This window comes from Platichthys flesus, chromosome 13, assembly GCF_949316205.1.
Source record: "Platichthys flesus chromosome 13, fPlaFle2.1, whole genome shotgun sequence".
Lineage (NCBI taxonomy): Eukaryota > Metazoa > Chordata > Actinopteri > Pleuronectiformes > Pleuronectidae > Platichthys > Platichthys flesus.
In genome coordinates, this window is record NC_084957.1 from 417,501 (window position 1) to 647,500 (window position 230,000).

The following is a 230,000-nucleotide window of genomic DNA, read 5'->3' on the forward strand; positions in this document are numbered from 1 at the left end:
TGACCAACCAGCTCACTGCACCCTCTAGTGACCAACCAGCTCACTGCACCCTCTAGTGACCAACCAGCTCACTGCACCCTCTAGTGACCAACCAGCTCACTGCACCCTCTAGTGACCAACCAGCTCACTGCACCCTCTAGTGACCAACCAGCTCACTGCACCCTCTAGTGACCAACCAGCTCACTGCACCCTCTAGTGACCAACCAGCTCACTGCACCCTCTAGTGACCAACCAACTCACTGAACCCTCTAGTGACCAACCAGCTCACTGCACCCTCTAGTGACCAACCAGCTCACTGCACCCTCTAGTGACCAACCAGCTCACTGCACCCTCTAGTGACCAACCAGCTCACTGCACCCTCTAGTTACCAACCAGCTCACTGCACCCTCTAGTGACCAATCAGCTCACTGCACCCTCTAGTTACCAACCTGCTCACTGCACCCTCTAGTTACCAACCAGCTCACTGCACCCTCTAGTGACCAACCAACTCACTGCACCCTCATTGACCAACCAACTCACTACACCCTCTAGTGACCAACCAGCTCACTGCACCCTCTAGTGACCAACCAACTCACTGAACCCTCTAGTGACCAACCAGCTCACTGCACCCTCTAGTTACCAACCAGCTCACTGCACCCTCTAGTGACCAACCAACTCTCTGCACCCTCTAGTTACCAACCAGCTCACTACACCCTCTAGTGACCAACCAGCTCACTGCACCATGTAGTTACCAACCAGCTCACTACACCCTCTAGTGACCAACTAGCTAACTACACCAGTGACCAAACAGCTCACTACACCCTCTAGTGACCAACCTGCTCACTACACCCTCTAGTGAACAGCCAGCTCACTGCACCCTCTAGTGACCAACTAGCTAACTACACCAGTGACCAAACAGCTCACTACACCCTCTAGTGACCAAACAGCTCACTACACCCTCTAGTGACCAAACAGCTCACTACACCCTCTAGTGACCAACCAGCTCACTGCACCCTCTAGTGACCAACCAGCTCACTGCACCCTCTAGTTACCAACCAGCTCACTACACCCTCTAGTGACCAACCAGCTCACTGCACCCTCTAGTGACCAACTAGCTAACTACACCAGTGACCAACCAGCTCACTACACCCTCTAGTGACCAACCAGCTCACTGCACCATGTAGTTACCAACCAGCTCACTACACCCTCTAGTGACCAACTAGCTAACTACACCAGTGACCAAACAGCTCACTACACCCTCTAGTGACCAACCTGCTCACTACACCCTCTAGTGAACAGCCAGCTCACTGCACCCTCTAGTGACCAACTAGCTAACTACACCCTCTAGTGACCAACCAGCTCACTGCACCATGTAGTTACCAACCAGCTCACTACACCCTCTAGTGACCAACTAGCTAACTACACCAGTGACCAAACAGCTCACTACACCCTCTAGTGACCAACCTGCTCACTACACCCTCTAGTGACCAACTAGCTAACTACACCAGTGACCAAACAGCTCACTACACCCTCTAGTGACCAAACAGCTCACTACACCCTCTAGTGACCAAACAGCTCACTACACCCTCTAGTGACCAACCAGCTCACTGCACCCTCTAGTGACCAAACAGCTCACTGCACCCTCTAGTGAACAGCCAGCTCAGATGTTGTTGTTGTGTTTAGTGCTGTCGACTGGGAGTTCTTCACTGTCGGAGAGGAGAAGTTCCTGGTGGTGGCCAACTCTTACGACGGCAGCTCGCACTCTCTGAACAGCGTTGTCTACAGGTCGGTGGTTCCTGTCGTAGTTGACGTCTTTGTGGATGTTGTGTCTTTCAGGTTCTCATCTCTGTGTATTTTGAGTTTCAGGTGGCAGGGGTACGAGGGATTCGTTCCAGTCCACAGACTACCAACGTTCGGCTGCAGAGACTGGGAACACTTCAGCACTGAAGAAGGCTCCTTCCTCATCTACTCCAGCGCAACCACCAGGCTCAGCAAGGTCTTCAAACTGAGGACGTACTGACTGAATCGTTCTGATCTGCTGGGAACACGTCCGACCCTGAGGAGCATCGTTCAGTTTGACCTTTGACCCTGAAAACCAGCAGCTGGATTCGGAACGTTCTCAAACTGAAAAACAACTTTGAATTTAACCTTATAAACGTTTGTTTTCTTCAGAGTCGACTCTTTATCTACAACCTTAAAAATCATCATCAATATACTTGATTTATTTATGTTGCACTTTTATTGTAAAGCCTTCAAGTCATGTTAAGCTCTGCTGATAAGAACAGCGCCCCCCAGTGGGCAAAGAACACTCAAACACTCACGTCATTAAAATGTCTGAATGTTTGGTTTGAGATTAAAGTTAATCAAACAGAGGAAAGTGAAACCTATCGTCTCTTCAGGTTCTTCAAAGTTTGACCAACACGACAGAGACGTTATTCTACTTCAGATGATCTCATGTTGTTACCCACACATGTTACCATAACACGTAGGTGTGTGGATTCAACATGAAACCGTGAGAACCACGAGGAGAACCACAAGGAGAACCATGTTCTGTTGGGACTCAGCTACAGGTCAAAGCTGAGATCAGCTTGATTTATTTTTGCTTTTATTTTGAAAGAACAGGAACTGTGATCAGCACTTTTTCTTTTAAAATAAAAGCATCTGAACATCCCCAGGTCACGTGACCTTGACATATGGTGGGAGCGAGATGTTCTCCAGCTGCAGCACCTCTGAAATCACAACTCTCCTCTGATTGGCTGAAGTTTCCAGTGACAGGCATCACATGTCTCATGTGTTTTTGCTCCGTATATCCATAAACGAATGGTGTTAGCAGTTATTTTCATCGAGCCCCAACCGTGGTAAGGAAAGCAGCACTTCAGTAGCTTGGCTCGTTCTCAGCTGGTAACGAGGATAGCGGTCCGGAGACTCGTCCGGAGAAGCACGAGGGGGGTGCCTGCTGCGTTCAGGAACAGGCTACGAGCTCCTCGCAGTGTACATACACAGAAATAAACAAATAAACATAAGAAGCAAGCACAACAAAGAAGAACAGTTTAAGCTAAACAATTAACTACTATATACATTTAAAATCTGGATATAAATATATATACGAAAGTATAAATTTATGAACATAAAAAACACAAGAACAACTAGAATGAAAGGGGGAAATAGTGCAGTGGTTTATGCAAAGTGAAAAGATGCTTCAGTATGGAAAGATGTCAGAGGAGGAGGTCGGTGGAATATATATATATATCTGTATGTGTGTAATTTAGAATGTAGGTACCTGAATATGGCCTCAAGACTGAAAGTGTTCATCAGAGTGACGGCAGAGGAAAGAAGCTGTTCTGGTGTCAGGTAGTTTCTGAACCTTCGTTGTTCTTTGTTCAAAAACACAGTGATTTCATCAGTTTCATCTGCAACAGAAGAATCAAACGCTTTGTTGTTGTTCTCGTCTCTGAAGCTACAAGAAGGAAAACTGTTTTATTAACTCCGCCCCTGCAGCCGCCGGCTGATGACATCAGAGGATCAGACTCAGTCAAACTCACCTAACACGTGTCACTTGTGTGTCTCAGGTTAGACTCCGCCTCCCTAATCATCTCTGCTGTAAAAACAAACAGCACCAAACTTCATTTGTAAAAGTTTAAACTTTTCTTTTACATTATGAAAGTTCCTTACAGGCGTCAGTGTCGTTGTTTCAAACAATGCGACGAGCGATGTCATCACACAGGAAGTTTGGAACTTGAACTCAAAGGTCAAACGTTGAATCAGACTGAGGTGGAGCAGGTTCGACTTTCAGCCCCTCGGCCAAATGACGCAGAGTCTCCGTCCTCAGCAGAAGGTCCCTGAGGACGTGGGACAGAACCCAGAGCTGGAGCCAGACCGTATGGGGCCGGAGCAGAGGAGCCTCTGCTGCTGCAAATCGGTGTCTGATATTAATCATACAATGTTTGTGTTTGGATCTATTGACTCTAAGTATATTCTAAATTTATTTTGGGACCTTTGTGCCGGTGGGTCCCTCTAGTGGCTCAGTGTGTTTATGACTCTGACAAAAATAAAGTTCATGTGGTATCATCACGTCAGTGTTATTAAAACAGTTTCTGTTTCCTGTCCTGATCAGTGATTGGCTGAGAACAGACGACTGTTGAACTGCTGTCGTCCATGACAACAAAAGACACCAAAATTAAAACCTTTTGTTCTTCAACACAACTTTTTCACTCTGGTTTTATTCAATCACACATTTCAACTGTAACTGAAATCAAATACAACTTTTATAAAAAAAACAAAACAAAAACGTTACATTTTATATTTTTATTTCCTTAAAATGTCTTAATTTACATTTTTGTATTATTTTTTTATAATAACAATGCTCCTTACTACCTGGTATCAATATTCCATAAATGTATTTATTGTCTATTCACTTTAACATTACAGTTACAGTGATGTTTTTTCATTAATTTATTGATATTGACTTATTTTGTGTCGAGTTGCTTCATTTATCTAATTTTTTGTTTTTTAATTATCTATAGCTCGTAACAGCTGCAGTGAACTACTCCAACCGATATGTGTCGCTGTTTGGATTGGAACCGGAAGTTCTCGTTGTCTCCGGGGTCAAAGACAACGGCTCCCGGTTGTTGTGACCGTCGCTCGGTCTCCGTGTTTTCGTGTGAACGGAGCGAAACGGCCAGTTTGAACGTTTCCTACGTCATCACCTGACGGTGACGTCAAAGTTCGCGCTGCAGCCTCGGGTAAAAACTTTGCTCACGTCGGTTTCCGGTGTAAGCATGCTAGTAGGCTAACCGGCTAACCGGTCTGTGATGATGGAGCCGTTCACACCGGGGCACTGCACCGGAGGATCACAGGTCAGAGGTCACCGTCACTCTACGTCACCAGCCGCGTTATCAAACCACATTAAATGATAATAAACCAAACTGAAATAAAACTTTTGTGTTTTCATAAATATCAAATAGAGTCACTGATCTGATGTGAGTTTATATAAAGATCTTAAAGTCAGTGACGGGTCTAAAGATCAGACTGAGCTGTGATTGGTCAGTGAGTCCAGATTTAAATACGAATCAATAGAAATAATCAACATGGCAGTTTTATTTATCACATTAAAAACATCCAGAGGGAAACAGGCTGTGGACTGATTCTGGATCAGAGGCAGCTCTCCAGGTCGACTCCTGATGATGTAATGAGACTGTGAATCCTTCAGGTCCAGGGCTGATCTGTGACCAGCAGCAGGAGGTCACCTGATCTGATGATGCAATTAAGGGACGCCGCCATGGAGCGGCAGGAGAGGGCGGAGCTCCAATGGGAGGTGTGTCGTCTGCAGGAGAAGCTGGCGGAGAGTCAGGCGGAGAGGGAGGAGCTGGAGTCGAGGAGCAGAGTTCTGAACGACAGGGTGAGGAGGAGGAGGAGGAGGAGGAGGAGGAGGAGGAGGAGGAGGTTGCGTGATCATCAGAGTCCATCAGAGCCTAACATCTCTCTCTCTCTCTCTCTCCAGCTGTGCCAGTCAGTGTCTCCCTCGCTCGCCCTCTCTCTACATATGGAGGCTGAGCAGAGGGAGTGGAGGAAGCGGGTGAGGGAGGGGAGAGAGAGGGAGGCCAGACAGGCTCTGCTCATCCACCGCCTGCAGGGCAAGGTGAGGCGGGAAAGATATGAGATATGATATCATATATCTGTTACCCTTCTGCATTAACATGTATGAAACCAAAGGTGTTGTGTATGTTGTTGACAGTGGTGGCTAGAGTAAACACAAACAGTACTCAAGTCAAGGTAGTGTCAACCAACAATGTTTCCAACAATATTTAAACTGTTCTTTTCAACTTTAGGACATTTCATTTAGACGCCTTTTAATTGTGTTGTATCAATGTTCATCTGCAATGTTGGTGAAGGTCATGAGGTCATTGAATTAGGTCTTTTGTTTTCATTATTGTTATTATAATTTAGATTGAAGGACACCTAGTGGTCAAAGATGCATTTTGTGTGTAGTATCAGTGTGTAGTCTCAGTGTGTATTTTACTACAGGTGGTGGAGTACAGAGACCGATGTCAGCGTCTTGATCTTCAGTTGCAAAATCAACACACACAACTGATCAACACTGAGGTCACACACACTAACACAATACGACAACAAGATTAGATCGTTACAGTACTACACAGTTCAGTGTTCGTGATGTTGTTGTGACTTGTCCTGTTGTGTGTTTGTTGTGTAGCAGAGGATCAGAGATGAACACAGTGACTCTCTGGAGAGCGCCCTCATCAGACTCGAGGAGGAACAGCAGAGGTATGTGTGCGTGTGTGTGTGTAAGTGTGTGTGTCATAGACAAACACACCAGGGGACAATCAAGATTAATCATCTTTACTTTTAAGAGCCGTCGCATCGTCCATCTTTAATTACAGTCTATGGTCTCACCTGTGTGTGTGTGTGTGTGTGTGTTTTTTTTTTTTTCAGGTCACTCGGTCTGGTTGAGACCAACGCTCTCTTGCGGGAGCAGCTCGGCCAATCAGAGCAGGCCAACCAGTCCCTGAGGCAGGACCTCAAGAAGCTGACAGATGATTGGTCGAGAGCTGTAGAAGAGGCGGAGCAGCGAGAGTCTGATTGGCTGAGAGAGAAGAAGGTCTGTATGTTTTACTCCTCTGGGAGTTTTATTATTATTTCTGGAAAGTGAAAGGGAATGTTCACCCGAAAATGAAAGTTGCCTCATTATGTCCTCAGCACTGTGATGGGGGGGGGGGGGGGGGTGAACAGTGAGACTGCAGCTACTGGCTTGAGGCTTCAGAGGGAATCAGGAGTGAAACTAAACGACCTCGTTTCCAGTAGAATCTGAATTCTGGGGCTTGTGGACACTTGGTGACATCACAGGATCAGATATGGAGGCTGTTTTTTGTCTCGAGTTACTGTACTGACGTGTGTGTGTGTGTGTGTGTGTGTGTGTGTGTGTGTGTGTGTGTGTGTGTGTATGTGTGTGTGTGTGTGTGTGTGTGTGTGTGTGTGTGTGTGTGTGTGTGTGTGTGTGTGTGTGTGTGTGTGTGTGTGTGTAGTGTGTGTCAGGTGGTGTGGGCCATCATCAGGCTCAGTTGTCGTCTGTGTGGAGATCTGTGGTTTCTCTGAGACGAGTCTGTCACTCTGTCAAAACTGCAGCCGACAGGTGAGTCATGACCTGTGACATGTTGATTGACATGTGACATGTTGATTGACATGTGACGCATCGATCTGTCTCTGCAGGGACCTGTGGCAGATGAGGGCGGAGCTTTCTCGTCTCTCTTCGTCTCTTCTGTCCAGCTGTGACTCTGTCTCCTCTGCCCTGAGACTCAATGATCATCACATCAAACCCCCCCACTCCTCCTCCTCTCTGCCTCCCCCTGACCTCCCTCCCCCCTCTCCTCCCGCTCTCTCCTCCACTCTGCTCCCCCTTCATCCAGACTCCTCTGCCTCTGAGCCTCCTCTCGTCTCCTCCTCGTCTCTGGGAACCTTCGTGTTGGCGGAGTTGGAGCAGAGGAGGGAGGAGCCGGAGCGCCCCCTGCAGGAGACGGAAGTGTCCCGGCTGAAGGAGTGGTAATGAGCGACACCGCCTCATCACTGCTGAATGTCAGCTGATAGTGACTCTGTAACTTCCCTCTCTCTCTGTTGTCAGGATGGTGGAGCTCTCTCACTCGCTGCAGGAGGAGCACGGGGTGAGGGAGGAGAGAGAGAGAGAGGGAGAGAGACACAGGGAGACAGAGAGAAGTCTGCAGTCCGTCAGTCGAGCTGTCATCAGCCTGGTGAGTGACAGAGCGCCATGTGGTCATCTTGACCTGTGACATCATCAGTGAGGTCATCAGTTCGTCATGTCTTCAGTCCAGAGTTCTGAGCAGCTGCAGTCGCTCTATGTGTGTGTCCTCGGAGAGCGTCCTCAGTCTGGACCTGTCCTCCCTGCTGTCTGTCCTGTCTCAGACAGAGAGTGCCCTCCAGGGGAGATACCAGGAACTGCAGGTCAGTCACACAGCAGGAGCAGTTTTTCTACGCAGGTCAGAGGTCGTGGACCTTTTGTTAAATGTGTGTGTGTGTGTCAGGGGGCGGAGCTCTCTGTGCGGCGGCTCAGTGAGGAAAACACAACCCTGCACCTCCGTCTGAAACAGCTGGAAGACGACAACCAGCAACTACAGACACACACAAAACACACTCAGCTGGAGCTCACACACACTCTGGACACACTGAGCAGGTACACACACACACATCATCCATGGCAGTCAGGTCGTGAGATTTGAACAGGAGCTTCTCATGAACATGGCTGTTTGTCATCAGGGAGCGCGAGACGTTGTCTTCACTGCGTCGGCAGGTGGAGGAGGTGCAGATGAGGGAGGAGGAGGTGAGGAGGGAGAACATCAGACTGGGGAGTGAGAGAGACAGACAGGAGGAGAGGAACAGACGCCTGGAGACAGAAACACACAGACGGTACTTTACTCTGTTGGACTGAGTTCTACTACCTCCTTTCTCAGAGGGTCTGAGATGTTCGACCATGTGACAGGAGCAACTCCTCCTCTCTTCACCTTCACTGACCTCCATGACTGTTTGTGTTTGCATCCGTGGAACTGTCACTGTAAAGACTGTGACACTTCAACTTCCTGTGGCCAGTAATGGACTAACTGTCTTTTGTTTCTTCACAACTTGTGGCTGTGTTAGAGTTGAGACGGAGTTGTTGGAGAACGTTCAGCTGACGGAGAGAGACTCTCTTCAGCAGATGGAGATTCACACTCTGAAGGTAAAAATAGAAACTCCTCCTCCTGTTTGTCCGACTCATCCAGTTTCTCATCATTCTGTTCCTGTGTGTCCCTCCTGTCGTCCTGTAGGGGGCGCTGGAGAGAGAGCAGCTGGACAGACAGAGAGCAGAGGATGAGGCTGCAGACGCCAGAGACGCTCTGCAGAAGGTGCAGATCAACTTTTATATGAAGATTCACGTGTGTCGGCTCACATCTGGAGCTCATGTTCAATTAAGAACAGCTTAAGACAGAAAAAAACTCATACATACATAAATATTTCTATTTATATATATATATAAATAGAAATATGTAATACAGTCAAATATTATAATAATAAGATAACACATGAGCAGACAGTCTGTTCAGCCCCCTGCTGGTTAATGGGTTTAACATGTAGGTTTCAGTTCCGACTCTGAATCAGGATCAAACATCACAGTTCATCTTCCGTCTTTCATTCACTCACCCTTGTGATTTTATAATAGACCAACATTGATCAGTTTCAGTGGAACAATCCTGATAACACCATGTTGGACTTTGTCCCCCCCCCCAGTCCAGGGAGTGTGTTGTGCGTCTGTCGTCCCTCGAGTGTGCCTTGAAGAGAGAGGTGGACGAGGGACGCGACGCCCTGGACAAGATGGCCACCCTGAACTCGGCCTTGGCATCAGACAAGCAAGAGCTGATCAAACAGCTGCTGCAGGTACTTCTCTCTCTCTCTCTCTCTCTCTCTCTCTCTCTCTCTCTCTCTCGCCTGGCTCAATGGCTCCTGACCAGTGTTCATGTTTGTGTTGGCAGCTGGAGTGTGAGCTGTCAGATAGCCAATCACAGCTGCACGCTCTGAGGTCAGAGGTCAGCTCTCTGCACCAACAGGTCAAGACCCTGAACAGCGACTGCAGCCAACTGAGGTGAGTTCACACAAGTAAACTTTCAAATATCAACCTTTTATTTATGAAAAAAAGTTTTTATTCCCGAACACAAATCTCAAATCTGTTAATCTAAATGTAAATCTTAGAAACTTTGATTTGATCTGTTTCTGTTCAGAGCTCACAAGGAGGAGGAGGCCGACAAAGTGCATCAGCTGAGACAAAGAAAGTCAGAGAAGGAGAGAATAATGGAGGAGAAGGAGAGAGAGTTGGCCTCCCTGATGGAGGATAGAGAGAAGAATGAACAACAGCAGGAGGAGGTAGAGATGAGGAGGAGGAGGAGGAGTTCTCATGTGACTCAGTTACACCTGTACACATGTATGATGAATGAAGTGTCTGGTCCTCAGATGGCCTCTCGGTGTTCATCTGTGTGTGCGGAGCTGAAGGAGGCGCAGGAGCAGCTGCAGCGGGCGAGAGAGGAGGAGAGGAAGAGAGAGGAGGAGGACCAGGAGAGAGAAAGCAGGAGGCAGCAGGAGGACATGGTGCTGATGGAGCTCAGGTACGGTCTCTCTCTCTCTCTCTCTGTCTCTTTCTATTTCTGTCTCTCTCTCTTCCTTTCTCTCTCTCTCTTTCTGTCTGTCTCTCCCTCTCTTTCTCTCTCTCTGTCTCTCCCTCTCTCTCTCTCTCACTCCCTCTCTCTCTCTCTCTCTCTCTCACTCCCTCTCTCTCTCTCTCCTTCTGTCTCTCTCTCTTTTTGTCTCTCTCTCCCTCTCTCTTCTCTCTCTCTCTCTCACTCACTCACTCCCTCTCTCTCTCGCTCTCTCTTTCTATCTCTCTCTTTCTCCCTCTCTATCTGTCTCTCTCTCACTCTCTCACTCTCTCTCTCTTTCTCTAGGTCTCTGTCGGTGTCTCTCCATCAGCAGCTCGCTCAGCAGCAGCAGCAGCTGTCGCAGTCAGAGGTCGACAGAGGTCACCTGATCACACACGTTCAGACTGTGCAGGACGTCAAACACACCCTGCAGGGTGAGTGTGTGTGTGTGTGTGTGTGTGTGTGTGTGTGTGTGTGTGTGTGTGTGTGTGTGTGTGTGTGTGTGTGTGTGTGTGTGTGTGTGTGTGTGTGTGTGTGTGTGTGTGTGTGTGTGACCGCAGTGAGAGGAGGAGTATAACTCGTTTGTCTTTCTAAAGGAGAGGTGGCGTGTCTGAGGGAGGAGCTGGAGGAAGTGACAGCCAGGAGCGAAAAGTGCGAGGAGGAGAGTGAGGCGCTGAAAGAGAAGATAGAGCGACTGACAGTGGAGGTGGAGGAGCTGAGGAGAACAAGGACGGAAGAGAAGGAAGAGGGAAAGAAGGAGAGAGCGGCCTGGCAAAGAGAAAGGGAAGGTCTGAATGAGGAGCTGGGGATGAGGGATGGAGAGGTGGAGGCTCTGAGGAGGCGCAAAGAGGGATTGACTGAGGAAAAGGAGGAGAGACAGAAAGAGGTGGAGAGACTGACGTGGGAGGTGATGGAGAGGGATATGCAAATCAGCCAGATGATGGAGAGAATACAGCAAGCAGAGAGAGAGAGGGAGAACCTGGAGGAGGAGATGAAGAAGACAGAGTTGAGGTTGAGAGAGGAGGAGGTGAAGAGGGAGGAGAGGAGGAGAGAGATCGAGGCACACTGTGACCGGATGGAGAGATTAGAGAGAGAGAAGGAGAAGAGAGAGGGGGAGATGGAGAGCTGTAGGAGGAGAGTGGAAGAAAAGGAGGAGGAGATCAACAGACTGAGAAAACGAGAGGAGGAAGAGAGGGAGGAGGTTGAACGACTGAGGGGCAGAGTGGAGGAGGTGAAGAGGGACAGAGAAGAGGAGAGGAAAAAGAACGAGAGATTGAAAGAGGAGAAGGAGGAAGCTGTAGGAGGACTGTCGAAGACGCTGAAGGAGAAGGTGGGGGAGATGGAGCTTCTGAGGGTGAGGCTGAATGTGGCAAAGGAGCAGTGTGAGGAGGTGAAGGAAGAGGTGCAGCGCAGGGAGTGCAGCCTGGAGCGCCAGATGAACGCTGTGAGAGAGCGGGAGGAGGAAGTGGAGCATCTGAAGGAGCGACTGAGGCTGTTGGAGGAGCGGGAGGAGGAGGGAGCGAGGGAGCAAGAGGAGGTGAAGGAGAAACTGAGGCTTATGCAGGAAAGAGAGGAGCAGCTGGAGATCCTGCTGAGAGAAGCACAAGATATTCTGGAAGAGGAGAGAAGGGAGGGAGGAGAAAAAGATGAGAGGATCTCCCTCTTGCTCAAAGAGCTGCAGGAGGCTCAGGCCGAGTCCGATGGAGTGAGGAGGAGAGTGAGAGAGGGCGAGGAGGTAAACGACAGGCTAGAGGAGGAGGTGAAGGAGTGGAGGGAGAAGGTCGAGCTGAGTATGAGGGAGTCAACTAAGATCAGTTGTCTTCTGAAAGAACGAGAGGAGGAGGTGCAGCAGCTGAGAGAGGAGAGGGAGGAGGAGAAGAAAGAAAAAGAGGATGAGAGGAGAGAGAGAGAGGAAAGGAGAAGGAGGATGGACATCGAGCTGATGGAGTTGGATATGGAGAAAAGGAGACTAGAGGAGAAATTGAGGGAAGTGGAAGAGGAACAGGAGGAAGAAAGGGAGGAAAAGAGGAGGACAAGGGAGGAGAAAAGGAGGCTGGAGGAGAAAGTGAGGGAGGTAGAGGAGGAGTGGGAGGAAGAGAGGGAGGAGAAGAGGAGGATGGAGAACAGACTGAGGGTGATGCAGGAGGGGAGAGAGGTCGAGGAGAAGGAGCTGCAGAGGGTGAAGGAGGAGAAAAGGAGGTTTGAGGATAAACTGAAAGAGAGGTTGAAAGAAATTGAGGGACAGAGGGAGGTGCTAAGAAGTAAAGAGGAGGAGAAAAGAAAGCTAGAAGATGAAGTAAGGAAGACCAAAGAGGAGCGAGGGAGTTTAGTGGAGAAAGAGAGAGATAAGCACCTCCTGGTAGAAGAGCGAGGGAGGATCAGAGTCAGAGAGCTAGAGGAGGAGAAGACAGGGCTGACGGAGGAGCTGAGGAAGACAGAGAGGGAGGTGACAGCGCTGAGGGAGGTGGTGAAAAGAGAACAAAGAGAGAAGAAAGATGCACAGGAGGAGGTGAGAGTCCTCAAGGAGGAGGTCCAGAGGGAGCAAAGAAGGAGGGAGGAGGCCCTTGAGAAGCGGAGGCAGACAGAGGCAATACAGAAGGAGCTGAAGAGGAGTGAGAGGGAGGTGTCTTTACTGACAGAGGAGGTCCAAGAAGAACAGAGAGAAAAGAAAGAGGTGCAGAAGGAGCTAATGAGGAGGAGAGAAGAGTTGAAAGCTCTGAGGGAGGAGGTGCAGGGGGAGAGAGATGGAGCGTCGGAGGAGCTGAGGAGGAGAAGAGAGGAGGCAACAGGGGCACAAAGAGAGAAGGAGGAGATAGAGGAGAAGCTGAGGAGGACGGAGAGGGAGATGATGGCTCTGAGAGAGGAGGTGCAGAGGGAACAAAGACGGAGTGAGGAAACCAAAGAGAAGCTGAGGCAGATGGAGGAAGCACAAGAGGAGCTGACGAGGAGAGAGAAGCAGATGTCTGAGGAGCTACAAACAGAAGAGAGGGAGAAGAAGGAGCTTATATTGAGGATGGAGGAGATGACGGCTCTGAGGGAGGAGGTGAAAAGAGAACAAAAAGAGAAGGAGGAGACAGACAATAATCTGCAGAGGACAGAGGAGGAGGTGACGACTCTCGGAGAGGAGGTGCAGAAGGCGCGGAGGAGGAGAGAGGAGGTGCAGGAGGAGCTGAGAGGAGTTCAGCAGAGCATGGAGGTGATGACAGACAACCTGAGCTCCCTGCAGAGTCAGGTACAGTCCTGATGAAGAGGAGACATCGTCCTGAAGGAGGCGCTGCAGCACAGCTCATGTCTCCTCTCTCTGCTTCAGGTGTGTGACCTGAGTCTGAGCACGGAGCGGTTGAAGCAGGAGATAAAGGAGAAGGAGCAGGAGATGCAGCAGGTGAAGGAGGGACTGAGGGAGGCACTGGAGGAGGGGACCCAGCTCAAAGGGCTCCTGCAGGTACAGCTCCTGCCTCCACCTGTGCTTCAGTTCATGGTCATTATTCTAAGCTAAGCTACATGTTGCCCAGTGATTAAGCTACGTCAGCGCTCATCGTTATGCTAAGCTAATCTCCATGTGGTCCCACTTTGTGTCATCAGGAGAGCCACACAGAGGGACAGCGACTGAGGAGCGCTCTGCAGGACAAGAAGAAGGAGGAGGTGGAGAACCTGAGGATAGTCATAGAGGAGGTGGAGCAACAGAGGGAGGAGGTTGAGAAGGAAAGAGGACAGCTGGAGGAGCTGAGAGCAAGAACCAAGGCCCTGGAGTGGAGGAGGAGGGAGGTGATGGAGGAGCTGGAGGAGGCTCTTCAGGCGAAGGAGAAGGCAGAGGAGTACAGGAGGGAGGCTGAGGAGTGTTGGAGGAGCAGAGTGGAGGAGATGGAGGAGGAGAAGCAGGTGAAGCTGAGAGATATCCAGACGGTGAAGGAGAGACAGGTTGAGGTGGAGGAGACCAGGGCTGAGCTAAGCAGGGTCAGAGCCACCGCGGCCATGTTGGAGGAGGAGAGACGTGGACAGATAAGGAAGAAGACAGACGACAAGAAGAGAGGAGGAGCGGAGGTGAGTGTTGATCAGAAAACACTGTAGAGAGGAAACAGCTGATGTTCATTAACATGGTTGGTCTTTTCCTCATGAGGAGGAGCAGCAGATGACTTCTCTGCTGCAGGAGCAGGAGGAGGTGAAGAGGCTGCTGAAGCTTCGAGAAACTGAGGTAAAAAAAGTGTTCCTCACATGTTCCTCATGTATTCCTCATGTGTTCCTCACATGTTCCTTGTGTGTTCCTCATGTGTTCCTCACATGGTCCTGACATGTTCCTCACGTGTTCCTCATGTGTTCCTTACATGGTCCTCACATGTTCCTCACGGGTTCCTCACGTGTTCCTCATGTGGTCCTCACATGTTCCTCACATGGTCCTCACATGTTCCTCACGTGTTACACACATGTTCCTCGTGTGTTCCTCACATGTTCCTTGTGTGTTCCTCACATGTTCCTCATGTATTGCTCATGTGTTCCTCACATGTTCCTTGTGTGTTCCTCAATTGTTCCTCATGTGTTCCTCACATGGTCCTGACATGTTCCTCACATGGTCCTGACATGTTCCTCACATGTTCCTCATGTGTTCCTTACATGGTCCTGTGGTGTTCCTCAGATTTTCCTCATGGGATCCTCATGTGTTCCTCACGTGTTCCTCACATGGTCCTTACATGTTCCTCATGTGTTCCTCACATGGTCCTCACATGTTCCTCATGTGTTCCTCATGTATCTCTCACATGTTCTTCACATGTTCCTCATGGGTTACTCACGGATTCCTCAAATGTTCCTCATGGGTTCCTCACGTGGTCCTCACGTGTTCCTCACATGTTCCCACATGTTTGAACGAGTCAGTTCCGACAACCTGCTGCTGCTTCACAAACATTAACCACACAACATGTCAGCACAACATTTTACAGAGTCATCTTAAGAGTCCTCAGGGTTCAGTTGGTTGTAATTTGTAACGTCACCACTAGATGTCACTAAATACTAGTAAAGATTCTCAGTCATTCAGGTCTGTCTCCGTTCACACCTGAAGACACTGAATCCAACACAATGTCAACTGTGTGGTTTCACTGAGACAGAGAGACAGCTTCTTCTCTGTGTTGATGAAGTCCCTATGATGTCATCTCCAGGTGTACGCGCTCACTCAGAGGACGGAGGAGCTGGAGACGGACAGGGATCGAGTCCGATTGGCTCTGGAGAGAACGGAGGCAGCTTTGATTGGCTACAAGGAGAGAATCCACCAACAGGAGCAGAGTTCAGGGGCGGGACCAAACTCAGGAGAGGTCAGTGTCTCCAACTGGTTGACAATTGATTGTCGTCTTTCCTGTGGACCTGACTGTGTGTGTGTGTGTGTCTGCAGGGTGTCGGGGACAGACTCGTTGTCCTCCAGCGTCTCGTTGCTGAACTGGAACTCGAACAAAACCGACTGAACAAGAAAAACTCACATCTGGAAAATACCAAAGACAAACTGAAGAGCGAGAGACACACACTGAGAGACACACTGAGACAGGTACACACACACACACACACTGAGAGACACACTGAGACAGGTACACACACACACACACTGAGAGACACACTGAGACAGGTACACACACACACACACACTGAGAGACACACTGGGACAGGCACACACACACACACACACTGAGAGACACACTGAGACAGGTACACACACACACACACACTGAGAGACACACTGGGACAGGTACACACACACACACACACTGAGAGACACACTGGGACAGGTACACACACACACACACTGAGAGACACACTGGGACAGGTACACACACACACACACACACTGAGAGACACACTGAGACAGTACACACACACACACTGAGAGACACACTGGGACAGGTACACACACACACACACACACTGAGAGACACACTGGGACAGGTACACACACACACACACTGAGAGACACACTGAGACAGGTACACACACACACACACACTGAGAGACACACTGGGACAGGTACACACACACACACACTGAGAGACACACTGAGACAGGTACACACACACACACACACTGAGAGACACACTGGGACAGGTACACACACACACACACACACACTGAGAGACACACTGGGACAGGTACACACACACACACACACACTGAGAGACACACTGAGACAGTACACACACTGACACTGAGAGACACACTGGGACAGGCACACACACACACACACTGAGACAGGTACACACACACACACACACTGAGAGACACACTGGGACAGGTACACACACACACACACTGAGACAGGTACACACACACACACTGGGAGACACACACTGAGACAGGTACACACACACACACTGAGAGACACACTGGGACAGGTACACACACACACTGAGACAGGTACACACACACACACACCGTGACAGGTGGGCATTTTGTTTGATATTTGCGTGTTTCAGGTGGAGGACGAGCGAACGAGGCTGCAGCTGATTGTAAGCAGCAGATCTCAGGTGAGGTGTGTGTGTGTGTGTGTGTGTGTGTGTGTGTGTGTGTGTGTGTGTGTGTGTGTGTGTGTGTGTGTGTGTGTGTGTGTGTGTGTGTGTGTGTGTGTGTGTGTGTGTGTGTGTGTGTGTGTGTGTGTGTGTGTGTGTGTGTGTGTGTGTGTGTGTGTGTGTGTGTGTGTGTGTGTTAACCTCAGTGTGTTTGTTCAGGAGTCCACAGAAGAAGAGCGTCTGCGCAGGCGGGTGGTGGAGCTGGAGCAGCAGGTGAGAGCAGCAGAAGAAGAGTTTCAGATGTTGTGAGTTGTTGTGGTGATGCTGACGTAGTCTCCTCCCCTCAGGTCAGTCAGCTCCATCTCTCATTGGCTGTGGATCAACAGCAGAGGGCGGAGTTTATCCAGCAATCGTCCAGGAACAGCGAGTGGCTGCTCTCCCTGAGACACGACCTCGGTGATTCGCTCGCCATCGTCACGCACAGTCCAATCCCATCGGTCCTGGAGTCTGAGACACAGCGATTGGACCGCAGCCTGAGGGAGGAGGAGCTGAGGATGTCGCTCAGCCAATCATAACGCCTGATCATCTGTTTCATCCACTGGACACGAAGCAGGAAGTGAACTGTCCAACCACAGACCCCGTCTCGTGACGCTGGGTCAAGCAGCAGCCAATCAGCAGCCAAGCAGCAGGAGTCTGCAACATGAGGCTCACTTTGTGTAAATGTGAAAGTTATTTTTAATGTGTGTCAGTTTTGATTGTTTTCTATTTGTATTTATATTCTGTTTACATTTGTTACGACACACTACGTTTCCCATGATCCTCAGCCTGAGCTGCTTCTGGCTCCCGTGAAGGTTAAAGGTCGATGAAAGTTCAATAAAGATATTATAAAGTGAAGTAGGTTGATTTCTGCTCTGAGTGTAATGCCAGGCGCAGCCGGCAGGGGGCACTAGCAGCACTCAGTTACCATGGCAGCTGGTCTCCCCCTCCTGGTCCCAAGAGAGATGACAGCCTGGACTGTCCAATGAGGAGGAGCCACATCATTGATCACATGACTAGTGTTTGTGTTGAACCACTGACAAATCATTATAATTATTATTATTATTTACACTTCCTGTTTACACTGCGCACTGTAGCCTCCTTTCTTGTTGCTATGGTTACTCCAAGAGCTCCTCGCCTGTTGTTTTTCGATCGATCCAGAGGAGGAGCCACGTTGAGCTAATTATCAATATTAGCTTAGCTCAGGACCAAGATTTGTTTAAAGTTGTTGTTTATAAGTTAAGTTAGCTTATATATATATATTTATATCAGGGCTGTCAAAATGAACGTGTTAACGTGGGCTGATTAATTTGTGGAATTAAAGCGTTAATATTTTTGCACTAACGTCTGCACAGAATGAGCCGCTCCATGTGCTTCTGCAGATGAACTCAGATTCAGATTTAAAACCGTTTGGTTGTTTGATTTGAACAGTTTGATTCATCCAGCCTGTGTTTGATCAAAAAGATCAAAGGCTAAGACTCCCGACTGCTCAGGATGAAGGTTCTTAAAGTTTGATTAAAGAAGAAGTTCTGAATCACTTCCTCCTGTGTTTGCTCAGAGGCAAAGTGAAGAAACAGACACATTTAATTATGCTGTGTTATGTTTTAGTTTGATTTGATTTGATTAATAACTATCATTTGTACTCGTCATCAATAAAATAACGATAAAGGTATACATCCACCTTCTGTCATTAATATGCTATTATAATACTATTCTGCTCCCACAACAATAAGAATAGGATTAGTAATATGAGAAAATTGAGATTTTTCTGGCAAATAGAAATGGGGATAATCATTTGACATATATATATATATATATATATATATATATATATGTATATATATATATATATGTGGGGAGTGTTTAGAAAAGGTTTCTGTGTCACCGAGCTCCCTGATTTGCTTCTATTTTTACCTCCTCCCTCTCTCAGCTGTGTTTCCTCCCTCCGACTCAAACCTCCCGTTTCTCCTCCAACACGATTCAGGTTCAGTTTTTTTTTCCTTCACAAACTAAATCACTTTAAAAACTAAAGATTAAATACTTGATCTTTTATAATCCTTTGTGTTTATGTGCAGTTATGAACTCTTTTAACATTAGAACATGATTCATTATCGGATGTTGAACAATTACTGAACATGTAACTACATGATAATGTCTTATTTAAGTTTTCAGTATATGTTTGAAATCTATTTAACCTGATGAAAATATGAGTTTATGATATTTAACAGAATAAGATTGAAATATACGTTTTAAGTTTTAATACTCTGAATGAAATATTGTTGCTTTAGCTTAAGTATTAGTACTTTGAATGAGTACTTTGACTGAAGTACAGATGTTGTCTGCGTTTAGTGTCATAATTGAACAGAATCTGAATTCACTCTGAATTGAACGTTCAACTCACTGATTCAGCTTCAGATCACAAACTGTGAAAATACAACGAGAACCAAACAGAGAACAAGTCATTTCTTCATCTGTGACAGAATCTTTGATGGGGACTGAAGAGACGTGTGGACGAAAAGTAGAGACAGGGAGGATGAAGGGAGGAGGAGGAGGAGAAGAGGACGTGAAGCTTTCTCCTTCCTTCACCACCCTCAGCACCATCGCCATCCAGGCCGGCCAATCACAGCTGGTCATCTCTGTGCTCAGGGTGTGAAGAGTCGCCTCCATCTTCATCTTCATCGTTATTCAAAGCGTTCTGAGTCTGATCAGGAAACATGAAGCTTCAGATCCACTCGCTTCACATTGTTTGAGTTTAAGACCAAAATCATGAAAGAACAAATGTGTCAACTGAGAAGTGAAATGAAAAATCAGCTTTTGTACAAATTATAGAAAAGAATATTAGAGTTTGTTTACGTTTTTTTTAATGGAGGCTTCTGTGTTTCCTGAACAAACTGTTTACTGAAGCTGCAGTGTGTGTGTCTGTGTGTGTGTGTGTGTGTGTCTCTTGACCCGCATCACGTTGTTTCTTTTTTGGTCGACATGCCACAGATACAGTATCATCCTGAGGAATGTGGAGCTCACACGTAGACACTCACAAACTCATGTTGACTCATGTTGACGTGAAGTTAAATCTGTTAAAACAATTATTGTATATTTATTTATTCTTATAATTTATTATACTATTAGTTCATTATTAATCTTTTCTGTGTGTGTGTGTGTGTGTGTGTGTGTGTGTGTGTGTGTGTGTGTGTGCAGAGCGGCTCTCTGTTCCACCTCCAGCTGGTCCAGGCTCATCCGGGCCTCTGTGAGATCGGATGGAACCAGGAGGAGAATCACAAACTGATCCAGGAGCAGCAACAGCTGATCCACAAACTCCAGGTGATCCCTCATCTCCCAGCTGCTCTCCCCTCACTCACCTGCAGGGGGCGGTTGCATTGCTGAGAAACTTTTCTTCTTCGGGTGTTTTTGTTGGTTTCGGTTGTGGAACATATGATGACAGAAGCCTTCGCATAATCAGAACAGTTTGTACAGGAAGTTTTTATTCTATGAGGACCTCTCCTCACAGAAATCAGTATTCGTTTAAACTGTAGGGGGCGCTGTTTCTTAGGTTTCCAGCAGAGCCACCTCCTGGTAGTGGAGGTGTGAACCCGTCTGGACGAGCAGGTCTGCTCTGACGTCACTGGGATCCAACAAACCTCAGGAACTTTTCTTGTAGTTCTTTTTAGTTGGATTTGGTTTTCATGATCCCTCCCGGAAAACATCTGAAATCACTGATCATCAAAACTTCTCAAGAAACTGCCGATGAAACATGGAATAGAGAATCACTTGATCTGATAAATAAATGTTCAAATCTTAATAACTATTAAAGCTTCATTCATCTTTACGTCTTTGTCGGATGATAAATGGTTTGTTCCAGAAACACAAGAGAGAAGCGCTGTCATTGGTGAGAAGCAGCCGACAGACCCAGCAGAGGAGGGAGGAAGAGGAGCTGGAGCTGACGAAGGAGGAAGAGGAGCTGGAGCTGACGAAGGAGGAAGAGGAGATGGAGCTAAAGGAGGCGATGGAGGCGTCGCTGAGCGAGGGATGGTCGCTGCTCCTTCACCTGCTCCACAGACGACAGGAAGTCCTGATGATGGCTTTGGACTTTCACCAGCGAGCACTGGAGGTAACACACATCTGGAAACATGAGTTACAGTGAAACACAGACCGGCCCCCTGGTGGCGGCCGGGAGTACAGGTTATATAAACACCACCTCCTCCATGGAAGTAGATGTACATTGACCGAGAAAAATATCAAAGTAAAAGTTAATGTTTCTGATCTGTGTGTTTGATTGTGTGTGAATGTGTGTGTTTGATTGTGTGTGAATGTGTGTGTGTGAATGTGTGTGTGACCTCTGACCTTCACCTATTGGCTGCCGGTGTTTTATTAGCAGCAGCAGCTGCAGCCTTTGTCCCACTGAGCTAACAGCAGCTAACAGCTGTTAGCATCCGTCCCATGTTTATTATATTTATAGATGATCTGTCTCTCCCCCTCCCCCCGCTGTCTCCCCCCTCTCCCCCCCCCCCCCCCGTAGCTTGACGTCAGTATCAGTAAACTTGAGAATCTTCAGGTGAGACCCGACGACGTCAGACTGACTGAACTTCGGTTCAGATTCGACTCCATGAGAAAAGGTAACTGGTTTGAGACCAGTTTCAAACTTTAAAGCAGGTCAGGTGGAAGATTAACTAGTTTAAACTCACGTTCTAGTTGATAATTCAAACTGGTTTGAACCGTAGATTAACCAGGTTTATTTATTCCCCAGATTTAAACTGGTCTGGTTTTGTCGTTGTCTCCAGAGGTTCTCCTGAAGTCTCTGCAGGTTTTAAACAGCAGCGAGGTTCTGCTGCACGGACTCCGACAGCTGCAGAGCACTGAGGCCCTCCAGAGGAGAGGGGCGGTGCTGCAGGACCGGCAGGGGGCCGGGGGGGCTGAGGAACAGGTGACAGTGACTTGGTTTAGGTTGGTCTTAAATTGAATCTGGAATAACTCCATCACACGTAACTCAACGTCTGTCTCACTTCACTGGATCCAGAGTTCTCAGAGCAGCCAGGAGGTGGCGCTGAGGCTGGAGGAGCTGGTGGAGGAGCTGCAGGATCGGAGGAGGAGGGCGGACCAGGCCGTCAGGCTGCAGCTGCAGGAGGCGGAGAAAAGCATCACGGTCCAAAAGACAGAGTCTGGATCTGATGTAAGAGACACGGTGACATCATCAGTGACATCATCAGTGACATCATCAGTCCAGACACCAGAAGACTCTAAACCCTCCTTATTCCTATCTGTCTCCCCTGCAGGACTGGACTCTCATCCTGGACCAGAACCTGGAGTCTGAATCCACACCAGCAGAGGGCGCTCACCTGCAGTCACATTCCAGTACAGAAGAAAGCAGAAATCTGGAGCCTGAATCCAGATCAGACATTCAGTCTGGATCCAGGTCAGATCCGATGTCTGGATTCAGATCCGAGCCAACCACTGGACCTAGACTAGAAGAAATCACAAACCTGCAGTCCAGATTCAGATCAAACCTGAGAACTGGATCTAGATCAGACATGAAGTCAGATTCCAAATCAGCAGCGATCAGAGATCTGCAGCCTGAATCCAGATTAGTCCAAATGATTGGAAAGTTAGAATCAGGATTTAGATCAGAGCTAACATCTAGACCCAGATTAGAGAGAGACACAGACCTGCAGACTGAATCCAGTTCAGAGGAGACTTTGGAGCTCCACTTAGGATCTAGATCTGAATCCAGGTCAGACCTGAGGCCTGGATCCAGATCAGACAAGACCATGAACCTGCAGACTGGATCTAGGTCAGACCTGCAGGCAAATTCCAGATCAGTGGAGACCAGAAACATTGTGTCGTTATCCACATTAGATGTAAATCCAAGATCCAGACTAGATCTGAAGACTGAATCCAGATCAGAAACAAAAGACCTACTTAATGTTGTGCTGAGATCCAGACTAGAAAAGATCTCAGAGTCTCGATCCATATTAATGGATCATAAAGACCCTCTATCTGGTTCCATATCAAATGAGGAGGCTGGATCTGGATCCAATATAAAACCTGAATCAAGATCAGATCCGAAGCATAGAATCAAATTAGACATGAAGTGTGGAGCCCCATCAGAACAAACCAGAGATCTGAAATCTGAAGCCAGATCAGATATTCAATCTGGATCCATTTCCAATCTGCAGGCTGGATTCAGGTCAGAGCCACAGTGCGCATCAAGCCTGGAGGAAATCAGAAACCAGCAGTCCAAATTCAGATTTAACACGGTAACAGGATCTAGATCAGACATGAAGTCAGACTCCGAATCAGAGCAGCCTGAATCCAGATTAGACCACATGTTTGGGTCTGGATCAGAGAAAGCAAGAGATGTGGATCCTGGATTCAGGTCAGAGGAATCACGAAAATTTGAATTAGGGTCTAGATCTGAGCTGCACACAGATTTCCCATCAGAGGAGAACAGGGGCTACGAGTCAGGATCCAGATCGGACAAGAATCCAAGATTCAGATTAAAACTGAAGGCTGAATCAAGATCAGGGGAGACCAGAGACCTGCAGCCTGGATCCAGATTAGAGAAGCCAGGACCTGGATCAGACGTAAGCAGCTCGTTTATGGTTTGATAAAATAAAAATACAATAAAGTAGATTCAGTTCTATTAATCCAGAACTTTACGAGAACTGGATCCAACTCATTCCTTCAGAAAATCACGTGATAGAAAACGTTTGGTTAAACTGTGATGGGTTCAGAGAAGAAGAAGAAGAAGAAGAAGAAGAAGAAGAAGAAGAAGAAGAAGAAGAAGAAGAAGAATCTGGTTCTTCACAAAACAGAAAATCTTTCTAATCAATGTTTGATTTAATGTTTTCAGGGCTTCTTGTTTATTTCTCTGTATTTCTGGTTCTTTCAGTTTGAATTCAGCAGGAAGCAGAACGAGAAGAAACAGGAAACAAAGACCAAGAGGTGACGTTCTCCATGTTCACACACACGCACAAACACACACACACTGTTAGAAACACACAAACAGATGCACACACACATCTTCTTTTTTAGTTATAAAACTTAATTTTCTATAAATCTAAGAACAAGTGAAACGTCATTATAACCTACATGATTTTCTTCTTCTGTGGTAAAGTGGGCGGGTTCAGAGCGCGGTCGTAAAGGAGCAACACAGTGGAGAAGACCACACCCACCTAGTCCTACTGACCAATCAGCAGCAAGAGGTGCTATCGTCATGTGAACACCTTCTGGACAAGGTGGCGTTTTCTTTTTCTGTCTTAAGTTGAACAACAATGAAACTGGTTCACACTCACACATGTGTGTTTGTGCATGTGTGTTTCTGTCTCTGTGTGTGTGTGTGTCTCTGTGTGTGTGTGCGTGTGTTGCAGGTGTGTAGCTGGGTGCAGCAGAGCAGCAGTGTGTTGTCTCGCAGCTCTGAAGCAGGACTGAACCTGACGGAGGCTGAAGATGCTCTGAACACACACAAGCAGCTGCACACACAGGCTGAGGTACGCACACACACAGACAACACACACAAGCAGCTGCACACACAGGCTGAGGTACGCACACACACAAACAACACACACAAGCAGCTGCACACACAGGCTGAGGTACGCACACACACAGACAACACACACAACTCAGTAGAAATACAGCAGGTCCGTGAACTACGACTCCCATGATGCATTTCCATAGGACTGGATGTTAAAGTTGTGGCAGAGTTGTGTGTTTTATCTTCTGTTGCACTGATCCTTCCTCTCTTGTTTGTCTGCAGTCAGTGTGTCAGGACGCAGAGAACCTGAAGCAGATCCTGGACCAGGTCCGAGGGGCCGGTCCTGGACAGCTGACCCCGCTGAGGGCCCTCACAGAGCAGCTGAAGAGAGGGAGAGCATCCAGAGCCGCTGGTCCACCGCGTCAGGACCTCACTGCTCGAGCCCACGTGGTCCTGACGCAGCTGCAGAGTCTGAACAGGACGATCCAGATCGACCTGCAGCTGCTGCAGGACCACGTCTCGTTCCTCAGAGCAGCTCAGCAGGTCAGAGTCTGAGCTTCACGGCTGTGTGCTCTGTGTAAGGAACGGGGGGGGGGTCTGTGGTGACTCTGCTGTTCTCCAGCTGCAGGAGGAGATCGAGGAAGTGAGGGAGGTCTACAGGAGCAGAGGAGAGGAGAGGTCAACACCACAGAAGAAGAAGCTGGACGCTCGCTGGGAGGAAACGCTGACGCGGCTCCTCGCGGCGCAGGAAGTGGGAACCAGCTGCGTCCAGATTCTCACCATGGTAACCTGGCTGATTGGTTTCTGATACTGCTGAAAAGTAATCAGATTACATCCAATGAGATCACATGACATAAAGTGACCTGAGATGTAATGATGTCACACGAATAAAATAATGAAAATCATGTTAATTAAAATTAGGAGTGAGATTAATCAGATGATGTGATTTTTATTTTACGTTAAAAAAATGTAAAAGTTAAACGTTTTTCTGAAGTGAATATAGCATTACACATATTAATGTGTGTGTGTTTGTGTGTGTGTGTGTGTGTGTGTTTGTGTGTTTGTGTGTTTGTGTGTGTGTGTGTGTGTTTGTGTGTGTTTGTGTGTGTTTGTGTGTGCGTGTGTCTTTGTGTTTGTGTGTGTGTGTGTGTGTGTGTGTGTTTGTGTGTGTGTGTGTGTGTGTGTGTGTGTTTGTGTGTGTGTGTGTCTTTGTGTGTGCGTGTGTGTGTTTGTGTGTGTGTGTGTGTGTGTTTGTGTGTGTGTGTGTCTTTGTGTGTGTGTGTTTGTGTGTGTGTGTGTGTGTGTGTGTGTTTGTGTGTGCGTGTGTCTTTGTGTGTGTGTGTGTGTGTGGCGTCAGGCGTCAGACTCGGGGTTGGACCTGCGCTCTGTGGCGTCCGTGGTCCAGCGGACCATCAAGCAGCTCAACAGAACCAAACAGGAAGTGAATGAGCTGCGCAGTCGCCATCACGTCCAGATCCATCAGCAGGAAGAGGAAGTGACATCACGCAGGAAGTACAGAGAGAGACTGTTAAAGGTCAGCGTAACTGCTCTGATTTTTATTCAAACTGTAACGATAACTTTTAACTACAGAGTAAATGTAGTTAAACTTTTATTGTAGTTAAATATAGTAAAATACGAATATTGAAGTAAAGTATCTGAGTGACTGTGACGTGCTCTTGTGTGGTCAGACGCTGCAGGACTTGAGGAGCGTCTCTGAGCTGCTGGACTCGTGCACTAACGTGGATCTGGGTTCCCACCTGCAGACCTCCACCCTGACGGAGCGCTTCATTCAGGCCACGCCTCTTTTCACTGTGAGTCATGTGACTCTTTAACTGCCAATAGATACAGGACAGGACATGGAGGAAGAGCAAAGACTCATGGGAACAGGACTGGACTGAGATCCTTCACGTGGTTTTGACTCTTTGCAGCAGTGATCGTGAAGTGGACCCGAGGTATCGAGGTCCCACCCAAACACAGGCTCAACCAGTCAGGAGTCAGTCTCAGCTGTCAATCATGACTGATTTTATATCATCAAATAACTGATTCAAACCAAACTGATCAGAAACAAACAAATCAGAGAGAGAAGAACGACCTGAACTGACAGAAACATTTATTTAACTTCTACTGTGGTCCATGTCCCATCTGCTAACATGGAGGAGGAGGAGTTATGACCTATACTGCAGCCAGACACCAGGGGGCGATCCAGATGCTTTGGCTTCACTTTGAGGAGTCCTCATGTCGTCCATCTTTATTATCAGTCTGTGGTCAGGACTGCTAGAAACTGGGCAGAGCTTCGACTTCTTCTCCTGGTTTGTCTTTAACTAAACGTTTCCTCTTGAGTCTTCTTCTCTGTTCTTTTGTCAGCAACTGGACGCAGAGGTGGAGCAGGTGATGAGGAGCAGGGAGAGTCTGGGAGGAGACCAGGAGGTGGAGCAGGTGACGAGGAGCTGGGAGAGTCTGGGAAGACACCAGGAGGTGGAGCAGGTGACGAGGAGCAGGGAGAGTCTGGGAGGACACCAGGAGGTGGAGCAGATGATGAGGAGCAGGGAGAGTCTGGGAGGAGACCAGGAGGTGGAGCAGGTGACGAGGAGCTGGGAGAGTCTGGGAGGACACCAGGAGGTGGAGCAGGTGACGAGGAGCAGGGAGAGTCTGGGAGGACACCAGGAGGTGGAGCAGGTGAAGGAGGACGACGTGTCTGAGCTCCTGACGCTCCAGAAGAAGGTGAAGGAGAAGATGGAGCAGAGCGAGTGGATCCTGGGTCTGAGCAGCAGCTTCCACCTCAGAGCTCAGCAGGTCAGAGTCGGCTAATCTTTGGAGCTCGGGGATCAAACACCGTACAACACAGTCAGTGTGAGAGGTGTGTTCCATGGTCTACGTGGGTCAGCTTGGTCGGGTGGATCTAACTGTTGTTTCCTGTGTCACCAGCTGGAGGCGCTGCTTCTCTCTGACTCTGCTGGTTCCCTTAAGAAACAGCAACTGATCAAGAGTCTGTTCACAACAGCTGCTGCACTGAAGACCAACATCTGTACTGCTGCTGCCCAGTGTGTACGTACAACACAACACAACACACAACACAACACACAACACACAATTCAACCCAGGAGAATGTAAGAAACCATTACAGCTGCTAAATGCAGGAAGAACAACTGGTAAAACATCTGTGATTGTGTCAATGTATAAGTTACAGCGCCACCTGGTGACATTTGGTGAGAATATATTACGTTATAATAACGTAATATAACAACGTGTTGCAACGAGATAAATAACTCGTGGCCACAAGACGTATTGAAGTGGACTGCTAAAAAGTAGTAGTAATTCTTGATTACTGTAATACTATTGTATTACAGTACCATAAAACTGTGGTACTGCAGTATTATAGTACTGTAATACTGTAGTATAATAGTACTGTAATGTATTATAACTGGACTGTAATGTGTGTGTCTGTGCTCAGGACTGGGCGGGATTCAAGCTTCAGCAGCTGGAACTTCGTTTTCTCTCTCTCGACTCGCTCTGCGTCTCGTGGCTGAACCAACCCCCCCGCCGGGAGGAGGAGCTTCACAGGGAGCATGTGACCCGGCAGATCAACGATGACATCACCCAGGTGAGGTCACAGGTCACAGACTCTGCTGGTGGTAAATCAGATGGTATATATTAAGTGTCCTCATGTTGTTCCATCAGCAGCTGGGATATATCACTGCTGTAGTTCATGAGTATGGCCAGCAGAGGAGCTGTAGCAGCAGCTGCTTGTCTATAAATATCAGATCAGATTTATCTTCAGGTCTATTTTATGCTTCTGATTCTTTGCTCGTGTTGAAAAGTGTCGACTGATTTGACATTTTTCAATATTTAAAGAATCTTTTAGCCGTTTTGATCTCAGTCTAAATATAAGTGATGACTCTCTGACTGTATTATGTGTTCAGCTGCAGTTCCTCTAATGGCCACTAGAGTTTAAAAAACTTAAATAACAATAAACCATCACTGTCCACACACCTACGTTGGCACTGTTGTTAAAGAAAACATCCACTAGAGGGCAGAGCAGCGTCAGAGAGATTCTGACAACAACAAACATGGCCACCGTGGAGGAGGTTGTGATCATAGATATATATATAAAGGCTAGATGTCTCATTCGCGTTTCCGGTCAACGGAGTCAAACATCCGCACATGGCGGCCATCTTGCCACAGGCAGCTCGCCCAACCATAACATTGTATTGGTAGTGGTACATGTACTTTTTAAATAAACAATTTTTATAAAATTTCTTTATGTATATTTGTGAAATCTTGTACCTATATAGAACATTATTCTATTTTTTAGAAAATAACATAATTATTCACAAGTATGCAGTGTCATAACTACATCTCTGACGTTTGTAACAAACTGAACCGTTTCAAAATCTTCCGTGATTTCTGCCGGTGTTATGGGGCATGAAACCGGAAATGCAGCTCCAGAAGGGATGTAGAGCAGACCAATCACAGCCTTGCGGGCTGAGTGAGCTTGCGGAGCTTTGCCGTAAATTTTAGAAAAGGGGGTCGACACCCGTCAGCACGTAAGGAGGGATACATAAGCACGTAAGGGACCCGGAAGGGCTCTTGCGCTTACGGGCCCGTGAAAACGCAGAAGCATGTTTCAGGCTTAAGTCATCACCAGTGTTCGTCTCACTTGAACTTTGAGCTACGCTGCCCCCTGTGATTTCTGGTGGTACTGCTCCATTACACCTGTTTCACGCAGAACACGGCCGAAGCTCCGTCTGGTTTCTATCTGACCCGATATTGAGATGTGATAGAAATGTTACTATTAGGGCAATGATTAATATGAGGAACAACTTTGATCTTTAGAAGGCAAATGTCTGGTGTTGATCCACCATATGATGTTGTGTTACTTTCTCACCCTCAAATTCACCTAACAGAGACTTTACAGCACGGGGGATTTGTTGTGGTTGTAGACATTAAAACAGATGTTACACTCCAGGGGTCTGAGATACAGCAGGGCACAGGATGTTCGTCACCTATTCTACACATCGAAGAGGTTGATGTATAACATTTGTTTCCTCTCTAGGAGGGGCTTGGAGGTGTATAAAGTGTTGCTTTTTCTTGTATGTCATTGCTCATTGTATGAAATCTATTCCATGGTCTTGTACATTGATGCCCATCTGCAGATGTAGAATAAACTTCCAGAAAGACATTGTAATGACTTGTTCCCATGACAATCATTAAATCCACTGTGAGTCGTGGATGTTCGTCCCCAGTCAGCTGCACCAGCTCCAGTGAAGGATGGATCCGTCGAGTCACTGAGGAACGACTGCAGGAGACAGAGGGGAGAGGATGGGGGGGGGCTAAATACAGGCCAAGTCAGCCCATGGGTATTAACCATCATGCACCTGGTGCTGTGTGTCACCAACACATTGAAACCTGCACAAGCAGCTGAGAAAAACATCAGAGAGTAAAATAAAAAGTATAAACATTGATTTTGATTGAAATCCGAAGTTCCTGCTGATCTAAATCACATTTCCCTGCGAAGCTATGAATCACCATCATGCATGTGTCCCGCTCTGCAGCTGTGGAAGTCCACAACAAACCTGACGATACATCAGCAGGAAGAGTCTTGACTGGATTAACCTGAGTGACGAGGATCCTCACAGACACAAACAGGGACGAAGGTTCAACTGACGCTCTGTAACCCAACCCCCCCCTCTTCGTATCCCATGATGCCTCAGTCAGATTCAGGGTGAGAGTCACGCTGGGACTCGTACTGCTGAGTCGCCTGAAGGAATCTGCAGGATTCTGATGACGAGGATGAAACATGAGTTAGTTCTGTTTCGGTTTGGTTTGATTCGATCATCACAGACATTCAGAGTATTTCAGTTCTCATTAAAGATTCTCAGAGAAACGTTAATCATCACGTTCGGGATCCGTGACGAGATACTTTGGGACCTCATGTTAGATTATCTGAGCTACTACAGGGGCATTCCGCCCTCTGGTGGTTGAACTGAAGTACCTTCTGGTTCTGTGATCTCTTCTGATCTGATAAGTCCCATGTGGTCCGTTATGGTCTTCTGGGACACTTCATGGGTCCTCCATTATACCCTTGGGTGGAGTTCAGTGTACTAATTGGTCCTCTTTTTGGAGTAGTTTATGATACTGTTGTGTCCTTCATGAAGACATATCTTGAGGTAACTGTTGTGTTACTTTGCGGTGTGTTCTGTCGATCGTGGTTCTGCGTACATCTTTGTGTTACCTTTGGTACTTCACACTTCCTGGGTTTCCTTGGGCGACTGAGGTTTCTGAGGCGACAGCTTCAGTCCGCCTCCAGCTCGGTGTCCCACCTCCCACCCTCGGTCTCTGATTTCACCTCCTTCACTGTGTCTGTCTCCCTCTCAGCTGTCTTTAGCTGACAGATCAGCCACATGACACCGCTGTTCCCCCTGTCCAAAGCAGAAATGTCCCACTGGATTTAGACCCTGCTGCTCTAAATAGAATCTCACCGAGACTCCGTCCACATGCAGCGACATCAACGCTGAGCGAAAACCAACAACTGATCAAAGATCAGTTCTGATACAACATGAAAAATTATCAAAACTATTCTCAGACATGTTAGCAGCTTTGGTGTCTCTAAAAAACGATTCAATAGATTTCTATGAACGTTTGTACTGACACTCATGGTCCCCAGAGGATTAGGATTCTAACCCTATTTCAAATTTCATAACAAACCATCCAAAAGTTGTGGAGACATTCGTCTGCAACGGAAAATGTCAGTTTGATGGTATTGTGTGAATTCAATGATTCAAGGAATCATCCTCTGTGGACAATGAAAATCCGCTGAAAGTTGTTGAGACATTTTTCGGGGGACTGACGTTAACATTCTTTCACAAGTACACACAAGTAGAAATAACTTTCTTCTTTGTGTCCGAGCAGCTGATGGATTTTCTGCTGTGTCATGTTTCAGCTCCGGGATTCCTTCAAGGAGTTGAAGAAACGGTTCAACAACCTGAAGTTTAACTTCCTGAAGAGAAACGACAGGAGCAGGAGCATGAAGGCTGTCAGGAACCAGCTGCAGCAGGTGGAGCTGTATGAGGACAAGCTGCAGGTACAGTAACCATCAGAATAACCACTGTGGGCGGGGACATGTCCGAGTATCGTCTCATCTCCAGAAGTAGCCCTCTCTCTGATTTGGCCTCACGTTTGAGCCGTCATGTCCGTCTGTATTTTCAGTCTCTGCTCCGGAAACACCTGCAGGGCGTGAGGGCCCAGCTGGGGTCAGAGGGCGTGGCACGGGAGGTGGAGGACGCCGTCAATGAGCTGCAGAGACAGATGGGAGAGTTTGAGAGAAGTGTGAGTGAACATCGCAAAACGCTGGACATGACATGCACACTGCAACAAGCCATGGAGAAGGTGAGAATAAGAATAAGAATAAATCCAAACCGGCTCAAATCCTTTAAAAACATCTGGGTGTTGTTTTCAGTATCAGTTCTGGTGTGAGGAGGCGAGTGCGACCATCACTCGCGTGCAGATGCTTTCCTCAGACTGTCGCAGCACAGAGGCCGTCACCGTTCTCCATCGACAGTTTGAGAAGTTCGTGTGGCCGACGGTTGCTCAGCAGGAAGAGAGGATCAGTCAGATCAGTGACCTCGCGGTCAGGCTGCACGGTGGGTGGCAACACATGCTTTTATTCTGAAAGGGTAGCTGGGTGTGGACTTACGTCATACAAATAAAATTCTTGAAGAATTGAACAAATAATATTTTCTTCCATGATTCTGATTTCCACTGATCACGTGGTGGTAATGTTTTGGAGGCAGGACTGGACAAAACATTTTTTGAATATATGTAAAATTAAAATCGTATGTTAAGATGACTTTAATCCTAACCCAACATGTGTTGCAGGGGTGGAGGAGGGGCGACTCTACATCGAGAGGACGCTCAGCAAACACTCAACGATGGTGGCATCCATCAGAAAGCTGAGTGATGGACTGATGGAGCTGGAGGCCACACTGAAGGTCACAACACACAACGTGAACAAAATGTGAACACAACAACCTGGACACACAACTTGAACACAATGTGAACACACAAACCTGGACAAACAACTTGAAAACATCATTAACACACTCGGAGTGTTGACTCAAACAAATCAAACATGTTAAAGGCAGAGTCTGCTCCAATGAAAACATGATCTAATGAAGGTTCATGTTCACTGATGTGTTTTCAGCTGAAACAGCTGAAACCTGAAAAACAGCAGCAGAAGAACGGAGAGAAAGAAATAAAAGAGGAAGAGAAGGAGTGGACGAGACAGAATGAAAAGCAAGAACAAGCGACAGAAAAGAAGACGAGGGAAAACAGGAAGATCGAAATGAAGGAGCAGGCGGATAACTACCGCTCGCAGGAAGCTGCTGATGGTGTAAAAAATTAAATCACATGATTAGAGTAATGTTAAAAACTAAAACAAATGATAAAAAAACAAAAATGTCCTGTTCCCCCAGTGCGAGCTGAAGGAGACAGGCCACACCCCCGATCTGACCGGCGAGCATGATGGGAAGGAGGTTCCTGTGAAGAGGCAGACTGCAGCCAATAGGAAGCCTCCGTTACAGAAGAGCGACAATCAGGAGGCAGACAGACAGACGGTCACTACAGAGATCAGGTATACTGAGTGATGCCCATAACCTGCTCATAACGTGTTCATAACCTGCTCATAATGTGTTCATAACCTACTCATAACCAGCTTATAACCTGTTCATAACGTGTTCATAACCTGCTCATAACGTGTTCATAACCTTCTCATAATGTGTTCATAACCTACTCATAACCAGCTTTTAACCTGCTCATAACGTGTTCATAACGTGTTCATAACCTGCTCATAACATGTTCATAACCTGCTCATAAGGTGTTCATAACCTTCTCATAATGTGTTCATAACCTACTCATAACCAGCTTTTAACCTGCTCATAACGTGTTCATAACGTGTTCATAACCTGCTCATAACATGTTCATAACCTGCTCATAAGGTGTTCATAACCTTCTCATAAGGTGTTCATAACCTTCTCATAATGTGTTCATAACCTACTCATAACCAGCTTTTAACCTGCTCATAACGTGTTCATAACGTGTTCATAACCTGCTCATAACATGTTCATAACCTGCTCATAAGGTGTTCATAACCTGCTCATAATGTGTTCATAACCTACTCATAACCAGCTCATAACCTGCTCATAACGTGTTCATAACCTGCTCATAATGTGTTCATAACCTACTCATAACCAGGTCATAAGCTGCTCATAACCAGCTCATAACGTGTTCATAACCTGCTCATAATGTGCTCATAACCTGCTCATAATGTGTTCATAACCTGCTCATAACGTGTTCATAGCCTGCTCATAACGTGTTCATAACCTGCTCATAATGTGTTCATAACCTAATCATAAACAGCTCATAACCTGCTCATAAATTGTTCATAACCTGCTCATAACCTGCTCATAACGTGTTCATAACCTGCTCATAATGTGTTCATAACCTACTCATAACCAGCTCATAACCAGCTCATAACCAGCTCATAACCTGCTCATAACGTGTTCATAACCTGCTCATAATGTGTTCATAACGTGTTCATAACCTGCTCATAATGTGTTCATAACGTGTTCATAACCTGCTCATAATGTGTTCATAACGTGTTCATAACGTGTTCATAACCTGCCATACATAAATATTTATAGATGAGCAGATAAATGAGTTATGAGCAGGTTATGATATATATATATATATATATATATAACAAAGTGAAACAGACCCATATCCATATGGTTCATCCTCTGGTAAGAGTGAACATCTGAACCAAGTTTCAGATGTCTATTTCATCTAATGGATGTTGATGTTTTTTTGAATCCATAAATGTGAACATGGTGCCACTCAGAACCTTGTTCTTCAGCCACAGGGAGCAGTCAGGCTCCTCCTCCTTCTGCTCCACCCACTCCTTCAGCCTGTCCTGCTCCCCGGAGGAGGCCAGGCGACGGGTCGGCGCCATCCTCAGCCAATTACAGCCAATCGCCACTGAGGCTCAGACCACGCCCCCTCATCCTGTGATTGGCCCATCGCTCTCTGATGTCCAGAGGGAGTGTCACAGGACGGAGGTGCAGGTAGTTTCAACTTCCTGTTTATTAAGTACCACACCTCCATGTTTCTTACAGGAGCCCCGACTGGACAAACTAAACCTTTTGAGTTTTTATGAAGGGTTAGGGTTAGGGTTAGGGTTAGGGTTAGGTTAGGGTTAGGGTTAGGGTTAGGGTTAGGTTAGGGTTAGGGTTAGGGTTAGGTTAGGGTTAGGGTTAGGTTTACCTGAGGAGCTGAAGTTACCACAGGTTCTCTTTCATGTGGATGTCACTACATTCTACACACTGAACCTTTAACTCTGCTGTGGCTCAAACTCTGCAACTGCATGAATCTAAATCTTCCTTTTACACAGATGTAAACATTTTAAATAAGATTCTAAGGTGGAAAATCAAGTTGCCTTTAGCAAAAGTAACTGGAAACAACAGTGTAGATATTCTGATCTACACTTATCTATAAACCTTTACATCTTATAAATCACTTGGTAAAGTAAGTTTTATATGAAAGTTATTTCTTGATGTGATCAGTCTTCAACATGTATATGTGTAGAAATATTCTTCATAAGTTTGAAAGACGAACCTTCTTTATGTTCTGATCCTCAGGATTCATCAGACCTGTCAGAGGTGGAGCTCCATCAACAGGAAGTGATGACAGAAGACTCGCTGTCCAATGATGAATACGAGTGTGTGTCTCCTGATGATATCTCCCTGCCGCCGCTGGCAGACACGCCGGAGTCTGGCTTGGTTCAGTCAGACTTTGAGGAGGGCTTCTGTTTTAGTTCCCACAGCAGCCACATCAACCAGCACAGCCTCCATCACCAGGCCCAGTCTGAGCAGAGTGGTGTAGTCCGACAGCAGAGAGGGTCTAGTCAGACTGAGGGTTATCCACCTCCTCCGACCAATCACAGCAACCCCAGGTTTGTTGGTATCGAGACGAGTCAGATTCTCACATTGAACAGATTTCAGTCAAACCAAGATCTCTGTCAAATAAAGACGTTTGTTTTAATTGAAATCAGGAAACATCTGGTCAAACAAGTATATAGATAAGAAAGCTTGACTATACAGTTTGATACTGTGTTGCCACATTGGATCACTAAGAACGAAGCCTAACCGAAGGATGATCAAATAGTTGAGTAAGACATCAGGCAGGAGAAGGACATGCAACAGCTGTCACAGCACACATTCCAGATTCTGTCCAGAGTGAGGATTCTTTTCTTGTTGTGTCTGTTACAGGCTCAGATCAGAGTCCAGCTCATTTGTCCAGAGTCCATTGACAGTTCCTGATCCAGGCTTCCTCACTATCATGCAAACTGAGGAGACCAGTGTGGATTACCTCCACGGCAGCACTGAAGCACAATTCATCTCCAGATCCAACCAAGTCCAAGAGAGCAGAACTACCGACACTGATGTCCCTGAGAGGAGGAGCCCCTCAGAAACTGAGCCATTATTAAATGACCTCAACAGTCAGTTGAACCAGCCTCAGCAATGCACAGGTACGCAGAGTAATGGCAACCAAAAGGTCACATCCAAAAGTAAGACCTTGCCACAGACTGATCACATTGCACATCCTACAGAAATCGATCAGATCCCCACCCTTCAGTCCAGCTGTCCTCAGCCCTTCAATGGTCCAGACACTGATATCAAAAAGGACACGACCTGTCCACAAGACACTGGGTTCCTCAATTGTAGAACATTTCCTCAAGTCACAACTATTTGCCAGGACAACCGTTTTACACAGTCCTTTCCTAACTCTGGAATTTGTTTAGATCAGGATACAAATTCCTCCCAAACCAGAAGGGAAACCTCCTTGGTCTCCACACCTCAAAGTAACAGTCTCACCAGTACAGTTACCAAGCAGAATGTTTTTTTCAAATTCTCCCCTTTAGACCCTTTTCCACCGGCGAGAGGCAGCCACAGTTCACCCCACAAAAGCTCCTTATCACAGAATAAGACTTTGTCAAAAAACAATCTGATCCCACGTACCAGAGGATCAACTCAAAGCAACGACAGAACCCTTCCAGCAGCCTTTAGAACATGCTCACAAACCAGCACAAGCCTCCTGCAACACGGCAATCCTCCTCAGTCTTTCCCAGATTCTAGGAGTGGCCTTGATCAGAGTAAACCTTCTACTCAACCCAGCAAGGAACCATCCTCAGTGAAGATGCCCCAGAGCAGTAGCCTGACCACAACCACTACCGTCACCCAACAATCCGTTCACTACCAGTCCTCCTCTAAAGAAGGGGAAAGCCATGTGCCACCGGCTGGCATCACTCTCAGGTTGAAGCAGGACGATCCACCTGATGTCCATGTTCCCACTGTACCAGAGCCAGACAGTGTGAACAACATCACAATATCCAGCAGTAATAGATTCAGCAACAAGCAGAGCCACCACACCGTCTACTCCATCCATGAGTCCTCGAAGCAGTGTGTGCATGACCCTGGCATGAGCCCCAGCAGCGCTGCCAAGCCCACTGCTCCTCCTCAGCCTCAGACCAAAGCTCAGCAGGCTAACCCGCATGTCACACCCCCTTCTTCTCCATCTCATCTACTAACTTCCGACCAAGACCCAGACATTTGTCAGCCCATGGCCATCCGGGAGGAGATCAGGCTCACTCCTCAGATCCAAGGGCCTCCCCTTCCTGCTCCTTCTCCTCCCCAGACCCAGGCAGGGTCTCTTCCTCAGGGAAAAGCCTCTAAACCGGGCCCTCCCTGCTTCACCAGGCCCCTGTCGAGAGCTACCGTTAAAGAGGGCTCTCCAGTGACGCTCGAGGTGGAGGTGACAGGACAGGAACCCACACTCACCTGGTGGGTAGCATACAACCAGCTCCACAAAGCCTTTTGACATTATACACTTTCCTTCAGGCACAATCTACACCTGCATGAACATGTGTCCTGTGTCTAAATGTGGTTAATGCTCACACCTCACATTAACTTGTGTCCCGCCATCAACAACGGGGCATCCTCTCACACTGAACAGATTATAAATCCTGAATTATGGGATTGTAAAGTGCGAGAATTGATACTAATACCTCCTTGTTATGACCTGAAGGGGATCACGAGGGAAGCTTATCATCTGCGTTCGTAAACATGATCCTGATGTGAACCAAGACTGTTCTGTGAGCATTCACTTTATATAGAAACCCTTGTTGATGCAGGTGTAAGTGATGTTTGCCCTGTATTCATCCACATGTAAAACGCCACCCCTGTGCAGACAGCAGTGCAGCAGCACGGAGAACATTTGGTGCAGATGTTTTCCAGGTTGTCGACGGGCTGTGGGTTTGAATAGAAACTTTAATTACACGCCACAGTGGTGTCATGTGTTTTATATATTAACATGAGGCTTGGAAGTGACGTGACATTTAAAGGAACGTGTGTGTAAAGGTAGCAGTTTGATAACATGTCTTCATTCTACAGATTTTCACTTGAATCATTAGCCTGTGATTTATTTTGTGTGATTCCTTCAGGTGGTTTATTCTGTTTGCGCCACATTAACACGCTGCATGAACAGGTCAAACCCACTTGGTCCTGATTGGTTGTGTCAGGCGTCCGCATGCTCGGACTGAGGCTGTGTGCTGTCTGACCTCCTGTCATCGTGGTCGCTCCAGGTCTGAAGATGGAGACGCCAGCCCAGGCCGAGCGCTGCTCCATGACGATGGGAGACACTTCCTGTTCATCCCTGATGTGTCGGACTCAGACGGCGGGTTGCAGGACGCTGTCCAACATCCGGACTCGCAGCAGACAGCTGGTGATAAGTGGCTGGTGGCCGAAGTGTTTGACCTCATCAGGGTTGACTGGCAGACGTGGTTTGGGACACTGTGTGTTCTCCTGTGGCTGCTCTACCTGATCCTGCTCTGATACTGTTTCTGCTTTTTAATGTGGGAACATTGACTTTTACATTTGAAAACTCACACAGACACAAACACACTGTTCAATCCAGGGTTGTACAGTCTGTACACCACAAAGAAACACATCATTTATATTTACTTGAAAGTTTAGAAACACATTATTCAATTTTTTTTTCATGGTATTAAACGATCACATCAATAAGCGTTTTATTTAAACATTATGAGATAGAATCTCTGTCCTTAACCCTCAACAAGAGTAAGGAAAAATAGAAGTATAATGTTAGTTCCTTAATGAGATTAGTCATTAAATTCACAATTCAGAGTTTGACCCTAATTATTTTAAGATAAACAAATATATGTGTTTCACTTAAACGGTAAGAAAATGTTATTAGTGACAAAGTTGGGGGGGGGGGGGGCAGATAATATGATGGTTTTAGTTTCAGATTTCATCCTGTTTTTAAATGATTTGTTTTCTTTAAAATAAAAACTCATAATTTTTCTGCTCCCTTTTTTTATTTATTGAAACGATTCAAACTAAATGTGAAGCATGAGATCGAGGCGTCAATATTATTAATAGACCTCACATCCTCCGATTATTAGGAAATGAAGCTTAAATTGTGCAATTCTTTTTGAATGCACAGAAATCCAGATTCCAGATTAGATGGGAGCACGGGTGGGTTGGGGGGGGGGGGGGGGGCTCTGAGGTTTAGTAGATTTATGAAATGTTGAAATTCCTCATGATTCTATTATTTCAACATTCAACATTCATCATTTCACCCCCCCACCAGCAGTTTTCATTTTGCCCTTGAACTCAACACACGTCAAAGCACCTGCAGAGTCAGGTGGGCAGTGGGCGTGGCTTGAAACAATCGAGTTCTCCTGATTCACTTCTCGACCAATCAGGAGTCAGTGTCTGGTCCCGCTTGGTTCCGGGTTATGGGGTCGCGCTGCGTGCATGTGCGCATGTGTGTTTGTTCACTTGATGACTTGATGACCAGAGTCCCAGCTTCATCAGCAACAGAGCTTAGTTAGCAAACAGAGCTAAGGTTAGCAAAGAGAGCTAAAGTTAGCAAACAGAGCTAAAGTTAGCAAAAAGGGCTAAAGTTAGCAAACAGAGCTAAGGTTAGCAAACAGAGCTAAGGTTAGCAAACAGGGCTAAAGTTAGCAAACAGGGCTAAAGTTAGCAAACAGAGCTAAAGTTAGCAAACAGGGCTAAAGTTAGCAAACAGGGCTAAAGTTAGCAAACAGAGCTAAAGTTGGCAAACAGGGCTAAAGTTAGCAAACAGGGATTAAGTTAGCGAACAGGGCTAAAGTTAGCAAACAGAGCTAAAGTTAGCAAACAGGGCTAAAGTTAGCAAACAGGGCTAAATTTAGCATCAGAGCTTAGATTAGCATCAGAGCTCAGCAGGAATGAACAGGTAAGTATATTCTGTACTGACATGTCTACATGTGAATCCTCTTGTGATCAATCAATCAATCAATCAAATTTTATTTGTAAAGCCCATATTCACAAATTACAATTCATCTCATAGGGCTTTAACAGGGTGTGACATCCTCTGTCCTTAACCCTCAGCAAGAGTCAGGACAAAGTACTAAAAACCCTTTTAAAAGGGTAAAAATATGTAGAAACCTCAGAGAGAGCCACATGTGAGGGATCCCTCTCCCAGGAAGGACAGAAGTGCAATAGATGCCACGTGCAGGAAAACATCATCAAGATTAAAGTCTTCAAGATTAAAGATTAAAGTCTGTAGCAGCATTTGATGAGGGTAGAGATCCCGAAGGACAACCCCAACATGACATGCCAAGCAGTCCCGCTGCAATCACAGTCCATGGTCAGCAACCAGCAGGACCACGATCCACCATCCAGACCAGACGCCACTCCAGTCCTCAGTCACCGTCCATCGCCACCCACCACGAGCCGCCACCGCGGTCCTGGTCCAATGCCCGTACCCGATGCCAACGCGACACAGGGTCCGCCACCACCACCACGATCAGCCCACACGATCAGCCCACACGACACAGGATCCACCATCGCGACCCCCTGTGAGCGATCAACAAACTGCAATCCATGGTGCGGCCACAGAGGCCCTGGATCTGCGGGTGATAAAGCAAAGGGATTCCGGGGAAGGGGGATAGGGATGGAGAAGAGGAAGGAGAAGCTGGAAAAAGAAGCTCTGTGTGTCATGTGTGATGTCATCAGCAGTGACTCAGAAACCTCAGTGAGGTCATGTGTTCAACTCTCAGTCTCAGTTCATCACACAATCAATACGACAAGAACAAGAGTCTAATCTCGAGTTTTGAAAGGAGGGAGATGAATGCAGCTTCATGTTCACAGTGTGAAGTTAAAGTCCAGAGATCAACGTGTCCTTCAGAAGAACCAGTGGTTGTGAACCAGTTTCTCTGATTTGGTGCAAATCAAAGTAACATCAGGCGAAATGGAGGCAGAAGCAGGACGAGCCCCAAACAGGGAATGTTCTTAACGTGGTGTCCACAGACAGCTGCTCTCTGCTCCTCCTCCCCGACTCCTTCTACTGCTGGGTTCTGCTCCTCTGTTTGAGGAGGAACAGGAGGAGACACCAGGGGTCTGATTAATAAAAGAGTGCGTAGGATTCATACTAAAAGTGAAAGTACGAATAAAAGCCGGATATGGCGTAGGCCAAAGAAAGTTCAGATTTGTAAAACCGAGTTCATGCTCACCTGAACGCATGTTCACTTTATAAACCACAGTCCACCTGGAAACGTTCATACCAGGATCTGCCTCTAACTCCGCCCTCCACACGCCCACTTTACACCATAAATGGTCAATGCAAAGTACAGCATGAAAATCAAATGATGCTCCTGACCAATGGGTTTCCAGCGTGAGTCCTGACGGAGGCGCGGCATCAAGCGATGAGAAGAGGAAGTGAAACTTATGACACTGACATCGAGGTGTTTGTTAGTGAGGTGGAGGTGAAGAGCCACTTCATGGGACAGCAGTGATGTCACTAATGAAGACAACACACTGACACTCTGTGGATAACACAATGTGTGGAAAGCACAATATGTGAGATCAGAAATCACTGAACCTTCTCTTCCTCCTCGTCCTTCCATTCACGTGCACACATCACAGAACCCCTCTGTCACAGCAGTATTCATTTATTTAGAGCATCGGACTGATTCCCTCACATCAGTGGATCCTCAGCTCCTCTCTTCATTTCTTGTCAGTGATTTGATGATACACACACAGTGTTAGGAGATATTATTAAAACCTGTTAATGACTCGGCTCCGTAACTCGAATCTGAATGTAATTTGCTTTAAGTTGTTTCAAATATATTTTTAATTAAAAGGTTCGTATAGAACAGATATGATGTGCGAGCAAAACTAAGATGTTGGTTTTAATGTAAATGATGAATTGGATCAATAATCTGCTTCAGTTCACTACCTCACGTCTGCGTCGCCACTTTCCCGTCTGCAAAATGTTCGTACGCATGAGTCAGAGTTTGCGTAAATAATTTTCCCGTCAAGTTTGTTTTTATAAAACTCAACGTTTGCGTGAGAAGTGGTGTACGCACGTTTCAGGCCCTGTTATAAATGAGACCCCAGGACGGCTGGACAGTAGAAGAGCATCAAATCAGCAGCAGGACCAGTATCTGCTCCTCTGTGTGAGGAGGTGCACTGCCAGAGCCTCGCATAACCTCCCCCCATCAGAGGAACCCACCATTTAGTGGGTTCCTCCTGGTGCATTGGGCCCTGGGTTCCTCCTGGTGCAGTGGACTCTAGGTTCCTCCTGGTGCAGTGGGCCCTGGGTTCCTCCGGGTGCAGTGGGCCCTGGGTTCCTCCTGGTGCAGTGGGCCCTGGGTTCCTCCTGGTGCAGTGGACTCTAGGTTCCTCCTGGTGCAGTGGGCCCTGGGTTCCTCCTGGTGCAGTGGACTCTGGGTTCCTCCTGGTGCAGTGGGCCCTGGGTTCCTCCTGGTGCAGTAGACTCTGGGTTCCTCCTGGTGCAGTGGGCCCTGGGCTCCTCCTGGTGCAGTAGACTCTGGGTTCCTCCTGGTGCAGTGGGCCCTGGGTTCCTCCTGGTGCAGTGGGCCCTGGGTTCCTCCTGGTGCAGTGGACTCTGGGTTCCTCCTTGTGCAGTGGGCCCTGGGTTCCTCCTGGTGCAGTGGACTCTGGGTTCCTCCTGGTGCAGTGGGCCCTGGGTTCCTCCTGGTGCAGTAGACTCTGGATTCCTCCTGAAGCAGTGGGCCCTGGATTCCTCCTGGTGCAGTGGGCCCTGAGTTCCTCCTGGTGCAGTGGACTCTAGGTTCCTCCTGGTGCAGTGGGCCCTGGGTTCCTCCTGGTGCAGTGGACTCTGGGTTCCTCCTGGTGCAGTGGGCCCTGGGTTCCTCCTGGTGCAGTAGACTCTGGGTTCCTCCTGGTGCAGTGGGCCCTGGGTTCCTCCTGGTGCAGTGGACTCTAGGTTCCTCCTGGTGCAGTGGGCCCTGGGTTCCTCCTGGTGCAGTGGACTCTGGCTTCCTCCTGGTGCAGTGGACTCTAGGTTCCTCCTGGTGCAGTAGACTCTAGGTTCCTCCTGGTGCAGTGGGCCCTGGGTTCCTCCTGGTGCAGTGGACTCTGGGTTCCTCCTGGTGCAGTGGGCCCTGGGTTCCTCCTGGTGCAGTAGACTCTGGGTTCCTCCTGGTGCAGTGGGCCCTGGGTTCCTCCTGGTGCAGTGGACTCTAGGTTCCTCCTGGTGCAGTGGGCCCTGGGTTCCTCCTGGTGCAGTGGACTCTGGCTTCCTCCTGGTGCAGTGGACTCTAGGTTCCTCCTGGTGCAGTAGACTCTAGGTTCCTCCTGGTGCAGTGGGCCCTGGGCTCCTCCTGGTGCAGTGGACTCTAGGTTCCTCCTGGTGCAGTAGACTCTAGGTTCCTCCTGGTGCAGTGGACTCTAGGTTCCTCCTGGTGCAGTGGACTCTAGGTTCCTCCTGGTGCAGTAGACTCTAGGTTCCTCCTGGTGCAGTGGACTCTAGGTTCCTCCTGGTGCAGTGGACTCTAGGTTCCTCCTGGTGCAGTGGACTCTAGGTTCCTCCTGATCGACCTAAAATACTTTAAATTAAATTATAATTAAAAATCTGAAAAACTGTGTATTCTTTAAATGATTAAAAACATAATAATAATAATGTTAACCAATCCGGATCGGGAAGTTTATTGTTTTTACTTTATTGTAAAGTGAAAATGTGAATGCATCTGATCTCTCTCTGTAAAGTGATATTATATCTTCTGTTTATAGATTCAGTTCACTGAAGTTTTCATCAGGGTATTGATATCTGATGAATAATAATTGTGATGTAATGCATCAGGTGTGACGAGTTGCATAAAATGGCTCCTGTCTCCTCCCAGAATGCCCTGCTGCACCCTGCGGGGGGTCAACCAATGGAATGGATTGCCCCGTGTGATGTCACAGCGGTATATAAAGCCCCTGTCGGCCGGCTGGCGGCTCTGAGCAGATCACAGTTCCCGGCCTGAAGCCTCGGCTGGAGGGACTGCTGCGAGGAGGAAGAACAAAACTACACGGCGACACCGGCCTGTAGTTTTGTTTTTTTCTGAGGGGTTCCTTCGAGGCTCACTTCTTCTCCTCTTGGATTTTACATTTCTGGAAACAGAGGTTCGATCTTGTGAACGCAGCCCTCTGGGCAGCTCAGGCATCCTTGTATAGACAAGTAAGTGTGTGTGTGTTAAAGTTTTCAGCGTGTTGATTGACAGCTGTCTCCTGCTGGTTTCCCTGCTGATGTTCAGTCACTTTTCAGAACCAGTCCCTGACGGGACTCTTTGCTGCTTTTCCGTGTTGAAGGTTATAATGGGGCGTCCCAGAATAGCGCCTGATAGCATCACTGTGGACTTACTGGGCGGCTGATGGCTTTTTAAGGGAATCAGCAGCAGGGCTATCAGTTGCTCCTCCAGCTATGTGCCACATGGTGTCTGTCAATCAAACAGAGGTGTGGTGGTGGTGGGGGGGTATTTTTAGCTTTTGGTGTCCTGTGTTAGATAAACCCCCCCAACCCCCCACAGAGACTGACACCTCCCTGAGGCCTTTTATTTTGTTGGAGAGTGAACAGCTGTTGACCAGTTATTTTACTTTGAAGGAGGAACATGAATCATAAGTTCAATTTTAAGTTTCTCTGTGTGTTACTGTAGTTACATCTTTGTGGAGACCATTTTAAACATGGAACCTGCAGAGTGAGGACGTTTTGACCGGCCTGGACTGTTGAGGGATAAGACCTGGTTTTAGGTTAGAGTTGGAGTCAAGTTTAAATGTGACGAGTAAATATCAATAACCTTAAACGGGTTAGTAATGGTGCAGTCATGGAATTACATTTTTTTTTAAATCACAACAGATTTAAAACAATCAAAAAAAAAGAAACGGATAATAAAAAGATCAAGATGTTTTATTTTAATATTCAGGTCATTTCTTCAGTTAATGTATTCAAATATCTAGAATACTGAGATACAAGTTACATTTCTGCATTATAATTATAGTAAAGTTAAAAGTATAATAAAAAAACAGATATATTATTATTACTAATTTATCTGAAGAGCAGCTGATGAACTCAGATGAACCTGTTATAGAAGTGAAAGTATTTCTCTCACTTTGCTTCAGTCGAGATGAGATGAAGTTTGTCACATGGTGAACATATTGATGAGTCATCATCCAATTTAACTGGAACGGATCAAATCACACATTTCAATTATAACATTTTAATTTCAGTCAAGGTTTAAAGAATGAGTTTAATTTGAAAACCCCTTTTAAGTTAACTTCATTAAGTTACACAACTTTTCTCTTAATTTACCCGTTAATTAAACATTTTAATTAGACATTAACAGTTATTATTTATTAATGCTCTGAAGTGTAACTCAGGTTAAGGGATTCTTGGTTCTCAGTCTGGTTCTAACAGACATGATAAGTGATTGAATGGATTTTAATATCTCAGGTTTTTAATTTGGTAAAAAAACAACCTCAGATCAGTAAAACATTAAACTTCAAAAAAAGCATTTAAGTAAAATTGTTCTATTTTGATGATTCATAAATGTACAATTGTATTAATCTTCAAAACAGATTGATGAAGTTTCAGATCAGTGACTTGTTTTTTTATCGATTAATTATAAAAAGCTTTAAAACCAGTTTGTTCAAAACATACAAATTATTTCAATTATGAAACACTTTTAAACTGAGAAAAATAAAAGAACATTCTAAATAGAAAAATCTGATATTTGCTAACAGAGATTATTCATGGGCTCCTTTTTAAATGAAGCCCTGGTGGGCCAGAGCCAATGAGGGTGAGATCCAGAGGAACTGACTTATTGAATGAAGGAAGGAGAAATAATATAAACAAGATATTGAACATTTCTGTGTTTTAAAAGTATTAAATGTTTTGGTTCAGAATCAGGAAGATTCTTTTATTCAATTTAAAAAATAATAATTTCCAAATTTCAGAAAAGTGAGATTCACCTGAGTGAGAGAATCATCAGTGTGAATAAAAAAAAACTGTTTCCTGTTCATCTGTGAACCTTAGGTCACCAAACAGGAAGTGGAATTAAAACAAAGCTGCTGCATATTTGACGATTTTATTTTGAAATGGTGCCACGAGTTTGCTTAACTTGTTTTTTTACCTGATTCTTTTAAATGTGAAACAAATCCAGTTATTAGAAAAATATGAACCTGAAATCTAAATATATTTTAATGTACCTAACCCATTTTTAACCTTCTTTAAAAACTGTTGATTGTAGATGAATTTATGTTTTCATAAATTCATCTACAATCAAAAATAATTGAAACATTTTAGGTTTGAAACTTTAGAAACTTGAACATCAGTAAATTCTCCTTCAAAGGTTCAGTGTGTAGGATTCATGTGAAATGGATTGGAGGGGTGTTCCGCTGCAACATGAAACTTGACCACTAGATGTCACTACATTCTACACACTGAACCTTTAAACTCTTGAGACTCTGGAGACTGAGGGGAAACAGGTGCTGTATTCTGTCACTGGTTTTATCTCCAGACCCAGCGGAGCCTGGAGACCCCCCCCCCCCAGCAGGTCAAAGGTCAAGGAAACAGCCGCAACTCACATTTAGTTCTTAACTTGTGTTCTTTACATTTTAAAGGACCAGTACAGGCTCATTTTACACAAATAACTAGAGTATATTAGCATTTAATACAATTTGAAATATAAGTTGTGTATTATGTACTACTATCTCAAATATACATCACTTTTAAGATGTATTGAATACATTAAAAAAGTATTTAATATTTAGAATATAAAAAACGTTTTCTCTCTTTTAATACTTGTATTAAAAGAGAGAAAATACTAATACTTGAATATATTTATAGAAAAAACATTAAAAAAAAAGTATGAATTATTTAATGTTTAAAGTTGTATAATGAGCCTGGGTGATGACATCATGAACAGGTGTTGGCGATGAGGTCGTCTCTGATGAAGTGCTCATGAGCAAACATTAACATGTGGCTCTGCTGTGGCTACTGACGTCACCTGGCTCATGATGTCATAGGACGGAGGAAGTTTCCAGACATGAACACTTTTTATTGATCTTTGACCCGTGACCTTTGACCCAGCTCCATTCCTCAGGTCACAGCCGCTCGCTTCTTCTTCTTCTGTCAGTGATTCTGATAAATGCTGTTGTGAAATGTTTTTGTTCAGAATCAAACCTCCGAGGACTAATTCCTGATAAAGTATCTCATGGTTATTCTTATATTTTTCAGTTCAGCTGTAAATTAAGACGAAAACAGTAAAATCTGTTTACTTCTAGTTTCATGTTGGTGCTGGTTCAGTTGTGAGTTTTACTGTGGCTTCATATGTAAATGTTTTTTGTATATGAACATTTGTGTATTGATACATTTTTTTTAGTTGCCTGTTGGAATAAAATAGATTTTATTGTTTTAATTAAACTGGAATACGTGAATTCTTTCATCAGGTTGAATGTCTTTAAACTTTAATAAAATCATCTTTTACATTAACATGATATAATGAATGAGTCAGTGACGTCTGCTGGACGTTTTTGACCATGTGTCTTTTGTCTCTTGTCTCGCCGCAGGGTGCCGACCATCATGTCCACACAGGCACCGACATTCACGCAGCCGCTGCAGAGCGTCGTGGCACTAGAGGGTAGTGCCGCGACGTTCCAGGCTCGCGTTAGTGGTAAGAAAAACATCACGACTCAACTGACTGGTTTTGTTCCAGAACTTTCATGTCCTGTAAACTTTGGGATTTTATTTAATCTTTCATAAGCGCCTGGTAACGGACCAGCTGAGTCCAGGATAAATGTGAAATCATCAAACATTGTCAAATATTTGATTTAGTGTAACTACTTTATTTGTATGAAGGTAAACTTTCCTATTGTTCTTCCTTTCGATAAAGCTAGGCTAACACTTTCCCCCTGCTTCCAGTCTTTGTGCTAAGCTTAATGTCCTGGATTAACCCGTGACTTAGATCTGTGGGTTCTCAACGTTTCTTCTCTCTGCAGGTTCTCCAGTTCCTGAGGTGAGCTGGTTCCGTGATGGCCAGGTTCTTTCCGCTGCTGCTCTGCCCGGCGTTCAGATCTCGTTCAGCGACGGCCGCGCTGTTCTGACGATCCCCGCTGTGACTGCCGCGCACAGCGGAAGATTCTCCATCAGAGCCACCAATGGTGCCGGACAAGCCACAAGCACAGCCGAGCTCCTGGTCACAGGTGAGACCTTTAAACTCCTGGTCACAGGTGACACCTTTAAACTCCTGGTCACAGGTGACACCTTTAAACTCCTGGTCACAGGTGAGACCCTGAGACATTGTTGTAAATAATATAAATATAGTGTCTGGAAACAGTCTTTGTGTGTCTCAGTCTAATTTTAGCTGCTGTCAGCTGCTGGTTGAAGTCTGTTACTTTATCCAGTGATAAAACGAGATGCAGCTGCTGCAGCATAACTTTCCTTAAGAGGAGTCTCTGGATTATTAAGTGATGAAGAAGCTGAACCAGCGAGAATCTCGTGACCAAGTCCTGATTTAAAAATCTCCACATGTCAATGAGATGATAACAAACCAGCTTCAGGTCGGAGGTCAAACCAGATTGTTACTGGTGTATCTTGTGTACCTGTGACGGTGTCTCTTCCTCTTAAGTTTACACCTTTTACTTTTTAACCATAGACCTATTTAACTGTAGTTTAATTTAATTATTGTGTTCTCAACATTTGCTTGTGTTTTTAAGTAAAGTATAATTATTGGATTTTATAAAGTTTTTCTCTTGGTAAATAAACACATATTTCTCCTCTTTTAAATGGTCTAACTACAGGACACTGAATTAAATAGACGTATGTTGTGTTTTCAGCGGAGACGGCGCCGCCCAACTTCCTCCAGAGGCTGCAGAGCTCCTCAGTGACCCAGGGCAGCCAGGTGAGGCTGGACATCCGAGTCACAGGCATCCCAGCACCTGTGGTGAAGTTCTACAGGGAGGGAGCAGAGATCCAGAGCTCTGCCGACTTCAGGATCCTCCAGGAGGGAGACCTGTACAGTCTGCTCATAGCCGAGGCCTTCCCAGAGGATTCTGGGACGTATTCTGTGACGGCCACCAACAGCAGCGGACGGGCCACATCCACTGCTGAGCTGCTGGTTCAGGGTGAGGACCTCAGCTTTCACTCTTTTTCAAATGTGTCTGAGAGCTAGGGTTTGGATCCAGATCCGCCTGAACCTGTGTGTGTGTGCTGCAGGTGAAGAAGCTGTACCGACAAAGAAAACCAAGATGATTGTGTCCACATCTCAGATGGCGTCTTCCCAGACCAGAGTGCAGAGGGTGAGACATAACGACCAACAGCTTCCACCACATTGATCTGGTTCCACCACGTGAATCATGGTTGATGAACTGGTTTCATCATCAGAAAACTATTTCAAACATGTTTATATATAATATCAAATGCATGTGTGTGTGTTCCTCCTCAGAAGATGGAGGCGAGTTTCCAGGCCTCCGCCATGATGGAGATGCACGTTGAAGGAGGAATGATGACTCAGCATTTGGCTCACAAAACCCCCCCGCGGGTTCCCCCGAAACCGACCTCCAGATCCCCGCCATCCCTCGTTTCCAAGGCGACAGGAGGACGTCAGCAGTCGCCTTCACCCGTCCGACACGTGAAGGGGCCGACGCCCACAGCCGTCAGGTACGACTGCGTGTGAGACACGTGTTGATGTGTTGAGGACGAGTTCAGGTCTTACAACCGGTCTTTGTGTTGTCTCCAGGTCCATGTCTCCATCGGCCCGCCTGTCCGTCTCCCCCATCAGACCCGTCAAGTCGCCCTTAATGACCAGGAAACAGGTGAGAGCTTTAATCATGTGTTCACATCCCCAAACATCCCTGACCGAACAAATCCTCCTCATCTAATAATGACCTCATGTCTGTCGCCGTCTTCTATTCAAATGTTGAATCTTAACTCGTTGGCTTTCTATTGTATATTTTTGGAAGTCTCATATTTTAGGAATGGAACTTTCTGCCGGTTCTTCAGTTTTTCAGTTTCTTTGCCAGTAAATGTGTGAATTTAGAGCCGCTCTCATATCTTTATTTAGCTAAATTTGTTCAGCTTCTTGTGTAAATATTATGTTGAATTCATTCCTACTTTTCTTTATTGTAATGTCTTTAAATGTTCTCCTCTAGAAGCTTCAGCTGCTTCTCAGATCTCAGTAGTTTTTGCTGTTATCATAACATTGGTGCTGACGTCTCTCCATTATCATTTTCTTTTATCTAATCCTCTTTGGATTTCATGTTCTGTTTCATGTTCTGTTTTTTAAATAAGGGGTCATTAAGAAGGCTTGACTCAAATCTCCCCTTATGCTTCTTTGGCATTTCTCTTAATTGATAATAATATAAATACGGGCGTGGTCTCTTAAATCTATTTCCTGTACGGACACAACTCCTGTGGACTCTGAACCTAAACGTCCTGCAGCCGGCTTCACAGAAACATAAGGTTTAGAATCTGTAAAGATGTTGACGCTTCCAGCTCACCTGGTAGAGCGGCCGCCCGTCGAGGCTACGTCTCACCTGCAGTGGCCCAGGTTCGATTACGACCCGTGGCCCTGTGCTGCATGTCTTCCCCCACTCGGTCTGCCCCCCTTTATTGCTTTCTCTCTGTCCTCTCCAAATAAAAATTATAAATAATGTAAAACTGTTAAAGCCTATTGAGGTCAAATCTAAACTTGAACACGTTACAACCATCAGATCCTGTTTCATGAACATGTTCACATCCGGTTTTTACCCTCTGTCTCTGGACTGGCTCTTCTGCAGTGGTTTGATGTCAGCTGACAGGAACAATAGCTCCCCCTGCTGCTTGGACACACATACACTGACTCACTTTCTGTGCCTCTTCTCTTAGTTGGCCAGCGCTGCAGAGGTCCTGCCTCCCTGGAAACAAGGAGGCTATGTGTCTGAGGCTGCCTACGCCAGTATGACCAGTATGAGCAGTATGACCAGTATGAGCAGTATGACCAGTAAGAGCAGTGTCAGCAGCGCCACCCAGCTGCACATGGAGAAACACTGGGAGCAGCAGGTCACCGCCACCAGAGAGGTGAGAGCGCTGGAGTCTGAAGCAGCAGCTTGGACACTACTGGTCTTTGGTTTTTCACTCTACAGGAGACGTCTGCTCGTCCTGATCAGAAACATCTGTCTCCTCTGATGTCGTGATGCCTGTTGTTTCTTCAATGATCACCTGGTTTCTGTGTTCGAGTCGGTCCTCGCTGTCCATGGATGTCCTGAGATCTATGTGCTGCTTGATGTGTCCTCAGGCTGAGGGAGGGAAAAAAGCTGGGGCGGTGGCCACGGTGGTGGCCGCCGTTGACCTCGCTCGTGTCCGCCAGCCTGTGCATGGCGAAGAGGAGGAGGAGGAGGAGAAGGAGGAGAAGGAGGAGGAGGCAGTCGAGGTGAAGACGAAGCAACAGGCGGTTGCAGAGGAACAAATAGTCTTAGTGAAATCAGCGCCGCCACCTGTCACTGTGACGTCAGAGCAGGTCCAGGTGTCACAGGTCCGAGCAGTGAACTGTTGTCATGATATCTGATATAAATACTGATCAGAGTCTCAGCTCTTTAACCATCAATCCACTCTGTTGTTGCTCCAGATTCAGAGAACAACAGAAATCTCCCCCCTCGTGGACACCGGTGTGTCCCCGTCCCCAGTTCCTCATTTCACAGTTTCTAAAGTTTCTGTCCCCAAACCTGAGCAGAGCCCCGAGGTAAGGAGCGGCGCCGCTGGCCCGCCCACCGCCGCCTTCCAGAATCCTCCATTCCATTCTTAACACACACACGGGTTTGTGTTGTTCCTCACAACTTCACCTCATCCTAAAACCTCCCATCGTGTTTCTCCTGCAAAGTCACAGCAGTGTCCCAAACGTCCACTCTGGAAGAACAGGACGTCCAACAGCAAACTGTCCGACTCCTCACATCCTGAAGGACGGATTCACTGAGCTGTAACTTTAACGTCTAGTTTTGAGTCTGACTCTGTGTCATGTTACAGAAAAGGTGTTAACAAGTAAAACCAGAAACACCTGGAAAGTGATGCATTATAATTTAATAGATATAAACAATATGAACCGAATTTAAAAAAAGGACTGTATAAGATATTGAAACTCGATTAATTAAACAAATATGAAAACATCAGGCGTCACATTTATAATTTCACCGTCATATCGGTGTAGAAGGGGGCGTGTCCGGAGGGGCGTGTCCGTACGGTTTCCAGACGTGTGGACGACCCTGCTGCGACTAACTCAACATGACCCCTCCCATTTCCTGGTGAACATCAGTTTGTTTGTGACGATGGTTGATGCTGTTGTCATTGACTCGGTCAGGTGTCCATCGCCGGCTCTGCCATCACCACGCTGCGGAAAGAGTTATCCTCCCACACCCCCCCCAGACACATCATCAAGCCCGTCAAGTCTCCCAGTCCGTCTCGCAGGGCGGTGGAGGTGCGAGTGACATCGGAGCCCCTCCCCCCGCCCTTCAAAGACATCCGATTTCACAGTCAGGTTGAGGTGGGCGGGGCTTGCGCAGTCGGCGAGGAGGAGTTTGAGGAATGGGAGCCTCAGGTTGGTCTGTCGCCCCCTATGATGTCATCCCCCCCTTCACTTCCTCCATTTTAACCAGTGTGGACTTTCACCTGCGCCTCCCCCCACTCCCCCCACCAGCCAATCACATGCTCATGAAGAATCCTTTTCCTCTTCTTCCTGTCTTCACCTGTTGACCCCTCCATCCTCAGCGGGGTTTTACCCCCCCTTAATATTCACAGAATGTCTCGGCGGATGAACGCTGCCTGGTCCCATGACGTTTGACAGGTGTTGTTGTGTTTCCCCAGGAGGCGGCTGCGGTGCCCACCATCGCTCAGGAGCCCGTCGTCCCTCCGGCTCTTGTTGCTGTAAGTACGCTACGCTGTCCACTTCCTGTCTCCGTCCTGCAAAATAAAACTACTGTCAATCAGCCTGGTTATGTTATTGATGTGCGTCTGTAACATTTGAAATGACCACCTGCTAAAACGATCACTCTACTTTTTATGTTAATTACATTTTCCTTTTGTCCTTCTAATGAATTGAACAAGTCGAGTTCTTGTCTGAAGTGTCGCTGTCTTGTGTTCAGGGCCTGAAGAATGTGACCGTGACCGAGGGCGAGTCCGTGAGCCTGGAGTGTCAGATCAGCGGTCAGCCTGCACCGGTCATCATGTGGTTCAGAGAGGACTACAAGATCGAGAGCTCCATCGATTTCCAGATCAGCTATGAGAGTGGATTCGCCCGGCTGGTGATCCGCGAGGCGTTCGCTGAAGACAGCGGCCGCTTCACCTGCACCGCCACCAGCGAGGCGGGGACAGTCAGCACCTCCTGCTACCTGCTCGTCCAAGGTAACAACACCCCCCTGATAACTTCAAACTTTGTCAGCTTACTTAGGTTTGGAGAAACATGAACTGTCGTTTTGACCAAGATCGATTCAAGTCTGAATTGATTATACATTTTTTTTTTGGAGGTCATCATCAGGATTTATAAAGTTATCAACATTTACTCTCTGTTTCAGTGTCAGAAGAAATCGAGAGTAGAGAGGAGACGGCTGTGTCTGAAATAGAAGTCACACAAAAGAAAATGTGAGTATGAATCATCTCTACAATACAAAAAGATCACAGTAATATTCCTGTTAAGTTTCCACAGGTGTCGATTGTGACGGAGCTGTTTCTTCTCCTCAGTGTTTCTGTAGAGACAAAGGAGCAGATGGTGGCAGAGGTGACGACAGGAGAGTCTGCTGCTCCCTTCTTCATCCAGAAACCCAGCGTCCAGAAGCTGGAGGAGGGAGGAAGCGTCGTCTTCCAATGTCAAGTGGGAGGAAACCCCAAACCTCACATCATCTGGAAGAAGAGCGGCGTGCCGCTCACCACCGGATACAGGTACAGAGAACTTTCAGAACCCGGTCAGCACCAGTCTCCAGATCATGGTTCATGTGGGTCACATGACAGAGGTCCGGTAGTTTCATGTCAGTTTTATAACAGATCATTAAATAGAACTCAAGTTTACATGATAAACATCAAGTCATTTCGAATAAAGCTGCTATGATCAATCAGCTGATTGATCAGCTGCATATTAATTAGCACATTTTTGGAGTATCATTTAATTAATTTGTTTCTTAAAAAGAAAACTGATAATTTCCCGTTTCAGCTTTTCTAACAAGATCATTTTTTCTGCTCTTCTGTTAATAAATGATTGTTAGTGGCATTTAAATAAAACTGGCAAACAAAGTTTAGTTTAGCGACATTAGCTAAGAGTTGTTTTAAAAGTTTTATCCTTATAAGCTTCATGTTCATGTGAGCTAACATAAAGAATGTAGGATGTTAAAGGAGTACAATAATAATGTTTGCTAAGTAGCTAAAGGGAAAGCTACAATTTTTCTGCTGTCCTCTATTTTGCTGTTTGACATTAGTTCATATTGTTGGTGAAATTCCTGAACACTTTTTCAGGTGGCAGCTCAACTTTCAAGTCATGTGGAGATAAGTCAGTGTCGTTGCTGGTGATATTAGGTCGTAAGCTATGTCTGTGCTATTTTAAAAACAAAAAATATTATAATTATATTCGCCAGAGCAACGACAAACAAACCGAGTCCACCCGAGATGTCTTCTCTCTGATGTTTCCTGATCACAACTGTTGTTTTGATTTTTCCCATCAGATACAAAGTCGCCTACAAGAAGGAGACTGGAGAATGCAGGCTGGAGATCTCCATGACCTTTGCTGATGACGCTGGAGAATATTCCATCTTTGCCAAGAATCCTCATGGAGAAGCCTCAGCCTCCGCCACTCTGCTGGAGGAAGGTATCAGCATCCTCGTTCTCTCCATCCAGGGATTTATGATTTCCTGAAAAGTGAATTTGAATTGATCAGAATCTTTGTGGGACCAGGGGCTCAGTGTTTTCTTCATCTATTTTTACAGAGGAATATGACGCTTATATGAAGCAGCTTGACGTGACATATAAAACTGAAGTGACTACGACAGTGGTCCAGGAGCCCTCTGTGGTCGTGAGTCAATACGAGATGGAACAGAGGAGAATGACGACCCCCATGAGCTTTGTCTCAGAAACAGTACGTTCTCTCTAAACCTTCAGAGTTCTGTGATATCAAGAGAAGGGTCACCCCAGATGGTCTTAATGTTAAACATGTCTCTGCAGGAATTCCTCGTTTCAGCCTTTGAAGAGAGGATTATTCACGAGATTGAATTGCGTATCATGAGGATCACCTACAATGAGCTGGTGACGGAGGACGGAGAGATGATGGTGACTGTGGAAGAGGAGGAAGCAATGCTGCCGGCTTTCGACACGCCAGTCAAAAACTACAGAATCGTGGAGGCCATGGGCGTCACCTTCCACTGCAAGATGGCTGGAAAACCACTGCCGAAGGTGCGCAGCAGAATATGTTGCCAACACCGAGCAGTGTTGTATTGTCTGATATTAGCAGTTTTCTTTTGTGGCTCCTACTTTTAGTTAGTTTGCTAACGTAGCTGCAGGCTTCCTCTACTGACTGTACAAAATTATTTCTTTACCAGATCGTTTGGTACAAAGACGGCCAGCGCATCAGGCCTGGTGGCCGGTACCAGATGGAGGTTCTTCAGGATGGGCGAGCCAGCCTGCGCCTGCCGGTGGTTCTGCCTGAGGACGAGGGCGTGTACACCGCCTTCGCTGCCAACATTAAGGGAAATGCCGTCAGCTCTGGGAAACTCTATGTGGAGCCTTCCGGAGCAGTCACACCTCAGAGATACACACCACAGCCAGCAATGCAGAGGATCAGGTACGTCTGAACCTTTGAGCCGGAGCGTTAGCAGCTAAAGAGCCAGATCTTTTCCACAGGAGGTGGTGGACACCAAAATACTTACTGATTAAAAAAGTGATATCAGTATGTACAAGTTCCTACTGGCTCCAGTAATACACACTCACTATAAATCAGACTCCTGTCCACACATTCAAACTGAAAACTCTTTCTCAGGTCCACCTCTCCTCGTTCCATGAGCCGCTCCCCGGGTCGCTCTCCCAGCCGTTCTCCCGCCCGCCGTCTGGATGAGACAGATGAGGCTCAACTGGAAAGACTCTACAAACCTGTGTTTGTTATGAAACCGTCCTCAATAAAATGCTCTGAGGGACAAACTGCCCGATTTGACTTGAAGGTTGTTGGCAGGCCCATGCCAGAGACCTACTGGTTCCACAATGGTGAGTAAAACACATTTTACATATTCAAGAAATGCGCCTTTATCTGTTACTTCTGCCTTTTGTAAAACCATTTATATTTTCCCCAGGACAACAAGTTGTTAATGACTACACCCACAAGATAGTGATCAAAGAAGACGGTATCCAGTCCCTGATCATTGTCCCGGCCATGCCACAAGATTCTGGAGAATGGACAGTCATCGCTCAGAACAGAGCTGGACGAACTTCTGTTTCTGTAAATCTGACTGTTGAGGGTAAGTCTGCTTCACGGAATGTATCATACGGATCAGATGACGTCCTTTCAGCTTTGAAGGAAGTATCTGTTTATACATCCTGTTCTGTGTCTTATTTCACCGTCCACAGCTCGAGAAAGTCTCGCTCGCCCTCAGTTTGTCAACAAGCTGAAGAACCTCACAGTGAAACAGGGCACTCTGGTGGAACTGGCTGTTAGAGCCATGGGAAACCCTCTGCCTGATATCGTCTGGCTGAAAAACAGTGACATCATCTCACCGCACAAGCACCCGCATATCAAGTATGCATCTTCAATTTTAGCTGTGAATGATTTTCTAATATGTTAAAACTGCTATGTAAAACTGTGGAGTAGTGAATAAATGTCCTGATCAATATATTTGAATGATAATACATTTCAGGATCGATGGTACTAAGGGAGAGGCCAAATTCCAGATCCAATCTGCTTCAGGCTCAGACAGCGCCTGGTACACAGCGACAGCCATCAACAAGGCTGGTAGAGACACCACCCGCTGCAGAGTCAATGTGGAGGTGGACTTCACAGCCCCTCAAGCTGAGAGGAGGCTCATTATTACCAAAGGAACGTACAAGGCCAAGGAGATTGCTCCTCCGGAGTTGGAGCCCCTTCATCTGCGATATGGTCAAGAGCAGTGGGAGGAGGGCGACCTCTACGACAAAGAGAAGCAGCAGAAACCACTGTTCAAGAAAAAGCTGACCTCTATCAGGATGAAGCGGTTCGGTCCTGCTCATTTTGAGTGCCGACTGACCCCGATTGGTGACCCCATCATGGTAGTGGAGTGGCTGCACGATGGCAAACCCCTGGATGCTGCTAACAGGCTACGCATGGTCAATGAATTTGGCTACTGCAGCCTTGACTATGAAGCTGCTTACGCTAGAGACAGCGGTGTCATCACTTGCAGAGCCACGAACAAGTTCGGAGTGGACCAGACCTCGGCCACCCTGATTGTCAAGGATGAGAAGGGTCTAGTTGAGGAGAGTCAACTTCCTGAAGGCAGGAAGGGAGCTCACAGAATGGATGAGATGGAGCGCCAAGCTCATCAGGGAGGACCCTATGGAGTTAGTGCTGACGACGAATATGAGAAGTCCAAACCTGAAATTGTTCTCCTTCCTGAACCAGCCAGAGTGCTTGAAGGCGACATTGCTCGATTCCGTTGCAGGGTGACCGGTTATCCAGCACCCAAAGTGAACTGGTACCTCAATGGACAACTTATCCGCAAAAGCAAGCGATACAGACTGTGTTATGACGGTATCTACTATTTGGAGATTGTTGACGTCAAGTCCTATGACTCAGGAGAGGTCAGGGTGGTTGGAGACAATCCTTTGGGAACAGCTGAGCACACAGTGAAGCTGGAAATCCAACAGAAAGAGGACTTTAGATCGGTCCTGCGTCGTGCTCCGGAACAGAAGGCTGCCGAGGCTGCACATGAACCTGGAAGAATTGGATTTGATGTTATGAAGGTTGACCAACCTGCTGACGCTGCACAGGACAGGGAAGTTGTTAAGCTTCGTAAGACACAGAGAGTCACCCACGAGAAAACCTCAGAGGAATCTGACGAACTGAAATGTAAGTTCAAGCGTAGGACAGAGGAAGGTTTCTATGAGTCCATCTCTGCTGTGGAGTTTAAGTCTCGTAGGAGAGACGAGTCTTATGAGGATCTACTGAAGAAGACCAAGGATGACTTGCTTCATCACTTGAAAGAGAAGGAGGAGGCTGAGAGGAGGAGGCTGGAGGAACAGGGCACAGTCACCATCCCCACAATCAAACCAGAGAGGGTCCAGCTCTCCCCTAGCATGGAGGCTCCCAGGATCCTGGAACGCATAGCCAGCAAGACCGTTGCTCCGATGGATGAGGTTCGTTTCCGACTCAGAGTCGTGGGCAGACCAGAACCTGAGTGCCAGTGGTTCAAGAATGGTGTTCAGCTGGAAAAGTCAGACCGTGTTTACTGGTACTGGCCAGAGGATCATGTGTGTGAACTGGTGATCAGAGACGTCACAGTCGAGGATTCAGCGAGCATCATGGTTAAAGCCATGAACGTTGCTGGGGAATCTTCAAGCCATGCGTTTCTGCTTGTGCAAGGTAATTATACCACTTTATAATTACTCCATATCTCGGTCATTTTCTTTATTTTATTTCAACCATATCTAATTTTTTCTCTTTACAGCCAAGGTGGCGATTACCTTTACCCAAAACCTGACAGACACCAGTGCCAATGAGAAGGACACGACGGTCACCTTTGAGTGTGAAACCAATGAGCCTTTTGTTAAAGTCAAGTGGCTGAAGAACAACATGGAGATCGTCTCCGGAGACAAGTACAGAATGCACTCGGACAGGAAGGTTCACTTCCTCTCTGTGCTGATGGTGGAAATGAGGGATGATGCAGAATACGCTTGTGTGGTTATCGATGATGAGAACATCAGGACGAGTGCAAGACTCAATGTTGAAGGTAACCTCTTCCCATCTGCCGTCTTACCGGCTCTTATTCAGGTAGTTTGGTGGATAATAGCTCTTGATGTTGTTTTTACCCAGGCGCTGCCCTGGAGCTCATCAAACACTTGGAGAACATTGAGGTACCAGAGACCTACGCTGGAGAGTTTGAGGTTGAGCTTTCTCGTGAGGACGCTGAAGGCAGTTGGTTCTTCAAAGACAAGGAGCTCTCTTCCGGCAGTAAATACACAATGTCCTCCCGCCGAGGGAGACACACCTTGTCTGTCAAGGATGTCAGAAGAGAGGACCAGGGAAAATACACCTTCGTATGTGGAGATTTGAAGACCAGTGCCTCACTGAAGATGAAATGTAAGAGATGTTCAACCAGACCTCTGTCTTTTCCCTCGTCAACAGCTGCACGCTGGCCATTTGACATTCTGCCTGTTGTGTTTCAGTGATATGTAATGGTTGTATAACGTGACTGTAATGATGTGTCTCCACCACCAGTGCGCCCAGTAACCCTGATGCAGCCATTGACCGACCTCACAGTCTGTGAGGGTGACATCGCTCAGCTGGAGGTGAGGTTCTCCCAGGAGAATGTTGAGGGAACCTGGATGAAGAACGGCCAGGCCATCTCTGCTTCGGACCGCATCCACATTGTTATCGACAAACTGGTTCACAAGCTGCTGGTGGAGAACGTCAGCAGAGAAGATGCTGCCTCCTACTCTTTCTTGGTTCCTGCCCAAGACATCTCCACCTCAGGCAAACTCAGTGTCCAAAGTAAGAGTCAGAATTGGTGTAAGAAGCTATATCCAATCGTAATCATCTCTTTGGACGTCTCTAATCATAATGTTTCATCTCTGATCACAGCCATTGAAATTGTGGTGCCACTGAAGGACATGTCCTCTATTGAGGGCACCAAAGCTGTTTTGGAGGCCAAGATCTCTGCTCAAGATATTAGCTCAGTCAAATGGTTCCACAACGACAAACTGCTGACTCCTAGCGACAGAATCCAGATGGTGGCCAAGGGGGCCAAGCAGCGTCTGGTCTTCAGCCGGACCTACGCCTCGGACCAGGGACACTACAAACTGGTGGTCGGCAAAGTGGACACCAGCTGCAACCTAACTGTTGAAGGTAAGAGTGATTCTATTTCCTCTGGTCATAGTTGAATTTCCACCTTCCTGTACCAACCATGTTGCTGTAATTACAGAGGTTCAGATTGTGAAGCACATGGAGGACAAAGTCTGCTCTGAGTCCCAGAACGTTACCTTCAACGTGGAAGTATCTCACCCTGGCATCGACCCAGTCTGGATGTTCAGGAACCAGCAGCTAAAATCTGGACCCAAACACAAGATGGTTTCCAAGGGCAAAGCTCACTCTCTGACTGTCATCGATGCCATGAAAGACGAGGAGGGCCAGTACACGTTCCACGCTGGTGAAAAGACGTCCAGTGCCAAGCTCTCTGTCTCAGGTCCGTCTCAACCAGAGGACGTTACCACCTTATTCACTCAACTACTGGTGACGCATCATCAGCCACCCTGCTGCCTCAGAATCATAAAGTAATCTTCTTGTTCTGCCACCAGGTGGTGCCATCACACGACCACTTCAGGACGTGACAGTGGCCGAGTCTCAGACCGCTGAGCTCGAGTGTGAAGTCGCCAACGCCAACGCTGAGGGGAAGTGGCTGAAGGAGGGTCAGCCTGTGGACTTCAATGAGAATGTGGTGAGCGAGGTGAAAGGAGCCATCAGGCGCCTCATCATCGTCATCACCAGACCGCAGGACGTCGGGGAGTACACCTACCAGGTGTCCAACTCCAAAACCACCGCCAACCTCAGGGTGGAGGGTAAGCGGCACCATCTTGCTGCACTTGTTCAGTCTTCATGTTGAGAAATGCAACGTTAGCATGAAGCTAACAGGGATTTATCGTTGGTTTATTCTTCTAAAAGGCAAAAGACCAGTCACATTTATGTAACAAATTTGAGTTTATGACTTTTATTTTGATTAGCGGTTAATAATATTAAAACTTTACTCACCTCCTTTCATTCCTGCTCCCTTCAGGTTATACCTTTGTAATTTAAATGAACCATTGAGGAAAATGCACCAGGAGAAACTTCACTGCACAACTTCAATTGTATCATCACTATATTCTTTATAGTTTTTATAGTTTTTATCTGGTTGTATTCCGTCTGTTAGCGGTGAAGATCAAGAAAACTCTGAGAAACCAGACGGTGACAGAAACCCAGGAGGCGGTGTTCACGCTGGAGCTCACGCACGCCGACGTGAAGGGATCCCAGTGGATCAAGAACGGCGTGGAGCTGCAGAACAGCGACAAGCACCAGATCACGTCCGCCGGCGTGGTCCACACCCTGAGGGTCACGAGCTGCAGCTCCCAGGACGAGTGCGTCTACTCCTTCAAACTGGGAAAACTGTCGGCCAGCGCCAGGCTCGGCGTGGAGAGTGAGTATCACTGAGGTTCTGCAAAATATCTGTCTTTGATCAGTAACAAATTATTTATATTATATTTACAATATTTCTAAAGAAGAAAGAAAATATGAACCATTAATGGACAGATGTAAGACATATTGATATAAGTGATTATATTTGCAGGTAAAGTGATTTTTAAATTAACTAATTTTGATAGTTAAATGTTTCTTATGTCCCGAATCAGCACTTTAGACTCATTTTCCCATGAAGGGTAAATTATGTTTAAATAAAACATGAGAACTAAGAGGTCACCTTAGTTCTTTTAACACCCTGCTGCCATAATATATCTTTTTCAAATACCCTACAAACCCTTATAGCTCTGTCCTGTGTTTACATTTTGTACATTTTATATATTGACAGAATACATTGCACAGTATTATATTGACACCCTCAAATGTCATTAACTTCAAATGTTTAGCATGTTCTCATTTTAACTTTTGATGGCTCTTGTCTGCGACTTGTTTTCTGCAGCGATCAAGATTGTGAAGAAGATGAAGGACGTGACATCCTTGTTGGACGGCACCGCCTCCTTTGAGATGAGCCTGTCACATGACAACATCCCCGTCAGGTGGATGTTTAAAGGTGTGGAGCTCAAGTCGAGCAACAAGTGCAAAGTTCTGTCGGAGAGAAAAGCTCACAAGCTGATTGTGCAGAACGTGAACCCCAGCGACGCAGGAGAGTACAGCGCGGTGGTGGGTCACCTGACCTGCAGCGCCACGCTCACTGTGGAGGGTACGTTACGTGAAATATGAACTGTTACTTCTACATGATGACACCTATCTGCAATTACAATCTTAGTTAAGTGTTTAGAAGAACACATTTTATAAATTATTGTAGATTGACATTAATGTCGATATTATTATGACATTGTACAATTTCAAAATGTGAACGATTCACAGTCAAAGGTTTAAACTCTGAGTTGAATTTGTTTGAAAATAAAATAAAAGATTTTTAATTTGTTGATTTTTGTGGTTTAACATTATAACGTTTAAAAAATAGTTTTTTAATAAATGTTCTTTTATGGCAATGCATTTTTTTTTTATTTGTGCAAAATACATTTATGGGGAAGTTGCTGCTCATCTATAACCATAACAATTGCTGGATTTGTTGCTGCAGCTCTGAAAGTCACCAAACCCATGAAGAGCGTGGAGGTGCCAGAGACTCAGGTGGCCACGTTCGAGTGTGAGGTTTCTCACTTCAACGTCCCGTCCACGTGGCTGAAGGACGGCGTGGAGATCGAGATGAGCGAGAAGTTCAGGATCGTGGTTCAAGGAAAACTTCACCAGCTGAAGATCACGAACACCAGCAGGGACGACTCTGCCGAGTACACCTTCGTCTGTGGCAACGACCGAGTCTCCGCCACGCTCACCGTCAGCCGTGAGGACAAATCCAATCCAGTCACTACACAATAACCTGGAACTTTTCATGAGAAAGACTTATATTCAGAATTTGATAAAGCCCAGAAATATTTGAACAGTGTCGGATTGTAATATTTTGTACTAGGGATAATGTGAAATTTAGTCTTTTCTACTTTAAAAACCATTTAAAATCAAGAAGTACAAGAAGAACATTTTGTGTCTGAACCAACATGTTTGTTCTTCTCCAGCCGTCATGATCACATCCATGTTGAAAGACCTGAACGCTCAGGAGAGAGACACCATCACCTTCGAGGTCACCGTCAACTACGAGGGCATCACCTACAAATGGCTGAAGAACGGCGTGGAGGTCAAGTCCTCCGACAGGTGTCAGGTCCGCAGTCGGCAGCTCACGCACTCGCTCTCCATCAAAAACGTTCACTTCGGAGACGGAGGAGAATATCAGTTTGTGGCCGGCTCTGCTGCCTCCGCCGCAAATCTGTTTGTGGAAGGTAACGTCAGCTTGTTTCATGATCTGAAGAATCTGAAAATATCTTAAACCGAATAACACAAAACAATGTTGAACTGATTAAGTACGATGTCTGAAATCCAGCCTGTGTTTTATATCCACATTCTGAGGTAAATGTTTTTCGCTGTTTTCAGCTCGAGTGATTGAATTCACCAAGAAAATCAAGGACATAAAGATCACAGAGAAGAAGAAGGCGATTTTTGAATGTGAGGTCACGGAGCCAAACATCCAGGTGATGTGGATGAAGGACGGTCAGGAGCTGGACGTGTCTGAGGAACGGTTCGTACCGTACTGCTGCTGGCTGTGTGCTAACATTCACCAAGGCTCTTGATTAGTGCTAAAGATGAGCTGCCATGTCGTGTTCTCAGGTACGTCGTGACAGCAGAGAAGTACGTTCACCGTCTGATGGTCCAGACGGTGCGTATGTCCGATGCCGGAGCGTATTCAGTGGTGGCTGGATCGAGTGTCTCCAAAGCTCAGCTCATAGTCGAGGGTCGCGACATCCGGATCTCTGAACCTGCTGAGCGGGAAATTACAGTGAGACAGCTACTTTAAATATCAGCAAAGGTTCACGGGTACATTTTGGATGAGTCATATGATATATGAGATATGTAAATCTGGAACATTCCTTCCTCTTTCCAAGGTTCTGGAGAAACAACGAGCGACCTTCGAGTTCGAGGTGAACGAGGACGATGTGGAGGGTCGCTGGCTGAGGAACGGGGTGGAGATCCAAGTCTCTGTTGAGGAACGCTTCAACTATGTGGCCATCAGAAGACTGCACCGCCTCACCATCTCCGAGACCTACAGGAGTGACGCCGGGGAGTACATCTTCATCGCCGGCAAAAACAGGAGCACTATGCACCTCCGGGTCAACAGTAAGTGAGGCTGAGAGGTGAACCATGGAGTGAAGGGATCATATTTAAAGCATATCACCAACTCTTTGTTTCGTGCTTCGTTCAGTCCCAGAGCCTCCGCAGATCCTTCGCCACATGGAGCCTCAGTCGGTAGAGGCAGGTAAACCTGCTCGCTTCTCCGTGAAGGTGAGCGGCGTTCCTCAGCCTCAGGTCTTCTGGTATAAGAACTCCCAGGCCCTGTCTCCGGGCTTCAAGTGTAAGTTCCTTCATGACGGCGACGAGCACACGCTGCTGCTGATCGAGGTCTTCCCCGAGGACTCCGCGGTCTACAACTGCGAGGCAAAGAACGACTATGGCACCGCCACGAGCACCGCAGCGCTCAACGTGGAAGGTAGGACTTTACACGTGCTGTTCAAAGAGGAGGGAAATGTTTCAGGCAGGACATGTGAAGACGCAGGTTTGTGTGCATCTTAGTTTCAGAAGTGGTTTCTCCGGACTCGGCTGCTCCTGTCGCTCCACCTGTCGTCATCTCACCCATCGCCAACACTTCCGCCCGTGAGGGAGAACCGGCTCGCTTCCAGTGCAGAGTCCGTGGAGACGGTAAGAAAACTAAACAGCCCGGTCCCCTCCCTCGTCTCCCCCGACACAGCGCTCACCACAACCTTTGTCCCCCGTCCAGATGTGAAGATCAGCTGGTTGCACAAGGGGAAGGACATCAAGCAGTCGGACTTCTTCAGGATGTCTCAGTTTGATGACAGCTGTCAGCTGGAGATCTCCAGGGTGTACCCAGAGGACGAGGGCGGGTACAGCTGCGTGGCCACGAACAGCGCCGGTACCGTCTCCTGCGCCGCCACCCTCACACTGGACGGTAAGTTGGTTACCGCCATACACTTTTAAATAAGTGGAGCAGCAGCCGAGGTCGACACTAATGTTCTCAGATGTGTGACATCACAGCGTCTTTCTGAATCCACATCATCCAGATGAGCAGCAGGTCCGAGTGTCTCAATGTACGACATCGACTGAAGCTCATGAAAGGAGAAGATGACTGCACTCAACACTGTGTATACAAACAAACAGTGAATCTCACATTTAGTGTGAATGAGTTTCATGTTTAAATCCTAATGTAATAATAATAATAATCTGAAATGATGTAGATGATCAGACCCCAGCCCCTGAAGTTCCACTCTTTGTATCTTTGTGGTCAAAATGGCCGACGCTGACTGGGATGAATGTTGAATCTTATCAACACATGGAAAAAAAGCAAACCAGAGAACAAACTTCTTTCTTTCAGGACAAAAACAAAAGCTGGACAGTCTAGCTGAGACACATGTGTCCACTCGCCTCAGCAGTCTAAAGAAACCCCCCATTGGTCAAAGGCCAGTTTTCATCCAGCCAATCACAAGTTGCACGGTGCCGCACGGCGAGGTGGCCCGCTTCCATGCATGTGTGTCCGGCACGCCGAAGCCAGAGATAAGCTGGTTCCACAACCGGCAGCCGGTTTGGCCCACTAAGAATGTGGTGTTTCACTTTGACGAGGTGACCAACACGGCCACGCTCATCATCGTGGACGCCTTCTCTGAGCACGCCGGGCAGTTCACCTGCAGGGCGGCCAATGTCTCTGGAGAGGCGGCGTGCTCGGCCACCCTCACCATTACTGCAGAGGAAGAAGGTAACCCGGTTCCTCGGCTGTAGCCAGATTCCCTCTGACATCACCCGTTTCTCCTCCTGTGAGATTAACTCATGTCCTGAGGGGACGTCCCAAACTAGTCCAGGACAACATCCCGTCTCATTTTAGAGTTTGTTACAGACCTTTATAAACTCTGATCAACCGGGAAAGACTCGCTGAATTTAAAACCTACTTTTAGGAGTTTGAATAATTCAAACTTTTCTCAAAGTGACCCTGTTAATACAACAGGTCGGGACATCCCTCAGACTAACTGCACTGTTCCACTGAGACACCCCTCCACCTCCTCTTCTTCATCACTGCACAGGAACAAACTCCTCCTCACCCTCCTCACCCTCATCTCTTCTCCTTCTCAGGAAAACTCACATGTTTAATACCCCCCCCCCCCCCTCCAGGAAACCCCCCTCTGATCCCTTGGTTCTTTTGGGTGAAATCTGCAATGTGCTTGTTGGTCTTGTATAGAGACGATTCAAACACGTTGAGGTGTCGCGCTCATTCCTCATCATGTTCCATACTAACCACACAATCCACACACTATTGTTGGACTTTAGGTCAGTTGACTTTGTCTTATTTTTATGTTGAAGAATAAAGTTTGAGACTTTATGAGCAACGACAGTTTGAAGGTGAATAGAATTAAGCAGAGATCAGAGAGCTAAGTGTCTTTTCTCTCTCCTTCACAGTGACTCTTGTGAGAGAGCAGATCGAAGCCAAGATCGATCAAGAAGTCAAAGGTAAGAACATGTGAAGTTCATGACGATCACACATGACAGCAGGTCACCGTCACACATGAGGAGCAGGCAGAGCGGGTCGGGAACCGATTGAGCAGATTTCTGTTTCACGCTGTGATCCGACCTCTGACTCCGTGAACACGAGTTGAACTGGAGACTCTGTGGAGACACATCTGATGTATTGATGCATTTGTTACGGGGACTTGGGTTCCAGTCAGCTTGCATCTACAGACTTCTAGAGCTCATCGATACGACATGATGTTAAACAGTCCCTTTACATGATTCATTTCCACAGCTGCATGTGGTCTTCATGTGTCCTGACAGAAAACTCCTGGTGTTTGTGTTTTTCTACCTCCTGTACTTCTCATGGTTTCCCACAGACGAGCACAGAACTTGCTTGTTCTGGGTTTTGACACCTGCGTTTTTGCATCCAAGAGTTTCAATCATTTGGCATGACGGATCTCTGGTCTTTTCCCCTGAAAAGGTGCAGGATATATATCTTTTAAAGCTCCCAGATTTGAAATGCCCTTTAAAAGATATGGAGGTTTACTGCATCTGGAACTGATACCGTCCTCCTGCAAAATATTTCTTAGCCTGGCTTGCAGATAGTGGGATGTGATTCCTGTGGTTTGCATTCTAAATAACAACCAATATTAGTTCGAATAAACGCCTTCTCACTCAGTTTTAGCTTAATTTGTTTAAGTTTTGGAATATTAATGCACCATTCAATTCCTCTTAAGTTTACGGATTAGAAAGGGCGTTTATTCTCCTGTCTGCAAGTCAGGTAAGGAATGTTCTATAAAAAAAACATAGCAATCATGAAAAGGTTAAGCAAGCGACTGCTAGCTGCACATACTGGAGATATGCATTTTTTTAATCATAATAAAACAATTTATGTTTTGAAGAAATTTCCACAGACGAAGGATCAAAACTTCCTGCAGATTTCTAGTAAAAAGAATCAAGTCTTGCGTTTATTCGAACAAATATGGTGAGTGGAATTATTTATTATGGCATTGTGACTCCCAGCATGCATTTAATATTTCCATTAATGATTCATTCAAATTCCTCTCTTTTTGAACTCCTTGAGGCTGATTTGTTCTGACGGTTGTTTTTCTTTTTGCAGAACTGTTTTATCACGACAGTCAAGGAGACGCACGTCTCAGCAGCGTCCCCAGCACTCGACCGCTGAGAGGAGCCTTCTCCGACACAGAAGACTTCCTGGATCACGGCCTGGTATCAGCTAACCGCTGTTCCAGCAGAACCTCCTCTATTAGCTCGTGGACAGACAACATCAAACCGTCTTTCACAAAAAAACTCAAGTTCCAGTCAGTTCTGGAGGGGGAACCGGTTGAGTTAAAGTGTAAATTAATTGCTTGTCCTCCACCAACTCTTCTGTGGTTTCATAACAATAGACCTGTTCCCAAAGAGCGTAGACGTAGGATCTGCACTGACAGCAGAATGCACATGCACACTAGCAGCCTGGTTATTGATTGTGTGAGAGAGAAGGACTCGGGCAGTTATAAGGTCATGGCGATAAACTCAGAGGGTTCTGCCGAGTCCACAGCATCACTGTTGGTGTCACTAAGGGAGGAGCAGTCTGCAAACTACCTGGGTTTTGTTAAACGCTCGGCCAAAGCCCATGAAAGTGTCGACACTATGGCAGAGCAGAGGAAGGAGAGGAAGTTTAGGGTCGACCTCCGGTGTGTAGGGTCTCCGTTCGACAAAATGTCTAAAGTTCATCAGGGAAGAACTCGGTCTAAGAGCTCTCTGGTGCGCACGGTGTTCTTTCGCTCTGGTTCTCATTCAAAAGAAATAGAGTCAGAGAAAGGGTCTAAATGTTTGGAGACTGCCTCTGAGCGTGCTCCATCTCCTCCGCCCATGTTCGACAGGTCTGAGCGCTTCAATGACAGGTTCAGTGATATCTACTGTGACCGGCGCACTGATGCCAAATTCAGTGACAAATTTAGTGACCGGTGCAGCGACCGATACAGCGACAGGTTCAGTGACACTGAGAGCCTTCACAATGAGGTGAGAACTAAACTTACCACGCTCCAGAAAGCTGTCAAACAGAAGAAGAGGCTTTCCATCTCCACCATGTCTTCTTCTGAGTTTGAGTTAGAGTCGGTTACCAGCGAGCCAAGTTATACCGATTATGTTGAGAGGCTCAGGGTCAAACCTGCGTCTCTGCCTGATGTTCAACATTTGAATCGATCACTAGACGTTGGCGAGAGCCGCAGGGAGTTTCCAGGTAAGATTTCCAGAAGGGATCCCTTGCAGCCTCGGGTGAGGCATTCATTTGAGCCTCAGTCCAGAACCAGGGCTATTCAGATCATGAGAGGGGAGCTTGTGGAAACACTGGTGCAGAGTGCAGAAGAGAGATCGGGTGAAAGATGTTCAAGGACATTGGAAGATAAAAAAGTCGAGATTTTGAGTGAATCTCAGGCAGATGATAGATTGAAGAAGATGTTAAGTGAGCATCACCGCATTTTTGCTACAACACAAGAGGATGAACTACGTCAGCTTGAAGCCCAAGACTCTGAAACATATCCAGAGACTACAAGCTGCACGGAAACCAGGGAGTCTGTCCGAGTTGGGCCCGGTAAAGGAGAGATAGTCACATCTGCCAGAGAGAAGTTCCTTAGAGAAGCAGTGACATCAGAAGACAAAGCGACAGCAGAATCCATTGAGCTATATGAAGGTGAGTCTTTGAGGGCTCAGTATGAGAAGAGCCTGGAAGCCGATCGGATGGAGTGTGAAGCAAAACTCTTGACCTTGCGGATCAGGAAATGGCAGCAGGGGAGTAGGCCATCGGAGGAGGAGGAGGAGGGGACATTTCCCAGTGAAACGGATCTGCCCTCGGAGGCAGAAACACAGTACCTGGAGCCTGAGGGCCACATTTTCACTCAGCAGGAGGCAAAAGAGAAAAGAGAATCAGTAGACACAGTAACGGTGCCTTCGATTGCCACTACATCAACCCTTAAATCACCTGAAGTGAAAACCAGAGGAGAAGAAATGGAAACATCGGCCTCCCAGCTTGAGAAGTCATTCAAAATGGAAGCAAGGTTAGAAGGCATGGAAGGTGCGACACCAGCCATGATCACACAAAGATCACCAAGAATTAAAGCCAGAGCATCAGAAGTGGATGCAGAGTTGTACTTTGGAATAAAAACCAGTGCAGAGGACAACCTTAGAGAGTTTCCCAGACCAAGAGAAGTCAGATCTGTCAAAGCAAGGTTACCAAGTGAAGCTGTAGCACCTCACAGCTCAGCAACAGATGAGCTGTATGAACAGGAACATGCAGGTGAGTCCTTGAGGGCTCAGTATGAGAAGAGCCTTGAAGCAGAACGGATGGAGTTTGAAGAGAAACTTCTGGCCATTCGGGTCAGGAAATGGCAGCACGGCATGCAGATGTCAGAAGATGAGCAATTCCACCCTGAAACAGATCTGCCCAAGCCAGCAGAACCCCAGTGCATGGAGCCTGAGGGGCACATCGAGGAAAGAGTAACTGTAGGCAATGTTACCTTGTCAAAGCCCCCTAAAGTAAAAGGTAGCGTGGAACTGGGTGAAACATCTGGCCCTGAGCCTAAAGCTAGAATAAAAAACAGACAGACAGAGCTGGAAACTGAGGCACACAAATCACCCAGAGTAAAAGCTAAAGCCGCAGAAGTGGAATCTCTGCCCCGAACAAAAGCCAGAGCTCAAAAGATGTTTTTTGAGAAGACAACAGAAGAGTGTGAGCTTCAGCTGTCGAGGGAGAACATCTCTGAGCTGAAGAATGAGAGTGAGAAGTTAGTCAGTGAAGAGGAAGCCTTGAATCAGAGGATAATGAAATGGCAGCAGAATGTTCTGATGGAACAAGACCAAGCTGTGAAGCTGGAGTCTAACTGGTCGGAGGGTTACTCACCGCTGCAGGAAAAAACGACCTCTGAGTTTGAAAGAAACGTTGCAGAGTCTTCTGCTGTAGAAGACAACAGCAAAACGTCCCCAGGGAGAACAGCCAAAGATAAATTCCTCTTGGGGGAGTCTGTTGCTTCTGCTTTCCAAGATCTGCAGGGGGAAAGTCTTCAGTGGCCATCCGCCGCCGATCTGCCTTCAGAGGGGCGTGAGACCAGGCTGAAGAGGGACAGTGAGTACTTTGTTAGTGAGGAGGAAGCACTGGCTCAGCGGATTCTGAAGTGGCAACAGGATGCCGTCGAACAAGAGGAAGTAGCTGAGCTGGAGTCTGGGTGGACATTGGATAGTCAATGCAAATTGCATGCCTCCATTTTGCCATGCGAGTCAGTCGTTCCATCTGAAACCCGCCTCACAGACCTTCCGCCTCCACATGCAGTTGGATTAGAACCCGCTCCTCCTCATGAGTTTTCTTCTATAACAAGGTCTTCTCCGACACGACCCGAGTTACCTCACAACGCAGATGTGCCTGTCGGAGGGTCTGATGATTTAAAAGACACGATGGTTCCCGATACTTCACCAGTTCAGGGGCACTCTCCAACCCGACTTTCAAATGTGCCTTTTGAGGGATATACATGTGCCTTTGCTCAGGGGGAAACCCCTTGTAAACCTTCCAGGAGACGTTCCCCATGCCTTGCTCAACAACAGGATCTGGAAAGAGAGGCAGAGAGGAGGTGGAGCAGGGAGAAGAATATAACGACTGCTGATAAATCCTGTAGTCTACGCTTCCAGTCGGAGACAAGTGAAGCTAAAGGGATAAGGGAGGAATCAGAAACTACAAGAGAGAGACAACAGAAGGGTACTGTAGGTGTGAGGAGAGAAGAAAATGGAGATTCGACAAGATCAAAACTGGGCAATGAAATGAGTGCAGAGAGTCTTAAATATGTTGCTATAAAACAGGATGAGCAGAGAGTCCAGGAAAAGTCAAGTTTAAAAGAAGCAGTTCCCAAATGTCAAAGGTCTGAAAGCATAACACAAGAGGATACAGGTGCTGGAGGCTCCAAACCAGTGTTCTTGAAAGAAATATCTTCACTTAAAGTAAAGATTGGTGAGATGTCAGAGTTTACTTGCCAGTTTCATGGTGACCCTCTGCCCACGGTCACCTGGCTCAAAGATGGCCACCCATTAGCCCACCACCCTGACTATGACATCATCAGCAAATCCAGCAAATCAAATCTAACAGTCTACTATCCAACAACAGACCACGAGGGCAAGTATGACTGTGTCATATCCAATAAACATGGCAAATCAATCTGTAGCGCCACCCTGGAGGTGTCAGACAAGAAGGTGATGAGGACGTTGGGATTCACACAGGAGGTGTTTGTTACAGAAGAGCTTGAGAAGAGTGAGAAGCAGAAGGAGAGCGTGATGGAGGAGGAACTTCTGTCCTACATTGATTCAGGAAAGGAAACTCTACAGGTTCCTCAGGCAGTGGTCCGCAGGCACCGCTGCTCGGATGAATCTTTCAGCTCCTCACCTGTAGAAATCAGAATTACAGCTGCCACTCCTGTCCCTGAGATGACTGAAGAAAGGAGTGAGGTCGAATCTCAGATTGTCACAGAGAAAATGTCCGATATGCCCAGCGATGATGGAGCCTCTCAGACCGTCAAACACAAGTTCACATTCTCTTTTGATGTAGTTGGTGAAGCTCCTCATGTCATCAGTGAACTAGAGAATCTCACCTGCTCTGAAGGCCACACTGCTGTGTTGGAGTGTGTGGTAGTAGGCGAGCCTGCCGCTGAAGTGGCATGGTTCTGTGATGATGTTTGCCTCAAAATCACAAGCGGAAAATATAGAACTGAGGTTGATGATAAGGTGTACCGGCTGTATATTAACAGTTTTACGTACAATGATGCTGGAGTGTACAAATGTGTTGCCAGAAATAAACTGGGAGAGGTTACAAGCATTGCCCATGTTTCATTCCAAGTGGCAGAGCAAATCTCAAAGTGTGGGGAAGCTCTCAAGGATGATGGTTTTACAGAGGATGTGAAGAAACCTGCTGTATTCCATAAAGCTGCCTTTAGTAATGCTGAAGCTCCATTAGAGATAACAGCCAAAGCCCCAAGATCCAGACCTGGTGTCTCTCGAGAGCCTCAGACGATATCCGGATGTGGTCTGCAGGCTTCTGCCGCTGTGATAAACATTTCTCAGATTAAACAAGCTTTTGAGTCAGACTCTCCATTTGCATTAATGACTCCAGAGGAGCAGAGAAGTGAAACGCTCTTTCCTGAGGAGTTTATACCTGCAGTCGCAATTTCCCTTGACCATCAGGTAACATTCTCTGCACCTAAAGCTGACTCCACACCTGCAGAAGGTAGTAATAGGTTTGCTGCTGTTATGGCAGAAGATTGTTGTTCTCTCAAAGCTTCTCTCAAAGCTGTGCCTGATCGACAGGAAGCTGCCTCTTCCAAGATCCTCCAGCCCACCTCCTCCCTGGAGGAAGACAGGGAGATGTGTGTGATATCAGGGGAAACCAAAGAGGAAGAGTTGATAGCAGCAAGGCATTATACTGTTAAACAGTTTGTAGAGGAGGTGCAGCAGTCTCCAGAACTGGTCAGGCCAACACCACAGAAACCTGTTTGTGTTTCCGTACAGAGGGAGACCGTAACAGAGGAAACCATTCGTACGTTTGACAGAACTAGCAGCTTCATTCCTTTCCAGTCTGAAAAAGTTCCTGCTGTTAAACACAAAAGAATTTCAGAATCTCTTAAAGTGGAGAGACAAAGTGCAGCAGCAAGGTCTCCCTCAAGTCACAGTGACGCTGAAGCTGTGAGTGGGGATGGTGTTGTGGCGGAATTGACCGAAGAGGAACAACAAGAAATTAAAAGAATCAATGAGGGATATGTTCTAATGCCGGAGGTAGAGCATGCGAGTGAGGACGTTGAACTTGTCAGTGAGAAGTTCATTTCCATCCCAGAACCCTCGATTGACAGTGGCGTGTTCCTCAGTATGACCGACTCTCTGGCCGGTGCAACAGAAGTGGTAGAAGAGATGTTAGCTGGAGACGTAGTTGAACCTCATGTGAAGGCAGAACCGGACCCTCTTCTTTTCGAGTCTGGAGAAGACGGCAGAGTGGAAGCATTCTTTCTGCCTGTGGTTGATGCTGGACAGGAAAGAGGTAGTTCAGACAACCCCCTTGCGGCCGATGCTGGGGGAGCAGCTGTAGTTGTTGGCTCCATGGAGGAGGAGGAGGTAACGTTTGGTGCAGTGTATAACTACTACAATCCTCCAACAGACTGGGGAAGGCCACTTTCCCCTGAGTCTGAGATGTCAATAGAGGTTGGCAGCAATGCGAGCGAAGAGATGGTCGAGGTCGCTGAGAGGTTCTACACTCCAGGCTCCTCCACTGAGGTCTCGCAGCCAATTTTAGAATCCTTCCACACTCCCCAGTCTCCCATGTCCTTCCATTCAGCCAGTTCTGATGCACCAAGTGGGTTTATGACCCCCCAGGAGTTCCCCCTCTCCCCCGCCGAACAGAAAAGACCCTCAACAGGAGGCTCCAGTGAGAGGTTCTTCTCACCACTTCAGTTCCTGACATCTCCCACTGAAGATGGGATTGAAACAACAACTGTTGGAATAAATGTGAATGAGAACCAGTTCCTCACCAGAGGGAGAGGGTCTTTAGGTCTTGTGACTCTCCAGGAGAAAGTACAGGGAATCCCTCCTGCCTTCCTTAAACCTCTCATTAAGAAAAGAGTGTTTGAAAATGAGTCCCTAATGTTTTGTGCTGAGGTGTTCGGTCTACCTTCCCCTGAGGTGAAGTGGTTCTGCAACAAATCCCAACTGGAGGCAGGTGAAAGGGTTAAAATGGAGAGAGATGGTGATAGTATCTCACTAACAATTCATAGTGTCACTAAAGCCGACCAGGGGGAGTATATCTGCGAGGCTGTAAACTATGTCGGGGAAGCCAGAAGTGTTGCTTTAGTAGTTGTCGTCTCACAGGAAGTGAGGTTTATGCCGGCGCCACCTGCTGTCACTCATCAACACGTGATGGAGTTTGACGTGGAGGAAGATGACTCCTCTCGTTCTCCGTCTCCTCAGGAGATTCTGCTCGAAGTTGAATTGGATGAAAGTCAGGTGAAAGAATTTGAGAGACAGATTAAGATCATCACCATTCCTGAATATTCAGCGGACAACAAGAGCATGATTATATCGCTCGATGTGTTACCGAGTATTTATGAGGAGGGAGCTGTGGACTTTGTCACGCAGGAGCACGATGATCTGAAAATTGCCTTCGAGGTCACAGAGATGCCTCCGAGGTTCATCAATCCCATCTGTGACATGGAAACACCAGAAGGAACCACGGTCATGTTCGAGTGTTCACTGATGGGAATTCCCTCTCCCATTGTGTCCTGGTTCAAAGCTGACCAAAAGATCCCTCACAACAACAAGAAATACTTTCACTCATCTGACGGAGACAACCACTTCCTGAAGATCTGTAAGGTGTCGCCACAGGACAGTGGCGTGTACGCCTGCAGAGCGATTAACGTTGTTGGGGAGACTCTGTGCCGCGCCTCACTAGTGGTGATCAGTGCCAAGGTTTTCTCTGGAAAAACCCGGGGCAGGGAGCTGACCGCCGTGTCGCTCGGGAGTGCAATTGTCCAGCCGCAGAAGTTCGATCTGATGGTGGGCAACACGTCGTCTGATGGTGAACAGGTGTCAGAGATTGAGCTTGAGTTTGAGTTTGAGCAAGAGGCCAATGAGGCTCAGCGGTCGGTCCGGCTCGTGGCCAACACCGACCACGAGACCAGCGAACAGGGAGAGAAATATGTCAGTATCAATTTTGATGTATTTGCTGAGCCAGCAAAAGATGATAAGATTGAGTTTAAAGGGAAGTCGTCCGATTTGTGCAGCTTCCAGTTCCAGGTGACTGAGACGGCCCCTGCATGTATCATCCCCCTGAGCAACATCACAGCAGCGTTAGGGACCCCTGTTATCCTCCAGTGTCTGGTCAGTGGCAAACCAAGCCCCACGGCCCAGTGGCACAAAGACGGAGACAGAATCTCAGACAGCAGGTGTTTAGTCCAGGAGAAAACCGCAGGACATTTCAACCTGCTCATCACCAACGTGACCCAGAGTGATGCTGGCGAGTATAAGTGCATCATCCAGAACTCCGCCGGCTGCGCTGAGACCACAGCGCTGCTCAAGGTGTTCTAGAGGCCAAAGGTTAGAGGCTGGTTGCTCAAAGAAAAACTTCAAGGTGATTTGTTGTGTAACTTTATTACAGGTTGTTTTTTTTACATTGAACCAAGATTAAGAAAATAAAACTTTACTTGGAAACTTGAAAAGTCAAGCAAAAGACTAAATTAAGCAGAAAATAGTTTCCCTTATTTTCTGATCCAGGTTTGATGAATTGAACATTGATACATAACTTTGAATCCTTTTGGTCAAATTCAATTTACATTTTTATTAATTTATTGGAAGTCTTGTAAAACATCAGTTTTGTTTTAATGTTTGGTAGAAAATCGGTTTCAATGTTTGTTTTTGTTTTCTGGTAACATTTTAAAATCAAGCTGCTGTAACTGTGACTCAATAATACGATGGAATAATGTCTTTACAAGGAAAATATTACAGACCTGTTTTTAACATTGGCTACAGATGTTGATCACACCAGTGAATTTATCGTCTGTAAATAAGAAAATAAAATGTGTGTGAAGCAAATATCTTTACACAAAGTAATGAGAAAAAGATTATTGGATCAAACCGCACAGAAAAACGAGTGACAATTCAAACTGGGAGAGGAAAGAATCAGCAAAGGAAAAAAATTGTCCAGTTCAGTGAAACATTTAAGTTCATATGAGTTATACATTTTTTATAAACTTCATCCTGGAGAAACTGAAAAGATGTCAAATATAATAGAATAATGATAATTCAAAAAATGATAAATATTTGCTGTCAGCTCAGTAAAGTTACTAAGTAAAAACGTTACGATAATACGATAATTCTGATATCAAAATTTTAAGCAGTCAAACTATCACAAGTAAACCTGGAAGCTCAAGATTATGTTCATTTTGCAAAAAAGATTCAGTTTTTTAGGATTTAATCACTTTGTTTTGGGCGTTTGTGTTTGAGTTTTCTCTTTGGGAAATCATTTTTTAATTCTTAAAGGAAGTTATTTAATTTTAGAGTAAGCTGATTGATAAGTCAATTTTCAAATTGATGACATTTAGTTGTAAGTTTTGATGTTCTGTAAATACATGTAATTTTGGGTGGAAGAGTAGAATCAGAGGAAAAGTCAAATCAAATCTTGCATTAATAGAAATTTGTGGATTATTTGTACAGACATGATGTTGGTTTGTCTCAAGTGTTTGTATAATAAAGTATTTGATGATGTAATGTTGGAGTATGAACTTGTTTTTTTTATACGTCTAATAATTAACTGAGGTTCACATTTTCAAATCTAACGACAAAATGCAGGTGTCAAAAACAACGGGATGCCTGTTGAGACCATGTGGTTTCTATCTGAACCAGTGGGGATCACTGGTTTCTGAGAACACAATCTTTATGGTTATTTTTTAACCTTCAAAGGTTTTAACGGAAAGGACTGGATGTTTATTGATCTGTAACAAATGTTCATCAGCAAATAAGAACGTACCAGCTATTTATTTATTTCTGCTTGAGATTAAAATGGATATTTGGTCTATTTAGCCTTTAACTCTTACTTATACTATTATCATTAATGTTAATAATAGCATAAGTAAATCATCATTGAGTTTCAAATCAAACCCCAAAATGTGATTCTTATATTACATGTCAAGTAAAATGTGTCACACTTAAAGCAGGGTTGTCCTGTTTTAATCACTTAGTCGTTAGTATTTCTGAATGAATTGATATCACAGTATTTGTGTTGTGGATATTGTTTTCAGTCTTGCTCAATATTTCCTGACAGAACGTCGTAGCACCACCATCACCACCGTGGAGGAGCAAGAGGAAACCTACAGCACTGGTGTCCAGTTGCCCCAGAAAACCAAAACACTTGAACTCAAACCAGAATCCAAACTTTACTCTTCCTCTTTAGAGAAGAAGAAAGAAAAGCCAGTTTTCCTCAGCCAGCTCTCTCCCATCGCCGTCACCTCTGGGGAAACGGCCCGGTTCACCCTCAGAGTGTCCGGCTTCCCCAAGCCAGTGGTGCAATGGTCTCATAATGGGAAAGTCATTCAGAGTTCTTCTGTTTACAAAGTGATAGAGGAGAGGGAGGAGTTCACATTAATCCTAACTAAGGTCACATCGGAGTATGAGGGCGAGTACTCCTGCACTGCCACCAACAGGTTTGGTCAGACAACATGCACCACATACCTGGAAGTGAAGAAGGCTGATGTTAGTCAAGCAGAGAAATGGGTGGAAAAGATGTTTAAGGTCACAGGTCAACCTCCCACGTTCACAGTTCAGATTCAACCTGTCACATGCTCAGAAGGAGGAGAGGTTCATTTCAATTACAAGGCCAGTGGTGATCCAGCACCTGATGTGAAGTGGTTCAAAGGTGCTTTCCAGATCCAGCCCAGTAGGAACTGTGTCATTACAGCCAACCCAGATGGATCTGGTTTTATCAGTCTTAAAAGCATCAAACAGCAGGACAGTGGGTTGTACTCTTGCAGAGCCTCCAACCGGTTTGGGGAAGCGACCTGTAGTGCTGAGCTGGTTGTTTTCAGAGAATCCGTCTCTGTTTCCAACAAACAGGAGCAGCTGACAGTTGTTCAGAAGAAAGGTTATAAGGTGTCAGTGACAGAGCAAGCGACTGAGTCCCGCTTGTACCAGGTCAGCCTCCCGGGTCAGGACAGAGCCAGATCCGATCAGATGGTTTACACCATTGGCACCGAAGACCGGCAGATCATTCCCAGTGAGCAGGTGAGCTCCCTCAGAGAGCTGGATATCTCTGCTGCCACTGTTCATAGAGAGCAGCTGACCCACCAGGCAGCGGTGCTTCAGGCTCATGAGATCGAGGAGAAGGTGTCTGTCGTTCCCACCCACCCACCTAGGGTCTCAGTTGTTCCTGCAAAGCAGCTTCATATGGCAACATTTAGCACGTCTGTAGAAGAGAGTCAGGACCTCACAGAGCAGCACTGTGACCGCATCCAAAGCCCAGAGGTCATTGAGCTTCAGGCGGCTAGAGAAAAAATGTCAAAGGTTATGACAGCTGTTGCTGAAGAGCTCAACCCACTGTCTACTGTTAGCACAGAGACTCTCGCTGACAGGAAGTCTGCTTCCATAAGGCCCACGTCAGAACCAAAACATCTGGTTAGTGGGCATCAAGTCCAGTCCCAGCTATCTCTCCTGAAGGAGCAGTTAGAGGACTTCCCCAAACCACAGCAAGAGAAGGGTTACAAGGTGAAGGAAGGTGTTAAGATCTTATACTCGGCCCAGTCTGCAGAAAAACAAGTTCTTGCAGAAGGCCACACAGCTGAACTAGCAACAGCAGATTCTGCTTTAAAATCTTCCATTAGCAAAGAACAGCATAGACCTGTCTTAGCTTCGGTCAGCAAATCTAAACAGACTCTTTCCAAGGAGACTGAGTTCTCCATCCAGAGACCGGCTGTGGAGTCAGCCTATCTTTGTAAGGATGAGATTGTGAAAGCAGCTCTAACGGCTGAAGAGAAGCAACTGCTTCAGGCTGAGTCTACTCAGCAGCTGCCGAGTCTGTCCAGTGCCACGTCCATTCGTTCTCAGATAGAAGGGGAGCAGTTGTTGCATCTGCAGGTTATCACAGACCAGGACCTCCTTCCAGCTGAGGGGAGTTTCACCTGTGAGAAACCAGCACCAGAGCAGGCAGGAACCAGGAAGAGTCCTACTCTACTGCACACTGTTAGTCAGGATGAGCAGAGGACATTAGTTTGTGAGGATGCATCAGAGTTTGAGGCCAAGGCCAGCTCTACGACCATTCAGCCGCAGAAAGAGGGTCCCACTTTGCTGCATCTCCATTCAGCTCATCCCCTGGAGACGCTGCCCAAAGAGGGCATTCTCATAACAGACAAGCCCAACCAGCAGGTGGCAGCACAGAAACAGGAAAAGATTAGAAGCCATGCAGCCATTTCAGAAGAGAGAAAGGAGCTCACGGCAAATTACAACACAGAGCTGGATTTGTCTGTGACTGGAGTTCAGTCTCAGCTTCGAACTGAGCCCAGACCTCAGAACATCCTGCAGCTTTCCTACCAGCCCCTTCAGCTGCCGAAGGAGACGCCGGTCAGCGCTGACGTCAAGCCGCAGAGGGCTTTAGTGCAGAGAGAGGATCGCTGGAACGTGATGCATATCACCAGTGTCGCAGATTGTCATGCCTTAGAGGAGGGTCACACAGAGCGTCTCACAGCTGTGGAGAAACTCACCTGCCAGATGGCTCTAGAGCCAAAACTTCCCACTGAGCCTATCCAGATTGAGGAGATCTCCACTGAGAGCAGTGTCTTTTTAGAGGCAGCAGAACAGGACTTTGCTGTTCAGATCCAGGAGGGTCAGTCAGTCAGGCAGTCAGTAGTGATGGATGAGAAGCAGGTACTGACGGGTGAGATCTCTCAGGTGATCACCAAGTCTCAGTCCAGTAAAGTATCTGTCACCACTCAGCCAAAACTGTCCCTCATGGCGTCAGAATCCAAAGACAGCCCGGCCTTTCCCAAAGAGATGACCTTTGTAATTCAGATCCCAAAACCATCCAGTCTGAAAACCCAGCGTCAGCTCAGAGCTGCCCTGCAGTCGGCTGTGGCCAGGGACCAGCCGGTGCTACTGGCTGATGTCGTAGAAAGGTTACAGGCTGTAGAAGTGCAGGAAGTCAAGGTCCAGAGACAGCCCAAACGGGCCATGTTCACATACCTTATCACCACAACAGGGGCCCCCATGGAGATCACACTGGCTTTTGAGGGTGAATACCCTCAGATAGCTGATCTCAGAACTGAACTCCAGGCAGCTTTCCATTCCATTGTGTACCAGGAAGCCCATCTTCTTACTTCAGAGCAGCCGGGCACGATGCAGCTAGACAAACCTCAGAGAGCCCAGGTCTCCTCGGCTACCTCTAAGCAAATGTCGTCCATGGTGGAGATGGTTAGCGTAGCAGAGAGTGCAGTGGGTTTCAGTGCTGTTAGTTCTCAAAGTGCTGCATTCAGGACAGAGTCTATAAGGACAGTTGAATGTGCTGCAGCTGAGCAGCAGGTGGTGGTGCAGGAATCCAAGGCAGCAAAGATGGAGCAGCTCATCTCATCCCAGGTCAAAGTTTCCACTGAGGCTCACATGGCTTTTGAGCAGTCAGTACAGGTTTCAAGACAGGAAGTAAGGTCAGTGGAGCTGAAAGGCAGAGAAAAGGACGTAGGTGCAGCAGTGCTTACCACTGCTCTTCCTCCCACCGTTGCCCCCACAGAACAGGTGGTAGATGTCCAGAAGGAGCACAGGGAGGAGATCTTTAAAGAGGAGATCACAGTGCCCAGGCCAGAACAGAGAGAATTCCCCATCATAGTCACGTCCCTCGGAGACCTATCGATCGAACAAGACAGTAAAGTCACATTTAGCACCACCATTAAGCATGTTACAAAGGTGAACTGGTTTTTCAATGGACAGTTGGTGAAATCTGGCAAAGAGTTCAAGTGTTCCAAAGATCATGATACATACACACTGGTTATCAACAAGGTTGTGAAGGAGAAGCATCAAGGAGAATATGTCTGTGAGGCCGAGAACGAAGCCGGCAGGACCACCACGTCTTCAAGACTCACTGTGGTGTCAAGAGGTTTGATGATAGGAAACATTTACTTTCCATTCATTTACTCATTCATCCATTTTCTCTGAGAACAACTAATCATTCACACCAACTGGTTCATTCAAGACCTCTGTCTCCACACTGCGTTTGTCACTTGGTCTTTTTCATTTCATAGCTCAGCTCGAGCACCACCTGTGGGTCAGTTGGTGGTACTAACTCACCATGTCTTGTTTGTTCCACTTCATTTTATAGTCAGTACTTGCTTAAAGACCAAAACCATCACAGCCATGCAGGTCTAGCTTCAGACAATAAGCATCCTGCTTCAACGGCTGTGGTGATCATGGTCTTCAGGCAGACTTCACAGTCTGTCATGGTCACCGTGGCATGTCAGTGACTTCAGGTTCCTTTGTTTTGAACCCTTGGTGTGTGACCATCCCTTTGGTTCATTCTCTTCACATCTGCACTTTCTCTCTGCATGCTTTCAGGGCTTCACTGTGACATTGCTTCATCTTCCACAAATCCTTTGTTTCTCCTCCCTTTAGCTTGAACCCTAGCCCCACAATCCCCAACATCTTCTTCCTGGCAGCTTTTGGAACCATGGGGCTAATGTTCTTGCTAATTTTCTCCTCCACAGTCTCACTTCCCTCCCTCCATTGCGTACATTTCACCATTTATGTTCCTGATCAGTCAGTTGTTTTCACCTGTTTCATAGGTTTTCATTCCTTTACTGACATTCACCCTTTCATTTGTATGTGTGTGCCTTAGTGCCACCGGTGTTTAGGCTGAAGATCTCACCTCTGGAGATAAACGTTGGCGGACAGGCCAAGCTCGAATGTGAAATCGAGGATGCTCCGAGTGTGACCTTCAAATGGTTCAAGTCTGGCATTGAGATCAGACAGAGCGAGAAGTATCGAATCATCAGCAGCTACAGCAGCTCCTCTCTGGAGCTCCTGAACCCAGTGAAGGCCGACAGCGGTGAATACAGCTGCAAGGCCTCCAACCAGCACGGCACTGACGGCTGCACCGCCTCGCTCATCGTCACCGGTAAGACCCCAGAGGGACCTTTTCTCAAACATCACTTTACGCATGTGTGTTTCAGAGAGAGAGAGAATTATATACACGTTTGTGTGTGAACAACTGGATCTGGTGTCATGTTGCATTTGATAATGTTGACGATAAAATGTTCTCATGTTTAAACGTTGATCAACAAGTTGGCATCGCACACGTTGGCTTTTTCTTTATGTTGATCCTTTTCCACTTTTCAAATTTTTTTCAAATTTGTTTATGTTCTACCTGCTCTCCATAGAAATGTACCCGCCGGTATTTGTTTCAAAACCAGACCCAATGATTTTGTATGTGGGCAAACAAGCTGTGTTCCAGTGCTCGCTCACTGGATCCTCGCCCATGGAAGTTGTCTGGCACAAGGACAACATAGCCATCTCCTCCGAGGGGAACTATGTCACCAAATGTGAAAAGAGCAAATATTCCCTTCACATTAAGAGTCTTGAGCCGACCGATCAGGGAGTGTACCTGTGCAAGGCCTCCAACAGTGTCAGCACGGCGACCTTCACCACAGAACTCAAGGTTATCAACAAGCCTGGCTTTGTTAAGACCTTTGAGCCGGTGTCAGCCGCTGTCAATGACCCGCTGAGGCTGGAGTGTCAGGTGGATGAGGACACTGGTGTGACCGTCACCTGGACCAGGGACGGCAAAAAGGTTCACCAGAGCATTGAGTCTAAACTGTCCTTTGAGGACAAGGTGGCTGTCCTTGAGATACCCAAGTCCAAAGTGAAGGACTCTGGGAAATATGTGTGCACAGCCACTAATGAGGCTGGGAGCTCGTCCTGTGAGGCTGTGGTGACAGTTCAAGGTAAGATCTTCAGAGTGATCTTTCCGTTAGCTTCCGTTAGCTTCTGTATGAAAACACACAGACCTCTGTATGAGCGGGTGGGTTATTGCTGATACTAACACTATGCACTGCTGACTTCTTGCCTTTTCTTCTGCATCTCGTTCAGATTCTTCTGTCACGGTTCTTTTGTTTTTTTTACGTCACTTTGTTTAAACATCTTGGTGTTTTTCAACTAAAAACTCTTTTCAGAGCCTCCGAACTTTGTAAAGAAAATGGAGCCTAAGTTTATCTGGAAACAGGGCATAGCTGCACGCTTACAGTGCACTGTCAAAGGATCGCCCGAACTCCACATCCACTGGTTCTGGAACGAGCGAGAGCTTAGTGATGGTGGAAAATATAAAATCTCTTTTAAGACCGGAGTTGCCACTTTGGAGATTCTGAACCTCGTGGTCACAGACAGTGGAAGTTACACCTGTGAGGTGTCAAATAATGCTGGCAGCGAGAACTGCAACACCCTCATATCTGTGAAAGGTTTGTCTCATCTCAGATTGACTTTACACTCATTGTTCAGTTCAGAGAAGCTTTGGTATTAACTACGAACACTTTATCTGGCACCAGAGCCACCAAGCATTAGAACCGAGCTTCGGACGGTGGAGGCGGTGAAGGGCGCCGCTGCACAGCTGGAGTGTGAGATCAGAGGGACGGCGCCTTTTGAAATCAGCTGGTTAAAAAACAAGAAAACCATCACCAGCGATCAGAAATATAAAATAATCTCTCAGGATTCCGTGTCACGGCTGGAGATCCAGACATTTGAGAGTGCAGATGTTGGAGATTATCAGTGTGTCATATCTAACGATGTGGGGAAAGTCACCTCAAAGGCTTTAGCTAAACTTAAAGGTTAGTACGAGTTTTATTAAACTGGGGCTGAGGTTCAATCTTGTGCTTTAGATTCAGTTTGAACTAATCATGTGTTTTCCAGAACCACCAACCTTCTCAAAGAGGGTTGAGGGCGCCACAGCAGTACTGGGAAATACAGTAAAGCTACAGGGAACCATTAAAGGCTCTGCACCCATCACTGTTAAATGGACGAAAGACTCTGAAATACTCAGAGATGATGATCCAAATATCAAGCTGGCGTTTGAGAACAACGTTGCAAGCTTATTGATAACAACAGTGGCCATCAGTCATGGCGGCAAGTATTCGTGCCAAGCCGAGAATGAGGCGGGGCAACAAAAAAGCGAAGCCACGTTGACCGTCCAAGGTCAGATGACATTTGATGCCGAGATTTTAGTTTCAGATTAGATTCTATAGATTCTTGTGGCTTCACGCTTATGTCTAGATAACAAACGGGTTTGTCTTGTCCCAGAACCTGCAAGAATCCTAGAACCTGCCGAGTCCATTAGTGTGACCGCAGGAGACTCAGCCACATTGGAGTGCACGCTCTCTGGAAGCCCAGAGCTCAAAGTGAAGTGGTTGAAAGACGGGAAGGAGATGGTCAGTGGCCGTAAATATAAAATGACTCTGAAGGACAAAGTCGCCACCATGAAGATTCTTACGGCAGAAAAAGGCGACACGTCCGAGTACAAGATGGAGGTGTCGAATAAGGTCGGGAAAGACCAGTGCACGTGCTCCGTCACGGTCTTAGGTCAGTTTGGGTCTCTGCTATTTCAATGATTTACAATATCTATGCAGTTTCATAATTAAATAAGATTAGTTCAAAGTCTATATTTATTAATTAGGTTTGTAAAAAACGTCATCAAACTGTATTCACATCTTTTGAGACATTCGTCAAGTCAGTGTCTTCAAACTGAGACGTTGCAATAACTTTGATAAACTGGTTTATTTGTGTGAGTTTCATCTCAGTGCTGCTTCTTCTAAACAGAATGAAACTGTATTAACATATGAGCTACTCTTTCTTCAACAACCAGATCGGATAATGCCTCCAACTTTCACCAAGACCCTGAAAAGAGTCGATGGTAACGTTGGTAATGACATCTCCATGGAGTGTAAGGTGTCAGGCTCCCAGCCAATGACCATATGTTGGTTCAAAGACGACCAGGAGGTCACGTCAGGGTCTAAATTCCAGCCTGAGTTCAAAGACAGCTCTGTGACACTGAGAATAACACACCTGCAGAAATCTGACTCTGGAGTTTACAAATGCAGAGCCACCAACTCAGCCGGCTTTAAAGAAACCAGCGGCACGCTCTATGTCAAAGGTTATTACTGCCTGGCTAATGTTGTTCTTCAGTTTGTTGTTTTTAATCCTTGAATTATTTCATAGTAATGTGAAATATACATTGTGTTTTGTTACCGGCCCGCAGAGCCCCCTGTGTTCACTGTGAAACCAGACAACCAGGATGTTATTCCAGGAACCACAGTTTCCTTCAAAGCAGCTTTCACTGGAACAGCTCCTCTGGTGGTGAAGTGGTTCAGAGAGGAGAAGGAGCTTCTCACTGGAGGCACATGTTACATAAAGAAAGATGCTTCCTCAAGCTCATTGGAGCTTCACTCTGTGAAACCCAGTGATTCTGCTCAATACACATGTCAAGTATCCAACGACGCCGGAAAGGTGGACTGCAGCGCGGGGCTGTTTGTGAAAGGTGCCTGTCGTCAGCGTCTCTGTTTTCTCCAGTGTCATCAACTCGTCTTTTGATACGAACGTTATGTCTTCATCCGTTAACGAGTGTTGACCTCTTCTCTCAGAACCTCCCGTCTTTGTGCAGAAGCTTCAGACGACCCAGCTGGTCACCAGCGGCGCCTCGTCCAGCCTGGAGTGCAAAGTGACGGGCAGCCCCGTGATCACGTTCAAGTGGTTCAAAGATGAAATTGAGATCAGCTCCGCTCATAAATACACAATGACCATGACTGACTTGGTGGCATCTCTGGAGATGGTTGAGTGCACGGTGAAGGACAGTGGAGATTATGTGTGTGTCGCGTCCAGCGAGGCAGGAAGTGATCGCTGCAGCAGCACGGTCACAGTCAAAGGTCGGTTTAATCAAGTTTTCAGTGAATCACTAGGAAATTAAGACTTTTATTGTGACACTGAAGATATTTTTCTTCTCTTTTGTTGTGAAGACAAATCAGTGAAGGTGTCACACTAGCCTGGTGACCAGTGAGGTGTAGCCTCTCTATAGACTAACAACTGATGTGTTAAATGTCATCAGAGCTATAGAACTAATTCAGAAAAGTAATCTGTTCATTTTCTCAATATAACTCAAGTCAATTATTAGTATCCATCATCCTCATGTCACGTGTGGTCCAGTGGTCGTCCTCACACACCTGCTGTTTTCTTCTAGAACCACCGTTGTTTGTTCGAACCTTGGAGCCCAGAGATGTGGTGAAAGGTTCTGAGATGATCCTGGAAAGCCAGGTCTCTGGTTCTGCCCCTTTCACTGTGTCATTTTCTAAGAACGCTAAACCCATTCGAAACGATAAGAGACACAGGATCACTGTGAAAGAGGACCTGGTGGCGCTGCAGGTCCTGGCAGTCGAGACAGGAGACGTTGGCTCCTACCAATGTGTGGTAGAGAATGAGGTGGGGAGGACAGCCTGTGATTGTCAAGTAACGCTCAAAGGTTGGTTCAGAAGGATTTGTAAAGTCTGAGTTAACAAGGTTAACATTCCACAAAGACGGCAATAACATGAATGTGAATCTTTTCTCGTAGAACCACCATCATTTGTGCAAAAGCTGGAGAACCTCAGTTTGTTGGTGGGGAACCAGGTTTCTCTGAGGTGCAGTCTGAAGGGCTCAGAGCCCATGACTGTGTCCTGGCTTAAAGACAACCATGAGCTCAAAGAGGCTGAATATATTCAGATCACATATGAGAACAGCACCGCTCTGCTGCACATCACCAGCTTACAGAGCAAACATGGAGGCAAATACAGCTGCCAGGCCCAGAATCAGGCCGGGAGCCAGACGTGCTCCGCTGTGTTGACTGTCAAAGGTTAGATCCTGTGGAACTGTAAAATGATTCTGTTTGAGTGTGTTCAGATCTTTATCAACTCATGAAGTGAAGTCCTTTTAATGTGAACCAGCCGGGTGTTTCAGAGGGAAACTGAACGAGGTTCCATTCTATTCTTTATTGGCACAGGCCAATCATTTCCATCTAATTAACACATGTGTCAGACGTTAACAAGAATAAGTTAAAGCTCGACTTCTTTTACTTTTCATCCTGCAGGGAATTTGTCATTGGTCCTTTTCATGAGAGTCATCCTCTGTCAAATCATAGTTTACACACCATCACAGATATTAAGGACATTTTCAGGCTGATTTGATCACATGATTCCCCCAAAAAGTTCAAACTTTGTCAGACCGTATCTCCTTAAATGATAATAATCCTCACAGGTGACCATATCAGCAACCACTTAATGTCTTTATACGATACGGCCCACAGATGTGACGACACGGAATGAACCACGTGATGGATTCACCTGGTTCATTTAATGAAATAACCATTTAAAAGTTCTGACCTTGTGAGTTGATAAAGCCCAAATGGATCTTCACCTCAGTTTGTCACTTTCATCAGCTCTTGGTTCATCGCTCCGTTAATGACGTCAGGTTTGTGATTCTTTGCTGACTGTTGTGTTTGACGTCTCAGAACCAGCTCAGGTCACAGAGGAGGTCAAGTCCATCAGTGTGACTCAGGGGGATCCAGCCACGCTCGAGGCCAGATTCTCAGGCACAAAGCCCCTGAAGGCCCGATGGCTGAAGGCTGGAAAAGAGATGACGTCAGGCCAGAGATTTAAAGTTCAGAGCACGGACACCAGCTCTGTGCTCAAGATTATCAAGACTGACAAAAGTGACAGTGGTGAATACGTCTTTGAGGTTTCAAATGACGTCGGCCAAAGTTCTTGCGAAGCCAGGCTCACTGTTCTTGGTCAGTTGTTTATGTGAAAGCTAATATTTGTTTATTTTAATTTTACCTGGAACATTGTTTCTCACCTCTTCTGTCTTTTACCGATGTTAGATCAAATAATTCCACCGTCTTTCACAAGAAGACTGAAGCAGGCAGAAGGAATCAAAGGGTCGTTTGCTCATCTGGATTGTCTCGTGTCTGGCTCGCTGCCGATAACCATCCAGTGGTACAAAGACAAGAACGAGATCCAGACTGATGACAAACAGAAATGCACATTCTTTGAGAATGTTGCTTTGCTGGAGATCTCTAATCTTGATGCTAAAGATAGCGGCAGCTACACCTGCATTGCCAAAAACAAAGCAGGAACGGTCCAGTGCTCTGGGATCTTATTTGTTAAAGGTTTGTTGTTGTAGTAAAGAAACACAACGAACCGTTGGAAGATCTGCAGATTTCACCAGGTTTGTTCTTTCTCTTCCAGAACCTCCATGTATTCTTGAAAAGCCTGAGTCCATGAACGTGTTGCCGGGCTCTAAGGTCCAGTTTAACGTTCTGCTCTCTGGCACGCCGCCACTAACCATCAAATGGTTCAATAACAAGAAGGAGATTCTGTCCAGTGCCGGCTGCTCCGTGACCAAAGACAACACCTGCAGCTCATTGGAGCTTCTCTTTGCTAAAACCTCTGATTCTGGAGAATATGTGTGTGAGATCCAGAACGACGTCGGCTCCACTTCCTGTCAGACGACACTCTTTGTCAAAGGTCAATGGTCTTTGTGTGACACTGAGTTAATACGTATGTTTCCATCCATATGTTCTTATGTGCTTTAGTGCATCTTGAATTTAAATGAGTGTCTTTCCTTCGGCGTCACACTGATCCTCCACTTCTCTATAGAGGATGAATTTAAAACTCTTGAACGTGCTCGTAGGACTTAATCAAAGGTCGGACTCTATTTCTCCAGACCTCAAGTCTTCTCCGTTTAGTCTGATCCAAAGTATCTGGTGTGAAAGGTTCCTCTGACCATGGTCAAGACTAGGGACCAACATTTAATCTGACCGAAACAAGTGGTCTGGGTCTGGATCAGACTGAACCATGGTGCGGTTCGAGAATCAAAGAAACCTGATAGCAACCAGATGTTGTGGAAACACTCTGATGTGTTTAAAGTCTGAGAAACATTTGGATGGAAACTTAAACACTTTCAACTTTATAGAGATCACAGATTTTCTCATCGTCTTTCTCATGGTGACATCAATCATCTTATTTTATACTGTAGAGCCTCCTACGTTCGTACGGACTCCGGCCCGTGTGTCTGTGGTCCGTGTCGGGCAGAGTAAAGTCTTTGAGTGTCACGTGGCCGGCACACCTGAGATAGATGTCTGCTGGTTCAAGGAAGGTTCGGAGATCCTCCCCAGTGATCGGTTCAAGATCTCCTTCACTAACTCTGTGGCCACTCTGGAAGTCTGTGGGCCTGAGAGCAAAGACGGTGGGATTTACTACTGTGAGGCTCGTAATGAGGCCGGCAGCGAGAGCTGCAGCATGGAGCTCAAGGTCAAAGGTCAGTTGTGTCAGAGGACATGATGACAGTGTTTAAGAATAAAGACTTCAAAGAACACTAGGAGGCCGTCTTTCCTAAATTGTGCACTTCATTTCAGTTTTTAGTTTTAAAGGAAACATATGATGTATTTTTCATCGTGTGTAAGTTTTAAAATGCAATTGGAACCAGTTGACCAATCAGAGCGAGCTAAAACTAAGCGATTGAGACAGAAGCTGAAAAGAGACAGTCTGAGAAAACCAATGTTTTCTGAGCATTTTACAGAAATAACACAAATTAAAATCATCAACCTGAAGATGGATTGAATATTTCCTCTTGTGTAAAGTGAATCCTCTATATACTGGCAACCTAACCCTCCTAATGGATACCATTATAGTGGACATGTGTCTTAGATTTATTTCCATAGGAAACCTCTAGAAAGAAATGTAAAGAAAAGACCGGCTCCTAAAATATGAAGGAAGTGAGTAAAGTCCGGTTCCTGTTTCCTCTCATGTCAGAACCGCCTTCGTTCGTCAGAGAGCTGACTCCAGTGGAAGTAGTGAAAGGCTCCAGTGCCTGTTTTGAGAGTCAGGTTTCTGGGACGGGTCCATTTGAAATCTCGTGGCACAAAGATGCAAAGGAGATCAAACCCAGCGCCAAACATGGCTTCTCCCAGATGAACGATGCTGTGGGTCTAGAGGTGCACAGATGTGAAGCTGTGGATGTGGGTGAATATCAGTGTACTGTGGCCAGCGAGGTGGGCAGCTGCACCTGTAAGACCACGCTGAAGCTCAAAGGTCCGTCTGATCACAGATCACATTTTTATCTCCTGAGGTGACGATTGAGTGTTTAATTAACATTTCACTGGTTTTCTCAAATAGAACCACCAACATTTACCAGCAGGATTGAGAACAGCGCCACTGTCTTGGGTCACATGGCCGAGTTTCAGTGTGTCGTGCAGGGTTCTCCCACTCTCTCTGTACAATGGCAGAAAGATGAGAGCTGGATTTTGGAAGATCCAAAGATTGAGAGAACATTTGAGAACAATGTGGCCACTCTTAGGATTCCTGCCTGTGAGGCCACTCACAGTGGGAGATACACCTGTCAGGTGGTCAACCAGGCGGGGCAGGACAGATGCTTTGCTGCCCTCACAGTGCAAGGTACACGTTAACTGATCACCGGTTTTGACATGGTCTTGATGTGTCGCTCAGACACTAAATGAATGTTTGACTTTCCTTTCCCTTCTAGAGCCTCCTCAGATCACAGAGAAACCAGAGGTGTTAAAGGTCACAGCTGGAGACCCGGTCAGTCTGGACTGTAGAGTAACAGGTTCCCCTGAGCTCAAAGTGAAATGGATGAAAGATGGTAAAGAGCTTCAGTCCATCAGGCAGCACAAACTGAGCTTTGAGAACAACACGAGCAGCTTGAAGCTTCAGTCGGCTCACAAAGAGGACGATGGAGAATACTTGTTCCAGGTGTCAAACCACATCAGCAGCTGCTCCTGCAAAGTCAGGGTGATCGTACTAGGTCGGTGTAAAACTCGTGTAACACCTGAGGTACAGTTTAGACACGTTGAACACAGTGTAATTATTATCATTCTCTCCTGGGAACAGAGCAAGTGATTCCTCCAAGCTTCATCAAACCACTGGTAGACATGAAGGAGATCTTGGGCTCCTTTGTTCAGATATATTGCAAAATCTCCGGCTCCCTCCCGATCTGCGTGGAGTGGCAGAAGGACGGGGCCAAAATCTCCAGTGGTGTGAAACACAAACTCATTCAGCAGGACAATGCTGTGTCTATCGAGATCGAGCAGCTGGACAGATCCGATGCAGGATCGTACTCTTGTAAACTGACCAATCCAGCAGGGAGCTGTCAGAGCAGTGCCTCTCTCTTGGTCAAAGGTCAGAACGTGATCTCCAGTGTGAGTGGTCATTTAATCCTCAACCAAAATGTGACTGTGTCTTCACCCTGCTCCGTCTCGTTTCCTTCAGAACCTCCGAGCTTCACGGCTCTGCCCGAGTCCCAGGCAGCTCTACCCAACTCCACTGTACGCTTTAAAAGCTCTTTTAAGGGAACCGCTCCGTTCACTGTGAAATGGTTCAAAGACGACTCGGAGCTCATGACCGGGCCCACGTGTTTCACTGGGCTGGAGGTGACCAGCTGCTTCTTAGAGCTCTACTCAGTGGCTGTGGCCCAGAGCGGAGCGTACTGCTGTCAAGTCAGTAACGAGGCTGGCTCTATACAGTGTAGTGCCGACCTGACAGTCAAAGGTTGGATCCTCCTCTTTTAATTCAATTATTCTGGCTGTTTTCATTTCACCCGCTTCACTGGATAAAACAGGGATTCTGTCTCGTTTTCTCAGCTTCGCAGAACCTTCATGTTTTCATTTGAAGCTATTTTGCTGCTGAAGCTTATCAACAACCATTTGTTCCATTTGTGTTGCGTTTGTATTTGACACAACATCCTGCGTCTGCTGCTAACCCATCACTGTCAGCTGACATCCTGCCTGTCACCACCAAGTCTCTTCTTGCTTCCAGCAGCTAACATGTCTGTACTTTGGCATTACAGAACCGCCCGAGTTTGTGCTGAAGCTCCCTGCCACTAAGTTTGTGAAGCAGAGCGATTCGCTCCGCCTGGAGTGTAAAGTCAGTGGCACAGCTCCTCTGAAAGTGACCTGGTACAAACACGACTCCAAGGTCACAGACGGGGTCAACCTCAGGACATCCTTTGTTGACTCGGTGGCAGTCCTGGAACTGCTCTCCGCCAGCTTTGATGATGATGGAGTTTACACCTGTGAAGCTCAGAATGAAGCTGGCAGTGTGAGCTGCAGCAGCACACTGACTGTGAAAGGTCAGCTCCCTGATTCCTAACGGTCCTGTACTCACGATTCTGATGTCATCCGGTTCTTGTGTTATTGCTTAAAGCTGATGTCCGTAACATCGTTAAAGACATGCACCTCGACTCGAGAGATCCTTCCACAACTCCACATCCTATCTAGAGTCAAGATCCCATCTACAACATCTAAACATCATTTCCTCATTATTTCAACATCTTGTCCCCAAAAATCTGGCAGCTGTAGTTCCATCAAACATCCACAAGTCAGCCATCTTGGGCTGTCGACCCAAAGTCACAAATAAATCCATCATATTATTAAAACCATCAGATAAAGATCAGCTGTCCGTACTGTACTTCCAACAATCTCAGCTCTCGTCCCAAACATCTTCCAAAACATCTCAGCTCTCGTCCCAAACATCTTCCGCAACATCTCAGCTCTCGTCCCAAACATCTTCCGCAACATCTCAGCTCTCGTCCCAAACATCTTCCGCAACATCTCAGCTCTCGTCCCAAACATCTTCCGCAACATCTCAGCTCTCGTCCCAAACATCTTCCACAACATCTCAGCTCTCGTCCCAAACATCTTCCACAACATCTCAGCTCTCGTCCCAAACATCTTCCACAACATCTCAGCTCTCGTCCCATAGATCTTCCACAACATCTCAGCTCTCGTCCCAAACATCTTCCGCAACATCTCAGCTCTCGTCCCAAACATCTTCCACAACATCTCAGCTCTCGTCCCAAACATCTTCCACAACATCTCAGCTCTCGTCCCAAACGTCTTCCACAACATCTCAGCTCTCGTCCCAAACATCTTCCACACATCATCTCAGCTCTCGTCCCAAAGGTCTTCCACAACATCTTAGCTCTCGTCCCAAACATCTTCCACACAACATCTCAGCTCTCGTCCCAAACATCTTCCACAACATCTCAGCTCTCGTCCCAAACATCTTCCACAACATCTCAGCTCTCGTCCCAAACATCTTCCACAACATCTCAGCTCTCGTCCCAAACATCTTCCACAACATCTCAGCTCTCGTCCGAAACATCTTCCGCAACATCTCAGCTCTCGTCCCAAACATCTTCCACAACATCTCAGCTCTCGTCCCAAACATCTTCCACAACATCTCAGCTCTCGTCCCAAACATCTTCCACAACATCTCAGCTCTCGTCCCAAACATCTTCCACACATCATCTCAGCTCTCGTCCCAAAGGTCTTCCACAACATCTTAGCTCTCGTCCCAAACATCTTCCACAACATCTTAGCCCTCGTCCCAAACATCTTCCACACCTCATCTCAGCTCTCGTCCCAACCATCTTCCAAAACATCTCAGCTCTCGTCCCAAACATCTTCCGCAACATCTCAGCTCTCGTCCCAAACATTTTCCACAACATCTCAGCTCTCGTCCCAAACATCTTCCACAACATCTCATCTCTCGTCCCAAACATCTTCCACAACATCTTAGGTCTCGTCCCAAACATTTTCCACACAACATCTCAGCTCTCGTTCCAAACATCTTCCACACCTCATCTCAGCTCTCGTCCCAAACATCTTCCGCAACATCTTAGGTCTCGTCCCAAACATTTTCCACACAACATCTCAGCTCTCGTTCCAAACATCTTCCACACAACATCTCAGCTCTCGTCCCAAACATTTTCCACACCTCATCTCAGCTCTCGTCCCAAACATCTTCCACAACATCTTAGGTCTCGTCCCAAACATCTTCCACAACATCTCAGCTCTCGTCCCAAACATCTTCCACAACATCTTAGGTCTCGTCCCAAACATTTTCCAAACAACATCTCAGCTCTCGTCCCAAACATCTTCCGCAACATCTTAGGTCTCGTCCCAAACATCTTCCACACCTCATCTCAGCTCTCGTTCCAAACATCTTCCGCAACATCTTAGCTCTCGTCCCACACATCTTCCACACAACATCTCAGCTCTCGTTCCAAACATCTTCCACACCTCATGTCAGCTCTCGTCCCAAACATCTTCCGCAACATCTTAGGTCTCGTCCCAAACATCTTCCACACCTCATCTCAGCTCTCGTTCCAAACATCTTCCGCAACATCTTAGCTCTCGTCCCAAACATCTTCCACACAACATCTCAGCTCTCGTTCCAAACATCTTCCACACCTCATGTCAGCTCTCGTCCCAAACATCTTCCGCAACATCTTAGGTCTCGTCCCAAACATCTTCCACACCTCATCTCAGCTCTCGTTCCAAACAGCTTCCGCAACATCTTAGCTCTCGTCCCAAACATCTTCCACAACATCTTAGCTCTCGTCCCAAACATCTTCCACACCTCATCTCACCTCTCGTCCCAAACATCTTCCGCAACATCTTAGGTCTCGTCCCAAACATTTTCCACACAACATCTCAGCTCTCATTCCAAACATCTTCCACACCTCATCTCAGCTCTCGTCCCAAACATCTTCCGCAACATCTTAGGTCTCGTCCCAAACATTTTCCACACCTCATCTCAGCTCTCGTCCCAAACATCTTCCACAACATCTTAGGTCTCGTCCCAAACATCTTCCACAACATCTCAGCTCTCGTCCCAAACATCTTCCACAACATCTTAGGTCTCGTCCCAAACATTTTCCAAATAACATCTCAGCTCTCATTCCAAACATCTTCCACAACATCTTAGCTCTCGTCCCAAACATCTTCCGCAACATCTTAGGTCTCGTCCCAAACATTTTCCACACAACATCTCAGCTCTCGTTCCAAACATCTTCCACAACATCTTAGCTCTCGTTCCAAACATCTTCCACAACATCTCAGCTCTCGTCCCAAACATCTTCCACACCTCATCTCAGCTCTCGTCCCAAACATCTTCCGCAACGTCTTAGGTCTCGTCCCAAACATCTTCCACACCTCATCTCAGCTCTCGTTCCAAACAGCTTCCGCAACATCTTAGCTCTCGTCCCAAACATCTTCCACAACATCTTAGCTCTCGTCCCAAACATCTTCCACAACATCTTAGCTCTCGTCCCAAACATCTTCCACACAACATCTCAGCTCTCGTTCCAAACATCTTCCACAACATCTTAGCTCTCGTCCCAAACATCTTCCGCAACATCTTAGCTCTCGTCCCAAACATCTTCCACACAACATCTCAGCTCTCGTTCCAAACATCTTCCGCAACATCTTAGGTCTCGTCCCAAACATTTTCCACACAACATCTCAGCTCTCCTCCCAACCATCTTCCAAAACCACGCCCACCTCTTGATTGTCGTTTCAACTGGACTGTTGTTCCAACAACCTCCCGCCAACAAAACTAAATTGTGAAATCGTGAAGTGTTACGGGTCTCAGCTTTAAGGTCACGTCATGGATCCCTTTGCCTCATTAACAGTTTGCTCATCTTTTTGTAGATGCCCCATCTTTTGTCAAAGTGCCTGAGCCTGTTGAAGGGCTGAAGGGTAAGGACGTGAGTCTGTACTGCGAGATGAGCGGTACAGCTCCGTTCCAGATCACCTGGTTCAAAGACAGGAAGCCTCTGATGGAGAGCAGGAAATATAAGATGGTGAGCGAGGGCAGCTCAGCCACGCTGCATGTCATTGGGATAGACGCCTCAGATGCCGGCCAATATGAGTGCAAAGTGTCAAACAGTGTAGGAAGTGACACCTGCCAGATGTCAGTTAAACTCAGAGGTCAGTAGAAATTGCGATGATCTCAAATGAAAAACATTAGTTCCAGTTTCATTTGTCACCTTGCTGACTTTCCCCCGATGTTTTTCTCCTCTCTTCAGAGCCTCCGTCGTTCTTGAAGAAACTGTCAAACATGACAGTGATACTGGGAGAGGAGGTGACCCTTGTGGCCACTGTTAAAGGCTCTGAACCCATTACTGTGTCCTGGGTTCAAGACAAGGATCACATTCTCAGGGACGGTGACAACAGGAAAATCACCTGTGAGAACAACCAGGTCGCTCTTAAAGTGTTTAAGGCCGATGCGACTACGGCAGGCAAATACAGCTGCCAACTCAGAAATGATGCTGGGAGTGTGGAGTGTTTCGCTAACTTGACTGTTCTAGGTTTGTAAACATATAATTCTCTCTTTCTCTCGAGTTCTGTCCCCCTGCAGGTTTGATTAAAAACATGTTCTGCTCCTTCTCTGTCGCTTCCAGAACCGGCTATGATCGTGGATAAGCCCGACTCTCTGAGTGTGACGGCAGGAGATATCGCCGCCCTGGAGGTCAAAGTGCGTGGGACCCCAGAGCTCTTCCCCAAGTGGTTCAAGGACGGCGTGGAGCTGGCCTCTGGGAGGAAATACAAGATCTCATTCTCCCGGATGATTTCCAGCCTTAACGTTCTTTCTGCTGAGAAAGTGGACTCTGGAGAATACACGTTTGAGGTCATGAACGAGGTCGGGAAGGACCTGAGCAAAATTAATCTCACCGTCTTAGGTTGGTGTTTTCTCTGAACGTCGGCTTTGATGAGTATTACTGTTCAACTTAGTGACGATGAGATTCTGGAGGAGGGGAACAAAATGGCTGTCGACATGTATTTAGATTCTTTGAGAAGGTTTTCTTCAACAAATTCAACAATTTTGAATATTTACATTATTTTTCAAACCGCAAAAGACTAAAGCTGACATTTAAGGTTTAACTCTTCTGGTTTGAAAATCAGTCAACAGACCATCATGAGTCCTGGACTAATCTCAGTGTTGAGGTTTCATCCCAAACTCTGCAAATGAAAATACATTGAAGTCATACATGTGTCCTGATGCAGCGCTGTTTCTTCCTCATAGATAAGATCATTCCTCCGACCTTCTCCAGGAAGTTGAAGGACTGTAACACAGTTGTCGCTGAAGCCGGAGAGATGGAGTGTAAAGTGTCAGGTTCTCCTCCTTTCACCATCTCTTGGTTCCACGATAGCGAGGAAATTCAGAGTGGACCCAACCATGATATTTCCTTCAGTGAGAACAGCTGCATGCTCAGAGTTCCCTCGCTCAAGCTGTCTGACTCGGGAACGTATAAATGTAAAGCCGTCAACAAGGCAGGATCCAGTGAAACCAGCGCGTTGCTGGTCGTCAAAGGTCAGAAATACTCAAAGTCTCTGATCATTTAAATATTAAGAACCAGAGCAGTTTAAATCTTATGATGTATGATATATCTAAAAAGTATGCTTCCATGTTTGATCTCTGTCCTCAGAACCTCCGTCCTTTGTGGTGCCACCTCAGCCGGTGGAGGCCATGCCGGGCTCTAATGTGACGATCTCAGCGATGGTCAAAGGCAGCGCGCCGCTCAGACTGAAGTGGTTCAGAGGAGCCAAGGAGATCCAGGCGGGACGAGGATGTGATTTCTCCTTGAAGGACAACCAGGTGGTTCTGGAGCTTTTCAATGTGGACAGGTCTCACGCTGGCGAGTACACGTGTCAGATCACCAACGACGCCGGGAAGGAAAGCTGTCCGGTGAATCTCACTGTCAAAGGTCAGACATGTTTGACATTCTTTCAGCCTTCGTGTAGAAACACAGACTGAAGCTCATTCTGTCAGAGGAACCACGTCAAACAATAACACTGCAAGTTACACATGTTTTCCGGGCAATTTGATTCAGATATTTGGAAGTTAAAAATCAGCTGATATAGTATGTTTATTATAAAACTTGTAAATGATCAAACCCATATGACAAAGAAATGTAAATTAAGTTTGATATTTTATAGCTTAACATAAACACAAATATAAACAAATATATAGAATTTTAATTTAGAAAGCTCTCACAGGGGGACACAGATTTTAGACCAGTCAAGTATTTTTCCTGAAACACTGACCTCAGATTTCAAACCATCAGTGTCTGTGTTCACTCTTTGTTCCTCTGTAAACCTCAGAGCCCGCCGCCTTCTCCAAGAAGCTGAAGGACGTGGCGGTGGAGAAGGGGAAACCGTTAACTCTGGAGTGCACGTACACCGGAACACCAAAGATCACAGTGAGCTGGTACAAGGACGGACAGCAAATCTTTGCTTCCTACAAACACAACATCACCACGACGGAGAGCTCCTGCATCCTGGAGTGTCTCAGCACAGACGACAAGGAGGCGGCAGGATGCTACAGCTGCCGAGTGTCCAACGAGGCTGGAGACGACACGTGTGAGGCGGCCGTCTCTATTCTTGGTGAGCTCCCCCTCTCAACTGTTTGTCAGAGACTTAGCTTAGCTCCGTCACTGGATCTCTATGGGATTGTTAGCAGCTCCTTATTAGCTTAGCTTAGCTCAATCATCAGATCCTCTCCTCTCGCCCTGGATGAAAACAGAAACTTGATTGGAGGTGTGGGTGTGTTCTCAGCTCTGATTGGTTACCAGCTTAAAAGAGAGGGCGTCATATTTCTGGTAGATTCTGATGGTTTGTGTTTGTCCCTGCAGAGCCACCGTACTTTGTGGAGTCTCTGGAGCCCATGGAGGTGACCGCCGGCGACGCCGTGTGTCTCAAGTGTCAGGTGGCGGGAACTCCCGAGATCAAGGTGTCGTGGTTCAAGGCTGACGGGAAGGTGCGCTCCAGCCCCACCTGTAAGCTGGAGTACACGAAGGGCGTGGCCTACCTGAAGCTCAGCAAAGCCACCAAGGCCGACATCGGAGAATACAGCTGCAAGGCGGAGAACCGCATCGGCTCCGCCTCCTCCACCTGCAGACTCAACGTTCAAGGTGAAACACCTGATTTACATATTTTGATCTCAAAATAACCACCTATTGTAAAATTAACAAAATCAATTGTCCAGTAAGTTATACAAATTTAACACATTCCATTTCAAAATTAAAGATGAAATAAATAAATGAATGAATACATATATAACCTGTTCTTTATTCAGCATCATATTTAAAAAATCTGCTGTTGTACATTTACATGTATGTTTGATATTACACTTCATGATTTTACTGAAGTACTTGAGTAAATGTACTTAGTTACATTTAGTTACATTACATTTCACGTCTGCTCCACCAGAGGCCAAAACGCCGCCGACCTTCCCTAAGAAGATCACCAGCCTGCAGCAGACGGAGGGGCTGCCGGTCAGGTTCGAGTGCCGTGTCGCCGGCTCCTCCCCCATCGAGGTGTCGTGGCTGAAAGACGGCGAGCCTCTGACTCATGGAAACGACTTCTCGATGCTGTACGATGACAACACGGCCGTGCTGCAGATCGACCACAGTCAGATGAGGCACTCTGGAGAGTTCACCTGCGTGGCCAACAACAGCGTGGGCTCGGCCTCCTGCAGAGCCAAGCTCACCCTGCAAGGTCAGTGAGGAGAGAGCTGATTGGTTGAAGGGTTCTGATGTCATTCTTCAGTTTCTGATCCCAAACACTAACAAATATTCTTCTTCCAGTTTGACTAACCTTAACCTCAATTAAAAGCTGATTTTACTTCAGCTTTACTTTAACATCAATTAAATAAAACTGGTTCCTCAATGAAACCATCGAACATGTCCTGACCCCGTCTGCTTGGGATCTGATCCTGTGTGGGGTCACGAGCCAGAGGTGGAGAACCTCTGACTACAGACTGTGAATAATGATGGACAAAATGATGGACATGCCCAGCTGTCAATCAAGACTGTTCTTATATATTGTCAAATAACTGATTCAAACCAAACTGATCAGAAACATGAACAAACATCAGAAGAACGAGCTGAAACAACAGAAACATCTTAACAGACATTTATTTAACGTCTACTTTTCTTTTACCTCGGTCCTATCTGCTAACATGGAGGAGGTGAGTTCATGTACCGCAGCCAGACACCAGGGGGCGATCAAGATGATTTGAGTTTACTCTAAAGAGACGTTGTGTCATCCATCTTTGTTTACAGTTTATGTTAATGAGAGAGATAAATAAAAACAGAATCTCAGTGAAATATTCATACAATAATAATATTAACAAACTAACGAATATGAAACTTTTCATCTAAACATGTTTTTTGTCGTTGTTCTTGTGGCGTGTTCTTCTTCTCGCTCTTTGACGGACCTGCAGAACCCAGATACCCTCCAGTCTTTGACAGGATGTTGTCACCACAGGAAGTGACAGTGGGCGACAGCATTGAGCTGGAGTGTCACTTGACTGGTTCCGCCCCCATTAAAGTCACATGGTCCAAAGACCACAAAGACATTCGCACTGGGGGGAACTATAAGATGAGCTGCGTGGATAACACGCCGCACCTGACCATCGTGAAGGCAGATAGAGCCGACACAGGGAAGTACTTCTGCCATGCCGCTAACGACGTGGGGAAGGACTCTTGTTCCTCTGACATCACGGTCAAAGGTATTTTAACCCCCGGCCCAAACTCTTATCCCCCCCGGCCCCTCTTCTTTAACTCAAGCCTATGTGATGGCGTTTCTTTGAGCTTCCTGTCCTCACGTCACTTCCCTTTCTGGTTTTCAGAGCGAAAGAACCCTCCAGTGTTCACCAAGAAGCCGTCAGAGCACATCGAGGACATGGAGGGGAAACTGGTGAAGATGGAGGGCCGGGTTTCTGGCTCTCAGCCCATGTCCATCAGCTGGTTCAGAGACAGTGCGGAGATCAGCAGCTCCGACAAATATGACATCAGCTTTAAGAGTAATGTGGCGGTGCTGTGCATCAAGAGCAGCCAGGTGAGCGACAGCGGCAGCTACACCTGCCAGGCCTCCAACGAGGCGGGAAGAGCCTCGTGTGACATCACTGTCGGCATCTCAGGTGGGTGTGGCTTACAGAGGGCACGTTGCGTGTGACTTGTTTTATCGGAGGTTTCACTTCCTCATTTTCTTCTCTTTTATTCTCTTATTTCTTATTTCTTGGTTCTTTTATTCTGACAGTAGAAGTACCGATCATGTTATTAGAAGATGAGGAGTTTTGTAATAGACGTCCCTCTGCTCAGATGGAACCCTCTGTTTTCTCTCCTGCAGAAGCCAAGAAGCCACCGGTCTTCGACGTCTCGCTCAAACCGGTGACGGTGGACGAGGGCGAGAAGCTGAGCCTCAAGTGTCACGTGTGCGGGTCACCTCCTCTGAAGATCCAGTGGATGAAGGACAGGAAGGACCTGACGTCGGCCGGCAGCACCAGGATCAGCTTCTCCGACGGGACGGCCTGCCTGGAGATCAGCCCCGCCTCCAGACACGACGCTGGCGACTACCTCTGCAAGGCGTCCAATGACAGCGGCAGCGAGTTCTGCAAAGCTAAAGTGATGGTTAAAGGTGAGTAAGAGACGACTCATGTCACGGGAGCACCAGCAAGAACATTTAAACACAGTCAGTGGTAGACTGGCTCCACCGGCTGGACACCTGAGGTCATTACATGTTGTAGCTGCTCATTAGAACAACATCTGTCAGTGAACTGGACCTTTCACAAACTGCAGCTTCTCATGTTTCTAGAGGCTTCACTGTTTTCAGCTCATTACAATTATTTTTTCTTTGTCAGTATTTAAAACTGTGACCACGCTTCAAACTATAACTCCATCTTTGGAAACAATATCTGTGTTTTTATTGGAGGAAGAAAACAGCTGTGTATTGTTGTTGTTGTGTTGCAGAGAAACCAGGAGCAGCTCCGCCTCTGGCTGAAGCTCCAGCTGCTGCTCCACCCAAAAAACTGGACAACCTGTTCTTCATTGAACAACCGAAAACTGCACACGTCACTGAGAGTGAGACACACACAAACACACGGCAAACAACGCAACACACAACCTGTGACTGAAGATTAACCGCCACCTGTTCCTCCTCAGAGGGCACCGCCACCTTCATCGCCAAGGTGGGCGGAGACCCAATCCCCAGTGTGAAGTGGATGAAGGGGAAGTGGAGGCAGGTGACGCACGGCGGCCGCATCTCCATCGAGCAGAAGGGCCAGGAGGCCAAGCTGGAGATCAGAGAGGTGACCAAGTCGGACTCGGGCCAGTACAGGTGCGTTGCCTCCAACAACCACGGAGAGATCGAGTGCAACACCGACATGCACGTGGACGAGAAGAAAGAGGCGTCGCTGCTCGAGGGAGACCTCCGAGCCAAACTGAAGAAGTGAGTTTACCAGTTTCTGTCGGTGTCCAGATGTCTGTTGAAATATTCTCCACAAATCCAACCAAACTCTCCTTTGCTTTGTCCTCAGGACGCCATCGAAGCAGAAGAGTCCACAGGAGGAGAAGGACATTGACATCGTGGAGCTGTTGAGGAATGTGGACCCCAAAGAGTACGAGAAGTATGCCCGCATGTACGGCATCACAGACTACCGCGGCCTGCTGCAGGCCATCGAGCAGCTGAAGAAGGAGAAGGCTGAAGAAAGTGGAAGACCGGTAAAGCTCCACCCAGTCAGCTCCTCGTGTGTTCGAGTCCGGAGCAACGTCCTGAGTAATAGTGTTGTTGTTGACAGGAACTGGAACGTGGAGACAGAGAGTCAGACGAGGACATGGCCCGACTGGTGGCCGACCTGCAGAAGAGGATGGAGCGTACAGAGGTCAGGACACATCACACACAGAACATCCACTCAGCACGTTCATGATCATCTGCATAAACAACAAGAAGACTCAGAATCCAACAGCTGATAGACTGAAATAAAAGAGGCTGATAGAGAAGAGCAGAGCCTCCTTGGAGCTCACGTTACCACCGACCAAACCAAACTCTGAGATCCACTTAGGAGTCAGTAGTTGAACAGGAGATCTGCGGCAGGGGAAACATCGTGGGCTAAAATCAGAAAACCTTTCTATCAGTAACCTGGAGCTTTCTGTCTTGTGTCTCTTGCAGCCCGTCACTGTGGTGAAGGACATCTCCGATCAGTCCGTCTTCACCAACAAGGAGGCGGAGTTCGAGTGTGAGATCAAGATCAACTACCCAGAGATCACCCTGTCCTGGTACAAGGGCACGCAGAAACTGGATAACGGTGACAAGTACCACATCAGCATCAGTGGCGACCGCCACCTGCTCAAGATCAAGAAGTGCCAGTCGTACGACCAGGGCAACTACCGGGTGGTCTGTGGGCCGCACATCTCCAGCGCCAAGCTCGCTGTCATGGGTCAGTAAGCACGGTCACTGGATGACTAACTGGGTGAACCAGCTGGTCTCACCTTAACTTGCTGTTCTAGGTTATGAGAGTAATTAAGACCAGTCTTATGTTTTGGTTGGTGCAACAGTTAAGACCAGTCAGTATGAACACCAGTTGGTCACTGGTTGGTGGAAACTGTCCTGTGACGTCCAAACCAACCGGATGTTTGTTTTATTTTTCAGAAGTGGAGGTTGAGAAGCATCTGCAGGACACCTCGGGTAAGGAAGGCCAGTCGTGCTCTCTGTCTTGTCAGTTGTCCGTCCCTAACGTAGAAGCTCACTGGTATAAAAACGGCAAGCAGTTAGAGATGAAGGGCAGGTTCACGTCTGAGGTGAAGCACAAGGTGCAGAAGCTTCTGATCAGAGACCTGAAGCACGAAGACCAGGGTCGATACACCTGCAGGTACCAGCACCTGGAGTCATCAGCCGACCTCTGGGTGGAAGGTTTGTACCTGGAAACCTTCCTGCAACCTTCTAGACGTGGATGTTCTACCAGTTCACTAACCTCTTTGACTCCATCACACAACTAATGTTGGAGATTTGGGGTTTTCCCTCTTTTTTCCGCTCTTTCTTCTTCTGTCTTAACATTCTTTACTGCTCTGCTGTCCCGGAGGAAGTCTGCCATCATCTCATGTGTTGTCTTCTTCCATCTGTCCCGACTCAACACCCCCCCAACAACCAGTCATCATAACTGTCCTCTGATCTTCATTTCTAACCGTGTGGATGTGTTGTCGGTGAAACTACCATTCAGCTGATGTCATACATTCCCAGTTGTGATGCCAAACACATTTACCCATTCACGTCTTTATCTGTTTTAGCCGAGCAAATTCATTTCACCAAACGCATCCACAACGTGGAAGTCAACGAGCGCCAGTCGGCCACCTTTGAGTGTGAGGTGTCGTTTGACAACGCTATCGTGTCATGGTACAAAGACACCTGGGAACTGAAAGAGAGCACAAAGTACAACTTCACAAGCGAGGACAGAAGACATTTCATGGTCATCCGAAACGTGTCCATTGAAGACGAAGGTGTGTAGAGTGCCATCTCGCCCCAAACGCCCGTCACAGCCCTGCAGATTTTTTTCCTGATTGTTTTCCTGAGTGTTAAACGTCTTCATTACTAATCCCATGTAGGCGTGTACTCAGTGATTGTGAGGTTGGAGCCCAGAGGAGAGGCTAAGAGCACAGCTGAGCTTTATTTGTCTGGCAAAGGTACAGTTCCTAGTCAGACGCCACCTTGTATCTTCTGTTCAGCCTTGGTCTCTTTTAGTGTTAAACACTTTTTCACTCTTTCCCTTTTTCACAGAAATTGAATTAGCAATGGTTCCTATGGGTGAGTATTCTGTCTTCTAGAATGTGTCAGGGCATTTCAGGAAATCCTCTTGTTCTCTGTAGAACTGAGCGGCTGGGGCCCCGAGCTAGAGGGGCTCCCTGATAACGATTAGTTAGTGGTCGTCCACATGAGCGACGACTCTGTGAGAACCAGTTAACTTGTGATCCAGAGCCTGCATCACCTGAACGAGGCTGAATGCTGCTGCTCGCTGCCTGAGGCTTTGGAGCAGTGGACTGGTTTATGTTGCGTCCGTTTGTCTGGTCCCCAAAAGTCCCCTAACACACAGAGTGTGACTGGAAACTGATAAACATAGAACCTACAAACAATTGAAGCAAGTAGAACACGTTTAAACTCCCACAGTGAATCTGTGGGAACCAGCAATGAGCTGTAAACACTCTGTTCCTCTTTTGTTTCTGTCACCGTGTTTTTGTGAGTCCGTTTATTTTGTTTATATCGGAACTTGACATAAGTGTAATTGATCGATTCTATAAAACAGAAGCTTCTACCTGTTGCACATCTGACATGATGCTGAACATTAGTAACTAGTGTCTGCAGCCTTCACAGTTAAAGATCTGCTAACTGGCTGATGCTACAAGCCTCTTACTGGTAAACTTGTCAAATATAGATCAGGTCAAAATAAAGAGAAAGAATTTGGACTTTTTTTCCTTTGTTGTCAAAGATATTGTCATGTATGCGTAGCTGCTTAAGGTCATAGGATCTAAATCATTAGCTTATCTATTCCCCAGAGGGGCTCAAATAGGGAAACGACCAGCGGCCATAGTTCTAAAGTCAGGATGAAGTCGGCTCTGACTCTGACCAGAATGCTCTTCATCCCTTTTGTCCCTCAACTACTTTACTGAGCAGGAGGATTTTTTTAAATGCCATTGTTTTTATTCTACTTTACACACATTTGTTCTTGAATACTAAAGAAGGTTTTGATATGAACTTGTAGATGTCCCAGACACCTCGATTCAGAGGCCTGACGTGTCCTCGTCTGTGGCAATCCAAGGTAAGACTAGAAGCAGGAGCAGAACGTAGCTGTGAAGCTGCTTATGAGTCCACTCATTTAAACCAAATCTAAATCTTTAAAATCACATCATGTTGTTTTGTTTTAAAGAATCTGCTGAGTTCTATCAGTATGAAGAAGAGATTGAACACAGAGGTATTTACTTATGTTTTTATTCTTCATCCTCTCACATCCTTCACCCTGACCAGAAAACTGATTAACATCAATTAAGAGAAAAAAGATTCTCACCTCACTGACAAACTAACAAACGAAAAATGATTTGTTCTTAAGAACGGAAATAAATAAGAACTGGTTGTTTTTTAAAGAATCAGCTGAATATTCGTACCGGGAGGTGGAGGTGGAGCGAAGAGGTAACACATTTCCTCCTTTTACTCAAACCTCATTTTCTCCATCACCATCAAACCAAGGGAGCAGATCTGGGACCAAACTCAAACCATTCTTTAAATGATTAAAATGATGGCAAAAATAGAAAATCTGATAGTTCTGATTGTTATCTGCTGGAAAAATCAGGTTTATTAAAATGTTTACAGAATTTATTTTACCCAGATCTGTTCATCTTAACATCGTCATTGTGTCACGTGACTCGTGTGTGTGCATTTTATCTGAACGTCTACGTGATCTCGTTTGTTTGTTGATTCTCTGACATTGTGGGATTTTCTTTTTTTAATCTTTAACCATCTTCACATCTTCCATGTTTCACGAGACACTAATCTTCTGCTGTGTCGTTGATTCACAGTCAAACTCTTTAATCTTGTAGAAAATGAAATGTGACAGAAACAGTTTGTAGAAGTTCAGACGGAATCAAATGGAGTCTAATGGAATGTGTGAAGCCTGAGATCTGCTGAGGTTCTTACAGGACACTCGTTAAGATCCTTCAAGAGGACTTCAACTTAACTCTCCTTTTAGCCATTTGACTGTTTGCCCACAAATCAAGAAAAGACAATAAAATATATGTGAACGAGTTGAGAACCTTCTCCAAATCTTTAATGATTTAGGAGATAGTTAGTTTGTCTCATGAAGCAGAACATCGGGTCGAACCAGGAAGTTACACGGTTCACTTCCTGTTTTCAGATAAAAAGATAATTGACTTGTTTAGACAAAGTTACAAAGCACTTTGTTCTCAGTAGTGTTCAGACTTCACACGTTTCATGGAATTAATAAAGTGACTAATGGATGAATATCTATTATGAGACAATTGGAACTGACGACTGACGATGTTTGTTTTCTTTCTTTCTTAAAAGAAACCATTTTATGATTCTTTTGGTTGTTCAGAGGCTCAGGTCCTGGACGACCTCTGACCTCTGACCCTCGTCCTGTTGAATAATCCATGAGATCACAGAGATCTATTCATTCCTCTTGTCACCAACGTTTCTTCTCACGTTTCTTGTCTTCTGTCCCTTTCTTGCTCGGCACAGTCGAGTATCAGAGCCGGACGGAGGAGACGGTTTCACAACAGGTGTCAACAACCAAAGGTATCAGATCAGGTGGTCCGTGGGTCTGAGCCGCTGGGGCCTGGCTCTTTGTCTTTGTCAGGTCCTTGTGTTTCCTCTTGTTGAAATCACCTCTGCTGGTTCTTTAACTGAGGACCTGCACTACCTTCAAGTGCAGGTCAATCATTATGGTTTCCATCGTCTAACCACTGACTTTAGGTCTGAGCTCCTTCAGTGGAGTTAATGTGTGTAACATCTGCTACGAGCAGAAGTCCTGTAGTCACAGTGATATAATCATGTATACGTCCGACAGCAGGGATTTATGTTTGATACTTATCATGATCCTGGATGTGCTGCTTTGTTTCTCCAGCTGCCAGAGTCGCTGTTGAGGAAAAGGTGGAGACTCAGAGAATTGGAGTGAGAGAGGAAATCCCAACTAAAGGTACGAGAGCTGAACATCGTCCGAAGCTTCCGCGCCTTGTTCTCTGCAAACTCACTTCTCCTTCCTTCGCTACTAACATCTTCCTCTGCTCTGTCTGTTCGACTCTGCCTTGGTTTCCTCACTCTTCCTCTCTTGCTACAGTAGAACAATAAATACTTTATCTACTGAAGAAACCTTTTCTTTTCTTTTGTAAATCTCTTCTGCGCTTCTCTGCTTCATTGCAAACGCTCGGCGTCTCTGTGCTGATGCTAACTCACTCGCTGTCTTTGTCAGTTCTCAAAGCTGAAGAGAAAGAACCAGAGGAGAAGCCCACAGCAGCTCTGAAGGTCCAGCCTGAAGGTACCAACATACCTACAATGTGAAATCATGCACTTCCTGTTTCTGATGTGATGCTCCTCACTCAGTAACATCTCCATGTCTCTATGTTGTGACTTTTTACTGAACATCTCAAGTAGTCAAGGCCAAAAAGCCAGTGGAGAAAAAGGCTGCAGTGGTTTCAGTCCCAGAGAAGAAGCAGGTTCCTGCTCTCAAAGGTAGAGGCTCCTCCTCTGTTCTGATGTGTTAACAGCTGACCCTGATGCTCATCCTTTTCTTGTCTTTGATTTTCTACCTCATGTTTAAAACTTAAAGAACCAGAGGAGCTTCAGAAGCCTGTTGTTCCCTCACTGCCCACTGAAAAGCCTGGAGTGCCAAAGAAAGGTACGAGTTCTTCTGCTCATTTCATGTCTTCAGCTCCACGTTGCTCTGTAGCTTCTCCAGTGTGAACATCTGTCTAGTCTGGATTGGATTCAGATCCTGTTTGTCCTCTGTGTCTCGCGTCGCTGTCCCTGCTTCAGTGTGTCTCTTAGTTCAGTGTCAGCTCTTCTGAACGCCTCTTCGTAACGTTTACATCCTTCAACCACTTTATGCTAACGTTAGCCACTGTCTGTGTTACCTACTTGAAGATGAGTCCAAGCCTCAGGTTCAAGCAGAGCCCCAAAAGGTGGCCCCTGCACCAAAGCCTGAACCTGAACCCAGACCCAAACCAAAAGCAGAACCTGAACCAAAGCCTAAATCCTCACCGGCTCCCAAAGCAGAACCCAAACCTGCCAAGGTCCAGCCGGAGGCTGAAGCTAAGCCGGCAGCGCTGAAGAAGCCAACAACACCACCGTCCAAAGGTATTTCCTGTTCTGTCTGGATGTGTGTTGGGTTCTCACGACTTCAGGCAGTGTGTGTGTTTCTGTGTCGTCAGTATCAAAGTCTTCATTGTGTTTGTTCAGCTTCAACATGGAAGCGAATCTTTGAATTTCTGTGTCTTTGCTTGAATGTTAACTATCTGAATGTTGCTTTAAGTCCCCGAAGAACCGGGAAAACCAGAGCTGGCAAAGGTCAAGCCTGAGACCAAGCCGGAACCAGGAGTCCAGAAACCAAAACCAGAACCAGAAAAACCAAAACCAGGGGTCCGTAAGCCGGAGCCTCCTGTGACAAAACCTCAACCGGCCGCCGCCACGCCAGAACCTCCAGCACCAAAACCCGTCACGGTTCCCAAACCTGAGCCGGCAGTTAAAAAACCTGAAGCAATACCAGAACCAGCCAAGACCAAAGCCGAACTGACGGCCGCTCCAAAGGAACCGTTGAGGAAAGGTACACGTCTGGCTGAGAGGCCACTCTGGATTGTTTTCTTAAGTCTCTTAACTCCCAATTGAACTTTAATCTTGTTTTTGTGATTGTTTGTTGAACTAAGGTTTAAATTCTTAAACTTCTTGAAACTTTTAATTTATGTGACGAACTTCAACTTTAACCGTCTCCGATGTCTGTGAGTGAATCGTTTGTGTCAGTTTAATAGCGACGTACGTTTTCTGCAAATGTCTGACGAATGACGTGTTCTCTTGAAGAACCGGAACCAGCAGCAAAGAAGGAGGTGGCTCCTCCTCCAGCTCCTCCAGCCACGGTCCCACTGAAGGTGCAGGGAGGAGAAGAAGCTCCACAGAAGAAGCCTGTGGCAGCTAAAGGTACCTGAGCTGTCAATCATCCTCACACTAAAACTCTCACCTTCAGCCTAAACTCTTAACGTCTAATCGGTGGCTCCAGAGTCTCCGTCAGTTATTTCCTCATCTCACACTCGACAGAGTGGCTTTTCTTTAACAACTCTTCATCACAAGTTCATCTTCTGATGTTTGTGATGCTCTTTAAAGTTCCTGTGGAGGAAAAACGTCCTGAACCTCAAACAGCAGCAAAGGAGCCAGAGGCTGCCGTCGCTCCTCCTAAAGCCCAAGTGACGAGGAAAGAGAAAGGTACTCTCCTCTCCGTCTCTAACAATCAGGATCACTTCACTCAAATCACTGTCAAACATTATTATCTTCATACAGAATATATCATGTAGGATATTTATGATCTCTTTCTCTGAGCGTGAAACTTCCCTCTAGCGCCACCCTCTGGACCTAAGAACAGATCGTTTGAGTCAAGTTTTCCTGTTGAGTTGAATCTTCTTGTGCGTGAGCGCACTCCTCTTTTCTCTAAAGTCACGTCTTGTGCATGTGTTTGTGTCAAACCCTCTTAAAGCTTTGAAGCCTAAACTGGTGCCTGAGAAAGCTCCTCACAAAGTTGATGAGGCAGTTGAGTTGAAGATGGAACTTCAGTCTGATAAGAAACCTGAAACTGCACCAGAGCGACCAGCTCCACAGAAAACTGAGGTGAAGGAGAGAGTTCCAGAGAGACCTGAGAGAAAAGTTGAGGAAACTCCAAAGACGGCTCCAGAAAAACGTCCTGAGGCCAAAGTGTCAGAGAAGGCTGCTCCAGAGAGGAGGCCTGTAGAAGCTCCTCTGGAGGTGATGGAAGATGAGAGGAAACCTCCTGACAGGAAAGCACTGGAGGGAACTCCTGTGAAGGTTCAGGAAGCGAAGATCGAGAAGGTGTCAAAGAAACAAACAGAGAGAGTCTCTGTGGATAAAACACCTGAAGTCAAACCAGAGGTTGAAGAAACTCTTCGTAAAGGTAGAGCTTCATGAACGTGAACATTCGGCAACACTTCAGTCACGACTCTTCTTCTCTGAAATGACAGAATGTGGTGAAAACTACATCAAACGTCATAAAATATTCAAATGTTCAATTGTTAGATTTGAAATTTACACAAATCCTTTTTCTACATTGGGTATTAAAGTTACGTTTCTGAGATTAAGTCTGAAAACTTGAACTGAAGCCAATCTCTTAATATTCAGTTCAACAATGAAAGTTCAATCTGAATAATTACGGGACATAAACTGAACTGTTGCCTCCTCCTCACGGTTCCTCTTCTGTTCTTTACATCTTCACTGTTTGCTGGCTTCTGTGTATTTAATGCTATTTTTGCATGTTTGTTTGTTAATTGTGGATATTCTCTTTTATTTCTATTTCATAAAAATCTTCCTGGATTAAAAAAATCTTGAAACGAAATAGAAATGAAGACGATTGAGAAGATTCGAGTCACAGAGAAAAAAGTGTCTCCTGCTGAAAAAGGTACAAACCTTGTGAAAACATGTCGATGCTCAGCCGGTGATTTAACTCTTAATCTGTGTGTCCTCTAACTCTCACTGACTTTGTGTTTTGTTGTCACGTCTTGGCGCCGCCACATGACGCCTGTTCTTCAACCACTCTTAAAACGACTAGAAGCTACGACTCTTATTGAGACCAAGCGAAGCAAACAAGCTCAGAAGACAGGAGTGCAACACGAAGAGGCGCCGGAAGAACACACGGAAGTGTTGCGTGAGGACGATTCAGCTCCTGTGGGCGAGACGATAGTGACGTTATCAGAAGTTGAGGATTTAGCAAAGACACAAAGAGAGAAAAAGTCTGAACTGAGAAGTGAGATATCTGTTACTGACTCGATGAAAAGGAAACCAACCAAAACACAAACATCTGTAGCTTTAGTTCAGGAAAATGAATCAGACAAAGGCAGAGACGTCATCGCTCTGCAAACCACCAGAGAAACATCTGAGGGCGAGTTTTTAGTCACAGTGGTCGAGTGTCCGACAGAGGAGGCCGTAGACGAGAGGAAAGACGGCTCATCGGTCCGACGGCACGATCTCAAACAAGAAGCAAAAGTTCTGGTCAGGAAGGAAAGTGAGATCCAAATCATGACAGAAAGTAAAGAGAAGCACAAGAGAGAGAAAACTGCAGAAAGTGAGTCTGTGAAAGATCAGAGCAAACCTTCAGTTCTCATCAGCACAGAATCAAGAAAACTAAGTGAGAGAGGGAAAACTCAAGCAAAGATTTCCACAGAGGAATCCGTCAGGAAAACTGAAGTTAAACCAGAAATAAAACACAGAAGAAACGAGGAAATTACACAAGTTATTATTGAACAGACAGAAATTAAAGTTGAAGGCAAATCTACAAATGTTCAGGAGAAAATGGTCGCTGAGGAAATAAGCAGAAAAGACGAAACTCATATTAAACCTCAGGTCGTTTCTGTGTCAAAGAAAGATGAAAAGAGTTCAGAGAAAGTTTCAGTAAAGAAACACGAAGCAGCTGAAACGATCAAACCAGGAGAAATCACTGAGAGAGAAAAAGCTAAACCAGAAGTGGAGGTCAAACAGAAAGAGTCAGTAACAGATGTCGAGCTGAAGAGGCCAAAGGTTATCAGATCAGTGGCTGACACACCAGAGGTCAAGAGAAAAGAGGAATCTAAAGCCGATCAGAAGAGAGATGGAAAAACTCCAGTCGCTTCCAAACCAGAGGAGAAAAGAGTTTCACCTCAAACAGCTGCCAGAGGTACAGAGAGGAAATCATCTTCACCTTCATCTTCCTCATGTCTTCATGTTTAACTTCAGTGGTTTTAAAAAGACGCCATCGTCTCATCTTTCACATTTTCAATGCTGCGTCTTTTTAAAGTGATTCTTTTTTATCCTAACTTCTTAAATAACAATAATGAGATTATCTTGCGTTAAATAAAAACGAATTATCTTCAATGAAACAGAAGCTGAGGCTGAGACTGTTCCCTGGACTGTCCGTCCTGTCACGTCCCCTGAAGAAGAGATAGAAAGACAAACAGCCGACAAAGGTACGACAGGATATTTTCCTTTTGTCATCGTCAGCTCTTCTTCTTCTTCTTTTTATATCGTCTGTGTTTGTCTGGTTTAACTCTAAATATCTGTGTTTCTGTTGTCTCTTCCTAATCTCTTGGCACCGCCACATGGTGCCTCGTCTTCACGCCTCTTAAACCCTTCCGTCCTCAAGGGGGCGTCACTGCTCTTTTATCAAATGAGGAACGAGCCGGAGCTCCGAAGATCGTAAAACATTTCACGTCAGAGTTTGAGTCGTCAACTGAGGTCGTAGAACGAGAAGAAGAAGCTCAAATGCTTCACAACGATCGAGAAGAACTTGTAGGTGAAGGTTTGAAGGAAGCGGTTTTGAATCTGAAGCGAGAAGCTGAGGAAGCGTTTGACGAGGCTGTTGCTGAAGGTTCGGAGACTCGAGGTTCGAGACCCGTCTTCAAACCTAAAGGAAACATCGTTGTGACAGGAAGTGAATCTAAGAATCAAAAGGTTGAGGTAAAAACAAGGAAACATAAATCTCCAGTTCAAAGAAGTGATTCTCAAACAGCAAGTGTAGACATCAAGGATTATACAGAAAATATCAAAGCTTCTGAAAGTCATGAACGAAAATGTATTAAAAGTGTTTCTGATCCAGACCAAGTGATCGACGTGAGGTCTAAAACTAAAATATCTCAGGTGAGGGTTTCACAGCCTTTAGAACAAACTCAACTCCAGATGGAAATAAAGCAAAGTGAAGCAGCAGAGTGTGAAAACACTGAGACCACCTCAGAGACACAGGAAACCGATTCTTCAAAAGCCGAGAACAAACCGTCCAGACGGAGAAGAACTGAGAAACGAGTCCGACAGAAGTCCCAAAGTTTAATGAGCCAAACTGAGAAACTTAAAGAAAACGATTCTCCTGAAGATGAAAATAAGAATCAACAAATTCACTCTGTAGAAATTAAACATGTCAGAGAAGAAGATTTAAAACAGTCAAACCAAAAAGAACAGACAGAAGGAGATAGAATAAATTATAAAGAAGAAGAAGAACTGACCCCAGCTTTAACGTCACCTCTTGAAAAACTGAAGTCCACCAGCGTCTTCCTGCCAGAATCCATTTTGTCCAAAGTCATTAGGCTGAGGCACGAGTTGGGGAAGATGAGTCCGATGGAAGGAACGACAGAGATGAAACCCAGAGAGAAGGTTTCTCCTGAGTCACTGTCAGAGAACAAAGACGTAACAGAACCAGAACTCCCATCACAGATTAGAATGAGACAGGAACCAGCTGAGGACAGGCAGGTCACAGACACTAATGCTCAGAATCAACATGTCAAAGAAAAGACTAAATTAAGACGAGAGAAAAGTGAAAAACTCACAGATACAAAACCGCAACACACACAGGCAGAAGGAAAACCTGAAGTCCTTCAACAGAATATTCAGTCGACAGAACCGAGTCATTTAAAAGAAAAAGAGCAGAAGTTAACAAATCAAGAGAACCTTGAATTAAACCTCGAATCAGACGATGTTAAAGCTGAAGAAAATCAACACAAAGAAATTAAAACAAGACAAGAACAAACTGAAAGAACAAATGAACACTTAATCCAAACCAACCAAACTGAAGTTAAAGACGATCAGTCAAGAGTCGTCACAGGTAGAAATAAAAGTCCAGCTGAGAAAGTAAAAGAGACGATTCGGTTAAAGACTCTGAAAGAGAAAGAAGACGAGGAAATAAAATCTGTCATCAGAGAAACTGATACAACGAGTGAAACTCCTGAAATCTCAGGGAAACTTCCTCTGAAGGAAGAAGGAGCTCAAATTAAGAAAAGTCAAAGTGTGGACAGACGTGAGGAGCCTCAGCCAGAAAGAGATTCTTTAAATGAAGCGAGGAGAGCCACAGATGAGCGAGTCGAAAAGTCCAAGTTTAAAAGATCCAAAGAATCATTAACAACAGAGAACACTTCAAAAATACACGTTCAAACTAAGAAACCTGCGAAAACACACGTAGAGTCCGAACAAAGAGAACAAACGCAGACAGGAGATCAGGAACCTTCTTCAGTTAATAAACCTGAGTCGATTCAATCCAAACCTCCCACAGTTGATTATTCTCACGTTTCCCTGAACGAAGACACGGATCTGACTCCGACAGATTCTGAGTCACATCAAAAATCCGACTTAAATCGAACCGACAAAAAGACTTTGACTGAACAGCAGAAGAAACCAATGAGGAAAGAACCAGCCAGTAAGAAGAGTTCAGGTGTTACTGAAGTCAAATCAATGAAGGAAAGAGCGAGAGCGAGAGAGTCTAGAGAGGTTCCTGCTTATGTTGAAGGAAGTGACTTGAAACAGAGCGAGTCAGTGTCACCACAGGAAACTGAACAGGAACTCGTTAAAGTTCCAGAAAAAAATCAAACTAAAGAGTTCTCCAGAGAACGTCCTGAAAAACTCGATCCAACTAAGAAATTATTGATAAAAGCTGCGCTGGTTGATGACCAACCAGATGTGACAGAGAGCGAGTCTCCACCAGAAGAGAAAGTGACGAAAGCTCCAGTGATCACAGTCGAGCCAGAGCAGCTCAAGATCACAACAGTTAAACATCAAACTTATAAAGTAACCGCTCTAAAACACAAAACAGCTCAACTGGAACACAGTGACAGAAAAGTTCCAGTTAAACCAGTGATAGATCAAACTTCTTCAGAGACAAAACCAGCTCCTGAAAAACATGAAGAAACTACAGACGCTGAAGTTACAGCAGCTGGTGGAGATGTTTGTTTCACAGACAGTTCTCCTCTGGAGGAGAGAAAACCAAATTTAGGTAAATTACAAGAAGTTAAAGTTGAAAAACTCTCCTCTAAAGACACTTTAGGTAAAGATGACGTTAATATTACACCAAAAACTGAGCAACAGAAAATAAGAGTCTCACGTGCACCTAAAGTTGATCGGGACTTTACATCTGTAGAAAGTTCAAGTTTCTCTAAAACTCTAAAAACAGGAAGGTCCTCAGAGGGAGAAGCATCAACGATGAAGAGGGTAGATCAGGAAACTGAGAGAGAAGAACCAGACAAACACCATCAAGTAGAAACTGCTTCTCTCAAAGAAAAGAAGACAGAATCTGAATCATCAGGAATCATGACGGTTCCAGATGAAGTAAATATAGTTCAACCTGATGAAAGCAAGCAGGAACATAGAATCTCTTCAGGGACAAAGCAGCTGATAGACACAGATGATGATGAAGTCAAAGACTTGAGAGACAGTGAGAAGAAGACGCTGAAAAGACAAGAGATCATCGACAGCACGACTCCACAGGAAACCGAGTCCGAGCAAACGCAACAAAACCATTCTCCCAAAATATACTCTGGAACTGTTAAAGACAGAGAAACGGAGAAGACAGAGTTGGGACAATTTCCTGAGAAGATAGAAAAATCCCTGAGTGACAGAGAAGATGAGTCAGAGAGGAGAAGTAGAGGTCAGCCGATTAGAGACCAAACGGAAGAAAAAACAACAACACAGGCAGAAAACAAAAAGTTCGAGTCAGGAGACGTCTATCGAGAAAAAGATCGGAAATCAGTCAAAACAATTAAAGATCAAACTAGCGAAGAAACAAAAGATACAGAAAAGTTGTGTGATGAACAACTAGTTAGAGAAATTCAGTCCGAGACAGATTTTCCACTTGAATTAAAAGAAACTAAACAAGTGAGGAGGAGAAGGTCCGTGATGGAAACTGATAAAGTTACTGAAAGTGACAGAATGATTCCAGCTGAAGAGATAAAAACACGAGAGAAACAAACTGACACACAGAAAACACCAAACACAACAAACGATTCTCAACAAGTTTCACACAACAAAACAACCAAAAGCAAAGATGACGAGAAGTTGGACAAAACAGAAATTAGGACTGAAGACGGAAAAGGAAAGCAATCAAAACAGAAAACATCAGGCAGAGATATAAAACTTTCTCTGGAGGAAGTTCAGTCGCAGACCGTTTTATTAGGACGTGAATATGGAGAAGTTTCTCCGCTAATAACAGAAGCTAAAGAGGAAGAAGTGAGAAGAAGAACGTCAGCGGCTCCGGTGATGGAAGTCACATCGCAAAGAGCTCAGATCGTTAAAGACGTTAAATCACAAACTCTACCGAGGTTCATTTCTCATGATGATCTGGAAAAACCCTCTGGTTCAAGAAGAGAGCAGATGTATGAATTCAGAGGTGATTCACAAATCTTAACTGATAAACGACAGATTAAAGACAAAGATGTTAATTTTAAAAACGTCTCAAGTCAATTTAAAACTGATAAAACTTCATGTGTGGAGGAACTGATTAGAAAAGAACAAGTTATAGCAGATGCTTCACTAACGCTTATTTCACCTGATGATGTCCTACGACCGTCAGACCCTCTTTATTCAGAAGAACACTCCGGAGATGAGGATCAGACGTTCCATCAAACCAGAGAGAACAGGTCCAAGGTTGAAATGCCTGAGGAGAGAAATAATCAAGTGAGAACACACAGGACAGAAACACTGAGATTAGCTGGAGAAGCTGTTCCTCAGAGAGAGGATCAGAGGAAAAGAGATCAGTCTTACACCGTCTCAGTTCAAAGCAGAACAGAATCTGTTGGTCCAGTTCAGGGATCAAACCTGAGGCTGGAACACACAGAACCAAAACCTGCAGAAACGTCTCAATCAGACGACAGAGCAGAAACCCAGAGTCTCAGGGTGGAACCGGACGTCAGGTTAACCACTGAACTGGAGAAACGTCCAGGACCAGCCAAAGTTCCTTTAACAGAAAAAAGAACTTTCACTGGTTTAGAAAAACAAACAAACGTAACTCAACCGAAAACAATCGAGATAGAGACTGTGAAAAACAAGGTCAAAGACGAGGAGTTCGATTCCCTGAGTAAAGAGACAAAGGGTAGCACCAAATACAAAGAGAAGTCCGCTGTCACAGAACCTTCAGTCACAGAACCTTCAGTCAGAGAACCTTCAGTCAGAGAACCTTCAGTCACAGAACCTTCCGTCAGAGAACCTTCACGCAGAGAACCTTCTGTCACAGAACCTTCAGTCAGAGAACCTTCACGCAGAGAACCTACACGCAGAGAACCTTCAGTCACAGAACCCTCAGTCAGAGAACCTTCCGTCAAAGAACCTTCAGTCAGAGAACCTTCAGTCAGAGAACCTTCAGTCACAGAACCCTCAGTCAGAGAACCTTCAGTTAAAGAACCTTCAGTCAGAGAACCTTCAGTCAGAGAACCTTCAGTCACAGAACACTCAGTCAGAGAACCTTCAGTCACAGAACCTTCAGTCAGAGAACCCTCACTCACAGAACCTTCAGTCAAAGAACCTTCAGTCAGAGAACCTTCTGTCAGAGAACCTTCAGTCAGAGAACCTTCAGTCAAAGACAGAACCAAACTGCAGCAGAACAGGAAGTCTCACCACCAAACAGGACGAGAGGACGGTTCCACCAGGACGAGAGAGTTGGAGGTCGACGCACCACTCGGTCGACACACAACTCCTCCGACAGAGGAGAACTTGGTAGAAACCAGAGTTGTGTTTGCGGAACCAGAAAAGAAAGAGAAGGACTCTTCAGGAGGTATACAGACAGAAGTGTTCCGTGTCACCGAGCACCAAGTGTTTTCTGAGCGTCTGTCGAGCACCTTCTTGTTTTCACTCCCAGGTCTTCTTGGATTTCACGTCATGTCACTCATTGTGTTCCAATCATCTCACTGGGGACTGAGTCCGACTCTGATCCCTCAAACACCACAGGTCCATGTTGTTCTTCTTCTAACTCGTGTTGGTTTCACTGTGTGATCCTGTTTTCTCAGACGAGCACAAGTCACATGTCTCTGTGGAAACACCTGGTCTGTCTCTCTGCCTGTCTCTACTCTTCACTCACTGTTGTCGTATCATTTTATTAAAAGTTCCCGGGAAGACGACGACGACGCCGCCACAAGTCAAAGAACCGCTGGTAAAACCAGTTGCTCCTCAACCAGGTACCAGCTCCTCTTCTTCATGTGTTGATGTCTGTGTTTGTGTGTGAAGACATTTGTAGGAGAATGTCACTCTTAAAACATGATCTTTGAAGTTTTACCCTGAAGAAACGAGTTGTTAAAGAGAACCACGTGGTTTAAACTGAACCTTTTCTATCTTGAAACTCAAAGAGAGCAAACAGCTTCCTGCTGTCAAACAGCCGGAGGTCGCTGAGAAAAAGAAGTTGGAGAAGAGAATTTCTCCACAAGAGGAAACTAAAGCAGGTATCGTCACAAACTGACTCCTTCACTGTGACTTTATAAAACCCACGTGTTCTGATCATCTTCCACTTTATTCTTTTAACACTGAAGCGATTAAACCTCAAGCTGTGGTGAAAACTGAAGAACCGGCCAAATCCGAAAAACCCTCAGTGGTGGAGAAGAAGTCTCCTCCGACAGGTAGACAGACAGGTTCAGTGAGGACAGTGTGTGTCCTCACTGTGTGTGTGTCCTCACTGTTTGTTGTGTTGTTTGTTCTCTTCATGTCACTCACATGTTGAGCTTGAATCTTTTAACAACGTGTTACTTTTCTCACAGCTTCATCTTTTCTTACGGTCTTTAACGAAGTGACGACAGCGGTCGTTCCTTCAGAAACGTTGCTCCTGTTTTCTCCTTGTTTGCTGATCTAATGACCTGAACTGTTTCTCTGTGTCAGATGAAACCAAAGGACCTGTGCAGGCACCTGGAGGCGTGAAGAAAGGTACGAGCTCTGACTCACACTTCTTTAATACTCAATTATTTATGATAAACACAAAAGCTCACACGACTGCTTGGTTGTATATTTTAATCATGTGTATTGTATATTTTAATCACACAACACACACTCTATGTTTTTAGTGTTTGTCGTCTTGTTTGTCGTTTTTTTCTCACTTTGATAATCACTGATGATTTCAAGTAACGTGAAACTTTTGCTGCCTCAGAAACGGTTCTGCTCAAAAAAGGTAAAATTCAATTGGAAGAGGAAACAAAGTTTGAGATTCCGACGCTAAAGAAAAGCACCAGAGTGGTGAAGGCAGTGGAGGAGGAACAGGAAGTGATCAAACTGAAGAAGGTGCCATCAGCTCCTCCTAAAGAGGCTGAAGTGGAGGAGAAACCTCAGAAGGTCACCAGGACCACCGTGTTTGAGGTGGAGGAGATGGTTCATGAAGAAGAGACTGTGGAGATGTCAGTCTCCACCAGGAGACCTGCGGAGGAGAGGACACCTCGAGACAAAGCTGATGTTGTAAAAAAGCCAGAAGTCATTAAACCTAAAGAAGAACAAACAGAGGCTCCAAAAGATGCATGGAGTCGTCAGAGACCTGTCACCAAAGACCAGAAACCAGAAGATACCATTTCTCTAAAGACAACTCCCAAGAAGTCAAAGGAAGAGGAATCTGCTCCACCCACTGCAGTCTTGAAGAAAGCGAAGAAACTGCCTTCAGATGAAGTGGAACCAGAAATAATCAAACTAAAACCATTTGAGAAACCTGTCAAAGCAGCAGAGGAGCCGGAGAAAGATAGGAAGGAAAGGCCAACCAGAGACACTGAGCCTTTCCAAAAAGGCGAGAGGATCTCCAGAGAGGTGGAACCCAAAGAACTTCCCAGAAAACCTGTGAAAACTCCTCCAGAGGTGAAGGAGACCCCAGCCAAGGTGTTGGCGCCTTTAGATAAAAAGAAGAGTCCAGAGAAAGAGCCAGAGGAAGTCAAAGCTCCAACCAAGGTGAAGAAGATCCCAACAAAAGAACAAGAGATAGAGAGTGTCAAGCTGAAACCGTTTTCCAGACCCTCCAAAGAGGAGGCAGTGCCGGAGAAGAAACCAGCAGAGGACAAAGAGAAGAAGCCACTTGATGACCTCCAACCCCGTCGCAAAACTCCTGATGAGAAACTAAAAGAACGAGAGCCGGTGGGTAGAGCGAAGAAACCTGAGATCCCAGAAACCCCAGAGAAGAAGCTGGAGAAGACAAAAGAGTTAGATTCAGTTACAGCGGAGAAGACGGCGTCTCCTGTACCAACATCTGTTAAGAAACCTGAGAAGGTTTCTGAAGAACCAAAACCTCTGCAGCTGAAGAAGGGAGTCACACCCAAGGTGAAAGAGGAGAAGGAAGAAGTTGCTCTTAAACCTCTGGAGCAGCTCAAGAAGGTTGGGCTGAAGAAGACTCCATCTCCCCAAGTCGAGAAGCTGAAAGAAGCAGCACCTGTCGAGAGGAAGCCAAGCATCGACAGACTCAAGAAGGTTCCGAAGACTGTTTCTCCTGTAGAGTCGATTGAATCAGTCACTCTTAAAAAGGTCCTGAAGAAACCGTCACCAGAGGAGGAGAAGTCTGCAGAGCCAGCGAGACCTGATAAAGGGAAGTTTCCCCTGGTGAAGGAGGTGTCTCCTGGAGCCGTGCAGACGCAGAAGGTTGCCACGCAGCCAGAGGAGGAGGTGTTCGAAGAGGAGTATGAAGCAGAGGAAGAGACCGAGCAGGAGGAGGAGGAGGTCTGGGGCTGGGAGCTGGTTCCTCGGGACAGTGGCGGCTCTGAGGACTGGGAAGGTGATACACAAGAAGGTGCTCTAGAGGTTCCTGGGATGACCAGGAGAGGTGAGATAGTGGTGGCCCCACCTCACTGAGAAAGATCCTCCCATCATGCCCCGAATAATCTCTGCCCATCACCACCATCATGCCTCCATCTAAAATCTTCCTCACTTCACCATATCTTCAGCCATAGACGTCATCATTTCTTATACTTGTGTTTATTTTATTCATGTGTTGTCGTATTCATTTCACTTCTGTCATGTCATGTGTGTGTCATTTCTAGGTCACGTCTTTGCCATCAGTCCACATGTTGTGTGTCTTTACATCCCTGTTGTGTTCCATCCCTTCATGTTGTGGAAGCTCCTCTTCATCATTGTGTGCTTGTGTCTCAAGTTCAGCTTCTTTGTTTCATATTTACCATTTCATCACATTTCCCTTCAATTCAAACTGATATATCATCTCCCTGCTGTCGCACGTAAATCATCAGCTTGACGCAGATAATATCGTGTACGGCCAATTGACGTTCCTTGTTTCTGAACAGAGGGTCAACCAGCAGAGGAAGCAGGAAGAGGTCGAGGCCGAGGTCTGAAACGTGAGTCTGATGTTTCATTATTCTACAAACTGTGTCTGAGACTTCTCACTGAGAAAACTTATTTCAATACTCGATATTTCAATCTGCAGCCAAGCAGACCCCGTCTCCCGGAGAAGGCCGGGGCCGCGGCCTGAAGCCCGGTGGCAAAGGCCCGTCCCCTCCAGAGGATCCCTTCGGAGGGTTCAAGCTGAAAGCCGTCCCTCTGAAGTTCATCAAGAAGCTGAAGGACATCGTGCTGCAGGAAGCCGAGTCCATCGGCTCCGCCGCGGTGTTTGAGTGCGAGGTCTCACCTTCCACTGCCATCACCTCCTGGATGAAAGATGGCAGCAACCTGCGCGAGAGCCCCAAGCACAAGTTCACCTCTGACGGCAAAGATCGCAAGCTGAACATTATTGATGTTCAATTGTCCGACACTGGTGAATACAGCTGTGTGGCCAAGAACGCTGGAAAGGAAATAACGTGCACAGCCAAGCTCATCGTAGAAGGTAAACTCTTCTTTCTGCCTGAATCTCACATGAACCCAGAGGAGCAGGAGTATTTCCTGTCATACTCCTGTTCCATTACATTATTCCATTACATTACATTACATGTCATTTAGCTGACGCTTTTGTCCAAAGCGACTTACAATTAGCACATTCAACATTCATAAGGGGCCATGTATCTTGCCAAGGACACTTCGGCATGCAGATGCAGAAGAGTGGGGTTTGAACCGGCAACCTTCTTGTTGGAGAACGACCACTCTAACCCCTAGGCCACACCACCCGAGTGGAGGTCTCATGTTCTTCTTGTCTCCTGACAGAGTTACCTGTGAAATGGATTAAGGAGCTGGAGGAGGAGACTTCTGCTCTGAAGGGTCAGCCCATCTACATGACCTGCGAGCTGAACAAAGAGAGAGATGTGGTGTGGAAGAAGAACAACGAGGTCCTGAAGAAAAAGGCCAACAAGATTCAGATCAACATCATCGGGATGCAGCACGCCGTGACCATCCAGAACAGCTCGGAGCAGGACACTGGTTCTTACTCGTGTGAAGTCTCCGGTCAGGAGGAAGTCAAGACCACGTCAAACGTCAAAGTGATCGGTAAGAGAAACAGTTCATCGTATAAGTCACTAATCACAGTCACAATACAGAAGTAAAGAATATGTGTGTGCAGGACGAGCAGTCAAAGTCCCTCAGGGCTCCATGCTCGGCCCACTTCTTTTAAAATGAAAAATTCAATCACTTGAATCTCTTTGGATGACATATGACCGTAGAATGTGTAGAGCACTGGAAGTCGACTCTGGGTCTGCCCTGGTTCTCTTTGTGTTTGTTTATATTTCTGCTCTACATTGTTTCTCTGATGGTTTGACTTCATGTTCAATTCCCTCAGAAATCATCAAAGATTGGATCGTGAAGCCGCTACGGGACCAGCACGTCAAACCGAAGACGGCTGCTACGTTTAAATGCGAGCTGTACAAGGACACGCCCAACTGGAAGTGGCTCAAAGGAGAGATCGAGATCAGCCCCTCGGACAAGCTCGAGGTCAAGCAGGACGGAAAAGAGCTGACGCTCACCATCAAGAACTGTCAGCCTGAGGACGTGGCAGAATACGCCCTGGAGGTGGAAGGACGCGTCTACACGGCCAAGCTCACTCTCGGAGGTTCATCCGTCTGACCAATCACCTTCCTTTACCTTGAGCCACTGAAATCATTTACTCTCTGTCGTTCGGTGTTTGATCCTCTTGAGAACTGACGTGTGGTCTTCCTCAGAGCGTGAAGCTGAGATCCTGAAGCCGTTGGTGAGTGTGGAGGTGACGGAGAAGGGAGAAGCCGTGTTTGAGACGGAGATCTCTGAGGACGATGTTCCAGGGGAGTGGAAGCTGAAAGGAGAAGTTCTCACCAGATCCCCGGTAAGATCGAACCCTCTTGATTTCGTGTGTTTCCACCTTTACATGTTTTTTACTACGATTAATTTTTAAATGAAATGTTTGATCAGACGTGCGACATCTTCATGGAAGGAAGAGTTCGTAGACTCAAACTGAAGAGCTGTCAGCTGGATCAGGCTGGAGAGGTGTCGTACCAGGCTCTGAACGCCATAACCAGCGCCATGCTCAATGTCAAAGGTAAGACGCTTTCCTCATATCCAGGGTCTGGGTCACATGGTTATAAAAATAAAGGCTTCAGGGCCGTGGGCAACTGAATCAGGTTAATGGCTCATGGGCCTGGACCTGAACTCGTTGTTTAACAGGTTCAACCAGTGGAATCTAGTTTGACTGGATTCTTGAGACAAATCAGGAAGGCGACAAATCATTTAATACGGAATCCTGAACACTTCCTGAGTCCTGTGCTTGTGTTTGTTGTTCTGTCTGTTCACTGGAAAAACACAATCCTGTGTGTGTGTGTCTGTGTGTAGTGTGTGAACATGTGTGTAGTGACGTCAACGTGCACAACATGTGTACCGTCTTTGTTTAAATGTTTCATGTTCAATCTCAGCACAGTGACCAGTTTATTTGTTATTCCAGCACCATGTTCCTGCAGGGGGCGCTATCAGATTGTTACTGAAATAAAACAAGTTCAGCTTCTGTTTGAATTCATTTGAGAAAAGAAGAAAATGTAGATTTTTCTCAGTGCAACAAACTGAAGGTAAGTGTTGAAGAAGAATCGTTCCGATTGGACGCGACGGTGGAATCGTCCTTCTGTGATCGAAACTGTGTTAAACTGGTCACAGGCTGTAGACTGTTGTGTTGTTGTTGTTGTTGTTGTTGTTGTTGACGTCTTGTACCCGTGTCGCTCTTTGACACAGAGATTGAAATGGACTTTGTGGTCCCGCTGAAGGACGTTTCAGTGCCTGAAAAGAAACAGGCCAAGTTCGAATGCAACATCACGAAGGATGTTTCTAAGGTCATGTGGTACAGAGGGGGTGACATCATCACCCCTGACCAAAAGTATGACATCATCGATGATGGGAAGAAGCACATGTTGATCATTAACTGCTGCGAGTTTGACGACGAGGACGAGTACTCGATCGAGGTTCTGAGTAAAAGGTCCACAGCCCGACTCGCGGTGGAGGGTAAGTCCTGCTCCACACGATCCGCTGAGTTGCTTCCTGCTGCAAACTGACTCCGATGAATGTTCTTTATCAACACGACTGTAGGTATCAGGCTGAAATTCATCTCGCCGATAAAAGACCAAACTGTAAAGGAAGGAAAAACAGCTCGATTTGAGCTGGAACTCTCTCACGAGAACATTCCCGTCACCTGGTTCAAGAACGACGTGAAGATTCACCCGAGCAGGACAGTGGTCGCCCACGTGGACGGAAAGAAACACGTGTTAGAAATAAGAGATGTGACTCTGGACGACACGTGTCAGATCAAAGCTGAGGCGAAGGGAGTTCCCTCCATGGCCAACCTGACGGTCATAGGTAAAGCTGGAGAAGCTCCTCTCCCTCCACACATCTGTGTCCCTCCTTCATGTTCTTGTCTGCGCAGGTTGTTTGAAACCTGTCTGTTCTGTGTTGTGATTCTGTGTCGTGCATTTGTGTTTTCTACTGTTATTCTTTTGTTTATCTCGTACCTGAAACGAGTCGAGATGTTCATATGCAATCACACACAAATGTCCCGTTTCCAGAGGGCGACGCCTACTTCACAGTCAAACTGCAGGACTACACTGCGATGGAGAAAGACGAGGTGGTTCTCGACTGTGAGCTCAGCAAAGACGTCAACGTGGTGTGGTACCATGACGAGGCCGAGGTCAAGGCCTCTAAGATGGTGGCTGTCAAGGCCGAAGACAAGCGTAGAACCCTTGTGATTAAGAGAGTTGGGGACAAAGACAAAGGACAGTATTTATGTGACTGTGGGACAGACAAGACAACGGCAACACTGCACATCGAAGGTAAAGACTGAGCAGCTTTAGATGGTTTAGATTCTGTCTTCCATCGTGATGCTCCTCCTCATCCCTCCATCCTCCATCCTCCGCCTCATGTCAACACTTCATCCCTCCCTGTTTCCACATCACCTTTATGTCCTCATGACTGTCTTCATGACTGTCTTACCTGTCTCCACCTGTCTGTACCTGTCTGTCTTCATGACTGTCTTCACCTGTCTGTACCTGTCTGTACCTGTCTGTCTTCATGACTGTCTTCACCTGTCTGTACCTGTCTGTCCTCATCCCTCCACCTCTGTTAATGGTAGAAACTCACCACAAGAATCTTGCAGTGTTTTTTCCAGCTTGTTTCTCGTTTTTTTTTTCACGAAAGAATTCGAACATTAGAGAGCGACACAGTCCTGCTCTTCTTCAGTAGCTCTTGAGAAGCAGTGACACCATTTGATCAGTGGGGGGGGGGGTTGCATCTGTTAACCTGACTGACTTGAATCCTTTCAGCCTTTTGACCAGTGGAAACTTGTAATAGTCTAAATCAGATCTTATCACTGCTACTGACACTTTGATGTAAAATCACCTGTCATCTAAAATGTCTCTTTTTATTTGGAATGTCTTTCGTCATATTTTTCTTCACAAGCATCAAACGACGTCCAGGTCCAGAATCTGATCGAACGATCTTGAACCAAACGTTTCAGAAGTTTATTTTTGCAGATGAACAAACCTTTGACCTTCTGCACCAATAAAAACTAAACAGGAAGTTTCTCCCTCAAATCAGACCGGACACATTATATTTATATATATTTATAAAAACTGATTATATCTCAGCTTCCTGATGGCGTTTCTTTGTCTTTGTGTATACTTGTGTTCTTCATGTTTTGTGTGTGTGTGTGTGTCTTCATGTTAATTGTTGAATTGTTGTATCTGAATGTCCCCTCTCTTGAACATCAGCCCGCTCCATCAAAGTGGTTCGACCAATGTATGGAGTCGAAGTGTTTGACGGAGAAACGGCTCGATTTGAGGTGGAGCTGAGCGAGGACGACGTCCACGGCCAGTGGAAACTGAACGGAGACGTCCTCAGTCCTTCAGCCGTACGTCTCATTTCTCTGCGTCTCACACGTGGTTCCATTCACTTTCATTCTGATAGAGAGCCAGGTCCACGTGTCTCAGCTGTCGGGGCTGAGATGCTGATCTGTGGTCAGCTAACAGATGAAAGTGAATCAACCTGATCACTTCTCTATGACGCGTTGTTCTTGTTGAGATGTTGAAGTGTTTTGATCGTCTGCAGGACGTTGAGATTGTGGAGGACGGAGCCAAACACACTCTGGTGCTGTACAACTGCAAAGTGCCTCTGACGGGCGCGCTGTCGTTCACAGCCGCCAACGCCAAGTGCTCTGCCAACCTGAAAGTAAAGGGTGAGCGTTCACCTCCTTGAACCGAGAGTCCAGATTCCAAACAAAGCACCGAGCTCATTCTTCCTGCTTCATTTCTAAATATTCTTGATTTCTTATTCTGCGGATTCTACTCCTCAAATAAACGAGGTCATTGAGTCAGAAGTGGATTCTAACTGTGTGTGTCTGAACCCACAGAACCCCCCGTCTCGTTCCTTACGCCGCTCGCCGACCTGCATGTTTATGAAAAGGACGAGGCAAAGTTTGAACTGGAAATTTCCAGAGAATCTAAAAGCTTCCGTTGGCTGAAGGGAAGTCAGGAGTTGTCAAACGATGACAAGTTTGAGCTGGTGCTGGAGGGAAAGAGACACGCTCTTATTGTGAAATCTGCCAAGTACGAGGACGAAGGCAAATACATGTTTGAGGCCGAAGATAAGAGAACGTCTGGGAAGTTGTTTATTAAAGGTAAATCAATTAGTTTCACTGCAGCTCACCTTCCTCCAGCGCCACCCTCTGGACAAACTATGCACTGCTACACATGCTATGCTACATGTGCTTCATGTTGGGGCTGTGATGAATACATGTAAATATAAATGAATTTCTGTTTGTCAGGTATTCGCCTTGAATTTATCAAGCCAATAAAAGATGTGACTGTGAAGGAGCGAGAAACCGCTGAGTTCAGAGTCGAACTCTCTCATGAAAAAATCCCTGTAGTTTGGTACAAAAATGACGTCCGGCTGCACCCGAGCAAAGTGGTGCACATGTCCGAGGACGGGAAAGGTCACCGTCTGTCCTTCAAGGAGGTCACGGTGGACGACACGTCCATGGTCAAAGTGGAGGCCATGGGCAAGACGTCGGAGGCCATGCTCACCGTGCTCGGTTAGTATGGTTGTTTCCTGCAGGATGAAGAGTCAGAGTCACGACTTCAGTCGACATCAGAGAAACGTCCAAACTGCCTTTAAAGGAGAAGTCTGCCCCCTGCTGGACAAAAGCTTTGTTTGCATTTTGTTATTGCTCCACAGCTTGTTTGTCTGCTTGTTTTAATGCTGCTTGTCTGCTTGTTACGTGTGTTGTCCTGCAGAGGGCGACTTGTACTTCACAGCCAAGCTGCAGAACTACACCGCCGTCGAGAAGGACGAGGTGGTTCTGTCCTGCGAGCTGAGCAAAGCCGGCGGCGAGGTCAGGTGGTTCAAAGACGGAACCGAAATCTGTCCGTCAAAGAACATTCTCCTCCAATCAGATGGCAAGAGGTGCATAATGGTCCTCAAGAGGGCGCTAAAGAGCAACATGGGAACGTACACCTGTGACTGTGGCACGGACAAAACCACGGCTGACCTGAACATCGAAGGTAATACCTGCGGTCGCCTGGCCCCTCCCCCATTAACCGGTCAGGAGAACAGAATCAGGTCCCACCCCCGTCATTGACCCATGCCCCGCCCCTTCACTTGTGTGTCGTGTCTCTGTGAACGTTGAGCCCGACGAGAATCCAACTCACCTGTGTTCGACTTCCTGTCTCCATGTGTAACATCCACACACCTTTCATTTGATTTGTAATCTTATTTTAACATTGGAATTTTCAACAAATACATTTTTCCAAATCATACAAATGTCGTTTCAAGGGTCCACCCGGAACCCCCTGTTGAAATGTTTTTATTGGAACTTTAAGTTGATTATGAAACATAAAACTTTGAAACTGTTGGACACAAAGTAGTTTCTTTACTTTCTTCTTATAATGAGAATACAAATCACACTGATGATAAAGTTTCAGATGAAATAGTTTTTATGTTAAAAGAAGTGCTGTTGTCATGGAGACAGATGCACGGGTTGGATTATGGTCTGGATTCACTCGACCTGTTTTTCTTTTGCTCAAACTGTGAGTCGCTCTGACTGTGAGCGTCAGCTGCTCAATCCACCTGTCAATCACCGTGTCCACCTGGCGTCCCTGGCCTTCTGACCTGTTCTCTAACGCTGCTCACGCCTCTGCCTGCAGAGCGCGACATCAAGGTGGTCCGCCCGCTGTACAGTGTCGAGGTTACAGAGACGGAGACAGCCAAGTTTGAGACAGAGATTTCTGAGGAGGACCTTCACGCCACCTGGAAACTCAAGGAGGAGACACTCCACCCGTCGGCTGTAAGATCGCACTCTGACCACACCGCAGAGAAATAACCCCCCCGTTCAGTTCAATTCAGGATGTTCCGATGTGTGGACTCGTCTCCTGGTCTTTAACCATGTTTGTATTCAGGACGTGGAAATCAAAGAGGAGGGAACTCGACACATCTTGATCCTCTTCAACTGCAGGAAGGATATGGCGGGAAGCCTTGACTTCTCTGCAGCAAACGCCAAATCCTCAGCTCACCTCAGGGTCAAAGGTGAGAGAAGAGTCACAGAGGTATGATGGAGGTCGGCTCCTCGGTTCAGTTTGGATCCTAAAGATCAGTAGAACGCTGGCGTCTAATGAACCAGACGTGTTGATGGAAACCTGATGTTTCAGGATTTATTTACATCCACAGAAGAGAATCTGTGGAGACGACACATCAAAGCTTAGAAAACAGGAAATTCATAGATTCTACACTGCAACACATCTTGATCTGAAGTCATTCACCTGAAAGAGGAAAGGTCTCTGACTGCAGATCTACAACACTCATATCTAAATTAAAACGTTTAATCAGTTTCAGCTGGATTTTAAAATGAAGTTTAGGGTTAGGGTTAGAAGAAGCCTTCTAACCTGTGAAGAAGCCTGTTGTGAAGAGTGGGTGCAGGTTGTTGATCCAGACTCACTTCCTGTTACCGAACGCCCTCGTGGCGTTGGGTAACTCCTGACTCCTGACCTCCACATTCTCCTTTTCCAGGAGAATTGCAGGCTGATGATTGACAGGAGCAGATTGACTCCGGCTGATGGGTTTGGCTGAGATGGGCTCTCAGCCAATCAGGCCCCTCGGTTATTTTAGAAGCCACATGCCTTATGTAGAGCAGGTTCGCAGTGATTGGCAGAGGCCGGGACGCAACCCTGTCTCTGAATGGTCTCGGCCCGCCGTGTCCATCTGACAGCAGGTCGTATGCTAATGAGCCGGCCCCCCCAGTGCCAAGTCGCAGGGCGCTGTGATCAGTTGTCCAGAGCAGGTCCAGTGGCCGGCCTGCAGCTCGCTCACCATGAGGATTAATCACTGAGGATTAACCCTTTCAGGAGTTTTTGGATTATTGTTAAGGGGGGGGCTAACCATGTCTTCTCCCCAATCCAAAGCCCGAGTGATCGTCCTGGCGAAGCCGCTGAATGACGTGTCCGTGACCGCAGGAGAGACCGCCACCTTCGAGTGCGAGCTGTCCTACGAGGACATCGCTGTGGAGTGGCTGCTGGGAGGAACCAAGCTGGAGCCAAGTGACAGGGTAAGTCCCAACTCACCTGAGAGCCTCACCACCTGCACTTCCTGAAGCTCCAGACCTGTTCACCTTCTGTCAGAGTCAGGATGCGTCTGAGTTCGAGTCCTGGTGCTTTAGATCCAGATCCTGGTCCTTTAGATCCAGATCCTTTAGATCCTGATGCATCTGAATTCTCCAGTGAAACACGATGTTCAGTTTTCAGTCTTCATATAAGGGCCTGCTGGCTGCTGGAGGCTCAGGGTTACAGCTGAGCACTCGATCCTGGTTTTGAGAGAACACAGTAGGAGACTTTTCTGCCCTGCCAGCATTTCTGGGGGGGGGGGGGGTATTTTTAACAGCTGCATGAGGCTGAAACGCTGGGCAGGTGGCAACAGGAGCAGTTTGACAGCTTCACTTTAAAATCACACCATGTGATCGCAGGGTTTTCCTGATGCAGTCGAGACGTTTGCAGGTTTAGGTCTAAATCAGAGTCGGACGCTGCTGTGAAACCACATCGGTGTTTACAGTGGATTAGTTTGATTATCAGGTGAAACCCGAGACCTGAGGTTTCCACCGACACTCGATCCCTCAGCGGTTGTGCAACTGTGATTTACTGACATCACAGATTCACACACTTCAGCTGCTCCATCAGAATCACTGGTCCTTACATTTAAAATAATGTGTCATATTCACATATTTAATAGTGTTGTAAAATCTTTATTGTGAACTGTTTCCTGTTTTATCGTCTGAACTGAGGTTATTGATCAGGATCAGTTAAAATCATGAATAAAATAAGAGATTTGGAGTAATTCAACTTTTACTTTTTAAATCCTGGTTCATGAAGAAATTCTGAGAAACAGATTCTTTAGTTTCGGATGTTGGACCAACTTCAAAAGTTTATTCATTCAGTAACAAATACAAATTAATTCACTGGAACTTATGTCAACAACAATATTAACTTTAGTTTGTGTGTTTAAGTTAGTTGGTTAGTTGTTCTTCTCCAGCGCCGTGACGATGTGAGACTAGCTCCCCCCCCCCCTGTATTATATACTCAAGGTTTGTTCTCTGTCATAGAAGATCATAGATACACAGTCACCATCCGAGATGATAGAATGAATAAGGACATCTAATGTTGAAAGTGTGGATTAAATGAAAGAAAACAGAGAATCAGAAACAGCTTGTTTTGATCATCATTGCAGTAGAAGCAGGAATGTTGGACACGAGGTTTGAACTTCAGTTAAAGGTTTGACTTCTGCGTTCTCAGGCTCAAAGTGGTTGACTGTTGTGGTCGTGTGGTAAAATCAGCCCTCAGGGGTCAGAGGTCGAATAGTTTGAATGGGGGGAAAGAAAGCAGCTGTCTGAGCTCGTTTTAGCCGTCAGGTCTCCGCTGGTGACCAGCAGGTGGTGCTAACCTCTAGTTGTGTACCTGACAGGTGGTGCTAACCTCTAGTTGTGTACCTGACAGGTGGTACTAACCTCTAGTTGTGGACCTGACAGGTGGTGCTAACCTCTAGTTGTGTACCTGACAGGTGGTACTAACCTCTAGTTGTGGACCTGACAGGTGGTGCTAACCTCTAGTTGTGTACCTGACAGGTGGTACTAACCTCTAGTTGTGTACCTGACAGGTGGTACTAACCTCTAGTTTTGTACCTGACAGGTGGGCGTACCTCTAGTTTTGTACCTGACAGGTGGGCGTACCTCTAGTTGTGTACCTGACAGGTGGTACTAACCTCTAGTTGTGTACCTGACAGGTACTAACCTCTAGTTGTGTACCTGACAGGTGGTGCTAACCTCTAGTTGTGTACCTGACAGGTGGTACTAACCTCTAGTTGTGTACCTGATAGGTGGTGCTAACCTCTGGTTGTGTACCTGACAGGTACTTACCTCTAGTTGTGGACCTGATAGGTGGTGCTAAGCTCTAGTTGTGTACCTGACAGGTGGTACTAACCTCTAGTTGTGTACCTGACAGGTACTAACCTCTGGTTGTGGACCTGACAGATGGTACTAACCTCTGGTTGTGGACCTGATAGGTGGTGCTAACCTCTAGTTGTGTACCTGACAGGTACTAACCTCTAGTTGTGTACCTGACAGGTGGTACTAACCTCTAGTTGTGTACCTGACAGGTGGTACTAACCTCTAGTTGTGTACCTGACAGGTGGTACTAACCTCTAGTTGTGTACCTGACAGGTGGTGCTAACCTCTAGTTTTGTACCTGACAGATGGTGCTAACCTCTAGTTGTGTACCTCACAGGTGGTACTAACCTCTAGTTGTGTACCTGACAGGTACTAACCTCTAATTGTGTACCTGACAGGTGGTGCTAACCTCTAGTTGTGTACCTGACAGGTGGTACTAACCTCTAGTTGTGTACCTGACAGGTGGTGCTAACCTCTAGTTGTGTACCTGACAGGTGGTACTAACCTCTAGTTGTGTACCTGACAGGTGGTGCTAACCTCTAGTTGTGTACCTGACAGGTGGTACTAACCTCTAGTTGTGGACCTGATAGGTGGTGCTAACCTCTGGTTGTGTACCTGACAGGTGGTGCTAACCTCTAGTTGTGTACCTGACAGGTGGTACTAACCTCTAGTTGTGTACCTGACAGGTACTAACCTCTAGTTGTGGACCTGATAGGTGTTGCTAACCTCTGGTTGTGTACCTGACAGGTACTAACTTCTAGTTGTGGACCTGATAGGTGGTGCTAACCTCTAGTTGTGTACCTGACAGGTGGTACTAACCTCTAGTTGTGTACCTGACAGGTACTAACCTCTGGTTGTGGACCTGACAGATGGTACTAACCTCTGGTTGTGGACCTGATAGGTGGTGCTAACCTCTAGTTGTGTACCTGACAGGTGGTACTAACCTCTAGTTGTGTACCTGACAGGTACTAACCTCTAGTTGTGTACCTGACAGGTGGTGCTAACCTCTAGTTGTGTACCTGACAGGTGGTACTAACCTCTAGTTGTGTACCTGACAGGTGGTGCTAACCTCTAGTTGTGTACCTGACAGGTGGTGCTAACCTCTAGTTGTGTACCTGACAGGTGGTGCTAACCTCTAGTTGTGTACCTGACAGGTACTAACCTCTAGTTGTGTACCTGACAGGTGGTGCTAACCTCTAGTTGTGTACCTGACAGGTGGTACTAACCTCTAGTTGTGTACCTGACAGGTGGTGCTAACCTCTAGTTGTGTACCTGACAGGTGGTACTAACCTCTAGTTGTGTACCTGACAGGTACTAACCTCTAGTTGTGGACCTGATAGGTGGTGCTAACCTCTGGTTGTGTACCTGACAGGTGGTACTAACCTCTAGTTGTGTACCTGACAGGTGGTACTAACCTCTAGTTGTGTACCTGACAGGTGGTGCTAACCTCTAGTTGTGTACCTGACAGGTGGTGCTAACCTCTAGTTGTGTACCTGACAGGTGGTGCTAACCTCTAGTGTTGTACCTGACAGGTGGTGCTAACCTCTGGTTGTGTCCCTCACAGGTGGTGCTGAAGGCGGAGGGTAAAGTCCACAGTCTGACTCTGCGAGACGTTCAGCTGAATGAAGCAGGACAAATCAAACTCACTGCCAAAGACTTCCAGACGGAGGCGTCACTCGCTGTCAAAGGTAAGAAGTGATTCTACTGGACGTTACATTAAAGAGTTGTGATGTTGATGTCTACGTGTCCATACATGGTGACATCATCAGAGAGCGACCCAGTATTAACATTAAATAACCTTAAAACAACGTGTGTGCGCTCAGAGCCGGCAGTGGAGTTCACGAAGCCTCTGGAGGACCAGACCGTGGAGGAGGAAGCCACCGCGACACTAGAGTGTGAAGTTTCCAGAGAGCAGGCAGAGGTTCGATGGTTCCGAGATGGACAAGACATCAGGAAAACCAAGAAGTATGAGATGATCGTCGATGGCCACAAGAGGGCGCTGCTCATCCACGACTGCACTCTGGACGACTCCAGGACGTACACCTGCGACGCCAAAGAATTCAAAACCTCCTGTTTCCTCAACGTTGAACGTGAGTCAACTCAGACTTTTGTGTAACTACGTAAAAACTCTCAAAAACTGTTTAGGGAGGAAGAACCCAGTTGAGGATTTAAAGATCTACCTCATGTTGCAGCTCGTTATGAAGTCATCCTTCTTCATACGTGCTGTGAAAAACATGTTGTTGACTCTTTGTGTTTGTGTGGTCAGCTCCTCATGTGGAGTTCACGAAGCCGCTCCATGACGTCGAGGTCAAAGAGAAGGAATCTGCCAGGTTCGAGTGTGAAGTGTCCAGAGAGGACCTCAAAGTGAGAAGCTCCGTCTGTTTGTCTGTCTCCACACAACACTGCCAATAAAGGTTTCTGTCTCTGAGGTGTCCTCTTCCTGTCTGGCCTGCAGATCCGCTGGTTAAAGGATGGAATTGAAATCAGGAAGGGGAAGAAGTATGAAATCATCGCTCAAGGTCGCCAACACATCCTCATCGTCCACAAGTCTGCGTTCGATGATGAAGCTGAATATGAATGTGACGCCAAGACGGCCAAGTCCTCTGGCATGCTCACTGTCGTCGGTAAGAATCAAACTAACTTCTCTGTGAATTTGAAAACGACTCTTTTAACCTAAATCCAATTTAAACCAGAACTTCAGGTTATTTTTTCTGAGCTTTTTGTCGTCATGTTAATTTTAATCTGAAGAAAAACTGATGACACATAAAGCTGAAGACGTTTTTCTTCCTCATGTTTATTACGTTAAATCACTGACGTGTTTGTGCGGCTGTGGATTCACAATGTTTATATCACGTGACTTGGTTTCCCTCGCTGCAGAGGAGGAGACAAGATTCACCAAGAATCTGTCCAACGTTGAGGGGACGGAGACGGACAGCGTGAAGCTGATCTGCGAGGTCTCCAAACCCAGCGCCGATGTCACCTGGTACAAAGGAGACGAGGAGCTGCCGGAGGGCGGCCGCCACGAGAACATCGTGGACGGTAAGAGGAGGATCCTCCTCATCCAGGACCTGAAGATGGCCGACAGCGGCGAGTACAACTGTCGACTGAGTCCCAGCGTCAAGACCTCCGGAAACCTCAAGATTAATGGTGTGAAAAAAGAAAATCATCTAAAATAATCAAACCATCGATTATTTGATCAGGTCACAAACTCTAACCTCTGACCTCTCGTTGTTTGTGGCAGAACTGGCAGCCGAGTTCATCTCCAGGCCTCAAGGCCAGGAGGTGGTGGAGGGCGAGAAGGCGGAGTTCACCTGCTCCGTCTCCAAAGAAACCTACGAGGTCAAATGGCTGAAAGACGACAAGGAGCTGGAGGCAGGAGACAAATACCAGATGGTGAGCGACGGCAAGCGGCGGACGCTGGTCATCAAGAGCAGCGAGCTGAAAGACGAGGGGGGGTACGTGGTGATGATCGGAGCCACCAGGGCCGGGGCAGACCTTGCGGTTCTCGGTAAGAAAATGATTTATGGAATCACACTGAGGTTTTCTTTCATTTCCTCTTTTACTGTTTTCAACAGAAACGTTAAACAGCAGCTCCGTCTTGAGAAAATAAAACCTTTTATCTGAAGTTTAGGTTTTATTAATCATTTGAATCATTAACAACATTCATGACGTCGGTCTGTAGAGTCAGCTTCTGATCTTTTCTTTTCCTGCAGAGAAACTGAAGATCATCACGCCGCTGAAGGACACGGAGGCTAAAGAAGGTCAGGAGGTCGTCCTGAACTGCGAAGTGAACATTGACGGAGCAAAGGCTAAGTGGCTGAAGAACGAGGAGACATTGTTTGAGAGCAGCAAGTACGTGATGGTCCAGAGAGACAACGTCTTCTCTCTGAGGATCAGAGAGTCTCAGAAGGGAGATGAAGCCAACTACAGCATCAACCTGACCAATCAGAGAGGAGAACAGGCCAAGAGCTCAGGCAACCTCACCGTCACAGGTCAGAGCTTCACCGCCTCTTTGAACAAGCTTTGAAATCGTGATCTCAGGGGAAAGTTTGTGTGATGATAGAGTTTTTGTCTGAGATTGTTTTTGACGTGAATTTGTTTGTCCTCCAGAGGAGAGTCTGAGGATCATGGTTCCTCTGGAGGACATCGACACTCAGGAGAAGAAGACCGTTAGCTTCTCCTGTAAGGTCAACAGGCCCAACGCCACGCTGAAGTGGATGAAGGCCGGGGAGGAGATCACCTTCAACAAACGAGTCGTTTACAGAGTCGACCAAGACAAGCACACGCTCACCATCAAGGACTGCACGCTGGCTGACGAGGGCGAGTACACCGCCGTGGCCGGAGACAGCAAGTCCACAGCGGAGCTGATCATCAGCGAGGCACCCACAGACTTCAGCTCTCAGCTGAAGGACCAGACCATCACCGAGTTCGAGGACGCAGAGTTCTCATGTAAACTGACCAAAGAGAAAGCAGAAGTCAAGTGGTACAGGAATGGACGAGAGATCAGAGAAGGACCCAGGTGCGTCAGCTGATCACATTCTCAACTCTAAACTCTGCTCACTCCACTTTCCCTTTTCAACTCAGTTTATTTTTCATTTTTACAGATTCAAGTTTGAAAAAGACGGAAAGATTTGCACGTTACGTATCAAAGAGTGCAGACCTGATGATGAGTGTGAATACGCCTGTGGTGTGGATGAGAAGAGGTCCAGAGCCAGACTCTTCGTGGAAGGTGAGAACTGAACCTATGTTTCTGTCTGAACTAGTTCCTGCTCTGCTCCTCTGCTTCATGATCCTTGTCCTGTCCCACAGAGACGCCGGTGGAGATCGTCCGACCGCCACAGGACGTGTTCGAACCCCCTGGCTCGGACATCGTGTTCGAGGTGGAGCTGAACAAGGACCGAGTGGAAGTGAAGTGGTTGAGGAACAACATGACGGTCGTCCAGGGGGACAAGTACCAGATGATGAGCGAGGGTAAAGTCCACAGACTGCAGGTGTGTGAGATCAGACCTCGAGACCAGGGCGAGTACAGAATCATCGTCAAGGACAAAGATGCAAAGGCCAAGCTGGAGCTGGCAGGTAAGAGCTTCACCCCCCACCCTGGAGGAGCAGCCTCCATCAGCCATCGTTCTGCTCACGTCGGTTTGATGTTGTAACTCTGACGCTGTCTCCTTCCTCCTCCTTCTCAAGCTGTGCCTCAGATAAAGACCACGGACCAGAGCTACGTCACAGACGCCGGGAAGCCCATCGTCATGGCCGTCCCTTACAGCGCCTACCCGCAGGCCCAGGCCGACTGGCTGTACGACAACCAGAGTCTGCCCAAAGACGACATCCACACCTCCGCTGACCGCACAGAGTATCGGCTGAAGGACCCCAAGAAGTCGGACGAGGGCCAATACAAGATCACGATCAAGAACAAACACGGAGAGGGAGAAGCCTTCATCAACCTCAGCGTCATCGGTGAGATGTCCTCAAAATGGATCTCGAGTAATATCTGCTCTTTATACAGAGATTAACTACAGCAGGTGAAATACAGCAGGTGAACTACAGCAGGTTAACGCTCAAACCAGTAAATACTCTGGTTTTGAAGTTGGAACACACTTGATTTCTTGTGCATTTGAAAAAAATGTGGATTAATCTGTTGAATCAGAATCAAATTATCCCCAAATACGTTTTCAACTCATAAGGAATTTTCTTTGGTGTTTGGTACTCTACGAAAAATATTAAGTAGAGAAAAGAAAGAATGAAAATGAAAGCTACTAAATGCAGAAAGTTAAACGTACTGAAAGTGTGTGTGTGAGTGTTTTGGTGTGCCAGACACTTTCAGTGCAGTACCTGGTTTGAACAGCAGATGGCAGACTTCACTCAGTCATGGAGACTATAGAGTTTGAGTGTTTTTAGTAAATAAATCGACACAAGAGAAAGATCATAGTTTAAATAGAAAATAATGAAATAAAGTAACACACAAAATAAAACACAATATTTATAAACCATCAGTTTTATGAAGCAATTTTCAAAGCTCTCAAAGATGCTTAAAGATTTGTTAATGGAAAAATCATTACTGGTTTCCTTCAGTGTCACCCTCTGTTCTTGGGTTCGTGGTCATGACCAGTTTATGGTTTTGCTCCCCAGACGTCCCCGGACCCGTGAAGAACCTGCAGGTGGTCGATACCGCAGATGGAGAGGTCAGCCTGGCGTGGGAGGAGCCTGAGAATGATGGGGGCAGCAAGGTCACTGGCTACGTGGTGGAGAGACGCGACGTGAAGCGAAAGACCTGGACGCTGGCCACAGAGCAGGCCGACAGTCCCGAGTACACGGTGACCGGCCTCCACAGAGACTCCATGTACCTGTTCAGAGTCTGTGCCCGGAACCGGGTCGGCAGCGGACCCATCGTAGAGACCGACAAACCCGTACAGGCCAAGAACAAGTTTGGTGAGAACAGCTGCTCTGTTTTCTTTATATTTCTATGTTGAATGAGTTGATATGAGCAAAGAAAACTCAATTAACAAAACAGAATTAACTTAACTGATAAATCATGTAGAATTAGCTATAGTTACACATAATATTTGATTATGTCCTCACTTTAATCACGGATAGTATTAACACTGAACTTCTGACTTCACTTGTTAGTTTCTCTCGACCACAGGTTTGTTGATGTGTTGTTTTGTGTAATGATTGAGTTACAGATCTATAATTGATCCTTGAGGTTCATTTGATTTGAGCAGGAGATGTTTATGGTTTAGATATTAGAACCCCTCTGTCTTTGGACATTTGTTAATTGAAAATGAATTGGTATATTTATCATATGAAGGTATATACATTAAACATATTTTATCATATTTAATCTATTTGTTCAATCCAATCATTCAACATTTCTCTGTATTTTTTACAGACGTTCCTGAAGCTCCTTTGAACGTGATCGTAGGAAATGTCTCAAAGTTCGGCTGCACCGTCTCCTGGGAAACTCCCGAGTCGGACGGCGGCTCTCCCATCAGCTCTTACATCATCGAGCTGCGTGACCGCACGTCGGTGAAGTGGTCGCCCGTGCAGGTGACCAAGGCCGACGAGCTCAGCGCCATCATCAACGATGTCATAGAGAACAAAGAGTACATCTTCAGAGTCAAAGCCGAGAACAAAGCCGGCGTCGGCAAACCCAGCGCCGCCTCACGGCCCGTCAAGATCATGGATCCTATTGGTGAGACGGAGAAACAAGTTGGGAGTAAATTCATTTATACAAAATAAAACATGAATTAATGAGGTCATTTATTTTTGCACCCTTCAGAGCGTCCCAGTCCTCCTCTGAACCTTTCCTGGCAAGACCAGAACAAGAGCTCGGTGCAGCTGGCCTGGGAGACACCTCTGAGGAACGGAGGCAGCATGATCACCGGCTACATCATCGAACGCTGTGTGGACGCCACCGACAAGTGGCTGCGCTGCAACGCTCGCCTCTGCCCCGACCTCTTCTACAAGGTAAGGGCCTTCAGCTTCTTCCTGGTTTGCTGTATAATTGACGTGATCTTTGAACGGTTTCCACCTGACTGCCCCACAGGGGCTACGTCAGAAGCTTCTCTGTTAGTTGTGCAGCCTCATGAATCAGATTCATTCTTAAACTCCTGTAACTGTGACCTTCGACCTCAGGTGTCTGGTCTGAAATATGGAACCAAGTACAACTACAGAGTGTTTGCTGAAAACGCAGCCGGCGTCTCTGACCCGTCCAATGTGAACGGACCCCTGCTGGCTGACGACCCACATGGTGAGAAGAACAAGGAGTGTCGGTCGCTCTTTAATATTCTGGTTGAAGATAAGTGATGTCATGTTTCCCTTCCCATCATGCCTCTCTCTCCCCTCTCAGTCGGTCCGGCCTTTGACCTAAGTGCTTTCAAAAACGGCCTGGAGGTCATCGTCCCTCAGCCTCTGAGCATCAGAGTCCCCATCTCCGGGTACCCGACCCCCATCGCCAAGTGGACCTTCGGAGAGAAGGAGCTGACCACTGCTGATGAGCGAATCAGCCTGATGACCAAGTCCACGTTCACAGAACTGATCGTCACGCCGAGCGTCCGCCCGGACAAAGGCGTCTACGTCCTGCAGCTGGAGAACGACGTCACATCCGTCTCTGGAGAGATCGAAGTCAACGTCATCGGTACAGCGTTCAAAACCAAATAGTTTCTAATCTGATGAGTCTGTGATGAAGGAACAAGCACAGCGTTTACCTTGTGTCTTTGTTTCAGCTGCACCCAGTGCTCCGAAGGACTTCAAGGTTCTGGAAGTGACCCGGCAGCACGTGCACCTGAGCTGGGAGGCGCCCGAGCACGACGGAGGAAGTCCTCTGACCGGCTACCAGGTGGAGAAACGAGACGTGTCCCGCAAGACCTGGGTCAAGGTGAGACACGAGATCCATGTTAACTGGCTGATGGATGATGTTCTTCAATCATGTCTCACATTGTTATAACTAAACAATTTTCAGTTCACTATATCATCATAATCATATCTGCTGATGACTAGCTACTGTGATCTGTGTGTCAGGTGAGCACAGGAGTCCAGGATCAGGAGTTTACTGTCACTGACGTGGTGGAAGGGAAGGAGTATCTGTTCAGAGTGACCGCCTGCAACAAGTGTGGACCAGGAGAGCCGGCATACATCGACGAGCCCGTCAGCGTCTCCTCTCCTGCGAGTGAGTCTGACCAGAGATTGAAATGTCCGGTTAATGAAACCGAGAGTCAAAGAACTGTCTAACCTCTCCCTCTCATTTCTCCACCAGCTGTGCCCGATCCTCCAGAGAACTTGAAGTGGAGGGACAAGTCAGCCAGCGGCATCTTCCTGACCTGGGAGCCACCAAAGTACGACGGGGGCAGTGGCATCCGAGGCTACAACGTGGATCGCTGCCAGAGAGGAACTGATAAGTGGGAGCCCTGCGGGGACATGGTGCCTGAGCTGAAGTGCCAGGTGACCGGTCTGATCGAGGGCCAGTGGTACTCCTACAGAGTCCGAGCCCTGAATGGACTCGGAGCAGGCCGACCCTGCAAGGCCACGGACGAGATCCAGGCCGTTGATCCCAAAGGTACCCGAGCATCTTCTTTACAATATAAGACAAACTAATTCCTTTCATTTGTCATTTTTCTGTTGTGACTAAGTTTCTGAGCCTCCGTCCTGTCGTCCATGCAGAGCCTCCAGAGATCCAGCTGGACGCCAAGCTGTTGGCCGGTCTGACGGCCAAAGCCGGCAGCAAGATTGAACTCGCCGCTGAGGTGACGGGTAAGCCCGAGCCCCGGGTGAAGTGGACCAAGGCCGACCTGGTCCTCAAAGCAGAGGACAGAGTCTCCATTGACACCAAGGTGGGACACTCAACTGTCACTATCGCCAAGACCAAGAGAGACGATAGCTCCACCTACATCATTGAAGCCACCAACAGCAGCGGGCGCGCCACAGCCACCGTCGACGTCAACATCCTCGGTACGACCATTTGACAAAAGAGAAAATAAATGGTATTAAGAAGTTTTTCAAAGAAACCTTCTCAGGATAATTTAATTTGAAATATTCCTCCCCCACACAGATAAGCCTGGTCCTCCAGCTGCCTTCGACATCTCTGAGATCACCAACGAATCCTGCTTCCTGGCCTGGAACCCGCCGCGCGATGACGGCGGCTCCAGAGTCACCAACTACATCGTCGAGCGCAGAGCTGCCGACAGCGAGATCTGGCACCGCCTGTCCTCCACCATCAAACAGACCACCTACAAAGCTGTGGCTCTGGTCAAGTTCAAGGAGTACATCTTCAGAGTCTTCGCAGAGAACCAGTTCGGTGTTGGTCCAGCGGCTGAACATCCATCCATTATTGCCAGATATCCCTTCGGTAGGTCACCTAACCACAGGACTGAGGTTTGTCTCAGTGGGAAGACACTCACCATGGAAGTGTATTTTGTCAAAGACTTTAATAATCATCTCAGACAAAGGGAGAGCTACGATGTTTTGCTCCAGTAGTCGTCTTTACAAGCTGTTTCTCTAATGGACCACAGCTGAGGTTCTGGTGCTTTAGGTCCATGATGATACTGATCCATCCTGTCTTGTTCTTAGACACTCCCGGAGCTCCTTACAAGCTGGAGCATTCGGACATCACCAAGGACTCTCTGACTCTGACCTGGTACGAGCCTGACGAGGACGGAGGAAGCCCGATTACAGGATACTGGGTGGAGAGACACGAGCCCGACCACGACAAGTGGATCAGATGCAACAAGCTGCCGATCAAGGACACCAACTACAGGTGAGTCCATCTCCTCTAATATCTGGGTTTGATGCTGAACTCTGCTGATTCTCACTGTGTTGATGTGACGTGTTTTCCTCCGCAGGGTCAAAGGTCTTCCCACCAGGAAGAAATACAAGTTCAGAGTCCTGGCTGAGAATCTGGCTGGGACTGGAAAACCCAGCAAAGAGACAGACATGATCCTCGTCAAAGATCCAATTGGTACATTTGAGTGGTTCACCCACTCAAAGTAGTTTTGTTTTTGCATCTCAAATCCTTTCAGAGTGAAAAGTTCTTATTCCTCTTCCAGATCCTCCATGGCCTCCTGGTAAACCCAACGTGAAAGACGTGGCTAAGACTTCCTGTTTCCTGACGTGGACCAAACCAGAGCACGATGGTGGAGCAAAGATCGAGGGCTACGTCATTGAGATGCTGAAGAGTGGCAACATAGACTGGATCCGCGTGGCAGAGGACATCAGTCTCCTGCAGCACTCCCTGAGCGGCCTGATGGAGAAGCAGGAGTACTCGTTCAGGGTGCGAGCGGTGAACGTGGCCGGAGAGAGCGAACCCAGCGAGCCCAGCGACCCAGTGCTCTGCAAAGAGAGACTCAGTAAGAACAAGAGAATAACAGATACAACATGTTCCACTGAAACTGGAGAACAACGGTTTAACACTCCTCCTCTCCTCAGATCCTCCTTCTGCTCCTCGCTGGTTGAACGTTGTGAGCATCAGCAGGAACAGCGCCGAGTTGAAGTGGACGGCTCCCGAGCGCGACGGCGGCTCGCCCATCACCAACTACGTGGTGGAGAAGCGTGACGTCAGACGTAAAGGCTGGCAGGCTGTGGACACCACCGTGAAGGAGCTGAAGTACAGCGTGACTCCTCTGAACGAGGGCTCACTGTACGTGTTCCGCATCGCCGCCGAGAACTCAGCCGGCGTCGGGCCGTTCTGTGAGCTGGAGGACTCTGTGCTCGCCAAAGACACCTTCAGTGAGTTGGAGATGAACTTTAAACTTAAATCAATTTATTTTAATCAGGACAGTGATGAAAACCCAGGTTTTTTTCCGCAGCCACTCCTGGTCCTCCGTACGCTCTCACTGTCAACGCTGTGACCAAAAGATATGTGGACCTTCAGTGGGAGGAGCCTAAAAACGATGGTGGCCGACCCATCCTCAGGTTGGTTTTCAATGACTTGAGACAGAAAGAAACTCCTGTGATGAGTTTGAATAGAGTTTAAATAAATAAAAAGGGTTGGAGGTAACACCTGACTCATCATCTAACGAGTCGTCGTGATGAAGCTCAGTGTTGCGTCAGTATGAATGTGTTTATCTGACTCCGCCCCCCAGGTTTTCAGTTGAGAAGAAGGAGAAGCTTGGCACTCGCTGGGTTAAATGTGGGAAGACTTCAGGTCCGGACTGTAAGTACAGAGTGACCGATGTCATCGAAGGAACAGAGGTTCAGTTCCAGGTCCTCGCCGAGAACGAGGCCGGCATCGGACATCCGAGCGAACCCACCGAGATCCTCACCATCGAGGATCCCACAGGTGGGTTGTCTGATGAGCATAGAAACGCTGAGAGCACATTCAGAGCACAGAGTCTTAATCCATCGGTCTTGTTTTGCTCAGGTGTCCCATCTCCACCCATCGAGCTACACATCACTGGCGCCAGCCGGGACTTCCTGTCCATCTGCTGGAAACCTCCGCAGAGGAACGGCGGCTGCCCCATCTCCGGATACCACATCGAGATGTGCGAGGCCGGAACAGAGAAGTGGATGAGGGTCAACTCTCGTCCAGTGAAGGAGCTGAAGTACCGTGTGGAAGAGGGGGTGATCGCTGAGAAGGAGTACATCCTGAGAGTGAGGGCCATCAACTCGGTCGGAGTGAGCGAGCCCTCCGACATCTCCGAGAACGTCTTCGCCAAAGACTCCGACTGTACGAGCACCGGCCTCCTTCGTGTTCCATGTAAATCATTAAACTGACAGGAGCGTGTGAATGAATGAGATCTATCTTCTGTTTCCAGGTAACCCGACACTGGACTTCCAGACTATGGACCTGGTTGTGGTGGAAAACGAGAAGATGCACATCCCAGTTCCATTCAGAGCCGTCCCCTCCCCACGGATCACCTGGCACAAGGACGGGAAAGAGCTGAAGGCTGACGAGCGTCTCGGCTTCAGGTCAGCGACACGTCTCCTAACAGTTACAGCTGCAGCCAAATACAAAGAAACAGTTATTCAAAATGTTAAATCTCAAAGAGACTAAGACTGAACTCCTTGAAATGTGACCGTTCATCAAGAAAAACATTTAATAATACAAAAAGTTTAAAAAATTCGACCTTTGAATTTATATTAAGTATTTGTTTCCCGAGTGGTTTGAAACCCAGAGAGATTGAAGTAGTTAGTGAATCAGGCTCCAGTCGAATCTGTGTCTGTTGTGGTTTAGTGCTCATGTCAGTGATGCTGCAGCTCTGATGGGACTGTTTGGGTTCCACAGGAAAGAGTACACTTCCTGTCACCTGGAGGTCGACAGCAGCCGTCACGCTGACGCCGGCGTGTACAAAGTGACTCTGGAGAACAAACTCGGAGCCTCCAGCGGCACCATCAACGTCAAAGTCATCGGTGTGGAGCCGCTCACAGATTTTATTTTGTCCAAGAGATTCCGTCGCACAGATCATTTTGTTCAAACTTGTTTCACTTGTGTTCAGGTCTTCCTGGTCCCTGTAAGGAGATCATAGCCTCTGAGATCACAAAGAGCTCCTGCAAAGTGTCCTGGGATCCTCCAGACTACGACGGAGGAAGCCCCATTCTTCACTACGTCATGCAGGTCCGAAGGGCTTTTCAATGTTTGGTTAGGGTAAGTCAGCACTGGTTTTAACTGTGACATCAGAGCGTGACAGAAGTTTGTTTGTGCAGCGGCGTGAGGCCGGCAGGAGAACATACGTCAACATGATGTCCGGAGAGAACAAGCTGAGCTGGAACGTCAAAGACCTGATACCGAACGGAGAGTACTACTTCAGAGTCCAGGCCGTCAACAAGATCGGAGGAGGAGAGTTCCTCGAGCTCCGCAACCCCGTCATCGCAGAGGACCAGAAACGTGAGAAGCCAGTTCCACACATGTTTTGTTGATTATTAAAGGAACATTCCACCAATGATCAGTTTCCTTCATGAGCAGCACGACACAGGCCCAACAGATCTCCCATTGCTCTCTAAAGTTGTAAGAGATTTCTAACAGAGATGCGTCTCTCCTTTCAGATGCTCCCGACCCCCCGGTGGACGTGGAGACCCACAACCCCACATCTAGCACCATCACTCTGACCTGGAAGCCTCCCATGTATGATGGCGGCTCGAAAATCATGGGCTACGTACTGGAGAGGCAACAAAAGGGCCAGGACAAGTGGGAAAGGTGCAACGACTTCCTGGTGCCCGTCTTGTCCTACACCGTCAGAGGACTGACGGAGGGAAAGAGTTACGCCTTCAGAGTCAGAGCCGAAAACGCAGCCGGAGTCAGCGAGCCGTCACGTGGCACGCTGTTCGTTAAGGTGTCGGACGCTGTCGGTAAGAAAGGTTTTAATGAAACTCAAACTGACGCCAGCTGCAGCCATCACCCTCTCCGTTGAACGTTTTGATGATATTACTTGTGTTCTCTCTCAGATGCTCCGAAGGTCTTCCTGAGCGGCAGCCTGCAGTCAGGTCTCAACGTGAAACGAGGCTGCGAGATCTGCTTAGATGCAAACATCTCCGGAGCTCCATACCCTGAGATCACCTGGTACTGGAACAACCAGGTGATCCGGCCCGAGGCGCTCCGCAAGAGGCCCGAAAAGCCCCTGAAGAAGAAGGTGGAGAAGAAGGAGGAGAAGAAGGAGGAGAAGAAAGAGGAGAAGAAGGAGGGAGAGGAGAAGAAGGAGGGAGAGGTGAAGGAGGGAGAGGTGAAGGAAGGAGAAGAGAAGAAAGAAGAAGAGGAGAAAAAGAAGGAGGAGGAGGCAGCAGAGCCGGAAGTGGAAGAGTCTGACTACCCAACGATAAACGAGCGTCTGGCCATCGACAATCACCGCAGAGGAACTTCCTCCATCGTCATCAGGGACTCGATCCGCGGCGACCACGGTGTCTACATGGTGAAGCTGGAGAACGACCACGGCACGGCCTCGGCAACCTGCGAGGTCAACGTGCTCGGTAAGAATTCGTTTCTGTTTCCAATTTATTATAAAATTCTGTGATTGACATTGTGTGAATTGTCCAGCCGGTTGAGGATCCGTCTTTTATTCATGAAGTCTGAATCCTGTTTGCTCTCCTCAGATACTCCAGGTCCTCCTATCAACTTCAGATTCGAGGAGGTAAGGAAGAACTCTGTGGTCTGCAAGTGGGATGCTCCTCTGGATGATGGCGGCAGCGAGATCCTAAACTACACCCTGGAGAAGAAGGACAACTCAAAGCTGGAGTTTGGCTGGAGCAGTGTCACCACCACTCTGAGAGGATGCAGATACCTGGTGCCCAAACTCATTGAGAAGAAGGAGTACATCTTCAGGGCCGTGGCTGAGAACAAGTTGGGTGCTGGACCCGCCTGTGTCTCCAAACCACTCATCGCCAAGAATCCTTTCGGTATAACGTCATTTATTATTAGTGAGACAAACAGCAGATATAAATTAAATTCAATTCAATAAGATTAAAAATGAAATTTGTCTCATACGTAGATGTTGATTAAAGTCTTATTTTAGTTTTGAACTCAAGATGTATAAACAGAAATATAGACTGAGCCTCACTTGTTTCCCCGTTTCTCTCGCTCGGCCTCAGATCCTCCCGAGGCTCCTGAAAAGCCCGAGATCGATGACATCACAGCCCACAGCATGCTGGTCACCTGGAACCAGCCCAACGACCACGGCAGCCCCATCACAGGATACTGGGTGGAGCGACGCGAGATCAACAGCTCACACTGGGCTCGTGTTAACAGGTGAGGAAACGGGAACGGATCCTGTTTACTTCCTGGACTCAAGCTGAGAAGTTTAAATCTTATTAAAAGTATTTCAGCTTGAATGTTTTCTAAGTGTAGTTTTTCTGTCCTGGTCGTCAGGAACATCGTCCCAGACACTCAACTGAACGTGGAGGGTCTGCTCGAGGGCCTGACCTACATCTTCAGGGTGGCAGCTGAAAACCAAGCCGGCCCTGGAAAGTTCAGCGTCCCGTCTGAACCCAAAACCGCCCAAGCTCCCATTTGTACGTAAACTGAACTTTGTGTTTAATACGACAAATACCTTGTTTACAGAATCAAGGCTTATGTTCATGTGAATGCAGTCAGTTTCAAAGTTCTGTGTCTCATCCTCTGCAGTACCTCCTGGACCACCTGTCGCCCGAGTGGCCGACACCACTGACCACTCCATCGATGTGGAGTGGGACCCACCTGCAGACAACGGTGGAGGAGAGATCCTGGGCTACCACGTGGACAAGGTCAGACCATCCAGTTTTCGCTGTTGCTTCAGCTCACTCACAATTGATTTCAGATTCCTATGCCAGCGTCGGATCAGTCAATCAATCAATCAATCAAATTTTATTTGTATAGCCCATATTCACAAATTGCAATTCGTCTCATAGGGCTTTAACATGGTGAGACATCACAATTTATTCAAGACCTGAATTAAACTGTGTTCTTCCTCTTTGTTCTGTGGTGGTCTTCAGGCCATGGCCGGTACCAAGGACTGGTCCAGGTCCACAGAGCGTCCCTGGAAGACCCGGGCGTTCACCGTCTACGGAGTCCGTGACGGAGCCAAGTACATGGTCCGAGTCATCGCCTGCAACGCAGCCGGAGAGGGAACGCCCGGATTCACAGAGTCTGTGTTCGTCAGGAATCCTGCAGGTCTGGAAAAAAACACCTCAAAAAGACAACACAAAAAATAAAGGCTCTGTTTTAATCCGCTCAAATCTGGTCTTAACTGGTGTCGATTACTGTTTGGTTTCCCTCCTCAGAGTTGCCAGCGATTGAACTGGACCTGTCCGTGAAGAATGGCTTGGTCATCAGAGCCGGAGAGAACCTTCGTGTTCCCGCTACAGTGACAGGTAAACCCTACCCCTCCCTCACCTGGACCAAGGACGATGGTAAACCAGACAAAGACCGTGTGGAGATTCTGACTGAAGGAAACGACAGCGTTGTTTCAATCAACAACGTCCAGAGGAAGGACTGCGGCAAATACCAGATCTCTGCTTGCAACCCCAGTGGAAAGAAATCTGCTTGGACCAGAGTGGAGGTTGTGGGTGAGTTGAAGTCTGTAACGTCAGAGCAGGACCTGATTGTAAAACCGTTAGCTTGAAATTAAAATGACCACTAATGTTGTTTGATCCTTAGACGTCCCCGGACCTGTCACGGACCTGAAGCCTGTTGTCGTCACTCGTAAGATGATCTTCCTGAACTGGGACGACCCTGTGGACGACGGAGGCAGCGACCTGTTGGGCTTCATCGTCGAGCGAAAAGACGGCAAGATGCACACGTGGAGGCAGCCGGTTGAAACCACCTCCTCCAAGTGCGAGTGCAGTGGCATCAATGAGGGACAGGTCTACACGTTCCGCGTTATTGCCAAAAACAAGTATGGACTGGGGCCGCCCGTCGAGCTGGAACCCATCACAGCCGTGGACCCTCAAGGTGAGTGCTAAGATCTCTTGATTCTCAAATGATCGAGTGGAGAGCAGTACGGTAGTGGGCTTGAAAAGTGGCTCTGCAGTAAGCTAATCATGTTTCCACAGGTCCACCATCGTACCCCGAGAAATTCCATTACACCGAGCGCACCAAGAACTCCATTTCATTTTCCTGGAAGCCACCGCGTAATGACGGAGGAAGCCCGCTCATCGGGTACTTCGTGGAGAAGAAGAGGCAGGACCAGCAGGCCTTCGAGCCCTGCAACACAGAGATCTGCCCCGACATGACGATGACTGTGGAGGGGCTGGAAGACGCCTGGATGTACGAGTTCAGGATCAAGTGTGCTAACCTCATCGGAGAGAGCGAGCCGTCCATCCCGCTCCTCGTGGTCATCCAAGATGATGAAGGTGAGTCCTGTTGAATTCTATGATCAAACCATTAGGACAGTGGTTTATGGGACTGTGACGCCCAGTGGCCAGAGCTCTCCGGTTGTTCAATCCGTCACATTCTTGTGAACGTGACATGTCATGAATACGTTCTTAAAATTGATCACAAATGTTTAGTCTGATTTTTGTCTCATGAACATGATATCTCATATTTTGACCAGTTGTCACTTGGACAATGAACTGGTTAGATGTCAGTGCTCAGAAGTCACAGTGACCTTGAAAGAATGTACGTAGACTGAAACTAAGATTCTAGTTTAAGATTTGCTTTGTTTCCTGCTTGTCTCAGTGTCTCCTGAGGTCCACATGCTGAAGCACTTCAAGGGGGACTCTATTACTGTGAGAAAGGGCGAAGCCATTGAGCTGCCCGCCGACATCCTGGGACTCCCCATCCCTAAGATCGAGTGGTCCAAAGATGACGTGGTCATCGAGACGCCGACTGAAACTCTGCTGATTGAAACAGAGGTGACGGGCAGGTTGAACGCCAAGACCACGCTGTCCATCCCATCAGTCAACAGGAGGGACGCCGGCAGCTACACTGTCACTGCCTCCAACAACATGGGCTCAGCCAAACACACCACCTCCATCAGTGTGCTGGGTGCGTGGAAACACCTTATACATACATGTGCAGTAGTAACTAGTTGTTTCAGAATCAATGAACTTGTGTTCTCCCCTCAGACCGACCCCTTCCACCCAGGAATGTGACGGTGTCGAACATCAAGGCGGAGGCCTGCTACCTCCGGTGGGACGCGCCCCTGGACAACGGCGGCAGCGAACTGACCAACTACATTGTTGAAAAGAAAGAAGTGAAGACGGAGGAGCCGGAGCTGGAGGAGGGACAGGAAGCTCCAGCTGAGCCCGAGTGGGTGGAGGTTAACAACTGCATCGTTGAGAAGAAATTCGGGGTATGTCCCAAATCTTTATAATAATGAGTTTTCATGTTTCTCTCACTCTCTGGAACAGACATTGTTTACATGATCCTGTTTAAAGGCCGCTAAAATAAAACCATATTTAGAACTGGCAGCAGAAAGCCGGGGACTCTGTCTTCTACCTCATCACGTGCTCTGAACACATGGAGATAAAACTGAGAGTGGAGCAGAGAAGATGTTCAGCGATGAACTCATTTCATTTAGCTGATTTGATCCAAAGCGAATCACAATCAGTGACTCAACCTGGAGGGAACAAACCCAGAACAGTGAAAATCAAGTCAGTACATTATCTTTAAAAAAGCCAAACTACTTATATGTATATATGTAAGTGCAACTACACTTTTTAATTTTAATATAAAAACCAGAGTTTACGATGACATCTTAACCGAGGTGTGGTCTGGTCAGGACAGCAAACCGGTGTTGACTGGCAGCTGTCCCTCACAGGGAGGGAGGAGCAAGCCGATTGGCCAATGCAGAGCGGAGTGGGGGCGGGCTTATAGCTCAAAAACTAAAAGAAAGTAAACACTTCATATAACCAGACCTTGATGTTCTTGAGACGTTTCTGAAGTTGAATTAAGTTATTGGATTCATCAGCTTCATAGACATGTACAGCTGCATGTCGTCTGCGTAACAATGGAAGTGATCGAGTGCTTTCTGATGAGGTTCCTAAAAGGAGCTGACATATGATGAAGAGTATCCGTCAGCTTCAACACAGGAGGAACATTTCTAACACAACGTCCTCTTCTTGCAGGTGTGGAACCTGGAGACCAACAAGACGTACTTGTTCCGGGTCCGAGCTGAAAACCGCTATGGCAAATCTGACCCATGTGCGACAGAGCAGGTCCAGATCACAGACCCCTTCGGCCTCCCTGGCCCTCCAGAGAAACCGACCATCACGGAATACGAGAAGACCTCCATGACCCTGACCTGGGAGCCTCCCAGGGACAATGGCGGCTCCATGATTATTGGCTACTGGCTGGAGAAAAGAGAGAAAGGCACAGACTACTGGGCCAAAGTCAACAAGGGGCCGGTCACCAAGAGGGGCACCAAAGGCTGGGAGTACCAGGTGAGCTTTCACTGCAGTAACAATCGTTTCAACTAGCAGATTTAGGGTCTGTATTCACTTTCAATTTGCCTCCTTCCTACACACTGAGATAAGAAACCCAAACAGACCCACAGATCTGAAGAACAGTTAACGTGTTCTGTCTTCGTCCTGAAGAAAGATCCACTTCAAGCCTTTATAATCTTTCACAGAGCGTTAAGATGCTTTATCTCTGATCATCAGGAAGGTTCCTCGCAGACCTTGTATGATATTCTTCTTTCTGTTCTTCAGCAGACTTCACAGACCTTGTTGTCATATCGAAGAGCTTTGAGATAATTCGGGTATTCATTCCTTCTCTGTGTGTTTTAGGCAACTCGTCTGTTTGAAGGAACTGAGTACGAGTTCCGAGTTGCTGCCTTCAACTCTGCTGGAGCTGGTCCGTTCAGTGGGCCGTCCGACTCGGCCTTTGCCGTCAGTCCCATCAGTGAGTAACAGACAGTCGGCCTCTTTAATAAGCCTCAGATAAATGATGGATTTCAGTTTCTGATGATTGATTGTACTGCTTCCTTCTCAAGCTCCTCCCAGCATGCCTGCTGCCCCGGAGGTGGCTGATAAGACGAAGCACAACGTCACTCTGACCTGGAAACCGCCAGAGAGTGACGGGGGAAGTCCCATCAAAGGCTACATCATCCAGATCCAGGCTGAAGGTTCCGCCGTGTGGATGACGGTGAACGACCCTGACACCGTTCACCCCACCACCGAGTACACAGTGCCCAGTCTCCGCGAGCTGAAGCACTACCGCTTCCGAATCATCGCTGTCAATGACATTGGCGAGTCCGACCCCAGCCCTCGCACCCAGGAGGTTCTGATCGAGGATGTCAAGCGTACGTCCATCTTGAAATTCTCACTACAACAAATAAATAAATCTCATCAGTGTCCAGATGTTTTTCTGTGTGTCTGTGTCTGTCCTTCACCAACTCGCTCATGTTTCAGTCGGACCGTCCATCTCCATCGACATGCTGGTCGACGACCTGCTCTACATCCGTGCCGGTGATCCTATCAAGATCCCCGCCACCATTAAGGGCCGGCCAGCTCCCAAGGTCACCTGGGACTTCGATGGAAAAGCCAAGTCACACAAGAAGAACAAAGTGCACACACTGCCTGTCGACTCCGAGGTGAGAACAATCATTTAACGAAACAGCTGGGATCCACTCCAGCTCCTAACGTATGGAAGGATTCAGTCTCATGTCTTTCTGTTTTCAGGTGGAGTCCACTGACACCACCTCTGTCGTGATGATCCCTGTGAGTCTGAGGAGCCACTCCGGACGTTACACCATCACTGCAAAGAACAAGTCTGGACAGAAACACGTGAATGTCAGAGTCAATGTCCTCGGTACGTCTGTTTTCTTTCTTTATTGTCTTCCACCGGGGAGATGTTCAGATGTTCGTTCTCAGACCTGACAGAGTTTATCTGACGCTGTTTCTTTAGCAGTTTGTGAGGTTGTTCTTTGACGTTTAACTTGGTGTCTCTCCTGCGCACAGACGTCCCCGGAGCTCCAAAGGACCTGAGAGTTACTGACATCACCCGGGCTACCATGAGGCTGATCTGGAAACTGCCCGATAACGACGGAGGAGAGAGAATTAAGAGCTACTTCATCGAGAAGAAAAGCGTCATTGACAAGGCCTGGACCAAGGTGACCTTAGTTCACATGTTTCTAACACTACACAGTTTCCACAGATTTCTTTCTCAAAAGTTTGAAATAAATAATCCAATCGGTTACAAGAAGCAGAAGTATCAGTGGAATGATGAACTGATGAGTTGATTGTTTGTTATTAGGTGAACGCGGCCTGTGCCAGTCAGGCGTACGTGGTGCCAGGTCTGCTGGAGGGTCAGGACTACCTGTTCAGGATCCGAGCTGAGAACAGACTCGGATTTGGTCCGTTTACCGTCACCACGGAACCTGCTCGGGCCAGAGATCCCATCTGTGAGGACACACCAACTTATTGTAACCACACATATAACAAAAAAACTCAGTGGAACTTTTCTAACTTCCTCTTCTTCCTCAGACCCCCCCGACCCCCCCACCAAGCTGAAGGTTAACCTGGTGACAAAGACGGCCGTGACTCTGAGCTGGGAGGTGCCGAAAAACAACGGTGGCTCCCCGGTGAAGCATTACATCATCGAGCGTCTGAGCTGGGACACAAGCGGCAAAGAGAAGGAGACGTGGAAACAGTGCAACAAGAGAGACGTGGAGGAGCTGGGCTTCGTGGTGGAGGACCTGAAGGAGGTTTGCTCTACTCTGTCACTCTGTAAAACAAGGAAGAAAAACAGTCAAATCTGGAAAATACATCCAATGTTTATACATTCAACTAGTTATAAATAAGTGATTATGTCACTGTCGTCTGCAGGGAGGAGAATATGAGTTCAGAGTGAAAGCTGTGAACGCTGCCGGACCCAGCCGCCCCTCGGCCACCATCGGACCAATGCTCATCAAGGATCAGACATGTGAGTCCAGCATTTCAGCCAATCACAGGCCTCAACTTCAATATTTTCAGAACACTGTTGACAGGAATCCTGAATCAGGTTCCAACACGACCACCTCTTGTCATTTTGGTAAATCATGCCCTCTTCTACAGGTGCTCCCACTATCGAGCTGCGTGAGGCCCTGGAGGGCGAGGAGGGCTGTGATGTCAGCTTGGTCGCGAAGGTGAGTGGCTGTCCGTTCCCCACTCTCACCTGGAACATGGCCAGCCTGGCCAAACCTGAAGAGAAGGCTGCCGTCCAGTACGGCCAGCACATCAGCAAACTGGTGACGCAGGATAAATGCACGCTGCTGATCCAGCAGGCCAGCAGGCACGACAGCGCCCTCTACAGCCTGACGGCTAAAAACAGCCTGGGCACTGTCACCAAGGACATCAAGCTCTCGGTGCTGGGTGAGAAACATGTCATCTGCAAATTCAACATGTTTATGTTTCAGCAACATGACGTAAAAACATGAATTCACCATCTAATATAAGTTCAGTATATTCACATGTTGACGTCCCGCACCCCCACAGGACCTCCTGGCCAGCCCGTCGCACCAATCACATTGACCGAGGTGTTTGCAGACAGGATCGGTCTGGCCTGGAACCCTCCCACAGACGACGGTGGATCCAAGATCACTAACTACGTGGTGGAGAAGCGTGAGGACAACAGGAAGTCCTGGGTGCATGTTTCCAACGACCCCAAAGAGTGCGTGTACGTGGTGACCCGTCTAACGGAGAACCATGAGTATGAGTTCCGAGTCATGGCCCAGAACAAGTTCGGAGTTGGGCCTCCACTGGTCAGCCCGGCGGAGAAGGCCAGAAACTTGTTCAGTAAGTTTCATCATAAAACGCTGTAAGATTTATACTTTTTATTCTGAGTGAGGTTTTGATTATTGATGAATCGTCCCTGCAGCCGTCCCGGGTCAGTGTGAGAAACCGACAGTGACCGAGGTCTGTCTCGAGTCCATGACCGTCAACTGGGACGAGCCAAAGTACGACGGCGGCTCCCCCATCACTGGGTACTTCGTAGAGAAGAAGGAGACCACCGCCAAGCGCTGGGCCCGTGTGAACCGTGACCCAATCCGAGCGCTGCCAATCGGCAACAGCTGGGACGTCACTGGTTTGCTGGACGGTGCCCTGTACCAGTTCAGGGTCATCGCCGCCAACGCTGCTGGCTGCGGTCTCCCCAGTGTTCCCTCCGACCCTGTCCTCTGCAGAGACCCCATCAGTAAGATACAGATGTTTTCACCTGTCCGACAATACAGATATGTATCATTTTATCATCACACACTTTGACAATGCAGAGCACCTCCCTCCAGCTACAGACCAACAAATCAGAGTGAACACATTTTAATAACTGCATCTGTGTTTGTCCAGAACCTCCCGGACCCCCGACTCCGAAGGTGACCGACTGGACAAAGTCCACAGTGGATTTGGAGTGGGTCGCTCCTGTGGTGGACGGAGGGTCAAAGGTCACTGGGTACATTGTAGAGTTCAAGGAAGTGAATAAGGAGGAGGAGGAGAAGAAAGCCCAGAGGAAGCTGCTGCTGCTGAGCGAGGCCGAGAAGGAGCCCGATGCCGAGGAGAGTTGGACCAAGGTAAAACAAATACAAATAGAGTCAGTGACGTCCTGTTGTAGTGGAAATGTACATAGAATAAAAGAAGATGTATCGCAAGAGTTAAAATCTAAATCAGAATTCATTTCAGAGATATGCTGATTTAAGTTGAGAAGTTTCATATCTGATCAAACTGTCTCCAGGCAAAGGAAACAGAAATCAGAGGAACCAGGTTTGTGGTGGATGGCCTGAAGGAAGGCGGTCTGTACCGCTTCCGAGTCCGAGCCGTGAACGCTGCCGGAGTGGGAGATGCAGGACTCGTATCAGAGCTGATTGAAACCAAAGACAGAACAAGTGAGATTCATCCTCCATACACAAAGTTGCACCGGTCGAGCATCAAGTGTATCTGACGAGCTAACTGTCTGCTTTCTGGTCCAGTTCCTCCTGAGATGGACCTGGACGCCTCGGTGAAGGAGAAGATCGTGGTCCACGCTGGAGCCACCATCCGCATCATCGCCTATGTGTCTGGTAAACCCGCCCCGCAGATCACCTGGTGCCGAGACGATGCTGAGGTGCCCAAAGAGGCTGTGGTGGAGACGACTGGTATCTCCAACTCGCTGGTCATCAAGAACTGCAGACGCCAGCACCAGGGCATCTACACCCTGTGTGCCAAGAACGAGGGAGGAGAGAGGAAGAAGGCCGTTGTGGTCGAGGTCCTGGGTGAGTCAGCTTTCTGATGCTGTCAGAACAAGTAGGATTTAAAACTGTCGCTAATAATTTATCTGATTATTTTCTTAATTAATCGAAGAACAATGATCAAAGTAGAACTTTAACCAATTACGTTTCATGTCAATGACCTGGAAACGTCAACAAAAAAAAAGACAAGAAAATAAAACCTCTAGTTTGATATTTAGGACAAAAGAATTGAAGAATCAAAGGAAACTCTATCGCTAAACAAATTTTATTTCCTGTCTCCATCTTGCTCGACCAGACGTCCCTGGACCCGTTGGTCTGCCCTTCGCTGGTGAGAACCTGACCAATGACTCCTGTAAGTTGACCTGGAGCTCCCCCGAGGACAATGGTGGATCGGCCATCACCAACTACATCATCGAGAAGAGGGAGGCGGACCGCATGGGCTGGACCTCGGTGTCCTACACGGTGACGAGGAACAACGCTGTGGTTCAGGGACTCATTGATGGGAAAGGCTACTTCTTCAGGATCGCAGCCGAGAACATCATCGGCATGGGACCGTTCATCGAGACGGACAAAATGGTTCTCATCAAGGACCCCATCTGTACGTCACACACACAGACACACACACAATGCATAAACTGCTGCTGACAGGTAATCTAAAACGTTTGATCACATTCGTCCCCTGTAGCCGTCCCTGAGCGTCCAGAGGACCTGTTCGTCACAGCAGTCACCAAGGACTCCATCTCTGTCACCTGGAGACCGCCTAAGTACGATGGCGGCGCCGAGGTGATTGAGTACGTCCTTGAGTCCCGCATGGTCGGCCGGGACAACTTCACACGAGTAGGTGCCGAGGACAAACTGATGGACAGGAAGTTCACAATGACCGGGCTGAAGGACGGATCGAGCCATGAGTTCAGAGTCTCTGCCATCAACCAGGTGGGACAAGGGAAACCGTCCTTTGCCACCAAACCGGTGCAGTGCAAGGACGAGATCGGTGAGTGACACAACACGACAGCAGACTGATGATGTGACCAGCATCAGGGTCGCAGATAGAAACAATCCCTTGTCTGCCCCCCCTCACTCCCTCAGAACCTCCCACTCTGGACCTGGACTTCAGAGACAAGACGATGGTGAAGGTTGGAGACAGCTGCACACTGTCCGGACGCTACAGTGGCAAACCGGCCCCGACCATCAGCTGGAAGAAGAACGACGAGGAGCTGAAGGCCGATGAGGAGATCCACCTCCACAGCACCGCCCGCCATCTCAGCCTGAACATCAGCAAAGCCAAGAGAGAGCACAGCGGCTGCTACTGCGTCAGCGTGGAGAACGCTGCCGGAGCTCGCAAAGGAATCTGCACCATCACTGTGGTTGGTGAGTTTCTAGTCATGTGCCGGTGAAGGAAAGCTGGTGAAAGAGGGTTGTCCTTATCAAGTCTGCACCGGTATTAAGTTTAAATATAAAGAAGAGGTCTTTTAGAGACTGACCTGTATGAATGCTTCTTCAGACCGTCCTCAGCCTCCAGAGGGACCTGTGGTCTTTAACGAGGTCTACAGGAACTACATGGTGATCTCCTGGAACGCGCCTCTGGATGACGGAGGCTGCGCCATCTCCAACTACATCATCGAGAAGAGAGACACCAACAGAGACCTGTGGATGCCCGTCACCGCGTCCTGCACCAGGACGTCCTGCAAGGTGAGCGCATGATGCCAAACTGTCTCCACAACCTGATCTGTGAATATATGATCTATAAATATGACGTTTTTCAGGTTACAACAATGATTTCATTTTTTCACAGCAGGTAAGTGGACAGTAACAATTCTTTGTTTCCTCAGGTTCCGAAGCTGATCGAGGGTCGTGACTACATCGTCAGGATCATGGCTCAGAACATCTACGGCATCAGCGAGCCGCTCCTGTCTGCAGAGACCAAGGCCAGAGACGTGTTCAGTAAGTGACTCCACCTAGCACACGTCATCAAGGTGAAGTGTTGCGCTGCGTCTCACTTTTGTGTTTGTTTTTATTTCCATCGCAGAGGTGCCTGAAGCTCCTAAACAGCCCACAGTGAAAGAGGTCTACCATGACTCCGCCCTCATCAGCTGGGAACCACCAGCAGACGGAGGAAAGCCCATCACAAGCTACATCGTGGAGAGGAAGGAGACCATGGCCAACAGGTACACCACACATTTCACAACGACTATTGGTTAAAGCTCAATAAGTGATTATTCTTTTTTATCTGTTGAGCCGGAAAAATAGTTCTTCAAACTCTTGTTTTTTCCAAAACCCCAAATATGCAGTTTATTTACATTGACATTTATTTTCTAAGAAATATAAAAAAAACTAAGATCTCCATAATGAGGCTAAATAAAAACTTGATCATCAGAATTATTGTTATCTAATTTTCTCTTCTTCATTTTCAACTAATTAATTAATTTGAAAAGAGTAAATGTAAATAGAAATGTATATCTTGGGAAAACAAAAATTTTAAAGAAAGTTCTAAAAGAGTTTTACTTGATGTCTCCTGGTTACTATTTCCTTTTGGTAGAAAGTCAATTAGATATAAACTCATTTATCTGTGGCTGATAAATGTTTCTGCCTCCAGGTGGGTGCGATGCAACACGGACAAAATCCATCCCAAGGTGGAGTACTGGATAACGGAGCTGCTACAAGGGTGTGAGTACGAGTTCCGAGTCAGTGCTGAGAACGAGGTGGGAGCCGGCGACCCAAGTCCCCCATCCAAACCCGTCTTTGCCAAGGATCCAATAGGTGAGTTCACCATTGATTCATTTTACTGTAAATATTGACGACATATAGAAATAAACTACAAGACTTTGTTATTGTCCTGTGCCGCAGTGAAACCTGGTCCACCACTGAACCTCCAGGCCATCGACTTCACCAAGGAGTCTGCGACTCTGACCTGGGACCCGCCCACTGACACCGGAAGAGGAAAGATCTTTGGATACCTGGTGGAGTTCATGAAGGCTGGAGAGGAGGAGTGGCAAAAGGTCAGGCAGTTAATTTATTTACCATGAACTTTAACCTCCGACCTTTGCACTGCGTCGTCGTCATCGCTCCGAAAATCCTCGAACATTTTCCCTCTGTTGTCTCCAGGTGAACCAGACTCCAGACTCCTGCCAGGAGACCAAACTGAAGGTGATCAACCTGGATGATGGCGGTCTGTACCGCTTCAGAGTCATGGCCGTCAACGCTGCTGGAGAGTCTGACCCGGCTAATGTGAAAGAGCCAATCAGAGTGCAAGACAGACTTGGTATGTCTATGTTTCGGTGTCATCTGAAACACCTTCTCCAGCTAATATCCCGTTATAGAATGAATGACCTGTAATTCTCTCTGATTGGTCTGTTAATCTCCTTCATGTCCTTTCTCTTCACCTCCGTCACAACCTCAGAGCCTCCAGAGCTGATTCTGGATGCCGCAATGACCCGAGAGATCAAGGCCCTGAGCGGCACTCACATCACTCTGATGGCAGCCATCAAAGGTGCCCCGTTCCCCAAGGTCACCTGGAAAAAGAACGAGGCTGAGGTTCCGACCAGGGCGGACATTGACACCAGCCATTCAGGCACTAAGCTGGAGATGAGGTTCTGTAACCGTGGTGACTGTGGAGACTACACCCTGAATGTGGAGAACCCAGCCGGATCCAAGACCGTCACCTGCACTGTGCTGGTCCTGGGTAAGAATCCACAAACTGATTATGAACTTAGATACATGAGCGTTTGGAAATGAAAGTCAATCTCTGTGACATTCCTCGTTTTTCTTCAGACAAACCTGGACCCATCCAGCACCTGCGGGCCTCGGATGTCAGAAGTGACTCTGCCTACCTTTCCTGGAAGGACCCAGAAGACAACGGCGGTGTGCGCATTACAAACTTTGTGGTGGAGAAGAAAGACACAACATCCACTCAGTGGGTCCCCGTCTGCTCCACATCCAAGAAGCGCAGCATGACGCTGAAGCACCTGATGGAGGGCACCGCCTACGTTTTCCGAGTCGCTGCTGAGAACCAGTACGGCCGCAGCGAGTACGTTGAGACGCCCAAGGCCATCAAGGCAATGAACCCACTCTGTGAGTAACAGCATGCTTTATCAACAGATTCATGATTTTCAGTCTGTCCAGTTTTACCACAAAAAAAAAATGTATCAAAGAAAAGTAAAGTTTAATACACAGATGATACATTTCTTGAAATTGTATTTGTAAAAACAAACAGAAAAGGATTATTTTGTTTGGAGCCATGAAAGGTTGAGTCTTCGTTGGGATGAACTCACTAGTACCAATCTAAATATCTGTTTCAGTCCCACCTGGTCCTCCCAAAGACCTGCACCATGTCGACGTGGACAAGACCGAGGTGTGGTTGGTCTGGAACTGGCCTGACCGCAATGGAGGAAGTGAGATAACAGGCTTCCTGGTGGAGTATCAGGAGGAGGGAGAGAGGGAATGGGATGAGTGGAAGATGGTCAGCATCCCAGAGAGTCATGTGACTGGCCTGGAGGAAGGAAAGACCTACCGCTTCAGAGTGAGGACAGAGAATGCCATTGGCCTGAGCAGACCCGACACCACCGTGCCCATCCTCTGCCAGGAGAAACTGGGTGAGACACAAGATGAAATCTCAACAGTCTAAATTCCATCTTGTTAAATATATGTATTATATACGTTAAGAGTTTTTCTCAGTTGAAATAGATGTAAGCGTTAAAATTGGTAGATTTGGGTTCGGGTTAGGTCAATCAACATGACAATTCACAAAGCATGACCTGCTCTGTATGCATGTCCACAGTGGCTCCAATCGTTGAGGTGGACGTGAAGCTGATTGAAGGCATCGTTGTGAAGGCCGGCACCACCATCAGGCTGCCAGCTATCATGAGAGGAATCCCTGTTCCTACTGCCAAGTGGTCCATCGATGGAGAGGAGATCACCAGCCAGGGCAACATCAAGATCGACACTGACAACTTCTCCACTGTGCTCAGCATCAATGAGTGCACAAGGAACCACAGTGGTACCTACTTGCTCACTGTGTCCAACCCAGCTGGAAGCAAGACAGTGGGCTTGAACGTCAGTGTCCTGGATGTTCCAGCAGCTCCCATTGGACCTGCCAACATCCTGGAAGTTGCTCCTGACTCAATGATGATTGAATGGCGTCCTCCTAAGGATGATGGTGGCAGCCCTGTCACCAACTACATTGTGGAGAAGAGGGAGTCCAACAAGGAGACCTGGGGAGGTGTTGTCTCAGGCAGCCTCGCTACCCAGCTCAGGATCACCCGCCTCCAGAAGGGAGTGGAATATGTAGTTCGCATTCGTGCTGAGAACAAGATGGGTATTGGTGCTCCTCTGGAGACCAAGCCCACTGTTGCTGAGCACTCCTTCATGCCACCTAGTCAGCCTGGTAAGCCACAGACCTCTGATATTGCAGAAGACGCTGTCACAGTCGGCTGGACCATGCCCCTGTCTGATGGAGGCAGCCAGATCAATGGCTACATCATTGAGCGCAGACACATGGGAGGAAAATGGATCCGTGTCAATAAGACACCTTGCAAGGACCTGAGGTACAGAGTCCTGGGTCTGTTTGAGGGCAATGAGTATGAGTTCAGAGTGTTTGCTGAGAATATCGCTGGCTACAGTGGACCCTCCCCCATCTCTGACCCCTGCAAGCCCTGCAGGCCTATCACTGTCCCAAGTCCACCTGTGAACCCCAGAGTTAAAGATTACAGCAAGACCACTGCAGACCTGGTCTGGACCAAACCCAATAAAGACGGCGGCAGCCCCATCCTGGGCTACAATGTGGAAATAAAGAAAGCAGATACGGACGAATGGAAAAAAGTGAACCTGGAAGACTTCGTAAAGCAGTGTGCCTATAGGGTGGAGGGACTGGAAGAGGGCGTGACCTACAGATTCAAAGTCTGTGCCTCAAACATGATCGGAGATGGAGAACCCAGAGAAGTCCCAGAGTCCATCACGACACAGGATATCCTCATCCCTCCAGAGATAGAGATGGAGGCCTCCTGCAGAGAGCGTCTCACTGTGCGTGCCGGACACAATATCAACATTATCGGCTACATTAAGGCCCGTCCTGACCCAGAGGTCATTTGGTCAAAGGAGGAGACAGTTTTCGAGAACAACAAACGCGTCACCATCACTCAGAACTTCCCCTTGGTCCAATTGAAGATTAAGGAGGCCACAAGAGCCGATCATGGCCAATACGTCCTTAAGGCTTCAAACGTAGGCGGAGAAGCCTCCTGCACAATCACAGTCAATGTGCTAGACAGACCCAGCCACTGCCAGAGCCTGCACATTACTTATTCAACCAAGGATTCATGCATGATCAACTGGGAGGCCCCTAAAGACAACGGTGGATCTGAGATCACAAACTACATTGTGGAGTGCCGTGAGCCTAGCATGTGCATGTGGTCCATGATCTCCTCCAACTGCACAAATCGCAAGATCAAGGCCAAACTGATGGAGGGCCATGAGTACATGTTCCGTGTCTGTGCAGAGAACAAGGTAGGACCTGGACCAACTGTTGAGACCAAGACCCCTCTGATGGCCATTGACCCCATTGAAAAGCCTGGTGAGCCTGAGAAGTTCAGAGCCACTGACATTGGTAAAAACTATGTCTACCTGAGATGGAGGAAGCCAGACTATGATGGTGGAAGCCCCAACCTCTCCTACAACCTGGAGTGCAAAGTCAAAGATGCTGCAGAGTGGGCGAAACTCAACACTGGCCCTCTCACCGACACCTTCTTCCTGGCTGACAAGTGTCTAGAGAATCAGACGTACACCTTCAGGTATGTTGCTTCGTTTACTGTTTCTTTTGCATGGTGCCTCCTGGAATATTTACCTGTCTAATGTAAGTGTCTTTAAAATAATTAAATATTCTATTTTCTTATCCAGGGTGCAGACTGTTAATGAGGGAGGTGAAAGTACCTGGGTGAGTCTTGCTGATATAGTGGTTAGGGAGGAGATCCAGAAGCCTGTCATTGATCTGAAGCTGGCTGGAGCTCTGACAGTGATGGTTGGAGAGTCGGTTAGGATGGAGGCCGGCCTGAGAGGAAAACCCCAGCCTGAAGTCAAATGGACCAAAGACAAGGCTGTTGGAGACAACCCGAGAATCAGCTATGAAACTGGGTCGGACTACTCCAAATTCCTCCTGACCAAGTCCAGACGCACCGACACCGGAAAATACATCATCACTGCCACTAACTCGGCCGGCACCTTCACAGCATACGCCAACGTTAATGTCCTGGATGTCCCCGGGGCTGTAAGGAACCTGAGGGTTACAGGCCTCAGCGCAGACAAGTGCAGAGTGGTTTGGGATGCTCCAGAGGATGATGGAGGTTGTGAGGTGGACAGCTACATCTTGGAGAAATGTGAGACCAGGAGGATGGTTTGGTCAACCTACTCATCCTCTGTGGTCACACCGTACTGCAACGTCACTCGTCTCGTGGAGGGCAATGAGTACATCTTCAGAGTGAGGGCTGAGAACAAGATGGGAGCAGGCCCTGCCATGGAGAGCAAGCCTGTCACTGTCAAGACTCAGTTCAACAAACCTGGGCCCCCTGAGGCCCCAGAGGTCACCAAGGTTAGTCAAAGTACATTTTCCATCCATGGTTGACCTAGATGTGGAAACAGGTTTATCGAACTAACTAAATTTCTTTAATGCAGGTGAGTAAAGAGGAGATGACAGTGGTGTGGGCTCCTCCTGAGAACGACGGAGGAAAGTCAATCACTGGTTACATCCTGGAGAGGAAAGAGAAGAGGGCGGTCCGCTGGGTGCCGTGCACCAAAAGCCCCATCTCCGAGAGGCGCATGAAAGTCTCCAACCTGATTCCCAACCACGAGTACCAGTTCAGGGTGAAGGCTGAGAATGAGGTTGGTCTTGGCGAGCCCAGCAAACCGTGCAGACCCGTCGCAGCCAAAGATCCCATCGGTGAGTTTACAGTCGCTGTCCCAGCTCAGTTTTTCCCTTTAAAATATGTCTTCAGAATGAATTGATTTACATGACACTTTCATTGAACTTCATATATTCATCGACCTTTTTTCCTCTATCTCTGCAGAGCCCCCTGGCCCCCCTGCAGGGCTGAAGGTGGCTGACAGCACTAAGACCTCTATCTCACTGTCCTGGTCCAAACCTGTGTACGATGGTGGTGCCCCAATAATTGGCTACAGCTTGGACTTGAGGCTGAAGAGCGAGGCAGACCCTGAGAAGCCCACAGAGGGCTGGACGAAAATTGACACCCATGGCCCATTGGTTCTCACAGAGTTCACCATTGGTCAGCTGGATGAAAAGCAAGAGTATGAGTTCAAGGTTTCGGCCAAAAACCAGGTGGGCTGGGGACGCCACGTCTACCTGAAAGAGGCCGTCTTCCCCAAGGAGGTTTTGGGTATGGATGAACTCTCATATTATATTTCCTTTGGCAGAGGCTTTTATTACTAGAAGTTACTACAGCAAACGGTGCCTTTGCAACATAGTTAATGTTAATAATACTTTGACGAAGTAATTGATTAGAGATGTCCTGTTCACTCCTGACGTCTTATCTTTGGTTTTGTTGATGGTTTTACAAGCTCTCGGTTTTCTGCTTGTGTTTTCTGTGAGTTTTAGCTTTTTTGTTTGGCTGCAAATCTAATTTTCCCTTCGGAAGTTGAAGTTAATTATTTTAATACAAACTCTTTTCATGGCCACAGAGGCTCCAGAGATCGAGCTGGATGCCAGTCTGAGAAAGGGTCTGAGTGTCAGAGCTGGATGTCCGATCAGGCTGTTTGCTGTAATCAGAGGACGACCTGCCCCCAAGGTTACCTGGAAGCGTGTCGGTGTGGACAATGTGATCCGTCGAGGCCACGTTGACCAGGTGGACTCCATGTCATTCCTGGTAATTCCTGAAAGCACCAGAGAGGATTCTGGGAAATACTCACTGACTCTGTCCAACTCAGCGGGAGAGAAAGCTGTCTTTGTCCGTGTAAAAGTGCTTGGTAAGAAAACTGATTTTTTTTAATAAATTTTAACCAAATAAAAAAATACACGGAACATTTCGTATGCATTCAAAGTTACTCTTAAATGTTTCCTGTGCAGACACCCCTGGTCCCGTTGGCGGCCTCGAGGCAACTGACGTCACCAAGACATCAGCTCAACTGTCCTGGTTGCCACCAGACAATGACGGTGGCAGTACAATTACCAACTACATTGTGGAGAAACGAGAGGTGGACAGGAAGACATGGAACAAGTGCACGGAGGTCCTGAAGAAGACGAGCTTCAAGGTGACCAACATGACACCTGGAGTTGAGTACTACTTCAGAGTCACAGCCTGCAACAAGTATGGCATTGGTGCTCCTCAGGACTCACCCAAGTCCTACCTGGCAGTCGATCCCATCAGTGAGTAACACCACAGACGTTTGTATCATTTCCTCTTTAGCTTTTCTTTTGTCTTTTCTTCATAACATCTGCTGTGTTGCATCCAGGTGAGCCTGACCCTCCAAAGAAAATGGACGTGTTGGAGATCACTAAGAACAGCGCCACACTTGGTTGGCTGAAGCCACTCAGAGATGGTGGAGCCAAATTAAACGGTTATGTGGTGGACTACCAAGAAGATGGCGCACCAGAAGACAAGTGGACTCCTTATTCTGTGGTCAAAGACCTGACCATCGTGGTGGTTGGTCTCAAGGAAGGAAAGAAGTACAAGTTCAGAGTGGCAGCCAGGAACTCAGTGGGAGTCAGTCTGGCAAGAGAGGCAGAGGGAATGTTTGAGATCAAGGAGCAGCTCAGTGAGTCAATAGACCTAAACTCTTATAATCACAGAAAATGAATGAGACCAAATCATATCATTATCCTTAATATGTTGTTTCTTCTCCTTTCTCCAGTGGCTCCTAAGGTAATCTTGCCCGATACTGTGACTGTCAGAGCTGGATCGAAGATGGTGATTGAGGCTATTGTGGCAGGTAAACCTGCTCCCGTCTGCAAGTGGAAGCAGGGCAATGAGGCTGTGCTGACCTCTGACCGACTGTCGATTGTCAAGACGCCTACAACCTGCACGCTTATGATCAAAAACGTTACAAGAAACGACAGCGGCTACTACAGCCTGTCAGTGGAGAACAGCACCGCCAAGATCAGCCACATCCTCAAAGTCATCGTTATGGGTCAGTCTGAAATACAGGAACTTTACTTTAAAATTGAAAATATACGGATCATACTTGTGAATAATAAATAATAGATTGATTACATGTGTTCTTCTATTGTTGTCATCATTAATGACTCATCGTGTGTGTGTCTGCAGACATTCCCGGACCTCCAGAAGCTCCTCTGGAGATTACCGAAAAGGACATTGACTCCTGCACACTGCTGTGGAACTCGCCACAAGAGGACGGCGGCAGCAACATCACCAACTACATTGTAGAGAAGTGTGACGTCAGCGAGGGGGACTGGATCCCAGTGTCCACATCCTGCACTAAAACCAGCTTCAGAATACCAAAGCTGACAACTGGCAAAGAGTACGGCTTCCGAGTCCGTGCTGAGAACAGGTTCGGCATCTCCGAACCCATTTATTCTGAGAAGATGATCGCCAGACATCCATTTGGTGAGTCTAAATTTAGCTGTAGTGGCTCCATCGCTGATAAACAGTTTTACAGAGATCATACTTAATGCTGGTTTTCCTTTATAGATCCTCCCAGTGAGCCCCGAAACCTGCAGGTCAACAAGGTCCACAAGGAATCTGTCATCCTGTCGTGGGAGCCTCCCAGCAGCGATGGCGGCAGCCCCATCACCGGATACTGCATTGAAAAGAAGGAGAGGAACAGCCTTCTGTGGGCGAAGGCCAACGAATCTGTGGTCAAAGCCACCCAGTACACCTGCACCAACCTGATCGAGGGACTGGAATACACGTTCAGGGTGTCAGCACTGAACCTGGCTGCACAGGGCAAACCTTGCAAACAGACGGACTTCATCACCACCAGGAGTGCAGTCGGTACGGAACGTCCTTCCGATGAAAACATAATTTTCTTGTCATTTGTTTAATGAAAGAATGCTCAGTTAAAAATTAAGAAACTTTACAATTCCAACTTTTAGGGATTATTTTGGGGAAAAAACTAATGACTGTCTGGGTAAAGTAAGATTCTGAAGTTCCAGTTCTAAAAACTGGAATTAAGAACAGACTTTTTATTTGAATGGTCCACTTGAAGCCATGTTGTTGCATGTTCACACTCAACACTCAATATCAGACAGAATAACTGATTCTACAAACCTTTGTTTCTTCAAACCAGACCCACCAGGTAAACCTGAGGCCATGGATGTGACCAAGAGCTGTGTGTCATTGGTTTGGACCCGACCCGGGCATGACGGCGGCAGCAAGCTGATTGGCTACTACATGGAATACACAAAACTACCAGAGGAGAAGTGGATTCGCTGCAATGCAAACTGCATCAACATCCAGACGGAGAACTACGTGGTGACTGGCCTGGAGGAGGGTCAACAATACCAGTTTAGAGTCATTGCCAAGACGGCCATTAACATCAGCCTGCCATCAGAGCTGTCTGACCCCATCCCGGTCTTTGCAGAGAACGGTACAACTCCAGACAGCACAAAACAACTATGGCTGGCAAATCTGATTATTGACAAGTATTGATGATCATTTTTTCTTTTCCTCCTGGGCAGTTGCTCCTCGTGTGGAACTGGGTGTCAACATGAAGAACTTGATTGTGGTGAAGGCCGGAGAGAACGTCTCCCTGGATGCTGAGGTATTCGGCAAACCGCTGCCCAACGTGAGCTGGAAGAGAAATGGACTTCCACTGGTCCCCACTGAGGGACTGAAGATGAGCCAGAAGAAACACGTTCACCTGCTGGAGCTCTACGCTGTGACCAGGAAGGAGTCTGGAGACTACACTATCACCGCACAGAACATCAACGGCTCCAAGTATGCCACCGTTAAGGTCAAGGTGCTTGGTAAGTTTTTTTTTATATACCTTCTTTCTAGATTTTGTCTAAACAAGATTAGCTGAGAGGTTTACCTGCCCCTGTTTCCCCTGCAGATAAACCAGGCCCTCCAGCTTCTGTGAAAGCTACCAAAGTGTTTGCTGACCGTGTTAAGATTCGATGGGAGCCCCCAGTTGCAGATGGTGGCTCTGAAATCACTAACTACATCATTGAGAAACGTGAGACCAGCCGGGCCAATTGGGCACAGGTCACCTCCAATATCCACGGACACATCACCGACTGCTCAGTAGAGAAACTCATTGAAGGGCATGAGTACCAGTTCAGAGTCAGTGCTGAGAACCAGTACGGTGTTGGAGACCCCATCATGACTGACGGTGTCATGGTCAAGAATCCATACGGTATGTTCACACCATTAAAGCTGAAGCCTTTTGTGCTGCACTTCCTATAATGTGCACCGATATGGCCTAAAAGAAAACATTTACTGAAATGATTGACAAGCACATCGTAAAATATTCTGAAGTCAAGCACTAATGGGAGTTTTTCCTTCAGATGTCCCTGGTCCCTGCGAGCCACCAGTCATCACTAACATTACCAAAAACTCAATGACAGTCAGCTGGAAGGCTCCAGCTAACGACGGCAAGGCTCCCATTCTGGGCTACATGATGGAGAAGCGTGAGGCCACAGAACTGACCTGGGCTAAGGTCAACCGCCGGCCCGTCATCGACAGGACCATCAAGGCTGCTCAGCTGACGGAGGGCTCAGAGTACGAGTTCAGAGTCATCGCCATCAACAAGGCCGGTCTGGGCAAACCCAGTGATGCCTCCAATGCTGCACTGGCTGTCGATCCCGTCTGTGAGTAAACAGATTTTTTTTTTTTTAATTACGAAATTATGTTTGTGATTATATTTCTATAAATTATTAACAAATACGGGATTATAATTCTACAGATCCTCCCGGTCCACCTGCTTTCCCCAAGGTGGTCGATTCCACCAAGAGCTCCATCAGCCTCAGCTGGACCAAGCCCGCATACGATGGTGGCTGTGAGATCATTGGCTATCTGGTGGAGTGCAAGCGAGCGGAGGCTGAGGACTGGACCAAGTGCAATGTCCCCAAAAAGCTCCAGGCCACTAAATTCGTAGTGACAGGCCTGATGGACAACATCGAGTACCAGTTCAGAGTCACCGCTGTCAACAAGATCGGCTACAGTGAGCCCAGCGAGGTCCCTGAGAACCACACGCCCAAAGACATCCTCAGTACGTTCATCTACTGTTTATTATACCACTTTGTTTTGAGGTTCATATGCTGGTCACAGAGCTAACGTGGATACCTAACACCTCCCTCTCCACCCCCCCCACAAAAAGGAAAAAACCTACTCCTCACAATCATCAGTAAAAGATTTTGTTTATTCATTGTAAGAATACAACATTTGTCTAACTTGTAGCACACAAGCTAGCAAGCCAGATACACGCTAATGCCGCCACGTTATCATCTGACATTTACACATAATAATTAGATACAAATTATGAATAAATAGAGTTCCCTTTGCCTGAACGAACACATGGTGTATCAGTTACAATATAATTAACAAGTTATTTGCTGCTTTCTCTAGTTGCTCCTGAAGCTGAGCTGGATGCTGATCTGAGAAAGGTGTTGGTTCTTCGAGCTGGTGTCACCATGAGGCTCTACGTCCCACTTAGAGGGCGTCCTGCTCCTAAGGTGACATGGACTAAAGTTGACGCCAACCTGAAGGACAGGCAGGGCCTGTTGATCAAGACATCAGAGTGGGACACCTTCCTGATGATCGAAGACGTTAACAGATACGATGCCGGCAAATATGTCCTGACACTTGAGAACAGCAGCGGCTCTAAGAGCTACACCATCGTGGTCAAAGTCCGGGGTAAGAATTTGAGACGCAAGAACCTTAACTAAGAAAGTGACAAGGAGTAAATATTCCAGTGACCGTGGGTTTGTTTTGTCACAGGTGGAAAGAAAACAAATCCTTTTAACACTTTTAACACTTTTAACAAGTTTAATTGCTTTAATATCAATCATTGCAGCTAAAGTCGCTTTAATAATGTAAAGCACTTTCAAATATTGTTGTTGAAACATTGGTTATATTTGTCTAAACATGTTCCTCCTGCTCCACAGACTCTCCCGGACCACCTGTGAACCTGATCGTGAAGGAGACCTCCAGAAACCATGCCTTTATCACCTGGGAGGTCCCAGTGATTGATGGCGGTAGCCCGGTGAAGAGCTACATTGTGGAGAAGCGTCTGGCCGAGAGGAAGGCCTGGACCTGTGTGAACGCAGAGTGTCACAAGCTCTCCTTCAGAATCCCAAATCTGGAGGGCGGACAGGCTTACTGCTTCAGAGTGCTGGCAGAAAACTCATATGGCATTGGAGAGGGCTGTGAGACCGCTGGCAGCGTGCGAGCTTCAGGTGGCCACAAGTCATACATTTATTGAATATATATTTTGACACGGTGCAGTAGATTGCTGTAAACTACAGTAGAGCAAAAACACTGATCTAGATACAAATAAACAAGAATGTAGTTACTTTGGCTGTCTAACTTCATCTTCATCAATTCATTTTGCTTTTGTCACAACCCCCATGTTCCATCTTAACCCAGCTCTCCTTCCTCTTCAGAACAACCTGGTCCGGTGACAGATCTCACAGCTCAGAAGACCACCAAGGACTCGATCACCTTGGGCTGGAAGAAGCCTCTCAGCGATGGTGGAAGCTTCATCACCGCTTACATTGTAGAACAGAGCGAAGGCGAGGAGAAGTGGAAGGAGATCATGAAGGGCAAGAGCAGCTCACACACTATAAGCGAGCTGACCACGGGAAAGGAGTACTTGTTTAAAGTCAAAGCACTCAATGAGTCCGGGGAGGGACCTCCCACCGAGCTCACCGCTGTTGCCAAGGACCAGTTTGGTAAGAAAACCCGCGACAGAAGCTATCATGCTATCACTGTTAGTTACAGTCTGTTGTTTTGCTAAAACATAAAATTATATCCAACTATATTCTGAAAATCCTATTTCTCTGGATTTTAGTGCTACCTGAATGCAACCTGAGCAGTCTCCTCGATGGCTGCTGTGTGGTGAAGGAGGGCAGCACCACGCGTATTAACATCCCTATAACAGGAGTGCCCTACCCCACTGCTACCTGGAAGAAGGGTGATACAGGACTCGGAGACACTGGCCGGATGTGCGTGGAGGCATCTCAGGGCTTCACCACTCTGCTGATCAGAGACTGCCACAGAGGAGATGCTGACACCTACACCATCAATGTCAGGAACAATGCTGGGTCCAAGGAGTGCAAATTCCAGCTGAAGGTGGTCGGCAAGCCTGGCATTTGCAGCGGACCAATTAAGTTTGACGAGATCACTGCTGATGGTATCACTCTGGAGTGGGCACCACCCACAGATGATGGCGGTGCAGAAGTATCTAACTACATTGTGGAGAAGAGAAGAACGACAGACAACAAGTGGGCCACCGTGGCTTCAGCCCTCCAGAAGACCACCATGAGGGTGATCAGGCTCCATGATGGAGTAGAGTACTTCTTTAGAGTTTCCGCTGAGAACAAGTATGGAGTTGGACAGTATCTGAGGTCGGACCCAGTAATTGCACAGCATCCATTCGGTGAGTATCTCACTCTTTACTAATAATAAGTAAATAAATGTTGCATCATTTCGAGAAGCAATCACATCTTTCTGGTCTGGTCTAGAAACAAGAAACAATGTGGAGACCAACTGAAGTGTGATCAAACACTGGGTTTGATTTGATTTCTCATCTTTTTTCCCAATCCTTCCCCCCCACCTCACCTTGCTCTTTCAGATGTGCCCGATGCACCTGCTCCCCCAGAAATCATGAGTATCCGCCATGAGTCAGCCATCTTGACATGGGCTGATCCCAAGGACACCGGTGGCTCCCCAATCACCGGTAAAAGACCGATGGATATCATTTTGTAGTTTAATAATGACAAACAGCAATCATCATGGCGAATTGTGTGTTCCCTGTAGGATATCATGTGGAGTTTAAGGACAGGAACAGTCTGATGTGGAAACGGGCCACAAAGACTCCCCTCAGAATAAAGGAGTGCAGAGTCACTGGGCTGATAGAGGGGCTAGAGTACGAGTTCAGAGTGATGGCAATGAACGTGGCCGGCTTGGGAAAGACCAGCAGGGCCACTGAGGCTGTGGTCGCCCTGGATCCTATTGGTGAGTTTACTCTTTTTCCTCTTTTTTAACAATAAATACCCGAAAGGAAATATGTAAATGCTATTTTTATAGGCGTGTCTAGTGTTTTGCATACTTTAAATGTTTTCACTTATTTTCTGTTAGATCCTCCTGGCAAGCCTGAAGTGATTAACGTCACCAGGACCACGGTCACTTTGATTTGGACTGCTCCCAAGTATGACGGTGGCTACAAGCTGACTGGCTACATGGTGGAGAAGCTGGAATCTGGGGGCAAAGCCTGGGCAAAGGCCAATCATGTCAACATCCAGGGCTGTGCCTTCACCGTCAGCGACCTGTCTGAGGGATCTCAGTATCAATTCAGGGTCAGGGCCAGGAACGGTGCTGGTGCAATCAGTGTTCCTTCAGAGTCTACTGATCTTCTGACCTGCAAGGATGAGTATGGTAAGCTGAAAACTGATTCATGTATTTTGGTAGTTAACACTTGTGTCTGTTGACAATTTAAATTACATTTTCTTACCTTTTCTCTGCAGAGCCACCAACAATTACTATTGACCCTGACATGAAAGATGGAGTGTCAGTCAGAGCTGGAGATACCATTGTGATCTCAGCCTCCAGTATTGTCGGCAAACCTCCACCCACTTCTGTCTGGTCCAAGGGAGGCCGTGAGTTCAAGACCTCTGACATCGTCACCATTGCCAGCACCCCCACTTCCTCTACTCTATCCATTAAGTACGCAAGCCGGAAGAACACAGGAGAATACACCATCACCGCCAGCAACCCCTTCGGCATTAAGGAGGAGCATGTAAAGGTGAAGGTCCTGGATGTGCCTGGACCTCCAGGCCCCATTGAAGCTAGTAACATTTCAGCTGAGAAGTGCACTCTGACCTGGCTTCCTCCAGAGGAGGATGGAGGCTGCTCTATCAAGTCCTACATTGTGGAGAAGAGAGAGACCAGCCGCCTGCAGTGGACCAAGCTTGCTGAAAATGTCATGGACTGCAGATGTGTGGCCCACAAACTTATTAAGGGCAATGAGTACATCTTCAGAGTGTCTGCTATAAACCAGTATGGCACTGGAGACTCGAGCAACTCTGGTCCAGTCAAAATGGTTGACAGTTTCCGTAAGTTTTTATGGCTTATATATAATAACAGTGTGTATACTATCTTAAAATAAATACAAATGTAAGTAATAAAATAGCAAATCACCACAGCGTAATGAAAATACTTCATCTGAACAACATATCCTTGTTTTTTGTCTCTGTCCAGGCCCACCAGGTCCACCCTCAACCCCAGAGATTGACAACGTGACTCGGACTGCTGTCACCATTTCATGGAAGAGACCAGCACAGGATGGTGGAAGTGAGATCAGAGGATATTGTGTGGAGAGGAAAGAGAGGAGAGGAATGAGATGGGTGAGAGCCTGTAAGCGGACGGTCCCTGACCTGCGCTTTAAGGTGCAAGGCCTGAGCGAGGGAGTAGATTACGAGTTCAGAGTCACTGCTGAGAACAAGGCTGGGTTTGGGGAGCCAAGTGAGCCATCGTGCCCTGTGACGACCAAGGACATCGTGTGTAAGTAAAACTGGACTTTGTGCTTAAATATGAATTCTATTTTAAATAAAGCCCTTAATGACTTTTCTATGCTCTTTTTTTTTGTTTGCTTGTTTGTTTATTAGATCCACCTGGCCCACCGTCCAGTCCCAGAATTACAGATACCACAAAAACGACAGTCACCTTTGCCTGGGGCCGACCCCACTACGACGGTGGTCTGGAAGTAGACGGATACATCGTTGAGTACAAAAAGGAGGGCCTGGATGATTGGGAGACAGAGACACAGTTCCCATTGAAAGCTACTGAAACTGTTATTGGTAAACTTCAAAAAGGTGGTAAATACCACTTTAGAGTCAGCGCTGTTAACTCTGAGGGAGTTGGCGAGCCTGCAGAGGTTGAGAAAGTGACCGAACTTGTGGACCAGGAGTCACTGCCAGACTTTGAGCTGGATGCTGATCTCAGGAGAACCCTAGTGGTCAGGTGTCGTGCTTCCATCCGTCTGTTTGTTCCCATCAGGGGCCGTCCCGTTCCTGAAGTAACTTGGAGCAAAGACGACACCAACCTGAAAACACGTGCACACATTGACACCACAGAGTCCTACACCCTACTGGTTATTCCTGACTGTACCAGATATGACGCTGGAAAGTACCACCTATGTCTGGAGAATGTTGCTGGAAAGAAGACAGGCTTTGTTAATGTGAAAGTTCTTGACACACCAGGACCACCAGTCAACCTCAAAGAGAGAGAGATCACTAAAAACAGCATCCATCTCCAGTGGGAAATTCCCATTATTGATGGTGGCTCTAAGATTCATAACTATATTATTGAAAAGAGAGAGGCCACCAAAAAGGCATACACAGTGCTTAGCACCACATGGCAGAAGTGTTCCTTCAAATTTACAGCCCTTGAGGAGGGAGCTTACTACTACTTCCGTATATCTGCTGAGAATGACCTGGGTGTGGGTCAGCCTGCAGAAACCGCTGAGCCAATCAGGGTGTCTCAAGCCCCCTCTGCACCAGAGAACTTGTACGTCACAGATGTAACCGCTGACAGTGCCAGTCTAGCATGGATCAAGCCCCTGCATGACGGTGGCAGCTTGATCACTGGATATGTCATTGAGGCCCAGAAGAAGGACACCGACCAGTGGGTCCATGTGGCCGCCATCAAAGCTCTCGACTACACTGTCACGGATCTGATTGAAGGGGCGGAGTATATCTTCCGTATCATGGCTGTCAATGCATCAGGTAGGAGCGACCCCCGTGAGAGCAGGCCTGCGCTTATCAAAGAGCAGACTTCAGCTCCCTCCTTTGACCTGCGGGGAGTCTACCAGAGGACGGTGATTGCCAAGGCAAGGGACCGTGTCAAGATAGAGATTCCAGTGCTTGGCAAACCCAAGCCTGATGTTTCTTGGAAGAAAGAAGGTGTAGTGCTCAAGGAAACACAAAGAATCAACACTGAAACAACATTAACATCAACTATCCTCAACATCAATGAGATCAAGAGGACTGATGGGGGCCAGTATTCTATGGTTGGAAAGAACATGCTGGGAACAGTTACAGAGACAATCACAGTCCTAGTCCACGACATTCCAGGTCCTCCCACTGGTCCCATTAAGCTGGATGAAATCTCTTGTGATTACGTTCTTATGTCCTGGGAGGCACCAGAGAGCGATGGAGGCGTTCCGATTAGCAACTATATTGTTGAGATGCGGGACACTACCGGTACTTCATGGATGGAGTTAGCAGCTACAGTGATTCGCACCACATTCAAGGCAGCTAGACTCAACACTGGAACCCAATATCAGTTCCGTGTCAAAGCCCAGAACAGATATGGCATCGGACCATGCATTGTCTCTGAACAAGTGGTGGCTGCCTATCCGTTTGATGTTCCAAGCCAGCCAGGTTTTCCTGTGGTAACTTCTTTCAACAAGGATGCAATGACTTTGAGTTGGAATGAGCCATCTTCTGATGGAGGCAGTGCTATTATGGGATATCATGTGGACAGAAAAGAGAGAAACAGCATTCTGTGGCAGAGGATCAGCAAAGCTCTTGTTGTTGGAAATATCTTCAAATCAACAGGCCTTGTTGATGGTATCGCATATGAACACCGTGTTACTGCTGAAAACATGGCTGGTCTCAGCAAACCGAGCAAATCCTCTGAGCCCATGTATGCTTTGGACCCAGTAGACCGACCAGGCAGGCCTGTGGCACTGAATATCACCAGACATGAGGTGACAGTGTCATGGACCAAACCAGAGGGAGATGGTGGATTTTCCATCACAGGATACACAGTGGAGAGGAGAGAGATGCCCAATGGACGTTGGCTCAAAGCCAACTTCAACAACATCCAAGAAACCATCTACACAGTCAGTGGTCTGACTGAAGATGCAACTTATGAATTCCGTGTGTTTGCTAGAAACTCAGCTGGTTCTGTCAGCGCTCCATCCCAGCCATCAGAGGCAATCACATGCAGAGATGACATTGAAGAGCCCAGGCTGGATGTTGACGCATCATATAGCAGCAATGTTGTTGTCATGGCAGGAGAGGTATTCAAGCTGGAAGCCAGTGTTATTGGTAGGCCACTCCCATCTCTGGTATGGACCAAGGAAGGAAAGGAGCTTGAGGATACAGGCAAGCATGAGATAAAGACATCTGACTTCCACACAGCTCTAATAAACAAAGAATCCCTGAGGAGAGATGGTGGGGCTTACACTCTGACTGCCAGCAATCCAGGTGGATTTGCCAAGTTCACATTTAATGTCAAGGTGCTCGACAGACCTGGACCACCAGACTCCCTCACTGTAACTGATGTCACTGCTGAAAAATGTGTCCTTAACTGGCTGCATCCAACACACGATGGTGGTGCAAAGATCGAGTACTTTATCATTCAGAGGCGTGAGACCAGTAGGTTGGCATGGACAAATGTGGCTACAGACCTTCAAGCAAATAGATTCAAGGTCACCAAACTTCTGAAGGGCAATGAGTACATCTTCAGAGTCATGGCTGTTAATAAGTACGGTGTGGGTGAACACCTGGAGTCTGAAGCTGTAATCTGTGCCAATCCTTATGTAGCCAGTGATGCACCACAGCAGCCTGAAGTCACCATCATTAGCAAAGACTCAATGGTGGTCTGCTGGGAGCGCCCTGAACATGATGGCGGCAGCAGAATAAACACTTACATAATTGAGAGAAGGGATAAGACTGGCCTGCGCTGGGTGAAGTGTAACAAGAGGACTGTCACTGACTTGCGATTCAAGGTTTCTGGCCTCACACCAGGACATGAGTATGAATTTAGAGTTTTTGCAGAGAACAATGCTGGTCTGAGCCAGCCCAGTCCTTCCAGTCCATTGTACAAAGCCATAGACACCATCTTCCAGCCTGGACCTCCAGGGAACCCCAGAGTACTGGACACAACCAAGTCTTCCATAACCCTTGCCTGGAACAAACCGGTCTACGATGGTGGTTCTGAAATCACTGGTTACATTGTGGAGACCTGCCCTCCTGATGAGGATGAGTGGACAATTCACACTCCTAAAAGGGGATGGACAGCCACTTCATTCACCATCACCAACTTGGAGGAAAACCAAGAGTATAAAATCAACATCTGTGCCACTAATTGTGAAGGAGTCGGAGAACCTGCTGCTGTTCCTGGAACCCCCAAGGCAGAGGACAGACTGCTTCCTCCAGAAATTGAACTTGGAGCAGAGCTACGTAAGGTGGTCAGCATCCGAGCCTGCGGCACGCTTAGACTATTTGTCCCTATAAAGGGCAGACCAGCACCTGAAATAAAATGGTCAAGAGAGCACGGGGAATCCCTAGACAAAGCTATCATTGAAACCACGCCATCATTCACAACTCTTCAGGTAGAAACTGTTGACAGATTTGATGGAGGCAAATACATTTTGACTGTAGAGAATGCCTCAGGAAGCAAGACAGCCTATGTTAATGTCAGGGTGCTAGATACTCCCGGAGCACCTCAGAATCTATTTGTCAAGGAGGTCACTCGAGATTCAGTTTTCCTTGTTTGGGATGCACCTCTCATTGACGGGGGCTCCAGAGTCCGCAACTACATTGTAGAGAAGCGTGAGTCAACCAGAAAGGCCTACTCCACTGTCTGTGCAAGCTGCCATAAGTCAAGTTGGAAAATTGGAGACCTGCACGAAGGGAAGATGTACTCCTTTAGAATCCTGGCTGAGAATGAATTTGGCATTGGTCTCCCAGTGGAGACCGTTGAACCGATTAAAGTGTCAGAGAAGCCTCTACCACCAGGTAAAGTGTCCCTTCGTGAAGTTACAGGCACCAGTGTCACACTGACATGGGAAAAGCCTGATCATGATGGTGGCAGTAGAATCACTGGCTATATTGTTGAGATGCAAGGCAAAGGCACTGAGAAGTGGACCCAGGTTATGGTAGTGAAGACCAATGCCGCCGTTGTAAGTGGTCTTACACAGGGAGAGGAGTACATGTTCCGTATTTCATCATCCAATGAAAAGGGAGTTAGTGACCCACGTCCTCTCAGTATGCCTGTGGTGGCAAAAGATCTTGTCATTTCACCAACCTTCAAACAGCTTTTTGGCACATTCAGTGTGCTAGCAGGTGATGACCTGAAGATAGATGTACCATATGCTGCCTGTCCTAAGGCCACTGCAACCTGGCTCAAAGATGGCGTTGTTCTCAAGGAGACAACAAGAGTTAATGCTGAAACCACGGACACTAACCTTCTCCTTGTCATTAAGGAGGCTTGCAGAGATGATGTGGGAACATACACCATCAAACTAATCAACACAGCTGGTGAGGCATCCACAGACATCAGTGTTCTTGTCCTGGATAAGCCTGGTCCTCCCACTGGCCCAATTAAGCTGGATGAGGTCACTGCTGACAGTCTGGTATTGAACTGGAATCCACCAGAATATGATGGTGGTTGTGCCATTAATAATTACATTGTTGAGAAGAGGGACACATCTACCACTAACTGGCAAATTGTGTCAGCTACAGTGGCCAGAACCACAATCAAGGCTGCCCGTCTGAAGACTGGATTCCAGTACCAGTTTAGGATTGCTGCAGAAAATAGATATGGCAAGTCATCGGCCCTTCTGTCTGAAACTATTGTTGCTCAGTATCCATTTGAAGTTCCTAGCACGCCTCGTTCTGTTGTGGTCCAATCAGCGACCAAGGAAACCATGGTTGTTGTATGGGATATACCCAGCAATGATGGCGGGAGCAAGATTCTGGGCTATCACCTAGAGCTCAAAGAGAGAAACAGTATACTGTGGGTGAAACAGAACAAACAAATAATCCCAGAAACTAGATTCAAGGTTGTTGGCCTTGAAGAAGGTATTGAATATGAGTTCAGAGTCTATGCAGAGAACATTGTCGGCCACAGCAAAGCTAGCAAACTGAGCGAAATGCAAGTGGCAAGAGATCCTTGTGAAAGACCAGGAAAACCAGAGGCTGTTATTGTGACAAGACACCAAGTGACTCTCAGATGGACCAAGCCTGATTATGACGGTGGCATTAAGATCACAGGTTATCTGGTTGAGAAGAAGGAGGAAGCTGGTCGCTGGATGAAGGCCAGTTTCACCAACATCATTCAGACTGAATTTGTTGTTACAGGACTTATTGAAGATCAGATTTATGAATTCCGTGTCATTGCCAGGAATGCAGCAGGTGTTCTCAGTCTGCCCTCTGATTCGACTGGAGCCATCACAGCCAAGGATGAGGTGGATCCACCCCAGATTGACTTGGATGCTAAGTACTCCCAGGCTGTTGTTGTAAATGCTGGGGAGACATTCAGGCTTGAGGTCACTGTCAGTGGTAAACCTGTTCCCACAATACACTGGCTAAAGGAGGGTAAGGAGATTACTGACGCTGCCCGTCTGGAGCTCAAGAACACAGACTTTACAGCTTGTATAGTTGTTAAAGAAGCCGTCCGGGTTGATGGGGGTCAGTACACTTTGCTGGTAAAGAATGTTGGAGGAGAGAAATCTGTTAACATTAATGTCAAGGTCCTGGACAGACCAGGTCCTCCTGAGGGCCCTGTCTCCATCTATGGTGTAACCAATGAGAAATGCTCCATTTCCTGGAAACCTCCTTTGCAAGACGGCGGCAGCGATGTTTCACATTACATCGTTGAGAGGAGGGAAACCAGCAGACTGGTTTGGACTGTTGTTGAGCCTAAAGTTCAGACACTGAACCTAAAGATCACAAAGCTTCTTCCTGGAAATGAGTACATTTTCAGAGTGATTCCAGTCAACAAATATGGAGTCGGTGAGCCTCTGGAATCTGATGCAATGATTGCCAGAAATCCATTTGTTACCTCCGACCCACCAACAGAGGTAGATGTCCCAACAATCACCAAAGACTCCATGGTGGTGACTTGGGAGAGACCAGCTCATGATGGTGGCAGTCCTATCCAGGGATACATTGTTGAGAAACGGGACAAGGATGGTGTGAGATGGACTAGGTGCAACAAGCGCACAGTAAGTGAGCTGCGCTTCAGAGTCACAGGGCTCCTAGAAAACCACAGCTATGAATTCAGAATTGCCACTGAGAATGCCGCTGGTGTTGGCACACCTAGTACACCAACAGTGTACTATAAAGCATTGGATCCTATCTTCAAACCTGGTCCACCCAACAACCCTAAGGTGGTTGACACATCAAGGTCCACTGTTTCCTTGACATGGGGCAAACCAATCTATGATGGTGGATGTGAGATTCAAGCTTATATTGTGGAGGCCTGCAATGGGGCATCTGATGAGTGGTATATGTGCACTCCTCCCAATGGAATCGCAGATACTGCTTTTACAGTGAAAAAGCTTCTTGAGAAGCATGAGTACCAGTTCCGAGTGTGTGCCATCAACAAAGTTGGTGTTGGTGAGCATGCTGATGTTACTGGAAAAATTCTCCTTGAGGAGAAGCTTGAGGCTCCCGATCTTGACCTGGATTCTGATATGAGAAAGATGATCAACATTAGGGCGGCAAGCACTCTCAGGCTGTTTGTCCCTGTGAGAGGTCGTCCAGCTCCTGAGGTGAAATGGGGTAAAGCTGAGGGGGAGATCAGGGAGACTGCCCAGATTGACAACACAGGCAACTACGCTTCTCTTGTCATTGAGAATGTTGACAGATTTGACAGTGGCAAGTACACCCTAACTGCAGAGAATGCCAGTGGAGTGAAGTCAGTCTTCATTAGTGTCAGGATCCTGGACTCACCTAGTCCACCAATTAATTTCACAGTGAAGGAAATAACAAAAAATTCTGTCACTCTTACATGGGAGCCTCCACTTCTGGATGGTGGCTCAAAGATAAAAAATTATATTCTTGAGAAACGGGAGAGCACCAGGAAAGTTTACTCACCCATCACTACCTGCAATAGGATGTCATGGAAAGTGGAGCCTCTTCCAGAGGGTGGAATCTTCTTCTTCAGAGTCCTGGCTGAGAATGAATATGGTTATGGTCTCCCAGCCAAAACAATAGAACCAATTAAAATATCTGAGAAGCCTCAGCCACCTGGCAAAGTCAGTGTTGTTGATGTGACACAGAGCACTGTGACCCTCGCCTGGGAGAAACCTCAACATGATGGCGGCAGTAGAATCAGTCACTATGAAGTTGAACTCGCACCTAAGGACAGTGGTGCTTGGTCAGTGTGTACTAGTGTGAAAGCTCTGGAGACGGTAGTGACAAACCTACTCAAGGGAGAGGAGTATAATTTCCGAGTTCTAGCTGTAAATGACAAGGGGAAAAGCGACCCCAGACAACTAGGCCAATCGGTTGTTGCAAAGGACCTTGTGATTGATCCTGCTGTTAGACCAAGGGTGAGCACCTACAGTGTCCAGGTAGGGTATGACCTCAAGATAGAGGTCCCAGTTGCTGGTCATCCAAAGCCAACGATTACCTGGACCAAGGATGGTTCTGCTCTTAAGCAGACCACAAGAGTCAATGTAACAGACTCAGCACATCACACCACCCTCACTGTAAAGGATGCCACCAAAGAGGATGGGGGCATGTATAGCATCAATGTCTCAAGTCCCCTGGGTTCCAAAGATGCCACTATTGAGGTGATCACGCTGGACAAACCAGGCCCACCAACCGGACCTGTCAAGTTGGAGGACATAAGTGCAGAGAGTATCACTCTTAGCTGGGAACCTCCTACATACACAGGTGGATGCCCAATCTCAAACTATGTGGTGGAGAAGAGAGACACAACTACAACCAACTGGGTGGTAGTATCTGCCACTGTTGCCAGAACCACACTAAAAGTGAGCAATCTGAAGACAGGTGCTGAATATCAGTTCAGAATCTATGCTGAGAATAGATATGGAAAGAGCTATGCGATTGATTCAGAGCCTGTTTTGGCACAGTATCCATTCCAAGAGCCTGGCCCTCCAGGCACACCATTTGTGTCTTCATACACCAAGGACTTTATGATAGTTGAGTGGCACACGCCCCCATCTGATGGAGGAAGTGCCATTTTGGGCTATCATCTGGAGAGGAAAGAGAAGAACAGTATCCTCTGGACCAAGATTAACAAAATGCTGATCCAAGACTGCAGATATAAGTCTACTCCACTTGAGGAAGGTATTGAGTATGAGTATAGAGTGTATGCAGAGAATATTGTTGGCATTGGAAAATGCAGCAAAGTCTCTGAGGTTTACGTAGCCCGTGACCCATGTGATCCCCCTGGCTGCCCTGAGGCTGTGATCGTGACCAGGCACTCTGTGAAGCTTAGGTGGACCGCTCCAGTGTATAATGGGGGAAGCTTAGTTACAGGCTATGTAGTGGAGAAACGTGACCTTCCTGAAGGAAAGTGGATGAAGGCTAGCTTTGCAAACATTCTTGATTATGAATTCACAGTTACAGGCCTGACAGAGGAGAGTAAATATGACTTCAGAGTAATCGCAAGGAATGCAGCAGGTGCTGTTAGCAAGCCATCTGAGTGCACAGGATCCATCACAGCCAAGGATGAAGTTGACCCACCAAAATGTGAGACAGACCCAATATATAACCAGTGCCTTGTTATCAGTGCTGGGGAGACTTTCAATCTGGAGGCCACTGTGGGAGGGAAGCCCATCCCTACAGCCCAGTGGTTCAAGGGGAATGTCGAAGTGGAAAACTCAGCAAGGGCCGAGATCAAAAACACAGATTTCAAGGCTTTGCTTGTTGTGAAAGATGCCATCAGAGTGGATGGTGGCCAGTACACTCTGGTTCTGACTAATGTGGCTGGAACGAAGACTGTCCCATTCAGTGTTAAGGTACTGGACAGACCAGGCCCCTCAGAAGGACCTCTTACTGTCAGCAATGTCACTGAGGAGAAGTGCTCACTGTCATGGCTGCCACCAAGGCACGATGGAGGAGCGAGCATATCTCACTATGTCATTCAAAAGAGAGAAACCAGCCGCCTTGCATGGACTGTGGTCTCCAGTGACTGTGGAGCTACCATGTTCAAGGTTACGAAACTGTTGAAGGGCAATGAATACATCTTCAGAGTCATGGCTGTCAACAAATATGGCATGGGTGAGTCTCTTGAGTCAACACCAGTTATCATGAGAAATCCATTTGTTCCTCCTGGTGCACCTCAGGAACTTGAGATCACTAACATTACAAGGGACTCCATGACTGTCTGCTGGAACCGCCCCGAGACCACCGGAGGCAGTGAGATTGTTGGTTATATAATTGAGAAGAGAGACAGAGCTGGAGTGAGATGGACCAAGTGCAACAAACGCCGGGTGACAGACTTGCGTTTCAGAGTAACAGGATTAACTGAGGAACATGAATATGAATTCAAGGTCACTGCTGAGAATGCAGCTGGAATGGGACAGTCAAGTCCACCTACACCCTACCTCAAAGCCTGTGACCCCACCTTTGAACCAGGCTGTCCATCCAATGCTCATGTGCTCGACATAACTAAAGACTCTATCAGCCTGGCCTGGCATAGGCCCATCTATGATGGTGGATGTGAGATTCAAGGATATGCTGTGGAAATTACCAAAGCCGAGGAGGAGGAGTGGACCATGTGCACCCCGCCGTCTGGAGTTAAAGCTACCAAGTTTACTATCACTAAGTTGGTAGAGCACCAGGAATATAAGGTGCGCATCTGTGCCATCAATAAGCTGGGTGTTGGTGAGCCCACCGAGATCCAGGGAGTTATAAAACCTTTGGATAAGATTGATCCTCCAGAGATGATTCTGGATTCAGAACTCAGGAAGGGAATAGTTGTCAGGGCAGGTGGCTCATTGAGAATTTGCATTCCATTTAAGGGACGTCCTACTCCTGAGATCAGCTGGGCTAAAGAGGATGGTCAACTACCCAGTAAAGTTCAGATAGAGACTGGGGAAGATTACACTCAGCTCTCCATTGACATCTGTGACAGATATGATGCTGGAAAATACATCCTCAACATGGAAAATACTGCTGGCACCAAATCAGCCTTTGTATCTGTTAAGGTCCTGGACACTCCAGGGGCCCCTCTGAATTTAACTGTAAAAGACATCAAGAGAGAAAGTATTACTCTGACATGGGAGCCTCCTCTTATTGATGGTGGTTCAAGAATAACAAATTACCTGGTTGAAAAGCGAGAGTCCAACAGGATTGTTTATTCCAATGTGGACAACAAGTGTACAAAGACAAGCTACCGTATCACCGGCCTCACTGAAGGAACGATCTACTATTTCAGAGTCTTAGCTGAGAACGAGTTTGGCATGGGACAGCCAGCTGAGACAGAGGATGCAGCTAAAACATCTGAGCCTCCTCTCCCTGTAGGTAAGGTCACTTTGACTGAAGTGACCAAAACTTCTGCCTCACTCTCTTGGGAGAAGCCAGATCACGATGGCGGCAGCAGGATAATGGGCTTCTATATTGAAATGCAGACTGTGGGCTCAGAGGAATGGGTGGTGGCCGCTACAACTAAAGCTTGTGAGGGCACTGTCACAGGCCTTAGTGCAGGACACGAGTACCTGTTGAGAGTGACAGCATTCAATGAGAAGGGCAAGAGTGACCCCAGGCCTCTAGCTGCACCAGTCACTGCTAAGGATGTAACATTCGAGCCCGGATTCAAGATGGCATCGAACACTTACAGTTTACAGCAGGGTGAGGATCTGAAGATCGAGATCCCTGTAATAGGAAGACCTGTTCCCAAGGTTGAGTGGAAAAAGGACGGACAAGCTCTTAAGGAGACAACCAGATTAAATGTGTCTGGCACACCATCATCTACCAAGCTGTGCATTAAGGATGCAAATAGGGAAGACTCTGGCAAATACACTATCACAGCCACCAGCAGTGCTGGATCAACTACAGAGGAGATTACTGTTATTATCCTTGATAAGCCTGGCCCACCCACAGGCCCTGTGAAGATTGAGGAGGTGAGCTCTAATTATGTCGTTCTCTCCTGGGAGCCACCAGCATATACTGGAGGCTGTCAGATCAACAACTACATTGTGGAGAAGAGAGACACAACTACAACAGCATGGCAAATTGTGTCTGCTACTATTGCCAGAACAACTATCAAAGTCACCAACTTAAAGACTGGAGTTGAGTATCAATTCAGAGTGTCTGCTGAGAATAGATATGGAAAGAGTTCTGCCATTTTCACTCCTGCCGTTATTGCTCAGTATCCATTCAGTGAGCCTGCCGCCCCAGGAACCCCAGGTGTTTCTGCCGCAACCAAGGATAACATGGTGGTTGAGTGGAAGCCTCCCACCAACGACGGAGGCAGTCCCATCTTGGGCTATCACCTTGAAAGAAAGGAGAAGAACAGCCTCTTGTGGACTAAACTCAACAAGCTTCTAATCCCAGACACACGTTTCAAAACTACAGAGCTGGAAGAAGGTATTGAGTATGAATTCAAAGTCTATGCTGAGAACATTGCAGGAATCAGCCCAGCTAGCAAGGTCTCTGAGAGCACAGTGGCCAGGGACCCCTGTGACCCACCAGGCACTCCAGATGCTATTGATATCACTAGAAACCATGTGACACTCCAGTGGACCAGGCCTCAGTATGATGGAGGCAGTGCTATCACTGGCTATGTGATTGAGAGGAGGAAGCACCCTGATACCCGCTGGATGAAGGCCAGCTTCACCAACATCCTTGACACCCAGTTCACACTCACTGGCCTGACTGAGGATTGTGTTTATGAGTTCAGAGTCATTGCCAGGAATTCTGCTGGCATTTTCAGCCGTCCCTCTCAGACCACAGGAGAAATTACTGCTAAAGATGAAATTGAGGCCCCAGGAGCCACCATGGATCCTAAATTTAAAGATCTGACCGTTGTTCATGCTGCTGAAACATTCACCATTGATGCTGACTACACAGGAAAGCCTCTGCCTGAGGTCATTTGGTTAAAGGATGGAAAGGAGATTGACAAAGCCACTCAACGAATGGAGGTAAAGACCACGCTGACACGTACCATCCTGACAGTCAAGGAGTGCATTAGAGTTGATGGCGGCCATTTTGTCCTCAAACTTGTCAATGTGGGAGGAATTAAGATGATCCCAGTTAATGTTAAAATTCTGGATAGACCTGGTCCTCCAGATGGCCCACTAGAAGTCAAAGGAGTCACAGCTGAGAAATGTTATCTTCACTGGAACCATCCTTCACATGATGGCGGAGCCAGCATCTCTCACTACATGATTGAGAAAAGAGAGACCAGTCGTTTGTCGTGGACCATGGTTGAGCCCAAGATTCAGGCCATAAGCTACAAAATCACAAAACTGTTGCCTGGCAATGAGTACATCTTCAGAGTCACTGCTGTGAATAAATACGGTGTTGGTGAGCCTTTGGAATCTGAGCCTGTTGTTGCCCGTAACCCCTTCACCACTCCCAGTGCCCCCTCCACCCCCGAGGCCAGCGCTATCACTCGGGATTCCATAGTACTTACCTGGGAGAGGCCAGAGGATAACGGAGGAGCTGAAATTGAAGGATATGTCCTTGAAAAACGTGATAAGGATGGCATCAGATGGACTAAATGCAACAAGAAGAGACTGAGTGACCTGAGATTCAGATGTTCTGGTCTCACAGACGGTCATTCCTATGAATTCAGGGTCTCAGCGGAAAATGCTGCCGGTGTTGGAAAACCTAGTGCACCTTCAGAATATATGAAGGCCTGTGATGCCACTTATCCACCAGGACCTCCAAATAACCCCAAAGTCACAGACCATTCAAGCACCACAGTCTCGCTGACCTGGTCTAGGCCTATCTATGATGGTGGAGCAGAGATCACTGGATACGTTGTTGAAATGAAGGAGGCAGCAGATGTTGAATGGGTCAGTTGCACTCCACAAACTGGTGTACAAGTTACTCACTATACTGTAAAGAAATTGAAGGAGAATGCAGAGTACAATTTCCGAGTGTGTGCTGTTAATTGTGAGGGAGTAGGGGAGCATGTTGACCTACCCGGCTCTGTGGTTGCTGCAGAGAAGCTGGAAGCTCCTGAAATCGAACTAGATGCTGACCTAAGGAAGATGGTCAATGTTCGTGCCACCGCTAGCCTCCGTCTCTTTGTGCCAATCAGGGGAAAGCCTGAGCCTGAGGTCAGATGGTCAAAGGCTGATGGTACCCTGAATGAACGTGCCCAGATCGAAGTCACAAGCTCTTACACAATGCTGGTGATTGATAATGTTGACAGATTTGACACTGGAAAATATCTACTCACACTTGAGAACCTCAGTGGCTCGAAATCAGCCTTCATCAATGTTCGAGTTCTGGACTCCCCCAGCGCACCTACTAACCTGGAGGTCAAGGACGTAAAGAGAAATTCTGTCTCTCTCTCCTGGGAGCCTCCTCTCATTGATGGCGGGGCTAAAATTTCACATTATATTGTGGAGAAGAGAGAGCAGAAGAGAATGGCTTTCACCAGTGTTTCCAACAACTGTGTGAGGAACTCCTACATAATTTCTGACCTCCAGGAGGGAGGCCGATACTATTTCCGTATATTAGCTGTTAATGAACTTGGAGTAGGTCTGCCTGCTTCCACAGATGTAGTCAAGGTGTCTGAGGCTCCTTTGCCTCCTGGTAAGATTATCTTGGAAGACGTTACTCGCCATACTGTTAAACTTTCATGGGAGAAACCGGATCATGATGGAGGCAGCAAGATCACAATGTATATTGTGGAGATGCAGCCCAAGGGAGATGACAAATGGACTGTGTGCAGTGAAGTCAAAGCACTGGAAGCTACTATTGATGGACTTACAACTGGAGAGGAATACTCCTTCAGGGTGACTGCTGTAAATGATAAGGGCAAGAGTGATGCCAAACCTCTGGCTGCCCCTGTGGTGGTAAAGGACATCACAGTAGAGCCCACCATCAACCTGGTGTTCAACACATACAGTGTTAGAGCAGGAGATGACCTGAAGATTGACGTTCCCTTCAAAGGAAGACCTCAGCCAGAGGTGTCCTGGAGGAAGGACCGCCAAGTGCTTAAGCAGACAACCAGGGTCAATGTTCTTACCTCTAGGACCTCTTCCAAGATTTTCATCAAGGATGCAACCAAAGAAGATGTAGGAAAGTATGAGATTACTTTGACTAACTCTATTGGTACCAAGAAAGCTGATATCTCTGTTATAATCCTGGACAAACCTGGTCCACCAAGCAACATTAAGATGGACGAGGTGAGTGCTGACTTCATCTGTCTGTCTTGGGATCCTCCATCCTATGACGGTGGATGCCAGATTAACAACTATGTAGTGGAGAAGAGAGACACTACGACAACCACATGGCAGATTGTCTCAGCCACTGTAGCCAGGACATCAATTAAGGTTGTTCGGCTCAATCAGGGAATAGAGTACCAGTTCCGTATCGCAGCTGAGAACCGTTATGGCAAGAGTCATGCTATTGACTCTGCTCCTGTTGTTGCTCAGTATCCCTTCGAGCCTCCTGGTCCGCCAACCAACCTCCATGTTTCCAATGCCACCAAGAGTGGCATGCTTGTGGCATGGGGCAGACCTGCCAGCGATGGGGGAAGCCCTGTTATTGGTTATCACATTGAATGCAAAGACCAAAGTAGCATTCTATGGACAAAGGTCAACAGAGGACTGCTAGCTGAGAACCAGTTTAAGATGACAGGCATTGAAGAAGGTCTTCTGTATCAGTTTAGAGTGTATGCTGAGAATATTGCTGGCATTGGTACATGCTCTAAGGCCAGTGATGCTGTGGCAGCCAGAGATCCATGTGATCCCCCACATAACCTTAAAGTCACCAACATTACCAGGAGCTCAGTTTCTCTCTTCTGGGAGCGGCCAGAGTACGAATTTGGATCAAAGATTACCGGCTACATTATTGAGCGTAAAGAACTTCCCAATGGTCGCTGGCTGAAATGCAACTTCAATAATCTGCAGGAGACCTACTTTGACGTCACAGGCCTCACAGAAGATGTCCAATATGACTTCCATGTTATTGCTAAGAATTCTGCAGATCAGCTAAGTGTTCCTTCAGAGAGTAGCGGTCCAGTTACAGTAAAGGATGATGTAGACCCTCCCACTATCATCCTGGAAGAGAAGCTCAGACAGCTGGTTGTCATTAAAGCTGGAGAAATCATCAGAATTGATGCTGAAATCACAGGCCGTCCACTCCCTGTTGTCTCATGGTCTAAGGATGGAAAAGAGATTGCGGCCAAATTCAGGTGTGAAATTACCTCCACAAATTTCGCAACCACCCTGATTGTCAGAGACGCTATCAGGAAGGACTCTGGCCAGTATGTCCTGTCCCTGCACAATGTGGCAGGAACCAGGTCTGTTGCTATCAATTGTAAAGTTTTGGATAGACCTGGACCATCTTCAGGACCATTGGCAGTGTCCGGACTCACAGCAGAAAAATGCACTATAACATGGGGACCCCCTCAGGAGAACGGTGGTGCTGACATCATGCACTATATTGTGGAGAAACGTGAGACAAGTCGCCTGGCCTGGACTCTTGTCTATGGAGACATGAAAGCAACTACCTGTAAAGTGACCAAGTTACTAAGAGGAAATGAGTATGTCTTCAGAGTTAGGGGAATCAACAAATATGGGGATGGTGAAGCCCTGGAGAGTGAGCCAGTTAAGGCCTTGGATCCATTCACTGTTCCTTCAGCTCCCACAAATGTCCAGGTCACTGCTGTTACTAGTGAGGCAATGACCATCTGTTGGGAAAGACCCAATTCTGATGGAGGCAGCAGTATCTATGGCTATGTCATTGAAAAGCGAGAGAAGACTGGTCTTCGCTGGTGCCGTGTGAACAAGAAACCTGTTTATGACCTCAGAGTCAAAGCCTCAAATCTTCGTGCTGGCTGTGAGTACGAGTACATAGTGTTTGCAGAGAATGCTGCTGGCCTCAGTGCTGCTAGCACGCCTTGCCCACTCACCAAGGCTGAAGACCCACAGTTCCTGCCTTCACCTCCTGCTAAGCCTAAGATCATTGACTCTACAAAGACCACTGCCACCCTGTCGTGGAATAAGCCGCTATTTGATGGTGGAGCCCCTGTGACTGGCTACAGAGTAGAATACAGGAAGACTTTAGATGATGAATGGTTTGTTGGAGTCCAGAACACCAAGAACACAGAGTTTACTGTGGTGGGATTGACACCTGGGGCTGAATATGTGTATGTTGTCAAGTCCATTAACAAGATTGGGGTCAGTGAGCCCAGTCCTGAGTCAGACAAACAGGTTGCCAAAGAAAGAGAGGAGGAGCCAGTTTTTGACATCAGTAATGACATGAGGAAGACTCTTATTGTGAAGGATGGTAGCTCATTCACTATGACAGTGCCCTTCAGAGGCAAACCCATCCCCAATGTTACATGGGCTAAACCTGATGTTGACCTCAGAGTCCGTGCTGTCATCGACACCACAGACACCTTCACCTCCATCACCTTAGAGCAGGCAACTCGCAACGACTCTGGCAAATACATAGTCACCTTGTCTAGCTTAGCTGGAACCTCCTCCTTGACACTCAATGTCAGAGTTCTGGACTCTCCTGGACCCCCTGCCAGTGTAGAAGTCAAGGATGTAACTAAGACCTCTGCTACTGTAACATGGGACACTCCTGAAAATGAGGGAGGAGCACCTGTCAAAAACTACCTTGTTGATTTCCGTGAGGCCAGCAAGAAAGGCTGGACTAGATTGACTGACACCTGTAACAGACTGACATACAGGGTGAGCGACTTGCCAGAAGGAGCAGTTTATTACTTCAGAGTGACAGGCCAGAACGAGTACGGTGTTGGTGTTCCTGCTGAGACCAAAGAAGGAACTAAGATAACAGGTATTGAATTTTATGTTGGTAATATTCTTATATATGGTCTTAAACCCACCTGTATTTCAATAAAACAAATCATGTCGTCTTTCTCCAGAAAAACCAAGCCCCCCACCAAAACTTGGTGTGAGCGATGTGACCAAAGAGAGTGTGTCACTGGCCTGGGCCAAACCAGAACAAGATGGAGGCAGCAGAATTACTGGCTACCTAGTGGAGGCTCAAGAGAAAGGCCAGGAGAAGTGGGTCAAGTGTGGTGTAACCAAGTCTGTCTACCTCACAGTGTCTGGTCTAAGGGAGAATGCTGAGTACTTCTTCAGGGTCAGAGCTGAGAACCATGCTGGATTCAGTGATGTTAAGGAAATGGTCAACCCTGTAATGGTGAAAGACCAGCTTGGTAAGTTGCAGTCTAAAAAGACAAACTGCAGAATAAGCCATTATTTACTATTAGAGTATATAACCAGGAAATTAAAAAAATACTCCTGATATCCTTGTCTAAAACTCTCTCTATAACTTCTGTGCTTTAGAATCTCCTGAGATGAACATGAACGACTTCCCTCACAACACAGTGTGTGTCAGAGCCGGTTCCACCCTTAAGTGTGAGATCCCACTGACAGGCCGACCTTTGCCTAAAGTCTCACTGTCCAAGGATAACGTACAACTCAAGTCAACAATGAGGTTCAACTCTGAAGTCACCCCTGACAGCATCAAGATCAGTCTACGGGAGAGCATCGCTGGAGACTCAGGACGCTACGATATCACTGCCTCAAATTCCAGTGGAACCACCAAACAATATGTAAATATTGTGGTTCTAGACCGTCCCAGTGCCCCACTTGGACCGGTGGTTGTGTCTGACGTGACAGAAGACAGCCTTAATCTGGAGTGGCTCCCACCGGTATATGAAGGTGGTAGCCCCATCACCAACTACATCATCCAAAAGAGAGAGACAACCACAGCCAACTGGATGGATGTCTCTTCTGCTGTGGCTCGTTGCACCATGAAGATTATGAAGCTGACCACTGGCCTGCAGTACCAGTTCAGAATCAGGGCTGAGAACAGATATGGAATCAGCGAGCACATTGACTCACCAATTGTTGCTGTCAGCCTTCCTTACAGTAAGAATTCTTTGTTTTGCTTTCATGTTTTATCCATTATTGCTTTTCCTTCTCTGTTTTTCTAAATCTAAATTAATTTGTAAACCCTCCAACTCTGTTTCGCCCCTACCAGCTGTTCCTGATGCTCCACTAACTCCAGAGGTCACTTCTGTAACTAGAGAGACCATTACTGTGGCCTGGACGGAGCCCAAGTCAGATGGTGGCAGCCATGTGTTTGGCTACCATCTCCAGATGAAAGACAAGAACAGCATTCTCTGGCAGAGAGTCAACAAAATGGTGATCCGTGCTACTCACTTTAAGGTCACTAATATTAATGCTGGACTTATTTATGAGTTCAAGGTGGCTGCAGAAAACGCTGCTGGAGTCAGTGCCTTCAGCAAGTCCTCTGACGCAGTGCTGGCTATTGATGCTTGTGGTGAGTAGAGTTAAAAAATCTGTATAAAAGTCAAAGTATGATTTCACCTGTACAACTTACAATGAATTCCCACTTTCCGTTCCTGCAGAGCCACCCATAAACCTGCGCATCAGTGACATCACCAAGAACACCATCAGCTTGGCCTGGCATAGACCCAACTATGATGGTGGATCCCCGATCGTTGGCTACAACATTGAGAAGAGGGAGGGTGTCAGTGCCAAATGGTCCAAGGCTGTCCTGAACAATGTCACAGACACCCACTTCACTGTGCCCGGCCTGACTCAGGACGAGACATACGAGTTCAGAGTCATGGCCAGGAACGCCGTTGGGTCAGTCAGCAACCCGTCCATTACTGCTGGACCAGCCACCTGTGTGGACACATACGGTAGGTGTCATCTTATTCTTAAATATGGATTTACATAAATTGTAGTTTACACGTGACATTTTGGACAAACTGTTGCCTTTATTCTTATTCATGTTTTTTTGTGAATCTGGATATCACATTTTGTAAAACAACTTCTTGTTTTACAAATCAAATATCTCAGCTTGACTCTTGTTCATGTGAGCACTCTGTGATGCCTCAGAATTTCAACTCACCTTTTTGTCATTTCTCTTCCAGGTGCCCCAGAGATTGAAATACCTCAGGAGTACTTCAGTGAGGTCAAACACAAGGCTGGCTCTAATGTGGAGCTCAAGTTTAATATCACAGCCAAACCTGCTCCCACTATTGAGTGGCTGAAGGATGGCAGAGAACTCGTGCCCAGCGCCCAGCTCTCCTTCAAACACACGTTTGAGTGCACCAGTGTGTTCCTAAGGGAAACCACTCGTTTGAATTCTGGTGTCTATGAGGTCAGGGTGAAGAACTCCTTGGGATCTGCATGTGCTGTTGTCAGGCTGCTCATACAAGGTATTCAAATATTATTTAAAAAAAATGATGATAATTTTCACCTTGCATGAAATTAATTTTATATGTATAAAAACTCTGATTTTCACATTATTCTCTCTTATCTAGACAAGCCAGGTCCCCCTGCTGGAGAAATCCAGTTTAAGAAGGTGACTGCTGACAATATAACCATCATGTGGTCCCCACCGGCTGATGAGGGCGGTGCAATGGTGACTCATTACATTGTGGAGAAAAGACAGACCAGCAGGGTCATGTGGTCCATAGTGTCGGAGAAGCTGGTCGACTGCATCGTTAATGTTCCCAGACTCATCCGGGGCAATGAGTACATCTTCAGAGTTCGTGGAGTCAACAAATTTGGCATTGGAGACCAACTGGAGTCTGAGCCTGTCATTGCAAAGAATGCATTCGGTAAGAGAGTGAAGTTAATATCCTGCCACATCTGGTGTTCTGTCCTGAGATGATTATGTGTCATGATTATGATGAAATCTAATATTTTATGTATAAATAATGATTCCCTGTATACAGATACTAATTTGTGAGATGATAGAAAAGCGAGTGGTTTTGCAAACATGTTAAACGATAGAAAAACAGTTTCATCTAACCTGGTCCTTTTTTTTACAGTTCCTCCTAGCGAGCCATCTAAGCCTCAAGTCACCATGATTACCAAGTCCACCATGACAGTGATCTGGGAAAGACCTGCATTGAATGGAGGCAGCGACATTGACGGCTACTACCTGGAAAAGAGTGAGAAGAAGAGTCTGCAGTGGTTCAAGGTTTGCTTTTTGACCAATCTTTATGAAAGCTATATCATATATTTAAGATCCCAAACTAAAGAATGGCAAGTGTTCGCTTCATAAAATACACATTTTGTCCAGGTGGTGAAGGGAACCATCAGAGACACTAGGCAGAAAGTCACCAACCTGGTGGAGAACAGCGAATACCAGTTCAGAGTCTGTGCTGTCAACAAGGCTGGAGCAGGGAACTACTCTGAGTGTTCTGATCTCTACACAGCCTACGACCCGATCGGTAAGCAGTAACATTACAGCTTTGCTGGAGTTTCTTTACAAGATTTCTATATTGTCATGGTCTTCACACAGAATCTTTTATCTTCTCCAGATTTGCCTGGTGAGCCATCCAAGCTGCATGTGGTTGACTCCACAAAGACCTCCATCACCCTCGGCTGGGAGCCCCCAGTTTACGACGGTGGCAGTGAGGTCACTCACTACCTTTTGGAGCAGATGAACTCTGAAGAGAAAGAATGGGTGACCATCAACCCACAGGTCAATTCCTGTGAATATGTGGTGTCCCATCTCAAGCCCGGAACCTACTACTTCTTCAAAGTGTCGGCTGTCAACTCTAAGGGCAAAGGAGAGGACATCAAGATGTACCAACCTGTGCAGGCCAAAGACATCTTGGGTTTGTATTTATGTTGACTCCTCTAGGATCAGTTACAAGCAAGTTTTTGTTTAATAATTAGGATAAAAAACAACCTGATCATTAACAGTACTTGAGTGTCATAGTTATTTTCTTTTGTTTTTATTGCTTCAAATTGTTGCTTTGATTGTTTTGTAAACTCCATCTAAACTCGGATGGATTAGTATGATATATAATTATTGATGAGAATAAGAATAAGACGTCCTTTATTAGTCCCACAATGGGGAAATTTGCAATATAACAGCAGCAAAAAGAAACAGTAATATATAGAAATATAAAGATATATATATAAACATATGAATAGAATTAAATATATACAGTGTTAAGAAATATATTTTGTGAGAGAATATGTAGAGTGAATGTATTGCACATGAAAAGGTGAGAAGTTTATTAATACTATGATTCCTCCTCATTTCATTTGTGTTACACTTTAACAGAGGAAGCTGATTTGGACTTGGATGTTCCCATGACAACCCAGTACACAGCTAAAGCTGGCCGTGATGTGGAAGTGTTCATCCCCCTGAAGGGACGCCCCGCCCCCAATGTCACATGGCGCCGAGGCGACCGCAACATGGCTGGTGACAACAACTACTCCATCACCAGCACTGAGCGAGCTACCACACTCCTCCTGCCAAAGGTCAGCCGCGATGACTGTGGGAAGTACTTGCTGGAGATTGAGAATGGCGTTGGAGAACCAAAGATAATTACAGTTTCCCTTAAAGTTCTGGATAGTCCAGCCACCTGCCAGAAACTGTTGGTCAAGAACGTGAGCAGAGGAAAGTTGACCCTCAGCTGGGAAGCTCCTGTCATTGATGGTGGTTCCCCTGTCACTAATTACATTGTTGAGAAGAAGGCCTCCACCATGAAGGCTTACCAGGTGATCACCGCAGAGTGTGCCAACACATCCTACAAGGTGTCCGGCCTGGAGGAGGATTGTGCTTACTTCTTCCGTGTGTCTGCTGAAAACGAGTATGGTGTGGGTGACACATGTGAGACCACTGAGCCCGTCAGAGCCACGGAAACTCCAGGAGCTGTTAAAGATCTGATGATGCTTGACTCCACGAAGACCTCTGTCACCCTGCAGTGGACCAGACCTGACCACGATGGTGGCAGCCTCATCACTGACTACATCATTGAGAAGAGATCCCAGGAAGAGGTCAACTGGGCTTTGGGTGCTACGTGTAAGCGCTGCAGCTGTGAAGTCACAGGACTTAAAGAGAACGATATCATGGACTTTAGAGTATTTGCCAAGAATGAAAAGGGAAACAGTGACTTCTCACTGATTGGTCCAATCGTAGTGATGGACTTCATCATTCCACCCGAGGCCCTTCTGAGTGACTACCCCAATGGAGAGCTTGCTGTTCGCATTGGTCAGAACATCCACATTGAATTGCCCTTCAAGGGTAAACCAAGACCCGCAATCAGCTGGCTAAAGGATAACTTCCCTCTGAAGGAAAGCGAGAAAATTCGCTTCAGGACCACTGACAACAAGACTTCCGTCACAGTCAGAGGAGCCAAGAAAGAGCATGCCGGCCAATACACCTTGGTTCTGGACAACAGAGTCATCAAAAACTATTTTGACATTAATGTGATCACTCTGGGAGCCCCCTCAGTGCCAGTTGGTCCTATCCGCTTTGATGAGATTAAAGCTCAGAGTATCATCATCTCCTGGGATGTGCCAAAGGAGGATGGAGGTGGCGAGATCACCTGTTACAGTGTGGAGAAACGTGAAACCTCCCAGGCTAACTGGAAGATGGTCTGCTCCAGTGTTGTCAGGACCACATTCAAGATTCCCAACCTGGTCAAGGAAGCTGTGTACCAGTTCAGGGTCCGTGCGGAGAACAAGTATGGTGTCAGTGAACCACTCAACTCCTCAGATGTTATTGCCCAGCACCAGTACAAACCTCCAGGTCCCCCAGGAAAGCCAGTGGCCTACAACGTCACCAGTGATGGAATGACCATCGGTTGGGAGATCCCAGGTTTTGATGGCGGGTCCCCTATATTGGGCTATCATGTTGAGAAGAAGGACAGGAACAGCCTCTTGTGGCAGAAAGTGAACTCCTCCATCATATCCAGCAAAGAGTACAGAATCATTGGTCTCATGGAGGGACTGGAGTACTCCTTCCGAGTCTATGCAGAGAACAATGCTGGAATTAGCCCTATGAGTGAACAGAGTAAACACGCGCTTGCTATCTCCCCTGTTGGTAAGTGCATGTTAACCCTAGTCTGTTAAAAATACAAGTCTCTCGCATATTACTATATCTACAATATTCTTTGCTTCAGTATCACATGTTTTTTTTTTTAAACCAAGCATTTATTTCATCTGTCTTCTCTCATTAGATCCACCTGGCACTCCCACGCTCATCGATGTAACCAGAGATTCGGTCACGCTGCAGTGGGACATCCCCAGTAAGGATGGTGGCAGCAAGATAGTTGCCTATAGTGTGGAGAGGCGCCAAGGCAGAGGCAAATGGCTGCGGTGCAACTTCACTGATATCAGCGAAACCCAGTTCACTGTGACTGGTTTATCACCTGGAGACAGATTCGAGTTCAGAGTGATTGCCAGGAATGCTGTGGGCACAGTCAGTCCACCGTCCAACTCCTCTGGATCCATCATGACCAGGGATGAGAGCAGTAAGTACATTCCATTTTAGAAATGTTATCATAAACAGTGTGTTCCTTCATTCTGCCGATCACTCATCTGTTCATTCTCTTTGTATCTCCAGTATCTCCTGAGATCATTTGGTCTCCAGATCAGGTTCTATCGATGAGGGCTGGAGAGAAGGTGCAGCTCGGCTGCAGCATCACTGGACGTCCTGTCCCCCAGGTTGTCTGGTACAAGGATGGCAAAGAGATCGACAAGAGGATCATGATTGACATTGAGATCACCAGCAGTATCGGATCCAGCAGTCTGTTTATTCGTGATGCTGACAGGAACCACCGTGGAATCTACACTGTCGAGGCCAAGAACAGCTCTGGTACCAAGAAAGCTGACGTCAACGTCAGAGTGCAAGGTTGGTAAACACTTATGTTTCATTATGTTTTAGAGACACCGTATAGGAACAACATTTTCAATCCTGTTTCTATTAACACTTGGATCCTACCTTCTCACACACTCAGATACACCGGGACCGGTAGAAGGTCCTATCCGTTTCACTGGCATCACGGCTGAGAAGTGCACTGTGTGGTGGAACCCACCAGAGAACGATGGTTGTGCCGCCATCACTCATTATGTGGTGGAGAAGAGGGAGACATCCAGGATCACCTGGGCCTTGGTCACCTCTAAGTGTGAAGCCTGTTCTTACAATGCTACCAACCTCATCAGGGGCAACGAGTACCAGTTCAGAGTCTCTGCTGTCAACAAGTTTGGTGTTGGCAAACCACTGGACTCTGATTCTATCATTGCACAGATGCAATACAGTAAGTTACTCACATTCTCTGTGACAAATTTGACCAAAGCTAGTAAACATGACTGATCTGTTGCAATTGAAATCTAGCAGAAATAACAGAGAGAACTGCCTCCTCATTCAGAACTTGACCTTTGTACAAAAAACATGTTTTCTTCTCTCTTTCAGCTGTGCCTGATGCCCCTGGTACTCCTGATGCCACACATGTGACTGGAAACAGCATCACCCTGTGCTGGACTAGGCCAAGGTCAGATGGAGGCAACGAGATCAAACACTACATCCTTGAGAGGCGAGAGAAGAAGAGCCTGCGCTGGCTGAAGGTTTCCTCCAAGAGGCCCATCACAGAGCTGAGACACCGTGTCACCAAACTCACTGAGAGCAACGAGTACGAGTTCCGCGTCATGGCTGAAAATGGCGCTGGTGTTGGACCGGCCAGCAGTACCTCCAGGCTCTTCAAATGCAGAGAGCCTACAAGTGCTCCCAGTGCTCCCACAATGATCAAGGTAGGATTACAGAAGATAATCCTTCCTTATATTCAATAAAATGTCAGACATGTATATATTTTGTCAGCTATATTGTTATGTACAAATTATTTTAAATTTAAGTTGCTGTTTTAACACAGTGAAAACCTCAAAATGACTTAAATTACATAATAATAGAGAGAATTGAGAATAAAGAAACCCTTTGAGAACTCTGTTTGTTTTCTTTAGGTCACTGACTCCACTAAGTCATCTATCACCATTGACTGGACCAAGCCAGTCTTTGATGGTGGAATGGAAATCATTGGCTACAACATTGACATGTGTAAGGCCAGTCTGGAGGAGTGGCACAGAGTCAACAACCAGATTTGCTTCCACACCAGTTACACTGCCAAGGGCTTGGTGGCTGCAGAGACCTACAAGTTCAGAGTCAGTGCTGTAAATGGATCAGGAGAAGGCGAAGCCTCTGTGCTGACCAGTCCTGTTCAGGCTCTGGACAGACTCACATCTCCTGAGATTGACATTGATGCCAACTTCAAGCAAACTCACATCGTAAAGAATGGCGGCATGGTCACCCTCCATGTGGCCTTCTGCGGTAAACCAGCTCCTCTGGCCACCTGGTCTAAGGTGGATGGTGAGTTGCCTGTCATGGGTGATATCAACACCACAGATTCATTCTCCACTCTGACTATTGAGGGGTGCACAAGGTATGAGGCTGGAAAATACACCCTGTCTCTAGAGAACAACAGTGGGCGCAAGTCCATCACGTTCACTGTCAAAGTGCTGGATACACCTGGACCTCCAGGAGCCATCACCTTTAAAGATGTTACCCGTGGAGCCTTGACAATGATGTGGGATGCCCCCACAAATGATGGTGGAGCCCGAATCCACCACTACATTGTGGACAAGCGTGAAGCCAGCCGCCTGGCTTGGCAGGAAGTCAGTACCAAGAGCTCTCGGCAGATGATTAGGGTAACTGGTTTGGATATTGGGGTGCGATATTTGTTTAGGGTGATTGCTGTTAACCAGTACGGCCAGGGAGAAGCTCATGAGATGACAGAGCCTATCATTGCCACAGAAGAACCTGCGCCACCCAAGAGACTGGATGTCGTTGACACCACCAACTCCTCAGCCTCGCTGGTGTGGCTGAAGCCTGAGCATGATGGGGGCAGCCGCATCAGAGGCTACATTGTTGAATTCCAAGCTAAAGGCACTGACCGCTGGGTTGTTAGCGAAGAGACCAAGTCCCAAAAGATGACAGTGGAAGGTCTGATTGAGAATACTGAATATGACTTCAGAGTCAGGGCCAAGAACGATGCTGGAATCAGCGAGCCTCAGGGCACCTTCGGATCTGTGGTCATTAAGGAGCCCCGCATTGAACCAACTGCTGATCTCAGCAGCATCACCAACCAGCTCATCACCTGCAAGACCTCAAGCACCTTCGCAATCAACATCCCAATCAGTGGCAGACCTGTGCCAAAGGTCACCTGGAAGCTGGAAGAGATGAAGCTGAAGGAGACGGACAGAGTTTCCATTAAGACCACAAAGGAGAGAACCACTCTGGTGGTGAAAGACAGCAAGAGAAGCGATAGTGGAAAATACTACTTGACCCTTGAGAACACAGCTGGTGTGAAGACATTCACGGTGACGGTAGTTGTCGTTGGCAGACCGACTCCACCCACAGGCCCGGTGGACATCTCTGGAGTTTCCTCAGAATCCTGCATCCTGTCTTGGTCTGAGCCAGCGGACGATGGTGGTACTGACATCACCAACTACATTGTGGAAAAACGAGAGTCTGGCTCTGCCTCCTGGCAAGTGGTGAACTCCAGTGTGAAGAGAACCACCATCAAAGTGACTCATCTTACCAAGTACTTGGAGTACACCTTCAGAGTGTGTGCTGAGAACAAGTTTGGAGTAAGCAAGTCCGTGGAGTCTGCTGCTGTTGTCATTGAGCATCCATATGGTAAGTCCTGATCAACATATACACAAAAATAAATACAAAGTTTGATGAATTTTGTCAAAGTGCCTTCGTCCAGATCAAATTAGGAATACCTGTTCTCACTGCTTCTTTGTTTTCACAGCTCCTCCAAGTCCTCCAAATCGTCCAGATGTGGTATCTGTCTCTGCCAGCGCCATCGGCATCAAATGGGAACTGCCCTATGCAGATGGTGGCAGCGAGATTACAGGCTACTGGATTGAGAAGAAGGAAAGGAACACGATTCTGTGGGTGAGGGAAAACAAACTGCCTTGCCTGGACTGCCAGTACAAGATATCCAGCCTGATCGAGGGCCTGGACTACCAGTTCAGGGTGTATGCCATGAACATCGCTGGACTCAGCAAGGCCAGTGAGGCCTCCAGACCTGTAACAGCACTAAACCCTGTTGGTAAGTGACATGTTTATCTACTACAGATATTTATTATTCAGACTAATGACTTCAAGAGCGTAAAAAATCGGCATAATTAAAACTGTGGTACAGTTTTACGATTGACTCCTTTCCATCCTCGCTTAGATCCTCCTGGTAAGCCTGAGGTGACGGATATCAGCCACTCCTCTGTATCACTGTGCTGGACTGTGCCATTTAATGATGGTGGCAGCAAGATCGTTGGGTATGTGGTGGAAAGGAAAGTCTACAGCACGGACGAGTGGGACGACAACCGCTGGCTCAAGTGCAACTACACCACCATTAGTGAGAACTACTTCACTGTGGCTAACCTGGGAGAGGGAGAGACCTACGAGTACCATGTCATCGCTAAGAATGCTGCAGGTGTCCACAGCACACCTTCCGAGTCTACCGGACCAATCACGTGCAAGGACGAATACTGTAAGTCTGGGTCATCAAATCATTACAATTAGGATTTTGATTTCATTGACCATTATTAGTAATAAGTATAATACTAGCAAATTAAGTTAAATAACAAAAACTAGTATATTTTTTGACCTTTTGCTTTTAATCACATTGTGGCATCCTTACAAGTCAATTGTTATTAAGGTAAATATCTATACTCTCTTCTTTGCTGCAGGTCCTCCCAAAGCTGAACTTGACAGCAGGCTGGTGGGTGAGACAGTCACGGTCACTGCTGGCTCCGACCTTGTCCTGGACGGGGCTGTAGGCGGTAAACCGGAGCCTGTGGTCTTCTGGTCGAAGGGCGACAAGATTTTGGAGCTGGGAGAGAAATATTCGCTGACCTACACTGCCACCAGAGCCATGGCCGTGATCAAGGACTGCGACAGATATGACACAGGCAGATACGTCCTGACCGTCAAGAACGCCAGCGGAATCAAGACCGCGGCTGTCAGCGTTAAAGTTCTAGGTGAGTAACCAACGAGCAACTGGGATGAAACAAGAATCACATTATTACTACAAGGATATGACTTGGTTGACTTTTGCCTCGAATAGAAAAACTTGAAGTTGTGTAGTAATTAATAGACATTTCTCTGGACTGATTGACGGGTTCTCCTCTTTTAGACACTCCTGGAGCTCCGGCTGACAAGATCGTAATCAGCAGAGTGACGGAGGAGAAATGTACCGTGTCGTGGAAGATTCCACTGCAGGATGGTGGAGACCTTGTCACCAGTTACATAGTGGAGCGTCGCGAGACCAGCCGCCTCAACTGGGTCATCATGGAGGCCGAGTGCAAGACTCTGTCATGTGTCAGCAGCCGACTGATCAAGAATAACGAGTATGTGTTCAGAGTCAGAGGAGTCAACAAATTCGGACCTGGAGTTGCTCTAGAATCTGATCCCATCATCGCCAGGAACGCCTACAGTAAGCTTTCTCTGACTTTACCTTTTTATTCAAAAGTTTCCTGATGGTGGTGCTGTGGCATAGTGAGGACAAACCCTTGTCAGTTCGATCCCAGGTTTTACCATTTGCATGCTGAAGTGTCCTTGCTGAACCCCAAATGGCCACGCATATAAAGAATGTTTCTGTCTTTGACCCCGACGTGTCTTAACTCTTTTATCTCTCAGCCATCCCATCCCAGCCGGGGACACCGGACGTTACAGCTGTGGCCAAGGAGCACGTCATCATCGAGTGGCTGAAGCCTGAGAGCGATGGAGGCAGCGAGATCAAAACATACATTGTGGATAAACGAGAGAAGAGCAGCACCAGGTGTGATTAACATCTGATGGTCTTGATGGATGAAGTTGAGTTTTCACCTTCTGTAATATTGATGTCATCATCTTTCCCTAACCACATCCCGTCATTTCTTCTCTGGAACAGGTGGACTCGGGTTAATAAGAATTACACCATCTACGACACTCGTCTGAAGATCTCAGGTCTGTTGGAGGGAAGTGAGTACATGTTTAGAGTGACAGCTGTCAACGCTGCAGGAGACAGCCAGCCCAGTGACGCCTCACCATACATCCTCTGCAGAGACCCAACTTGTAAGACATTGAACAGTCTTTTCTTTTCAATTTCTAACCATAATTCCATCCATACTTTGGAAAGATGAATTTCCTCTCGATGGAATTAGGTTTGAAGAATATCAAATATATCCATTTGTACATTTACTTTCAGATACACCAGCTCCTCCATCAATGCCTCGCATTACTGACACAACCAAGCACAGCATCAATCTGACATGGACCAGACCCATGTACGACGGAGGCTCAGACGTCACCGGCTACATAGTGGAGATCTTAGAGGAGGGCACCGAGCAGTGGTACCGTGCCAGTGCCAAGGCACTCCAGACCAATGAGTATGTGGCCGCAGGCCTGGCAGCCAATAAGAAGTACAGATTCAGAGTAGCTGCCATCAACAACAAGGGCACCGGGGAGTTCAGTGAACCTAGTGTGGAGGTCCAGCCTCTGGAGAGAATCGGTGAGTCAATCCAAACTTCAGCTCTTTTCCTGGTAAAACTTGCTGTGGCAGAAAAGAGAGAAAGCTAAATAGAATAGAACATCATACAATTTAATTATTAAATATTATTATCACCAACACCAACACCAAAACTTCCATTCATCTCAAATGCTTTCCAAAAAGAAAATCTAAAAACGTTTCCACAGTTTCTGTGTCATTTCTTTTAACTATTTTAAAAAACAAATGAGTATAATGTGAAAAAATCTGTCGCAGCATCTTATGACTCTTACTCTGCTCCACCTGCTCAGAAATCCCTGACCTGGAGCTTGCCGACGACTTGAAGAAAACCGTGTGTCTGCGAGCCGGAGGAACCCTGCGTCTGTTTGTGTCCGTCACTGGCCGCCCAACTCCAGTGGTGGCTTGGAGGAAGACAGGGGTGGAGCTGCAGAGCCGTGGCTTCATTGAAACCACCGATAGCTACACCATGCTAATGGTTGAAAAGGTTACGCGCTATGACTCTGGAAAATACATTGTGGAGGCAGAGAACCCATCTGGCAAGAAGACTACAACCATTCTTGTCAAAGTCTATGGTATGTCATCGGATGTTTGCACAGATACTCATTATTTCATTCTGAATTGAAATGTAAAAGTTTCCTCAGCTCAACTGTAGAAAATTATATGTTCTCTTCTTCACCCCCCCCCCCCCGCCCCCTCTTTCGCGCAGACACTCCTGGTCCTCCAGCTTCAGTGAAGGTGAAGGACTACACCAAGGAGTCTGTTGTGATCACCTGGGATGTCCCGAGCATTGATGGTGGTGCTCACGTCAGCAACTACATAGTAGAGAAGCGTGAAGCCAGCATGAAGTCCTACACGACCGTCACCACTGAGTGTAGAAAGACCCTGTTCAGAATCACTGGCCTGGAGGAGGGACAGCACTACTTCTTCAGAATCCTGCCAGAGAACATCTATGGCGTCGGTGAGCCGTGTGACACGTCTGAGGCTGTGCTGGTGTGCGAGGTGCCATCAGTGCCTTTGAGCCTGCAGATGGTTGATGTCACCAAGTCCTCGGTAACACTGCTCTGGGAGAAGCCAGTGCACGATGGCGGCAGCAGGCTGACGGGTTATGTAATTGAGGCCTGCAAAGTGGGCTCAGACAGGTGGACTGCTGTGGCGACAGTCAGGGCCTCTGTGTCCAAGCAAACCATCCAATCCCTAACGGAGAATGACCAGTATCTTTTCAGAATCAGAGCCACTAACAGCAGGGGAGCCAGCGAGCCCATGGACATTGTGTCTCCGATCACAATTCAGGACATTAAGGGTAAGAGATCATGAACACATCCACAGTCCCTTTTAACCATTACAAAATATACCAAATTCACATAAATCCCTAAAATACCATCAATACAAAACATCTCTCTGTATATTTCAGTGATGCCCAAGATTGACCTGACCAGCATCCCTCAGAAAATAGTCCACGTGCACCGTGGCAAACCCATCGACCTCAACGTCCCGATAAAGGCTAAGCCACAGCCTGAGTGCTCCTGGTTCTTCAGTGGCACCAAGTTGAAGGACAGCCTGGACCGCATCAAAATTGACAGCAACGGCAAATATACCCATCTGGTCATACGTGACACGACCATCAGTGACACGGGAGACTACACGCTGCAAGTTAAGAATGCCATCGGCATGGCAACAGAGGTCATCAAGGTCATCATACTTGGTAAGGGACTTTCTGCCGACAAAGAGGTCATTCATAAATTAGAATTTTACAGATTAGATGTACCAATAATTATTCAGTTTAAGAAATGTTTCTAACAAGTACAATTCAAGTGATATGTAGACACAGACGTACTAAGCAGCCTCGTCCTTGTGTCCATCCAGACAAACCAGGAATCCCAGTTGGTCCGATGAAGATTGAGGAGACAGACGGCGTGTCAGTGACAGTCAGCTGGGAACCTCCAGAGATGGACGGGGGGGCCAATGTCAGCGGCTACGTGGTGGAGCAGCGTGAAGCCCACCGGCCTGGCTGGTCCACCGTCTCAGAGTCGGTGACCCGACCCTGCTACAAGTTCACCAGACTCACAGAGGGAACTGAGTATGTGTTCCGTGTTGCTGCCATGAATCGCTTCGGTGTCGGCAGCTTCCTGCAGTCCGAGGTGGTGGAGTGCAAGAGCGCCAAGAGTGAGTTCTCTTCCTGTTGAAAGTGTTGTGTTACTGCACTCTGTGTGTATCTTCTTATTTATAATGAAAACAAACTGCTGCTGTTTCTTACAAACGACCTTTTGGTCCCACTTGTTCTACTTTCACCATAGCAACCATTTAGGAACATCTCTTTTAACCATCTGGTAGCAATGACCTAGTAACACATGACCCGTCCTGACCATATAGTGACACTTGATTGGTGACCTACAAGGTTCACCTAAACATCTACACCAAACAGTTGTTTCTTGGCCAGTTTCACTTATACTATTCTTGATCAATATTAAGACTGAAGAAAATTTAGCCACATATTTCTGTGCATAGTACAAGAAAAAGTACTTATTTATTTATATATTTAACATCCTTCTTTTCATTGCCCTTCATCATTCATACTTTCCATCTTCATTACATCAGTAAATCTTCTCTCAAACTGTCAAGTATTTTCTGTTACCAGTAATTCATCTGTATTTCCTGTTTAGCCATCCCTGGACCTCCAAGCAGGCCAGATGTGCTCGATGTCACCCACGAGGGCATGACCCTGACCTGGCAACCACCTGAGGATAATGGGGGATCCACCATTGCCGGCTACATAATTGAACGTAAGGAGGCCCATTCTGACAGGTGGATGAAGATCAGCAAGAACCCCGTCACCATGACCAGGTACCGCTCCTCTGGCCTGATCGAGGGCCTGGAGTACGAATACCGTGTCACTGCCATCAACTCGAGAGGAGCCGGGAAACCCAGCGAGACCTCTGTCACCGCTGTGGCCATGGATCCCATTGGTGTGTGACACAACTCTGTGTGGAACTACTGTACCACTGTAATGATAAAACCGCCACCACTTGTTTTGTTCTGATCTCATAAGTCTGAAGTCAGTTTTTTACTGTGTTGTTGAACAGAGCCTCCAGGAGCACCAGTTCAACCCAGAGTCACCGACAGCACCAGGACTTCAGTGTCTCTGGCCTGGCTGCCCCCCGAAGAGGAGGGTGGTGCTGTGATTACTGGCTACTTTATTGAGATGCAGAAGGTGGACCAGGTGGAATGGACATTGTGCAACACCACACCCACTAAGATGTCAGAGTACACTCTCACCCACATGCCCCAGGGTGCAGAGTACAAGTTCAGGATCATCGCTTGCAATGCTGGTGGTTCCGGAGAGCCCACAGAGATTCCTGGAGTCGTTAAAGTCCAGGAGATGCTTGGTAGGAGAACAACAAACATCATTTAGTCACAAAACTAGTTACTTTTCTCTCGTAAATATAAGATGCATCTTTCTCTCTTACCTGAATCTGTTATTGACAAAACTCTGACCTGTATCATCCTCAGATTATCCCGACTATGAGTTTGATTCTAAATATGAGGAGGGCTACGTAGTGCGACAGGGCGGAGTCATCCATCTGTCTGTGGCCATCAAGGGTAAACCCATCCCGACATGCAAGTGGACTAAGGATGGTCGTGACATCTCCCATCGGGCCATGATTGCCACCCACGATGACATCACTGAGCTGGTCATCAAAGAGGCACACAAAGACGACAGCGGTACCTATGACCTGGTGCTGGAGAACAAATGTGGCAGAAAGGCCGTGTACATCAAGGTGACTAGGCTGTGATATTTAGTTGAAGCATGACTTCCCTCAAAGGCACTTTAATATATCTCTTGGAATGGTGGGAACCTAACTAAATCTCCTCCTCCAGGTGAAGGTGATCGGTCGCCCTGATGTCCCGGAGGGCCCTCTGGAATTTGATGAGATTCAAGCCAAATCATTGCGGGTCAGTTGGAGACCACCTTCAGATGATGGCGGTTCTGACATCCTAGGATACATCTTGGAAAGGCGTGAGGTCCCCAAGGCCGCCTGGTGTACGGTGGACTCCCGGGTTACAGAGACTTCTCTGGTGGTGAAGGGTCTGAAGGAAAATGTGGAGTATCACTTCAAGGTTTCCGCTGAGAACCAATTCGGTGTCAGCAGGTCTCTCAAGTCTGATGAGGCTGTGACACCTAAGACACCACTTTGTGAGTATCATTTTTCAAAATTGTGATGCAGTTAGTGTTGTACGTATTGCTTTTACTGACAATCGACTTCACCTCCAGGCCCACCAGAACCTCCTAGCTACCCACCAGAGATCATGGAGGTGACCAAGTCCACAGTGTCTTTGTCCTGGGCCCGCCCTCGCGATGATGGAGGCTCTCGCATCACAGGATACTATGTGGAAAGGAGGGAGGTGTCGACAGAGAAGTGGGTCCGCCATAACAAGACCCACATCACCACCACCATGTACAATGTGACCGGTCTCATTCCTGACGCAGAGTACATGTTCAGAGTCGTGGCTCAGAACGACATCGGGCAGAGTGAAGCTGGTCCTGCTTCAGAGTCGTTGGTCTGCAAAGATCCATTTGGTGAGTTGATGTTGGAGAAAATGATATCGGAAAATATGATGACGCGACAGACACTTGAAAATCGAAAGGAAACATAAACATATATTCATGTATAGAACTAATCAAGGAACAGATTTTACAGCTATTGTACAATACCATCATTTAGTATCTCTGTGAGTTTTAAGCCACCTTTGTCTTCTCCTTATAGACAAACCCAGCCAGCCAGGAGAGATCGACATCATCTCCATCACTAAAGACTCCATCACCATCCATTGGCTCAGACCTGAGCATGATGGAGGCAAGGAGATTCTGGGCTACTGGATTGAGTTCAGGCAGGCCGGAGAAAGCGCCTGGAAAAAATGCATCAAGGAGCGTTCCAAGGATCGTCAGTTCACCATGGGTGGATTAATGGAGGCCACCGAGTACGAGTTTAGAATCTTTGCTGAGAATGAGGCCGGATTCAGCCGACCTCGTCGCACACCGATGGGCATCAAGACTAAACTGAGCGGTGAGCAAATACAGATTATAGATTTCATCAAACAGAATTTGTGACCTGGGTCTTATAAAGTTAAACAATGAATCCTTAGGTAGCATCATCAGGAATAAAATAATATTACGTTTATTTTATTACAAAGAAAATAATGAATGTAGATGAATGAAACTTTGCTGATGCTTCTGCAGTTGGAGAAGCTCCAGCTTTGAAGGAAGAGATCCAAGACGTTACCACCAAACTTGGTGAGCTGGGCAGTCTGACCTGTGGCATCATTGGCAGACCTCTGCCTGAGATCAAGTGGTACCGCTTTGGCAAAGAACTGATTCAGAGCCGCAAGTACAAGATGAGCTCAGATGGCCGCAACCACTCCCTCAGTATCCTGACAGATGAGCAGGAAGACGAGGGCTTGTATACCTGCAGGGCCATCAATGAGGCCGGAGAGATTGAAACCAGCGGCAAACTGCGTCTTCAAGCAGCTCCTCAGTTCCATCCTGGGTTCCCCCTGAAGGAGAAGTACACTGCTGGAGCTGGCACCAGCCTCCGCCTGCATGTCGTCTACATCGGGCGCCCTATTCCCCAGATCATGTGGTTCTATGGCAAGAAGCCTCTGAATCAATCAGAAAATGTGATCATTGAAAACACAGAAAGCTACACCCACCTGGTGGTGAGGAACGTCCAGAGAATGACAAATGCCGGCCGCTATAAGGTTCAACTCAGCAATGGGTTTGGAACCATTGACACTGTTCTACGTGTTGAAATCCAAGGTAATCAAGAAGATGTCCACAAGAAAAAATATGTCTATGTTAAGTCTGTGTCTCTGCAAATATTAGCAGGAAAATATTAGTTATACATATGATTTCAGCCAACTATTCCTAGATCTATTTATCTGTTTGGAAAGTGTTGTTTCTCACTCACTTCTAATGGTTTCTACAGATAAACCATGCATCCCTGAGGGTCCACTGGTCATTGATGCTCTGCTAAAGAGCTCAGTTGTCATCAGCTGGAAAGCTCCTAAGGATGATGGAGGTTCCATGATCTCAAACTACATTGTGGAGAAGCGTGAAGCCAAAGAAGGTGAGCAGTGGCAACTGGTGTCCTCCTCGGTCTCTGGCGCAACCTGCCGTGTCCCCAACCTGATAGAAAACGCGGGGTACTACTTCAGAGTCTCTGCCCAGAACCAGTACGGAGTCAGCGAGGCTCTGGAAATCCCATCAGTGGTCATCATAAAGAGTCCATTCGGTAAGTTCCGTAATATTGTTTGCCACTTTTGGCTTCTGCAGCTACAATGCAGCTCAATCAACAGCTACGTAGAGCACGACGATAACGTTCTCTGTTTGTTTCTCAGAAAAACCGGGCATGCCACAGCAGCCCTTCATCATCAGCTCCACCAAGGACTCCTGTGTCGTCTGCTGGAAGCCTCCAAGCAGTGACGGTGGAGCTAAAGTTACAAACTACTATCTGGATAAACGTGAGAAGAAGCAGAACAAGTGGATTTCAGTTACCAGCAAGAAGATTGTGGAGACCACTTATGAAGTCATAGGCTTGATTGAGGGCTTCGAGTATGAGTTCCGTGTCAAGTGTGAGAATGCGGGTGGTGAGAGCGGTTGGAGCGAGACATCTGCAGGAATAATCCCGAAGTCTGACCAGTCTCCACGCGCTCCTGCATTCAGGGAGGAGATCAGGGACATGAACGTCAAATACCAAGCCAACGCCACCTTTGTCACTAAGGTACTTTCTATATTTAATTATATCTTTCCTTTCAAATATTTGAAAGTGGCATCTACATCTGTGAAAGTCTAAACATGTCCTCACCCCAAATGTCTCATCTGACTCTGGGAAACAACCACAAAACACTTTCTGCTGAAAGAGACAAGGCTTGTGTTCAGTACAACATCTAACTTGATTCTTTTCCCCACAAGGTGGTGGGACATCCAAAGCCTCTGGTGAAATGGTACCGCAGTGGAAAGGAGATTCAGGCAGATGGAACCAAGATTAAAGCTCAGGAGTTCAAGGGAGGTTACTACCAGCTCGTCATCACGTCTGCTGAGGATAGCGATGCCACCGTTTACCAAGTCAGGGCAACCAACCCCTCAGGTTCTATCTCTACAACAGCCAATCTGGAGGTGGAAGGTGATGAAATGCTTTTATTATTACAAATTAATTACGTTTTGTGTTTTCTAGAATCCACCCGGTTGAATTGTTTCCAGGTGTAATTCCTGAAACAGAAATTATAACAACATGCAAATTAACTTTTTTATTTTTTGTACATTTTATTCTAGTACCTGCTAAAATCCACCTGCCCAGAGAGCTCCAGGGAATGGGGGCAGTCCACGCTGTCCGTGGAGATCAGATCACCATCAAGATCCCCATCACTGGCAAGCCTGAGGCAGCAGTCACTTGGCAGAAGGGCCAGGAGATCCTCTCCAACTCTCCTTACCACCAAGTCATCACCACCAGGTCTTTCACCTCACTGGTCTTCCATAAGGGAGTACAGAGGAAAGATAATGGCTACTATATTATTACTGCAAAGAATAGGTTCGGAAGTGACAAGCAAACCATCGAGGTGAATGTGGCTGATATACCTGAAGCTCCAAAGGGACTCATGGTCAGTGACATTACTCGGGATTCCATCACTATGACCTGGGAGCCTCCTGCCAATGACGGTGGTAGCGACATTATTGGCTACATAGTCGAGAAGTGTCCCACCACTGCTGACAGGTGGATCCGTGCTGGACAGACCAGTGACTGCAGCATCACTATCATCAACATATTTGGAAAGACCAAATACCAGTTCCGTGTCATTGCTGAGAACGGATTTGGTCTGAGTCCTCCTTCTGTGCCAACTGAGCCTATCACTACTAAGGAAGACAAGTCTGTGATTAGGAACTATGACGAGGAAGTGGATGAAGCCAGAGTGATCACCAAGGAAGAAGCTCTATCCTACAAGGTGAAGGAGTTGTCCTCCAAGTACATCATCTCTGAGGAGCTTGCCCGCTGCCAGTTTGGAGCAGTCCACCGCTGCGTGGAGATTGCTACCAAGAAGACTTTCATGGCCAAGATCATCAAGGTCAAAGGAACTGACCGTGAGTTGGTTCTTAGGGAGATTGAGGCCCTCAACGTAGCAAGGCACACAAATATGATTTACCTGCATGAATACTTTGAAAGTATGGAAGAAATTATCCTGATCTTTGAATTCATTTCTGGAGTTGACATCTTTGAGCGCCTTGGTACCAGCAACTTTGAGCTAACAGAGCAGGAGATTGTCCGCTACCTGAGACAAGTCTGCTCTTCCCTCAAGTTCTTGCATAGCAGCAACTTCGGTCACTTTGATATCCGCCCAGACAACATCGTCTATTCTACAAGGAGAAGCACCACCATAAAGATTATCGAGATGGGCCAGGCTCGGCTGCTAGTGCCAGGAGAAAACATCAGAATGTTGTTCTCAGCTCCAGAGTACTGTGCCCCAGAGGTCCACCGCCACGACTTGATCACAACAGCCACTGATATGTGGTCTGTTGGTGTTATGGCCTATGTTTTGCTCAGTGGCCTTAATCCATTTGCGGCAGAGTCAACTACGAAGATGATTGAGAATATCTCAAACTGTGAGTTCATCTTTGATAGTGAAGCATTTAAGGACATCAGCCTGGAGGCCATGGACTTTGTGGACAGACTTCTAGTCAAGGACATGAAGCTCCGTATGACCGCCCATGAGGCTCTGGAGCACCCATGGCTCAAGATGAAGATTGAGCATGTCAGCGACAAGGTCATTAGGACATTGAAACACAGAAGGTACTACCAGACCTGTGTGAAGAGGATGGACACTATCGTATCGGCAGCTCGCGTTGCTTATGGTGGCGCCTTCAAGAACCAGAGAGGATTAGCTGTGGGTAAAGTGAAGATTGGAACCGAGTACCACGGCCTTCGTGCCGGTCCAGTCATGCATGGCGCAGCTGAGGAAGGCGGCCATGTCAGATTCACCTGTAGCATAACCAACTATGACAAGAGTACACAGGTGTCGTGGTACTTCGGAAACCGCCAGCTACACCCAAGCCCCAAGTATGAGATCACCTACAGTAATGGTTTTGCTAGCATCTACGTAAAGGACATTGAAGACAGTGATGATGGCGTGTACAGATGCAAGGTGGTTAGCGACGATGGAGAGGACAGTGCTTATGGAGAGCTGTTTGTTGATACGGTAAGAAGCATCAGAGAGCACTTTGTAAGCCGCTCCATCAAGAAACTAAGGAAGAGAGTTGACAAGACTAAACTCCTGCAGAGACCACCAGAGTTCACTTTGCCTCTGTACAATAGCGCTGCCTACATTGGCCAAGATGTCCGCTTTGGTGTCACTATTACTGTGCACCCGGAGCCTCATGTAGCATGGCTTAAGAATGGAGAGAGAATCAGGCCAGGCGACGATGACAGCAAGTACACATTCACCAGTGATAAGGGTCTGTACCAGCTGATGATCCACAACCTGGACATGAGCGATGATGCTGAATACACAGTCATGGCCCACAACAAGTTTGGAGAAGACAGCTGTAAGGCTCGCCTCACTGTGACACCTCATCCTGTCTTCGAGGAAACTATGAGGCCCATGTTTAAACGTCTCCTGGCTAATGTCGAGTGCGTAGAAGGACATAGTGTCCGTTTCGAACTCAGAGTCTCAGGAATCCCAACTCCCACTCTGAAATGGGAGAAGGACGGTCACCCACTACAGTTTGGTCCAAAGGTTGTTGTCGTACAGGAGGATGTAGATTACCATGTCCTGCACGTCAGAGAGACTCTACTCGAGGACTCTGGTTTGTACAAGGTTACCGCAACCAACTCAGCTGGCTCTGCAAGCTGCCAGGCTACACTGAAGGTCGACCGACTGACCTATACCAGGAGAGAGTATAAGAGCGAGGAGGAGCAATACAGACACATACAGAAAGAAATTGAAAAGACGCACAAGATGGCTCAGCGGATCGTTGCCACTGAAGAGCTTGTGCCTCTCAACCCCACAGCCCAGGAGGCCCTCAAATTTGCTGCAGAGATGTACAAGCCTGCAGTGAGTACCAAGAACGTAGAGGGTGAGTTTGACATCAGCGTGGAGAAGTCTGATACCAAGAGGCTGGAGGAGGAAAGGAGGATTTTCATGCCATATGAGATGCCAGAGCCATTAGTTCATGATCCTCGAGTTTTGGACGAAGACAAGGCCATCAAACAGTTTGTACCTCTCTCGGATATGAAGTGGTACAGAAAGCTGAGAGACCAGTATGAGATTCCAGAGAGGATGGAGAGGATTGTGCAGAAGAGACAAAGACGTATTCGCCTGTCCAGGTGGGAACAGTTCTATGTCATGCCCCTCCCCCGAATCACTGACCAGTACAGGCCTAGATGGCGTATTCCAAAACTCAGCCTGGATGATCTGGAGACTGTCAGGCCTGCACGCCGTTCACCCTCCCCTGAATCTGAGGTTTCCTTCAAATCCAGGAGGAGATCTCTGGGAGACCTGAGCGACGAGGAGCTGCTGATGCCTGTGGACGACTACCTCTCCATGAGGAGAACAGAGGAGGAGAAGATGATGCTGGAGGATGAACTGGAGCTCGGTTTCTCTGCCTCTCCTGCTGGCAGCCCAATCCGCATAGAGCGGCGTGCCATTGAACGTGAGGAGAGGAGACAGGAATTCAGGCAGGAAACTGTTGAAGTTGTTGAGAAGAAGAAACGTACTGTTTCTCAGTTCATGAGGAGGAGAAGATCGTTGTCTCCCACATACATTGAGCTGATGCGTCCTGTCGCAGAGCTGATCAGACCATCTCGGACCCGGCCACCTGTGGAAGTAGAGGGAGAGATTGTGGTGAGGAGGTCCCCCACCCCGGAGAGGACTCGTCCCCGCTCACCCAGCCCCATCAGATCAGTTGAGAGGTCTTCTCGCTCCTCCTCCAGGTTTGAGAGATCTGCCAGATTTGACATCATGTCCCGTTATGAGGCCAGAAAGGCTGCTCTGAAATCTGAGAGAAAATATCAGGTTGTTAGCCAGACACCTTTCAGCCTTGACCACGCTCCCCGTGTGACCGTCAGGATGCGTTCTCATCGCATACCACTTGGACAAGACACCAAATTCACGCTTAACATCCAAGCCAAGCCAGATGGTGAGATCAAGTGGTTCCATAATGGAACTGAAATCTCTGAAAGCAGTGAGAAATATGTATTCACCGACATGAGCGGCGTCATGACCATTAGTATCCTGGCCTGTCAGGAAGAGGACAGTGGCACATACCGTTGTGTATGCTCTAACTCTAAGGGAGAGGCATCGGACTATGCCACCCTGGATGTGTCGTGTGGAGGATACACCACCTTCTCCTCTCGCCGCAAAGATGAGGAAGTTACCAAAGCATTTGTCCCTGAAGTAACTCGCATTGACCACTATCACACCTCGCACTTTAAAGCTGGCTATGCGTCCCAGACCCAACTTGAGGTGGAGGAGAGCAAGTCTAAGTTGACCAAGACACACGAGGTTGCTACTCGTGAAAGATATGCCGCCTCATCTGAGAGGTATGATTCATCCATCAAATACGCCTCGACTGAATACCTGTCATCTGCTTCCTCCTACTCATCAGACAAATTTTCTCTTACTGGGAAACACTCAACTTCTGAATCCAGACTTAAATCGTCCTCTACTGTCGTGGCTGAGGAAGCTTTAGTCCAAAAGGTGAAGCCTTCTCTTCCGGCTAGGATCCTCACCAAGCCTCAGTCTGTGACGCTTGAAGAGGGACAGACGGCCAGATTCTCCTGTGATATTGATGGGGAGCCGGCACCCAGTGTTTCATGGATGCACATGACCAGAACTCTTGTTGCATCACACCGCGTCCAGGTCACCACAACTCAGTACAAGTCCAGCCTGGAGGTTTCCTCTGTGACGACTTCAGACGAGGGCAGTTACACGGTGGTGGTGGAGAACGCAACAGGCAGACAGGAGGCTCACTTCACTTTAACCATTCGCAGAGCAGCTGCCAAAGAAGAAGTTAAGGCTGTCAAATCTCCCGAGCCATCTGTAAAGTCACCAGAGCCTTCAGTCACATCACGTGCTCCCTCTGTAACATCCCCTGTTCCGAGCGTAAAGTCACCAGAGCCTTCAGTCACATCACGTGCTCCCTCTGTAACATCCCCTGTTCCGAGCGTAAAGTCACCAGAGCCTTCAGTCACATCACGAGCTCCCTCTGTAACATCCCCTGTTCCGAGTGTAAAGTCACCTGAACCCAGCGTTATATCCCCCGTGCCTTCAATTAAATCACCCACACCAAGTGTCAAATCCCCTGAACCATGTGCAACATCTCCTTCTCCGAGTGTGAAGTCTCCTGAACCAGAAGGAATTAAGTCTACTAGGAGCGTCAAGTCTCCTGTGCCATCGGCAGCCTCTCCAGCACCCGGCTTAAAATCACCAGCTCCAACTGTCAAATCTCCTGAACCTGAGGGAGTTAAGTCACCACGTGGTTTCAAATCCCCAGAACCCAGACTCAAGTCACCTCCACCTATTAAGTCTCCAGAGAGAGTGAAGTCACCTGAAACTGAGGAACTCAAATCCCCTCGTGGTGTCAAATCTCCAGAACTCGCAGGACTCAAAACACCGAAAGGAATGAAATCCCCAGAACCTGCTGGAATAAAAACACCAAAAGGCATCAAGTCCCCAGAGCCGACAGGGATCAAATCGCCCAGGGCGTTAAAGTCCCCGGAGCCGACAGGGATCAAATCACCTCCGAGGATGAAGTCTCCTCCTCCGATCATGTCCCCTAAGAGGGTTGTATCTCCACCGCCTGTCAAATCCCCAACCCCAAAACCTCCCAAGGTTCTGAACCAACTAACAGCTGAAGCCTGTGAGGGCTCGGTGAGGATGTCCTGTGTCTGTGAGAGCAGTGTCAGGGAGGTGGTGTGGTACGCCAACGGGAGGAGACTCTCGCAGAGCAGCCACCTTTCGATGCAGTACTCTGAGGGCTCCTGCAGCCTTGTAATCCATGATCTTGCGGACAGCGATCAGGGAGAATACACCTGTGAGATGACATCAGAGGGAGGAGTATCCAAATCCTCCTTCTCCTTCACTGGACAGGTCTTCCAGTCCGTACGCATGCAGATCACAGCCCATTGTGAACAGCAACTGGCTCTTAAAGGTGAGAACACACATCAACACATGTTTGTCCAGTTTGAAGTCAGTATGTAAATCCACATTACAATTTTCTCCTTTTCTACTTTAAACAGGATCAACGATGATGAGTCACAAGGAATCTTCATCAGCCATGAGCTCATCCATGATGAAGAAAGAAATCCACACAATGGAAGAGTCCTCCTCCTTTTCTTCCTCCTCCCAGCAAGCCATGATGTCATCCATGATGGAGTCCAGCTCCTTCAGCAGCATGGCAGCTGAGATGAAGTTTGAGACCATGTCCATGTCCAGCATGTCCTCGGTTGCATCTGAGACGTATGCACTGAGCTCCAGCAGCCTCACCGAGGGGTCTTCATTCAGAGCAATCGGTGAGAAGCTCTCTTTTAATCTATTAAAGATCTTAGAGAGTTATCCTCATAGAGTTAGTTTGAATATGAACAGAATTGTTGTTGTTTTGACAAAAGAAAAACAAACAAAGTTGGCCCTGATGTCTGGTCCTCTGTGGTTCCTCAGGTTCTGCTCCCAGAATCGAGGCTCTGCCGGAGGACATCAGCATCGAGCCGGGCAAAGTCCTGACAGTCGCCTGCGCCTTCTCCGGTGACGCCAAACACATCGAGTGGTCCCGCGGGGGCCGAACCATCGAGGTGACTGCCGGGGGACGCTTCCACATCGAGACGACGGAGGACCTCACCACCCTCATCATCACCGGGGTGAAAGAGGAAGATGCTGGAACCTATACCCTCAAACTGTCCAATGAGCTGGGGTCTGACTCAGCGACTGTTCACATTAGCATTCGATCAGTGTAAAAACAAATCTTCCCTTCCCTCTACTTCCATACCTTTTTTTTTTATTAATTGAGCAAAATACTCTCATTGATAAAGATCTCATTTTCTTTTCTTGTATATATATGAACTATTTTTGTACCAAACTTGACATTAATTTATGCCAAACTAGACTAAAGTCTAAAGTTGTTATAAAATGTGCCATATTGGATAACTATGACTTAGGATTTTTGATCCATTTTTCTGTGACATGTACATAATGTATATAGCCGAATTTAACGGTTATGGGAAATGTATGTATTGTTATTTATGACAATAATATTAACCGAAACAAAATGAAACTAAATGCAGTTTAACAGGAGAAAGTTTCAACAGAAACGAATACCCTGTTAAACTGAGAAACTAAACTGTGCCTCAACGATAAGTTGAAGTCTTAAGATTGCCTCAGCAGGTAGAGAGGCTCCCTGCTGACGATGACTCAATCAGAGACAAACTGCTCTGCTCCAGAGCAGCTGTAACACGAGCGTGAGATCCTGAGTCCTGTTTGCATTTACCCTCTTGTAAGCAGGACGACTGGACCTCGCCTCTGACGGATTACGTCATACCGCCATTTTCATGACATGCTCACAGTGCGAGCGGCCTGCACTCCCTGAGCACATGTTTCTTTTTAGTTTTGTGCTCTGCGTCTGGCGAACGACCACTTGCTCGGCTCCTCGTCGCCTCTGACGTGGCCGTCACGTGACACGAGAGCCGTCCTGTGCTCGTTTGCAGAGGCAGAGCCGCCTCTCGGAGGTCTGCAGTGTTTTCTGTGTGTTAGTTTTTAGTTCACTTGTCAGTCAAGCAGATGCAGCGCAGCAGAAACCAACTGAGCTGCGTTAGACCCGGGACAGAATCCAGCCTGCTCCTTGTGGTGCTCTGCGTTTTGGTGTGGTTGAAGTTGGAGTTGTAGCATGGAACTATTTTATCAGCCTCCTTGAGTTTTTCTCCAATAATTGATTTAATAAAGCATGATTATCAGCACTGCACCACGTCTGCTGTCCTTATTGACTCCTTTTCTTTTTGGTCAACGTGACGTTGTTGTGGGAACATGTTTCTATGTAATTTTCATAGTATGGTATATTTTATACAGCCGACAGGTCGATGATGTTGTAGAAGTTGTTGATGATGAAGGAAGGACTCCGAGGACCCAGTACTTATAACTAAGTTTATTACAAGAAATTACAGGTCGGGACGGCCATCTAGATACCCGGAGATACACAAGCCAAAACTGAAATCTGCCTTGCAGGGGTCGAAAGCACATTTATATAGGGAGGTTGGTTCCGCCCATGACTTCAGGTAAAACACATCCCACATGGGATTTCTGACAAAAGGGCATGTTTTTGTGTCTGAAGATGAAAACACATAGGTCAAGAACCTTCCTTCAGAGATAATTCCCTTTGATTTGACACTTTAATCGTAGTACAGTTTTGACCTCATGGTGGCGCTGTCTGTGCCGACCAATAAGAGAATTAAGTGAATGAGTGTAAGCAGCTGAATTAAAGAGTGAAAGAGTGACAGCAGCTGTGTGGCGCAGGAAGCATCTGCCAGATGTTCATTCCAAAGAGTGACAGGCAGAGGACTTCCTGCTGTGGACGGACACACACATTGCAGCTCCTGTTCAGCAGCATCAACAGCACAGTTACTCAAAGTGGCTCCTCTTCTGTGTCGGGCCCCTGAGACCCCGAGCGAGGTCCCGCCTCCTGCTGCTTCAACAGACAAAGTGTCACTGAGCTCCAGACGTTCATTAAAAAAAGGAAACTAATGTGACTCTTCCTGTTGATCACTGCCAACAGCCGCCTGACGATATGTTAATGAGGAAGAGAGCGAGGGTCACGAAATTTACTGGAAACAGGAACTTCACAAAAGAGACCGTCAGGTCAGATGAATTATATAAGTACATCTGTGAAAAATAGTAGAAGCAGTATGAACGATGCCGAAGTTTCTTCTTCTGGAAACCGAGCTGCAGAACAGGATGTTGGGACGACAGCTGCTTCCTGTCACTATTGTCACACCCAGCATATGAATGACATGACAGAGCGGACGGTAGTTTTACTATGTTCCAGGATGGGTTTATTGTAGAATCTCAGAGGGGCAGATATTCAAACAAAACGAATGCTCAGCACGACCCCCCGGTGCTGCCAAGCCCAGTCGCTCAGCCTGTGTCTGCTGCAGGTCGAGGTCCCCGGAGGAGGAGGAGCCAGAGCTTTCAAGGAGTCCGGTGCACCTGCGTACCAGGTGCACCCAGTTACGGCTCGTTACCCCCAATCAGCCGCACTGCACACGGAGACCAGGGACACAAACAGAGGGTTAGACACCTGTCATGGAATGGTACAGGCCAGCAGGCCATCACACTATTCATATTATATTATTTCCTTTGTTAGTGACGATGCTTCTTTTAACACTTCTCATGTATTAAATCAGCTTTTTAAATCTTACCTGAGGTAAATATATGAGACTCAGCAGAGTGAGTTAATTAAATTAACATGAACCTTCCAACATCGTGTTTCCTTTGTGCAGTAAAACAAAGAGTTTGATCCGAACGACAACTTCATGTTCTTCTGAGCTTAGAAGTTAGAGATCCATCACTTCCTGTCATGAATAGAAACCAACTGCTGGATCCAGCAGTGCCGTCTGTGGTTCGTCTCAATTCCTGCTCCCATGGTTCGACTTTAATTGTGGTGTTCTGCTAGGCTCCATCCTCGGCCCACTGCTATTTGCAGAGTAAATATTTCCTCTAAGCCAGCTCATTCAGATCCAGGATATGATATATGTAGACAGACGACACAGATTTATGATCCATTTCCCAGCAGCCTCGAGAATCTTTTCTCCTTCTTTCGTTTGAAGGTTTAACACAAACTGGAGCTCTGCCCTAAATTTTAGACATACACAAACACACACACACACACACACAAAGTATTGACCTACTATCCACAGATGTGTGAGCTGCTGCGTTAAGGAGGAATAACTGCAACGTTTTACTTTACATCTTTATTTAAATAAGAAACACCTCATTTGATACAAAACAACTTCACTTCATCTTTTCTTTTTTGACTGCGATGTTCAGTAATGTAAAGCTGGCAGCTCGTCCTCCTTCCTCTCCTTCTCCCTCTCCTCCTCCTCAGCTTCATCTCTTCTTCTTCTCTCGTCCTGATCAGACACTTCAGACCGTTTGCTCATCTTTTAAGTCTGAAGTTTTTTCTATCCAGAGTAAAAACATTAAATGATCTCTCTTTAGACAAAGTGAGTCTTCGTACAGTTTCATGATATAAATACATTTCATGACCCACGGACATCATCCCAGGGAGCGATTTCCCTAACGACAGTTTTAAAATGAAAGCGTGTCCGTGTGGAAGGAGCCCCAGAAATAAAAGCTCCTGTTGTGTGGATGAATGAAACTGGTTTGAAACTGGTTTCATGGTGTAAACACACGAGGATTAGCTTTGGTTTAAGTTTCTTCTTTTCTCTGTTTGTGTTGATTCAACATGAAGAAGAGAAAAGGCGGAGCCTGATCAGGTCAGGGAAGTTCGCAGGTCACATGATGAGTTCAGTCTGATAAAGTTTCAAAGTGTCTCCTGATTCCCATGACGACACTGTGTGTGTGACACGCACACGGACTAAAGGGTTGCAGCGTCACGCGTGTCTCTTAACGTGTTGTCCTGGCGTGTGCACGTGGCTCCTGCGTCACACTGAACTGAGGCTTTCGAAGCCGCAGAACTTCCATCGTTTCTCCAGCGTGGCTCCGACGCCGCTCAGCTCCTGACGGAACACGGCGGGCAGTCGGACCATGAGGCGCTCCAGCTCGCCGGCCGACACCTGGGAGGACCAGAAATATGAATCACTCCACGCTGAACTGTATTTATTATTACAGGTTCACTTTCTAAATGTGTAATTTATGCTAATTGAAATGTGACCTGATGGCGCCGCCATCAGCAGGATTATAAATGTTAATGTTAAATTGAACTTTGATTTACTTTGGAGTCGAGTCTCTGGACGTACGACACCAGATATTCCAGGTTCGCCCCAAACGGGTGAACGTGGAGGAACGTGGAGATGACGCCTGCAGAGAAGAAGAAGAAGAACAAGAAGAAGGGTCATTTTAAATAAAAATAAATAAATAATATAAATATAAATAAACAAATTAATATAAATTAATACATTAATATGATTAAGAATCAATAAAATACATATAAATAAAGTTATAAAAATACAAATAAATAAAACAATCAAAATAAACATAAATGAAATAATCACCCAGAAGCAGAGCCTCTTTCTCTGAAGTGACTCCTCCCCTCATGATGACATCACTCCTCCTGTCTCTGCTGTGGAACAGTGATGGTACACAACCGTTCATCCCCTGAGGACACAAACACACAAACACACAAACACAAAAAAACTGTAACTACAGGAGGCTGATGACACTTTGATTTACTTTTACCTCAGTATCTTTCCAGAGTTTTGAAGGTACTTTTACTGCAGTAAAGTATCTGATTACTTCCTTCACCACTGACTTATAGAAACGAGAGTTCATCCTGTGAAGTCCATGAGACAAACAAGCACTTCAAATATGATTAATGTTATATTTATCATGTGCTTCTGACCCCAGCCATGTTTCACCCACATCATATATGTACCGTGTGTGTGTGTGTGTGTGTGTGTGTGTGTGTGTGTGTCAGTAAAGTGCTGATGAGAGGGTTAAATTAAGACTTGAACTTTTCCTGCTCTAACATCAAATTCAACTCAAAGAAAAAGACACGTTTGAGATTTAATTCTGTGAATCTCTGTTAAAATGTTTCCTCTGGTGATCGACTGACGGTTCGAGTCGTTTCAGTTTCGAACCTTCTCATGTGGCTCACGATTGGCTCCCTCCAACGCCTCCACAGGACTGTTCAGTAACTACAGAGATGGAGGAGAGATTTATCAGTCTGTGGATCAGGTCATGAACATGTGATGATGTGATTGTGTGAACGTCTGAGGGGACGATGATGCAACAGGATGATGCCTGGACAGATTTTTCCTTTGCGCTGCAGCTTCAGCTCTTCTTCTCGCAAGTCACATGATCTCTACCTGCACCACATGTCCTCTAATCACTACGTGTCTCGGGTCACATGATCTCTACCTGCACCACATGTCCTCTAATCACTACGTGTCTCGGGTCACATGATCTCTACCTGCACCACATGTCCTCTAATCACTACGTGTCTCGGGTCACATGATCTCTACCTGCACCACATGTCCTCTAATCACTACGTGTCTCAGGTCACATGACTCACTCTCAAAGCACAAGAGAACATTGTGGTGATGCAGTTGCCATAGCAGCTCTCCTGTCAACTTCATCCCTCCATCATTTGTCACCATCCTCTCTGTGTGATTGCGTGTTGCTTTTTTGCACAAAGCACAAAAGCAACAAAGTTGCAAACCCAAAAAATCTGTGCTAGTGAATAAACAGCTGCAAACGTCCCATGAGGATGTTGTGTCATGTTGTGTGTTGCGCATGCTGTGTTTTAACCTCAACACACAGAGGGCACACACACCTTGTCTCGGAGCAGGAGCCCCTCCCCCTCCAGGTAACGATGCTCGTCTCTCGCCTGCTCCAGTTCGGCTTCTTTACTCGTCAGCTTCTCCTGCAGGCTGAGGAGTTGCTGGAGGAAAAACACACAATTATCTTCACAGCACAATTTTTTCATCTAGTAAAATGTGTTGAAACCCGTTGAAATGTGACCTTTCCTCAAAATGATTCGCTCAGAATCGGATCCGTCCTGGTGGAAAAGAAGTATGACACATGTATGGGGGGGGGTCAGTGTCAGGTGACAGGATGGGGTAGGATGCTCATGTATATTTATTATATATTATAATGTAATATTTATACATGAAGTTCGGTCGAATCAGCAGGTGACAAATGAGAAGCGACAGCAGAGCGACATGTTCGAGTCAAGTACACAACACACAGCGACCACAAGGACAAGGCCTGTGCATGTGTCTATGTGTCTGTGTGTGTGTGTGTGTGTATGTGTGTGTGTGTGTCTGTGTGTGACGTGCCTCGTTCTGTCAGTGCTGCCACTTGAGATCAACAGTTACAGGAAGTTGAAGGGAACTCCTGGTAAAAGAGCTGCTTGTTCTGACAAAGCTTTATGAAATCAGTGGAGTGAAGGATCATGGGAGGACGCTGACTCGTCCTTCTGAGTGTGAGGAGGAGGAGGAGGAGGAGAAGGGGGAGGATGAGGAGCAGGAGGAGCAGGAGGAGGAGCAGGAGAAGAAGAAGAACATACCTGCTGCATGTTGATCATCTTCTGCTGCAGCTGCTGGATCTGAGCGTCTGGACTGTGTGTCTGCTCCTTCCTCAGGAGATCCACCTCGTTCCTGTAGGAGTCGAGCTGCCAGCGCAGGGAGTCGTTCTCCTCCCGCAGAGACGCCTGATCCCACACTCCTGCAGGAGACGACACGGGGAAAGCATCGGATTTGAACGTGGGATTTGAACGTGGGGTTTGAACGTGGGGTTTGAACGTGGGGTTTGAACGTGGGGTTTGAACGTGGGCTTCACCCGGCCTGTGGCTCGTACCGTTCTCCTGAGTGCGGAGCCTCTTACAGGGATTCTCGTCCAGCTCGTCGTCGGACATCTCCATCTCCTCCTCTCGTCTGATTCCCATGATCTCTTCACTGTGAGCGTTTCTCAGCTCCTGAAACATCAGCAGGACAAACACTGAAACAACATGTGACTCATATAAACACAGTGAGGATCCATGTTATTAGTTATGTGACATCTTCTCTGAAGATCATCAGGAAGCTGTGCTGAACAGAGTCAAGTTAAATCAGAGTTGGTCCATGTGAAGCTGAACCTGAGTTAGTTCGATTCCAGGTGACAGTGAATCTTTACCCTCAGACCCAGCGACTATAAATAAACTTCCTCCAACTTTAAGCCAAAATATCTTGAATATGGCGCCACCATCATTTTTATATCATGAGGATTATGATATATACTGCAGGCAGACACCAGGGGGCGATCAAGACGCTTAGGAGCCATCATGTTGTTTCTAACTTTAAGTTCAATACTTTGTTCAAACTAATATAAAATCACGATCTATGATTCTTGTCTTTTTAACTTAAATTTAATTATTAAAAGAACATTTATCGTGCTGCCAATTCAATTCATAACTAAGTGAGAGAGCGACAGGTAAAAACAGCTCTGACCATTCAGCTGTGAACATTAATATCTATCCATGATTTCATCAGCTCTGATTGGCCCCAATGCTGAAACAGAGAGAAGCTTGGAGCTGCTGCCCCCTGCTGGAACAGAGGTGTCGTTACATCTGCATCTTCCTCATCTGTCCACACGTTTCTGACCGACGAGAGAAAGAGCTGCAGCTTCGCACACTTACCACGCTCGCCACAAGGAGGCGCTCACACTGGAGCTTCAGCTCCTACCTCCATCACATGTTCTGTTTAACTGACTGACTCTGACCGTCCAACATCCAAAATACACACATCACAAAACACAATTATGGAAAAAGCAGATATCGATTCAAACATGTTCACAGGTGTTGATCTTCAGCTACTGACGATCAGAGAATATCTCCAAGTATCTCAGATCGCTGCAACCTGGTGGTGATCAGGAGGATTCGGCTTCACTTTGAGGAGGCGTCATGTCGTCCATCTTTATTTCTGGTCCGTGTCTCGGACTGAACGCGTGAACCAACATGTTTGATCCTGGTCGTCCTGGAGTAACACTTACGTTACCTTGGAAATCGTGTCGGCTGCAGTAGAGCTATAAAACATGTAGATTTTAACCTGTGATCGAACTCGTGAATGTTCATTAAATTGAAAAGATAAATAATCTGGGGTCTCATTTATAACTCAGATTTGATTTAACAGCTGAGTTACAGAGCCAAGTCATTAATAGTTTTTATTAATATCTCCTAACACTGTGCGTAAATAAATGAATACTGCTGTGACAGAGGGGATCTGTTAGATGTGTGAATGGAAGGACGAGGAGGAAGAGAAGGTTCAGTGATTTCTGATCTCACACATTGTGTTATCCACACATTGTGTTATCCACAGAGTGTCAGTGTGTTGTCTTCATTAGTGACATCACTGCTGTCCCATGAAGTGGCTCTTCACCTCCACCTCACTAACTAACACCTCGATGTCAGTGTCAGAAAGTTTCACTTCCTCTTCTCATCGCTTGATGCCGCGCCTCCGTCAGGACTCACGCTGGAAACCCATTGGTCAGGAGCATCATTTGATATTCATGCTGTACTTTGCATTGACCACTTACGGTGTAAAGTGGGCGTGTGGAGGGCGGAGTTAGAGGCAGATCCAGGTATGAACGTTTCCAGGTGGACTGTGGTTTATAAAGTGAACATGCGTTCAGGTGAGCATGAACTCGGTTTTACAAATCTGAACTTTCTTTGGCCTCCGGCTTTTATGAGTACGTTCACTTTTAGTATGAATCCTACGCACTCTTTTATTAATCAGACCCAGATGTTTTGTAGTGACGCTTGATAAACATCTGTGTGAAATGTCAATCAATCAATCAATCAAATTTTATTTGTATAGCCCATATTCACAAATTACAATTCATCTCATAGGGCTTTAACAGGGTGTGACATCCTCTGTCCTTTCTGTGTTTGTTCAGTTTCTCTCCACTGCTCTTCATCTGAATCCAGCTTCACCCTCATCTTCCTCCTGCTCGTTGTCTAGATTCCACTCTGGAGAAAACAACTTAACCCTGGAAATCACCGATGCCATGGCAGCGCCTCACACTTTCGAGGAGGCGTCAGATCTGTGCTTTACAGAGGGGGGGGGGGGGGGGTGGCAACAGAGGCCGCTGTCAGAAGAAGAAGAAACAGAAGAAGAAGAACAGGACAGATGCCACAGGCCTGTCTGTCTTCTGTCTCCTGGGTACAGCAGAGAAGAAAGAAGTGAGTATGGGGGGGGGGGGGGGGGACAGAATAAAGGTACCGACCTCACACTGCTTTCTCCAAATGTCCATGTTCCTGCGCTGAGCTTTAGAGAAATGGTCCCACGCCTTTTGCCTCGTGGTGGCGGTGAAAACAGCTGAGATCTTCTCGACTTTGGGGTGAACAGGGAGGAGGGGGGAGGAGGAGGGAGGAGAGAGGAGGAGGGAGGATGGAAGACGGAGGAGGAAGGAGGGAGGAGGAGGGAGGGGGGAGGAGGAGGAAGGAGGGAGGAGGAAGGAGAGAGGAGGAGGGAGGGGGGAGGAGGAGGGAGGAGGGAGGAGGGAGGAGGGAGGAGGAAGGAGGGAGGACGGAGGGAGGGAGGGAGGGAGGGAGGGAGGATGAACGGATGGAGAGAGGAGGAGAGGAGGGAGGGAGGAGAGGATTGAGGAAGGAGGAGGGAGGAGGGAGGAGGGAGGAGGGAGGGAGGGAGGATGAACGGATGAACGGATGGAGAGAGTAGGAGAGGAGGGAGGAGAGGAGGGAGGAGGGAGGAGGGAGGAGAGGAGGAGAGGAGAGGAGGTGGAAGGAGGGAGGAGGGAAGAGGAAGGAGAGGAGGGAGGAGAGGAGGGAGGAGGGAGGAAGGAGGAGGGAGGAGAGGAGGAGAGGAGGAGGGAGGAGGGAGGAGGGAGGAGGGAGGAGAGGAGGGAGGAGGGAGGAGGGAGGAGAGGAGGAGAGGAGGAGAGGAGAGGAGGAGGGAGGAGGGAGGAGAGAGGAGAGGAGGGAGGAGGGGGGAGGGAGGAGGGAGGAGAGGAGGAGAGGAGGAGAGGAGGAGAGGAGAGGAGGAGGGAGGAGGGAGGAGAGGAGGAGAGGAGAGGAGGAGGGAAGAGGGTGGAGGGAGTAGGGAAGATGGAGGAGGGAGGAGGGAGGAGGGAGGAGGGAGGAGGGAGGAGGAGGTCAAGACAAAACAAGCTGTTTATGCAGCGTTCAGCTTGGACTGACTCCGCCCACAAACACCAGGAGCAGCTCGTTAAAGGAGCAGTTCACTCAATCATCTCTGCAGTGACATCATCAGCTCAGGGCGCTGGGTCTCAATTCAGGGGACGCGTCTTTCAGAGGACACGAAGGACACAGGTCTGGGACATTAGAGAGCTCCGCCCCTCCACTTACTTATTTTCATGTGTAGGGGGCGTGTCCGACTAGATGCAGGCGTGTGATTGGAGAACTGAACACAAACCAGATTTAAAGCTGCAGTAACAGAATCCGACCGTTCAGTGAAATGCTCCTTTAAAAAGACCAAAACAAACTTTCCCTCAAATTCACAAATGTTCATAACAAATAAATATCGTAGAGAAAAACATTGTTTGTTCAAAGTTAAAGAATAAAACTAAATAACATTGTTTTCCTGTCAGAGAGACGACGACTCGAACACCACAGAATATAATATACAAGTGTCAGTTTAACCCCGCCTCCTGCAGAACCCCAGAGAGCAGGTTTACAGGAAACAGGCCAGGATAGGTCGATCCTTGAGTGAGCGAGTCATGTGACGAGCAGGTCTGCACCAACCTGACCAAACAGAAGCAGCTGAGAAGACGCCTGTTTTCTGACGGATGTTCAGTGACTGACAGCTTCATACTCACCCCCCCCCCCCCCCCCACAGCCTCCATCACATGACCTGTGGGAACTGCTCATTTCTCCTGATTAACTCCTGATGTTTACATCAGGAGTTAATCCAGAGCAAGACGTGTTCCTGCTCTGGATTTCGAGCTTGATTTACATCAGTCAGTTTATTTGAGGGTTCGGTTGAGAGTTGACGTTGCCCCAGAGTCGATGTTTGTTAGCTAGCTTGGCTTAGCTCAAAGACTGGAAGCAGTTGAGTCATGTTCTCCTCCACATACGTATAAATAGGATCAATCAGTCCGAAGCTGAATGGATCATCCAATCAGACGTCAGCGCACTTTAGTTTCAGAACGATTTCATTTTAATATTTGCGTCCTTCCTGTTTGTGGAACTCGTGAACAGGAAGTGACGAGTCTTACCTGAACAACTGCACAGTCACGGTTACTATGGTGGAAGCGGCTTCACTTGGACTGACGTGATCAAACACAAGAAGGATCCTTACACTGAGTCAGGATGGAGAGCAGGGCGTTCTTGAAGACCTCTTTGGCGACTTCCAGCTCCTCCTCGTGCTGAGCCTTCTCGCTCAGCAGCCGCCGCACGTGGCCGTTGGCCGACTGGACCATGGAGTAGAAGTGATTGGACGTTCGGCGGTTGACCTCGCCGCGGTCGATCCACGTGAACAGCACCGTCGTGGCCTCGCCGAAGTTATGGTCGTCTGAGGGGAGGAGGAAGAGGAGGAGGGAGAGTAAGAAGAAGATGAGGAGGAAGAGGAGGAAGTGGAAGAAGAAGAAGAGGAGGAAGTGGAAGAAGAAGAAGAGGAGCAAGAAGAAGAAAAAGAGGAGGAAGAAGAGGAAGATGTGAAGGAGGGAGAGGAAGAGGAGGAGGAGGAGGTGATGAAGATTTCCTGAAGGTCACGTGTTCATTTATTCATTAAACAACAACAGAGCAAAGTGTGAAAAATTAAACTGATTTTAAGTTCTATATGACTTTAACGTTGTTTGCGATCTTTTCTCCGAACGACTCCTTTACGTGATTACGAAGATCCCGTCTGCGAGCTGGTTTACAGACGCCAACATTTACACACCTGATGTTGTGGTCAACCAACAGGAGCGAGCTGGAGGTGCCCGTTGCATTCTGGGTATTTGACTTCACTTAACTTAACTAACCTCTGTCTCCTGCAGGTGAATGTGGTCACTCTGTCTTTTGTCTTCCAGCTGAACAGTCGAGTTTTATGTCTCTGCAGCAGTGAAACGTCTGAACCTCTGAAGACCCCCCCCCCCCCCCCCACGCTCCTCCTCGGCCCCGGCACCTCTGACGCTCTAAAACCAACAGAGCGGCGCCGGCGCAGGATGAGCGTCCTCCCGTGAGTCGCTCGCTGCTCTCGACTCTCTGAGTGACGCCACAGTCACTAAACACAAAAGGCATTTTTGATTTTCAACTTTTCATCCAAAACCAAGAGCTGTGCTCGGCATCAGTCACGAGTCTCTGTGGGCCGCACGCTTTCCCCTCCATTTAAATAATAATCGAGGGTTGACTGTGAATTAGAGAGCGTTTAATGAGCTCAGCTGCAACACGACCTGTAAGAAGACACGTTGCTCTGATAAGCCCGTTCACACACAGCAGCAGATTACAGTCACATTAGAGCAAACACAATGAGGCGCCGCGGAGCGGGGGGGGGGGAATGGGGGTTTATTTCCTCCGCTGTTCGAGGGGAAGAATGAATTTATAAAGGTTATTCAAAGAAAACACGCTCAGCTGGTAGACTCGTGTTTTTAAACTGATCCGATTTTTCTACAACATAGAAACGGGTTCAAATATGACAACTTTAACCTTTAAATAATAATAATAATACCAGAGCTGATGTATTTTGTTGTTTCAGGAATGTGCAAAGATCAAGTTCATATTTAAAATCCTGGGATCTTCATTTCTAATGTTAATTAAACGTTACCTTATCTTGGAAGATCATGTTTCAAAAATAAATTTGCATTTAAAAAACAACTGGATGAATTCAACTTTTATTTGTATTTCTTCTGTTTGTTTGTGGATGAGCCTATTGAGATAATATATGTGTGTGTCTGATCACATACAGTTTAGTGGGATTTTGTTGTAGTGTTGGTTTGTGTTTGTTTGTCTGTTCTTTGCCGAGTTGTGTTAAGTCTCTGTTATTGTTAAATGAACAAATTAAATCCACACTGTGAAAGCGATGACTATGATTTTGTAGAAACAAGCTGACGTGACATGAAAACACGTCTCTCTCTCCTGTCTCACCTTTCAGTCTCTCTGCCAACATGGCCGCCTCGTGCTCAGAGTAGTGCACTACAGGGGGAGGGGACGGCGGGCGCAGGCGGTCCTCGTGGACCTGCCGGCGGTGTCTGTCCTCTCGGGCCAGCAGCCGCTGGTTGCACTC

At 47.1% G+C, this 230,000-nt stretch overlaps 5 protein-coding genes across 14 annotated transcripts in view; 4 read left to right on the forward strand and 1 right to left on the reverse strand.

Moving 5' to 3' along the window:
• LOC133967011 (thrombospondin-type laminin G domain and EAR repeat-containing protein-like) overlaps positions 1–2,150 on the forward strand; it is a 13,989-nt gene extending 11,839 nt beyond the window's left edge. Inside the window, exons 14-15 of the mRNA XM_062402169.1 lie at positions 1,663–1,764; positions 1,846–2,150. Coding sequence (XP_062258153.1) covers positions 1,663–1,764; positions 1,846–1,999 — 256 coding nt within the window. The 3' untranslated portion in view covers positions 2,000–2,150. The remainder of the gene's footprint in view (positions 1–1,662; positions 1,765–1,845) is intronic.
• Positions 2,151–4,574: 2,424 nt separating this feature from the next.
• On the forward strand, positions 4,575–18,353 carry si:dkey-230p4.1 (trichohyalin). 9 transcript variants are annotated; one of them, XM_062402158.1, is made up of 28 exons: positions 4,575–4,721; positions 5,189–5,377; positions 5,480–5,617; positions 6,004–6,081; positions 6,191–6,261; positions 6,430–6,595; positions 7,020–7,126; positions 7,204–7,533; positions 7,613–7,739; positions 7,816–7,950; positions 8,031–8,179; positions 8,263–8,412; positions 8,641–8,719; positions 8,808–8,885; positions 9,268–9,414; positions 9,510–9,619; positions 9,756–9,897; positions 9,985–10,136; positions 10,473–10,600; positions 10,763–13,398; positions 13,477–13,644; positions 13,749–14,207; positions 14,284–14,358; positions 15,314–15,466; positions 15,544–15,693; positions 16,613–16,663; positions 16,865–16,918; positions 16,993–18,353. In XM_062402158.1, the coding sequence occupies exons 2-28, from the start codon at positions 5,234–5,236 to the stop codon at positions 17,218–17,220; spliced, it is 6,405 nt and encodes a 2,134-aa protein (XP_062258142.1). In that variant the 5' UTR covers positions 4,575–4,721; positions 5,189–5,233; the 3' UTR covers positions 17,221–18,353. The 9 variants fall into 9 exon arrangements, with proteins under 9 accessions (XP_062258142.1, XP_062258145.1, XP_062258146.1 ...); XM_062402161.1 differs by having other exon boundaries at positions 14,287–14,358; XM_062402162.1 differs by having other exon boundaries at positions 13,477–13,608.
• A 285-nt stretch (positions 18,354–18,638) lies between these two features.
• On the forward strand, positions 18,639–38,485 carry ccdc141 (coiled-coil domain containing 141). 2 transcript variants are annotated; one of them, XM_062402155.1, is made up of 28 exons: positions 18,639–18,665; positions 19,162–19,328; positions 19,877–19,999; positions 20,538–20,786; positions 21,195–21,291; positions 21,457–21,599; positions 21,693–21,845; positions 21,949–23,256; positions 23,565–23,617; positions 23,790–23,910; positions 24,043–24,162; positions 24,429–24,689; positions 24,769–24,930; positions 25,504–25,680; positions 25,835–25,957; positions 26,511–26,939; positions 27,072–27,191; positions 27,598–27,747; positions 31,087–31,227; positions 31,353–31,532; positions 31,603–31,786; positions 32,022–32,134; positions 32,347–32,535; positions 32,618–32,775; positions 34,057–34,264; positions 34,838–35,151; positions 35,468–37,039; positions 37,840–38,485. In XM_062402155.1, exons 2-28 carry the CDS (start codon positions 19,170–19,172, stop codon positions 38,087–38,089), a joined length of 7,257 nt encoding a protein of 2,418 aa, XP_062258139.1. In that variant the 5' UTR covers positions 18,639–18,665; positions 19,162–19,169; the 3' UTR covers positions 38,090–38,485. The 2 variants fall into 2 exon arrangements, with proteins under 2 accessions (XP_062258139.1, XP_062258140.1); XM_062402156.1 differs by lacking the exon at positions 18,639–18,665 and having other exon boundaries at positions 19,121–19,328; positions 31,353–31,472.
• A 5,070-nt stretch (positions 38,486–43,555) lies between these two features.
• ttn.2 (titin, tandem duplicate 2) lies at positions 43,556–218,066 on the forward strand. Its single transcript, XM_062402154.1, has 226 exons — positions 43,556–43,751; positions 47,138–47,241; positions 47,567–47,770; positions 48,404–48,691; positions 48,783–48,865; positions 49,012–49,226; positions 49,306–49,381; positions 50,433–50,624; positions 50,842–51,078; positions 51,172–51,285; positions 51,898–52,134; positions 52,401–52,460; positions 52,679–52,937; positions 53,108–53,174; positions 53,274–53,471; positions 54,245–54,387; positions 54,506–54,654; positions 54,741–54,968; positions 55,115–55,356; positions 55,552–55,772; positions 55,859–56,023; positions 56,133–56,301; positions 56,420–58,116; positions 58,202–58,483; positions 58,567–58,833; positions 58,972–59,244; positions 59,335–59,598; positions 59,675–59,935; positions 60,048–60,308; positions 60,659–60,922; positions 61,421–61,681; positions 62,066–62,326; positions 62,556–62,816; positions 62,968–63,112; positions 63,202–63,370; positions 63,477–63,708; positions 63,794–64,078; positions 64,162–64,287; positions 64,367–64,555; positions 64,979–65,356; positions 66,052–66,102; positions 76,940–80,749; positions 81,485–81,763; positions 91,519–91,800; positions 95,168–95,446; positions 95,545–95,826; positions 95,920–96,198; positions 96,543–96,830; positions 96,946–97,224; positions 97,622–97,903; positions 98,152–98,430; positions 98,729–99,016; positions 99,744–100,031; positions 100,152–100,442; positions 100,652–100,939; positions 101,272–101,382; positions 101,464–101,749; positions 101,838–102,021; positions 102,099–102,182; positions 102,470–102,737; positions 102,950–103,210; positions 103,585–103,794; positions 103,900–103,977; positions 104,072–104,098; positions 105,051–105,107; positions 105,216–105,260; positions 105,431–105,475; positions 106,541–106,597; positions 106,926–106,997; positions 107,271–107,336; positions 107,450–107,530; positions 107,628–107,696; positions 107,942–108,154; positions 118,658–118,702; positions 121,039–121,089; positions 121,179–121,574; positions 121,889–122,167; positions 122,457–122,726; positions 122,836–122,975; positions 123,062–123,188; positions 123,869–124,135; positions 124,220–124,486; positions 124,693–124,956; positions 125,893–126,032; positions 126,230–126,356; positions 126,531–126,797; positions 126,945–127,211; positions 127,414–127,680; positions 128,323–128,462; positions 128,575–128,701; positions 129,574–129,716; positions 133,168–133,291; positions 133,427–133,693; positions 133,870–133,967; positions 134,059–134,227; positions 134,481–134,750; positions 134,845–135,111; positions 135,317–135,595; positions 135,714–136,122; positions 136,208–136,332; positions 136,413–136,679; positions 136,791–137,060; positions 137,733–138,032; positions 138,493–138,795; positions 138,883–139,070; positions 139,239–139,353; positions 139,453–139,740; positions 139,829–139,980; positions 140,124–140,271; positions 140,359–140,658; positions 140,763–141,050; positions 141,151–141,447; positions 141,669–141,855; positions 141,941–142,056; positions 142,145–142,444; positions 142,524–142,823; positions 142,904–143,009; positions 143,180–143,376; positions 143,458–143,763; positions 143,852–144,005; positions 144,322–144,446; positions 144,533–144,651; positions 144,741–144,921; positions 145,080–145,382; positions 145,479–145,997; positions 146,121–146,423; positions 146,616–146,772; positions 146,893–147,035; positions 147,148–147,266; positions 147,495–147,672; positions 147,783–148,067; positions 148,159–148,452; positions 148,554–148,853; positions 149,179–149,487; positions 149,568–149,794; positions 150,570–150,884; positions 151,230–151,344; positions 151,436–151,744; positions 151,854–152,035; positions 152,124–152,253; positions 152,403–152,554; positions 152,698–152,845; positions 152,928–153,148; positions 153,270–153,366; positions 153,498–153,794; positions 153,918–154,217; positions 154,300–154,614; positions 154,764–154,984; positions 155,146–155,296; positions 155,381–155,662; positions 155,934–156,236; positions 156,324–156,629; positions 156,725–157,006; positions 157,140–157,327; positions 157,468–157,579; positions 157,665–157,803; positions 158,232–158,395; positions 158,483–158,634; positions 158,741–158,897; positions 159,036–159,317; positions 159,407–159,706; positions 159,934–160,227; positions 160,413–162,417; positions 162,524–163,211; positions 163,295–163,559; positions 163,687–164,013; positions 164,315–164,599; positions 164,700–164,999; positions 165,086–165,388; positions 165,485–165,760; positions 165,898–166,197; positions 166,282–166,584; positions 166,880–167,179; positions 167,271–167,558; positions 167,645–167,947; positions 168,099–168,401; positions 168,497–168,802; positions 169,159–169,446; positions 169,698–169,988; positions 170,196–170,483; positions 170,603–171,190; positions 171,386–171,490; positions 171,571–171,768; positions 171,892–172,188; positions 172,278–172,865; positions 173,011–173,313; positions 173,418–190,511; positions 190,600–190,896; positions 191,027–191,614; positions 191,727–192,029; positions 192,118–192,414; positions 192,649–192,936; positions 193,042–193,341; positions 193,555–193,706; positions 193,809–193,959; positions 194,050–194,349; positions 194,805–196,571; positions 196,708–197,001; positions 197,094–197,381; positions 197,488–197,787; positions 197,943–198,277; positions 198,485–200,216; positions 200,335–200,637; positions 200,764–201,075; positions 201,275–201,565; positions 201,721–202,020; positions 202,224–202,365; positions 202,477–202,640; positions 202,774–203,076; positions 203,364–203,645; positions 203,780–204,373; positions 204,485–204,775; positions 204,937–205,236; positions 205,734–206,036; positions 206,154–206,456; positions 206,581–206,849; positions 206,950–207,265; positions 207,344–207,649; positions 207,837–208,136; positions 208,310–208,885; positions 209,055–209,360; positions 209,467–209,849; positions 210,041–210,251; positions 210,401–216,268; positions 216,357–216,629; positions 216,775–218,066. The coding sequence occupies exons 2-226, from the start codon at positions 47,151–47,153 to the stop codon at positions 217,065–217,067; spliced, it is 85,896 nt and encodes a 28,631-aa protein (XP_062258138.1). The 5' UTR covers positions 43,556–43,751; positions 47,138–47,150; the 3' UTR covers positions 217,068–218,066.
• A 2,005-nt stretch (positions 218,067–220,071) lies between these two features.
• Positions 220,072–230,000, reverse strand: part of enox1 (ecto-NOX disulfide-thiol exchanger 1) — a 45,146-nt gene continuing 35,217 nt past the window's right edge. The window contains exons 7-16 of the mRNA XM_062402227.1: positions 229,862–230,000; positions 228,096–228,308; positions 226,042–226,148; positions 223,639–223,756; positions 223,349–223,506; positions 222,614–222,721; positions 221,919–221,975; positions 221,334–221,436; positions 221,054–221,139; positions 220,072–220,895 (exon numbers count right to left, since the gene is read on the reverse strand). The exon at positions 229,862–230,000 is cut by the window's right edge and continues 95 nt beyond it. Coding sequence (XP_062258211.1) covers positions 220,764–220,895; positions 221,054–221,139; positions 221,334–221,436; positions 221,919–221,975; positions 222,614–222,721; positions 223,349–223,506; positions 223,639–223,756; positions 226,042–226,148; positions 228,096–228,308; positions 229,862–230,000 — 1,221 coding nt within the window. The 3' untranslated portion in view covers positions 220,072–220,763. The remainder of the gene's footprint in view (positions 220,896–221,053; positions 221,140–221,333; positions 221,437–221,918; positions 221,976–222,613; positions 222,722–223,348; positions 223,507–223,638; positions 223,757–226,041; positions 226,149–228,095; positions 228,309–229,861) is intronic.

What these genes read in the sequence shown, in the direction of transcription:
- si:dkey-230p4.1 (XM_062402158.1), top strand. Translation starts at nt 5,234, where the DNA reads ATGATGCAATTAAGGGACGCCGCCATGGAGCGGCAGGAGAGGGCGGAG. An exon ending in GTGTCCCGGCTGAAGGAGTG is followed by an intron (nt 7,534 to 7,612) that starts GTAATGAGCGAC and finishes CTCTGTTGTCAG; the next exon opens with GATGGTGGAGCTCTCTCACT. An exon ending in AGCGACTGCAGCCAACTGAG is followed by an intron (nt 9,620 to 9,755) that starts GTGAGTTCACAC and finishes GTTTCTGTTCAG; the next exon opens with AGCTCACAAGGAGGAGGAGG.
- ttn.2 (XM_062402154.1), top strand. Translation starts at nt 47,151, where the DNA reads ATGTCCACACAGGCACCGACATTCACGCAGCCGCTGCAGAGCGTCGTG. An exon ending in CCTCTGCCAGGAGAAACTGG is followed by an intron (nt 160,228 to 160,412) that starts GTGAGACACAAG and finishes GCATGTCCACAG; the next exon opens with TGGCTCCAATCGTTGAGGTG. An exon ending in GCTTGCTATCTCCCCTGTTG is followed by an intron (nt 196,572 to 196,707) that starts GTAAGTGCATGT and finishes TTCTCTCATTAG; the next exon opens with ATCCACCTGGCACTCCCACG.
- ccdc141 (XM_062402155.1), top strand. Translation starts at nt 19,170, where the DNA reads ATGGGGACTGAAGAGACGTGTGGACGAAAAGTAGAGACAGGGAGGATG. An exon ending in TTCACCAGCGAGCACTGGAG is followed by an intron (nt 20,787 to 21,194) that starts GTAACACACATC and finishes CCCCCCCCGTAG; the next exon opens with CTTGACGTCAGTATCAGTAA. An exon ending in TCAACGATGACATCACCCAG is followed by an intron (nt 27,748 to 31,086) that starts GTGAGGTCACAG and finishes GTCATGTTTCAG; the next exon opens with CTCCGGGATTCCTTCAAGGA.